The 242,964-nt window shown below is 45.7% G+C and overlaps 2 protein-coding genes and 1 long non-coding RNA gene across 9 annotated transcripts; 1 reads left to right on the top strand and 2 right to left on the bottom strand.

Moving 5' to 3' along the window:
• Positions 1-21,144: 21,144 nt before the first annotated feature.
• Positions 21,145-145,725, bottom strand: LOC137299424 (phospholipid-transporting ATPase ABCA1-like). The gene is made up of 49 exons (XM_067968158.1): positions 145,641-145,725; positions 140,537-140,630; positions 136,606-136,747; positions 134,929-135,056; positions 117,859-117,980; positions 116,670-116,864; positions 115,601-115,690; positions 108,668-108,905; positions 106,220-106,359; positions 105,508-105,624; positions 102,805-102,993; positions 99,327-99,541; positions 97,254-97,430; positions 93,942-94,164; positions 91,763-91,984; positions 87,479-87,683; positions 85,723-85,839; positions 84,184-84,355; positions 79,666-79,797; positions 78,618-78,757; positions 78,386-78,523; positions 77,208-77,422; positions 76,330-76,402; positions 74,334-74,536; positions 71,600-71,648; positions 70,150-70,254; positions 68,150-68,298; positions 65,930-66,054; positions 64,314-64,412; positions 62,931-63,120; positions 60,494-60,588; positions 60,324-60,356; positions 57,481-57,586; positions 53,063-53,137; positions 51,088-51,257; positions 48,843-49,020; positions 47,089-47,204; positions 46,831-46,975; positions 44,899-45,022; positions 42,975-43,104; positions 41,373-41,493; positions 39,657-39,719; positions 37,878-37,984; positions 36,324-36,465; positions 35,018-35,152; positions 34,204-34,307; positions 31,693-31,785; positions 27,685-27,928; positions 21,145-26,673 (listed from the first exon to the last, which is right to left on the bottom strand). The coding sequence occupies exons 1-49, from the start codon at positions 145,704-145,706 to the stop codon at positions 26,533-26,535; spliced, it is 6,792 nt and encodes a 2,263-aa protein (XP_067824259.1). The 5' UTR covers positions 145,707-145,725; the 3' UTR covers positions 21,145-26,532.
• Positions 80,904-103,910, top strand: LOC137299425 (uncharacterized). 7 transcript variants are annotated; one of them, XR_010957892.1, is made up of 7 exons: positions 80,904-81,002; positions 83,938-84,041; positions 86,932-86,962; positions 91,680-91,780; positions 97,579-97,653; positions 101,728-101,819; positions 103,694-103,910. It is a non-coding gene; the product is annotated as an uncharacterized lncRNA (long non-coding RNA). The 7 variants fall into 7 exon arrangements; XR_010957895.1 differs by lacking the exon at positions 80,904-81,002 and adding an exon at positions 81,043-81,148; XR_010957893.1 differs by lacking the exon at positions 80,904-81,002 and adding an exon at positions 81,770-81,836.
• A 51,733-nt stretch (positions 145,726-197,458) lies between the features above and the next one.
• On the bottom strand, positions 197,459-241,812 carry LOC137299423 (calponin-2-like). The gene is made up of 7 exons (XM_067968157.1): positions 241,523-241,812; positions 212,842-212,963; positions 203,882-203,948; positions 203,304-203,441; positions 201,089-201,205; positions 200,425-200,571; positions 197,459-199,423 (listed from the first exon to the last, which is right to left on the bottom strand). Exons 1-7 carry the CDS (start codon positions 241,583-241,585, stop codon positions 199,151-199,153), a joined length of 927 nt encoding a protein of 308 aa, XP_067824258.1. The 5' UTR covers positions 241,586-241,812; the 3' UTR covers positions 197,459-199,150.
• Positions 241,813-242,964: the final 1,152 nt, after the last annotated feature.

The following is a 242,964-nucleotide window of genomic DNA, read 5'->3' as shown; positions in this document are numbered from 1 at the left end:
AAAAATCTCTGAAAATTTAGTAAACAAAGGTTTGGTTTCAGTCAGTTTTATCTTCTTTCTATATAGTTCCTATCATATAATGATGCATAGTTTCCCTCAGGCAAGGAGTGAAGCAAAGTCTTTGCTCCTCAACAAGTATTAGAATTTGGAAAATTCTTGGCCTGTTTCAAACTCCAGTATTTATCCTCCTACGTGTCTAACCCATCACTTCTATTACTCCCTATTGAAGTAGAATTTTCCAGATCTCCTCCACCATACTTCACTTTATTGTAACAATCCTAAAAGACTGGACTGAGCTGTGATAATGTGGAGTTGTGGCTCATGCTTCCCTTGGGAAGGAAGGAGGAAGTTGAGTACATAAGGCAAAACCCAGAAAGTTCAGTGGAGAGGGGGAAAGGGGGAGGTGGAAGGTGAAGTGTTGTTGCAGATGCTGACATATCAATGTTATCAATTATTAAATATACTCTGTTCTGTAACCATAACCATGTTTGGAGTTTTGTCAGGAAGACCATGCTATCTGGTACTTAGTTGGAGCTTCACACTATATATGACTGATAGTGGTGAACCAATATCTCACATCAGTGTCACATATCCTGACACATATATGTCAGTCAGGAGGGAGTGGCCCTGGGAGTCCTCAACATTGACTCTGGACCCCATGAAATCTCATGGCATCAGGTCAAACATGGGCAAGGAAACCTCCTGCTGATTACCACCTACCATCCTCCCTCAGCTGATGAATCAGTCCTCCTCCATGTTGAGCACCACTTGGAGGAAGCACTGAGGGTAGCAAGGGCACAGAATGTACTCTGGGTGGGGGACTTCAATGTCCATCACCAAGAGTGGCTCGGTAGCACCACTACTGACCGAGCTGGCCGAGTGCTGAAGGACATAGCTGCCAGACTGGGCCTGCGGCAGGTGGTGAGCGAACCAACAGGAGGGATAAACCTACTTGACCTCGTCCTCACCAATCCTCCTGTCGCAAATGCATCTGTCCATGACAGTATTGGTAGGAGTGACCACCGCACAGTCCTCGTGAAGATGAAGTCCCGTCTTCGCACTGAGGACACCATCCAACGTGTTGTGTGGCACTACCACCGTGCTAAATGGGATAGATTCAGAACAGATCTAGCAGCTCAAAACTGGACATCTATGAGGCACTGTGGGCCATCAGCAGCAGCAGAATTGTATTCAAGCACAATCTGTAACCACATGGCCTGGCATATTCCTCACTCTACCATTACCAACGAAGCAGGGGATCAACCCTGGTTCAATGAGGAGTATAGAAGAGCATGCCAAGAGCAGCACCAGGCGTACCTAAAAATGAGGTGTCAACCTGGTGAAGCTACAACTCAGGACTACATGCATCCTAAACAGCGGAAGCAACATGCTATAGACAGAGCTAAGCGATTCCACAACCAATGGATCAGATCAAAGCTCTGCAGTCCTGCCACATCCAGTCGTGAATGGTGGTGGACAATTAAACAACTAACGGGAGGAGGAGGCTCTGTAAACATCCCCATCCTCAATAATGGCGGAGTCCAGCACGTGAGTGCAAAAGACAAGGCTCAAGCGTTTGCAACCATCTTCAGCCAGAAGTGCCGAGTGGATGATCCATCTCTGCCTCCTCCCGATATCCCCACCATCACAGAAGCCAGTCTTCAGCCAATTCGATTCACTCCACGTGATATCAAGAAACGGCTGAGTGCACTGGATTCAGCAAAGGCTATGGGCCCGGACAACATCCCGGCTGTAGTGCTGAAGACGTGTGCTCCAGAACTAGCTGCACCTCTAGCCAAGCTCTTCCAGTACAGCTACAACACTGGCATCTACCAAACGATGTGGAAAATTGCCCAGGTATGTCCTGTCCACGAAAAGCAGGACAAATCCAATCCGGCCAATTACTGCCCCATCAGTCTACTCTCAATCATCAGCAAAGTGATGGAAGGCGTCGTCGACAGTGCTATCAAGTGGCACTTACTCACCAACAACCTGCTCACCGATGCTCAGTTTGGGTTCCGCCAGGACCACTCGGCTCCAGACCTCATTGCAGCCTTGGTCCAAACATGGACAAAAGAGCTGAATTCCAGAGGTGAGGTGAGAGTGACTGCCCTTGACATCAAGGCAGCATTTGACCGAGTGTAGCACCAAGGAGCTCTAGCAAAATTGAAGTCAATGGGAATCAGGGGGAAAACTCTCCAGTGGCTGGAGACATACCTAGCACAAAGGAAGATGGTAGTGGTTGTTGGAGGCCAATCATCTCAGCCCTAGGGCATTGCTGCAGGAGTTCCTCAGGGCAGTGTCCTGGGCCCAACCATCTTCAGCTGCTTCATCAATGACCTTCCCTCCATCATAAGGTCAGAAATGGGGATGTTCGCTGATGATTGCACAGTGTTCAGTTCCATTTGCAACCCTTCAAATAATGAAGCAGTCCGAGCCCACATGCAGCAAGACCTGTTCAACATCCAGGCTTAGGCTGATAAGTGCCAGGCAATGACCATCTCCAACAAGAGAGCGTCTAACCAACTCCCCTTGACATTCAACGGCATTACCATCACCAAATCCCCCACCATCAACATCCTGGGCAGGGGTCACCATTGACCAGAAACGTAACTGGACCAGCCATATAAATACAATGGCTACGAGAGCAGGTCAGAGGCTGGGTATTCTGTGGCGAGTGACTCACCTCCTGACTCCCCAAAGCCTTTCCACCATCTACAAGGCACAAGTCAGGAGTGTGATGGAATACTCTCCACTTGCCTGGATGAGTGCAACTCCAACAACACTCAAGAAGCTCGACACCATCCTGGACAAAGCAGCCCGCTTGATTGGCACCCTATCCACCACCCTAAACATTCACTCCCTTCACCACCGGCACACAGTGGCTGCAGTGTGTACCATCCACAGGATGCACTGCAGCAACTCGCCAAGGCTTCTTCGACAGCTCCTCCCAAACCCGCGACCTCTAGAAGGACAAGAGCAGCAGGCACATGGGAACACCACCACCTGCACGTTCCCCTCCAAGTCACACACCATCCTGACTTGGAAATATGTCGCCGTTCCTTCATCGTCGCTGGGTCAAAATCCTGGAACTCCTCACCTAACAGCACTGTGGGAGAACCTTCACCACACGGACTGCAGCGGTTCAAGAAGGCGGCTCACCATCATCTTCTCAAGGGCAATTAGGGATGGGCAATAAATGCCGGCCTCACCAGTGACGCCCACATCCCATGAATGAATAAAGAAAAATCTGACCATTCACGCATCTGCTTCAAACACAAAACTATACAATGGAATAAATAGGTTATTTCCCAAGGGATCCATTAAATCAAGGAAAAAAATCCCATTTGGTCTTTTGATCAAAAGATATTTTCTGAACTTTAAGTGAAGCAAACAAATCAAATTTTGTGACAACTCTTCATAGGATACAGAATATAAGGTACAGTGTAATAAAAGGTGATTCTCAATTAGCAGTTTACAGTGCTTGGATACAGTTCCAGTGGTATCGGCAACCTTCCAGTACCCCACCATTCTTCAACTGTGAACATAGATGATAAATGTAGCAGGGTATTCAGGCACATAGGGCCAAATCTTGAGATTATCTGGCATCCACATATGCATTTTCCAGCAGGGGTTCATGGGCTAGTGATCAGCTGTCTTGACTGGTTTTACCCTTCCCTAAACCCAGGGTGCTGAGGCCAATTATTGCCCAGCACAGGTAAATAGGAAAAAAAATTCTACCAGAATGTAGTCAGAATCGAGGTGAGGTGCTGGAAATCAGTCAGCATCTGTTGAACCTACATCTCGGTGTGAGTCAGCACCTTCAGGAGAGGACAGGAGAAAATTGAGGGGCAGGAAGGGAGAAAAGGGAAATATATTTTTAGTACTTGTATCAAACATAGATAACCCTTCATTAACCAAAACCACTCCCCACAGTGAGATTCCATTAACACCTTACCCTGAAATAAATGTTAGTTTTCCACCAGCTTGTACCTTATGCTGCAAATGGTGCACAGGTTAAATACTTGGAAAAACCCACACACAAATTTGTGCCAGACTGCGTTACCATGTTTCCAGGTGTCTGGAAAGGGAGTGTCTGCGGTAGAAACATTGCACTTACTGTTGCTCTGTTGTGTTTGTTACTGAGGGAGTGTACCAAGTAATTTCTAAATAACCTTACAAACTGCCTGTCTGTAAACTAACAGCACCCGACCCACTTCTTTTCACACCTACTCAGCCAAGTTAATCTAGTTTCTGGAAAGACAGTCTGATGTAATGTTACACTGCACCAGGGAACATTCTGAAGGACGTGCGATAAGATTGTTTCAACAACTTTTAAGGGATACAAGAACCTACGTAAATTACCTGGGAGCTGCCATCAAAAAACAGAGGTGAAGTTCACCACGGATTACATTGCGACCTGGGAAACATGTAACAGATCTGCTGTTTCTTAGGTGTCAGCCGTGGCTCAGTGGGTAGCACCCTTGCCTCCAAGTCAGAAGGTTGTGAGTTCAAGTCCCATTCCAGAGATTGGAGCACATAAACCAGGCTGCACTGTCTGAGGTGATGTCTTTCAGATGAGACGTTAAACCAAGGCCTCGTCTGCCCTCTCAGATGGGTGTAAAAGATCCCATGGCACTACTTTGAAGAGTAGGGGAGTACTGGTCAATATTTATCCCTCAACCAACATCACTAAAACAGACGATCTGGTCATTATCACATTGCTGTTTGTGGGACTTTTCTGTGCAAATATTGACTGCTGCATTTCCTACATTACAACTGTGAGTACACTTCAAAGGAACATCATAGACTGTAAAATGCTTTGGGACATCCAGAGGTTGTGAAAGACGCCATATAAATGCAAGTCTTTCTGTTCCTCTTGATTTGTTTATGATGTGGAGATGCCGGTGATGGACTGGGGTGGACAAATGTAAGGAATCTTACAACACCAGGTTATAGTCCAACAATTTTATTTTAAAATCACAAGCTTTCGGAGATTATCTCCTTCGTCAGGTGAGTGAGGAAGGAGATAATCTCCGAAAGCATGTGATTTTAAAATAAAATTGTTGGACTATAACCTGGTGTTGTAAGATTCCTTACATTTGATTTGTTTAAACAGTGATGAAAAGCTGATACTAAGCCTGATACTAACTGCTTCACTGCATCTTTGTTTATTCTCACTCCTCTCTTTGTTTTACTATATACAGCAACTGCCAGCTCTGGCTCTCCAATGGAAACACTAACTTGTCTTTCCCCTTTTCAGATACTGAAAGAGCTGCTGTGTATTTCCAGCATTTTCTGTTTTCATTTATACTAATGGATCTCTCATGGTTTTGCTCACAGTAAGTTTAAAATTACAGATGCGATGTCAAATGTAACGCGCAGTATACTATTCTGCTACTAAGGTGCAGCTGTGTGTAACTTCACTTGTCCATTTAAAGTCATAAAGTCTGATTACTGTGACGAGACATGTTGCGAGGTCAGAGTTTAACTGTTTAGGAAGAGAAATCTGCAGATTGCCAAACACATACATTTCCATCTTCAGATCAGAAATTAATAGCATAAAATGACAGTCATTTCTTTTTCTATACTTTGACACTTTGAAGTGCGGTGTCAGAAGTGCTTAACTCAAAACATTTGTTGATAGATATATCTAAAGCTGTTTTGTGACGACACATAAGAGGGGGTATATCAAGCACACAGCAATCTAAAATAATGGAGCAAGAGAGAAAAACATAACATTAAGATGCCACGCAGTATGTTGCTTTGCAAAAATCTACTCTTTAAAATCATTTTCTCCCTGCTCTTTTGGTTGTTCTGACTGTCCCCTGGGCACCCTGGGACAGTCAGCTTCCTGACTGAAATTGTCATTCTTCATGTGAGCCTGGACAGTGAGTGTAAGCAGGCTATTCGACTATGGAAGACATCACAACCAAGCCCGACCTGTTCTTACCGCATGTCCACACACACACACTTTTCAGAAAGGGGTCACTGGATAACAATTAGGAGTGGGAACCCAGGGGCCAATTGTAGCTCCCCAGCTGAGATTAGTTAATTCAGTATAGACCAGAGATCGAACTTTCAACTTTCCTGATGATGCATTTACCAATAGAGCCGCTGCTAAAATCCGCCGCTAAAATCCGCCAGGGAAGTGAGCCGGCCTATTGAGGCTGGCTGGCACCATTATGTTCCTAGGTGTGGGTGTCTATAGGAACCAATATTTATAGTTATAATCCTAGAACACTCATCCCATTCCCAGAATTATTTTTTGCCTTATTACTATGAGATTGAGATGTACTAGAGCCGGGACTGAATACTAACTCACCCGGTAACAGGGGAAACTCGTCACCATTAGAATGAGTGTTTGCACTAACATATGGCTCTTGTTATCAGCACATGGCAAAAATAAGCTCCCAGATATTGTGTGTTCAGTGAGTGCAGATTGCTCCTAACTGGCTTTTGAAGGAGTGCCAAAAACTATTCAATCAGATCCTGGCTGCAGCCGCTTAAAGATAGCGTTCCCACCTTCCTGCATTTTATCTTCTTTAAACAAACGTGCACGACAGGACCCCTGTTGGCTCATTTAGGAACTGCACCGCTCGGCGTGGTACTGAGCCACACAGAGCAGGAGGATCCCAGGTTTGATCCCTTGTCCACGCTGCATTAGCTGATGTTACAATTGGTCTCCACACTCCTGAACTAGGGAGAGAAAAATCAACCAGGGATTGTCACCAAGTGACAATCCTCTCTCCCACCACCCCACCCAAGCTCGAAAATGCTCGTGCAGAGACATTGGGTGAAAACAGGGTCCAGTTTACCCGCAATGCCCCCCTTGGTCAAATAGCCTGCCAACACTTGCTGCCTAGACTTAGACACTGAAGAGCAGCCAATGCCTATGGAACTGTACACCAACAAAAGTCAGCATCTTCAAGAGAGGGAGAACATTCAAAGGGGATTTTATTTTCCAAACATACCCTGCAAAGACTGGAAATGATTTGCTTTGTGACATTCAAGAATAATTTATACTTTTCATTTCAGACAACAAAGATTGTGCTGTTCTGTGTTCAGAAACACCTGAGATCTGTGAACCAGTGGCACCAACAAGCAGCCCCTGGTGAATATCGGTCGCTCTATCCTCAACCAAACATTTCCTTGTGTAATCACAATGAGAAGGAACAGTCTGTATCAGAGGAGAGGGAAAGTTCAACAGATGCCGTCGGCTCACCAACTGAACACCAGCCTACTCGTGAGCCGGTGTCTTAAAATGGAAGAAGATTTAAGAGAGAAATACCTAGCGGCCAGACTGTCCGAGACCCAGGTTAACTGGAGAGCCAGCATGCGGCATCCGACTTTACCTGCCATCAAATCTGCTCAGAACGATAGCATGTCAGAAATGGTTTGGGACGTGGGGCTCAGAGACTCCGAAACTTGCTCGATCGAACCAGGACATCTGCCCCCCAAAAGAGTTCAGAAAATCACTGTTGATCTTCGAGCAGCTTTAGCCGGAGTCCATGAGCCGTGTGAGCGTGGAGAGGAGCTCTGGGATAAACACAGTGTGTCAGAAGAGGCAGACGATTTCTCGTCACCGGCCCCCAGGGATACTTTGGTATTTGATAGTTACAAGAATCATCAGCGAGCAAATACCAGAATCTCAGAACCAAAACCAGGCCCAGTGTCCAAAAGGAATCGGAGTAAGAAAGATTCCTTTGAACTTTGGAAAATCAAAATGTCTCTGCCACCCATAGTAAATACTCCCAGTCAGAGGGAGCCGACTTCTAACTGCGCTCTGCCTAACCCTGCCCGCAACACAAAAGCCAGCCTTCTTCAAGTTACTAAAGACGGCATCCTGGCAAATGCAGAGCATCACTTTCACCCGGTGAGATCCCGAGGGAGCCGTTCAGTTTCATTTCCGAAGATATTCCTAACACAGAGTTTGAATAGTGACTCGCCAGATGATGGGTGTACCTCGAGGAGAGCGGTGAGATGTTTTAATTTGCTTCTGGCTCTTATGGTAGTCAGTCCCTTTCTCGGAGTTTACTGCTTCCTCCCCATCTCTCTTGAAAGCGGTCCTTGACTATTGCTGGTTACAGTTCCACCGGTGCTAAATCACCCTCCCACACCAGGGTAAAATGAGTGTAGTCAGGCCATTCAATCACAGGAGCAGCGCAGGTGAGCCTAATCCGGTCCTCACCTGATGTTCACACGTGTCCTTCCCAGCATGGGTCACAGGGTAGAAATCAGAAACTGCCTGACTGATTTTCCCCTCCGCAACGCACTGATGCCAATTGTTGGGCCTCTACTGCTGCCCCGGCTGAGATCAGCTAATGCAACACGGACCAGGGATCGAATGAGGAGAAAGAATTTGCATTATACCTTTCACAACCCCAACACGGCCCAAAGCACTTTTCACCAATGAAGCCAACTCGCCAAGGCTTCTTCGACAGCACCTCCCAAACCTGCAATTTCTACCACCTAGAAGGACAAGGGCAGCAGGCACATGGGAACACCACCACCTGCACGTTCCCCTCCAAATCACACACCATCCCGACTTGGAAATATATCACCTTTCCTTCATTGTTGCTGGGTCAAATTCCTGGAACTCCCTACTTAACAGCATGTGGGAGAACCTTCAGCACACGGACTACAGCGGTTCAAGAAGACGGCTCATCACCACCTTCTCAAGGGCAATTAGGGATGGGCAGTAAATGCTTGCCTTGCCAGCGACACCCACATCCCATGAACACATTTTTAAAAAGCACTTTTTGAAGTGTAGTGGCTATTGGAATGTAGGAAAAGCACAAGGTCCTACAAATTGCAATATGATAATGACCAGATAGTCTGTTTTAGTGATGCTGGTTGAGGGATAAATATTGTCTGGGACACGGGGCGATCTCCCCATCTCTTCTTCAAAATAGGAATATTTTATGTTCACCTGAGGGCAGAAGGGGCCTTGCTTTCATCTGAAAGAAAGCACTCACTCAGTACTGCACTGAACTGCCAGCCCAGATTCCGTGCTCAAGTCTCTGGTGTGGGACTTGAACCCACGACCTTCTGACTTAGAGTGCTACCACTGAGTCATAGCTGACACCTCATGCACCAACTTTCCATCTATCACTATCCAGTGAATCTTACTGAAAAGTGCATGTATGGGAGGCTGGCTGAGGACAGAATCAAACTCGGCTGTGATGCTATCCACCCTCACGATTAAATGCCCTGCCATACTCACTGCCCAGGTTCACACATTAAGATTGGCAAGTGGGTTGGGTTCCGTAAGGCTCCGGGGTACCTGAGAAATATACCCCAGCAAAAGTCCAAATATAAGTTTAAAAATGTTCACAAACATCAAAAAAACTCACAAAAACCTATAAATTAAAACTTTGCGTTGCGACCCGCAGTCTCTTAAAAACGTAAAAAAAGGATTAAAAACGTAAAAAAATGATTAAAAACAAATCATACAAGGTATATTTTTCCGCGTGATTTTGAATTAAGCCAAGTGACATATTGAATAGTTATCTCTACAAGTATAAGTAAACGGTCAAAGTTTGCTTCCCTCTCGCAGTTTCGGTGTCGCTGGTTAATATCTGAAGCCATTAAAAGTCACAAGAAGGCCTTTTTAAAAACAAAACGTGGCATCTAAGAAGGAGTCTCATCCGAGTAGAAACGGTACTTATTCAATTGTTGGGTGGGAAAATGACAAAAATGCAGCTCATTAGTTTTACTCCGATAGACAATCAGCCGAGGACTGAGATTAAAATGAGTATTAAGACTGCAGCTGATCATCTAGTCATTTAAAGTCCCAGAGACTTGAATCAAAGTTCAGCTTAGCCCAAGGTCAAACCTTGTTATAACGCATCACGGTGACACTGCTTGATGTTACCTCATTGACAAGTGAAGAGATTGGAGCCGTCTGTTATCCTGCATGTGCTATCTTCTCGACAACTTAATTCAGAATCAGCCGGCAATGATTTCAGCGCAGTCGGGTTATCCTGAGAGTGGCATGTTCTGCACCTGTATTAAAATAACTTTCCATCTCCCCCCCGGAACCTTATGAATGAAAGTCTCCATTTCTCCGCTAGCTATAACAGTCATACAGGAAATGTTTGGGCAATCTTAATCTAGTTTTATTGGACAACTCAGCTTGCCCCTAATTTAACACTGAATTGGCAGCCTCACTTAAAGAGGCCACACAATAGCTGGTGTGGGGAATGGGAAATGTCACATTGGAGGAGGAGGGGGTCCTTTAAGATTGGGGCTAAGACCCATTGAAGTTTCCAGCAGGAATCACTAGATAGCCATCAGGGGTAGAAACCCTGGCCGATTTTGCCACCTCACCTAACACAAAAGGCTGAGGCCAGTTGTAGCATAGGCTGAGGACAGAAACTTCTGACTTAAAATTACAAACTTATTCTTCCAAATTATCCATTCTCCTCTGTGAGGCCTCCCCTCCCTGGGACGTGCAGCATAATTCTTAGGCCACCAGGTGGCGTATTTGCTCACTGAGCTGTCTGCTGGCCCCTCACACTCATTTATGTTAAATGTAAGGAGTCGCACAACACCAGGTTATAGTCCAACAGCTTTATTTGAAATCACAAGCTTTCGGAGCTTTGCTCCTTCGTCAGGTGAAGTGCTATGTTAGTTTGAAAAGCAAAATACGACGGATGCTGGAAATCTGAAATATAAACAGAAAATGCTGGAAATACTCAGCAAGTCAGGCAACATCTGTGGAGAAAGAAAAAGAGTTAACGTTTCAGGCTGATGACCCTTCGTCATTATGTTAGTTTGAAGTTAACTTTCCGTCAAAATACAAATTACTGAACTGACATGTCTTAACCTTGCAGGGTATCTCGACTGACTCGCAGATTAAGGAAATGAAGCAGAGTTTAATGGAGTCCATTGAGGAATGCTCCATCCCATTTCATCAGCTGCTGCGCCAAATGAGGAAAAGAACATCCAGCGTAAACCATGTGCTGATTACAGAGGTACTGAAGTCTCTCAGGGAAGAACTGTGGTCAACGTCAGAACACAGCCACCGGATAGAGTAAGTGACACAGATCTCTCCGGCCCAATGGCTCAGTGAGTAAATGCCCTCCCTGGTGTGGCACTGAGTCACAAAGATCAGAAGATCTCTGATTCCACTGTCAGTCTTTGATGAGTTTAGTTGATCTCAGCTGAGTGGTGGTAGGTGAAATACGAATTGGCCTCAGTGTCTCGGCCTAAGAAGGAGCAAAAATCAGCTCCTGATCGCGATCCAGTGACCCTTGCTGGAAAGTAAACGAATGGACAGGACTGGGTTGAGTTGTGGTCCCACAATCAATAGTAAACAATTTTACAACACCAAGTTATAGTCCAACGATTTTATTCGTTGGACTATAAATTGGTGTTGTAAAATTGTTTACAATTGTCAACCCCAGTCCATCACCGGCATCTCCACATCACCACAATCAATAGCCTGTGGACCACTCACAATCCAGACTTACACACAAAGGGCCGACATCAGTGGCAACGTACGAGACAGCAGCGAACATTCGCACACATGCACCTTCCGGGGGGTCACTGGATAGCGACGAGGAGCAGGAACACAGATGATGTCTCCCATTTCTGGCCCAGGGTTTAATTGTAACATTAGCATCTTCTCTGATTGAATGGACAACGGGCCAGAATTTACTGTCAAAATAACGAGAGTTAATGCACACGCCGTTATTAGTGTGTAAAAATCCAGCAATTTGTGGCGAGGAAGTGATTTGCGTTGCGTTGCGAATCGCCGCAAATTGCTGGACGTTAGCCTCGCAAAAAATCAGGGCTCGCAATCAACCTCCCCGTGAGTTTCAAGAAATTGTTGCATCTGCCCTGTAAAAACAAATTAAACTCACCGCAGAGAGTTAGGGTCGCTATTTAACGGCGTAAGGACCCTGGTAATGGGATAATTTATGTTTCCAATGGCCTTACACTTTGAAACTAGTAAGCCATTAAATAATAATTGTTCTGCATATGCCACGTAAAGCATGCAACCAGGATGCATGTTAAACTGATTTGTTGTGGAGATGATGCTAAATTCATTTCAGCTCGTCAAGATTTAGAGTCACTCCCCACCCCCACCCCCAAAGTATGTGGGTCCACTAATTTGTAAGTCGCCAACAATCACTATGCTGATTCTGCAAGTAACATATGCTTTGAATTGCTATAAAATATATAGCTTCTTGGGGTTTAAAATCACCCCCTAAGAATCTAAACTCTGGGCAGGAGCCTGTCTTACTCACATGTTTATGTATCATGTTCCATAAGCAAGAAAACTTAGAACTACATGTTTTCCTGCATATAATTCAGTGAAAAACTTTGTTTAAATAATGTCCAAGCTGCTACTCAGAGCTTTGCTAACCACTCACATCCTTAAATTATTTGGTTAAGGAGATGGTCTATTGGTCCCATTGTTCACCATGGTCCCAGGTGCCTCATTGCTCTCACCGCCCCATTATCAGCTCGCACTTCTAGCAATTTGCGGCGCAAAATTAGTTTGAACTGAAGGGTGAGGGAAAAATTCCAACTCACCGCGAGATGCCCCGTTCCAGCAAATTCTGGGACACTTACACTGTCCTCACTGCCTAATGACAGCACATGGGGACTGGGCTGTATTTTATATCCTGAAACCACGGGATAATTATTGATTGACATAATTACCGTTATAATGTGAAGTTTGGCTGATCCCAGCTCCAAATATTTGGAAAGATTTTCCGCAGGTTATCGTTGGTGTTTAATTGTCTGTCACCCTTTGTTTCAGAGGAGACACCACTGATGCTCAATTTGTCAGAAGAAATGTTCCGCTGTATCGAAGGGCTGAGAACAGAGCGGAGGGTCAGACAAGGTGCACGTGTCCATCGGCTGCTCAGAGTGGAAACAAATTACCCGTCAGGATCAGCTTGTTCAAAAACAGGTCTCTGCTGGAGCATCGTGCTCTGTGTGACAGTCTCAGGGTGGAAGTGGCATCACCAATTAAACAAATACTCAGGACACCTATTGAAAAATATACAGGGGCTCCCTCTGGAGAATCGGTGGGTAAGGGACAGAGGATGCTGCTTTTAGTGGAATCTTACCATGACAAGAGCCTGAGCTTTCAGCAGAGTAGGAAGGGAACTTGCCAAATAAAATAGATCAATTTAAATACTTGTCAAGTCTCCCTTAATATTTATTTTTTGCCTCTGACACAGCTACGAGGAGGTGTATGAGGACAGCCCAAACTACATCCCCCCCCCCCCCCCCCACCCACCCCTGGATAGGGCCCCCTCTCTGATCACTGGGCCTGGCTGAGGTGAGGAATTTGTGGGTGGAGGTGGTGGGTACAACTGGTCAGAGTCGGTAGGTTGTTATGAGGAAATCTATGCATTATGGACTTATTTACTCGGGGTGGGGGGCACTCTTCCTCTGGGGCTTCCTCAGAAAAAAGGACTGAATATTTATTCTCTGAACGCTGCCCCCCCAGAGGCTCAAAGTATAATAATTAAACGAACTCACCACTTGCACAGTGCAATAAGTCAGCACTATTGTGGAAAGCAGGATCACCAGATGCAGGATTCAGACAAGTTACCACCCAGGGCTGCCGGGCACAGGCCTCGGGCAGGGCTGCCGGGCACGGGCCTCGGACATTCAGATTGGGCTAGCCTGTGGAAAGGTTCACTTAATTTCAGCTGCAAAGAGGACATTGCTGACCTCTTTGTGAAGAGTGTCCCTTTAAACATGGGTTGTGTGTTTGAGAATGTACAAGTGTCACATTAATGGGAATGACTGCAGTGTAAACCATAGTCAGCACTGTTTGTTTTTGAATTGAGAAACCCAAGTGAACGGCCAAGGTCCACTCTCTGCAGGACAGCAATAGAGTTAGAAAGGGTAGGAGAGAAGACAAGGGGAAAAAATAAAAATAGAGAAGCAGTAGTTAGGTGACACTAGGTTTGGGTTTTGAAAGCCTATAGATTGTAGGAAGACTAAGAGAGGTGAGGAGTTCCATAGTACAGAAGCCCTAGGAAACAATGAGTTGGAGTAGGAGACAGTGCAATGTGTCTTGATTTCAAGGATTTTAAAATAAATTTGTTGGACTATAACCTGGTGTTGTAAGATTCCTTACATTTGTCCACCCCAGTCCATCACCGGCATCTCCACATCTTGATTTCAACACAGTGAGGATGTAGGGAGGAAGGAAGATGTAGGACAAGGTATGTGGAGCTTAGGAGGAATGAAAAAGAATGTTCAGTTGACAACAATTTTAGTTGACAGTGATTGACTTTCAGTAAATCTAATGTTGCTGATCAGTTGTGCTGACTGGATTTTCCTATTCACTTTCAGGTAGAGCCAATGAACACTATCAGTGAGAAGACAAGAAAACATGGGAATTATTACAAGGAAATCTGAAAATACTTTTCTCTCTGCCTTCAACAGACCAAAATAATTTTACAACACAAGTTATTGCTTTATTTGTGTTCCTTTTTCAAGACATTTTCTTCAACTGCTCTTCAGTTTCCCTTGTGCTGGACAATGTTGCTTTGTGTAGTATTACAGCAGGTAGCCACCTCCTTGAGTACAAGTCTCCACTGCTCCTGAGCTAGCCCTGAGGAGGTGCAAGATCAGGTTGTCCTGTTTACGGATTGTGTCCTGCTCCTGGCAACCCCACTGGTAGCAGCAGTGGGATCCGAAGTTCAAGGCACCAATCGCCGTCCTACCACAGGATCAACAATACAGTGCCACCTCTCTTGAAAGAACAAAGCCTGGGACGACCCAGTTGCACTGGGATCCCAGTCACACAGCCTGGATTTGAATTCAGCAACATGGTAAAATACACAATGTATTTTACCACTTGCTTCTCCACTTGGAGAAGCAAGGATTAATCAGGGATCGTCAACATGGCTTTGTCAAGGGAAGATCATGTCTGACTAATTTGATTGAATTTTTTGAGGGGGTGACTAGGCGTGTGGATGAGGGTAACGCAGTGGATGTGGTATACATGGATTTCAGTAAGGCCTTCGATAAAGTCCCCCACAGGAGACTGGTCAAGAAGGTACGAGCCCATGGAATCCAGGGTGCCTTGGCACTTTGGATACAAAACTGGCTTAGTGGCAGAAGGCAGAGGGTGATGGTTGAAGGTTGTTTTTGTGACTGGAAGCCTGTGGCCAGTGGGGTACCACAGGGATCGGTGCTGGGTCCCTTGCTGTTTGTGGTCTACATTAATGACTTGGATATGAATGTAAAAGGTATGATCAGTAAGTTCGCTGATGATACAAAAATTGGTAGGGTGGTAAATAGCGAGGAGGATAGCCTCAGTCTGTAGGACGATATAGATGGGTTGGTCAGATGGGCGGAACAGTGGCAAATGGAATTTAACCCGGAAAAGTGCGAGGTGATGCACTTTGGAGGGACTAACAAGGCAAGGGAATACACAATGAATGGGAGGACCCTAGGCAAGACAGAGGGTCAGAGGGATCTTGGTGTGCAAGTTCACAGATCCCTGAAGGCGGCGGAACAGGTAGATAAGGTGGTAAAGAAGGCATATGGGATACTTGCCTTTATTAGCCGAGGCATAGAATATAAGAGCAAGGAGGTTATGATGGAGCTGTATAAAACACTGGTTAGGCCACAGCTGGAGTACTGTGTGCAGTTCTGGTCGCCACACTACAGGAAGGATGTGATCGCTTTGGAGAGGGTGCAGAGGAGATTCACCAGGATGTTACCAGGGCTGGAGCGCTTCAGCTATGAAGAGAGACTGGGAAGATTGGGTTTGTTTTCCTTGGAGCAGAGGAGGCTGAGGGGGGACATGATTGAGGTGTACAAAATTATGAGGGGCACAGATAGGATGGATACTAAGGAGCTTTTTCCCTTCGTTGAGGGTACTATAACAAGGGGACATAGATTCAAGGTAAAAGGCAAGAGGTTTAGAGGGGATTTGAGAAAGAACTTTTTCACCCAGAGGGTGGTTGGAGTCTGGAACTCACTGCTTCTTGAATGTTGTGGAGGCAGGAACCCTCACAACATTCAAGAAGCATTTGGATGAGCACTTGAAATGCCATAGCATACAAGGCTACGGACCAAATGCTGGAATATGGGATTAGAGTAGACAGGGCTTGATGGCTGGCGCGGACACGATGGGCCGAAGGGCCTCTATCCGTGCTGTATAACTCTATGACAATGTGGTCCTGCTCCCTCTGTAGGGTCAGAGACCCACTGAAAGAGGCGGTGGCCTCTGGAAATAGAGTCCCGCCACCTTGGCAAAATGTGAACAAATTTGGACTTGTCGCTGGAGGCAGCCATGTTTTCCAACCACAGGGGTCAGTGATGCAGTTGGATTCTCATTGACCTGTACAGAGGTCAAAACAAACTTGTAATTTGTTCTTTAAAACCACCCTGCAATTAGTTATCTGATGTTCCAACTGCTGTGGTATCTGCGCCACAACATAAACAGGGCACCAGCACCCCCCACCCCCTCCTCCAGGTGCTGCCTTGAAGCAGTTTTACGATAAGCACAAGCCCCTTGTCTCAACCATCTTTCAGCCTCAGTAACTCTCACTCCTTCATTTTCTTTTGTTATGGGAGAACTTTCTACTTCAGGAGTGGGAATGTTGGCGTGAACTAATCCCCCGCTCCAGCATCACCGCTCGTGTTGGCTGACTGACAACCCAGGGGCTCCAGTGATGGGAGCAGCATCAGAGAGCAGGTGGTCTACAAAATGGCAGGACAATTCAAACAATTTGCCAGAAATCAAGAAACTCCCGGACTTGAACCTGGAGCTGCATCCAAATCAGGGCTTGCACAGCTTAGTGTTTCTGAAAGCAGGCGCTGTTTTGATATTATGCAGTTTAATATTCTTGTTATTTGTGTTTTAACTCTAAACGTTCATTCATTTTAAAGGCTCTTTACCAAGTTTCAGTTTTTTTATATTGTGATTATATTAAACCAGATTGAAAATGTAACTATTTATATCACGTTATCACAAGTACTTTACATAAGAAATAGGAGTAGGCCACACGGCCCCTCGAGCCTGCTCCGCCATTCAATCAGATCATGGCTGATCTTCGACCTCAACTCCACTTTCCTGCCCGATCCCCATATCCCTTGATTCTCCTAGAGTCCAAAAATCTATCTATCACACCCTTGACTATATTCAATGACTCAGCATCCACAGCCCTCTAAGGTAGAGAATACCACCCCAGGAATTAAAAGATTCATAACCCTCTGAGTGAAGAAATTCCTCCTCATTTCAGTCTTAAATGGCCAACTCCTTATCCTGCGCCTATGCCCCCTAGTTCTAGACTCTCCAGCCATGGGAAACAGCCTCTCAACATCTACCCTGAAATCTTCTATGTTTCAATGAGATCACCTCTCATTCTTCTAAACTCGAGAATATAGGCCCATTCTACTCAATCTCTCCTCACAGGACAACACTCTCATCCCAGGAATTAATCCAATGAACCTTCGTTGCACCGCCTCTAAGGCAAGTATACTCTTCCTTAGATAAGGAGACTAAAACTGCATGCAGTACTCCAGGTGAAGTCTCACCAAAGCCCAGTACAATTGTAGTAAGACTTCTTTACTCTTGTACTCCAACCCCCTTGCAATAAAAGCCAACATGCCATTTGCTTTCCTAATTGCCTGCTGTGCCTGCATTCTAACTTTTTGTGTTTCTTGTATGAGGATACCCAAATCTCTCTGAACACCAACATTTAATAGTTTCTCACCGTTTAAAAAATATTCTGTTTTTCTATTCCTCCTACCAAAGTGAATAACCTCACATTATACTCCATCTGCCACCACCTTGCCCAGTTAATCTGTCAATATCCCTTTGCAGACTTTGTGTCCTCCTCACAGCTTACTTTCCCACCTAGCTTTGTATCGTCAGCAAACTTGGATACATTACACTCGGTCCCTTCTTCCAAGTTATTAATATAGATTGTAAGTAGCTTAGGCCCAAGCTCCAATCCTTGTGGCACCCCACTAGTTACAGCCTGCCAACCTGAAAATAACCCATTTACCCTACTCTCTGTTTTCTGTCCATTAACCAATCCTCTATCCATGCTAATATGTTACCCCCAACCCCATGAGCCCTTATCTTGCATAACAACCTTTTATGTGGCATCTTTTCGAATGCTTTTTGAAAATCCAAATATACTACATCCACTGGTTCCCCTTTATCTACCCTGCTAGTTACAGCCTCAAAAAACTCAATTTGTCAAACACGATTTCCCTTTCATAAAACCAAGTTGACTCTGCCTAATCATATTATGATTTTCTAAGTGCCGTTGCCACTTGCTTAATAATGGATTCCAGCATTTTCCTGACGATTGAAGTCAGGCTAACTAGCCTGTAATTCCCTGTTTTCTCTTTCCCTCCTTTCTTGAATAGCAGGGTCACATTTGTTACCTTCCAATCTGCTGGGACCGTTCTAGAATCTAGGGAATTTTGGAAGATCATAACCAATGCATTCACTATCTCTGCAGCCACCTCTTTTAGAACCCTTGGATGTAGGTCCAGGAGATTTATCGGCTTTTAGTCCCCTTAGTTTCTCATGTACTTTTTCTCTACTGATACTAGTTACTTTAAGTTCCTCACTTTCATTAGCCCCTTGGTTCCCCACTATTTCTGATATGTTTTTTGTGTCTTCTACTGTGAATACAGATACAAAATATTTGTTTAACGCATCTGCCATTTCCTGATTCCCCATTATAATTTATAATGTATAATTACAGCGGTGGCACTGGACAACAATCAGGAATCCGGATAGTTTCCGCCTTCTGAGGCCAATTGTAGCACCCCCCCACCCCATATAAGCGGGGGAGTTCTTCCTGGTATCCTGGCCAATATTTATCCCTCAACCAACACCGAACACAGACTACTTGGTCATTATCACATTGCTGTTTGTGGGACCTTGCTGTGTGCAAATTGGCTGCCGCGTTTCCTACATTACAACAGTGGCTACATTTTAAAAGTACTTCATTGGCTGTAATGCGCTTAGGGACGTCCTGAAGTCGTGAAAGGCGCTATATAAATGCAAGTCTTTCTTTCTTTATTTGCCTCAGTGTCTCATGATCTGGAGGTGTTGGGAATTAAAGCTTTCAGTGAACTTTCATCAGCAGTGAAGTAACTCTCAGAAATCAGGCCCAGATGCAAACCCCTCCTGCTCCCCCCTTCTACCTTCTGCCAGTCCTCTTTCCCAACATTCTGTCCCACTTCAACAACATGTACTTATATAGGGCTTTTAACATATCAAAAAATCCCGAGCCCCAACATCCTATCCCACCCATTCCTACCTGTATCCCGTGTTACAATTCTGGCTTTCTTGCAACGTTCCACTGATGTTTAGAGCAATAAGGCAATTTCCATGGCCAGGCCTGGAAACCAAAACTTATAAACCTTGTGCATGGAGAGAATGAGGTTAGATTATCCTTTTACCAAATATCTTTACTCAAAAATGTACGGATGCCCACCATAATTGCGATTGCTACCATAGGCAAATAACCCCAACCTGGCGCACCATATTGCTCAGACTAAAGCTACAAGTCAAATTTATTATAAAATGTAAATTTGTACAGAAACAGGTAAACAGCAACACAGTATTTGACTTACACTTATACCTCAAACCATTTTCTGAAATCAAAATACATGTTTTGAAATTCTTAGGGTTTTTAACAAATCCTTGGATGAACACAAGACGGGTGCTTTAGCTTTACGAAGTTCTGTCTCGCCACTATGATGTTGAGCTGAATGCACCAATGAAACTAGGATTGCTGCCAGATATACCCATTGTTTGACTTGAAGGCCAGGTTCTTTGAAGAACAAGTACTCCTATCAAAACATGCCTTTCATGTCACAGGTGTTAATCTCAAGACAACCACCTGCCCAGCTGGATCCCCATTGATGGGTCATCCATAACAGATTGCAGCTTTGTTTTCTTCAAACTGTGGCAAAATTGCATATACTGTCTGAAGTATTTGGTCAACAATTTTGACCTGATGGGAGGTCCATCTACCAACTGTACCACAAACAAAGGCAGACCATACTCTCTGAATCTCAGTGTCCACACCAGACAACAGGTGAGCTCTCGTCAAGACAAAGGAAATTATTTCAGAAACAGAACTGCTAGCTCCATTTAAAAATTCCTGATGCATTGACCTAGCTACAGTTTACAATAGAACTATTATATGACATTATATAGGACAGAGCCTATGTACGTGACACATGCTCCCTCTCCACTTTTGGCCTTGATAAAATGTAGAGGCCCAGATTACATTGCGTACATGTGTCAGTACATGAGACGGAGTGCATGAGGGCACATATGTGAGCGCGAGTGCATGAGATTGAGGGTGCATGTGTGTGCGTGAGTGAGAGTACGTGCATGACTGTAAGGGATTGAGTGAGCACGTGCGAGAGAGAGAGAGAGAGATTGTTTGTGTGCATGAGTGCTTGCGTGAGCATGAAAGTGAGTCAGTGAGCGCATATGCGTGAGTGCGAGTGAGAGAGAGTCAGTGAGTGTGTGTGGAGTTTGTTCCTCTTTGCCATGTGCTGTAACATGCACTGGAAATTGGTGCACACAATGTATCTCTCTGTGTGAGATACTACAATTAAGTAAGATCCATCTCGGTAGAATAGTGGTGAGAAGGAGAGGTTTGCCAGAGGAATCAAAATAAGACATAGAGTGACGAAAAATTCAAAGAGAAACAAAACCAGTTATAATCCCCACCTCCTGAGACACACGTGTGAAAAATGCAATTATATACATATTTTTTAAAAATGTCTGGTTTACAGTTTAGAAATCTCCAGACAACCAGAGCACCCAGTCTGAAACCAGACTGGCAGAGACCCTCATCAGCTTGGTTAGGGTCCATGTTGAGAGTGGGAATGCAAACATTTGCTCTGCTCCCAGTCAGTGACCTTGTTTCTACCATTTGTTCTGCAGTTAGCAGCTTAAGATTGTCAATAAAATAACACTCCATTTGAGTAAGTCACTGCACCCTTTGTTGTGCCACAAAATCTGGAGCGTGCAGTTACTGGATAATCTGGGCATACTAGAAATACTTTTTTCAAATGTACGGAGCGGAACAGACGAAGGCCAGTAACTCAACTCTTAAACACAATGTACTCAAGCCATTAATGAAGATATCGGAGATAAAGCTCTGTCTTCAGTGTATGTCTTTATTTTCATCTGTCAAAATTTTGTACACTGTCCAATACAATAATAATAAGAGTGGGACCATGAACAGAGGCAACACTAAGAGCTGTTCGAGTGAGTTATAACCCAGCTCAAATACATATATTTTATTCTTGTGCAATGTGTACCCAGAAGTATCCGTATCTCACCCATAAAATGACCTAAAGAACACTGGAATGTGATTTTGAGGAACTGTATCTGGAATAGATCTGCACCAACTCTGTATCAGCATCATCTAACATTTTATGAACATTAGATTTCGAAGGTTCCAAGCTCGATTCCCAGTCACTACTGGAGTTAGTGGATCAACCGGGCTCAGTAATTCAGAGGCCATGATCGGGGAAGCCCAATACCATCCTCACCTGACAACCACTAATGTGCCCTTTCCATCAGGGGTCACTGAGTAGTCAGGAGCAAGAACTCCCACTAATTTCCCCCCCACCCCCTCCCCTAGTGTGGATTCACTGAGGCCAATTGTAGCCCCTACCACCACCCTGGTTAAAATCAGCTAACTCAGCACAGACCAGGGATCGAATTGGCACCTTGCACAAAATTGCTCTCACTTTGATTGATGCAAGGGATGTTGATAATGGAATTGGAAGATTTGCCCCATTTAGCCACCTGTGGCAGCACTGAGCACTCCCAGATCACGTATGGCGCAGGCTCGATGCAGAGCAAGGCACCTTTCGAGTCTGCCGCAATAACATGCCTCAGCCCCAACCTCCAGAATATTCGGAAAATAATTATGTCACATTTCATCGTTAAATGCTACTTGTGTTCCTAAACTTGTGCAAGTGAAGAGGAAGCAGAGTCTCTCAGGTGAGTAGTTTCTGTTCAAAACATTCCCCCCCATTTTATGGAGAAATAGATGGACAAGAATTTTGGTTAGCATATTTTAAGCGGAGACCCTCGAGTTGGGCCTCCCTCCCTTCTAGGCCGCTCCAGTGTTACCAGTGGCGAGGAATGTCCCTGAGCGGCTTCAGAGGAAACACCGGAGGCCAAAACTTCAGAGCAACCCCAAGAGCCCCGGATCGATGAGATGTGGGATACCACGTCTCCACTGTCTTCTAGTGGATGCCCTCTCCACTGGGTCTGCACGCGAGTAAGAAAACCGACCGTTTTACAAAAAAAAATTCTGGCGAGTAGATTTTTCTCTTCTGTGTCACACTTGGCCAATATTTTGAACAAAAAATACCCCTTTTCCGGACTTTCCCTCCCCTTAAGTGAGATTACGGAAAGAGCTGGAAGAGCTGAATCATAGCTCGATTTACCCACGGTTCCAGTGTTGCGACTCCTTTCAGTGCCCTGCTCACGTTCCGCTAATTAATAATGATTTTATTTTCAATATACACATGGCTTTTTGTTCTCTGCTCATTTTCCTGCTTATTACAGTCCATCTCAAATATAAAAGTGCAAAGTAACAGAAGCGCAAAATAGCAAAGAATGTAACATTTCAAACATTATTAGCTCGTTTTCAAGTGTTGGTTTATCTGCAGTTTTTTCACCACCCGTCAGTACCACAGGGCAATGTCCAATTTAAGATTAAAACCCTCAATCAAGGTCCTTCACAGGAATGATACGATTAGCTGCATTTTCGCACAATCCCACTCATTCTCCTTATGCAGTAGCCTCGATGGCTACTTACCTATGGAGTGTAGGGCCCACTCAATGGCCAACACATCACGAGCAAGCACCAAGGTGGGATTCATTTCAAGAACCGAGTCACCAGTGTTACTGACTTTTCTTCAAAGGCCACGACCAATGCCTTCCTCAAGAGCCATTCTTAGGAACCCTGCTCTTGGAGTGATGGAATGTGGGTAGGCACCTGTGATTCCCCCACACTGAGCTCCTGATCTCAGTCATCCTATTGTGGGCATTGCCAAATGGAGGCCCTTTTCCACAGGGAATGAAAAAAATCTACAAGCCCAATAGTTCTATTTTGGTGGGGCCCTTTCACTTGCTCTGTGGAAGCTGGAATAGCCCCACATCCCATCAACACGGCACTGTTAAAGGTACTGTGAATAGAGGCCCAGAGACATGTGAAGTAGCAGCTGTGATGAGGGCCGTAGGTGCAGGGAGGTGGGCTGCACGTGGCCCCTGGCCCGTGTATAAATTTCATTGCCATACAGCGTTCAGTTTTAACTCAGACGAGATTGGTGCCGGGTGGGTGGAGAAGCGTCTGAGGTGGGCAATGAACTCGACACCATCATTGGTGTGAGGCCCGGCCGATTTTAATGGTCAGGCCTCATTTACAGGTAGCTTGTCGGCCTCCCGACGAAACTCAATACCTGGCAGGCAGGCAGGCAAGAGCGGGATTTTGGGTGTTGGGCGACAAGAGGCCGCAGCCAGGGACTCGCAGGACCGGTCCCCAGTATGAAGGCAGCTTGATCGGGGAGTCAACTGGCGATCGTGGTCGGGGAGGGGAGAAGCTTGTGGAAGGCGAGGACCAAGGTTTTCTTTGTGGGGACTAGAGAAGCACACCGATCTAAAGAAAATTAGAACAACCTACTTGCCTCACTGGGCCTCTTTTGGCCCTTGATGCAGCTCCTGGCAGGTTAAGATTGCAGTTGGGCCCCGATGACATCATCAGGGCCTGATCTGCATATTTAAAGCAGTATCCCGCTGTCTTCTAGTGGATGCCCTCTGCGCCTGCTGACAACAGCAGGTTAGATTTCAATCTTGCAGGAAGGCAGGGGGATCCCATGGGGTAAGTTGCTGCCCTATTTCAATTGCCCCCCTACCCGGTGTTTTCGTCATGTGGTATTGGGAGGCTGGGGATGGGCGATAAATACCCCCCCAATAGTGTAAACTGCAACATCCTTGAAACTTCTAGCCAGCTGCAACAAACCTTCACAGTGAAGTATCTATTAAACTGAATACATCAGCCTCTGATACGTTAACATAAAGATTGAGGTGGTGCTACTGGGGCCAAGAATCCTGGATGCTTAGGTACATAAAAGATTCCACCTCTTTAACAGTTAAAAGCACTCATGAAATATACAGGTACCTCTCACAGTACTCTGATATAGCACCCTAATAAAGGACCCTTTTTGTAATATGCATCTTTGGGTGAAGATGCACCAGTGAATGTCGGTCAGTCTCAAGTCCTTTCCTAATAGTACACTAGTGTCAGCCGTAGCTCAGTGGTAGCACTCTCGCCTCTAAGTCAGAAGGATGTGTGTTCAAGGCCCACTCCAGGCACTTGAGCACTTAATCTAGGCTGACACTCTAGTGCAGTACTGAGGGAGTGCTGCACTGTCGGAGGTGCCATCTTTTGGATGTGATGTTAAACCAAGGCCTCTCAGGTGGATGTAAAAGACCCAACGGCACTACTTGAAGAAGAGCAGGGGAGTTGTTCCGGTTTCCTAACCAATATTTATCCCTCAACCAACACCTAAAACAGATTATCTGGTGATTATCTCATTGCTGTTTCTGGGAGCTGACTGCGCGCAAATTGACTGCTTCGTTTCCTACATTACAACAATGACTATGTTGGTTGTAAAGCGCTTTGGGACGTCCTGAGGTCATGAAAGGCGCTATGTAATTTTAAATTCTTTCTTTTTTTCTTTTTACACCTCAGGATGTAAGGCAACGCGATGGACCGTCCATCTCCCAGTCACACAGACATTTTTGCATTGATGTGTAATAGAAGTCCAAATTCCTAGTAACTGATGGATTGTGCAACTCAGTTAAACTTCCATTTATCTTTAAAGTCTGAGTCAAGGCTGGTAGTAAAAATGAACGACTTTACTTTTGGTGATCATTGGCCGGCTATCCATTGCTGCCCTATGTGATCAGTTTAACGCATATATTTAGAAAAGGGGCTTGGGTGGCCCCGTGGTTAACATTAGGTTTTTGAAGCTGGGGGGGGGGGGGGTCTCTGGTTTGAAGTTCCACCTCGAGTATTGCACTAGGGAGAGACTCCCCTTAAGTGGGTTCCAGCCCGCCCAACTGCTAAATGAGATGTCAACAGGAGTTGAGTGTGAAGAACATTCATCCACAGGAATTGGTCACTGAGAGAGGTGTGCACTTCGCCCCTGCAATCAGGACTGGCTGTAACTTTTGACAATGATTACAGAGAGCTCAGTGTTGCAGAAATACAAACTGGAAATATTCTGCAATTCTTCTTAAAAAAAAATAATGAACTCGGATCCTTCAGGTAAAATCCCAGTGCTCAAATCAACATCTGGATCCGGAGTAATATGAGTGCACCAGGTGATATTTCCAGAACAGGTACAAGACATGGAGATTTTAAACACCAGCCCATAAATATAGACACTGTGCCTGACCGTTAGAATTGTGCTGGTCAGGCAGTGCTTCTTATGTGTCAGACCTGAATTGTAAAGAGTGATTGTAAGAAAGGTTCTTCATTAATTTAAGAGACAGAATTAATTTGTTTGTTGCTTTCTAAACAAAAATACTCACTTATCTCATTACAGCAAGAGCTGTGAGCCTGTGTGCAGTGCAAGTCTAGATTATGTGCTCAAGCTCCTGGAGTGGACTTGAAACCACAGCCTTCTGACTCAGAGGTGAGAGTGCTGTGCCTGAGTCTGAGGTTGAATCCTGTTCAGTGTAGGAACTGTCGTGGTTGGCTTCCAGCATGAAAATTAGATGCACACAGAACATAGCAACATATCCTGATTTTGGAGTGGAGGGGGTGGGGGAAAGGGCATCATGTCACCAAGGCTGACACCTATAATTCAATTTTCAGCAGTTCAGTAAGGAATGGACAGAATCTGCCAGCAGCCTCGAACCATCAGACAGATAAGCGTAATGGGCCAAACGACCCTATCTTACCTTCCTTAGCCCACACCTTATCCACTGCCCATAAAAGCCTTTAGGCCCCATGATTCCTCCCTCTCCTTCTGCCCCCTCACCTAGCAGCATACCACCCTTTGTCAACAAACAAGCAAAACACTGCGGATCACTGGCAGTGCAGAACCATTAAGGTGGGATTAATGGAGCTTCACTGCAATGTATCCACCTGCATCATTCATTTTTTTTTCTGTTTCAGAAAACTCCAGGACAAAAGTGCCAGGTAAACTTTAGCTGCAAGAGCTAAAAGAAAAACCGAGAAGTACTAAAAGTGTTAGAATGAAACAGTATAAATAAATCCGTTTGTACATTTGAATCATCGTTCATACAAATCCAGAAAGGTGATGAATAAAAGTTTTGTTTTCGTCTGAAGTTAATTAAAGGTAACTTGAAATGAGGGTGGGGTAAAAGTAGGTTCCTAGTCAAGGAGCAGACGAGTTTGTCGTCGATCGTCCAGTGACTGCACAACCCCCAACTTACTGCATTTTGGAATCTTCCATTTGCATTTCAGATGGGAAGCGGTTTCACTCATATCCGGATCATACTGAACTCTCTCTCATGTTTTCATCTGCTAAAAAGTTTGTGATGCGCTTTACTGTGTCCTTATATTTTGGTCCATGTGTGACAACATCCTTTAAATAGTCGTCTTCACTTTGGTCCTTGGCAAAATTAACAAATACCTGGATGAGAAAAAGGAAGGAGTTAAAATGGCAGGAAATGGAAAATCCAGGCCCACAACTAGAAGTATGTTTATTTAATATATTTTTATATTACATATTGGAACATTTTCTTGGATTTTAATTCTCCTTCTGCTTTCCTAAAGGTGTTGTCTCTTGCTGGGTCATGGATCTACCGGCACAGGAAAACCTCTGTTACCTCACACAAGGGGCCATTCTTCATTTGGGAGCCTGGACAATGAATGTCAACAGGATATTTAACCATGGGCAGTATCACCAGTGAGCTTGACCCTGTCCTCGCTAGATGTTCATACGTGCACTTTCCAGCAGGGCTCATTGGACAGTGATCTGGAACATCAGGTTATATTCCCTCCCTAGTCCAGAGCACTGAGGCCAACTGTAGTATCCCCATCCCCCACCCAAACAGTGAGCAGCTAACTCAACACAAACTGGAGATGAGATCTGGGATCTTCCTGACGTGTATGGCTCAGTTACTCACAGCCTTTACGCTCTAAGCCATGGGGGACCAATTCTAAATGAAGCTGGCAAACAGATATCAAATACAGTACATTGTTCATTAAACCAATAATATTCCCATTGCCCTGGAAGCTGATCGATGAGCTCCAATTGCTGCAATGCAGACAGACAGCTCAGAGGAGTGGGGAACGAAACTAGTCTTTTCCCCCAAGCCCTCCTCCGCCCAGCTCTGCACCACAGTATTTTGGTGATTCCATGTGACGTCAAGACAGTGGAAAAAGGGAGAAAATAACCTGCTGCACATACCCATCCCTTGTGTGTAGTGCACCTGGGAGTGCCGGCCAGCAGTGTATCTGGGAGTGCCGGCCAGCAGTGTATCTGGGAGTGCCGGCCAGCAGTGTGCCAGCAGTGTACCCGGGAGTGCCGGCCAGCAGCGTACCTGGGAGTGCCGGCCAGCAGCGTACCCGGGAGTGCCGACCCTGGTCTAGTAGCTGCAGTGTAACGATGCCCTGGCGTATCTGGCAAATGAGCTCTTACTTGATCTAATGTGGTTTGAGACACCGAATAGTCTTCGATTTTCAGCTTCTCTTTGTTGGTCATGAGGGCGTTGAAGATTTTGGCCAGGGAGCAGCATCCAGTTGGTATCTGGTACTGCAGCATGCTATGGTGCTTTTCTTTCAACACACAGCCTGGGAATGTACACATCATGAACTCCTCTACAGGAGACAAGTCCGGCGTGGAGCTATCCATCCTCAGGACGATGGTGTAACCGTCTCCAAACCTAGGGGCAAAGATTCATCAGTTAGACTGCAAAGTGTAGAGAAATTCCAAAACAGGCAAAAATTTAAAGTTTTCTTAATTTTGACTTCCATTACAGTTTCGATTCCTCCTCCCCTCCCTTTCCCAAGATGATGCTCTGCAAAAATATACATAATATTTTGTATGTGAAAACGTAGTGAACAAATTGGGCCAGGCTACAGCACATGGTGAAAGTGGGGACAGTCCCAGGTTCCAGTCTGGCTCCGAATCTGATCTCATTGGGATGGAATGGGGGTGGAGGCTGGAAAAAACATCATTTGGCCAGTTCCCGGCACCCATTTGCAAGGGACATGGCGAGGGTGGGGGGCCGGGAGGAGAGAGAAAGGGGGGATGGGATGTGCCCTCACCCTCTTGGTTGCAGAGGCACCGGGTCAGCTAGGCAGAGAAAAAAATGTTTTGTAGAAAAATATCCCCAAAGAAAAACAAAGTTTAGAAAAATGGAAAAAAAGGTTCATGGCCAAGCAATAGTTCAATAGAACATTTAAGAAAACAAGAACTTGTATTTATGTACTGCCTTATGTCTTTCAAAAACATCCCAAACATGATTCAAATACAATGAATCATTTTGAAGTGCAGTCACTGTTGTTATATTGGCAAACAAAGCAGCCATTCTGTGCACAGCAAGGTCCAACAAATAGCAATGAGATGAATGACCAGTTCGGGGTTGTTGGCCAGGGCACTGAAGAACTCCTTGGTCTTCAAATTGTGCCATGGAATGCTCAACATCCACTTGAATAAGCAAATTGGGACCTCGGTTTAATGTCCTTTCCACCAATGCAGCATTCCCTCACTGCTCTACAACAACAACTTGCATTTATATAGCAACTTTAACATAGTAAAATGACCCAAGGTGCTTCAAAGAAGTGATTATTAAACAAAGTTTGACACTGAGCCACTTAGAGATATTAGGACAGGTGACCAAAAGCTTGGTCAAAAAGGTAGGCTTTAAGGAGCAGAGAGATGTGGAGAGGTTTAGGGAGAGAATTCCAGAGCTTAGGGCCTAGGCAGCTGAAGGCACGGCTGCCAATGGTGGAGTGAAGATCAGGGATGCGCAAGAGAGCAGAATTGGAAGGACGCAGAGATTTCCGTGGGTGGTAGGACCTCTGAAGTATCAGTTTAGATCACGCGCTCAAGTCCTGGAGTGTGACCTGAACTCACAACCTTCTGACTCAAGGAGGGCAGAGTGCTCCAACTGAGGCAAGCTGACATTAAGTAGGTCAGACATGTAGGGGCCAGCGCCATCAACACTGTCTTAAAGACCTATTTATCCTGATCTAGCTGTTCTAATTGTACAGGAGATGCTGAGTGGCTGGCAGTGAATTACATGGCACTAATCTGATTAAGGAATTCAGATAAGTGAACTTTATCAAATGCACTGTGATGCTGAAACAAGCACTGATGTTACAGTAATAGCGATTCAAACACCAGGAATATCACTATTAGTATCAGAGTGTGTTTCAGCATTACAGTGCATTAGCCAAAAACTTTCAATAAATACTGGCTGGCCCAGGAAGACTGATATTCCCCTGGATTGGGGACAGTCTAAAGGTTAACAGAAAGCTTTAGAAGTGCTGGTTCATTTGATGTCACTGGTGATTTCAATAAGCTGGTGTAACACAAGGGCCTCACAAGGCTGCTTCTAATAGTGATTTACAAAAAAATTCACTATTCAACAAGTTAGAAAGGAATAGCTTTGACTTATCCAAAGACTGACCGAGGTTAATCCTCATAAGAGCATAAGATCAAGGAAATCAAGGGGCAAAGGGGAGGGAGAAACTAAAAACAATCACTATCACTAGAGAAAAAGTACGAGGTAAACTAATGGGTCTAAAGGCTGACAAGTCCCCTGGACCTGATAGCTTGCATCCGAGGGTCTTAAAGGAAGTGGCTACAGAGATAATGGATGCATTGGTTGTAATCTTCCAAAATTCACTAGATTCTGGAAAGGTCCCAGCGGGTTGGAAAACAGCAAACGTAACACCCCTATTCAGGAAGGGAGTGAGACAGAAAGCAGGTAACTATAGACCAGTTAGCCTAACATCTGTCATTGGGAAAATGCTAGAATCCATCATTAAGGAAGTAGTAGCAGGACATTTGGAGACACATAATACAATCAAGGAGAGTCAACATGGTTTTACAAAGGGGAAATCATGTCTGACAAATTTATTAGAGTTCTTTGAGGAAGTAACGGGCAGGGTGGATAAAGGGGAACCAATAGATGCAGTATATTTGGATTTCCAAAAGGCATTCGATAAGGTGCCACATAAAAGATTACTGCACAAGATAAAAGCTCATGGTGTTGGGGGTAATATACTGGCATGGATAGAGGATTGGCTAACCAACAGAAAACAAAGAGTCGGGATAAAATGGTCATTTTCAAAATGGCAATCAGTAACTAGTGGGGTGCCGCAGGGCTCAGTGCTGGGGCCTCAACTATTTACAATATATATCAATGACTTGGTTGAAGGAACAGAGTGTCTTGTGGCCAAATTTGCTGATGATACAAAGAAAGGTGGAAAAGCAAGTTGCAATGAGGATATAAAGTGTCTGCAAAGGGATATTAACAGGTTAAGCGAATGGGCAAAAATTTGGCAGATGGAATATAATGTGGGAAAATGTGAAGTCATCCACTTTGGGAGGAAAAATAAAAAAGCAAAATATTATTTGAATGGAGAAATACTACAAAATGCTGTGGTACAGAGGGATCTGGGTGTCCTCGTACATGAAACACAAAAAGTCAACATACAGGTGCAGCAGTACGGCAAACGGAATATTGGCCTTTATTTCTAGGGGGATGTAGTATAAAAGCAGGGAAGTCATGCTACAACTGCACAGGGTGCTGGTGAGACTACACCTGGAGTACTGTGTACAGTTCTGGTGCCCTTATTTAAGAAAGGACATACTTGCATTGGAGGCAGTTCAGAGAAGGTTCACTAGGTTGATTCTGGGTATGGAAGGGTTGTCTTATGAGGAAAGATTGAACAGGTTGGGTCTACACTCATTGGAGTTTAGAAGAATGAGAGGAGATCTTATTGAAACATACAAGATTCTGAGGGGACTCGATAGGGTAGATGCTGAGAGGATGTTACCCCTCATGGGGGAATCTAAAACTAGGGGACATAGTCTCAGAATAAGGGGTCGCCCGTTTAAGATGAAAATGAGGAGGAATTTCTTCTCCCAGAGGGTTGTGAATCTTTGGAATTCTTTATCCCAAAAATCTGTGGAGGCTGAGTCATTGAATACATTCAAGGCTGAGTTAGACAAATTTTTGATCAGCAAGGGAGTCAAAGGATATAGGAAAAGGCGGGAAAGTAGAGTTGAGGTAAAAATCAGATCAGCCATGATCTCATTAAATGGCGGAGCAGGCTCGAGGGGCTGAATGGCCTACGCTCCTGCTCCTATCTCTTATGGTCTTATGGTCTAATCATGTGCTCAAGTCCTGAAATGTGACCTGAACCCACAACCTTCTGACTCAAGAGGAGGGAGTGCTACCAACTGATGCAAGCTAACATTAAGTAGGTCTGACATGTAGGTGCCAGCACCATCAACACTGTCTTAAAGACCCGTTTATCCTGATCTAGCCATTCTGATTTTACAGGTGACATGGTACAAAATATTAATCTAGCTCCTGGAATTCTGTTCATGTGAAGAATACACAACATTAAATGGTACATGCTTGAATCGTAGTTTGATTTGAAAGGGTTTGAAAGCAGAAGATGACTTTACCTGCTTTTCAGGTGCTGCACACTGCCCAGACAGCGGAATCGCCCGTTCACCATGATAGCCATCCTCGTGCACAGAGCCTCACATTCCTCCATACTATCTCGAAGAATAAAAAGGTCATCAGACACACACAAACTATCATCCATTTACTGATACAAAACACTGCAGGTATTGGTTAAGCTGTCATCAGTCAAACGAGACACAATTTATCTCTCTGTATCATTAAGAATCTTGTGCATATAAACATCGCTGATTGGTCCATGCTAACCACATGACAACACAATCCAATCAGATCCCCACATTAGATCTCTTTAAAAAAAATTCTACTTTAAGCTTTCTATTTTTTCCCCCTTTTAAAAATATTTTTGTCCTGCGTCCCAACTTGTTCAACCTCTCCCCTCTGCCTGACTGGAATCGCCTCGTCCCGCCAAGCTTGGCTGCACGCTGAGGCCCCACCCTGCCCAGCCTTCATAATAACAACAACATGCATTTATACAGCACCTTAAAACACTCCAAGGTACTTCACAGGAGTGTAATCAGACAAAAATTGACATTGAGCCAAAGAAGGAGATATTAGTGATTAAAAGCTTGGTCGAAGAGGTAGGTTATAAAGGAGGGTCTTAAAGGAGGAAAGAGGTGGAGAGACAGAGAAGTTTAGGGAGGGAATTCCAGAGCTTAGGGCCTAGATGGCTGAAGACACGGCCCTCAATGGTGGGGCGATGAATGTGCAAGAAGCCAAAGTCAGAGGAATGCAGAGTTCTCGAGGAATTGTAGAGCTGGAGTAGGTTACAGAGATAAGGAGGGACAAGGCCAGAAAGGGATTTCAACACAAGGATACAAATTTTAAATGGGAGATGTTGGAGAACCGGTAACCAATGTAACTCATCGAGGATGGTGAGTGGGACAGGGCCTGGGTTAGGATACGGGCAGCAGAGTTTCAATGAGCTGAAGAATATCTAGGGTGGAGGATGGGAGGCCGGCCAGGACAGCACTGGATCAGTTAAGTCCGGAAGTGACAAAGGCATGGATAAGTGTTTCGGCAGATGGGCTGAGACAGGGGTGGAGACAGGTGATGTTACGGAGGTGGAAATCGGCAGTCTGTGTGATGGAGAGGCTAAGGGGTCGGAAACTCAGCTCAGGGTTAAATAGGACGCTGAGTTTACGAACAGTCAGCTTCAACCTGAGACAGTGGCCGGGGAGAGGCAGTTTTGAAAGGGTTGGGGACAGTACCTGAGGAGAGAGAGAACTGTTTACAAGGAGAGCTCGCATGTGGGCCAAGAAGGTAAGTTGGGTGGTTGGCAGTTTAGTGGGAATGGGGTCAATGGAGCATGGGGTGGGTCTCATGGATAAGATGAGCTCGGAGAGGTAAGAGTGAAACTAGAGAAAGACGTGGGTTTAGGGCTACGGCAGTGGGGGAACCTGGACTAGGTTTGGCTTGGTGGGCAAGGTGAAGGGAGGTGATGTAGATTTTGAGGCTGGAAAGTACTGCTGTATGTTGCAAAGCAAGCAAAATCTGACCAGCACCAGAGGGCAACAACAGAGCTCTGGACATCTGACGTTCAACACTTGAGCTGAGCTGCCTCCACTCCCTGGGTGAGTAATGTTTAGTATGAGGGGAGGGGGTTTTACACTGTAGGGCTGAGATCAGACCCATGTTATATTGTTACTTTATGCATTGATCCGCACGCAAAGTCACTTCACATGGTGTGAGAGGGGCAGCGTAAACTGCACTTTAATCTCCTGAGGGAAAGTTCTGTTTATAATACTCTCTAATCTTCGAAGATTATCGAGAGAAATCCCAGAATATTCATTCATTCCACTATTTAATTCTGGCCTGCTGCTCACCACAGACAACAGCACCCCCCCCCCCACCCCCGACCAACCCACTGCCCAGCAGCACCAAGATTGGGGCTTACTGTTGGGCCGGACATTGCAGGAGGAGCTTTACTCTGCCCCTAAACGGGATCAGATCCTGACCTGGGACTGCTTAATAAGGCAGTTATAGAGAAAGCTTAACTCTGTATCTGACCTGCAAGTGTTTAAATAAGGCAGTTATAGAGGGAGCTTTACTGAGTATCTGACCTGGGAGTGTTTGATGGGGCAGAATAAAAGGAGCTTTACTGTGTATCTGACCTGGGAGTGTCAGACTCTGGGAACCTGATGCAGAAATTGTTTCATTCTCTGGCACTAACATTCCTCACCTTGATGAGCATAAAACTGACCAGAAGAAAATGTAAGGATAACCAAGATGATGGAGAATTTTCTATATACGGATACACCTAAATGTAGGCACGAGAGAGAGAGAGAGAGAGAGAGAGAGAGTGCGAGAGGGAGTTGTAAAGGGCTAATTTGCAGGTACCTGAATCATTTTCAGTCACTGCATTTACACTCAAACTATATTGCACAGCTAGCAAACTACCTTTCATTTCCAGGTGGGCTGCATGTGGGTCTGGTAACACGAACATTTCGCAAGGCACTTGTCTCCAATGGAAACAGCAGTTACTGCACACTGACCTGTGTGAGGTGAGGATCACCGATCTCCCTTCTTTGATCACACTTAGGATGCAATTCCAGAGGAACCGCCTGGCCTTGGGATCCATTCCCGTCGTAGGTTCATCCTGTCAATGAGGAAAACAACAACAAATAGGTGACAATATCTATTTCTCCCCCAACTTTTCTCCATCCTCTCCTGAAGGAACAAACTCTCACTGGGTACAGCTTTAAAGATGCCTGGCATCCTCCAATACCGTGTGAGACTAGGCAGTGAGTGTTGGTAGGTTACTCAGTGGTGGGGGAAATCACAGCTGAGCCTGGTCCTATCCTCACCCACATCTACACATGCACTTTCCAGTCCTCGACAACAATCAGCAGCAGGCACCCTGACTGATTTCCTTTCTCCTCCCTAATGCAATGTGGAGTGCCCCAGTTGACAACCCAGCTCAAATCAGTAAATTCAGAGCAGAGCAGGGATTGAACCTTGAATCTTCCTGGTCTCTGTGGCTCCCGACCACACTGGGCGGTGCATGTACCACCTGAGCCACATGAGCGATGTTCATCAGCAACATTTGAAATAGGGTTTTGTTAAACTTTTTGAACCCTCAGCAGCTTCCTCATTCCGTTCATAAGTTATTGTCCGGGAATTTCCTCGGAGCTGCTCTCGCTCCGCTGCGGTAACTTCCGCAGAGGTGCATTGGAAACCCTACTGATGTACGTAAACAGGGTTTACGTTGAACTTCCACTGATGTTACGGCGGCGGAGTGAGAGAAGCTCCGAGGAAATTCCCAGCCATTGCCTTTGTTACTCATGGGTCACAGGACAACTCACTAACCAGGAAGATGACTGGCGGGCATCCGATCAGTGCGATGGCAGTGGACAGTTTCCGCTTGTTGCCACCGCTATAAGTCCCAGAAGGTCTATCCGCGTAGCGTGAGAGTCCCAGTTTCTTCACGCCCCAATCAGTGACCTATAAAACAATTCTAGGTCTTAAAGTAGACTGCAAACAAACATCTAACCCCACCAAAAAGCAGCATTTCAAACTGTGATGAAGACACTTTTCAAAAGCCCAGCTCAAGGACCGAGGTCCACAGTGCAGGGCACCAGGTGAATGGACCTGTCCCACAGCGCAGGGCACCAGGTGAATGGACCTGTCCCACAGCGCAGGGCACCAGGTGAATGGACCTGTCCCACAGCGCAGGGCACCAGGTGAATGGACCTGTCCCACAGCGCAGGGCACCAGGTGAATGGACCTGTCCCACAGCGCAGGGCACCAGGTGAATGGACCTGTCCCACAGCGCAGGGCACCAGGTGAATGGACCTGTCCCACAGCGCAGGGCACCAGGTGAATGGACCTGTCCCACAGCGCAGGGCACCAGGTGAATGGACCTGTCCCACAGCGCAGGGCACCAGGTGAATGGACCTGTCCCACAGCGCAGGGCACCAGGTGAATGGACCTGTCCCACAGCGCACGACTCCAGATGGTGGGACCTGTCCCACAGTGCAGGGCATCAGGTGAAGGGTTCAGTCCCACAATGCAGGGCTCCAGATAGTGGGACCTGTCCCACAGTGCAGGGCATCAGGAAAAGGGACCTGTCCCACAGTGCAGAACACAACCAGAGTTGAAAAGAGCAAGAAAGAAGATAAAATAAACTTAAAAACACAGTAATTAAATGATGTTTCAAAAGCTTTCAGATTGTAGGAGGAAGGGAAGACAGAGGGAGGTAAGAAATGTGGTAGTTTTCAGATCCTGGAAAGAATGAGCTAAGAGTAGGAGACAGTGCAATTAATCTGGATTTCAACACAGGGAGGAGGAAAAGTGTGTAGGGAGGAGGTACCTGGATCTCTGAAGGAAGAAAGGAAAGTTCAGACCATAGCAGCATTGATAAAATAAGAAAGAAAAAAAAAAGTACAGTAAACCCAGAGTAAAAGCAAACCTCTACTCCCAGACTCAGTTATACTACACTTAGGACTTTGAAACAGTGATGTCATTTAAGGGCCGATGGGATTTAGTTTTGTGGTTGGCCTCAGTCCCACAGTGCACGACTCCAGATGGTGGGACCTGTCCCACAGTGTACTTTGTCCTGCAGTACAAGACGGTCACATGACTTTGGTTCATACTTTGTAAAGATTTAACAAACCTTAGCAACCTCATGCTCGGGAATGCCACGCAACCGCGAGTAGAATTCTAGTTGTTCCCTTCCTGTCAACAGTTTGTTGATGGCATCAAACTGCGGGCAGTATCCCGTGTTCTGGTGCACGTCCTGGATGTTGGACAGAATGCTAAAGGAGGAAAGAAACTTAGGCACTAAAATAAATATTGTAACATAATTCCCGATTCTATCCGCTTTCTCCCATCTTCACACCATCACCCTGCCACCTGGAGGTGGGATAATCTGGCCTGCAGACATCTTCATGGTTGTTCTCTGTTCTGAGTGACACAAGGTTACTTTGTAGGTGGGAGTACTGTGTGCAGCTCCGGTCACCTGACCATATTACTGCCCTGGAGAGGGGACAGAGGCGGCAATGAAGCTGATTCTGGGTATTGGGAATTTAAGTTAGGATGAAAGGTTCAGGAAGTTGGTCTTGTTTCCTTTGCTAAAGAGGAGACCCTAAGCTGGTCTAACTAAAGTTTAAGACTATGGGCGGAATTGACAAAACCGATCCAGGCAAACTGTTCACTACGAAGAAGGGTTTAAATCGTAGGGGACACATGTTAGAAGCGAGAAATTAGTAGCAGGAGGAACTTTAGTCACCCAAAGGGTAATGCAGAGTTGTGGAATACATTATTGGGGATGGTAACTGTGTGGGAAGATTTCTTCTTTGTGATATATTTATGACTTTCATTGTAGAGTAAATTTCCCCCCAAAATGTGTTTCTGGAGAGAGGAGGATTGTTGATTATGGTGATACAGTGGTAGATGGGGTTGAGAGATATGTTGAGGGTGGGTCAGAGATTGAGGGATATGATGAGGTAGTGGGTAGATGGGATTTAGGGATATAAGATTGGTAGAGATAACTAAGGGATATGGTGAGAAGCGGGTAGGGGGACTGAGGGTTATGATAAAAAGGCAGGTAGGGGGATTGAGGAATATGGAGAGAAGGCAGATAGGGGGATTGAGGAATATGGAGAGAAGGCAGGTAGGGGGATTGAGGAATATGGAAAGATGACGGGTAATGGAGTACTGAGGGATATGGTGAGAAGGCAGGTAGGGGACGATTGAGGGATATGGAAAGATGACGGGTAGGGAAGGATTGAGGGTTATGGTGAGTATGTAGGGTTAAGCTATCAATGGTTTATTGGGTCTGATGGCCTGTTTCTGTTCCTAATGTGTAAATAATTAACTACACACATTATTTAGCACAGACGTGTCCAAGCTTTTTGTCTTTGTGGGCCACTTAGGAACCTGCCCATTAATCCACGATCCCATTAATCTGCATTTATCTCAAGCTGCTTACATTAATAGATCATGGTGTTGTGATTTAAGATTTATCCACCAATGAGGCAACAGCGCTACAAACAGTCCTTTCCAAACCTCCAGACCCATGAAATTCAAACAGGACAAACCATCGAGTATTGCATATAATTCCCAGGGTTTGGGGTTGGATGTCACCCACAGGTTACGGTTTGGAACCCCTGGCGTTGCAGTTTACTTCTCAGGAATCATTAAGTACCATTTACAAAGGAATTTGTACCTATATCCATCAAGGAAGGCCTCACCACTGCTGACCTCAGTGTCTCCTGTCAGCATCTTGAAGGTGGACGTTTTCCCAGCTCCGTTGATCCCCAAAAGTCCAAAACACTGCAATGGAACATTTACAGAAACTTCAGAAGAGATTCGTCTCGCCACCCTCTACAGTACAGTGTGACGTCAACAAGAGCAGGACAGGGAACAGCAGTTTACTTAATCTACGGTGGTCTTTCTATCAAGTTACTGAGCTCAGAGCTTCCACTGAAACAGGAAAAATAATAAAAATAATACAGGGAAGTGAAAATGGATTTTTTTCTCCTGTTTTTTTTCATAAGAATATAAGAAATAGGAGCAGGATTAGGCCATATGGCCCCTCGAGCTTGCTCCACCATTCAATCAGATCATGCTGATCTTCAACCTCAATTCCACTTTCCCGTCCGATTCCCATAATCCCTTGATTCCCCTAGAGTCCAAAAATCTATGGATCTCAGCCTTGAATATACTCAACAACTGAGCATCCACAGTCCTCCGTGGTAGAGAATTCCAAAGATTCACGACCATCTAAGCGAAGAAATTTCTTCTCATCTCAGTCCTAAATGTTCCACCCCTTATCCTAAGACTATGTCCCCTAATTCTAGACTCTCCAGCCAGGGGAAACATCCTCTCAGCATCTGTCAAGCCATCTTAGAATCTTATATGTTTCAATGAGATCACCTCTCATTCTTCTAAACTCCAGAGAGTATAGGCCCATTCTACTCAACCTCTCCTCATAGGACAACACTCTCATCCCAGGAATCAATCTAGTGAACCTCCGTTGCACCGCCTCCAAATGAAGTATATCCTTCCTTAGATAAGGAAACCAAAACTGTATACAGTACTCCAGGTGTGGTCTCACCAGACTCCTATATAATTGCAGCAAGACTTCCTTACTCTTGTACTCCAATCCCTTTGCAATAAAGGCCAACATGCCATTTGCCTTCCTAATTGCTTGCTGTACCCGCATGTTAACTTTTTGGTGATTCATTCGCAAGGACACCCAAATCCCTCTGAATACCAACATTTTATAGTTTTTCACCATTTAAAAAAATTCTGTTTTTCTATTTTTCCTACCAAAGTGAATAATCTCACATTTCCCCACATTATACTCCATCTGCTACCTTCTTGCCCACTCACCTAACCTGTCTATATCCCTTTGCAAACTCTTTGCATCCTCCTCACAGCTTACTTTCCCACCTAGCTTTGTATCATTAGCAAACTTGGATACATTACACTTGGTCCCCTCATCTAAGTCATTAATATAGATTGTAGATAGCTGAGGCCCAAGCACCGATCCTTGCAGCACCCCACTAGTTACAACCTGCCAACCCAAAAATGACCCATTTATTCCTACACTCTGTTTTCTGTCCATTAACCAATCCTCAATCCATGCTAATATATTACCCCAATCCCACGAGCCCTAATCTTTTGCTCCCTTTCTCTGCTGAATGAGTTGACTCTTCGCTGGGTAGGGGTCCCACAGGCATTGGGCCACCTCTGATACCTCATCCATTCTTGATGTGTGTGTCTAGACAATACCAGTAGGCTATTCCCCAATGGAAGGACAGTAGAGCTGATCCCGATCCTGTCCTCACTCAATATCTACACAAGTGCACTTTCCAGCAGGGGTCATTGGATAGGAAAATGTGACATTCAATGCTGACAAATCTACGTGTTAGATGTAACGATCTTATCCACTTGCAAATGCACACATCCCCCATACGCATGTGCACATGCAGGCTCTCACCTCCCCCGGGGGAATTCCCACACACAATCGGTCCACGGCTGGTTTCTTTTTCCTTCTGTAAACCTGGAGAGACCAAATGAAGTGATTTATCACTAGATGATGGCAGTGGTTTTAAGATTTTCTTTTTTGGTATTTGACACACAAAAATCTAGCTTCTGTTTGCCAGAAGTAGAATGTACATTCTCCCCCCCACCCTTATCCAAATCTGGAGAGCCTAGGCACAAGTTGGCAAAGCTGTCAAGCAGCACAGGGCACTGGTAAGCTTCCCTTTGCTTATCTAGCCAAAACCAGCCCTCGTCTTTAGGGCGTTGCTTGCAGGGTTATCGTCAGCCGAATGAGAAGAATCCCAAACCCCAGTGGTCTACCCTTCCAGACTCCATTAGTGAGCTAGTCTGGCTGGCCAATTGGTAACAGTACCACGCAGATCTGCCTGGTTCTACCACAGACTTGGTTCCAAACTTCTATTACCAGGTCACCATGAAGCCAATTCAACCGCAGAAATTCCACTTACTTCTTTCAACTCCCCAAGGGACATAACCACTAATTAGTCATTAGACCACCAATATATAAAGGTATAACCCTGCAGTTGTTGAATATCAGATACAAGGAGCATCTCATGAGCAGCATAACTACTCATTAGATGTGTAGGTGCATTGCCACCATTCTCCTGACTGCCACATGGAAACTTACCATATCCTATGGGATGGTGGTTGCACAGTTGCTGGTGCAGAGCTGCGGCAACTTGCTCCTCTGCAGCCCAATGATGGTAGGCACCAGGCCATGGCTATATGAGAATATGTTCTTATACCCAGTCTCCAGAACTTTCAACAACTGTTCTCCCAAGTCTCTGAGCTTCTTCACTAGCGACAGAGGGCAGTTAGTGTCATGCCAGCCATCCTGAGGTTGCCAACATCCAAGTCCAATGTCATGTACCAGATTTACTCATCACCAACTTTTTAATCCAGTCCCTCATGTGAGGGGCTTCAGTAAAGGGCCGTACCCATTGTGAGGTTGACACCCTCCCCTTCAGAGCACCCAGTAATGGGTTGTTGTAAGCTGGAGTCCTCTCTCCCTGCAACAGTTTCCCACTTTTTTGGGACGTAAATCCACCTCACAGCTTGGTCTTGGATCTCACACAAGGGTTTGAAGAAGCCCTTCCACTGCATGCCTGGGAGTACTGAACCATAAGGGAGAATTGTTTGGACACATCTTGTATGCCACAAGCTAAATCTGTGTTGGAGTTGGCATCTGCCAGATACTCTTACAAACCAACAGGTGGGACAGATGCCCTGTTTCCTCCAAATCATCAACTTAATCATTCCCTCTTGAGCCATACAAAGCCACAATACTGCACATGGGGACACCAACCACCATATCCCACTGGTTAGCCTATTGCTCTAGATAGTGAGTAGAAGGTACTGGATCATCAGGTAAATCTGCCATTAATATATTTTGTGTGAGGAGTGCCACGGTGCTTTCAGATATGCTGAGAGCAGACACTCTGAAACCATCCTAACTGAGATCAGCTAACTCAACACAGACCAAGGATCAAACTTGGGCAATGTACTTGCCAACCAAGTCATTAGGGAAAGTCCTGTGTTGCGTTTCTGAATAGTGAGCCTCCCGCTTTGTGTCACTAAGATGAAATATGTTATAGTAAGAATTACAGAGCCTTAACAGTGAATGAAAAGCAAAATCTGAAATAATATCTCTTACCTTGGTGAGATCCTTGATGACTAGAATGTCACCCTCACTCCCACCGTACGTGACCCGCTGCCTCTCTCTGGCTACATCATCATCTTCCATTTCCAATGGTGGAAGCTTTAAAGACATAGGCCTGTGGGGACACAATAGTGGGTCAGTTGCTTGCTGTAGACTTTTGTACCCCGTACATAGATCCTTCGAAGTATTATACTATAGATGATTTTATGTTTACCCCAGGGGTTGGGAAAGTTGCCTCTGTGCATCACCCCTTCCTCCCCACACCCCCCCCTTTCATATACGCGCTGGTGCCTGCACTCTCCTTTGGGCCCCTTGAAGGCTGATTTGGAAAACGGAGACCTGGTCTCATGTTTTTGCAGAGGCAGTGGAAGGTATAGTCCTCCTCTGGATCAAGAAAAAATCTTTGCTGTAAAAAGAAAACTGGTGCATGGTTCCTGATCCAGTCCAATGCATTTTACACACACACACACAGTTCCCCATCGCAGCCCAGTGCATTATACACACACCATTCTCTGACCCATTCCATTGTGTTACATATACTCACAAAATTCTCTGACCCATCCTATTGCATTTTACATACTCATATCAAACCCTGAACCATCCCATTGAATTATGCTCACACACAACATTCGCTGACCCATCCGAGTGCGTTATACGTACATCATTCCGTGACCCAGCCCTGTGCATTACACACACTCATATAATTCCTTACTCCACACTGTTGTGTTACATGCACTCACATCGTGATGTAAGCAGGCTGATGAGATAACCCAGCTCAGTGTGTTTACAATGCCGCCAAGAGAGCTGTGAGCATCGGAGTGAGACACCCAGGAAAACTGGGTCCCTGATACAGGGAACTGAATGTGGGCCTGTAGGTTTATATTTGGTAGTGTGCCTTTGACAGTGTGAGGCAACCTGTTGATGCACTATGAAGGCTCGCACAGGAAGAACGGCCACTTGCGCAAGGCAGCAGAGGGCGACTGATGCTGGTGGATGTGTACCTAGCAAAAAGTCTACACCTTCAGGAGAGGAGCGGAGAACACTGGAGAAAGAAAAAACTCTTCTAAGAACCCTGAAATAAATAGCGAGTGTCAGTTTGAAACCTGCATTGTAACCAGTGGTTAAGTAGTGTCAGGAGTCAGCAGCACTGTAATGTGTAAAATTAAATTCCTGGCAAATTGGATAGAAATATTTCATCTGGACATACCACACAAAGGATAAACTTGCAATCAGTAATTGAAGCAAATAATCCTTCTGAATTAGAGACAATTTTGTGTTGTATTTCTATGCCCACAAGGAACTGGACTGAGACTGTCCAAACTCATGTCACACAGGAACCTTACAATTAGCAGACAAAAGAGACTTTCATCCCATCAGTCAAGGCTGGATTTAAATCCAGACCCGAGAGCTGAAAGGTCAGAGTTTAACCCGTTGTTACAGTTTGCTAATACACAGAGTTCCACAATACACATTTTAGCAGAGGGTTGGGTCTACAAGTTGTATCATAAAAGGGACCTCACAGTCACTAGTGATCACAAAACCCTTTCCCAAAAAGGAGTCGCAGTAAAACCAGAAGCCACCAGCAGAGCACCTCACCTCATTTTGATGAAGAACTTGTACTGCAGTAGAATTGTGAACAGAAAGAAGACGGCTCCCTGGACAGCCATGGCAAACATGTTCTTCCCCACCAGGTCCCAGGAGAGTGGCGATACGAACTGCTTCTCTCCTGCACCAGACACAAATCACAAAATGCTTGAGTGGAAATTTTTTGGCCATCTTCAAACCAACAGAAAGATTGTCATCTTCACTAAACCTGGACGATTGGTAATATTCCTTCTCCTGATGACTTTGGCATAAAGTCACTGACCTAGGTTTTCTAATTGTCATGTCCACGATAAGCCATTAAAAGAGATGCGTCACTTTTCAGTATTAGGAATGGAAAGCTCAAGCCACCATCTCGGAGCTACACAAACCGGGAAAGCTACACCGTTGATTGCCGCTCTGAATTGCGTCAGCTGATTTCAGCTGGGGGAACAGCAGGGGTGTTATAATTGGCCTCAGTGCCCACCGGTTAGAGAAGATTCCTGCTCCTGATCACTTTTCAGTGACCAACACCCTCCCCTACCCACACCTCCCCAGGGGAAGTGCACATCTGGATGTTGGGCGAAGCCAGGGTCGGTCTTGGCTGTGATGCCCTTCGCTAATAGACAACCTGCAGACGCTCACAAGTAAGGTTTGCACATGAAGAATTGCCACTTGGGTGAAGAAGCAGAGGGTGACTGCTGCCCGTGGATCCTGTAAGGCAGCATAAGTCAGCACCCTCAGGAGAGGAGGACAGTGACAAAGCACTACTGAAGAAAACAGCAAGTTGCAGTCTGGGGGAGAGGGGCGGAAACAGGATAATGCCCGTTCTTCCCCGGAATGAATAGCCCATTAATGAAATCATGGGATCTGTAGCTTTGTAATGTGCAATTTTTGAGAAACTAATTTTGTTGTTACAGAGTCAAACAGGCTAATGAAGTTCATTAAAAGATAAACTTCACTTTCAAGATTCCTATGTGCAGGCTGTTTAAATTGACACACCTGATTATCCATCTTTAATTAATGGATTGTTTTTAATTAATTAATTAAAATTAATGGATGTTAAACCAGCGGGCTCCCTTAGGGGCCTGTGTGCCACTTGCGTGATTTTCCGATGCTCGCTGCCCCCAGACAATCCAGTTGGCCTAGGCGCAGAATCAGGAGAAACCCCTCTATTGTGTGTTACATGGTATTACATTCCACATTATATCAGACATAGAACGATCAATGCCACAGGAGGACTGGTGGCATGAAATTGTATCATGCAGCTAGAAGCAAAATAACAGTTTCATACAATAACTATGCTTCAATCAGGAAAGATTTAGCAGGAGGGGGTCATTTCTCTGGAAAAGGGAAGACTAAGAGGAGGCCTGATAGAGGTATTTAAAATTATGAAACTGTTTGATCGGGTGAAAGTGGAGAAACTGTTTTCACTTGTGGGTGAGTCCAGAACAAGGGGTCAAAAATATAAGATAACCACTAACAGATCAAATAAAGAGTTTAGGAAGAATTTCTTTACACAGAGTGGTGAAAATGTGGAACTCGCTGCCACATGGAGTGGTTGAAGCAGATGGCATTGATGCATTTAAGGGGAGGCTTGGTGCATACATGAGGGAGAAAGAAAGAGACAGATTTGGGGGGCAGGGTGGGAAGAAGTAATTCGATTGGCAGGAGGCACATGTGGAATATAAACACCAGCACAGATCAGTTAGGCCGAATGCCTATTTCTGTGCTGTAGATTTGATGTAATTTACACTGGGGAGATGAGAGGAGTTCCATGCAACTGCTGTTCGTCAGCCCCTGAGAATCTTGAACTGGATTTGAAAATGTCCAGATCTGAAGGTTATCAGCTATAACCGCAACAGATACAATCGCCTTCCGCCCCAGTGCAAAGCAGCACTGGCTGGAATTAAGAAAATCACTGGAAACAGTTACTGACCAAACCTCTCCAAAGCGTCTGCCATGGCCTGATTCTTCACCATGTCGATCAGTCCACGGCCCAGGCAGAAATGCGGGAAAATGAGGAAAACTTTCTTCAAGATTCGATTGACATCATTCAATTTCTACAGAGAAGAAAAATGAAGAGACGGTCAGAAATAAAACCTTTTATTTCCATTTCCTCCCTTTCTTTTCCGAAAGCATTGATTCTTACTCCATGGGCACTGACTGCCCTCAGGTACCTCACTCAAGTACCCCTTCTCCTAGACAGTGAGGGTCAGTAGGCCATTCAACTTTGGGGGGGTATCAATTGCCAAGTATGATCCTGTCCTCACCCGACATCTAATACACACTCTCCAGTGGGGATAAACAGAAAGTGATCAGGAGCAGGAACCCTGGATGATTTTTCCCTCCCCAGCCAGGTAGGCTGAGGCCAACTGCAGGGTCCTCATCACTGCCTCGGCTAAGATCAGTCTTGCCTGGGAGTTTCTGCTCTTTATGCCTCAGTACATTTGCATTTCTCCCGCACAAACAACGGCAGGTTATGGATAATTACAACTCGCGCAACCATTGTCTCATGACTGCTGGGGAGGAATGTTGGCCAGGACACCAGGAGAACTCCCTGCTCTTCTTCCAACCGTGCCACAGGGTTAATATCCAACTGAACCACCTGAACAGGCACACAGGGCCTCAATTTAATGTCTCATCTGAAGGATGGCACATCCAACACTGCAGGACTCCCTCAGTAGTGCACTGAAGTGTCAACCTGAGCTTATGTGCTCAAGTCCTGCACTGGGGCTTAAACCTGTAACTTTCTTACTCAGAGGTAAGAATACTACCAAATGAGACAAGCTGGATTCATTCATTCATTCCATCATTACTGCTTCATTAACAGTTCACTTTTCTAAAGGAATAAACACCGAAAATGCCTGGTGGATCAATCAGCATCCAATAGAGAACAGACCGCACGGTGGCTTTTTAAATCCAGTGTTTTCTGTTTCTATTTCAGATATCAGTCATGTGTCATTTCTTTTTCAACCACACATTCATGAAAAGCTAAATCAAACTTTGTTGCACAGGATCGAGTCCTCCACTGGAATCCTGCGACCCCCACCCCTCCTCTCCCCGCAGGAGCTAAATTATCAGCATCATGTCCATCTCTGTCACTGTGAGTTCAGTATATTTTTTCAGTGACAGGGGAATATCAGAGCATCTACACCCAGTGATACAGGGGAATAACAGAGCATCTACACCCAGTGATACAGGGGAATAACAGAGCATCTACACCCAGTGATACAGGGGTGTATGAGGACATCAATACCAAATGATATGGTGGAATATCAGGACATCGATACCCAGTGATACAGGGGATTATCAGGACATCGATACCCAGTGATACAGGGGATTATCAGGACATCGATACCCAGTGATACAGGGGATTATCAGGACATCGATACCCAGTGATACAGGAGAATAAAAAGGCATCGATACCCAGTGATACAGGGGAAAATCAGATGATCTACAGCCAGTGATGTCACCAATCCTTAACAGTGGGTGTGAAATTTTTGTACAGTGTCCGCTTAATCTGTGAAAACACCCAGCAGCAGAACTATGAGTTATATTATTCTAAACTTAGTTTGTGCCTGGAGGGAGAATTTTGAGCTGTACAAGCTAGGGTGATGTAATGGTGGCTACGAGTCTTTCATTGGTGATGGTGCAATTTGAAGGGGTAAATTAAGTATCAAACAAAAAGTGGATCACAAAAAAGTGGGTTCAAGAATGATTTTTTTTTAAACAGTATATTGGTACCAATACACTGAATAAGGACAGTAACAGCACTGGCATACATCACCTTGTTATCTATTAATTACGCTCGACTTCCCTCACAGTCTTATAGGACACGAGTGTAACAAGCAGAAAAACGGAGTCTTACTTTGTCTGTGAAGAGCTCCAGGACAAAGGTGGCCACACTGCCATTGATACCGATGAACAGGTTAACACAGGTCAGCACCACATAGGCGGTGCTGGGGATGCTGAACAAAAAGGAGGCTGGATACATGAGGGGAGTGATGGACCACCTGAAGGAACAGAATCGACAAGCATGAAACCAACTGGAAAGGGCACCAGCAGAACTTCTACCTATAGTGCAGCTCCCCTGATGGCTCAGTGCTCAAAGGCACTGCCCACTTACCCATAGAGGAACAGCAGCAGGACGAGTGCTGGCAGATTGGAGGCGGATACGTAGGATTTTTGTTGGAAACAGATGAAGATGGTGACTACCAGTGTCGCTGGCACTGCGTAATTACACTGAAAAGAGAAGGTATGGAATGAGATAAGTCACTGGCTATTGGCCTGCTTCTTCCAAAGAATGATCTATCCCATTATGGACTCAACCTGACTCATTTAATCTCCTTTCACAACCCATGTACACTCCACCCTATCATAGAACCATCAAGGTTTACAGCAAAGGAGGAGCCATTCGGCTACTGTGTCTCTGTGGCTCTTTGCAAAGACCATCCAAGACTAATCTTACCGCTCCACTCTCTTTCTGTAGCTCAGTATCTTCCTCTACTTCAAATATTTATACAACTTTCCCTTCAAAGATGCAATGGTCTCTGCCTCAACCACTCCGTATCAAAGAATTTCATGCATTAATAACCCTCCACATAAACACATTTTTCCTAATCTCTCTCCTCACTCTTAGGTGTGATGTGAAGATGCCGGTGATGGACTGGGGTTGACAATTGTTTACAACACTCTTAGGTGATAATTTAAAATTGATGATCCCTTGTTACCGACTTCTCAACCAGAGGAAATAGTTTTTCCCTATTCACTGTACCAAAACTCTTCATAATTTTAAAACTCTCTATTAAATCTCCTCAGCCTTCTCTGCTCTAGTGAAAATAGTCAGAGTAGTTCAAGTCTCTCCTCGTTACTACAGTTTCCTGTCCCTGGCATCATCCTGGTAATGGGGCATGCAATACTGCACATAATACTCTAATTGTGGCCTAATCAATGTTTTGTATAAATTCATCATTACTTTTTTACTCTTGTACTCTATGACCCTACTTATAAAACCCCAAATTCTATTGGCCTTTTTTATGGCTTTATCTATCTGCACTTGCACTTTCAGGAATTATGTATTTTAACCCCAGGTCTTTCTGTTCATCCATACCCTTTATTGTCTTGCCAGTGTGTGTATACACTCATGCATTGTTTTTCTCCCAAAGTGTATTACCTTATACTTATCCAAACTAAATTGCAGCTGCCACCTCCCTGCCCATTCCACTAACCTGACTATGTTTTCCTGAAGTCTTTAAGTCCTCCTCGCTGTTTGCCAAACCTTTTACTTTTGTGTCATCAGCAAATTGCAATATTGTGCTCTTGATACCAAGTCCAAATCATCTACATATACAGAGAACAAAAGTGGACCCAGTACTGACCCTTGAGGTACACCACTTCCAACCCTTCTCTTGTCCGAGCAACACCCATTAACCCTAGCTCTTCGTTTCCTGTCTGCAAACCAACTTGCTGCTACATTCTCTCTAGCAATAAAAAATGGATTTTTTTCTAACAAACCCCTTGAGACATCTATCAAATGTCTTTTACAATTCTATATACACCACTTCTAATGCATTCCCTTTATCTATCAAATTGGTCTTTTCTTTAAAAAATAACTAATCAATTGGTCAAAAACAACTTGCCTTTAACAAATCCATTCTGTTTGTCCTGGATTAATCCATGCATTTCTAAATGATGAGCAATTTTATCTCCTTTCTTGAATAATGGTCTCCAATCCCACAGCACCCTGTCCCATCCATTTAATCTCCTTCCAGAGCCCATGTACAATATATCCTACCATGGACTCTACTCAATTAATTCAGTTTCCTTCCACAGCCCATGTACATGCTACTCTATCATGGATTCATACGTGAAAGTACTTACCATATCCCACGCAAAGTTAGCGAGCCAATAAATGCCAGGTTTCACACCACTAACAAACTGAAGGTGCTTGGCTTTGCTGACACGTTCTTCAATGAGGAAGAGAACAAAGCTGGCTGGCACAAAGGACATTGCAAAGATGACGCAAATGGAGACGAGCACATCGACAGAGGTAGCCATCCTGCAAGAAGGGGGGAAAGGCTCTGTGTCACGAGCGAGATATTAGCACACCGTCACGCAAACAATGATTTCAGACATCACTTTATTCCTCAATGCGTGTTTGAATACTGAAGGCTCCATGCCAGCCCAAAAGGCATAAACGTGACAATTGGATAAAGCATCTACATTAGTGACAAACCAGTAGAGAAATGTCCAGCCCAGTGAGTTCCAATCAAAAACAACTTGCACTTACACAGCGCCTTTGATGTAGAAGAATACCACAAGGCCCTTCACAGAAGCATAATCAAAAAATGGACACCGAGCCCAAGATATTAGGAGGGGCAACCAAAAGCTTGGTCAGAAAGGTGGGTTTTAATGAGGGTCTTAAAGGACAAGGGGAAAGGTGACGAGGTGGAGAAGTTTAGGAATGGAATTCTGGAGCATGAGGTCGAAGCACTGCCATCAATTGTGGGGCAAAGGGAGGGGGGAAGGGGTGCACAGGAAGAAAGTGTTTGGAAGGGGGGGGGGCGTTGAGGAGTTGCAGGGCTGGAGGAGGTTACAAAATAGGGAGGGGTGAGGCCATGAAGAGATTTAAACACAAGGATGAGAACTTTACATTTGAGGTGCTGGGGGACTGGGAGCTAATATAGGTCAGTGAAGACATGGGTAATGGATGAGCAGGACTTTGTGCGGGATAGGATACGGGCAGCAGAGTTTTGGATGAGCTGAAGTTACTGAGGGTGGAAGGTGGGAGGCCGGCCAAGAGAGAAAAGGAATACTCAAAGACTGAAGGCGGCAAAGACATGAAAGAGGGTTTCAGCGGCCGATGTTATGAAGGTTGATGTAGGTGGCCCTTATGGTGAAGAAAATAGGGAGGTCAGATGCTCAGCTCAGGGTTAAATAGGATGGCAAGGCTGCGAAATGTCTGGTTCAGCCTGAGACAGTGACTGTGGAGGGGGATGGAATCAGTGGGAAAGATAGAGTTTGTGGCAGGGGCTGAAGGCGAATGCTCCGGTCTTACCAACGTTTAGCTGGAGAAAATTGTGGCTCATCTAAGACTGAATGTCGGACTCGGGGTCCAACAACACAGAGGCAATGAGGGGAGGGGAGGATCAAGTGAGATGATGGTGAGGTAAAGCTAGGTGTCAATGGTGTTCATGTGGAAGCTGACCTCATGTCTGTAGATGATGTTGTCAAGGCTCAACATGTAGATGAGGAAGAGGAAGGAGCCAAAATAGGGGAGACTAGAGGTAACAGTGCAGGGGCTGAAGGAAAAGCCTTTGCTGGAGATGGTTTGGATATGATCGGATAGCTAAGAGAGGAAGCAAGCGAAGGCAGTCCCACTGAGCTGGACAACGGAGGTGCTTGATTGTCCAAGGCTGCAGAAAGATCAAGGATGTCGTGGAGGGATAATACACCTTGAATGGGATCAAGGGACCAGGTGGGGGGTCTCATGGACGAGATGAGCTTGGAGCAGGCTTGTGGGGCGGTTGAGATGGCAGAGAAGATAGAGAAAGATGAGGGTTATGGGGCAGGGCAGAGGGAAATCTGGGTGAGGTTTGCCTTGGTGGGGGAGCAGCAGAGATGGCTGAATAGAAAGTCTCAATCTTGGTGACAAGGAATTCCAGGAGCTCCTCGCACTTGTTGTTGGAGGAGAGGATGGAAGGGGCAGTGGAGAGGGGTTTAAGGAGACAGTTGGTAATAGAGAAAAGAAGCCTGGAGTAGTGGGCGTCTAATTTAATAATGAACAGTTGAAGGCAAGGTACAGTGTAGGGCAGTGAAGAGGGAGCTTTGTTCCACCCACTAAATGGCAATTATTCATCCATGAGCCTTAACGGGCTATTTGCTTGTCGAGGGCATCACAGTTGAGCCCAACACTGTCCTCGCCTGATGCCCACACTCTCAAGATCCCAGAGCCACAGGAGAGTGATCAGGAGCAGGAACCCTGGCTGACCTTTCCCCTCTCTGGGGCCAACTGCAGTACGCCAGCTGCTGCACTGACCAAGATCAAAGGTGGGATCCCCGGTCTGTCTGGCTCAGTGCCAGTGGGTGCCGTTTAAGCACTCGTGAGGTTCTACCAGCTACTTACAGTGCAACCTCAGAGAGCTGTTCTTTGGTCAGGTTGAGTGGGTGGTTGAAGGCTGTAATCCCAAACATTTTGGGATCTTTCCCTGGTGGAAGATTTGCTCTCAGTGCTGCATTGTTCATGACATTCACAAAGCTCACCATGGCGTGCCAGCCTTTATTGTTGAACCACACCTGCAAAAAAGGAAGGAAAGGTTCTTTCCGTCATATCAGGAGTACACTCGAGTCGCCTATTCAAATAACTCAGTTGCTTCCAAACATTATATAGTTGGGCCACAGACAAACAAGACATAAGAATTACTGCTGACCTTTGTTTCTGCTGCCTTCCAATTTCACTTACTCATTTTCTGCTTTCCACTTCCAGCTTTGTTACTCTCCCTTCTGAATCTCCTCTCAGGTTCCCACCCCCTGCCAAGTTAGTTTAAAACCTCCCCAACAGCACTCGCAAACCTCCCCGCAAGGATATTGGTCCCGGCCCTGTTGAGGCGCAACCCATCCGGCTTGTACAGGTCCCACCTCCCCCAGAACTGGTCCCAATGCCCCAGGAATCTAAAGCCCTCCCTCCTGCACCATCTCTCCAGCCATACATTCATCTGCTCTATCCTCTGATTTCTATATACACTAGCGCGTGGCACTGCGAGTAATCCGGAGGTGACTACTCTTGAGGTCCTGCTTGTTAATCTCTTTCCTAACTCCTTAAACTCTGCCTGCAGGACCTCATCCCTCTTTCCACCTATGTCGTTGGTACGGATATGGACCACGACCTCTGGCTGTTCACCCTCCCCCTCCAGAATGTTCTGCAGCCGCTTAGTGACATCCGTGACCCTGGCACCAGGGAGGCAACATACCATCCTGGAATCACGTCTGCGGCTGCAGGAACGCCCGTCTGCTCCCCTAATTATGGAATCCCCCATCACTACTGCTCTCCTGACCTTTCTCCTCCCCCCCTCTACAGCTGGGCCACCCATACTGCACATTGTAGTGAAGCTAATAACACAGGCAATATTCCACTGGAATGATACCCAAGAATCAACTTGCTTCGACCTGTGCCCACTTTCCTCCCCTCCTCTCCAGCAGGTGCTTTCTGTGTCAGTCCTTCAGCAGCTTTCCCCAGTAACCAATCTTCATGTGTGAGCTAAGGCAGTGTCAGCTGGCTATTCAGCTGTGGAGGCATTACAGCTGAGCCTGGTCCTGTCCTTGGCTGACGTCCAGAGACAAGCATGTTCTGGCAGGGGTCAGTCAGTTTAAACACACAGATGGAGTCAGATACACTGTGCCGGACCTGGACTGCATGATAATCTAATAGACACAGCCTGGAGCCGTAACAGAGCCAACCCATGCTTGCTTGCCCCGCTCTACTGACACAGGAATCCTGTACCACAGTGTAACTATACAAAACACACATAAAAACTCTGAGCAACAACCTCACTGCCCAACAGGAAATCCAGCCTCCAAAATTTTAAGAGAAATGAGCTGTGTTATTGCTCACGGCAAGTCGACCATTGCAAGGTTTACAGCAGTGTAATACCGTGTAACGCACAGCGTACTAGTCCGAAACAAAGGTGCAGTTACATGATTTTACAGCACAGAAAAAGGCCAACTGGTCTATGCCGATGTTTATGCTCCATACGAGCCTCCTCCTCCCAGCCTACTAGCATATCCATCTATTCCTTTCTCCCTCATGCACTTACCTTAAATGCCTCCGCTTAAATGCATCTATGCCATTCGCCTCAACTAATCTGGCCTCTCCTTTTAAGGCCTCATTGTATGATTGCTGTAATCCTGAGGTTGATTACTATTGGGAAGGACACTTGTAGATTTGGGAGATGCTTGTAAATTTTTGGCTCCAGATCAAAAGAAAACGGCAGCAAATAACGGGCTTTTTAAAAAAACACTTTTGATACTTTGAAGTGTGATGGACTCAAAACTAAAGACAGACAGACAGACAGGTAAAGGCCGATACAATCTTTCAGACCTACTTTTACATTGTTTTTTGTGCTCAGCCCTTTGATAAAGTTTGTGATGCTTCCCAGCAGTCGGTCTGTGGAACTGCCCTGAGATCAACAGGAAACTCAATGTTAATAATTTAAACCTAGAGGCACACACATTAACTATGAAAACAATTACAATGACCACATTTACAACATCAACAACTTGCATTAATATAGCACTTTAAAATAGTAAAATGTCCCAAGGCGCTTCACAAGAGCGTTATCAAACAAAATCTGACACCGAGCCGCATAAGGAGATATTAGACAGGTGAAATAAAGCTTGGTCAAAGTGGTAGGTTTTAAGGAGAGTCTTAAAAGGAGGAGAAAGATGGAGAGGCAGAGAGGTTCAGGGAGGGAATACCAGAGCTTAGGGCCTAGGCAGCTGAAGGCACGGCCACCAATGGTGAAGCAATTAAAATCGGGGGTGCACAAAAGGCAAGAATTGGAGGTATGCAGAGATATTGGAGGGTTGTAGGGCTGGAGGAGGTAACAGAGAGAGAGGGGTGAGGCCATGGAGGGATTGGAAAACAAGGAGGAGAATTTTAAAATTGAGGCATTGCCAGACTGGGAGTCAATGTAGGTCAGCGAGCACAGGGGTGATGGAAGAACAGGACTTGGTGCGAGTTAGGATACGGGCAGCAGAGTTTTGGATGAGCTCAAGTTTATGGAGGGTGGAAGATGGGAGGCTGGCCAGGAGAGCATTGGAATACTCAAGTCTAGAGTTAACAAAGGCATGGATGAGGGTTTCAGCAGCAGATGAGCTGAGGCAGGGGCAGAGACGGGTAATGTTATGGAGGTGGAAGTAGGCAGTCTTGGTGATGGAGCGGATATGTGGTTGGAAGCTCATCTCAGGGTCAAATGTTCGCAACCTTGGCGTCCCAGTCTGGTTCAGCCTCAGACAGTGGCCAGGGAGAGGGATGGAGTCAGTGGCTAGGGAATGGAATTTGTGGCGGGGGCTGAAGACAATGGCTTCAGTCTTCCCAATATTTAGTTGGAGGAAATTTCTGCTCATCCAGTACTGGATCTCGGACCAGCAGTGTGACAAATCAGAGACAGTGGAGGGGTCGAAAGAGGTGGTGGTTAGGTAGAGCTGGGTGTCGTCAGTGTACATGTGGAACCTGATGTTGTGTTTTTGGATGAAGTCGCCGAGGGGCAGCATGTAGATGAGAAATAGGAGGGGGTCAAGGATAGATCCTTGGGGGACTGCAGAGGTAACGGTGCGCGAGTGGGAAGAGAAGCCATTGCAGGTGATTCTCTGGCTACGACTGGATAGGTAAGAATGGAACCAGGCGAGCGCAGTCCCACCCAGCTGGACAATAGAGGAGGAGAGGTGTTGGAGGAGGACGGTGTCGTCAACCGTGTCAAAGGCTGCAGTCAGGTCGAGAAGAATGAGGAGGGATAATTTGTCAGTCACACAGGATGTGATTTGTAACTTTGATAAGGGCCGTTTCAGTACTGTGGCAGGGGCGGAAACCTGATTGGAGGAATTCAAACATGGAGTTGCGGGGGAAAGATGGGCACGGATTTGGGAGGCGACAACACGTTCAAGGACTTTGGAGAGGAATGGGAGGTTAGAGATGAGGCGGTTGTTTGCAAGGACAGAGAAGTCAAGCGTGGGTTTTTTGAGGAGGGGGGTGATGACGGCAGATTTGAAAGGCGGGGGGCAGTACCGAAGAAGAGGGAACAGTTAACAATATCAGCTGACAAGGAAGCCAGGAAGAGAAGTTGGGTGATCAGTAGTTTGGTGGGAATAGGGGTCGAGGGAGCAGGAGGTGGGTCTCATGGTCAAGGTGAGCTTGGAGAGGGCATGAAGGGAGATAGGAGAGAAACTAGAGAAACTTGCGAGTTCAGGGCTAGAGCAGGGGAGAACCATAGGGGAAGTTTGGCTTGATGGGCTAGGAGAAGGGAGGGAAACAGCAGAGGCAGCTGAACGGAAGGTCTCAATCTTAGTGACAAAGAAGTCCATGAGCTCCTCGCACTTGTTGTTGGAGGTGAGGGTGAAGGGGGAAGGGGAGATGGGTTTAAGAAGACGGTTTGTGGTGAAGTGAAGCCAGGGGTTATCTTCGCATTCAAGATAATCCTGGAATAGTGAATAGTTTTGGCAGAGGAGAGCAGGACCGATAGCACTTTATGTGGTCCAGCAAGATCTGGCGATGAATGGTGAAACCAGTTGTCCGCCATAAACTTTGAAATCTGCGTCCCTTGGACTTAAGGGAGCGAAGATGAGGGCCGTAACAGGGAGAATGACCAGGGTGAGAGAGTAATGGTTTTAATGGGGACAAAGGCATCAGAGGTGAAGGTGAGGGTGTGATTGAGCAGATCGTTAGCTGCAGAAATGTCATGGTGAATGGAAGGCCAAAGGCTAGACAGTTGGGACATTGAAAGTCACAGTCCCAAGTAAGGGAACAGAAGAAGTGTCTTTGTTTCCAGGAAGGTTATATTTCATGTTTCATCAATTTGGAATAAAAAGTGCTGACCAATTTCACAAACTTGTTTTAATCATGATGTGGAGATGCCGGTGATGGACTGGGGTTAACAATTGTAAACAATTTTACAACACCAAGTTATAGTCCAACGATTTTATTTTTAATCCCACAAGCTTTCGGGGGCTTTCCCCTTCCTCAGGCAGTGTGGAAAAGACAATTTCGAAAAGACAATTTCGAATTCGAAATTGTCTTTTCCACACCGCCTGAGGAAGGGGAAAGCCCCCGAAAGCTTGTGGGATTAAAAATAAAATCGTTGGACTATAACTTGGTGTTGTAAAATTGTTTACAATTGTTTTAATCAGGCTGCAATACCGCTAAGTACCAGCTGATGGCGTCCCAGCCTGTGCTATCAGTTGACAGGAATGGTTGCAGACCTGGGATTTATGGAATGTGGCATATAGAATATACCCGTCACAATATCCTCATATAGAATATACCCGTCACAATATCCTCATATAGAATATACCCGTCACAATATCCTCATATAGAATATACCCGTCACAATATCCTCATATAGAATATACCCGTCACAATATCCTCATATAGAATATACCCGTCACAATATCCTCATATAGAATATACCCGTCACAATATCCTCATATAGAATATACCCGTCACAATATCCTCATATAGAATATACCCGTCACAATATCCTCATATAGAATATACCCGTCACAATATCCTCATATAGAATATACCCGTCACAATATCCTCATATAGAATATACCCGTCACAATATCCTCATATAGAATATACCCGTCACAATATCTTCATTATAGAATATACCCGTCACAATATCCTCATATAGAATATACCCATCACAATATCTTCGTATAGAATATACCTGTCACAATATCCTCGTATAGAATATACCTGTCACAATATCCTCGTATAGAATATACCTGTCACAATATCCTCGTATAGAATATACCTGTCACAATATCCTCATATAGAATATACCTGTCACAATATCCTCGTATAGAATATACCTGTCACAATATCCTCGTATAGAATATACCTGTCACAATATCCTCGTATAGAATATACCTGTCACAATATTTTCACATAGCATATACCTGTCACATATTTATACATTGTCACATTAGATTTATATATAAAAGATTATATTTTACATCAATTATACAACGAGTGGACCCCGCCAATTAAGATCAATTGTACAACACAAGATTGATCGAGCCACCTTCAGGCCAGGATATTGGTTTCAAAATGTATTTATGTCTAAGAACAGATTTAGGTTTAAACCCCAAACCATAGAAGTAGACTAGGGCAACAAAATATATAAAAAGCAACAGTAGAAGTATAACATACAACTGATAAACTCTTCTATCTCAGAAACGCTGAGTTTACAATATTTACAGGCTGGCAAACGCTCATATTCACTCCAGAGCCCGAGATCTGTCTGCTGGATGTTGGAATCCTACGTAAAATGACTTTGGACAGTCTCAATCCAGTTCCTACAGGACGTGGGCTTACAGTGCAGTACTAAAAAGGCCCTAATTCCAAATGTAAATCTCACTTAGAGGCAGCAACATTGCTGGTGGGAGAAATAGAAAAATGTCAGAGCGGTGCAACAGAGGACACTGTTGTGAGGCTGGGGCTGAGTAGAAACTTTACTCTGTATATAACTGTAATGCACCTGACTTGGAAGGAGCATACGCTGTATCTAACCTGTGCTGTACCTGACCTCGGAGAGTGTGATGCTGACACCATATGAAATGGGAAAGCGTTCCATTCCCCAGTGCCAACAGCCCTCATCTTAATGTGGACAAAACAAAGACCAGTCTGTATAGCAGTTCTGACCAATTCCTGACGCTCATGGACTGCATGTTACTCACAATCTAACAGAAGTGCAGTGGAAGACTCAACTTAAAGAAGCAAAGGTTTAAGCCAGTTCCATACCTTTGTGACATTCAGTCGTGACCTGATCTCAATAATGGAGTCATTAACTTCATTCAGTGAAGGTAGAATCTGGGAATTTCGTGCACCCAATGAGAATCCTCCATACCTATAACAGATCAGCACAATGAAGGGTCTCATTTTCTTTATTCTGCTCAACTCTCATTATTTCCCCTCGAAGCCCCCACATGACATGAACACGTTTCAATTTTACAGCTTGCAGGTTTATAACTATATTGATGAAAAGCAGAAAATGCCAGAATTGCACAGCAGGGCTGTCAGCAGCTGAAAGAGAAAAGAAGGTTCATGTTTGCACTGTACACCTCAATTGTGATGAAAGGTAAACACCCGACGCATTAATCTGTTTTTTCTCTTTTAGATGCTGACTGGTTTGCTGTGTATTTCCAGCATTTTCTGTTTTTATTTATAATTACACACATTTTGGGGGAGGGGGGAAATAGTTATAAGTTTTCAAACTATCCTAACCCTATAGAAATCCCCACTGTACAGGTCTCTCTTTTCTTGAAAGCAACAAAAAAAAGATACTTTTATGAAAATTAGCCAAGATTGTGCCAAGTCAGAGAACGCTAGCAATATTATGACATCCTCTGACACCAGTGAATAGAAATACAGGAAACATAGAAAATAGGAGTAGGAGTAGGCCATTTGGCCCTTCAAGCCTGCTCTGCCATTCAATACAATCATGGCTGATCCTCTATCTCAATACCAAATTCCTGCTCTCTCCCCATACCCCTTGATGCCTTCTGTATCTAGAAATCTATCTATCTCCTTCTTAAATATATTCAGTGACTTGGCCTCCACAGCCTTCTGTGGTAGAGAATTCCACAGGTTCGCCACCCTCTGAGTGAAGAAATTTTTCCTAATCTCAGTCCTAAATGTCCTACCCTGTATCCTGAGACTGTGTCCCCTCGTTCTAGATCCCCCCAGCCAGGGGAAACATCCTCCCTGCATCCAGTCTGTCTAGCCCTTTCAGAATTTTATACGTTTCAATGAGATCCCCTCTCATTCTTCTAAACTCAAGTGAATACAGGCCGAGTTGACCCAATCTCTCCTCACAGGACAGTCCTGCCATCCCAGGAATCAGTCTGGTGAACCTTCGCTGCACTCCCTCTATGGCAAGTGTATCCTTTCTTAGGTAAGGAGACCAAAACTGCACACAATACTCCAGGTGTGGTCTCACCAAGGCCCTGTATAACTGCAGTAAGACCTCCTTGCTCCTGTATTCAAATCCTCTTGCAATGAAGGCCAACATACCATTTGCCTTCCTAACTGCTTGCTGCACCTGCATGTTTGCTTTCAGTGACTGGTGTACAAGGACATACTCATACCCTATTTTTCCCCTCTTAATCAATCTCTTGGTCCTTTTTTGCTGAATTCTAAACTGCTCCCAATCCTCAGGCTTGCTATTTTTTCTGGCAACTTTATATGACTCCTCTTTGGATCATTTCCTATCCTTAATTTCTTTTGTAAGCCACAGTTGGGCCGTTTTTCCTTTTGTGTTTTTGCGCCATAAAGGAATGTATAACTGTTGCAATTCATGTATTCGTTCCTTAAATGTTAGCCATTGCCTATCCGCGGTCATGCTTTTTAATGAAGCTCCCTAATCTATCATAGCCAACTCACTCCTCATACCTTTGTAGTTTCCTTTTAGATTTAGCACCCTAGTTTCAGATTGGACTACCTCACTTTCCATCTTAATGAAGAATTCTATCATGTTATGGTCACTCTTCCCTAAAGGACCCCGCACAACAAGATTATTAATTAACCCCTTCTCATTGCACAATACCCAATCTAGGATAGCCTGTTCCCTGGTTGGCTCCTCAACGTACTGGTCTAAAAAACCATCTCGTACACACTCCAGGAATTCATCCTCCACGATATGATTGCAAATTTGGTTTGGCCCGTCTATATGTAGATTAAACTCACCCATAATTATCTTAGTACTCTTGTTACATGCATCTCTAATTTCCTGTTTGATCCCATTCCCAACATTACCACTACTGTTTGGAGGCCTATAGACAACTCCCACCAGTGTTTTCTGCCCCTTGGTGCTTCTTAACTCCACCCAGACTGAATCGACATCTTGATTTTCTGAGCCAATATCCTTTCTCGCTGTTGCTCTGATTTCACCCTTTACTAACAACGCCACCCTACTCCTTTTCCTTTTTGCCTGTCCTTCCTAAATATCGAATACCCTTGGATATTCAGCTCCCAGCCTTGGTCACCCTGCAGCCATGTCTCTGTAGTTGCAATTATATCGTATCCATTTACTTCTATTTGCGCTGTGAATTTGTCTACCTTATTACGAATGCGTCGTGTATTCAGATACAGTGCCTTTAGATTTGACTTTTTTTTGAAAAACATTTTTAGACATCTTAACATTTTTTTGTACTATGGCCCTATTTGTCTTATTACCATTTTTTCTTACCCGGACCCTATTTGCTAGTGCTCTCTTTTGTTTGTACACTCTGTCCTTTCCTGACACAATCTGGTTATCCTTATTCCAATTACTTTCCTGCAATGCTTCCTTGTCTTTTCTCTTTAGCATTCTAGATTTCTCTCCACCGGGACCATTCCCGCCCCCCACCCCCAACTTATTTAGTTTAAAGCCATATCTACCTCCCTAGTTATTCGATTCGTTAGAACTCTGAATGTGAAATTACAGGCCATGGGACTCTCAGGGAGGTACAGATTCTTTTTATTCGAGGCAATTTAGGTGCACAATACTCCTTAATATTTGTATAACCAAGATGTGAATGCAAACCTTCTCATTCCCGGTTATCATACAAAGATCTCTTGGCTATTAACTGAATGCAATAACCTACCTGAACTCGTTCACCCACTTCTTGGTTTTCAGACTGCAAAGATGAACAAGAGGTTCAAGTTACATAAACATTGCACAAAAAAGGAAGGCTTGTAAAGTATAGTCGAGTAATTCAGTGCCAGCTTAATGCCAAATACTTTGGTTTTAATCCAAGCTGGCGCCACTTTGTACCTTTTACCAATGATCTGGGGGTAGGTCTTCACGAGGTAGTCAGAGATATTCCTGCTGGTTAGGTTCTGAAGTACGTCTCCTGTATTCCGCAGCAACTGTTCAAAAATAGCAATGTGATATTGTCAGCACAAAGCAATGTTATACTATCCCCCATTACAGTCACTGCAGTTGTGCACGAAGCAACTATCACAACTGACCCATGGAGTCTGAATCCCAGCCTGTGTTCTAATGCTATCATTTATGTTCAGTTCAGCAACTTACATACTGTTTAACACTAGGTTGCACTCGGGGCCAGCCCAGGGTCATAATGTACAGTAATTCCTATAGCCAGGGTTCCTGATCCTGATTGCTGTCCAGCGACTCCTCATAGAAAGAGCACGTATGGACAATATAAAGAAAGGATCAACAAACTTGTATTTGTATATCACCTTTAGCAGAATAAAACACCCCACGGTATTTCACGGAGGAGAGGACGGATTGGGCTCAACTGTCGTGCCTTCAACATTACACTATCTAGGCTCACAGGAGAAGAAGTTCCATTTGGGTGAGGTACTTGAGGATGGCTGGTGTCTGTGGAACCATCAGTATATTCAGGAGACGAGGGAAGAAGTTTGGAGGCAGGAGGGGAGAGAATAATTTTGCATACTTTTTTATACTAGTCGATTTCCCATGGCATTGCACAAAGGGGGATAGATTTTGGTTTTGTGTGATAACGTAAAACAAATTTGCAGCCCGTTTTACATCTGTCCCAATTTTTGTTTCCATTGACTTCTACACTAATGCACAAAGTCAAAATCTACCCCAGGAAGTTGGGACCATGTGTAGTTTTCAGGTGAAGCAGGGTTAGAGGTTGAGGGATATTTCGATCAGGGTGCACAGATGCAATTCAGACCCCCTTTTAAAGTCGTACATTCTGTTCTTATTTATAAACTCCTATGTTTACATTTATAATAAGAAATGTCCATGTAAACGTGTAACAATGTAATTACACCCTCCTGCCAGTGGTGGTGCTGTAATTACACCCTCCTGCCAGTGGAGGGGAGATTGGAGGAGGGAGGCGGGGGAGAGGGGAGAAGTTGTTAAAAAATTTAAATATATATTTAAAGATTTTAAAGTTTCCCGCCAGAGGTTAGAGGGTTGGAAAATTAAAATTTTATGATAGAATATTTCAGCAATCCCAACCCAATGCTGGTGCATCCGTGGAGAAAGGCAGGAGGGCAACAAGAACACTCGCTCCAGAGGCACAGGAGGATGGCCTGACGCCCGACAGCTTAACATTACAGAAAGAGACAGCTTTTAGAATAGCCGCTGGTGGCCAGAGGGCCAAAAAAATTTAAATTTAAATATTAAATAAAGAGCAACACATAGCCCATCGAGTGGCTGCAGGAAGGCGGGAGGCCTCTAAGCAGGATTACAATGGACGCCACAGAGATGCAGCCGGACGGCCAGATGTCTGAAGCAGTAAAATTTAAAAAAATAAACATTTCTAAATACAAATCCAATCCGGAATGCACTGTCTAAAAGGTTGGTGGAAGCAGATTCGATCGTAACTTTCAAAAGCAAATTGGATGAATACATGAAGGGGAAAAATTTTCAGGACTATGTGGAAAGAGCAGGGGAGTGGGACTAATTGAATAGCTCTTTCAAAGAGCCAGCACAGACATGATGGGCCAAATGGCCTCCTTCTGTGTTCTATGATTCTAGATCAGAAGAAGAAGCAGCAGCATAGCCTGAAGACAACGAAAACCAGGTCATTAAAAATTATTAACTGAATTCTCCTTAAAAAAAGATAAAAAATGTTAATATATATATTTTTTAAAACTTCAAAGTTTTAAATATACAAACGTATTTACGTGGAAGTACAAAGACTCAATTTGAAGGCTAAGTTGGCAGAGTCACATGCAATCATGCACTAATTGTGACAAGTTTACATCGACGTTTCCCATTAAAAATGTGGGAGTAAGAAATTACACTGGATGAAGTTGATAGAAAAATTGAAACAAAAACAGCATCAGGAAGTGAAGTGTTTAGTCAGGAATTGCGTGCAGACATAATGTTTTTAATAAATTATAGGTATATGGACATACTGACGCTTCAGACTTACAGACACACTCCAGTCAGTCACCTCTAAGCTTGTGTAGTGATCTCAGAACAAATGCAGTAAGATTTCCTCAGGCCATGTTCTGTTTACAATTCCACTAGAAATGCTTACAATGTCACTACATATGGCAGTGGGAAACCAGTTCCTCTGGTGTTTGGCTCTGAATTTCCAATAAATTAGCAATAAACCTCACAAACTAGAAATCTGAACATTCAATGAACTCTGGCCTTCCCAATAATTTCCATCATAGAGCAAAAGGATCAGCACCACAAGCGATAGCAAGGAGGGTAAAACATGTCTTAACTACACCCATCACCTATGACCTATCCAACTCACCTCAGAGGGAGGGAGTCCTCCTGCTCCTTCTCCACATTCAGGTAACATCCTTTTGCTCTCCTTCGAGCTGCACTCACACGCAGGGGATGGGTCTTGCATAGTCCAATTACCATTGAGAAAGATGTCCATGGCTGATTTTGGGACTGCAGGAGTTGTCCACTCAGTAGTACCTGCCGAGCAACGCCCTTCTCTATGCGGGAGGAGGGGCGGGGCAAAATAGTGGAGGGAAAAAAACACAAGTAACAAGGTGATTGGCAAAAGAACCAAAGGTGACATGAGGAAAAACTTTTTTATGCAGTGAGTAGTTATGATCTGGAATGTACTGCCTGAAAGGGCGGTGGAAGCAGATTCAATCATGGCTTTCAGAAAGGAATTGGATAAATACTTGAAGGGAAAAAAAATTTGCAGGGCTACAGGGAAAAAGCAGGGGAATGGGACTAACTGGATTGCTCTTACAAAGAGCCGGCACGGGCTCGATGGGCCGAATGGCCTCCTTCTGTGTTGTATCCATTCTATGATTCAGTGTAAAAGAAATAGTTAAAATCCATCCAATATAAACACAATGGTTCAAGTTTGTTTACAAATTTAAGGGGAAGGACCGTCTGCGGACAGAAAATTTTAGCACAGCAGCGTCTTAGTGGGACATTTTGGTGCGTGCCGTGAGTGTTGGCGGTCACACAAAGTTTAAATCCTGTTCCCATCAATTTACAGGTGCCTCCAGTCGCTGATACTACCAGATCTTGGTGTTCTGGTTTACAGTGTATCCACTAATGAAGCAACAGCGCTAAGGACAACCCGTTCCAAACCCCTGGACCCTTGAAGCGCAAACAGGATGAATCAGGGTGTGGCCCAGGCTTCATAGGCTGTAGTTTGGACCCGCTGTTCAAGGGCAGAAATTACTGTTATTGTACGGGTGCTTAACATGTTAACAGGAGGTTTTATTCGGTTTATTGTAACGGGTTGATTTTATGATCTCTGACTACAATTAGGAGCTTTAAATGAGGCATAATCTGGGCACAACCTCCAGAATCAGTACATTAAAAAAATGCGGGACTGCTGAATTTAGCGTCTCATTAATCCAGTGCTCAAATCTATTGTCTGTTTCAGTGAGGCACACAAAGAGAATGCATGGCGTACCTCGCTGAATCTGTAAGTGCACCATAGCGGAATGGGTCCTCAGATTTGTTGACGTGTTTATTTTAAATAGGTTAACGGCTCCGTTAAAGTAGTGCTGAGGGGGATTAGATGGAGAACGCTAAATATTCATATGATTACATCATCAACAGGAATTTCTACTGCTTGGGTTAAAAGTAACCTGCTGGGAGGAGGAAAGAGCAGATGCACAGCGTCTGAGGGACAGAATAACCTCAGCCTGATACTCACTCATTCCAACCATCTGCCATACACATGGTACCAAATCCAGGATCGCTGAGGAGTGCATTGATCAGCTCCTGAGTACTGGGGTCCTCTGGTATATCATCACTGAAGAGCAAGAAGATAAGTTAGATCAATAAAATCAACACTGGACCTCACACAACTGTTCACAATCAGCAACTCAAACTGTGCAAGTAGCTGGAAAGACAGAGTTGACCCAGATACTATAAGCTATCCTGCCTGATCTAAAAACAGTAGGCAGACACCAATAAATTCAAGGGGTCACTGCAACCGTCTTCCATTTACTTGAGAAAAGTGAGCTCGGTGAACGAATGCCCTCCCTGGGGTGATAACTGAGTCACATAACCCAGGGTCCATCCCCAGTCTGTGCCGAGTTAGCTGACCTCGGACAGGGTGGTGGCAGAGGCATACAATTTGGCTTCAACATTCATGGCAATGGGTGGGGAGGGGGAGGGGGAGGGGGAGAAGGAGGAGGTGGAAAATGGTCAGGGTACCTGCATGTGTGTGCATTTTGAGCTAAGACAAGATTGGGCTAGATTGCGATGCCTCTCGTACTCAAATCCCACAACATAATTGCGGATGAGGAAGGCCATCGAGCCGATCTTAGTTCATCCATCCAGAAAGAGACTAACGCCCCCCCCACTGCCCCCACTCAATTGACTCATTTTCGCAGGGCACTATTCTACCCAGACGTCCATTCCACATGTTGATCACACAGAAGAACATCCCGATATCAGATTGAAACGCTGCTGACATTCACTGTCCAGGTTCACACATGGAGAATAGCTACTTGAGTGAGGTGCTAGAGGGCAGCTGGGTGTCATGAAACCCGTACCCAGCAAGAGTCAGTGTCTTCAGAAGAAGAGGGGAGAAAACGGGAAAAAAAATTACATTTACACGGACATTTTATCCACTGTTACTGATTTTTGTTGATGGTTTATGTCACTTCCTTCTATAAATATCTAGTGGCATGTCATCAGAGATTATGGGAGTATTCACAGACTGAAATTATCAAATATTCCATGGCTTTGGATAGGTGAGATGGAAGGATGGATGAATATTCTGGAGTTTTGCTCAATTAATTTTGTGGATCTGGGTGTGTTTATACAGAACTTTCCCTCAGGAGATTAAATGGGTGGGGTAGAGTCCACGATAGGGCAGACTGCACGTGGGCTGTGGAAGGATCATGCTTTGTCGGCCAAATGCTACCGTGAGCCAGCTTGGCTTAGTTGGGAGCATTCTTGCCTCTAAGTCAAAAGGTTTGAGCCCCACTTGAGCGCCTAGTCTAGGCCACTATTTGAAGAAGTTCTCCTGGCGTCCTCGCCTCAACCATCACTACCAAAAAGAGAGTGACTGGTTACTCATTTCAATGCTGTTTGTGGGATCTTGCTGTTTACAAATTGGCTGCTGCGTACACCTACATAACAATAGTGACTGTACTTGAAAAGCAACTCAGGATACATGCGTTTTGGGACATTTCGGAGACATGTGATAAGGCATCGTAGAAAGGCGAGCCCTTTCTTTGGTCTCTGTATGTACAGCAATGTTCGACACTCATCACTAGTAGTTTTGGACTCTTGGGTGATATACATTAAGTTGCGTACCTGATGAAGGTGTACTGTTCTCCATACATCCAGGGATTCAGCTCTAATGGTGGATATTTCCCAAATGGAGGCACAATCAGACTAAAGAGCAGAGCAACAAACACAAACATTGCAGGCAGCACAATCTGGAAAAGATATAACAGGAAACATCCATTGATGCAGTTTACCCAGTATCGATGGACTAGGTTTTATACATAGTTATACTGGATCAGCTCACCCAGTATCAATGGGCCATGTTTTATATAAACTAATGATACACCTGGATCATATTAAACAGAAAATAAGGCGTTGCATCAAACCTCCACTGTACACAACATTTTTATAAATGTTTTAATGCTGGTTTTGAACTCACAAGTTGAGCAATGGTAATGCAGGGAAATAGAACACTTTCCCATTTCAGGCACATAGGGGTCGACTTTAACATCCGGGCGGGAACGCGGCCCGGCCCGTCCGAATTTAACGGCCGGGAAAGTGACTGCCCTGACGTTAAAATTGGGCGGCTGCCGGGGACCAGAAGCAGCTTACTTGACAAATGACGGTAAACTCTACTAGATATTGTCATCTTTACCAAGAAACCAATATCTACTGTCACAGCTATCTTTTAATTTGAGGGTAACTGCAGATCTCAGAAATACTTACGAGGAAGATGCAGTCAGGCCCACTGACATCATCGGAGCCCGGTCCACATATTTAAACAAGGACTCCGCCGGATACGGGCGGCTCTGTTTGGCGCCTGGCAATTTAAAATTGCAGTTGGCAGCATCAGAGGGGGAAAGTCTCCCGCTCCATTTTAACTGCCCTCTTCGCTCAGTTTCTGCCGGGGGGAAGGGGGGGGGGTGGGGGGGGGGGGGGGGGGGGAGTTAAAAATCCCCCTGTAGAATCAGCCTAGAACACTCCCAGTAAGGCACAACATAGGTTAGATGTAAAACTCCCTCTACACCCAGACAGATGCAGGATGAGTAAAGTTCTCCCTACAGTGTCCCTCAGAAATGCACCCTCTTCTGCACCAGTATGACAGTTCCGTTTCCCAAACAAGCCAGCGTGAATGAGATTACTGATTAGTGCTGAATTGAGAGAAATTTGTATTGTGGGTCCACAGGGATTAGGTTAAGACTGGCCAAATTAATTTCACACAGGAGTTCTAAACCCATTCGACAAGGAAAACCTTCATCACTCTGGCCTGTATTTTAACCCAGGTCCCAGCAGTAGGTTGCAAGTGGGAACATTATAATCAGCCTCTGGTCCTGAGCTATGGAACCGAAAGTCCAGTTAGAGTTTCTGCGCTTGGTCGCTTTTCAGTGAGTCATTCTGGAAAGTCTGCAAGAGCTGATGTTGAGTGAAAGAGGATTGGGCTTGGGTGTGCTGCCCCCACAGTCGAATAACCCACTGACAGTCACTGTCCAGGGTTATGCATGAAGAATGGCCCCTTGGACGAGGTACCGGATGGGAGCTGGCAGCTGTGGAACTGTATCACAGCAAAAGGCAGCTGCTATTGGGGGAGGGTTTTTTTAAATCATTAATTCTCAAGATGTACACATCACTGGTAATTCTGCCTTTTATTATCCATCCCTAGTTGCCCTGAAAAGGTGGAGATTGGCCATCATCTTGAACCACTGGTAGCAGTTTGATACAAATGAGTGATTTGCTGGGTCACTTTAGAGGGCAGTTAAAAGTCAACCACTTTTTTGATGGACTGGAGTCACAACCCACTCCAGAGACTTGAGCACATAATCTAGGCTGACACTCCAGTGCAGTACTGGGGGAGTGCTGCACTGTCAGAGGTGCCGTCTTTCGGATGAGAAGTTAAACCGAGACCCCATTTGCCCTCCCATGTGGACGTAAAAGATCCGATGGCACTATTTCAAAGAAGAGCAGGGGTCCCAGCCAATATTTATCCCTCAACCAACATCACCAAAAATAGATTATCTGGTCATTATCACACTGCTGTTTATGGGATCTTGCTGTGCACAAATTGGCTGCTGTGTTTCCTCCATTACAACAGTGACTACACTTCAAAAGTACTTCATTGGTTGCAAAGCGCCTTTGGACATCCTCAGGTCATGAAAGGTGCTGTTTAATACAAGTCTTTCTTTATTTCTTTATGTAGGGTAAGGACGTTTTAAAACTATACCCCAACAAATGTCAGCTGCTTTTGGGGGAGGGGGTGAAGAGAGAAAACCGGAAAAATCACGTTTCAATCCTACAGACAGTTAAACTTACCTGAGCAAAGAGTCCTCTGTGGCTTCGTCGGGCATAGAGAAATCGTTTGATGAACAAGGATTGGAACTGCTGCCTGGTTAGCTGCCAGCCCTGCAATTGGTATGAGCCTCGGCCATCCACACTGTGCATGAAGTCTGTCTCCTTGGATTCTGAGCAAAGGTTCAAAGGAAATTGTTTTATTAAACTTAATATTTTATAAAATTCCAGCCTGTGAATGTAAATTATTAGGTTAGCGAAGATTGCAATTAATTCAACAAACAATAATTAACACTCTTTTATGTTGTTTTATCTTCTAAAATTTCTCTCAGCAAGGTTCACGGATACTCTGGCTGTTTTGTTATCAGCCTGAGCTCAGTGTTCCCTGCTGAGGCTGCACTTAGAAAAGTATCAATTTAAACTTACACATGATATGATATCTCAACTCCCCCTTCCCTAAAATATTCTCCTCTTTTCTCGGTGCTGACTCTTCATCGGGTGCCAGGCACTATCTGGCGTCTCCCCCAAGCAGCCATTCTTCACATGTGAGCATAGATATTATGAGAGTCGGCAGGTTGACAGTGAGGGGCATCACAGCCAAGCCTGATCCAACATCCACACATGTGCACTTTCCAGCAAAATCATGATCGAGCGTCCCTCTCCAGCAACCAGCTCCCCAATCTCACTCCCATTTGAGATCAGCTAACTCAGCACAGACCAGGGATTGCATGCCTTCAACCCGTTCACTGATGGTTATTATTTTGTTTAAATGTCACTGTAAGAGTTAATGGATTTAAATATTGGGCAAATGTGAGAGGTTCTATGATCAAAATAGCTTCCCTTTCAAGTTTTGCTCCTGTCAATTTTACTTCAGTCAAAACTGCATCCAATTTTTATTTAATTCATACCTTTCGTTCGAACTTTCCTTTTTACTGGCATTTGGAAAGCATTAGAAACAGAGAGACAATATGTTCAATATAAAAACATTCAGGAAATAAGTTTCATGTAATAATCCTGAATTTGCTCCAAATTCCCACACAGTTCCCGGGACTGGAATGAGTGACTGATTTACCTAAATTTAGCAGTATTCTTAACGTTAAATTCAGACATTAACACCTGGAGTCGTTGGAATCAATACAATGCTTTTTTTCACATTCCTTTTTATTGGAGTATTTATTGGGCAAACTTTTTTCATTTCTTAGTGATTTTACTTCCTCCTTCCTAGTCTGACACCCTGTGGCTGAGTGGGCCGATAACACAGGCAGCTCCCAGGCTAGCACTGATGCTCCCTGTAGCTGGCCACCTTGAAGAGCCAGGGACGGTCCAGCCGTGAATCTCCCCTCCGATTCTCCCTTCCCAGCCTGTGCTCAGCACTTTCCTGCTTGTTGCCGCTCATACTTGCAAATGACCAGAGCAGCAAGACTTGTCACTGCCTTTCCTTTCGTCCTTTGGATTCTGAAACTGCGTCCCTGAGGGGTGCCTTCAGTTACTCAGTCCCAATTACTTGTTTCCCTTCCTTTTCTCTCCTAAAAGAGTCGGCTTGTGCTGGTGCACGGGCGTTGGTCATTGTCCCGTACCTCATCCAAATGGCCATTTTTCATGTGTGAGCCTAGGCAGTAAGTGCTGGCAGGCTATTCAACCATGAGGGTGGGATACAGCCAAGTCCAATGGCAACACATTGGCACTTACCAGCAGGAGCAACTGGGTAGTGATTAGGAGCGGGAACCCTGGCTGATTCTTTTCCTCAATAGCCCAGGGCCACTGAGGCCAAATGAACCATCATGACCCTCCCCCGAGGTGAGAACAGCTAATTTAGCACAGCCTGGGGACTGAACCTGGGAAACTTCCTGACCTGTATGGCATCACATCAGCTCAGGGTGCGGGGGGGGGGGGGGGGGGGGGGGCGGGGGTGGTGGTGGAAGAGGTGGGTTTGTTCATCCATTGAAGCTTAATCTGGCCACAGTAACTCATAATAAACAATATTGTTCCCAAAATCTATCAGCATCATTAAATGTGCATATTACCAGGTTCTGCATCAGGAATCTCAAAATCCCCTTCCTCACTCACTGGCTGCAGTGTTTGCTCACTGGACCTGGAACATCTGACTCTTTTAATGGGCACATTTCCATCTGTGAAACCCGGAAAAAATAATAAGTACACAGAAAGTGACACAAAGGAATCTTGAGTAAGTAAAAAGGTTATAAAGTTTGTGAGTAGTGTGGTAGGTAAACATAAGCCCCTCTCTGCTGATCATGTGTCAGCGTTTGACCCCAATGTGCTGACCTCCACTTGCTGCAATAATTGGCCAATAGCCAGATCTGGGCCAGCATCAAATCCCGCCTCAGAATCCGATCTCGTGTTGGTATAAACGCAATGGACTCATGACCTGAAATCTCATGATGATTTAACACGTCCCTCCCCCTCCTCCCATCATCCAGCAACTCAGATTAATGTGATTAGGAAAAAACACTCTCAAGCACTGCCAACATCCCAAATTCTTAAATGAGCACAGAATCCGAGCGGAAGTCTCGGAGGTGGAGCAGAAGTCACGGATGGCTCCTTTGGCTCTGCTCCACGCGACTGCAAAACTCACACTCGAATACCGTGCGAGAACTCCCTGAGTTGAGAGTGCAGCAATGCTGATACTTTAAAAAAAGTGCATAGGAACATAGGAATTGCTAGACGAAAAAAGCCCAAGGTTCATCTCGTTCACCTTCTACCATCCTGGTAGTCGCATGATATTACGGTGATGGAGCTGTTGACTAATCATGGCAATCCTTCTCTGTCAGTTAGTCTACAACAGACTCAGAAATAACACGAGGAAAACCCAGTGGTGGAGAGATCTGGGAACCATACGTCCAAAGTCACCTCTTTCCTCCCTAACATGTTACATTTGCCACACGTCATGTCTCAAATTACTCATATACGATATCCTAAAAAATGTGTGTATATTTAAAAAGGCAATTTAAATAATTTAATGGATCTCGGGAAAATGGGACACTGTCACCTCAGGTAAATATGGTACAGCCCCACCACACTCATTTGTGTTTTGTTATTTTATTCACCCCCACAACCCCAATCAAAAAAAAAATTCTTCTCCCACTCTCCCTTGCTGGGGTAACTCTCCAAAAGCAGAGACAGCCATCCAATCCGAGCGAGCGTTAGCAGGCTCTTTCACTACGGGGTGTCTCATTGTGTCGTCCCTCATCATCCCCACACATGCAGTTTTCAGCAGGGGGACTGGTTAGTGAGCAGGAGTAGGAGCCCCAGTTGATTCTTTCTCCCCCCCTCAATAGCCTGAGGCACTGTGTCCGATTGTAGCATCCCTACTGCCGCCCCGGCTAAGACCAGCTGACTCAGCGGAGCCTGGGGATCAAGTCTTGGGGCTTGAAACGGGCTTTTCTAAATAAAAGAAACAATTGTGAAGAGTGAATGAGAATGGCGAGACAGTGTAAGTGATAACTTTTAAATTACCTGCAACATCACTGTCCACTCCTGTGGATTCAGCCACTTTGAGAAAAATCTAGAAGATACACCACATATTAAAAACGTATCAATTATATAAAATTTTATCAATTTCAATGGTCTCAAAAAGGAGGTAAAAAAAGTGATGAAAGATGGGATGTTGGATACGAGGATGGGTGATAGTGAGCTGTAATTTAATCTGCCTGTCACACATCATTAAATGTGACAACAGACTGCAGTAATGCGCCAGTAACTGCATAAACTGTATTAGAATCATAGAAGTTTACAACATGGAAACAGGCCCTTCGGCCCAACATGTCCATGTCGCCCAGTTTATACCACTAAGCTAATCCCAATTGCCTGCACTTGGCCCATATCCCTCTATACCCATCTTACCCATGTAATTGTCCAAATGCTTTTTAAAAGACAAAATTGTACCCGCCTCTACTACTGCCTCTGGCAGCTCGTTCCAGACACTCACCACCCTTTGAGTGAAAACATTGCCCCTCTGGACCCTTTTGTATCTCTCCCCTCTCACCTTAAATCTATGCCCCCTTGTTATAGACTCCCCTACCTTTGGGAAAAGATTTTGACTATCTACCTTATCTATGCCCCTCATTATTTTATAGACTTCTATAAGATCACCCCTAACTATCAGAGGCTCGGGAGCGAGTAGTCAAACTGGGCACTCTCTCGTCCTAACAACTCCCCCTCTACTTTGATCTTCTGCTCTGAGACTTTGTAACTCTCTCCAGTATCAGTGGTCATCACGTAAACAGGCACTTGGGGGCTGGATGATGCAGTGGGTTAGCCACTGTCCTTTCACCATGGGCTCAAATCCCATCCAGGTTGATGGGACAAAAATCTTGTGTCTGCTGGCTCCAGTGTTCTGCATGAGCTGAGCTTGGGCAGCTCCAATTGACTTTTTGGTGGACATGGGCCTACACCACAAAGCTGCCCCTAATTGGAACTTAAATTGACAGTCCCACTCAGAGAGGCCACAGGATGGCTGGTTACCAACAAAAAAAATATACCTGGTAGAGTTGCCTCATTCTTCACCACACTTTAAGGAATGTCAAGGACTTGGAGAGAGCGCATAGGAGATTTATCAGAATGGTACAAGGGATGACTGATTTCAATAATTTGGAGAGACTAGAGATAGCACTTACAAAGAGCCGGCACAGGCACGATGGGCCTAATGACCTCCCTCTATGATTAAGATTCTACGATTATGCACCCGCACACTGTGTAGTAGTGTAGCCATCCATGCCGGATAGATTCTGGGTAAACGAGATGCTGAACATGAACATGCAGATAGGCGGTGCTAAATGTGGTCTCCTAATCCCATATCACATGAAGCCCCACAACCTACACCATTCTACAAGATCATTTTGACCTGAAGCTAAACTGAAACTAACGCACCATTTACCCTTAACCCTCAAAACTACATCCCTGAATGGGCAGGTGAATGGGACTGAAGAATGCAAATGATTCAAACAATGAAGATATTCTATCTTTCTTCTTCATTCCATTGGAGCACACCAAAAGTACTTCTGAAGTGCAGTTACTGTTGTAATGTATGAAACACAGCAGTCAATTTGCGCATGGCAAGGTCCCACAAACAGCAATGAGATGCTTGAGATTTTGATGTTGGTTGAGAGATAAATATTGGCCAGGACACCAGGGAGAACTCCTCTGCTCTTCTTTGAATAGTGCCATGGGATCGTTTGTGTCCACCTGATGGGTTATCATAGAGGGAGCATTACTCTGTATCTAACTCTTTTTGTACTTGGCCTGGGAGTGATAGATGGGGCAGTGTAGATGGAACTTCACTCTGCATGTAACCTGTGCTGCACCTGACCTGTGAGTGCTTGATACTGATAAGGGGTGCCTGAAAAGGGAAAGTGTCCCATTCCCAAGTACCAACATCCCGCACACCAAGATACACAAAATTTACAAAAACAAAAACCCCTCCTCCAGTGGTGCACACAGGGAGCTTTGCTAAGAAAAAAAGGCAGATGGGCAAGTACAAATAAACAATACCACCAAAAACAGACCAACTGGTTGACCATCCATCTCATTTGCTGTTTGTGGGACCTTGCTATGCATAAATTGGCTGCCACATTTGCCTACAAAACAGCGACTACGCTTCAAAAGTAATTCAATAACAGTGAAGTACCTTGGGATATCCTGAGGACATGAAAGGCGTCATATAAATGCATGCTCTTTCTTTCAAGATCAACGAAAACCAAGAGAGAGTTTGGCCCTGCCCTCCTATACAATTCCATTTCCCCCCCAAAAACAACAATTTGCATTTATATAGCTCCTTTAATGTAGTAAAACATCCCAAGGCGCTTCACAGGAGCATTGCCAAACAAAATCTGACATCGAGCCACATAAGGAGATATTGGGACAGGTCACCAAAAGCTTGGTCAAAGAGGTAGGTTTTAAGGAGCGTCTTAAATGAGGAGAGAGAAGTAGAGGGGTGGAGAGGTTTAGGGAGGGAATTCCAGAGCTTAGGGCCCAGGCAGCTGAAGGTATGGCCATCGATGGCAAAGCGAAGAAAATTGGGGACGCACAACAGGCCAGAATTGGAGGAGTGCAGAGACCTCGGAGGGTTGGAGGAGGTTACAGAAATAGGGAGGGGTTAGGCTCTGGAGGGATTTGAAAACAAGGATGAGAATTTTAAAATCAAGGCATCGCTGGACCATTGCCACATCTTAGTCCATTCCTCCGTGCTGACCTCTTCGAGGCTGGTGTCCGAGATCCCGTAACTGGAAATTCCGAGCTCACAGAGACGGTTGTCCAGTTCCTGGAAGAGTTCCACAAACGCTCCATCCTTTGCCCCCACGTAGGGTAAAACGTAAGTCATTTCGTGCCCAAAATCTTCCACCAGGCGTGCTTCGGAGACGTATTTCTGCACCAGTGATAAAACGGTCGACACATCTGGGACATACAAAAACAAGGAGACAAACATGACAGCCATGCCCCTGACCCACTGCTCGCAGCTGGCCAGCCTGTCAGGATCAGTCCTTACCCTGCTTTGACACAGGAGAGGTTCATCCCACTGAAATATGGTAACCCATAATACCATGGCTGCACAATCAAAAGGCACCAGGCGCCAACACGGCAGGAAAAGAACACGGCTGCACCCCAACTCTACCACCACGCTCGGAATGCATCTCTAGAGCAACCCGCTCTGTAAGACCCACTCACTATCACTCAGTGTCATCCACCTTGTACACTTCGTGCCAGTTCACCTCACTAACTTGTTGCCCAGGCCACAGTCTTGAGTAGTGACTTCAAGAGCTCTCACAGATCCACCGTAGAGCAACTTGTGTTAACATTTTTTAAAAAAATTACATTATTACTGATTAAAAACTCGCTTGCTCTCTCTTTTTCCTCCTCTCCCACATTCTGGCCCCAAGAAATATTCCAAAACAAGAAGGTTGCAGATGAGGGCCCAGAGATACACGGAGCAGCACATCTGCTACGTCCCACAGGGGAGTTGGTCCGCAAGTGCCCCAAGAGCCGTAATAGGAATATCAGAACTGAATACTATAAATGTAATATAATATAATGTATTGTAATCGAAGAGGAATTGCAATAATGAAAGTGAAAACCACTCTCCTTAAATCAAACTCTAATTTCTACAGCCCATACACACTCAGTTGGGTTCAAATTGCACTTTGTATAAAATTCTTTTCTCTGGTGTTTTAACCCATTTATTTTAAGCAGGGTGAAACCTTCATTGAAATAGGATACAGAGGAATTTTATATGAACCCACCACTAACATCACCCAGCATGATTACAACCCCAGTTGTCTTTTTTTAATGAGTTAAATGAAGCTTTTTCATCTGAACACTGGATCCTTCTTAACATTCTCTCAAACAAGCTATGTAATACAAGGTTTTATTCTACTACCAAAGTACAGCTAGAAATAACTCCGTGTGTCCCTTTAGGGTCACAAGGTGTCTTTGCTGTGCCTTGATGGGTCAGTCAGAGGCTAATTGTTTTACACCAGATCCTCTGGTCAGTTAGAGTTCATACTGGCTTTCTGTTTTTTCTAAGTAGGTCCCCTGAAGTCAATCGGAAGGTATTGTCTGTCACTGGGGAAGTTTCTCCATCCCTGGAGAATTACTGACCTTACCCTCTTATTACAAGCTTTTTATTTAAGCATGGCACAGAAATTTGCATGCAGCTCAATGTACAGAAAAATAAATACATAATATTCTTGTGGGTGTCTGTTTCTATAGGTCTCCTGGTGCCATACCAAAATATGAAAAATCTTTCCTAAGATTCCTTTCTCTCATTATTTATTTATTTAAACTCCCGCTGATCTTTTGGGTCAACACGTTATGTTGGGACAGAGATTTCACCCTAAGGCTCAGCCCTACCATCTTTAGAGGTATATATGAAATGCAGTCATTCTGTTGAATAACTCTCTCTCTCTCTGTTGAATGCGCTGTCTAGTGTGAACTAGGCATGAAAACTTGGGTGTATGATTCTGCTGCTGGGACAAAGGAGCTGGTACTGTGGGTTTGCTCCAGGGCACCTGTTGCAAATGTAAAAGTCAGAGAATGTAGAGGCTCTACTCTCCTGAAACTGGATCCAGTTGAAGCACAAAAGATAAAAGTACCCAAGTGCTTGGTGGGACTGCGAGTGCTGAAAGCCACTACTGAAATGGAACAATGACAAAGCACACTTTATTGGTACCACTAAAGGGCGTGAAACTTACCCAGTGCGCTGGTTTCACTGTACTGCTCACTGCCAAGCCCAGTATCGTAGCTCCTCTCTGAATCACTGTCATCCTGGCAATATTAAGAACAGAAGGAACAGTCAACCATGAGGATAGGCCACTTGGTCCATCAGAATGGGTCCCACCAGTGTCCCTGCATTTTGATCACCCCCGTGTGTTTTTACCTCCAGTATCTGCCAGACTATTCCAAATCTATCACACTTTGAGCAAAGAAATTGAGATTACAATATGCAACAGAACAGAAGTAAAAACTCATGGCAATTCCAGCCTTGGAAACTAACACAAGGAATGTCAGGACTGAATATTATCGTTCTGATAATATGCAGATAGAATGTGAAAAATGCTCCCTGAAATACCAAAGAATTGTAATACTCCAGAAAAACAAAGCACGTGTGTGTGCGTGTGAAAGGTTGAGAAGAGATGACAGGAGAGGAGATAAATCATGCTGCTGTATTTAAATGTTTATCATAATAACTACAATTAATACAAGTTTAAAAAATATAAACATTAATCCAACCAGGGACCAGGTTTTCCTCCTTCCAGTATCCTTGCTCACTGCACTATCTCCTACTCCGACTGATTCTTTCCCAGGACCTCAAAACTGTGGAACTCCTCACCTCCCCCAGTTTTCACTCCCCCCTTTGATCTATAGGCTTTTAAAAGCAAACTTGGTTTCACAACCATTACTTCCTAATGTACCTGATATTATCACCTACCTTGGTGAGGCCCCGCACTGTGGGTCTTAACCATTTACATATTGACAGACAGACAGACACAGAGAGAGAGAGAGAGAGAGAGAGAGAGAGAGAGAGAGCGAGAGAGAGAGAGATATACGAGTGCCCAATCTCCGCAGGTACCTTTCTCACGCCGATGGTGGTGCTGCTGGAGCTGGCTGGTGTTGTCTTATCATTCTCTTTTTTAACTAAGGTCAGGTAATAGCCAGTTCCCAAATGATTTTTGAGAAACAGCGAGGAGCCACAGCAGCAGAGCTTTCCATGGGAGATGATGGCAATTCTGTCCCCAAGGAGGTCGGCCTCATCCATGTAATGGGTCGATAATATTATGGTGCGGCCTGCAGGATGATAAACCGCAACTAACAAAAGCAATCTCCTTTAAAAGGCTTCAGAAATAATCACAGTCTTGGCAGAGTGGCAAATTTCCCAAATTCAATCCCTGGTCAGTGATGAGTTAGCTGATCTCAGCCCTTATGGCAGTAAGTGACACTAGAAATGCTCTCAGCAGTCCGAGGGATGTTGTGGGGGGGGAGCAAATCAGCTGGTGTTCCTGCTCCTGATCACTGTCTAATGACTCCTGCTGGAAAGGTCAGGATTGGACTGGACAATGAAATCCTCCATAGGCAAATAGCCTAGTAACAGTCACTGCCTGAGTTCAGGCATGAACTTGGGGAAGTACCAAAGGGCACCTGGTGTATTTACCCGAGCAACAGTTAAAATGTTCAGGACAGAAAATGAGTGAGTCATTTTAGATCTGTTTGGGAATATAAAGCCTGGCAGGAGTGGTGTTTGGAGAGACAGCGCTGGAATGATTTGATTCAGTTTGATAATCATTGAACTTTGCTTTGGAAGAAAAATTAAAAGGATCAAAGAAGAAACCAAGAACTTAGATTAACATTTGGTTTTGGGACATTATAATTACTTCTGAAAATGACCTTTGAACGGTGGTCTTGGTAACCAGGAAAGCAACAAATGCCTTGGTCACAGAAGCAACTACGAAGGTAGCAGTAGCACCAGGGAGAGAGGGGGCAAGGCACTGGAGAAAGGAAACATGACTGGGCAGAGGGGAATGAGCTGGAAGCAAGAAAATTTGGCCCATTGAGAAACCACTGTTTGCTCTTTGTATAAAATTGGTCGCACGTCTCTGCAATTTTTCGGAATTTACATCAGCAACTTAGGCATAAAACAATGAGGCAGAGGACACCCACTGATTTGTTGTGGATCCAACTGCAAATCTCAATTAATCAGCATGTTTCTTTAATCCCACCAATGAGTTAACGGTCATTTGTTACATGACTCACCTTTCCTATATTTAAGCAGAAGCTCCCATATTCCTCGGCGGGAGTAAGGATCAACGCCAGCAGTTGGCTCGTCTAAAATAACAACCTTTGACCCACCAACAAACGCTATGGCGACTGAAAGCTTTCGTTGCATGCCACCTTAGAACAAATACACAAGTAAAATATTTATATATTTAGCCAGTAAAACATGGCGACCTCCTACGCTGCGAGATGTGAAGAATTGACTCCTCACCAGAGAGACTTTTTATCTGTTCTTGACGTTTGTTAACCAGACCCACATCGTCAATCATCAGCTTAATTTCTTCGTTCACCTCCTCCTCGGTCAGCCCCTTCAGCCTTCCATAAAACCAGATGTGCTCCTCCACAGTCAGTCTAAAACATTAGTTTAATAATTATAAACAACAGATTATTGAACCCTGTAGCATCCCTTCTCCACTGGCCTCTTATAGATTTGGACTGAAATAGACGTGTACCAGTCACTGAACTCTTTTGTGTTCTGATCAAATTTCAAAACTCTGCAGCTGAAGCTGTGTATTTATTAATGTTTACTGGTTTGCATAGAGGTATTGAATCTATTTCTCAGCTCTCTCACTGGCTCAGTGGGTAAATGTACCATCCAGTGTTCAGTCACAGACCAGCAAGGTCCCACGCTTAATCCTCGGTTTGTACTGAGTGAACTGATCTTGATCAGGGCAGTGGTTGAGGTGCTACAATTGACCGTTGCACCCTCAGGTTCGGGAGGTTTATTGCTCCTGATCACTATCCAGTGACCACCCCCCCGACTGGAACATATGTGTACGGACACTGGGTGAAGACAGGTTAAGGCTCAGTTATAATGATTCCCATGGTTGAATAGCCTGCTAACACTCAATGCCCACACTCACTACTTGGACGAAGTACTTGAGGGTTACCAGCACTAGCGTCCATGGGCTGTACTGCAGCATTAGTCATTGCTTTTGGAAGTGGTGGGGGGGAGGGGGGGAAAGAGGTGAAGGGGAACTATATTTTACAGCAATAAATCCTGGAGAATTGATTAGAATTGGCAAAAGATAATCATGGGATGGATATGAGGATTTTTCACACAGAGCGATCAACAGTTGGATAGGGTAATGAAGGTTAAAAAAAAAACCTGGAATCATTTAAGGAACAGCTAGATGCTATAATTGGGAGGACTGCAGACTTTTCTAGATAGATAAACTGGAATGGGCTGACGGCCTGCCTTATCCGCAGCTACCTTGTGATCTGGTGTTGTAAATGTCTTTTTAAAAAAAAATACTTACATGTCAAAAAGGACATTGTGCTGTGGACATATTCCTAGTGACTTTCTGATTGTATCCATCTCGGTGAAGATATCTCTGCCCAGAATATACGCTGTCCCAGAGGTGGGTGGGAACAATCCGGTTAGGATAGACCTTGCAGGAAATAATAAACATATTGAGACTATAATGCAAGTGTCACTGTTGAAAAAGAAAGACCATCAGAAATCTGAAATAAAAAGTGCTGGAGATACACAGGAGGTACGTCAGCACCTGGAATGAGAAAAGACACCTTAATGTTTCATCAGCAAACCCTTTGTTAGAACTTGTTCAAGGCAAACGTCAGGAACAATACTTCATCTTCAATCTTCAACCCTCTGGTCTTAATGCTGACTTCAAAAATGCCAGAAGATTACCTGTCCCTCCTCTTTCTCCTCCCCCTCCCAATTTTCTCACTGAGTTCTCCCATTCACATCCCATTGCTCTTTGGAGGCATGTTCAGCTCATCCTTTTTGTCTTTCCAATCTCTTTGCAGCCTGGCCGAGATCCCTTTGTACAGATATCCAGCCCTTTGTACAGATATCCAGCCCTTTGTACCTCTTGCCTCCCAATGAAGGATCCCACCTGAAACATTAATCCACCTTTTCTCTTTCAGATTCGGATTGAACTACTGCACATTTTCATCGTGAAGGTGCTGGCTTGGCTCAGTTGGCAGCATTCTCACCCAAGTAAGATTGTGGATTCATGCCTCATTCCAGGTCTTGAGCCTATAAACTAGGCTAACACTCCAATGCAGTAAAGGGAGTATTGCATTGTCAGGCCCTGTGTGTTCCGGTGGCATTATTCAAAAAAGAGCAAGGAGTTCTCCCAGCGTCCTGGCCAACATTCCTCCCTTAACCAACACCACCAGTAACCACCGCTTCCGTGCTGTAATTTCTATGATCTCGTTGGTGTTTGTAGGATTTTGCTGTGTGCAGAGCAGCTGCCAGGTTTGCTTATACAACAGTCAGTGGAATTCAAAGTAGTTCATTGGCTGTGAAGCTCTTTAGAGATTTTTCTGACATGCGACATGGCACTACATAAAGATGTCTTAGTTTTTACTTTAATGCCCTAGTTTTGTTCTCATGGTTTGGGTGCAAAAGAATTGTCTCACAGATGAATAAATCACACTTAGCTAATACAATACAATAAAATACAATACCAATAGGGGGAGATATTTGGTACGACATCCCACAAGTGTCTACACTTACCCATGAACAGCAACCCAACATTCCAGAGGCAGAGAGAATGCCAGTTTCACTGGGTCTGAACGTAACAAATCATTGAATCCAACAAAGGGTTTAAGCAACAGTTCAAAAAATGTAATGTTTGCATAATTCCTCTATTTTGAATGGGGGCCAGAATAAGGAGGTTTTAAAGGGAGCCTAGCAGGCTCTTTCCTTGAATCAATCAAAGAACATTAGCCAGCCAAGCTAATCCCTGCTCACAGAGTGCAGCATTTATAACAGTAATTTGTCAATAAGTCATAATTTTATGTTTAATTTGTACTGTGTTCCAAAATGGCCATAACTGAGATAATGTAATCCGGGAGAGGGTGGACGAGAGCGCGCGCGCCGGGGGGGGCGGACAAGAGAGAGCGCGCGCCGGGGGGGGGTGGACGAGAGAGCGCGCGCCGGGAGGGGTGGACGAGAGAGCGCGCGCCGGGAGGGGTGGACGAGAGAGCGCGCGCCGGGAGGGGGGGGGTGGACGAGAGAGCGCGCGCCGGGAGGGGGGGGGTGGACGAGAGAGCGCGCGCCGGGAGGGGGGGGGGGTGGACGAGAGAGCGCGCGCCGGGGGGGGGGGGTGGACGAGAGAGCGCGCGCCGGGGGGGGGGGGGTGGACGAGAGAGCGCGCGCCGGGGGGGGGTGGACGAGAGAGCGCGCGCCGGGGGGGGTGGACGAGAGAGCGCGCGCCGGGGGGGGAGGGGTGGACGAGAGAGCGCGCGCCGGGGGGGGAGGGGTGGACGAGAGAGCGCGCGCCGGGGGGGGAGGGGTGGACGAGAGAGCGCGCGCCGGGGGGGGAGGGGTGGACGAGAGAGCGCGCGCCGGGGGTGGGAGAGGGAAACTGAGCAGAAACAAAAAGGAGAAAGGGGGGAAAGATTGAAAGGGCGAGAAAGAGGAGGACAGAGGCAGAGATAAATAGAGGGACAGGAAAAGGTAAAGAGGGGGAGGGGGGACTGGAGAGGGGGAGGGGGGACTGGAGAGGGGGAGGGGGGACTGGAGAGGGGGAGGGGGGACTGGAGAGGGGGAGAGAGGGGGAGGGGAGACGGGGAGAGAGGGGGAGGGGGGACTGGAGAGAGGGGGAGGGGGGACTGGAGAGAGGGGGAGGGGGGACTGGAGAGAGGGGGAGGGGGGACTGGAGACGGGGAGAGAGGGGGAGGGGGGACTGGAGACGGGGAGAGAGGGGGAGGGGGAGGGAGAGGGGGAGGGGGAGGGAGAGGGGGAGGAGGGGGGAGGGGGAGGGGGAGGGGGAGGGGGGAGGGAGAGGGGGATAGAGATAGGGAGGGAGGGAGAGGGAGGGAGGGAGAGGGGGATAGAGACCGGGAGGGAGGGGGGAGAGGGAGGGAGGGAGGGAGGGGGGATAGAGACCGGGAGGGAGGGAGGGGGGGGGATAGAGACCGGGAGGGAGGGAGGGAGGGGGATAGAGACCGGGAGGGAGGGAGGGAGGGGGGGGGGGGATAGAGACCGGGAGGGAGGGAGGGAGGGGGGGGGGGGGATAGAGACCGGGAGGGAGGGAGGGAGGGGGGGGGGGGATAGAGACCGGGAGGGAGGGAGGGAGGGGGGGGGGGGGGATAGAGAGCGGGAGGGAGGGAGGGAGGGGGGGGATAGAGACCGGGAGGGAGGGAGGGAGGGGGGGGGGGGATAGAGACCGGGAGGGAGGGGGGGGGGGGATAGAGACCGGGAGGGAGGGGGGGGGGGGGATAGAGACCGGGAGGGAGGGGGGGGATAGAGACCGGGAGGGAGGGAGGGAGGGGGGGGGGGGATAGAGACCGGGAGGGAGGGAGGGGGGGGGGGGGGATAGAGACCGGGAGGGAGGGAGGGAGGGGGGGGGGGGATAGAGACCGGGAGGGAGGGAGGGGGGGGATAGAGACCGGGAGGGAGGGAGGGGGGGGATAGAGACCGGGAGGGAGGGGGGGGGATAGAGACAGGGAGGGAGGGGGGGGGATAGAGACAGGGAGGGAGGGAGGGGGGGGGATAGAGACAGTGAGGGAGGGAGGGGGGGATAGAGACAGTGAGGGAGGGATAGAGACAGTGAGGGAGGGAGGGGGGGATAGAGACAGTGAGGGAGGGAGGGAGGGAGGGGGGGGATAGAGACAGTGAGGGAGGGAGGGAGGGGGGGGGATAGAGACAGTGAGGGAGGGGGGGGGGATAGAGACAGTGAGGGAGGGGGGGGGATAGAGACAGTGAGGGAGGGGGGGGGGATAGAGACAGTGAGGGAGGGGGGGGGATAGAGACAGTGAGGGAGGGGGGGGGATAGAGACAGTGAGGGAGGGGGGGGGATAGAGACAGTGAGGGAGGGGGGGGGGATAGAGACAGTGAGGGAGGGGGGGGGATAGAGACAGTGAGGGAGGGGGGGGGGATAGAGACAGTGAGGGAGGGGGGGGGATAGAGACAGTGAGGGAGGGGGGGGGATAGAGACAGTGAGGGAGGGGGGGGATAGAGACAGTGAGGGAGGGGGGGGGATAGAGACAGTGAGGGAGGGGGGGGATAGAGACATTGAGGGAGGGAGGGGGGGGGATAGAGACATTGAGGGAGGGAGGGGGGGGGATAGAGACATTGAGGGAGGGAGTGGGGGGGGATAGAGACATTGAGGGAGGGGGGGGGATAGAGACAGGGAGGGAGGGGGGGATAGAGACAGGGAGGGAGGGGGGATAGAGACAGGGAGGGGGGGGGGATAGAGACAGGGAGGGGGGGGGGGATAGAGACAGGGAGGGGGGGGGGGATAGAGACAGGGAGGGGGGGGGGATAGAGACAGTGAGGGGGGGGGGATAGAGACAGTGAGGGGGGGGGGATAGAGACAGTGAGGGAGGGGGGGGATAGAGACAGTGAGGGAGGGGGGGGGATAGAAACAGTGAGGGAGGGGGGTGCACAGAGACAGTGAAAGAAAGAAAAAGAGAAAGTGAAAACGATCAAGAGAAGTGACAAACGGAGCAGGAGTCAGGAGCATCTGTGCAACCATTAAGTGAGACGTGACTTTTCTTCTCCTGCTCCAAAGTGTGCCATTCCTTTGATGTTTCCCTAACTCTTTTGAACACAGTTGCCCCATGAAGAGGCCCGCCCACGACATCAGGGTTTGAGCTGGCATGGGTATTCCACAATCCTCCCAGACATATGAGGAGATCTGCAAGATACAACCTGGTGGTAATATGGTGGCTAATTATTACTATCATCAGATCAAAAATTGTAATATTGTAATGTTTAATTAATATTGCAACAGCTTACCAGGCAAGAAATCCCCTACCCATCCCCATCAATACCTACACACCCAGCAAACAAGTCTTACATGGTAGTAGTTTTTCCAGCTCCATTGTGCCCCAGGAATGAGGTGATTTGGCCCTCGTAGAAATTGAGGCTAAGTCCGTTAACAGCCACCTTCTTCCCATTCCCGTAAACCTTCACTAGTTTCTGGATGGACACGCCTAACTTGAGGTGGGTTGGTTCCTTCTCCAGATGGACTGAAAGCGACACAAAACATTTTCTTTTCTAAAAGTTATTCACTCTGTAGATTTATCGTCACAGGTCAGTCCGTAGCAAACAAGAAGATCTGAGCTTAAAAAAACATGGGTGGTAGAGTTTACGCTTGTAATATCAGCGCAATCGGCCACACCAGCACAAATTGGGGAATTTTAAACGTGAGTTATGCTCAAAACCACTTACGTCCGTGTTTTCCGTGAACTTTTACGCTGGTTCACGATTCAATTCCCCAGATCAGGCCCTGTCCATAAAACTGGCCACGCCCCCAGGTTGGCATTGCGAGAATCTGCCTTTTTGCGCTGGTTCAGGAAGGCTCTTCAAATTGAACTAATTTTCTTCGGCGCACAGGCAATATTAGGCACGTTTTAAAAGCTTTTTCATATCAAAAAATAATTAATTTACTGAGAAATTGACCTGTGTACATCTATGAAACTATTAAATGGTTCAGTATAATTTCTTTAAGTCATTCTTGGTGATTTTAAATCAGGTCGCTCTCGGGTTATTAAAAATGCTTATTTTTGCTGGCAAACCCATTTTCGGCTATATTAATAAAATTACACCAGATTACCACTCTTAAATACATCAAAGAATACTTTCTAATGGAATTAAAATCAAAACAATTACATTTTATTACGCTGCCCGATTGCGCTGGCACATGGAAAATTTTACGTTTATGATTATGCAAATTAGTTTTAGCGGAAACTTGAACTGTAACCTAGCCAGCTCAATTTGAAGTGCATTTTGGGCGTAATTTCTCTATTGCGCCCAAAGCGGAAACTCTACCTCATGTTCTCCTATTGCTCATCCATTTTAAACTAACCACATGCAGTTGATCATCAAACAAACACTCCCAGGCAGAGGAACAGTTGGAGGACTCCCTTTACTTAACTGTGAATATAAAATGACACTTTTATCAACGTATTCTTTGTCTCCCTTCTGCTTCCCCTCATCACACACTTTTCCCAGAAGAATAGGTGGCTGGATTGGGCTTGAAATTCACACCAATTTTGTTTTTAAAAACTGTGAGGTGATTTGACTACTCAGCCTGACGATATACAGCAGCAACATCATCTGCACACATCCACAGACAAAACTGTAGTCGTAAACATGACTTTAGTGCAGTTGTTCAAATGTTTTATCCAGCGCTCCAAATTCACCCTGCAGTGTAAACGAGGCGTATTCAGACATCAGCCGTGTTACCCAGATCAATTTTTGGAATATTAACAAATCATATACTGGCAAGACACTCTCAAAGGAATCGTTGATAATCTTAAAATTACTGGAGGTACACAAAAATATAACAAATTCAAAATGGTGGATCTGATCTATTTGGTTCTGAAGCCCTTACCTTTACTAGTGCTGCCATTATCAGAGAGTTGAAGCAGATCCACATTACAATGCAACTCTCCGAACCAGTAACTCCTGAGGACAGGAAAATACCAGGGTTTGGGGACTCCATATTGACCTACAAGCAAAAATCCAGTGATAAAATGGGACTAGAACCCATTACACTTTATCAACAACTAATACTCACATTCTATACGTGCAGAAAGATGCCTTAAAGCACTTTATATTAAGGAATACATTGAAAACAGAGTATGGGAAAATGGGAGGGGAGTGGGGAGGCTTGGATGGCGAACTGAGGCACGAATCAACGAGGTGGGTTTTGAGTAGGTTTTTTGAAAGTAGAAAGAAAGGTGGCAAGGTGGACCGAAATGGATAAGAAAAAACTTCCATTTATATAGTAACTTTCACATCCTCAGCCAATGAATTACTATTGAAGTGCAGTCATTGTTGTTATGTAGATAAAAACCGCACCCAATTTGCAAACTGTAAGGTCCCACAGCAAATGAGTTGGATGACCTAGTTAATCGGTTTTTGATGGTGCTGGTTGAAGGATAAAAGTTGGCCAGGAACAAGGACAACTCCCTGCCCTTCAAATTGTGCAGCAGGATCGTTTATGCCCACCTGAACAGGCAAACAAGGCCTCAGTTTAATGTCTCAACCTATAGACTACACCTCCAACAGAACTCCCTCAGTACTGCACTGAAGGGTCAGCCTAGATTATGGGCTCAAGTCCTGGAATGGGGCTTTAACCCACAACCTTCTGACTCAGAGGCAAGAGTCCTGCAAACTGAGCCAAGGGGACATTTAGAGAATTCCAGAGTGCAGGAGTGTAGTGACCGAACAAGCTACTGCTGATAGTGGAGTGAGGAATGAGGAAAAGTCTAGTGGTAGAGGAGTAAAGGAAGCAAGGAGTGATGAGAAACTTGGTGTTAGAGGAGACGTCTAGTGTTAAGAGTTGCAGAGGGTGTTTTCAGGGACTTGAAGCAGGAGATCACTAAAGTAGGGAGGAGCAAGGCTATGAACAGATTTGAAAATGAGGATGAAAACTGACTAATCAGTGCAAATCAATGAATTCTCCAATACAACCAACTGCTACGACAGCATAGTAAATGTGAGCCTATGGCATTTAGCCAGGTTTATGTTCTATTGAATTTTTAAATGGCACATTAAATTCTGAGCATGCTCTTCTTTCTTCCCTCTTCTCCCGCAGGAGCTGACTCTTCCTGGGACTTGATTCACGGGTATGGCTATTTTCCAGTACATCACACCAGTGACCATTCTTCATGTACAAGCCTATACAGTGTGTGTTGACAGGACATTTAACCATTGGGGCATCACAGACAAGCCTGACCTGCTCTCACTCTATGTTCAGTCTCACACTTTCCATCAGCGGTGATTGGATAGCGAGAACCCTGGCTGACTATTCCCCTCCCTAGCCCAAGACAATGAGGCCAATTGTAGTATCCCTAAAGCCATCCCAACAGAGATCAGCTAACTCAGCACAGACCAGTGATGGAACTTGAGACTTCCTAGTCGTATTGCTCAATGCTGCACTGTACAATGTACTTACCAACTGAGCCATCAGAAACACTTCTCCAGATGAAGTGTTTTGAAATGGATTTTTATTTGACTAAAGGTTAACAAATGTATTTAATTAGTTTAAAAATATAATTGTCTTTTATATAGCCCAGCTAGTTGCAGAGGACATCTGCATTGCACTTTGATCATAAACATAACTTGATAAAATAATTATTTACCTGGAAACACTGCTTCAATGTACCATGTAGCAATGCCATAGAGAACAGTATCAAACAGCATGAGGATGATGGAAGTCGTAAAATTGTAGGCATCGCCCTCTACAGGGCTGGAGACCAGGTTAAACCATTGGATACCAACTCCTTGTTCCTCGTAGAGAGAGAAATACTCGCATCCAAAACCAAACGCAACCGGAGACAAGAGGCTCTGTGAGCAAAGACACAAGGGATTTCAGAAACAATCTGACGCACTTCTTAATCCCATTAGCGATAGGAAACTCCTGGTAAATCATGATAATGTGACTTTCTTTTCCAAGAAAGTAATGTGTGCCTGAAATTCTGGGTGTGGGGAGAGCATAATGGAGACGGTTTGCCTATGCGGCAATTGGAGTTCAAACCTCAATCTGCTGGGTGTCTGCCCTCGTTAAATTTGGCCCCAGATAGGTGAAGTGGACAAGTCTTACTGACAAATCTGGAGACGTTGCTGGAATTTTTCGCGCACGCGCGCACACGTGTGTGTAGGCCCCCTTTTATAACATGGGGGGGGGGGGTTAGGGTGTGCTCTATCATTAAAAAAAAAATTAAACCCAAATAATGTCAAATATTAATTTTATTGCATTGATCCAGGATGCTCTCCAGCCCTTGCGGTGCCCACTACGTTGCTGGAATCCGTCTATTGAGACTCAACAGAAATCTCGCCAGCTGAGAACTAGCACAAGTTCTGTCAAAGGCATAGTAAAGGCCCAAAAACAAAGATCCCAGAGAGGATTGATTATTTTCAAAAACATGCCTGCCTGCTCCCTTAGGAGAAGAAAATTTAATTTATTTTTATTTTTGGCCTTTCCCAGGCCCCGACGTCTCGCTGTCGGTGTATCTAAATGTCAGTATAACAGGGCTGGTGGGTCTGAACCGCCCTTACAGATGAGGACCCTCGACCCAATTATAGGAATGACTCCATCCCTGTGATTTGCAATGGGGGCGGTGTTGCTGGCCAATGCAGGAAGGAGTCCTGCTCCACCAAGCTCCTACTGGCAGAGCAGGGACCCCAGAATCACTGGTCCCATGTATTTTTATTTCCAACTGAAAAGCAATTCAATGACTAGTTTCTGTCAGTAAAACAATCTATCAGTATTTCTACTTCATTGTTTGTTTCTGTGGAGATCACACAATGTTACGCATCAGTTGGAGTTGGCAGGTACTGAATGAAAAAAAGCATAAAAATTTGTTGCAAATGCATAGCAGCTTCCTCATCAGATGATACATATTTCCAACATTTTTAGATTTTATATCCATACAACAGAGCAGTGTTTAGCCCATCCCAATTCTAAAACAAGACTAACCAATTACAACCAGATACTAACCACTTCCAACTCAAGACTTAACTCAAACCTAAGACCTAACCTGTCATCGACTCTAACCTGGGACGACTTGATTCTAACCTGAGACCTAACCCAACTTTAATTGAGTCTAACCAACTCTAGCCTGAGATCCCACTCTAAACCAAGACTTAACTCAACTCTAATCCTAGATTTAACCCAGTCCTAGCCAACTTCAAACGAGACCAACCTACTCTAACCCAAAACTTAAAAGTAACTCTAAATTGAGACTAACCTAAGACGTAATCAAATCCTAATCAACTCTAACCCAAAAAATAGGAGACTAACTAACTCTAACTTAACTTAATCCATTGCTTATCTGAGATGAACTCTGTGTAACATTCACTTTTTCCTCTTTTTAAAAAATTCCTAGCTTATTAGCTGTTCCTTTGTATTAGTATTTAGCACTAAACCCTGCAACCATCCCAACCTTGTTGTCACTAACCATTACTTTTTGATTTACCTCATCTCTCTTTGGCCATGCATCTTGGTTTTTCAGTTAAAATAAACACAGCAAAGCAGCATACTAATAGAGGGAAATCCTGGCCCCATAACCCTATATTACCCAAACCTGAGTAATTCAGTGAACAGAATGGAGTATAATCTTCGATTGGCTTGAGTTAAGATTATTAGATGGCAATTTGGATGACAGAAGTGTTTGGCTTAGTCAATGAACCACAGGTGAATTGGTTTGTCTTTTTCCTGTGTTCAATATAAGGCCATTTCCTCATCACTTTTAATAATATGAATAAATTGGGATGGGGGTAGCAATGATGGTCATTGTTCAGGATAAATTCAGGCAATCCATTTTATTCCTAGATCAAATGAGTCATGTCATTTATTATTCAACAAATTCAGGCAAAGCTCTGAATGGATATTAGCAGGTATTTACAACACATCCAGTCATAGTGATACATGCAGCAGGTGATAATATGCCACTGCCTCCCACCTCTTGGACCTGGCCTTAATCCCAGTTTGATGGGATGAAAGTCTCCCCTATCTGCTAGTTGTGAAGGTCCGACACAAATTAGCTTCAGCAGTCTCAACCCAATTTAGCCTACAGCATAAAAATGGCCCCAAAGTAGTTCCAGGGAGGACACATGACAGTGGGTGGGGAAATAGAAAAATGTCATATTGATACAACTTTAGAGTGTGGGACTGAGGCACATTGTTGGAGTGAAGTACATGGAGCTTTACTCTCTATCTCATCATGCTATAGCAGACATTGGAGTGCTTGATGCGACAGTGCAGAAAGAGCTTTACTCTTCTAACCCATACTGTACCTGATCTGGAAGTGCATGATGCTGGCACTGGGTGCCGGAAACAGAATAATATTCTACCCCCCAACACAAACTCACTTTGATGAGCACAAAAAGCCCCACCATTGCTGAAACTAGCCCTGCCTTTCTCAATACTACAATGCTATTATCAGTACTACTATGCTTTTGTCTTGTTTTACCTATGCATCATCCTACACTCTTCCTTTCCCCTGCGTTCTCATTGTGTTGAAATCAATACTCACTGCATTGTCTCCTTCTTTAACTCATTCTTTCTCAGGTCCTCAAAACCTTTCCTAGCCCTACAACCCTCCAAGAACTGGGTGTTCCTCCAATTCTTGGCTCTTGTGCATCCCCGATTTCCTTCGCCCCTCCATTGGCGGTCATGCCTTCAGCTATCTAGGCCCTAAACTCTGGAATTCCCTCCCTAAACCTCTCCGCCTCTCTCCCCTTTAAGGCACTCCTTAAAACCTACCTCTTTGACCAAGCATTTGGTCACCTGTCCCAGTATCTCCTTATGCGGCTCAGTGTGAAATTTTGTCTGCTAGCGCTCCTGTGAAGCGCCTTGGGACATTTTACTATGTTAGAGGTGCTATAGAAATACAAGTTGTTGTTGACTGGAACTCAGTCCCTCAGTCATTGAATGGTAGGTATGATAATGCCTGAAAATATGGTTGACTGTATCTTGGTAGGTGTGACCGATCAGGTATGTTCACCTCACTCTGCAGATGTGGGTGTGCAGATACCAGCCACGGAGCACCTATCGTGCAGCTGGACCTGCCTAGCATCCCTTCAATGGTCCTCCTCTTCTTCCAACCTTCACACAGGGAATCCCAATTAGAAAGCCCATTGATATCAGTAATAGTTTTTTTTTTGGGGTGGGCGGAATAATTGGCATAAAGACTTATGAGAACCTAAGTGCTAGCAGGGGGAAAGAAAATTAGGTCTCAAACAATTGCTGAATCAATCTTCTAACTAGCCCTTAAAATTTACTCCTGTAAACAGCTTATCGCCTAGCAACCCTGGATACCCAGTTATATCAACGTAACGAGGAATTGGCATAAAGGCCAAAAAAGGCACAAGTAGTGCTATTCTGTCGTTCCTACGTCATTTGAATATTATAATGCAGCTCCTGCTGCCCCCTCCCCCAGCGAGCCAGAATGCACATCATGTGCAAAGGCCGGAGAATGACATTACAGATCTCTGATTCAAATAGGTACGTTTTAAGGAGCATCTTAAAGGAGGAGAGAGAGGTGGAGAAGTTTAGGGAGGGAATTCCAGAGCTTAGAGCCTAGGCAGCTGAAGGCACGGCCGCTAATGATGGAGTGATTAAAATCGCCTCTCCATTAACTGGGACACACTGAGCACTCACAAGCCAAACATCGACTCCTCCCCCCACCCGGCCTTCTCTTCCTCCTATACTATACAGGCTTGTGAAAACCAAGCCAACTAGTGACGAAGGGTGCAGCCCAAAACATTACCCTAACTTCCTTTCTCTCAGACTCTGACAGACCTGCTGAGCATTCCCAACATTTGTTTGGTTTATTCCAGAATGAACAGCATTTGGACTCATCTGGTAAATACCCGTAACAGATGCCATACAGGACCATGACAATGACCGCCATTAAACTCACAGCAAATATTCGGAGTGGGTAAGTGACGTAGTCTCTCCAGGCAACGCACAGGACATATGGGAGGTAGAGGGAGAAATAGATGATTCCTCCACATGCAGCTGCTAGGTTTGCCCCAGAAAAGAACGTGCTGATCAGGAAACATTGCATGATGGTAGCAACAGCAAAGGTTGCGAGGAATACAAACACGACAGAGGGGTCGCTGTATGGGAGAATCCCTCCTTTCTGTAACAAAAGAAAAAAGAAAGCTGAGCAAACATAATTCTTTGTCCCTAACATTCAGAACAAATATAGCAATCCAACCCAATCTTCTAACTTGTACACAAACAACCATGTGAGTGGTCCACTCTGTGCTCGAGGTTATTACTATTTAAGTTATAAACAGAGGGATATCAGGGGCCAATGTGCATCCTGCGCTGGAATGCAACACAGATAAAGAGAGTTCTGATTGCGGGAGTTAGACATTTTTGTTTTCTGACCGGCAGGGTCTGAGCGGCTCAGCCTGTCAGCAGAGCCAAGCCAAGTGGTTTCACTGCCCAAGACATGCCCAGAGATTCCTCAACCATCAAAGGTGGAACGGTGGTCAGCTGGAAAGCCACGAATCGCGACTTCAACAAATCACATGAACATACACAGTTGTTCTTCTGCTGTTCTGTCTGTGTCAGAAACTGTCCCTTCTCTTTCCCCCTCAAATTTCTCTCCTGAAGATACCGACTCCTTCGTGACACACAATTCCACGACACTGGTATCTCGCCCAAGGGGACTCTCCGTGTGTGGATCCTGATAGCAGATATCAGCAATCTATTCGACTGTCAAAACCAAGCATGATCCTGTCCTCAACCAACAACTACACGCACACACTTTCCTGCAGCGGTCACTGGATAGAGATTAGGAATCCTGGCTGGTTTTTCTCATCCGTAACATGGGGCACTGAAGCCAATTGTAACACCCCTACTAAGATCAACTAACTCAGGACAGACCTGGGATTGAACATGGGACCTTCTGGTTTGTATGCTCAATATCACATCCAGCAGTGAACTTACAAATGCAGCCATCAGGGAAGCTGAGGTGCCTGAAGGTGCTCTGCCATAAAAACGTGGCATTAATCTACAAACAGAAATGTAGCAATATGGATTTTCACAGCAACATTGGGATCCAGTTTACCTCTCAGCAATAGAAGTGCTGAGAACCACCACAATCGATCTGTATTTTACTTAAAACCGGTGGACTGAAAAGTGAATTTCTGGGGAGCACAACACCCCAAAGTAGAGATTGATATTAAAAACTACAGATTAATAGAAAGAGCATCCAAATATCTGTTTAGGTTAAGTCTAACCACCCTTTAATTGCTTCAGAAACAATTCTTGAAACCTTGTTGATTTACTCAATGTAGTGAGATTTGAAACTAATTGTGCTTCGTGTAAATTTTGGTGGGTTCAAAGTTTGGCCTCGACAGGCAGACAAAAAAATTGTGTATTAAAAAAAGGGGGAATATTGTTACTTACAAAAAAATTGACAAGTGCAAGACTTTAGGAGATGAGAAAGTTGATAGAGGTTTTTCCACTTGTACCAAAGAGCATAGGTAACAACCATCACCATTTAGAACTGTGCTGCACATTCCCTTACAACAGTCAAAGCCGATCTATACAAGAGTTTCATATCACTGATTATCACAAGTAGGGACAAGCATGAGTTTAGACCTCCCTCCTGCCCTCCCCAATGTCAGTGATTAGATGTGATGCCACAGCACGTCATAGATGTGGGATCAGTGAGAGACACATACAAGACAAGACTAATACAGATAGGATTGCTATGGTAGCAAGAAGGTCATCTCTGACCTCAGGAAAATGGTCTGAAGATGAAAACTCAAGCAGACAGCAAAGGTGTGAGGGTCTAGTCAAATTCACTAGAAATTCAAGGGCTGAACTAGAACCCACAAGGGCTTTGGGTCATCACAAACTCTTCTGCTCAATACAAAATCTACCAGCAAATTAAACAAGGAGGTAAATGCTAGTAATTATTCAGAAATGAGGGGCAGTTGGAAGGTCGGCATTATAAAAAAATCTACAACTCCACCAGGAATAGTCTTCAACATGAAGATTAACTGAAAAAGAAAAGTTGAAAACACCCAAGATCTTGTTCAAATCATTTCATCAGTCTTCAGCCATTACAGGACATTTACCTTCAGGATTAGAATGAGGAAAGCAGAACTGATGAGGAATGGGAAAAAGCTACTGATGAACCAGCTGACCCACAATATTCCATTACTTAGCCCCATCATCTTCATCGTCTCCTTCAGCCGCGCCTCCTTTTCGTGAACCATCCCCTTGATTATCATCGCCACTGAGTAAATCCAAGCCAGAGTCATGAAGAGGGGTAGCGAACGGTTCAAAACTCGCAAGAAACTGATTTAAGAGAAAACCAAAATTAATCAGATTTTTGGAAGAAAAATACAGCAAAATTGATCGGAGTATTTAGTTTTGAGATTGGGAAGAGGAAATTACTTAGTAACTACTTAGAGCTGTCTGATGGGACAGTGGGTTTGCACAGTGAGTACCTGAGACAAACAGGCCACAGACCAGGAAGGTCAGAGGGTAAATTACTGGTCTGTGCTGAATTAGCTGATTTGGGCATCGCAATTGGCCTCGGCACCCATGTTTTGGTGGGAAGAGAGGTGGGGGGGGGAGGGGGAACAGGGGGGAGGGGGAGGATGAGAATCAGCCTTGGGATTCAGCTCCTGATTGATATCCAGCGCATGGGTGACAGGTGAGGACAGAGACAATCTCAGCTGGCATGTGCCATGAATTTAAATAGCCTGCTGATCCTCACTGTCTAAACTCACACATGAAGAATGGCCACTTGGATGAGATATCAGAAAGTGGCCAGGAATCATGAGCCAACAAGAATCTGTGTCTTCAAGAGAAGAAGGGAAAATTGGAGACTTTTGGCAAGAACCCACTGTTATAACAACGTTACAACAGACACTTAGAGCTGATTATCTGGAACTTATTACATCACTTGGCGCAAGATAACAAGTACATTTTAAAACATTTGGTTCAAATTTATTATTTCCAATAATGATTGCATCTCATTTAATTTATACAGCACGGTATCTGCTACAAAACTACTTCTTATAATTCAAATTACGCTGACACCGGATTCCAAAGCTGAAGTCTAAAAAGGAAATACCTCCAAGTTCTACCCCAATTTTTACAAGATCAATGAGGGAGTTCGGCCCATTTAAATTCACCTACCACCTAGAAGGGCAAGGGCAGCAGGCACATGGGAACAACACCACCTGCACGTTCCCCTCCAAGTCACACACCATCCCGACTTGGAAATATATCGCTGTTCCTTCATCGTCGCTGGGTCAAAATCCTGGAACTCCCTTCCTAACAGCACTGTGGGAGAACCTTCACCACACGGACTGCAGCGGTTCAAGAAGGCGGCTCACCACCACCTTCTCCAGGACAATTAGCGATGGGCAATAAATGCTGGCCTTGCCAGCAACGCCCACATCCCATGAACGAATAAAAAAAATCTATATAGAAAGATCCTAAAGTCCAAACTCCCACTGCTGCATCCAATTCTTATTAAATACTTCCAGGGTTTTTGTTTTCACCAATCAGGAAATCTATTCCATGTGTTGATGACTCTTTGTGTGAAGAAGAATTCCTGATATTTACCCTTTTACTGGTTTGAACCTGCTCCTCCTTGTCCTACTCTAGCAATCTTTTCCATCCCTGTAACTATCTTTATATACCCCTATAAGGTCACCTTTCAGATGCCTCCTTTCCAGGCTGAAAAGTCCAAGTTTCTCCAGTGTTTCTTCATAACTTAGACCTTTGACATGAGGCATCAGCCTCATGACTTTTCTCTGCATTGCCTCCAGTGCTTGAATGTCCAGTTCTAGTCACCAAGAAACAAGGAAGACGCGGTACTCACTCTGTGGTCTGACCAGAGCACTGCACAGTTTGATCATAACATCCTCTGATTTATATTCTTTGGCTGTATAGCTGAACATTCAATTGGCTCTGTTCATTGCTGTTCTGCTTAGTTGAACATATTTAATGTCAAGCCTTCTGAAATTCCTAGGGCTATTTCAGCTTCGTGTGTTGCTTATTTTTCCTTCAAGGAAGAAATAAGGTGAATGCTCCTAAATAAATGAAAACTGACAACCACAAAGCCAACTATTTGACTCTAAGTTTCTCTCCTGAAATGCACTGATGTCCGCTGCGACACAGTTTCCACAGGTGCTTGGTACCATCCTATGCCTCCCTCAAATAACCATTTCTCATGTGGGAACCTGGAGTGCTGGCATCACATCACATCACACACAGGAGTTAACTGGATCACAATCGGGAATGGGGTCATGAATGGTTTTCCCCCTCCCTAACCCAGAGATGCTGAGGTCAACTGGAGTGCACCAAACATCTCCCTGGCTGAGATCAGGACACACCTGCAATTGAACTTGGGACCTTCCTGATCAGTGTCGCTCAGTACTCCATTTAAACAATTACAGGAGTAAAGATAGCACACGTATAAATGGGTGGGTGGGCAGGCAGATAAATGACGAGTGGGTGTGTGAATGGGTAGACAGGTGGACGGGTGTGTGTAGAAATGGGTGGGTGGCCAGGCGGAACCACCGATGGATGTACGGATGGGGAGATGGACTTGGACTCAACTGAATTTCCTTATTCTGGATCAGTTGGAGTGAACTAAAAATTAGATTTCCTTAACCCTCCTCGAGTTGGGGGAAAATATCAAAACGATCACAGGACAAAGATCAGTGCAGGTGAGGGAAGCTATGTGGCGCATCTACTTAATTATTCCATAGAAACCCGTGGTCTCTCTACCACAACACCTCTAATTGCCTCTTAAATGATTCCAGGGGTTTTGCCTCCACTACCCTACCCGGAGAGCATTCCAGATTTTAATCACTCTGTGTGAAGAGATATATCCTGGCATCAGTCCTGAGCTTGCCATTTACCACTTTGTACCTATGTTCCCTTGCCTTGCCCTGCAGTTAGCTTGTATCACATTGTGCCTTACATTAAGAGATAAAACAAGTGAGGTCTTCGATCAGACCCAGCAGCATCTGATAACCCTCGCTTACCCTCCAACACCTCACCCAAGTGGCCATTCTTCAAATGGGAGTCTTGACAGTGAATGTGAGCAGCACACTCATTCACAGGGGGTATGACATCCAGCTTTACATACTGTCCACGTGGGTCATTGGACAGCCATCAGGAGTGGGGGCCTTTGGCTAATGCTCGCTCCCTAGTCCAGGGACATGCAGGCTGGACACCTAGCTGAGTTCAGTAACTTCACACAGATCAGCAGTCTGGAGTCACTCCTGGCTTTTATGACGTAGTACCATACCGCTGGCATATTAATCAACCGAGCCACCCTGTAGGTATGCCATTAAAAATCTGAAATTAGAAACTCTTATATTTATAAATCCTCTAGATTTTAGCTCTGTTTTGGCACTCACACATCATCTACATAGCATGGGTATGGCATCTGCTGCAAATAAATCCCAGTCTTCTTGTCTTCACTGGTCTGTACTCGAATAATTGCCTGTTCCACCAAGTCCTGGATGTAGACAAATCCCCCCCAGACGTACCGCAGGTCATCAAACGGGTCTGCTGCGGGTCCCGGGTCCCAAAACCTAAGAGGTAACAAAGCAAAAGAGCGTTCATCCCAGTAACATGACCCAGCACAAGTACTCCACACTCCTGATACTGAAAAGGTGTCATGCTGTAATTATGCCTTCCTGCCAGTGGTGATGCTGCAGTGTCTCATTTTGTATCTCCCAGCTCCTCAGCCTGTGCAGCAGAGAAACTTCAAAGCTCCAACCAGCTCAAGTACTCCCCGCTTATGATACTGAAAAGGTGAATTTTATAGTGTTTTGTAAATTAATTTTTTCACACACACAAGACCGGCTGACCTCAGGAGGTTTTGTGATAATTTTTGGTCATGCTGTATGATCTAACTTTAAAATGCTGTAACTGTGTTAGATATAGATATAATCTATCTATATCTATAACATATTAAAATCCTTACGTCTGCACAGACTTCCTGTTTACAAAAGTTTACTTCCTGTGATCATGCTTTTGTCACACGTTACGAAGTCCAATGTCCACATTTGTGATGGAAGTTGACCCAACACGGGAAACCTCACCCAGCCCGGTCACAGAAAGGATTGACAGATTGATAGCTCTTTCTCCATTCTGTGGGTGGTGATGCATAGCCGTTCTTAGTTGGTGGAACGATTTGTCTAGTTAATTCTGATAACGAACGAGATTCCTCCATGCTAAATAGTTACACGACCCCCGAGCGGGCTATGGGGAAAAAGCGGGGGAATGGGACTAACTGGATTGCTCTTACAAAGGGCCAGTACAGGCTCGATGGGCCAAATGGCCTCTTTCTGTGCTGTAACTATTCTATGATTCAATGTAAATGTGTCACGCTAATGTAATTACGCCTTCCTACTAGTGGTGATGCTGTAGTGCCTCAGTTTTGAGTCTCCCAGCTCCTCACCCTGTACGGCAGAGAAACTCCAAAGCTCCAATCCTTTATCTCTACATCCCAAACTGCCGTCCATCCTGGTCCAATTATCTCCCACCCTCTGACCCGTTTAACTGAAGACCACACTTTGTCCTGAACCCCCACGTGCGAAGCCACGGGAGACTGATATTATCTTGCTCACACGCACACTATTTCTTGTGTGTTGTTTATCTCCAGCTTAGGTCGTGACCTACATATACCCCTCAGTTGTCTCCCCTGCACAATCCTCAAGCTGGCATGTTCAGCGGTGCGCACATGGCTGACACACCTTTCGCACCTGGCTCCTCTACCCGTGCAGCTTCAATAAAGCTCATGTCCAAAAAAAAACTGTCAGCAGAAACAGGATAGCGTACACTACCCAGGATCAATATTTCCCAGAATCAGGCAACTCCTGGGCAGTCTCAAAACACCAGCTCCCCTTAAAGTGAATGGAGCCACAATGGGATACATGCTGCCCCACCCAGTCACTTCCAGTCATGGCAGTGGCTGAAACAGAAAGGAGACTCAAAATGGTCAAATCCCATGAAGCTGCCGTGACAATATTTTGGAGGAAGTAACAAGTATACAAGGGGCATATATTACTCACACAGAAAGGAGGGGGGTGGTTATTTGTAACACTCTAATGCCACAACTTCCTTCCCTTTAAGAAACAAGCAACAGTTGGGAGATAACTTCATAGTGGAGTTAATAGTGAGTGGTTTGATACTTTTGGACAGGACATTCAATTACTTGAATCTGACTGCAGGCCTGAATTTTTGATCACTCAAGGGAAATTTCTGGAAAGGCCTAGAAAATATTGAAAGAACATGGCCGGGAATCTCCTTGGCGCTGGTCCCGCTCCACCACCAAAACTTCGCAGTAAATACGGTAAAAGTCCCTTTAAGCACGCAAACGGGGGTTGCAGTGAAGTTACGGAGGCAGAGCTGGAGCAGCTCCGAGGAAATTCCCAGTCCACGTTCCCAAAGAAATTGAACTTGAATAACAGACACAACCAGACCTGTCTTTGATTTTATTGGTCCGAGCGACATCATCAATGTCCATCCTGATTTTGTACTTGATGTGGGATTGGAGGTTGTGCAATTCAGGGCCCATCTCCTCCTCAACCACAAATACAACGCCAGCCCAGAACTGCCTCTCCTCCAGGAGCTGCAAAGCCCGGACCACCAACTTCTCTTCAGTTGGAACAGCTTCTAGTTTATTCAGAGATACGCACTGTCAAGAAAAAAGAAACAAGGATTTTAAAATGATGTATTCAATTTTTTACTGGGCTCAACGATTGCCATCTTGTCCATAAATAACAGAAATAAACCTCCGAAAAGAGGAGTAAAGTAGGATAATGGTTTATATTCTTTTAGAAATCCCAGGTAAAGGGCCAAAGATCGTTAAGGTTAAAGTGAGTTAGGTGAGGGAATGCGGGAAATCAAGTAGTGGTTAGATGATGCCATGCTTGTATTTTAAACGATTGTAGATTGTAGCAGAAGGCATGACTGCAGGAGGCAAACAAAAAACTGTAGATGCCGGAAATCTGAAAGAAAAACAGAAAATGCTGGAAAAACTCAGGTCAATCAACATCTGTGGAGAGAACGGACAAGTTAATATCTCAAGTGTCTACCCTTCATCAGGGGCAAGGAGGTCCTGGCAAAGAATGAGTTACAGTGGGAGACATGGAGTGAGGATGCAAGGAGAAGGATCGAGGACGTGGATCATGTAGGACAAGGTATTTGGAGCTTTGGAGAAATGAGAGGAAAGTTCAGAGGAACACTGACTATGGTAGCATCAAAAAAAGTGACAGCGAGGGAACAGTTTGCAAAATCATTGGGTCTGGTGTCTCACTTTTTGCATAGGCCCAAACAAATCGATGGCGGCAATGAACCGGACATCCACACAAACCTACCTTTAAAATTACCATGTGTAACATGAGTTCCATAGGGGTCAAAGAACAAAGTTTCTGGCATAGGTTTCATGTTGCAACAAACCCACAGGCAATGCAGTATAAACCGAAGGCTCCAAGCTAACACTCTCTAATGGCAGAACTTTTCCTTCAATGAACATTCAGACCATCCACACTGTGGGGATGTACTCACACAGGCAGCACTTGTTCATGTGCAAAGGTCTCTTCTGCTTACCTGTGGGCAAAGGCAGCATGGAGGGGAGCAGAGGTATTCCACTGAGAACTGAGAATATAAACAGGGCACAGCTGGCTCAAGAAGACAAGTCCTAATATGGGCTGATCACCAGGTGTCCACATAAAAAAATAATTTGCAAGGTTGTTTACTAGCCTCCAACCTCTGCCTCTTTCCATTGGGACTTTTCTCATCTCTCTCTATTTTGTCGGTGATCAGTGCTCCTCCAAACTGTCCTCCTTCTCTCCTCCTAAGCTTGTTCTTTGGATACAATCTTCCCCCTTCCTTGGTGTTGAAATCAAGACTCATCACTTGTCTATTATTCTAACTCATTCTTTTCCAGGACCTCAAAATGGTGGTACTCCTCACCTCCTTCAGTCTTCCCTATTTTCTATAATCTACAAACTTTTAAGCTTGGCGTCACCTAACCACTGCTTCCTGATTTGTCTTTTATTCTCTCCTAATCTTTTCAACCTTGGTGCTGTCCGGCACTGTGGGTCTTGGCCCTACACTGGGTTTCTCAACAGAATGACAAAGCTGTACTTTTTCTAACATCACAGTTAATTACAAATAATAAAAAGGAGCAGTATTGGTTGTGATGCCCGCCACAATTACATAACCTGGCAACACTCAATATCTCTGATCATGCATGGATAATGGCAAGTTGGGAGAGGCATTAGAGGTTGCCTGGGCAACTGTACTCCACTCTTCAGAAGAGAACAGGAGAAAATTGGAAGAAAAAGGCTGTAGTGAAATCCAATGGAAAAGGAATTATTTGCAGATAGTATTATTTGGGACCACAGCTCAGACATATTTTTTGGTGTAGTCCTTCCTCTCCATTAACGAACATTGTGCAGATCATGAAAGAAAAGATCACAGGAACTAACTGCTTCATATTTGAATCAGAAATTCCCCACCAGTGGAATAAGTTTCAAATGATTCTCATGTACCAAAACTATGTTAAGCTTTCCTCAAACTACATGCAATATAACCACAAAACCCAAAGTACCAGGCACTTTGGCAGCTAGTTGGTTTCCAACGGCCATGACTCGCATTAGTGGACACATGCCTGCTGAGTGTGCAGTTAATGACCAGGCATCTGTAAATTGCACATCCACTCATTTCAGTTCAAAACTTTGAATCAAAAAAGGGGGTTGTTGTGTCAAATGAGTTTCCACATGTTTCACCCAGTAAATAAAACACATGTATTATTACAGCTGTACAATTGCTGCATCTATAATATGCTCTGACACAATACACTGTATTTCTAATCAGTTTAGGTAACTTGCCTGCATGGGGACATGGAGTCATGGAGCATTAACCCATGACTGAGGGGATACCAGTAACCGACAAAGATCACTGGCCATGTAAGTGCAAGACACAGTGGGATAAATTCCCCATCCAGCTGTTTCACATCAAGGCATCTCCATCACAGGCACAGTATGAAAGGACATTAAAATAATATTCAATTTAATTTACTATGGCAAAATTTGAAAATACTGAGGGTTATTATAAAACATAAACGATAAAATTGCTCAATTAGTACATGAAAAGCTTAGCTTCACCTCAGGACTATCACCTCAACCTTCATCCAAGGGCCTGAATTCATAATAAAATGTTGAGTTTCTTTAGAACGTCCAACATCTTTAAACAAATAACTTTCAGATCCATATTTTGAGAATATTTTTCCCAACATGATGAAAATCATTCGCATGAGTCAAAGTTCAAAGTTACTCTCAGGTCCAGCTCCAAATATACATACCAACTCCTTGTGAACTGCTTCGTATTTCCATCCACATGGCACTCAGAACATATTTATAGAATTGTAATGTTGAAACAGTCAGCTGACATTCTTACTGCTAAACACCAGTGCCAGGCTCCCTCCCCCTCCATAGCTAAATTTGAATTGGATTTGTATTGTCAATGCCAGATATGAAACGACCTCAGGGATGAGTTATTAAAATATACTCCAGTGTACTCCTTTCAATACACAACCAACTAGCTTGCCACTAGGCAGTAATTGTGAGTTTTTTTCTTAATCCATCTAAATGGGAAATGTAAAAAAAACAAATTAAGTACATTTGAAATGGAAATTCCCTCAAACTATTGATCATGAAAATACAATAAGGTGTTTACCCATATGACCGAAGTTTGGTAGGGGGGTGCAGGGGCGAGAAATTAAGCACACTCCAAACTTTATTCCACAAATCTTTTTAAGTTATGGAGTTATCCTGGCTTCCAAAATGTGTGGATTAAAAAATGTGCACTGCATTTTTGGAGCTTTGACCAAGTTGGACATCTCTTCCTGAAATGAAAGGTTGAGAACGGCTGTAAGTTTTAACAGGAACATACCTCAATGACCTGGGATAATGAGTTGACCATCTGATCTACTTCTTTATAAGCCTCTTTCCAGGTGTAAATGGACTTCCCGCTCTCCTGAGTTTGGTTCGACAGAAAGTTAGCAATACTTGCTGTACTCCAGGAGGTAGAGTTGAGCTGTAGGTCAATAAGACTGGCGACAGCAGGGTTCTTCAGCATTTCCTGGGAAAAGCAAAATAGCAGGTTTTCACAAATATAGCAGATACATTTAACGATACACAGTGTTGAATTAGACAAAGTCTGCCTTTTTTGGTCCATGTGCCAGGAATGAGAGTTCGAGGCACTGATGTTTACGCTCATAAATTTATTAGAGGAATTGATACTCACAGATAACACAAAAGGATGATGCGAAGGCTGCAGGAGACCTCATGTTACAGGTGCTGAACTCAGTAGTAGGGTGATCAGTCCTGGTCTTCCTAACTTCGCTTTTATCCTTTAGCTATAGGCAATTACATCATACTTCTCCCATGACCTTTACCCTCAGTTTATATCAACTACCATTAGCTCATTATTCCACAGACATGCTGTCTCTGTGGTACTAGGGGGTGAAAGCTCCATAGTGGGCTTCAAGACTCAGCCTAAGTTGCCAATCTTATATGCACAGAAAACAAATAGTTGTCAAACAGATAGATCTATATTCCAGAAGGTCAGAACTACACCAAGAATCAGAAAACTATCTTATATGATGCCAACCAGAACCAGCCTCACAGGGGGCCTTGGAGATCTGAACTGCTTGTTGACATTCTCCAGATACTGTTTGTTTCAGCAGATTTCTGCAGACACCATCTTTTTGTTACAAAATGAAGTCTTTAACATAAAATGGACTCTTTAATACAACCTTGTTCTTAACACTCTTTGGCAGGAGAAGGCACAGTCGGGATCGCGGGAACCTGAACCTCAGGGAATGGAGTCTCAAGGGATTGGTTTTGCAATCAACGGAGATGCTGGGATGCGGCTGACTCTGCCACTTTTTTTTTTAAACAGAACACAGTTCGAATAGCGTTCACCTATTGTAGTCCTTAGCTTTATTAGCACACTGATACGTTATCTCAGTCTGTGTCACAGCACTTGCAGGCAATTCATCCATTATATAATTATAATTATATATTACCTAATCACAACATTTGTCTCAACAATTAATTATTTTTCTGAAGTGCAGTGACTGTTATACAGGCAAATACAGCAGCCAATCTTCACCAGCAACCGTCTACAAACAGCAATGAGATGAAAGACTAGTTAAACTGTTTTAGGTCAATGGGTGATGGAGAGCACTTGGGAGAACTCCCTGCTCTTCTTCAAATAATGCCATAGGATTTTTAATGTCCACCTGAACCAGCAGATGGGACCGAGGTTTAAAATCTTGTCCAATGCAGTACTCCCTCAGTCCCACATTGAAGTATTATGTGTTCAAGTCCTGCAGTGATGGTGCAACCAACAACCGCCTGACACATAGAGTTATAGGTACAGGAGTAGGCCATTCAGCCCCTCGGAACCTATTCCGCCATTCAATGAGACCATGGCTGATCAGTATCCTAACTCCATCCACCCACCTTGGCTCCATATCCCTTAATACCCTTGGCTAGCAAAAATCTATCAAACTCAGATTTAAAATTATTAATTGAGCTAGCATGCACTGCTTTTTGTGGGAGAGAGTTCCACACTTCTACCACCCTTTTTTTGAAGAAGTGTTTCCTAACTTCTCTCCTGAATGGCCTGGCTCTAATTTTAAGGTTATGCCCCCTTGTCCTAGACTCCCCCACTAGGGGAAAAAGTTTCTATCTACCCTATTATTCCTTTCAAAATCCTCAAAAAACCTCAATCAAATCACCCCTTAACCTTCCATATTCCAGGGAATACAAGTCTAGTTTATGTAATCTCTCCTCATAATCTAACCTTTGGAGCCCTGGTAACATTCTGGTGAATCTTCGCTGCACTCCTTCCAAGGCAAATATATCCATTCTAAGGTCCGGTGCCCAGAACTGTACACAGTACTCCAGATGTGGTCTAACCAGGGCTTTGTATATCTGTAGCAAAACTTCCTCCCCTTTATATTCTAGTCCTCTAGTTATAAAGGCTAACATTCCATTAGCGTTTTTGATTATTTTTTGTATCTGACTACTACATTTTAGTGATCTGTGTACATGGACCCCATAATCTCTTTGGAGCTCCATTGATACTAGGTTTTCATCATTTAAAAAATACTCAGATCTATCCTTTTTTGGTCCAAAATGGTTGACCCCACACATACTTGCGTTGAAATCCATCTGCCACAGTTTTGCCCACTCATTTAATCTATCAATGTCTCTTTGTAATTTTACGCTCCCGTCTACACTACTTACTACGCCACCAATCTTTATGTCATCGGCAAACTTGGATATATGGCTCTCTATTTTGTTATCTGAGTCATTCATAAATATAGTGAATAGTTGAGGCCCCGGCACAGATCCTTGTGGGACACCTCTAGTCACTTCCTTCCAATTTGAGTACATACCCATTATCCCGACTCTCATCTACCGTCTAACCAATTGCCTAACCAAGTCAATAATTTGCCTTCAATCCCATGAGTTTCAATTTTAGCTATCAGTCTCTTATGTGGAACCTTATCGAATGCAGAGGCAGGATTGCTACCGAGGCAGACTGACACATGTATGAAAATGAGGTAAGCAGAGCGCTAACCTGCAGGAGTCGGATTTCATGGCTAGTTTCCATAAACTTCCAGATCTGGGGCCCAGTCTCGTTCCATGCTCCTCGTACCTCCCGCAACAAACCGAGATCCTCGAACGTTCTGTTAACCTGATAAAACGAGAAGCAAGAAAGAAAAGAAGGAAAACTATTAACAGCTCCAGAAATGAAACCTTTCAACATATTCAAAGCCCAACTTTTCAATTCCTATTGATGTGGTGGGGTCATCCTGCACTGGCCTGATGTGGGCAAATTTTATTGATGTCCAAATGCAATGTGACTTATTTGATAACCGATTGCTCGGATTATTTGTTTACTCAGCACAAATCCATGGAGCAGTAAAAATAGCCAACTGGATCAGTCAAAACATTTCTGTTTGGTCATAATAGGTGCTCATGAACTGCACAGACCTAAGCCTTGATGTGGTGAGAAAGTCACTTAGACTTGTTTTGTTGCTCCTATCCGAGCACGACAATGAATGTTAGAAAATTTACTGCCGACCAAAATTCTTAATAAGCTAGTCGGTGCATAAAAATGGGCTAGTCAAGCAGAGGAGCTCCAAGTTGATTGCAGTCACTGTGCTCAACACAAACTGGATCTCATGAACATTTGTACCTTGTTCTGATTTTGTACCTTACGGTCAATGGCCACATCAATTACACACAGACCTCAGTAAAGCTGGCATTTTTATCCCTAAATCAAGTACCTCTTTCATTATCTTCAGTGTAGCTGGAGTACTCGGAGTGTACAGAATCTTCCCAACAAAGAGCGGCTTGATTCCTCGCCACATAATCCGAGAGAGAGGGTTAGATTCAAGAGTCTTAATCAGATCTTTACAATGAGGTGCTATGGAAAGCAAGGACAGAGATTCAGTTCAGCAGGACACATGTACACCCCTCCAACATTTAACACTGCATTCACTGCCCTGCCACTCCTAGCCCCCATCCCTCACCCCACAATTGCACTGAAATCATCAGCACTCAACAAAAAAAAAATATTTTGAAAATTCAGGAATTAAATATGAAAATTTGGCACCATTAAAATGGAATAAAAGATAGAAAGAACTTGCATTTATACAGCACCTTTCACAATCTCAGGATGTCCCAAATCGCTTTACAGCCAATGAAGCACTTTTGAAGTGTAGTCACTGTTGTAATGCAGGAAACACGGCAGCCAATTTGCACACAGCAAGGTCTCATAAACAGCAATATAACGACCGGATTATCTGTTTTTTTTTAAAAAAGTGTTGTTGCTTTAGGGATAAATATTGGCCAGGACACGTGAGAACTCCCCTGCTCTTCTTCGAAATATTACCGTGGGATCTTTTACATCCACTTGAGAGGGCAGGCGTAGCCTTGGTTTAACGTCTCATCCGAAAGACGGCACCTCAAACAGTGCAGCATTCCCTCAGTACTGTACTGGAGTGTCAGCCAAGTTTTGTGCTCAAGTCTCTGGAGCGGGACGTGAACCAACAACTTTCTGACTCAGGAGCGAGAGTGCTACCATTCAGCCACAGCTCAATGATAGAATTTGAAGGAAAAAAAATCACTCTCCTCTCCTGACGGTACTGACTCTGGCCTGGGTACAGTTCCACAAGCACCAAAACATTTCTGTCCACTCATAATAGGTGTTACTGGACACTACTACACAGGTAATCTGAGCCTTCAAATGGTGAGAACGTCACTGTTCCTAATCCAGTGTTTCACTCAATCTTAGAACATTCACTAGCAGCCAAAATTCTAGTTAATAAGTTAGTCAGAGCCTCTGGTATCTCACTAAAGGGACGAGTTGTCACGTGGCAGCCTCAGCAGTGAGTGGCAGCAGAATCAATTTTTCTTCTTTTTTGGTGAGCTTTATGCTTTCCATGCAAGACACCCAATGTCTCATGGAGCACTCCCAGGTCAGGGGCAGCATAAGCTGCCAATGCAGACTAACGCCACATCTACACTGCCCCATCACGCATCCTCAGGTCAGGTACAAAATGAGTTATATGCAGAGTAAGGCTCCATCCGCACTTTCCCAGGTCAGGTCACCTCCTCTGTATCCCAACTTTTCACCCTTCACCACTTCAATTCTTCCTTGACATGCTGCATCAGCGCAGCACCATTCCCATTTTACCTCTCCATTGTCACTCTTGATTTCATAACTGTTCTGTCGAATTATCTGTCCAACATTTGGTTATGGATGAACCAGAACTTCTTGCAGCTCAACAAGGGATAGATCAAAGTCATCCCGTTCCATCATCATGAGAAGTTCCATGTCTGAGTGTGATCTCATCTCCGTCCTTGGGTGCCGCTCAAGCTCAACCCAATGGTACAAAACCTCAAGTCGTACTTGAATCTGAACTGTACTTCAAACACCACATCCAGTCCACCACCAAGCCTGTCTACTTCCACCTCTAAAATGTTGCCCATCTCTATCCCTATCTCACCATGCTGCTACTGAAACTTTCAATCACCACTTTGTCACATCCAGACTTGATTTTTCTAGCGTCTCATTGCTGGTCTCCCGAGCTCCACCCTCCATAAATTCCAACTCATCCCAAAATCCACCCTAGGTCTCCTAATCCAGTCCCCTATCATCCCTGTCCTCTCCGACCTCCCTCCAGAATGACATCTCCACTCGCACCCTCATTCTTCCAAACTCTGGATCCTGCATCCTACCATTGGCCCCAGGGCTTGCCCCACACCCTCGAATTCTCTCTCTAAAACCCTCCATCTTGGTATATCCCTTCAGATCTTCAACAAAAACCTCCCTTTCACCATGCCTTCAGCCACCGCCCCGATTCTCTTTCTGATTCTACTCAAGTCTAACTTCAAACGGTGAAGCACCTTGGGTTGTTTAGCCACATTAAAGATACTTTGTAAATGTAAATTGTTGCACCGCAGGATTTAGACACAGTGCAAAGTTCCCTCTACTCTACCCTAACATGGCATCTTAGCTCCAACCTCAGAAGAGTGCCCCAGTGATATTTTTCCAGTTCCCATATCAGCCATCCTGTGGATTCTTTGAATGCCATTGCCAATTCCTACTGAATTAGGGACAGCTTCGTGCAGCAGTTCCATTGGAAACTGGGCTGAGACAGCCCAAACACACGTCACATATTAGATTTTTTTCCCTTAAAGATTTATTGAGAGAGCATTACAGTACTCACGTGTTGAATTGTCAAAAGTGATCATTTTCTGATCTGTGCTGTTTCTGCCAAATAAGGCCTTGTAGTCATCATCTTCATACCAGTTCAGGGAAGGTACCCGCAGGCCACCCCCATCTGGGTGCCCACAAACTATCTTCGATATTGCCTGAAACATCATCTTTGGTGACCCAGTGGTGTTTGGGCTAGTTAACCATCGAACTTCATCCCGGAATTCAGAAAAACTCGTCATGTTGGAAAACTTGTGACACGATCATAAGAAAACAGAACAAAAATGCACAAAATAGAAGCATTAGCAGATGTCGTATTATTGAAAAACCCACCTGAAATCAGTCCTAGAGTTGTCTTTTACCAGTTTGAACCTATGTGCCTCTGTCATATTGTCATGGTTTATTCTGAAGTAGTTACCTTTTCCATACCATTCACTATCTCACATACCTCTATGAAGTCCCCGCTTAGTCACCCCCTTTCAAGGGTGAAAAGCCAATGTTACTCCAATTCTTCCTAATAACTCAGGCCTCCCACTCTAGGGATGATGCTCTTGACTCTTTTCTGCACCACCTCCAGGGTTTGAATGTTTCCCATGCGTCTTTGTGACCAAAACTGGACGGGGTATTCAAGGTGTGAACTGACCAGCTCACAATACAGTTTTAATATATCTTACAATTTGCAATCCACTGTTTTTCCATCGGTATTCAGAATAATACTTTCTGTTAGTAAAATGCCAAGAAACAAGATTCTGATCTGTAACCTTCGCTCCATTGAGCACTAAAGCTTTTTTTGGAATTGGAAAACATTTTCTATTTTCTCTCGATCACATATTACCCAAGATAATTTTCCCTAAGTATTACCTTTTGCTACTTTGCTTAAAGAGTTAATGAAGGTTCAGGTTCTAAGGACTGGCTGTTCAGTGAGCACTCCTCCTCCTCCTCATCCTCCTTCCATTTCTGCTTCCCCACCATGGATTACCCCCTTGCTATTTCATCTCTGGAGTCAAAACAAGTTTCAAATGATCTCTCCAAAACATGCAAGGTCGCAACGTAGCATGGAGCGAGAAAAGACCAAATCGGTCCATCAAGCACACTCAGTTCCATCATGAACTCTAACCACCCATTTAATCTCCATGTATATCCCATGTACAATCTATCCTATTGTGGATTCTACACACCCACTTAATCTCCGGAGGGAAAGTTCTGTATAAGTACTTCCTGATCCCCAAAGGTAGTCAAGCAAAATTTTCATCCTCCCATTTCCACTATTCACCCTGGCCTGCTGCCCTCCAGATATCACCACCCCTAGACTCAGGAACCATCATAACTCATTGAGTATTCAACTCTCAGTCTGTACCTATAACTCACAGGGTATTTTTCCACCTAATTGTAAACTCTTTTGCTACTGAGTTGATAACAGAATAGAAAGTAGTAAGTCAGGAATGGTTGCTGGAGGAGTGTTCCTTGTATTAATGATAAGATCTTTGAAGTCAAGAGTTTTCTTTTAATACAAAAGACACAATATTTACACTGCAAGGTTTGGTGAATACTGAGCAGGCAGTTGCTGGTTGAAGATTGCTACAATTAGGGTTAAGTAAATGAGAAGTTTGATGAAGAAAAACTTGTGGCACAGTCTGAATTATTTGTCTTCTTGACTGTAATATTTAAGTAGTGTCTGATCTAAACAGCAGAGAGCCTTCTTGATTTAAATGGCAGGGGCTTCCGTGACAAAGAGCTGGCTTGTTCAGTGGTGGAGACACTAAACTGATTGATGAACCAATTAACTAATGCATTAAGACTTGGACATCTGGATTACTTTTCTTTCACTACACAGACTTGCATATTCCCTGCTGTATGTGGTAAGGGCTCTCCACTATGTTGATGCAAAATTCTACATCTGCTTAATGACTTCATTTTTGACAACCAACAAGTTAAACACAAAAACATGGAAGAGCCCTGGGGTTACTTCAAAAGCTGCTGGTGTGAAGAGATCATGGATTTCTTAAAATGATGACAATTTTTGCCAGTTGAAGCAAAGCACAGTTGATAAAATCTTTGTTCATCCAATTTGATAGACATTTGAATTAAATAAGAAACCATGCTTACAAAGGGGAATTAATACATTACAGATGTTCTCATTACACTGTGTTATATTGTAGTTTCCGTATTTGTTGTTCTGTTTCATATTGCTATTTGTTGTTTATAAAGTACTAATTACTTTAGTCTGTAAACCTCTCATCAGTGCAGTAATATCCACTATTCAGAAGAGAATTTGTTGGTGTAGTGTGAGACTACATGAATTCCAATAAGCAGATTACCACAAGTGGAGTAATCATTAACCACGGAACACAGCTCCAAAAAGTAGGTTTGCCAACCCTCCAGGATTGTCCTGGAGTCTCCAGGAATTAAAGATAAATCTCCTGGATACTGCTGTGAGCCACCCGGATGAAAAATCATAGGGGCGTTAAAAAAAAAATCTTCTTTGAACACTTATTATTAGTTATAAAAATATTAGAGATGGGAAAAAGGGCTGTTTCCTGGCAGGGCAGTTTGTCATGTGATGAAACCTCCAGGAATACATGCAACCAGAGTTGGAAACCCTAAAGACAGAGGGCTCGATTTTAGGATCGTGTTTCCGGCGGGTTCCCAGCGGGGTGGCCCCGAAAATCCCGATCTCCGGTCACGTGACCGGATCGCGACGAAATCCCGGCCACTTCCGGGTACCGCGCTGACGTGCGGGGCTGCGCGCGCAAGCCCCGCTGGTGGGAATCCCGCAGGCAATTAAAGCCAGCGGGGTTCCACTTGAGAGTACTTACCTTGCTCGTTGTGGTCAGTTAATGAGCTGAAGCAGCTGTCAAAAGAGGAAGTGTGGGATTTTCGGTTCAAGGCAGTGAGTTTCCCACACTGGGGGAAACAGTCTCCCTCCAACCAGGCGTGTTGCAGCCAGCAGCCTGTGGCAGGTGCCAAGGTGCGCTCCACGGGGGAGAGCCCTCACCCACGCAGGAGGCCACCGCGTCACATAGGGCAACCCCTGCCCTCCACCACCCCCCGCCAAGCCAGAGGACAGACCGACACAAAACCGCAGCCCCAGTCCGAGGAACCACACACCTACCCTGCACAACCCCTCAGACCAACACCTGCCAGTTGGGTGGTGTGTGGAGACCCTCGGAGGACGAAGAGCATGACCAGCACCAGCAGCCTCGCAGTCCACGCCGTCCGCCGCAGAGACGTGGATCCCCCCAACACGGTGTTGTTGCACGCCCACCTGCACAGCAGGAGGGAGGGCTACCGCAGAGAGAGACGCGTCGCAGAGGGCACTACCCTCGCCACAGGGTCCACAGACTGAGGCGCAGCTCCCCGGACCTCTCCGAGCAGCAGTGCACAGGGAGGCGCAGATTCGCTCGACATGTAGTCGTGGAGATCTGCAGCCTCTTTCATGCCGAGCTGCTCCTGGCTGGCCCCAGCACCAACTGCTTACCTGTCGCTGGCAAAGTCACCACTGCCCTCCACACCTTCTCCTCCGCATCCTTCCAGGGTGCAGCCGGCTACACCGCCGATGTCTCTCAGTCGTCTGCGCGGACGAGCCCTGCAAATACACCTGCACCTACTCTGCAGTAACACGATGGGTGGCATCAGTGGTGGGTCCTCATAGTGATACCCAGGAGCGGCCATTATTGGACACAATGGACAGGATTCGCGGAGACATGGTAGTGGTGGCGTCAATATAATGTGTGCTGTTTGTTGCTCTGAAATTCAATATGGGTAACACCCATGACAAACCCTCAGACACCCTTGTGCACCCCCTTCATGCTGACGAGACGTTTGCCTTACGCTGCCTACTGCACATATGTGATGCATGCCCTGTGGCTGCAGCACAGGTGGTGGCAGGTTGAGTGAGGCTGGCCATGAGGGAGATGCACGAGAGGGTGAGTATGGGATGGAGCAATGAGATTGTATGAGGAGTGGGTTGCGTGTTAGTGGCAGGGTGAGTACTGGCGAGGTGAGTAGGTGGAGGTAAGATGAGGATGGGGTGTGAGTGGGTATGAAGGGTGATGTGACAGAATAGTGTTGGCGGTGCCGAAGGAGATGTGGGGTGGGGGCAGTGTTGTGGCAGACGGAGTGTAGGGGAAAGACTTCGTGTTCTCACTGCGGCTGACCTACTGCGGTCATTGCAGCGCCTCCTGCACTGTATGCAGGTGGGCGATATGTTGGTGGCGCAGGTGACCCCCTCTGCCACCTCGAGCCAGGCCTTCTTGGTGGCAGAGGCAGGCCGCTTCCTCCCGCCCGCCGGGGGGAAGATCTGTGTCCTCCCCCTCCTCCTCACCGCATCTGATGATACCTGGGGTGAGGCATCATTAAACTGGGAGCAGCCTTCCCCCTGGGCTGCTCCATGCTGCAATTTGTCCCATTGGTTGCAGCATCTGTCAGTGGAGGACTGCCCCTTTAACTAGAGAGCCTCCAGCTGACAGATCGTACTGCGCATGCGCAGCCCGACCGACGCGCAGGCCAGCGCCGTGGACCCCGGAGGAGCAGGTAATTGATTCCTATTAGTGTGTTGCCTGCTACGATCGCGTGGGCAACCCACTAATTTCGCCGAGCGTGTTGACCACGCTCCCGGAGGACCACCCGCTGGGAACCCGCAGGCCTGCTAAATTCGGGCCCAGAGTGTAGAAAAGGTACAGCCTAATTTTAATACCTTCAGATCTTGATTTGAACCTTTTGGCATGTTTATGATTCTACCCTTTGAAGATGCGCATGCTCTGAATATGTTCAAGATTTTATTTAATGGTTAAAATGTTTTTGAATCAGCGCAGTAAAGCACATACAGTCACTCACAAAATTTAAACTGCAAATCTTGTTATCTAGTTCAATTGATTTCACATTTGCAGTTGCTTTCAGGGCCAGTGATGAGTGATAGCATGCAGACCACAAGTGATAGGAGTGTTGGCAGTCTTGGATTAGGCTGCAGTCAGTCCAAACCAACTAGGCCTAAGGTAGCTAAATATAAACATCAGTCAGAATCAGGCTCAATCCTCTGCAAATTAACAATATGAAGAAAACAGATCTTGTTTCAGTACAAAGATTTTCTAGTGTAGTGTTATTGTGTTCAAAGGAATTTCGAGTAGCAGCTAAATTCTTTCCAATCTTCTGGCCAAGTGGTGAAAGCGGATTGAACACAACACAATGCCTGCATGCAAGCCACTCCAATAAAAGGGCCTTTTCTTAAGAGTGTCACTGAAAGCTTTTCACTGCTCTTGGCATCTGTTTTATCTGGAGTCGATGCTCCAACACCTCACAAGAATTATGGAGAAGAAAGCAAATAAATTCACACAGCAGAAAAGCAGCAGCCACAAAAAACCCTACAGAGTAAGGTTACCATTGGTCACTGCAGCCATTACATAATGGCTCAGTGTCGTACATTTACTACAATAATGTCAACACCGAGTCTTAAAAATACAAAATAAAAAAACATGAATAATATGACTAAACAAAAAAAAGCGCTCTGCCTTCGATGGCTGCACTCCAAACTCAATCAGGCTTTTTCAAAAAACCTTATTCTGCCAATATTCTCCCTTCCCCCATCTTTTTTGAAGGCCTCAATGGTGTACAGTTCAACAAATGTCAGCTGCCCTCTGGTACTTCACCTAATTGATCATTCTTCACGTGTGAGAGCGTTGGAAAACTATGCAGTTGTGGAAAACTATGCAATTGAGCCAAGTACAATCATGTCCTCAGCCAACGTTCACAAATGCACACTTTCTGCAGGAATCACTGGGCAGCAATTAGGATCGGGAATCCTGGCTGCTTTCTGTTGTAGGAATTGCTGCAGATTATGGCCCTGAACTAAAGCTTAATGTTGAACAGTACATAATGTGCTGAAGCAACATAAACAATAACACCAAATCACAGGCTGGGATTCAGCAACAACAACTGACACTTAGGGATACATTTTAACCTGGAGCCGGGAAGAGGGCTGGGGTGGGGGGTGGAATTCCTGGCAGGAAACCAGGAAGTAAGGGTTTCTTTTTAAAAAAATTTTGTTGGTTTCCCACCCAACAGGCCAGCCAGATTGACAGGCCGGCTGTCAGTCGGATGGGAGAAGAGCGAGGAAGCGGATGCCAGCAGGTAAGTCTCAGATTGGGGGGGGGGGGGGGGGGGAGAAATTGGGTTGGTCATTGGGAGGCCAGTCATTGTGGGGGTGGTCGGTTGGAGATCGCGGGGGGTCGGAGATCGCGGGGGAGGCCATACCGGATAAGGACATTAGTGAATCAGTTGGAGTTTTACAACAATCCAAATGCTTCATGGTCTCATTTATTGACACCTGCATTTTATTTCCAGATTTTTAAAACTGAATTCAAATTCTCAAACTGCCGTGCTGGGATGTGAACTCACATTCCCTGGATTAGTAGTCCGGTAACATAGTCACTGCACTACCATACCCTAATATCTCCCCATATCACCATACACTGATGGGATTCCCCATCTTCTGTTATTATTGCCCAATGCTGGTAGCTGAAGGCTAAAGAGTAGCTTTGATTTATGTAACAAATGCTGAAACCACATCAGGTGGGCTGTCAAGCTAAGTGAACAGAAAGTAGATATTAAAAGGAGGACTGCATGATGGACATGCAAAAGAGCACATCATTAATGCATTAGGGTTTGGGACATCTCCAACTTGCTCTGCTGGTGCATCAACTTCATTTATCCAAGTCTTTCTCCCAACTCGCCCCCCTTTCTGAGAGCACAGAAAGAACTAACGAAAGAAAGGAAAAGAAAACCACACACACACAAAAAAAGAGAGAGAGAGAGAGAGAGAGATCTATAAAAGGAAACCCTTTTTTTAAGAAGTGTTTTTTGTGGCATCAGGATATCCTGAAGCACTTCGCAGCCAATGAATCATTGTTGAACTGTTGTGTAGTCATTGTTGCCGTCATATTCAGCTTACCTGTTGTACAAGAGATCCCATTCCGTGTATAAAACTGTTCATGGCACTAGTTGCATCAAGTATGTTCCCAGCACTAAATGTAACCCTCTCCTGCAGAGGAAACAATAGATCAGAGGCAAGTAGGTGTAGTGTTACAACACAAAATGAGAACAGGATTTGTTTATCACTGTTTTGATCACCTTTGACAGCAGTACCAAATGAAATGCAAAACATTCTGGCTCAACCGTTGACAATTTTTTTCATAGAAGGCCATTAATAAGAATACATTTACCAGCCCCCTGGCAAATGTCACTAAAATAAGGGCTTCTTGTAATAAATGGGAAGGATACAGTTGTTCATCTAGGTCAGTCAGAAACATCAGTCAATGGGTAAGAAAGCTTATGCCTTTTACTCTTTTTGCTTAAATTTAATACAGGTGCTACCATGAATTGAGCACAAAAAAAAAGTTGTTGGAAGAGTCAGAAGGATCAAGCTACATTCTAGGGTGGTACTCCAGTCCAGTACTGAGGGACTGCTGTAACATTGGAGATGTTAAATCAAGGCCCTTTCTGCTCAGGTGGACCTTAAAAAGGTATAATAGGAAGGTGATAGGATTGGTATTCTGCAAGGATGAGATTAATGAGCCCAGGGTACTTGTGTATCTGGACTGATCTTACATATTCTCAGATCCTGTGTTGTTGCTCATAGTCCGCTTGAGGATAAGTGCAGAAGCTATGTAACATACAATGTATTAAACTGCTGCTAAGATGGATGTGAAAGATCGAGATGGCCCTTGTCCCTTAAAGACCATAATATCCAATTCCCAAAAAGTGTCACTCAGAAATTTGCCAGTGTGACACATGAAGCCAGATGGACTCTTCAAAACTTTTATATAAGGTGCATAGATTGAAGCCAGGTAAGTTTGTAAATTCTTCTGGTGTAGCAAAATAAAAATGCTTCTAACAAAAAAAGGACATATAATAAAAAGTAAAGTCATCTCAACAGTGGTACAAGTGAAATGACCATATACAGTTAACATGCCAAGCAAAAACAATCATACGGACTTCAGATTATTGAATAACAAACTAACCGCCAAGAGTTTGGAGAAGTTGATCTCAGAAAGGAAGATAGTTGTTGCTTTTTGTAGTGTCTCCTCTGGTAAGGCACACAGGTTCTTGTGCAAACGGTTGGATGCCTTCTTATTCTTTGCAACCAAGAAAGCGGAGAGATGGGATACGTTGCAAACAATCTCTTTAAAACTTGCCCTTGGACCACCAAGAGATATCTGCAAAAATTCAAATTCAGTTAGACTCAAGTCAAGTCCACTTACATGGAAATGGGGTGGAAGCAAACCTTTCACAAGTTCCAGTTCTATTGGCCAAGTGCACAAATACCCTTCTATGTAATCTTGGCCACAACTCTATGCTCATAGTTGCTCTTTGGGTTAATTCTCAATTAAAGTGCTCCTCACGCAAGAGGCTGGTTAAAATAGTGGCCCTGAACAAAATGTTAGGGAGTAACATGGATGGAGAAAACACATACTAACAATACAACACAGAAAGCAGACATGATGCAGAGGAATCCAAAAGAGACACTGGAAAAGCTCATACACCTCTTCCACCCCAACAAATCTCACATAACTAACCCACATCTCACATGTTGCCAGTTTCTTCATCCCACCTCCCCCCATCTCCAAGTTTTTTTCTAAAGACACGAGCCCTGAAATTCCACAGTGGTTCTTCCAGTCTCCCATTGTAACTTTGGCTATTTCTTCGGGAGTTTCACCAATCTCCTGCCAAAGTCACAGCTGGAAATGAGGGAGAACCCCTGCGGAATTTCAGGGCTATTGACACACCCTGGAGTACAATTGTATAGCTACAGGGTACCCTGTACAAGGTGCCATTTGTTGTGTGTGACTCTAGACAAGGGATGTTGGTGGGTTATTCGATCCTGGAGGGCAGGACATACTTGAGATCCACATCTGCCCTTGTACACTTTTCATCAGGACTTAACGGGTAGCAGGAACCTTGGTTGATCTGTACTCTTCGTAGAACTGCCATTTCTGCCGTGGCCAAGATCAGCTTACTCATCTGAGACAGGGGATTGGGTTCTTCCCAGTCTGTCTGTCTCAGTTCCACAACGCACTGGTCAATGGAGTCATCACCGTGAACTCTGCCCTACTCACTGCATCATACCGTACCCTGCATATATCAGTCACTCAACTCAATACAGCCCCTCTGTAAGAACTTTATATACATCCACTCCTTACAGCCGATTACCTGCTCGAGATTTATCTTTGCTGTCATTAAGTCGTTGACAACCTCTGTAGGAAGTGATGCATTGTTCTTAAGGAACTGGGACAGTGTCTGATTCTTCTCTAGGTATTCTCTTACTGGCAGACCTAGTGGAGGAGTCAAAAGTAAATTAATGTGTTGATTGTATATGCACATAATTCCAAATAATTTCTTCTGAACTACTACTCTGGAGAACAACAATCTATCCCACTGATGACAGGCCTGCAGTAAACAAACTTGAACCAGTTACTGCACCAGGAATCCCAGGGAAAACAGACCATAATTAACAGTAAAGTTAGTCATTACTTAGAATCATAGAAAGGTTACAGCACGGAAGGAGGTCATTCGGCCCATTGAGTCCGTGCCGGCTCGATGTAAAAGCAATCCAGCTAGTCTCACTCCCTCGCCCTATCCCCGTAGCCCTGCAAATTTCTTCCTTTCAAGTACTTATCCAGTTCCCTTTTGAAGGCCATGATTGAATCTGCCTCCACCGCTCCCTCGGGCAGTGCATTCCAGATCCCAACCAATCGCTGTGTAAAAAAGTTTTTCCTCATATCACCTTTGGTTCTTTTGCTGATCACCTTAAATCTATGTCCTCTGGTTCTTGACCCTTCTGCCAATGGGAACAGTTTCTCTCTATCTTCTCTGTCTAGATCCTTATTACTTAATAATTAAAAAAAATTGCGTGTATTGAATACTGTTCCTATATCAGGGTGGATTCTATGAACACCTCTGGTGCACTGCTGGACAGGATACAAGGAAGTTTGTTGTCTGAGATGATCCCCCTCTTGCCTCCAGCCTCTCCCATCGTATTTTATCAAAACATCTATGGTCATTACTCCACTGAACTTTCTTCTCTTTCTCTTAAGCTTCAAATATTCCAAACCTACACACTCTTCCTCCTTCCTGAATCCTCAGTACTGAAATCTTCCACTCTATCTCATTCTATCCCAGGACTTAACCTCCTTCAGTTTTTTCCTTCCTCCTACAAATTACCTACTTTTAAAACCCAAATTTGGTGTCACCTAACCAATACATGCTTTCTTATCTGGTCTTCTCTCCTACTCTCTTCGACCTTGGTGGTGTCCTGCCCTATGAGCCTTGGCCCTTCACTTGTGTTTCTCGATGATAAAAAAACCAAATTTAACTATTTGAATTCATGAATGTTCTTTCAACATTTGAAACATCAGAGCCGGTTCGAAATGCTGGACCCAGATTTCTAGCTGCACACTGTCATAGCAGTGATAGTGCAAATGTGCAATTCTTGGGATGCGGGCATAGCTGGCAAGACCAGCATTTATTGCCGATTCCTAGTGAATGGTTTGATACAACTGAATGGCTTGCTAGACCACTTCAGAGGACAGTTAAGAGGCAACCAAATTGGTGTGGGACTGGGTCACATATGGGCCAGATCAGGTAAGGACTAGCATATCATTCATAGAATAGAATCATAGAAGTTTACAACATGGAAACAGGCCCTTCGGCCCAACATGTCCATGTCGCCCAGTTTATACCACTCAGCTAGTCCCAATTGCCTGCACTTGGCCCATATCCCTCTTACCCATGTAACTGTCCAAATGCTTTTTAAAAGACAAAATTGTACCCGCCTCTACTACTGCCTCTGGCAGCTCGTTCCAGACACTCACCACCCTTTGAGTGAAAAAATTGCCCCTCTGGACCCTTTTGTATCTCTCCCCTCTCACCTTAAATCTATGCCCCCTCGTTATAGACTCCCCTACCTTTGGGAAAAGATTTTGACTATCTACCTTATCTATGCCCCTCATTATTTTATAGACTTCTATAAGATCACCCCTAAACCTCCTACTCTCCAGGGAAAAAAGTCTCAGTCTATCCAACCTCTCCCTATAAGTCGAACCATCAAGTCCCGGTAGCATCCTAGTAAATCTTTTCTGCACTCTTTCTAGTTTAATAATATCCTTTCTATAATAGGGTGATGAGCGGTGCTCATATGATGAGATCCGCTATATTATAACAACAGGAGCATTATTCTGTCACTAAGTGTGCTGAGCTCATATTCATCTATTTTAAGAGCACAAAGTCTAGCTGCTTGACATAAAAAGATGCTGGGATCAATCAGATTTTCATTGATTACGGTGAGGGAGGTTGGTAGATTGCAATCTACTTGTTAGTTTCCATCTCCAGGTCAGGAAGAACCATAATAAAGTAACTACCTTCATTCCTCTCTTGTTTATACTTTAGACTTGCTGGAATGTGACAGCTGGAGTATGACGTCTGCAGTTCTTAATAAGATAGGAATGAATCTCCCACGGTGCTGCTCATAATAAATCAGAGGATTCACAAGGGCAGGAACATTATACCAATTAAAACACAAAGTATATTCTGCTGCTAAGCATAGAGGTGTGTCCCTTTAAGGATACAATATCTGATCCATGTTAATTACAAATTGGGAGAGTTCATTCAAAGGCCAGTTGATATTCAGGTTGTAGATCAGAACACTGGATTTGTTTGTAGGAAGTTCAGTTAAGAGCTTGCAGACAATGTGGATCTGGTATTTTCTGTTTACGGAGAGTTGTTTATACATTGCCTTTGTACTTCAAAAAAAATGTGAGACAGGAATTTACATTAGTGATGTTAGTCAGTTGGCAAACTCATCTTTTATTACACATCTTTCTAAAGTTTTTTGTGAATTTATTTGCTGAATTTTGAGGCATGCCAAGAAACAGAACTCCCCCACCCAGCACCCCCCCACCACCATCGTTTCACTGCGAGTGTCAGCATCAAGTTCTCTCAGTTCAAGCATGGGTTAAACAAAGGAAACACAAAGTACTTGTGTTCATATACCACAATATCAAAACCTCACAATGCTTTAAAGTGCTTTACATCCAGTGGATTATTTTCGATGTGCAGTCCCTGTTACGTCAACAAATGTGTCAACCAATTTGTGCACAGCAAACTCTCACGGACAGCAATAAGACAACTGCCAATTATCTGATGATCGTGTTCACTGAGGGAGGAATGTTGGCCAAGACACCAGGAAAACTCCCTGCTTTTCTTTGAATAGTGCCATGGGATCTTTTACGTCCACCTGAACAGGCAAACGGGGACACGGTTTAATGTCTCATCCAAATGACAGCACCTCAGACAATACAGCACTCACTCAGCACTGCACTGAAGTTTCAGCCACGATTATGTGCTCAACACCTGGAGTGCGGCTTCTCACTCAAGTTGAGACTTTATCTGCTCCAACATGTGCTTAACCTTAACCTCAAAAGAGCACGCCCCTGCTGCATCAGAATATTTCTATTCTGCACAAAAGCCACTGTGAGAGTGATAACCTCTTTCAGTGAGCCTGCGAGGATAACACATATATATATAGTTTTGAGCCACATAATCCCGCTCTGGGAGCCTAACAGACTATCTGAAATCATTTCATGCCAGACCCCTACATCTGCCGAGGAGAGGGGATACTTATCTCATTAGTCTAGGGTGGAGTCTCTGCCTCTCCACCTCACTCTCTCCTCCTTTAAGTAGCTCCTCAAAACCTCTTTATCAAAGCCATCAATCACCTGTACTAATACTTCCTTCTTTAGCTCAGTGTCAATTTTTGTCTAATTACGCTCCTGTGAAGCACCTTGGGGCATTTTACTACGTTAAAGGCCCTTATTAAATGCAAGTTGTTGCTCCCTCAGCCCAATAAATAACATAGCTTCTGCCACAGCTGTATCAGTTACCATTAAAACAAAACTCAAAACAGAAAAATCCATGGAACCAGCAGTTTTTTTGTGTACAAAGTATGAGTTTAATTCCCCTTCTCTTCCCTATCCCTTCTCATTGGCTGCAACTTGATTTGTTCCTAATGGTGCAGGTTTTTGGTTGTTAACATCAGCAGCGTTCTTAGACAGATGTGCGCAGAGTTGTATCGTCTCTGCTCCTCACTGCTCTCTGTTCAGGGAAAGCTGATGCTGATCAGCCCCCAGCTGCCAAGGAAATTTTTAGACTTCGAAAAGAACAGTTGGGTCTGTCAACACTTTCCCAACATCAGACAAATTAAAAGTCCAGCAGGGTCATTTTAAATATTAAGATTATTCATGTTAAATATTAAGATTATTCATGTTTAAAAACTTGCATTGACTGGGGTTGTACTGCAACTGGTGTGAATCTGAAGCAGCGTCAGACTGCAGGTACTTTTATATTACATAGGTACGGGCGTCTCTATCGGTTGCACACCATAGTGTAAACGCCCCCACTCGGGGGGGGAGGGGCGGTGGGGTGGGAACAAATGTGTCAGGTCTACCAATGTCCAGTCAGACTAAGGGGCCACATTCAATGACGCAAACTGGGGGGGGGGGGGTTGGACCTCTTGAGTTTCCACTGATGGAACAACTGGGTCTCCACATTACACAGCAGAGTCCAGCATAACCGACAACCTCCCTGTAAAAATGAGGGGGAAGAGCAGCACCCGAGGTCACTCTGCCCGGACAGGAACCACAAAAATAGACTGTGTAAAAGCTTCAGACCAGACCTAGCTGTAGTTGAACTGCAACACAGCAAATCATAATGGGTGGTATAACTGCATTATTAGATGTTATTGTGGGTACAACATCCAGGATGTCATTAGATAGCTGTCAGTGCTTCACATTTCAGAGAATTTTCCTTTGAGCTCCTTCAACAAGAAGTGATTCAGCATTTCCTCAAACAGCACATCAAATGTGCATTAAAGCAACATAAAATCTCCTTCTAAAAAAGTGTAAAGTGCACAAGCCCATTCAAAACAAAAACCACTAAATTATAAACTTTGAAAGCAAAAAAAATGACAAAACCCCAGCATTATTTCAAGCCTCACAACAGGCAGTTTACAATTCAGAGGTGGTTCATTGTACACCAGTTTATCATGTTAAAAGCAGTGAGAAGCCAGTGTTCTCATTCATTATTGGCTTCAATATTCATTACATTAAAGGGGGAAACAAATCTGGTGACTCGATGGGTGAATGCACTGTCCAGTGTGGTACTGAGCCACAAAGAACAGACCCATTGGAGTGAGCTTGTCTCAGCCGGGGGAGCCGTAGGAATGCTACAATTGGCCTCAGCACCCCAGAGCAGGGACTAAAAGTCCTGATCACTAACCGCGACCTTTATTGGAAAGTCAGGGTGTGTGTTGGGAAGAGTGCTATGTGAGGATGTCCAGGGATGAAAGGATTAGGCTCAGCTGTGATGCCCTCCATAACCGAATTGCCTGCCGACGCACATGTACACTCACAGTCTAAGTTCACACCTGAATAGCAGCCAATATAGGTGAGGTGCCGGATTTGGTGGGGGGGGGGGGCGGAGGCTATTGATGCCAATAGAACTGTACCCTACAGGGCTTTGAGGAGGGGAGGGGACAAAATTGCCAAGAAAAGATAACTTAAACAAGAAGTTTAAACCTCAAATGATTACTGAATAGTGCCATTATTATTGGACTAACATTACGTCCTTATACTTCCTTACTGGGTGATATTTAACTTCACAGAAATCTAGGGGTAGAGTTTCCTCTCGTTAACGCCAGTAATATCAGTGTAATCCAGGCGGAATCGGCCGAACCAGCGCAAAATATCGAGGAATTTTAAAAGTGAGCGAGTTACTCCCAAAACCACTTATGTTCGTGTTTTCCGCTATCTTTTACACCGGTTTAGGATTCAAGTCGCCCGAATCAGGCCCCGCCCACAAAACTGGCCACGCCCCCAGCGCAAGATTCCACCGATTGCGTGGTTCAGGAAGGCTCTTCAAATTGTGCTCATTTTCTTAGATGCTCAGGCACTGGTAGGCACGTTTTAAAAGTTTTTTCATATCAAAAAATATTTAATTTACTAAGGATCTGACTAAGATACACCGATGAAACTTTTAAATGGTTCAGTATAGTTTTTTTAGACGTCATTTTCAGTGATTTTATATCAGGTTACTCACAAGTGGAGGACTGAACACTCTTATTAAAAATGCTTATTTTTGCGGATAAACCCATTTTCAGCTGAATTAATAAAACTGCACCAGGTTATCACTTGTAAATACATCAAGGAGTACTTTCCAATGGAAAGGGAAAAAAAAGAGAAACGATTACGTTCTATTTCACTGCCTGACTGTGCTGGTTCATGGAAGATTTTACATTGGTGATTATGCAAGTGAATTTTGTCGGAAACTTGAACTGCGACCTAACCAGCGAAATTTTGGGTGCAATTTGCCGGTTGCATTTAAAGCGGAAACTCTACCCCCAAATGTAACTTTAGCTGATCCGATTACCAAATTCTAATATAACTTTGTTTGATATTAACTTGGAGAAGTTTAAACACTAAAAGATGTTCAACTCTTGGGTTGGAAGGGAGAAAGAACGGGTAAATGATTGAAGGCTGATTTACAAATGGAGGTCCCCAAGCCTACCGAGAGGATCCTGGGAGGTCCACATTCGACTTCTGTGTCTGTCAACAGATTTCTGTAAATTTGCTGATTTACTAACTCATTACTTCTGTTGCTGTACAGTAATAAATGATGTTTTCAGCAATGACATGACTTGGGGTAGCTGTCATTGTCTGAATGAAGTTAGGAAGGGGGCGACTGTTAAGTTGTGCATGGGGCTCTCCCCCTCCCCTCTCCCACATAGGTTGGTTTAGAATAACTTACAACAAACAGTTAAGGCCTGTTATTATGGTATGCATCTTCTATCAAATCTGCTTAAGGTACAGTACCGTGTTCAGGGACAGGAGCTGCAGGCTCCTATGGAACAAATTCCAAGAGGGGTGGGGGAGCAAAAATGAGTTTTATTCGTAATTTCTAGGACTTCTTGCATCTACTGCCACTTTTACCTTGCAAGTCTTTCAAACACTCTGCGTGGCTCCACTAGTTAAAGCAGGGAGTAGCTGAGTTAAAAGCTGCTTCTATATTGCCACGTAAGAGCCACTTGATGAATGTGGGAAGTTTATTTTGGGGGTGGCACTCGCTTTGCGTTGGGGGCCAGTGGCCCCACAACAGCACTGATCGCATTTTTAATTTCTAATAAAAACAATTTGTTCTCTGGGATGGGGATGACACTGGCAAGGTCATATTTATTGCCCATCCAGAGAAGATGGTGGGGAGTCTTCTCCTTGAACTGCTATAGCCTTGATCTGGTGATGCTCCCACAAAGTGGAGAATTCCAGAATATTGACCCAGCAATGAACAAACAGCGATATGTGTCCAAGTCAGGATGGTGCGTGACTTGGAAGGCGAATTTGGAGGTGATGGCATTCCCATGACAGTGCACACCATCACAACAGTGTACCAGTGGATATTGAGGCTAATTAAGCAAACTGCTGTCTCCTGAATGACGTCGAGCATCTTGAGTGCTGTTGTGGTTGCACCCATCCAGTCGAGTGCAGAATATTCCATCAAACTCTTGACTTGAGCCTTGTAGATGTTGGGGAGGCTTTGAGTGGGTCAGGTGGCGAGCCACTTGTCACATAGTGCCCAGCCTCTGTCCTGTTCCTATAACGAAATTGTTGATATGGTTGGTCCAGTTAAGCTCCTGGTCACTGGTGACCACCACCCCCCCGCCACCATCACAAGATATTGATGGTAGAGAAGTTAGCGATGGTGCTGTAGAACGTCAGGGGGAGGTGGTTGGGCTTTCTCTTATTGGGAATGGCCACTGCCTGGCACTTACTTGGCACACATGTTAACTGCCACTTATCAGCCCCATGGCTGTATGTTGTCCAATTCCTGCTGTAGCCTGGCATGGGCTGCTTCGTTATTGGAGGTGTAAATGGAGCTGAAACTGTAGAATCATCAATGAACAGCCCCACCTTATGACAGAGGGAAAGTCATTGATGAAACAGCTAAAGATGGTTGAGCTAAAGATGCTGCCCTGAGGAACTCCTGCAGCAATGCCCTGAGACTACAACAACCATGGTCATCTTCCTTTGTGACTGTTATGACTCCAACAATTGGAGGGTTTTTACTTTGACTCCCGCTGACCGTAGTTTTGCTAAGACTCTTTGATGATATACTCGGTCCGATGCTGCCAAGAAGAGAGGAGACACGGAGAGAAAAGGAGGGGAGATATGAAGGGAAGTGATGGGGGGAGGTAAGGAGGGGAGAAGAGGGGGAGGAGGAGAAATGAGAAGGGAGGCGGAGATGAGAGATAATGAGGGAAGAGGAGAAGCAGGAGGGTGGAGGAGGGGAGAGAAGAACACAGGAGGGATAATGGAGGAGAGAGAAAGGAGAGAAGGAGGAAGGGAATAGGAAGGAGTAGGAAAGGAGGAAGAGAGAAAGAGCAAGGAGGAGGAGGTGAAGGAGCAAGGAGGGGAAGGAGGAAAATGAGGGAGGAAGTAAGGAGGAAAACATGCAAAAAGATAAAATGAAGGAAACAGTACCCAACACCTGAAGGACATACTGTGCTCGGAGTTGCCCCCATTTCCCAAGTTCGAAACAGGACAGGGGCGGAGTAGGGGCAGAGACTGGTGTTTGCTTTGCTGAAAATCTCAACAACACTATTAATAATTAATGCCTCTACATCATAGGACATGAGTGAAAGAAATGAATTGTTATTTTAAAAACGAGACTTTGGTTTCTAATTTACATTCTAGAAGTTTCCGGACAGCCAATTGAAAAAAAACAGACTGTCCAGTCCAACACCAGATAGGGCCAATCCTAATCTATATTTAAAGGAATTTGTCTTTAAACTGCACTGCCACACAATAAAGTCCCAGTCTGCTCTGGTTAATTCTGTTGTTTTTATTTTGCTTGAAAAAGGTTTGAATTATCTAGTAGTTAAAATTAAGCAAAGTAAAGCAGCATAGGAGACATTTTTTGCATGATTTAAATTCAAATTAAGAGATAATTCAAATTATACAACTTTGAGTTAACAGGAGTAGATGAATTTCTGCAGATACAGCAGAGGTAGAGCAGTGAGAAGGATGGGGAAAAATAACCAACAGGATTAGCTTTCACATTTCACATTTTTTTTAGACACAGAGTTCTAGGTGTGAGTTTGAGAACTCATCACCATCCGTTACTCACTGCCCATCCCCCCCTCCCCACACTATTGATAATTTTGCATCAAAAAACACATTTCCTGTTCTCGACCTCTGCCACTGAAGACTGTACTTTTGAAAAAATTCAATCACCTCAACTGGGATCAGCCAGCTCAGCACAGAGAGAAAGCCCAGTCAGGCTCCCCGCTCGAGTGACCTCCACTGGAAAGCTCAAGTGGACAGGATCAGGATCGGCTGTGATGCCCTTCACTGTTCAACTGCCAGCCAGCCGCTAGCCACTATCGAGACTTGCACATAAAGAATTACTGCTTTTTTGAGGTACAAGAGTGCTGCTGGTGCCTATGGAACCCATATCCTAGCAAGGGTCAATGCATTCAGGAAAGGAGGGAAGAAAGCAGAAAAGGAATTTTAAAAATTAAAAAAGCTAACATGACCTCTGTCTCTCCCCTCCCCAGCAGACAGGCTGTTTTAGCTCTCTGCTATTAACTGTTCTGGGTTCTGCACCTTTAAGCTTTAAAAATAAATTGAAAGGAGTTTAGGATAGTTTTGGAACTTCAAGAAAACTGCACAATAACATTTCTGCAGCGGTCCGAAGGTCATCGACTATAATTAATGGCTGAGCGAATACCAGAAATATTAAACCACGTAACGACACAACACAACATGGCGACACCACGACACAGCATAAACCAGCCACAATAGCAGAACCAGCACAACCCACTACACTACCAACAGCTACTCCAACACCAGTAACAGTTAAACCAGTTACACCATCACAACAACATCATCTCCTGCTGTACCCCAGCCTGAATCCTGAATAATCAAATGGTCAATAGAGGCTGTTCACAGCACCCCAGACACTGCTGGAGTCAATTCCAACAGCACAGAAATCTTAAAGAGGGGACCGCATGGGGAACGTTTGCGCTTTGCCCCCTGAAGACACTGATTCTTGCTGGGATACGGATCCACGCGACCTACTCACTCTCCCATACCACGAGGAAGTGATTATTTTTCATATTTGGGCCGAGACTGCGACACAATCTGACCATTATGAGCATGCAGTTCCCACCCAACATCTACTTTCCAGCAGGGGTCACTGGAAGTAGGAACCCGGGTTAATTTTTTTCCAGCCCCCCACACCCCCCCCGCACAATGATTGAATAGCAAGAACATAAGAACATAAGAAATAGGAGTAGGCCAATCGGCCCCTCGAGTCGGCTCCACCATTCAATAAGATCATGGCTGATCTGATCCTAACCTCAAATTTAAATTCATGTCCAATTTCCTGCCCGCTCCCCATAACCCCTAATTCCCTTTACTTCTAGGAAACTGTCTATTTCTGTTTTAAATTTATTTAATGATGTAGCTTCCACAGCTTCCTGGGGCAGCAAATCTGTCCAAACTCACATATGAAGCACAGCCAATGGGGAAAGAGACTTATATGGAGTCTTACATAATGTTGGTCTTGGCTCAGAGGTAGCATCTGGAGTTCTCCTGTGACATGGTCAACATTTATCCCTGAACCAACACCACCAAAACCATTCTTTCATCTCATTGCTGTGTGCGGGACCTTGCTGTGTAGAAATTAGCTGCCACATTTCCTTTCATTACAACAGTGACTACACTTCAAAAGTACTTAATTGGCTTTGAAGCGCTTTGGGACATCACGAGGTCATAAAAGACTCTATATAACTGCGAGTTCTCTCTTCTTCTTGATTCATGAGAAGGTGGATTAGAGAAGTGGGTATGGAGTTCAGTGTGCCCAATTCATGACGCTCCAGCTTTTCAGGTCATTAGATTTAATGTCCTAGGTGTGCAGACTTCAGAGTCTGGAACAAGTCAGTCAAGACTCATCGCCAGCAACTGAGTCTCTTGACAATCTACCCCATAGCCCCCCAAAAAAAATCATTCTGTAATGATGCACAGAAGCACTGGGATAGGGAACAGTGAGAGCACTTCATGCAAACAGTAAGTGACAAGATTGAGACGAATGTTCCATTTCCCAGCCTCAGCATCTTTCACCTTTGTGAACACAAAATACAAATTTTTTTAAAAAAAATTAATTAATTAGAAGAAAATTCTAAATGATCTGTGGCTCAATAACTTTCTCAAAGTTTCTATTATTCACCATTATCTGCAGTGCTGTAATTTTACATCGAGGTTCTCATTGAGAAAAAATTATGCACAATATCCTAACAATTGAGGAGGGCACCATTACAGATAGGACTGATGAGTTATAATTACAGAAGCTAAGTAAAGCAGTATTTCCCTCCCCATAATATCCTGTTGCATCACTTCACTTATTCAGTGGCTGCGTTGGACCAAAGAAATGTTTAATTGGTCACTAATCTCATTGTATTTGTTGAAAGTTGCTGGCACAGAATGGCTGCCACGTTTGCCCACATACCAAGTCATTGCAGTTCAAACTAATTCAGTTGTAATAATTTATTAGCCCTTTCATGAAGTGCTTTGAGTGTTTTGACATGATAAGACGCTACACAAATGCAAGTATACTATAACATGTACTACATAAAGTTCAACACAGAGGAGAGCAGCGCGTGATATAGTCTGAGCCCAGACATACTGACAGGACCTGATTAGATGTCTTGGGAAATGACATCACCATTCTACTAGAACTTCAAACTCAGGCCAATGAGTGGAGAGTGGAGCCTAGTTTTCAGTTGTGTTATTGATCTCCAATTTTAATGGCTTGGATCCAGCTCTGAATTTCAAGGACTGACATTACTTCACATTGACCTAGCTGAACAAGACCAGCTCACAGATATTCCCAATCACCAGTACTTTTTTTTAAAATCAAGAAACCAAGGTGAGGGGCCAATCCTTAGAGTGTAGAACAGCAGCAAGAAAAGTTTAAGAGAAGACCAGGTAAATCAGGAATAAAAACAGAAAGTGCTGGAAATGCTCAGCAATTCAGGCAGGTTCTGTGGAGAAAGAAACAGAGTTAACGTTTCAGGTTGATGACCCTTCGTCAGATCCGACGTAGTGAATGTGCAGGGAGCAGCCGGTGTGTGTAGGATGGGGTATTTGGAACTCACCAACGAGAGGAAAGTTCAGAGGAGCACTTATCATTGTACTAACAATAAAATGGAGAATGAAAAGTTGCTACTGATCTTTATATAGGTAAAAGACCAAGAACATAACTCCCAAGGTGGTACAATGCATTGGTGCTTCAATATGCAGTCTTATGATGCAGATTTGGCCACAATTTCTCACATACTCTGCCATTTCAAGGCGGAGTGGGAATCAAAAGCCCAGCATAGATCAACATATAGATTGGAAGAATCTGATTGGCAAAGGTAGCCTGGAAGATGAGTTCATAGAGTGCTTTCGGGACAGTTTCTTAGAGCAGCACGTTCTAGAGCCAACCAGAGAGCAGGCTAATCTAGATCTGGTAATGTGTAATGAGACAGGATTAATTAATGACCTCATTGTAAAGGAGCCTCTAGCTAGCAATGATCACAATATGATTGAATTTCACATTCAGTTTGAGGGAGAGAAGAGTAGGTCTAAGACTAGTGTTTTAAACTTAAATAAGGGCAATTATGAGGGCATGAAGACAGAGCTGGCTAAAGCGAATGGGAAATTAGGTTAAAGGATAGGTCACTAGAGATGCAATGGCAGACATTTAATGAGATATTTCATGTCACTCAGCAAAGATACATTCCAGTGGGAAAGAAAGACTTGAGGGGAAGGACGTACCATCCGTGGCTAACTAAGGAAGTTAAAGATGGTATCAAATTGAAAGAAAAAGCATACAATTCCACGAAGATTAGTGGCAGGTCAGAAGATTGGGCAGAATATAAAACACAGCAAAGAATGACTAAAGGAATAATAAGGAGGGAGAAATTAGAGTACAAGAGAAAGCTAGCTAGAAATATAAAAACAGATAGAACCATAGAAAAGGTACAGCACAGAAGGGGGCCATTCGGCCCATCATGTCCACGCCGGCTCGAAGAACAACCAAGTGCCCATTCTAATCCCACCTTTCAGCACCCGGTCCATAGCCCTACAGCTTACAGCACTTTAGGAGCAGCTCCAGGTACTTTTTAAAAAGAGTTGAGGGTCCCTGCCTCTACCAACAGTTCGGGCGAATTCCATAAACCCACCACCCAGTAAGAGTTAAAAAGGAAAAGAGTAAATAAAGTGAGCGTTGGTCCTCTAGAGGGTGAGTCTGGGGAATTAATAATGGAGAATAAGGAAATGGTGGATGAATTAAACAGATATTTTGCGTCCATCTTCACTGTAGAGGATACAAATAACATGCCAGAAATAATTGTGAATCAAGAGGTGAAAGGGAGGGAGGAACTTAAAACATTTACAATCACCAGGGAAAAGGTTCTGAAAAAATTATTAGAACTAAAGCTGGCAAGTCCCCAGGCCCTGACAGACTTCATCCTAGGGTCTTAAAAGAAGTGACTGCAGAGATAGTAGATGCACTGGTATTAATTTTCCAAAATTCCCTAGATTCTGGAAGAGTCCCATCAGATTGGAAAATAGCGAATGTAACTCCTCTATTCAAGAAAGGAGGGAGGCAGAAAGCAGGAAACTACAGGCCAGTTAGCTTAACATCTGTCATAGGGAAAATGCTAGAATCTATTATTAAGGAGGTTATAGCAGGGCACTTAGAAAATCTCAATGCAATCAGGCAAAGTCAACACGGCTTTGTAAAAGGGAAATAGTGTTTGACTAATTTATTAGAGTTCTTTGAGGAAGTAACAAGCAACGTGGATAAAGGGGATCCTGTGGATGTGGTGTACTTGGATTTCCAGAAGGCATTTGACAAGGTGCCACATCAAAGGCTACTGAACAAAATAAGAGCTCATGGTGTAGAGGGTAACGTATTAGCATGGATAAAGGATTGGTTAGCTAACAGGAAACAGAGAGTAGGCATAAATGGGTCATTTTCAGGTTGGCAAGATGTAACAAGTGGAGTGCCACAGGGATCAGTACTGGGGCCTCAACTATTTACAATCTATTATCAATGACTTGGATGAAGGGACCGAATGTATGGTTGGTAAATTTGCTGATGACACAAGGGTAAGTAGGAAAATAAGTTGCGAAGAGGACATAATGAGTCTGCAAAGGGATATAGATAGGTTAGGTGAGCGGTTAAGAATTTGGCAGGTGGAGTATAATGTGGGAAAATGTGAACGTGTCCCCTTTGGCAAGAGAAATAGAAAAGCAGTATATTATTTAAATGGAGATGGATTGCAGAACTCTGAGGTACAGAGGGATCTGGGTGTCCTAGTACATGAATCACAAAAAGTTGGTATGCAGGTACAGCAAGTGATTAGGAAGGCAAATGGAATGTTGTCATTTATTGCAAGGGGAATGGAATATAAAAGTAGAGATGTTTTGCTACAGTTGTACAGTTGTAAACAATTTTACAACACCAAGTTATAGTCCATGGACTATAACTTGGTGTTGTAAAATTGTTTACAATTGTCAACCCCAGTCCATCACCGGCATCTCCACAGTTGTACAGGGCATTGGTGAGACCACATCTCACATCTAGAATACTGTGTGCAGTTTTGGTCTCCTGATTTAAGAAAGGACATAATTGCTTTCGAGGCAGTTCAGAGAAGGTTCACTCGACTGAGTCCTGGGATGAGGGGGTTATCTTATGAGAAAAGGTTGGACAAGTTGGGCCTGTATACACTGGAGTTTAGAAGAATGAGAGGTGATCCTATTGAAACATATAAGATCCTGGGGGATTTGAAGGGGTAGATGCGGAGAGGATTTTTCCCCTTGTGGGAGAGACTAGAACTAGGGGACAGTTTACAAATAAGGGGTCTCCCGTTTAAGACGGAGATGAGGAGAATTTTTTTCTCTGGGGGTCGTGAGTCTATGCCCTTGACATCAAGGCAGCATTTGACCGAGTGTGGCACCAAGGAGCCCTAGTAAAATTGAAGTCAATGGGAATCAGGGGGAAAACTCTCCAGTGGCTGGAGTCATACCTGGCACAAAGGAAGATGGTAGTGGTTGTTAGAGGCCAATCATCTCAGCCCCAGGACATTGCTGCAGGAGTTCCTCAAGGCAGTGTCCTAGGCCCAACCATCGACAGCTGCTTCATCAATGACCTTCCCTCCATCATAAGGCCAGAAATGGGGATGTTCGCTGAGGATTGCACAGTGTTCAGTTCCATTCGCAACCCCTCAAATAATGAAGCAGTCCGAGCCCGCATGCAGCAAGACCTGGACAACATCCAGGCTTGGGCTGATAAGTGGCAAGTAACATTCGCGCCAGATAAGTGCCAGGCAATGACCATCTCCAACAAGAGAGAGTCTTACCACCTCCCCTTGACATTCAATGGCATTACCATCACCGAATCCCCCACTGTCAACATCCTGGGGGTCACCATTGACCAGAAACTTAACTGGACCAGCCATATAAATACTGTGGCTACGAGAGCAGGTCAGAGGCTGGGTATTCTGTGGCGAGTGACTCACCTCCTGACTCCCCAAAGCCTTTCCACCATCTGCAAGGCACAAGTCAGGAGTGTGATGGAATACTCTCCACTTGCTTGGATGAGTGCGGCTCCAACAACACTCAAGAAGCTCGACACCATCCAAGATAAAGCAGCCCGCTTGATTGGCACCCCATCCGCCACCCTAAACATTCACTCCCTTCACCACTGGCGCACTGTGGCTGCAGTGTGTACCATCCACAGGATGCACTGCAGCAACTCGCCAAGGCTTCTTCGACAGCACCTCCCAAACCCGCGACCTCTACCACCTAGAAGGACAAGAGCAGCAGGCACATGGGAACAACACCACCTGCACGTTCCCCTCCAAGTCACACACCATCCTGACTTGGAAATATATCGCTGTTCCTTTATCGTCGCTAGGTCAAAATCCTGGAACTCCCTTCCTAACAGCATTGTGGGAGAACCTTCACCACATGGACTGCAGCGGTTCAAGAAGGCGGCTCACCACCACCTTCTCAAGGGCAATTAGGGATGGGCAATAAATGCCGGCCTCGCCAGCAACGCACACATCCCATGAACGAATAAAAAAAAAGTCTGTGGAACTCCCTTCCCCAGAGAGCGGTGGAGGCAGGGTCACTGAATATTTTTAAGGCTGACTTAAATAGATTCTTGATTAACAAGGGAGTCAAAGGTTATAGTAGATTGATGGGAAAGTAGGGTTGAGGACACAATCAGATCAGCCATGACCTTAGCAAATGGCAGAGCAGGCTCAATGGGCCGAATGGCCTACTCCTGCTTTTAATTAGTATGTAGTAGCATGTAGCATAGGGTTTCCTTCTCTTTCTGTTAAACCAGGTTAAATAACACAACAGAAATAACATGTAGCCTGACTGTCAGGATCACATATAAAGAAATGTATTCTTCCTTAACATATCCACTGAAAAGAACACATATTTCAACCCATTTTTACCACATGACTCTGCTGCTAAGGATTTCCATTCATTAACAGGCAGTCAACTAAGCTTTTAACACTGGATATCTATATTGGTACTGCAGCATTTGCGTCTGATTGAATCGACCACATCCCAGGACTCCAACTCCACTCCCATCCTGCTCAGCCCCCTCTTTTCCATGACTCTTCAAGAGAACGTTCTGAGACCTAGAATAGTGAAGCAGTTAAGGGGTGGACACCTAGTGTACCTAATTCAGGACAAGGGGCTATGTGGGCATCCAAGGACAGAGGGGAAGCCTGAGTGGAAGAACTGCCCCCCCCCCACCCATCAAAGAGATCAACTAATTTTTCTATAAGGACAAAATTACTGAAAATACACAACAGATTGGCCAACAAATAAAACAGAAAGAAAGATCACGCCCAAAGCATTAATCTTCCATCTGACGAAGGAGTTGACCTGAAACAATAACTCCCTTTGTTTTCTCTTTTTTGATCCCTGAACTTGTACAACTTTATAATTAAGCCACAAATACATTACCAAAGAAGGGATGAAGCAATATTGGAACAGCTGATAACATTCTTGGATGAGGAACACATTGGGACCTCTGGGGAATAATTAACAAGTTGCTGTGTCAACTCAAATAATTGATTTCAATCAAACAAGGAGCTCATACCTGACAATGGAGGGCTGTTTTCATTGAACTTTCTCAGTGCATTGATGAGTTGATAGAAGCTGTGTAGGGTGCGGTCCCGGTTGGCGTGATGCAGCACCTTCTGAGCATCAGAAAACAAACGAGAAACGCTGTACAAAGACAGGAGAAAAGTTGTACTCCATAAATACTCGTGTTTCATATTTAAAACGTGCTAAAGGTCACAGTGGTCATAAAATAGTCTCCTTCCTCCGATATTTAGCTGTCAGTGAGGAAAAGCTACCTTTTTTTAAATTCTTCTCCTCTCTCCTTTACTGTCAGCGCTGACTCTTAAGATACAACTTCAATGTTGTGGGGCACCCTCTGTTATCTCACCCCAGTGGCCATTCATGTACGAAGATTGACAGTGAATGCCAACCTACTATTTGAACATAGAAGGCCATCGCACTCAAGAATGATCATTTTCTCACTTGTCCATATACATATTTTACAGGATAATGATCAGGAGCGAGAACCCGGAATGATTTTGCCTTCCAAACCCAGGGGCGTTAAGGCCATTCATGAAGCCCCCAATGTTGTCCCCATTTGAGATCAGCTAACTTAATACAGACCAGCAATCAAACCCGGAACATTCCTGCTCTGTATGCTCAGCAACACACTGGATAAGCCTTGCAGCACTGGCTAATTTCAGCTATAGTTTGTGTATTTACCTTGTTGCTCTCTGCTATTCACCCCTGGATTCAGCATTTGTGGATTGAGTAGGTTGGGGGGTGGGGGAAGAAAGGGAAGAAAAAGGAGAGGGGAGAGGGAAAAAGGCAAAGGGGAGTATTGACAATGATGCAAGCACCCAATCCACAAGTTCCTGAAATTAATGCCTATTGCAAAAAGCCGTGGGGCTCTGGGTCTCTCTATCACATAGGTGTCTACACTGCTGGATTTACATTCAAATATGAACCAAAACCTTAACTAAAAGCTGTCTGATCAATCTCCAGTTCAAACAGATGATATAATCGACTCAAGTAGGTACTGGGGAGAAAAACTAAATAACAAAGCCAGACAGAGCAGAAGCTGATCACAAGATAATTAGAAATGAGGAAAGTCATGCAGCCTACCTAAATTCATCCATCCAGAAAAATCCTGAAGTCCCCTCATTGCAGCATCTAATTGTTTCTTAAACGATTTCAGGATTTTCACCTCCACTTTTCTGTCTAGAAGCCTGTTCCACACATTGATCACACTGTACGAAGAATTTTCTGCTTTTAATCCCTAAATTTACCTTCTACGAGTTTGAGCCCGTGTCCCCTTGTCCTGTTCTCTCTATTTCATTTAAGGTGATATCCTGGAGTAGATTTTTCCATTTCATATACCTCTCTAAAAACACCTCTCAGATGCCTCCTTCCCAGTCTCTCCAGTGTTTCCTAATAACTCAGACCCCTGACAATGGGTATCAGCCTTGTGGCTCTTCTCTGCACTGCTTCCAGCTCTTGAGTGTCTCTCTTGTGTCTTGGTGACCAGAACTGGACACTACTCACATTGCAGTCTGGCCACAGCAGTGTGGTTTGATCATGACTTCCTCTGACTTGTATTCTACTGTTTTGGCTGTGCAATTCAGCATTCTATTGGCTTTATTGATTGCAGCTCTGCATTGGTTGGACATGGATACTCTTTGGGTGAAACAGAATACATTCTGACACTACTTACATGGATTCGTTGAAATTCCCCACAATTCCTGGAGTTTCTCCTGGTGTAGCATGCCGGAAGCAAGGATTATTAACATTACAGATGATTCCCTGGATCCATGGCAGTGCCCCTGCTGACGGTAACGCTTTGTTTGGAAAATGACCTGTTAAGAGAAACAAGCAAACTGTGAAGCCAAACTTCAATCCTTTCCCACTCAGCCTCAGGAATCTCCAGGTTTTTTTTAAAATCAAAATCGCTAATGGAAACTCGGACATCATTAGTTACTTTGAGTAGAAAACATTAAACACAAAATATATCGTGCTTTAAACATGGTGCGATTGGAACATTTCATCTGCTGTACAAGTTGAGAGTTGGCAGACATAACTGTCAATATGAAAAACCAGTCAACAGCAAACCGCCTATAGGAGTTAGCACAGAAATAGAGCGACTACATTTGTTTGTGCTCACCGAGGTAAAGTACGTTACAATCTAGAATTGGAACACTATCCCTCTCCATGCACTGAAGACAGATTTTCCATTTTTGCGCTCCCAACTCAGAACCACACCTGCCAGGAACACGTATCAGGACATTGTGCACCCCAGGCCATGGTTCTCTACCCATTAAAAATGAATAAACAGAAAACCCCAGGCTGAGAGTGCACAATTTCCCGAGGTGCACTCCTGGTGGGCACAGTTCCATGTCGGGCACACCAAAACAGGAAATCACCCCTCAACTGTCAGCATCAACTACTCCCACCGCAGCAAGTCCAAGCTGTTACAGAGAAAAGTTCTCAACTGAACCAATAATCCACCTAAGCAAGAGTTGAGAGGGAGTTAATGCTGGGGAATGGAACCCATTTTATTTCTGGCATCAAGTACTCCCAAGTCCAGTACATGGGTTAGATGCAAAGTAAAGTTTCCTTCACACTGCCCCATTAATCACTCCCAAGTCAGGTACAGCATAGGTACCATACAGAGTAACGCTCCCTCTTCACTGTCCCATCAAGCACTCCCAGGTCAGGTACAGCATGGGTTACATACAGAGTAAAGTTCCCTTTATTCAATCCAAACATTGTGCCCAAGCACCAATTCAAGAATTTTAGAAAAATGCCATTTCCCTCACCAGCTATCCGATGGTATCTCTGATTAAAAGTAACAATTTAATGCCACATTATTATTATGTACACCTCATCATGAAATCTTCAGCTGAACTACAGAATGCTTGCTCAAACAGTACCCAGACAGCTGGCTCAGGCAGCTCAACGGCTGTATGGAGCCAATACACAGTAGAAACAGATTCCTTTCAAATTTGGAATGGTGTCAAATGAATTGCAAGAAAAGTGTAGACATTCTACTGGAATAAAATCAGCAAAAACAGAGTCATGAACAGTGAAAGGGCTCAGAGCCCCAGGATCTGGTTCAGAAGGCATCTTTCATTTCCAAGTAAACCCATTATGTGCAATCAGCTACAGTGTGATACTCGCCCTAGAACGCTGGCTTTCTGCCAGTGACTTCAGTGTTAGCAAAGCCCTTGTGCTCTGGATCAACTTATCTCATGGCACAGGTCCCAATTCTTTGGGCAACATTCTTCAGTGTGGCTACAGTCTAACACTCAGGTTTTATTTGCTGCTCCCACTGGCTTCACTGCCTCTAAAACTCAGAGTACTGCTGTTGTATGCAATATATACATTGAACAGCAGTATATTACACACGTTCCCACACAACTATATATCGCACTAGTCCCCACATGCCTATACACTAAACTCATGATACATACACGCAACCATATATATTACACACATGCACCCATATGAATCCATATATTACACAAGCACACACATGCACCCCGGTATCTCGTGGCGCAGCCCGCTTATGTACTCTGAAGGTGATGTTTGCTAAATATTTTTAATATGTACATATCCTGATAGCTCAGTGGGTAAATCCGCCACTCAATAAGGTACTGAATCATAAGGCCAGCTGGGCAGCAGGTTCAATGCTTGGTTTTGGTTTGAGTTAGATGTTTTTAAAAAAAGTCAGCCAGAGTTCCAGTTTCTGATTACTATCCCATGATTCCTGCTGGAGTCTGGTGAGGACAGCATTGAGTTCGGCTTTCGAACGTTACAAGAGCCAAGGCAGAAGGAAGATAAGTTTTGGGTAATGAACAAGTTTGTGGCCTCCTGGGTCTGGTGGTGTGGCTCAGCCCTGGTAAACATACATAAATTCTCGTACCCCAGTGAGAGTCAGCGCCCGGGGAACTGCACCCCAGTGAGAGTCAGCGCCCGGGGAACTGCACCCCAGTGAGAGTCAGCGCCCGGGGAACTGCACCCCAGTGAGAGTCAGCGCCCGGGGAACTGCACCCCAGTGAGAGTCAGCGCCCGGGGAACTGCACCCCAGTGAGAGTCAGCGCCCGGGGAACTGCACCCCAGTGAGAGTCAGCGCCCGGGGAACTGCACCCCAGTGAGAGTCAGCGCCCGGGGAACTGCACCCCAGTGAGAGTCAGCGCCCGGGGAACTGCACCCCAGTGAGAGTCAGCGCCCGGGGAACTGCACCCCAGTGAGAGTCAGCGCCCGGGGAACTGCACCCCAGTGAGAGTCAGCGCCCGGGGAACTGCACCCCAGTGAGAGTCAGCGCCCGGGGAACTGCACCCCAGTGAGAGTCAGCGCCCGGGGAACTGCACCCCAGTGAGAGTCAGCGCCCGGGGAACTGCACCCCAGTGAGAGTCAGCGCCCGGGGAACTGCACCCCAGTGAGAGTCAGCGCCCGGGGAACTGCACCCCAGTGAGAGTCAGCGCCCGGGGAACTGCACCCCAGTGAGAGTCAGCGCCCGGGGAACTGCACCCCAGTGAGAGTCAGCGCCCGGGGAACTGCACCCCAGTGAGAGTCAGCGCCCGGGGAACTGCACCCCAGTGAGAGTCAGCGCCCGGGGAACTGCACCCCAGTGAGAGTCAGCGCCCGGGGAACTGCACCCCAGTGAGAGTCAGCGCCCGGGGAACTGCACCCCAGTGAGAGTCAGCGCCCGGGGAACTGCACCCCAGTGAGAGTCAGCGCCCGGGGAACTGCACCCCAGTGAGAGTCAGCGCCCGGGGAACTGCACCCCAGTGAGAGTCAGCGCCCGGGGAACTGCACCCCAGTGAGAGTCAGCGCCCGGGGAACTGCACCCCAGTGAGAGTCAGCGCCCGGGGAACTGCACCCCAGTGAGAGTCAGCGCCCGGGGAACTGTACCCCAGTGAGAGTCAGCGCCCGGGGAACTGTACCCCAGCGAGAGTCAGCGCTCGGGGAACTGTACCCCAGCGAGAGTCAGCGCTCGGGGAAATGTACCCCAGCGAGAGTCAGCGCCTGGGGAACTGCACCCCAGCGAGAGTCAGCGCCTGGGGAAATGTACCCCAGCGAGAGTCAGCACCCGGGGAACTGTACCCCAGCGAGAGTCAGCACCCGGGGAACTGTACCCCAGCGAGAGTCAGCACCCGGGGAACTGTACCCCAGCGAGAGTCAGCACCCGGGGAACTGTACCCCAGCGAGAGTCAGCACCCGGGGAACTGTACCCCAGTGAGAGTCAGCACCCGGGGAACTGTACCCCAGTGAGAGTCAGCGCCCGGGGAACTGCACCCCAGTGAGAGTCAGCGCCCGGAGAACTGTACCCCAGTGAGAGTCAGTGCCCGGAGAATGTACCCCAGTGAGAGTCAGTGCCCGGAGAACTGTACCCCAGTGAGAGTCAGTGCCTGGAGAATGTACCCCAGTGAGAGTCAGTGCCCGGAGAACTGTACCCCAGTGAGAGTCAGTGCCCGGAGAACTGTACAGCAGTGAGAGTCAGTGCCCGGAGAACTGTACAGCAGTGAGAGTCAGCACCTTCAGGAGGGGAGAGAAAATTGTAAAGGGGGGGGGGTGGGTGGGGAAACAAATTTCAAACAAATTTGGAAACAGTGCATCCTCGTATCAAGCTCTACATTACTTACATTCATGCTGCTCAAACGGTGGATGGGACTGACGTACTGAGATTAATATAAAGAACAGAAAGAGAGGCCATAGAAGCTCGATAACCAATTGAATCTGTAAAACAAACACAACAGGAATTAAGACATGTGAATGCAGGTTTTAACACTTGTTGCACACAGTATATTCTATATCACATTAGAGTCCTCTTCAATGTGCCTGAGAACGTAGCAGCAATCTGTTCAATCAAATAATGACTGGCAAGGTGGACAAAAATTGATTTGCCACACCCGTTTTGTTTAGCTTCGTGCTGAAATAATCAGACATGGTGAAATTCAATGCACAAGCATCTCCGAGACCAGCAATATCCTGTGACCTGTAAATTAACATTACTGCTGATGCACATTCTATACCGTCAAAGGAGAAGGAAAGTCAGGAGGAGAACGGATGAATTAGCCTTTTGTTAAGATAAAGAACTTGCATTTATATAGCGCCTTTCACGACCTCAGGGTGTCCCAAAGCGCTTTACAACCATTAAGTACTTTTGAAGTGTGGTTACCATTGTAATGTAGGCAACACGGCAGCCAATTTGTGCACAGCAAGGTCCCACAAACAGCAATGAGATAATGGCCAGATAATCTGTTTTAGTGATGTTGGTTAAGGACACCGGGGAGAACTCCCTTGCTCTTCTTCAAAATAGTGCCTTGGGAACAGGGCCTCAGTTTAACGTCTCATCCGAAGACGGCACCTCTGACAGTACAGCACTCCCTCAGTACCACACTGGAGTGTCAGCCTAGATTATGTGCTCAAGTTTCTGGAGTGGGACTTGAACCCATAACCTTCCAACTAAGAGATGAGAATGCTACCATTGAGCCATGGCTGACACCTCAAAGTATTTCCCAGTGTCTCTGCCCGTCGGTGACTGCTGCTTCAACCACGACACCCCTGTGCTCTGGGATTCCCTCCCCCCACTTCGCCACCTCGCTCCTCTCTTCACCCTGGTCTCAGGTCACCTCCTCCACCTTTTTCTGTTTTCCTTTTCTTCTTCCTGCCCCACCCTGTAATAAACTGTGAGATGCGTCTTTTGTAGCTGAGAAGCAATACAGAAAAATATTTTTAATTAATTCCAATAAGGAATTCAGGAGGGAGTGGTTAGAATGTGGAATTTGCTACCACAAGGAGCAGCTGAGGCTAATAGCATAGATGCATTTAAGGGGAAGCTAGATAAATGCATGAGGGAGAAAGGAATAGAAGGTTATGCTGATAGGGTTAGATGAAGTAGGGAGGGAGAAGACTCGTGTGGAGCACGAATACCGGCACAGACCAGTTGGGCCGAATGGTCTGTTTCTGTGCTGTAATTTCTGTGTAGTTCTACTCAATATATTGTTACCTTTTCAAAAATAAAAACACCACGTTTCCTATCCCAACGCAGACCCACCATATTGGATTCCCTTGCGTCCAGTGCCGCAAAGTGATGTCACTGACGGGGAGTAATCGCCTGCATCTGGGAAACGATTCATTGGTTTTAAATCAACGCCGCAATTTCCATCCAGTTAGAGAACCGACTTTGGAGTCACCCAATGACCGGAAAACATGGTACCAGTAAAGGAGGCAGAGAGTTCAGCTGGGAGCGGCCAAGGGTGACGGAGACCCACAACACTCCAGGCAGTAAATGTGACTTTGTTTTGGAAAAGTAATGCATCTTTTCACAGAGAGATTGGAGAAAAACTATGAATAAAATATTAAACGGATACAAGGCCGACATTAAACTAAAATGACAATGCAGAAGTAGTGGGATAGGGTGCTTCTAACAGTATATTTAAAATCAGAGCCTGCTTCTAATAGGCTAATCCTGATCTTAATCCAAACACTAACCCTAACCCACAATCATCTATCATGTCAGATTGGCTCAGTTGTTAGCACTCTTATCTTTGAGTCAGAAGATCGTGGTTCCAAGCCCAACGCCAGGAATTTAGCACATCACCATTAAAGAAAAAAATCATCTAACATGTTAACAGAAGTTCTTTCTTCATAGTTCCCCTCACACCACTGAAACAATGATCTCAGCCCGCCCAGCATTTGGAGAGCTAATTTAGGCTCAGCGCCTCTGGTCTAAAGAGGGGGAACATAAAATTCAGCCAGGGTTCCTGCTCCTGATCATTATTCATTGACACCTGCAAAGAACTGTGGATGTTGCACGAGGTCATGGTCAGGCTTAGCTGTGATGCCCACGTGGTTGAATATCCCGCCAACAATTGTCGTCTCGACTCACGAGTGGAAATAGCCACTGGCGCCTGTACTTCAGCAAGATTAGGAGGGGCAGGGAGAGGAAACCGCCCCGTTACTGGAGTTGCTATTAGCTGCTCTCTGTTGGTTCTTTACAGGCAGGTCCCTGGGGGCGATGATGCCAGATTACACAATGCTGCAGACGATAAAATTCCACTGCCACAGCCTCGTGTGATCACCCTCTATTTTTTATTAACGATTGGGAGATAGGCTCTCTATTCTGCTACAACAGAGATCCTGAACTCGAGGCAAAATAAAACACTAAAACCTGAAGTGCAGAGTGCGCATCGAGAACACTGCCACGCTGAGACCTCAATGCTATCATTCCCACAAACAAAATCAATGGGAACCAAGAGAAAGAAAAGTTGTAGCATTGAGGGAGTGGCTTCCGCAGTTCATGCATAGATGGGCACACGAGCCAATTCTAAATGGGAATTTATATATGTTTATCAGGGCTGAGCCAAACCACCAGACCTAATATTCAATTTCCACTCTGTATAGGGATCGCTGATCTGAGCTGGGGTATCAATAAGAGATACTAACAATGTCCTCAGCTTCCCTAGATCAGGGAGGGGGATAGACTTCAGCCAGGGGCCCAACTCCTGGTCACAATCCATTGACCCCTGCCAGAAAGTGGGTGCGTGTGGACATGGGCTGTGGACTGAACTGGGCTTGGCTGTGATGCCCTCCTTGGACAAATAGCCTCCTAACACTCAAGCGTCAATTTTCTGATCAGCAGTATTTTAATGTCGCTAGTCATCTAATTAAAATAAATAACAACATTCAAAGTCCCAGCATCATTGTCTAGACTCATACATGAAGACTAGCCACAGAGGTGAGTGGCCGGTGCCTGTGAAATCAACGACTTGAGAAGGAGGATGTGGGCGCGGGGGTGGGGGGAAGTGGCGGGGGGGGGGGTGGGGAAGTAAATTAGAAATAAAGGTAAAAATTTCACAAGAGTTGCTAATCGCAATCATTCTCAAAAATACTGATATTTTATTCAAAATTTTAAACAGGACTATTCTGTGCAGTGACTCTGAGCTCTCAATTAAAGATGTTTGTTTACAACGATATGCAGTATATGCAACTCAAACAAGAATACATCAGATCTGTGAACTAAACAAGACCCAACTAGGCCCCATCTGCTCTCTCAGATAGATATAAAAGATCCCTTGGCACTATTTGAAAAAGAGCAGGAGAGTTCTCCCAGTGTCCTGGCCAATATTTATCCCTTAGCCAACATCAGTAAAAAAAAAAGACAGATTACCTGGTCATTTATCTTATTGCTGTTTGTGAGACCTTGCTGTACGCAAATTGATGGCCGTGTTTCCCTACATTACAACAGTAGCCACTGTTAAAAGTACTTAATTGGCCATAAAGTGCTTTGGGACGTCCTGAGGTCGTGAAAGGCGCTACAAAAATCCAAGTTCTTTCTTTCTTTATAACGTGGAGTCTGGTAGCAGAAAACCTCATTACTTTTTAATGTCTTCATGACAATGGGGTATATTTTACTCTGCAAAGCTTAAAGGATGGCGCAATGGGTCAGGCACTAGCCTTTCATCTCTGGGATTAGAGTTGACATCTAGCCTAGAATGATGGAATGAAAGGAGTTTGGACGTGGGCCTACAATACAAAACTGCCCTGCATTTCAGCACTAATTGGCAATCTCACTCAGAGAGGTCACAGGATGGCTGGTGTGGGAAATTAAATAAAAATGACACGCTGGTGCTCATTTAAGGTTGGGGCTAAGGCACATTGTTGGGCAGAGGGAGTTTTGCTCCACATCTGGCTATGCTACAAAAGGCTGTGGAGGCCACGTCACTAAATATATGTAAGAAGGAGCTAGATAGATTTCTAGACACAAAAGGCATCAAGGGGTATGGGGAGAGAGCGGAAATATGGTATTGAGGTAGAGGATCAGCCATGATCATACTGAATGGCGGAGCAGGCTCGAAGGGCTGAATGGCCTACTCCTGCTCCTATTTTCTGTTTCTATGTTAAGAGAGGTTGACATAGATACAGAGTGCCTGAAATGGGAATAGTTCCACTCCCCAGCAATAACTTCTCTCATCTTGATGAGCATAAAATAAAACTTTAAAAGCAGGAATTTTTTTTCTCTCATTCTAAACCAACGAGAGATCTATTTAAAAAAAATCTTTAGCTTTACACAATTCCCTGCTTGACAGCCGTCTCTCATTTGTTTACCGAATACAGGGTGCGATGATTTACATCACAAACACATCACTTGTCTGAGATGTCATTGCAACAAACATCACACTGCTCCTCTCCTTCCACAAATTATTTGTCAAGCCTTTCTGCACCTTAATGCCTCAATGGGCAATGCACTGCCAATGTGACACTGAGCTGGGAAGGTCCCAAGTTAATTTCCCCTCTATGCAGTGTTAGCAGATTTCAGTCACGAGTTGCGATTGGTCTCACTGCCCCTGGGCTAGGGAAGGGAAAATCAAGTCAGCCAGTGTTCGAACAAATGATCCTTCTTCAGGTGACGTCACAGAAGTATACTTGAGTGTGGAAAACAGGCGAAAACGGGACTGCAATTTGGTTCTGATCCCGCTATGACTGAGTAGCCTGTCAACACTGTCTAGGCTCCACATGAAGAATGGCTAATTCATTGAGGTACCAGAGAGCTGACAGGACCTATGGAACTGTCCATCAGCAAGAAGTTAGCGACTTCAGGAAGCAATGGGTTAAGGAAGGAAAAAAAAATTTGCAGAACACTTTCATTGAGACAGTCTCTCTTTACAACAAACTGAGAGCAATGAAGGTATTAAAACAGACAAAAGGCAAGGACCATGTGGGCTTAATAAATCTATAACTCACAGTTTGTCTTTTCCGATAGGTGAAATTTTTCCAGAGGAGAAGCCTGAGCTGTGTCCAGAAGCTCATGTTGGTTCTTATTTATTGTGCGTTAGGTAGCAGAGGTAACCTGTGCTGGAACAGAGACAAAGAATGTAAAACTATCAAGTTAATTTAGCTCAAGACCTGATCTGTATCAACACCATACATCAGGGCACTCACTACAAAACATGGTCTTCCTGAAAATCAAAAACATTTATTCCCCCTCCCCACAATTTTCTCCCCTCCTCCCCGAGGGTACTGATCATTTCAGGGGTACAGTTTCCTGGGTGCTGATCCTTGCTGAGGTACAGTTCTGCAGATGCTGATTATTTCTGGGGTATGGTTCCATGAGCATTGACTCTTAATGGGATATGGTTCCAGCCCTGCCCTCTGGTACCTCATCCAAATGGTCATTCGTCATGCATCAGTCTAAATCTTGAGTGTTGGCAGGCTATTCAACTGTGGACAGCATCACAACCAAGCCCAATCCTGTCCTCACCTGATGTCAACATAGCAGCATTTTCCAGAAGGGGTCTCGGGATAGTGATCAGGAGCAGGAACCTTTGCTGGGTTCTTTCCTCCTGAACCTGGGGGTGCTGAGCCCACAATGTAGTGGCCTCCCAACACCTCAAAAACACAATACCCACTATTCCAGGATTAGCCTGCCATGTTCGCCATCTTGGCTCACATGAAGGATAATCACTTGGACAAGATACCGAAGGGCAGGTGGCAGCAGGGAACGAAACGCCATGGGTCCGGACCTGGGCAGCTACAGCCCGCCAAGGGTCCGGACCTGGGCAGCTACAGCCCGCCAAGGGTCCGGACCTGGGCAGCTACAGCCCGCCAAGGGTCCGGACCTGGGCAGCTACAGCCCGCCAAGGGTCCGGACCTGGGCAGCTACAGCCCGCCAAGGGTCCGGACCTGGGCAGCTACAGCCCGCCAAGGGTCCGGACCTGGGCAGCTACAGCCCGCCAAGGGTCCGGACCTGGGCAGCTACAGCCCGCCAAGGGTCCGGACCTGGGCAGCTACAGCCCGCCAAGGGTCCGGACCTGGGCAGCTACAGCCCGCCAAGGGTCCGGACCTGGGCAGCTACAGCCCGCCAAGGGTCCGGACCTGGGCAGCTACAGCCCGCCAAGGGTCCGGACCTGGGCAGCTACAGCCCGCCAAGGGTCCGGACCTGGGCAGCTACAGCCCGCCAAGGGTCCGGACCTGGGCAGCTACAGCCCGCCAAGGGTCCGGACCTGGGCAGCTACAGCCCGCCAAGGGTCCGGACCTGGGCAGCTACAGCCCGCCAAGGGTCCGGACCTGGGCAGCTACAGCCCGCCAAGGGTCCGGACCTGGGCAGCTACAGCCCGCCAAGGGTCCGGACCTGGGCAGCTACAGCCCGCCAAGGGTCCGGACCTGGGCAGCTACAGCCCGCCAAGGGTCCGGACCTGGGCAGCTACAGCCCGCCAAGGGTCCGGACCTGGGCAGCTACAGCCCGCCAAGGGTCCGGACCTGGGCAGCTACAGCCCGCCAAGGGTCCGGACCTGGGCAGCTACAGCCCGCCAAGGGTCCGGACCTGGGCAGCTACAGCCCGCCAAGGGTCCGGACCTGGGCAGCTACAGCCCGCCAAGGGTCCGGACCTGGGCAGCTACAGCCCGCCAAGGGTCCGGACCTGGGCAGCTACAGCCCGCCAAGGGTCCGGACCTGGGCAACTGGACCTGTGCCTCTAGCCAAGCTGTTCCAGTACTACTACAACTCTGGCATCTACCAGACAGTGTGGAAAATTGCCCAGGTATGTCCTGTCCACAAAAAGCAGGACAAATCCAATCCGGCCAATTACCGCCCCATCAGTCTACTCTCAATCATCAGCAAAGTGATGGAAGGTGTCGTCGACAATGCTATCAAGCGGCACTTACTCACAATAATCTGCTCACCGAAGCTCAGTTTGGGTTCCGCCAGGACCACTCGGCTCCAGACCTCATTACAGCCTTGGTCCAAACATGGGCAAAAGAGCTGAATTCCAGAGGTGAGGTGAGAGTGACTGCCCTTGACAACAAGGCAGCATTTGACCAAGTGTGGCACCAAGGAGCCGTGGTAAAATTGAAGTCAATGGGAATCAGGGGGAAAACTCTCCAGTGGCTGGAGTCATACCTAGCACAAAAGGAAGATGGTAGTGGTTTTTGGAGGCCAATCATCTCAGCCCCAGGACATTGCTGCACGAGTTCCACAGGGCAGTGTCCTTGGCCCAACCATCTTCAGCTGCTTCATCAATGACCTTCCCTCCATCATAAGGTCAGAAATGGGGATGTTCGCTGATGATTGCACAGTGTTCAGTTCCATTCGCAACCCCTCAGATAATGAAGCAGTCCGTGTCCGCATGCAGCAAGACCTGGACAACATCCAGGCTTGGGCTCATAAGTGGCAAGTAATATTCACGCCAGACAAGTGCCAAGCAATGACCATCTTCAACAAGAGAGCGTCTAACCACCTCCCCTTGACATTCAACGGCATTACCATCGCCGAATCCCCCACCATCAACATCCCGGGGGTCACCATTGACCAGAAACTTAACTGGACCAGCCATATAAATACTGTGGCTATGAGAGCAGGTCAGAAGCTGGGCATTCTGCGGCGAGTGACTCACCTCCTGATTCCCCGAAGCATTTCCACCATCTACAAGGCACAAGTCAGGAGTGTGATGGAATACTCTCCACTTGCCTGGATGAGTGCAGCTCCAACAACACTCAAGAAGCTCGACACCATCCAGGACAAAGCAGCCCGCTTGATTGGTACCCCATCCACCACCCTAAACATTCACTCCCTTCACCACCGGCGCACAGTGGCTGCAGTGTGTACCATCCACAGATGCACTGCAGCAACTCGCCAAGGCTTCTTCGACAGCACCTCCCAAACCCGCGACCTCTACCACCTAGAAGGACAAGAGCAGCAGGCACATGGGAACAACACCACCGGCACGTTCCCCTCCAAGTCACACACCATTCCGACTTAGAAATATATCGCCGTTCCTTCATCGTTGCTGGGTCAAAATCCTGGAACTCCCTTCCTAACAGCACTGTGGGAGAACCTTCACCACACGGACTGCAGCGGTTCAAGAATGCGGCTCATCTCCACCTTCTCAAGGGCAATTGGGGATGGGCAATAAATGCTGGCCTTGCCAGCGATGCCCACATCCCATGAACGAAAAAAAAAACGACAGCTCAACAAGAGTCCGGATTTGGGCAACTACAGCCCAGCAAGAGTCAGCATTCTCAAGGAGAGAATATTGGTTTTAAAGCAGTGTAAGAAGTAAAAGGGAGGATGTTGACTTCATTTAAATACTCATACTAAATGTGTATTGAAAAGTTGCCACAGGCAGCCGTATGCCAGGAGGTCGAGGCCTATGTGGGTCGGGAAAAGAACGGAGGATGAGTTGGGGAATTGTAAGCTGGTTCCAAGGTCACTCTTTGACAGTACTATAAATAAAGCAGGTTTTGGAAACAAAAAGGAGCAGTGCTGGTGTTGCTTCAGTTTCAAGTTTAAAGTACATTTCTTCCTCCTTCCTCAGGTAAATACATTTACCTGAGGAAGGAGGAAGCCTCCGAAAGCTTGTGAATTTAAAATAAAATTGCTGGACTATAACTTGGTGTTGTAAAATTGTTTACAAAAGTTTAAAGTAAGTACTGGAGAAAAGTTTGAGTTTTAAAAATGAGAAACCGTTCATAGTAAGATAACTACAGACACTGGAGTGTCGGGAGGGCCAGATACAAAACCTCAGAATTCACCAGGTTCCCCTCCAGGAAACGAGTTAACAAATTCATCCAGGTCATTTGATGAAAGGCGAAAATAACCCAGGAGAATACTTTCAGATACACCAGGGTAGCACAGGGTCTCGGCTACAAAGGGCAGTTTTGTTACAGGAGTATTTCTTCACGCAGAGGATGATCAAGGGTTCAGTGGTATCAGTCAGTTCCGTAAGCGGTCTGAACATCTTACTCTTAGTTTTTTGATGATTGTCTCACGCTACTCCAGATTTGCTTGTATGATAGCATAACCCAGGAGTGTAAAAATAGTACATCCTTGTGACCTGAAGCTGTTATTCACGTCTTTTACACATGTACGTGTTCAACCTCTCTGATGGCAGACTGAGCAAATACAAGACTTGACACAAACTGTTAAGTTACTTTATTTCACAGCCAGAGTGAATTAGTTCAACTGGTCCAACTTGTTTTTGTGTAATAATACAAATATAATGAACATTCTATGCAAAACCACATCACTAAGTTGTCTTGTGTGACTTAAACAAATTTTCTACCACCTCTATCCTGACTGCATTCTTCTCACAGCCTTTTGCTGCCTGACTGTCTCACCAGATCCTGTTTCAAACAAAATGATGCATCTGTCTCTCAGTTTTAATTCTTGCTGCTCACAGCCAGAAAAGGAATCGAAGGAATCAAACACTTTCCAATACAATGGGTGTGAGGTATTTTTTTCAATTGCCGAGACAGGCTAATGAATTGCTTATTTACAGTTTATGGGGAAACAACATCAAAGCTAATTTATTCACATCTTAGCTATCTATCGTACGAACCTTTTAAAAAAAACTTGTCTGAATACATTATACTTTTTACAACTCAACATTAAAAGTAAATCTTTTCTTTCCAAATCCTCTCTGTGGAAAAATGGTTAAAAATCCCAAAATGTGAGTGACGAACAGCTAGAATAAGTTACCAGGAAAGGTGGTCGGGCCCATGGCACTGGACTCATTTAAGGAACAGCTAAGTAGTGTAATGGGAATAAGGTTAGGTTATATTCTGTAAGGATAGGATCAAATAGAAAAAGGCTGATGTCAAGCATCTTCAACGCAACACCTGGAATGAACTTCTGGGTAAAGCAGTGGAAGCAGAAACTTGCAATCATTTAAGAAACAGTTCGCTGACATGATTGGAGGGGACTGCAGAATGAGCCGAGACAGCGTCTCTCATCTGAACTATCTGGCTGGACGAGGTGCAAAAAAGATTCACAAGAATGATACCAGAACTGAGAGGTTATAACCATCAGGAAAGACTGAACAGGCTGGGGCTCTTTTCTCGAGAAAAGAGAAGGCTGAGGTGTGACCTGATAGACATCTTTAGAATTATGAAGGCATTTGATAGGGTAAACATAGAGAAGATTTGTGGGGAGTCCAAAACTAGAGGTCATAAATATAAGATAGTCACCAATAAATCCAATAAGGAATTCAAGAGAAAGTTCTTTACCCAGAGAGTGGTTAGAATGTGGAACTCACTACCACAAGCAGTGAGGCGAATAGCATAGATGCATTTAAGGGTAAGCTAGATAAGTACATGTGGGAGAAAGAAATAGGAGGATAGGGTTAGATGAAGTAGGGTGGGAGGAGGCTCATGTGGAGCATAAACACTGGCACAGGCCAGTTGGGCCGAATGGCCTGTTTCTGTGCTGTAAATTCTATGTAATGTAAAATCAAATTACCTTCTTGTTGGCCATTCATGGAGGTACCCTTGAGCTGGACCAACCTGCCCCCTTGACCAAGGGAGTGAACGCTAACGCTGCAATCGAACTGTTTCACTCCCACTAGAAGAGCAGGAAATTAAAACAACCAAAACCTACAGGAGGGAGGAGGAGACAATGGGCAGAAGTAGGGACCTTCTCTAATCTTGGAATCCAGTTCTACAGTTTCTCTAACTCTTTGTTCTTTTCTCCCTTGCACACCCACCTTCTTCGTTCTTGCTGGTACGTGGATTGCTTTGACAGCTTGCCATTTCTTGTTCTGTACATACTAGCTGGTTGCCTGTGGCATTGCTCGCAGGTAGTCTGGGGTCTGAAGGAGGGTTGTAATGTTTTGCTGTTAATGTGGAGCTGTGTTTAGATTGGTCCTTCCCTCTGAGAGCACTGCACAGGTACTCCCTTGTGGGGAGGTGATTTTAAAAAGGCACATCCTCAGGCCAAGTCGAAGGTCATTATTGATTATAAATCCTTGGCTTATATCTTTGCGCTGAGGCCTACAGGATATCAAGGTTAGAAAACTAGCAGGAAATGACTGGCTTGCTTCCTCTTATTTTTACACACTTTTGATAGTTTGAACTGTGACGGATGGACGAGACACAAGACTATATAATGTAATGATCTTTAGGATCTGGGTTGTGGGAAGGTGGCATTCCTGATCCTCCTGGGGATAGGCGGAGAGAAGTTGGGTATATATCAAAACCCAGAGGAGGAGAGAGGTGGAAGGTTAAGTGTAAAAATCTAAACATATATCAACAAAATAGCATGTGGATGCCTGGCCCTAACACAAATATAACACGGAGAGATGACACCTTTACGTTACTGTTGTGTTTGGCCCCGCTGCTCAGAGCCCAAGACAGAGCATAAGACAAAGGGGGAGATTTTAAGTGGGAGCGTCAAACCCGGCCGACATCATCAGTTTGAGGCCCAGGCTATTTTAACTCCCGGCCCTCATTTGCATCCGACCGGTAAGCTGTCCTCCAGTAACGGGTGGAAAGAGGCATCTGGCTGGCTTAGGGCAGGTCAAAATCACGGTGCCTGGAGACTGGCCGCCAACACCCAGATAAGACACGGGGCGGGGGGGGGGGCGGGAGGGAAGGAAATCGGGGCAGTTCTGCAGGTAGTTGGGGGTAGCCCAGGGTAACGGAGGCCCAGGCTTTCCTTGTGGGGCCTGGGAGCAGCACTCCTGCTCCTCCCTGGCCCCACTAAAGTTTTTGGCTTCTTACCTGCCAGGTTTTACTGAGAGGGGCGCCTGAGGCAGACACTGACTCACTAGGCTGTTAAAATGCCATCGGAGGTCCTAATGGCATTGTAGGACCCGAATCTGCATCTATTAACGAGGCTCCCGCCTGAGTCAGGCGGCCAAAGAAAGGGCAGAGTTGTGATGTCAGCAGGCATGAATCAAACGGGAGCATGATGGTCAATCTTTGCACAGCCATTTTAACTGCGCACCTGGCCCATTCCCACCAGGTGGGGTGGGTTAAAACTCCCCCCAGAGAGTCAGCTCCCCTGCTCCCCAATAGTATAGTGGGCAAATGCACCACTCAGTGTGCGACTGAATAATACGGTCCCAGATTCCATCCCCGAACTGTGCTGAGTTTGCTAATCTCAGCCAGGGTGACAATAAGGGGGTGCTACAACTGGCTTCAATGCCCATGGGTGACCCTGCTGGACATGGGCATCAGGCAAGGAGGAGCTCAGAATCCGCTGAGATGCCTCACGCTCACATAGCCTGCAGGCACCCACCACGTGTTGGCGCTTGTGCGAGGTACTGGAGGGAGGTTAAGAACCATAGATTTTACTCAAGAACTCTAAAAACATGGAGATTAAAGGCAATTTTTGTTCAGATCTTTAAATAAACATCAGAACTTAACATATTGACACGTCAGATACCACAGACAGACTTTTTAAAATTCGTATGCAGTAGACATGAGTCATGTAATAACACAGATTTTAAATCTTCATCAAGGCACTAACAAACACTTCTCAAATAAATCTGAAGGTTTAAAGGAACTTGTAATAGTTACTAGAAAAACCATGAATTAGCCCCACCCCTTAAGAGATTTTTATTTTAAGAAATCTAGGTGAAAGTCCATGGCCCATATAGGGCAGCACACCACCAAGGCTGAAAAGATTAAGACAGAAGACAAAATAAATGAAGTAGCAGTAGTTAGGTCAGGGGTAGCCAAGTTTATGATCTTTATGAGCCACTTAGTTGCGTACCATGGAGCTCAAGGGCCTCAAAGACCAAGTCTCTACTTCTATTAATTTACATATATGAAGTAGCTGATAGACGGATCTTGGTGTAGTGATTTAGGATTTACCCGCCAATGAGGCAACCACACCAAGAACAGCCCTTTCCAAACCTCCAGGCCCACAAAGTTCAAACAGGGCAAACCAGCAAGAAAGACATAAGTGGAAAAAAAACCCGAGTTCCCTGGACTTTGAGGGCCAGATTGCCAAGGCTCAGGGGCCACAGGTTGGCACAAAGTTTGGATTTTAGAAGCCTGTAGATCGTAGGAGGAAGGGAAGACTGGAGGAGATAAGGATTTCCAAGCTTCGAGGTCCTGAAATTAAACGGGAGTAGCAGATTTCAACATAGCAAGGATGCAGGGTGGAGGAAGAGTGCGTAAGACGGGATATCTGGGGCTTAGGAGGAACAAGAAAGTTCAAGAGTACTCGCCATGGTAGTATAGACAAAATAGCGAGATACGTAAAGCTATGAGAGAGGTGATAAGTAATTAGCCCATAACTTTTCCTCCAAAGCTCCCACTCCAGTCCCATTTTTGTGAACCCTTGAGATTTTTAGTGAGCCCTGTACCAAATGTCAACTGCTCCTACCCAATATACAGACGGGCAATGAGATTACTCAGCACTTACACACAGTGACTAGCTAACTGCAGCAATGAGCCGACTGTAGCCACGGCGATACACTTTTCCGAAACAAACATTTTTTTTTAAGGAGGGAATGGGGAAAAATAAGCACCAAAAGTGAGTTTAATTGTACAGACTGCGTTACACAGTGTAATGTGACACCATTCACAACTTGTCTGAACTTTTTCTCCCCATTAAGTAGTTTTAATCACTGGTCACAATCTGCTTTACTTAGCACTGCTGCACTGCATTGCAGAAAATAAAAAGAATGGGAGTCTATTCAGTTTAAAGCGACCCTTTGTTTTCCTAAAAGGGGAAACTCGCATTTTGTACAGCAGCCTCCAATGGTTTCTTTCTCCCTGGCACGGACATGTGGCAACTGCCAGAATATCGTTCGACATCTGCAGCTCATTTTCACAAGAAATGAGAAAATTTATTCCACCTACCTTCTTCTCTCCTGAACAACTTTTTTTTGTGTTGTGGGAAGCATCATAGCCACGGCCTGATCCTTTCCTCACTCCATATCCACATGAGCACATTTTCCTGCAGAAGTTACTGAATCTGGAGCAAGAACCTAGCCCGATATTTTTTTTACCCTTCCCTAACTCAAGAGATGTTGAAGCCAACTGTAGCCCCCACCTCCCCCCCCTTAACCCAAGTAAGCTAAGTAACTTAGTTCAGCACAGACTAGCGATTGAAGTAGCTTTTCTTATGTGGCTCAGTACTGCACGGGACAGCGCATTGATGAATCAGGCCATCCGGGAGCTCCAAGTTTACACTTAGGGTTTATTTATTGTCGGAAGGAAAAAAAAGGTTAGATTGTAAAACGGGACACAGCGAATGATGGCAGTAACACACTGAAAGAATTTAGATCAAGTGCTCACTATAAACAGGACTCGGTTCATGATGGATGGGGTACCAATCAAGCGGGCTGCTTTGCCCTGGATGGTGTCGAGCTTTTTGAGTGTTGTTGAAGCTGCACTCATCCAGGCAACTGTGGAAATACTTGTGTGAAGAAATACTTCTAAACTCAGGGGGATACAAACCAAGTTTATGCAACCTGTCCTCATAATTTTAACCTTTAAGCTCCAGCATCATTATGGTGAATCTGCATTGTACCCCATCCAAAAAAAAACTCAGAATGGAGAAGGCCCACCACCACCTTCTCAGGGCAACTAGGGGTGAGCAATGAATGCAACTTTTCCAGTATTGACATCCCTAGAAAAATAAAAATAATTGAAAGATTGGGTCACCGTGCTACCAAAAGGACATACATGTGCTGCAGTGGGTGCAGAGAAGAAGAACGACTGACCCCAGTGTAAAGTGTATAAGGAAAGCCTGGGGAAACTCAAGCTCTACTGTGTAGAAAGGTGGTGGTTTTTCAGGGACCTCACAGAGGGATATAAAATATTAAATAGGATGGGTGAAGAATAGCCAGAATACTTTCCTTGTTTATGTTGCAGTAGTAAGAGCAGAGGATAAATTTAAATTAGTGAAAAATAAATGTAAATTAATTATGAACAAAAATAAATTGTCTTTCGCTTTCTGTACCTGAGTCCTTTGAAGCGCACTGGGATGTTTTACTACATTAAAGGCACTTTATAAATGCATGTTGTTGCTGTTGTCTCTGTTCATATTCCACTTTCTAATTTTTAAAAACTCTGTACGGCTCTCAAACATTTTTGTCATTGTCTCTGCATCTGTGACTCTTTTTCATACCTTTTCCCTCCCCTTATTTGTGCAAGCCTCTCCTTGCGCCTCTCCTTGCCCCTCTCCCCCAAATGTCTCTCACTCTTTATGCCTTTACTCTCCCCTTCTTTCTACATATCTTTCCCTCTGCACTTTTCTTTTCAGCTCCTATGGAGACCTGGAGCCAGACTCAGGGCTCAGTCCTTGTGACTTCTGTAGAAACAATCTTGTTTCTCTCTGGGTACAAAGGGAATGGGGCGTGCAGAGACTGGGCCACTGGGAGAGAGCGAGGGTCTAAGGCAATGACACACTCACACATTCATAATCACGCATGGGTTTGGCTAAAAAAACTCAGATTGGACAGGGCAGAGATGCCAAATTAAGGTTGGGGTCGTCCAGAAGAGACCGAGACTGTGGCATGCAGTCGCATGAGAGGGGAGGGAAGGGAAGATTCAAGTAGGAGGAAATAAATACTTATAAAAAGGGAACAACATTGAAAATAATTACACAAAAGTTAAAAATAGAAACATATAATAAAAGGTGGTGTATGTGTTTGGACAAGATTCGATTGGTCAATGATGTCACATGGGAGCTGGCTCTTGCTTCAGTTGGCATGGACCTATGTTGGGATTTGATTAGTCTGTGGCATCACATCCATAGAGTAATTAGCAATGCTTAAGGATCACTACAGTGTTACAAACACAAAACTTTTAACATTTTATCAAAGAGTGATAAATGTTTGGAATTTATCCATCAAGCATGGTAGCAGAGGCAAAAACACAGGAGACATTCAAAAAATGGTTGGATGCCAAGATGGGAACGATAGAGGGTTGAGCTTCAATGAACTAAATGGCCTTTTCCCATCTGTAACAGTTCCTATAGGTGAGTCTAGATAGCGAGTTTTGGCAGGTTCCTCGATCATGGAGTGAGATCACAGCCAGGTCAAGGATCCTATCAATGTGCAACATCTGTGTACGAACACATTTGCCAGCAGGGGTTACTAAACAGCAACCAGGGGTGGAAAGCCTGAATAACTTTATCCCCCCTCCCTTAACCTGGGCACTGAGGCCAACTGTGGGGGCCCAACTCCCACCTTGGCTGAGATCAGCTAACGCAGCACAGAAATGGGTCTGTCCTGGCCTGTACGGCTGGGTACTTTACTCAGCAATGCTGTCACCACCTCAGTCACTAAGGGAGTAGAAGAATTCTAACATCCACTGAACTAACAGGCAAAGCACAAAACTCCTCACATTTACTGTAATTTCCACAAGATATAAAATAACATTGCATCACCATGCTGCCTACCAAACACTAATGATCCTTCCCGCGCCCCCCACCCCAGCCAATTTGCACCCCCCTTTTCCTGATGGAGCTGACCCTCTCCTTTGTATCGCACTCTGGTCCCTCACCCAAGTGGCCTTTATTAATGGTTGAGGCTTCACACTGAGTGCGGGCAGGCTATTAGGCCGTGGCGGGAAGCGCAGCTGAGCCCAAAGACATGTGACCACAATTATGGACAGAAATCTCTAATTCCCTAGACTGCTTAAAAGTAGCATTAAATCTTTTAAACACCTAAACAACACAATCAGCAATAATGTGAAAAACCTGTTACAAGTCGTCACATTCAAAGCCAATGGTTGGAAAATGAAATTTTAAAATATTTGCGAGGAGCGTGGTTGTATGACCCCCCCCACCCCTCACCCCCAGGAGAAAGGGCAGATGGAAAGAGAAAAAAAAAAATCAGAATATCGTCCGGCGGTGAGCGGTCTCTGATGCCTGGTAGGAAACGGTCAATGTCCTGGGAGCAGGTCGGCAACATCCCAGCGACAGGAGTCAGGCAAACGGGGATAAATATGCAGAAAAAAGAAAAAGGGGAAAGCGCCCGCAAAAATGCCCTTATAAAAATAGTTTAAGAATTTTAAATGAGGCTCAAAAAAACTAGAAACATTTGAACAGAATGAGTAAAGTAGCCAGGACATTTAGCAAAAACGGTGTGCCAATGGGGCTGACCCAATGAACACATTCCACTATTAGCACAGAGCACTTCCGGTTCAGCTTCTTACCAACTCTAAGACACACCTGGATAGGTACAGACTCATAGAAATTACAGCACAGAACGATGCCATTCGGCCCTTAAGTCTGTGCCAGTTCTAGCTCTTCAACTGGAACTATCTATTCTGATCCCATTTCCCTGCCCTTTCCCCACATCCTATTATATTCGACCTTTTCAAAGATTTATCCAATTCCCTTTGAAATGATGTTAAGGGCATAAATGACCCACACCAAATACATCTTCATTTCCAGGGATAAAGGGGATCCTATGTAATGCAATATCTTTTGCCAGGTAAGGGTTCTGCAGCCCTGGCATTATGTGTACGTACTTTCTTTATTAAAGCTTGCACAGATCAGTTGTAAATGGTAACAAGCCTGCCCGAAACCCTGGACATCCCACAATATCAGATACCGTCCCTGCTCTGTGCTGAATTCGCTAATTCCAGCTGGGATATCTGCAGGGACATAACAATTGGCCTCAGTGTCCCTGGGTATTGGGGAGACGGGGAGGGTGCAGAGCCAGCCAGGGTTCCTGCTCCTGATCATGAACCACTGACTCCTGCTGGGGGAAGGGCGAGCGCGCGGGGGCGGGGGAAGGGCGAGCGCGCGGGGGCGGGGGAAGGGCGAGCGCGCGGGGGCGGGGGAAGGGCGAGCGCGCGGGGGCGGGGGAAGGGCGAGCGCGCGGGGGCGGGGGAAGGGCGAGCGCGCGGGGGCGGGGGAAGGGCGAGCGCGCGGGGGCGGGGGAAGGGCGAGCGCGCGGGGGCGGGGGAAGGGCGAGCGCGCGGGGGCGGGGGAAGGGCGAGCGCGCGGGGGCGGGGGAAGGGCGAGCGCGCGGGGGCGGGGGAAGGGCGAGCGCGCGGGGGCGGGGGAAGGGCGAGCGCGCGGGGGCGGGGGAAGGGCGAGCGCGCGGGGGCGGGGGAAGGGCGAGCGCGCGGGGGCGGGGGAAGGGCGAGCGCGCGGGGGCGGGGGAAGGGCGAGCGCGCGGGGGCGGGGGAAGGGCGAGCGCGCGGGGGCGGGGGAAGGGCGAGCGCGCGGGGGCGGGGGAAGGGCGAGCGCGCGGGGGCGGGGGAAGGGCGAGCGCGCGGGGGCGGGGGAAGGGCGAGCGCGCGGGGGCGGGGGAAGGGCGAGCGCGCGGGGGCGGGGGAAGGGCGAGCGCGCGGGGGCGGGGGAAGGGCGAGCGCGCGGGGGCGGGGGAAGGGCGAGCGCGCGGGGGCGGGGGAAGGGCGAGCGCGCGGGGGCGGGGGAAGGGCGAGCGCGCGGGGGCGGGGGAAGGGCGAGCGCGCGGGGGCGGGGGAAGGGCGAGCGCGCGGGGGCGGGGGAAGGGCGAGCGCGCGGGGGCGGGGGAAGGGCGAGCGCGCGGGGGCGGGGGAAGGGCGAGCGCGCGGGGGCGGGGGAAGGGCGAGCGCGCGGGGGCGGGGGAAGGGCGAGCGCGCGGGGGCGGGGGAAGGGCGAGCGCGCGGGGGCGGGGGAAGGGCGAGCGCGCGGGGGCGGGGGAAGGGCGAGCGCGCGGGGGCGGGGGAAGGGCGAGCGCGCGGGGGCGGGGGAAGGGCGAGCGCGCGGGGGCGGGGGAAGGGCGAGCGCGCGGGGGCGGGGGAAGGGCGAGCGCGCGGGGGCGGGGGAAGGGCGAGCGCGCGGGGGCGGGGGAAGGGCGAGCGCGCGGGGGCGGGGGAAGGGCGAGCGCGCGGGGGCGGGGGAAGGGCGAGCGCGCGGGGGCGGGGGAAGGGCGAGCGCGCGGGGGCGGGGGAAGGGCGAGCGCGCGGGGGCGGGGGAAGGGCGAGCGCGCGGGGGCGGGGGAAGGGCGAGCGCGCGGGGGCGGGGGAAGGGCGAGCGCGCGGGGGCGGGGGAAGGGCGAGCGCGCGGGGGCGGGGGAAGGGCGAGCGCGCGGGGGCGGGGGAAGGGCGAGCGCGCGGGGGCGGGGGAAGGGCGAGCGCGCGGGGGCGGGGGAAGGGCGAGCGCGCGGGGGCGGGGGAAGGGCGAGCGCGCGGGGGCGGGGGAAGGGCGAGCGCGCGGGGGCGGGGGAAGGGCGAGCGCGCGGGGGCGGGGGAAGGGCGAGCGCGCGGGGGCGGGGGAAGGGCGAGCGCGCGGGGGCGGGGGAAGGGCGAGCGCGCGGGGGCGGGGGAAGGGCGAGCGCGCGGGGGCGGGGGAAGGGCGAGCGCGCGGGGGCGGGGGAAGGGCGAGCGCGCGGGGGCGGGGGAAGGGCGAGCGCGCGGGGGCGGGGGAAGGGCGAGCGCGCGGGGGCGGGGGAAGGGCGAGCGCGCGGGGGCGGGGGAAGGGCGAGCGCGCGGGGGCGGGGGAAGGGCGAGCGCGCGGGGGCGGGGGAAGGGCGAGCGCGCGGGGGCGGGGGAAGGGCGAGCGCGCGGGGGGGGGGGGAAGGGCGAGCGCGCGGGGGGGGGGGAAGGGCGAGCGCGCGGGGGCGGGGGAAGGGCGAGCGCGCGGGGGCGGGGGAAGGGCGAGCGCGCGGGGGCGGGGGAAGGGCGAGCGCGCGGGGGCGGGGGAAGGGCGAGCGCGCGGGGGCGGGGGAAGGGCGAGCGCGCGGGGGCGGGGGAAGGGCGAGCGCGCGGGGGCGGGGGAAGGGCGAGCGCGCGGGGGCGGGGGAAGGGCGAGCGCTCGGGGGGGGGGGGAAGGGCGAGCGCGCGGGGGGGGGGGGAAGGGCGAGCGCGCGGGGGGGGGGGAAGGGCGAGCGCGCGGGGGGGGGGGGAAGGGCGAGCGCGCGGGGGGGGGGGAAGGGCGAGCGCGCGGGGGGGGGGAAGGGCGAGCGCGCGGGGGGGGGGAAGGGCGAGCGCGCGGGGGGGGGAAGGGCGAGCGCGCGGGGGGGGGGGGGAAGGGCGAGCGCGCGGGGGGGGGAAGGGCGAGCGCGCGGGGGGGGGGGGGGAAGGGCGAGCGCGCGGGGGGGGGAAGGGCGAGCGCGCGGGGGGGGGGGGGGAAGGGCGAGCGCGCGGGGGGGGGGGGGGGAAGGGCGAGCGCGCGGGGGGGGGGGGAAGGGCGAGCGCGCGGGGGGGGGGGGGGGAAGGGCGAGCGCGCGGGGGGGGGGGGGGGGGGAGGGCGAGCGCGCGGGGGGGGGGGGGAAGGGCGAGCGCGCGGGGGGGGGGGGAAGGGCGAGCGCGCGGGGGGGGGGGAGCGCGAGGGGGGGGGGAGCGCGAGCGCGAGCGCGCGGGGGGGGGGGGGGGGGGAGCGCGAGCGCGGGGGGGGGAGCGCGAGCGCGCGGGGGGGGGGGGAGCGCGAGCGCGCGGGGGGGGGGAGCGCGAGCGCGCGGGGGGGGGGGAGCGCGAGCGCGCGGGGGGGGGGGGGAGCGCGAGCGCGCGGGGGGGGGGGGAGCGCGAGCGCGCGGGGGGGGGGGGGAGCGCGATGCGCGCGGGGGGGGGGGAGCGCGAGCGCGCGGGGGGGGGGGAGCGCGAGCGCGCGGGGGGGGGGGGGGGGGGGGGAGGGCAAGCGCGCGGGGGGGGGGGGGGGGGGAGGGCAAGCGCGCGGGGGGGGGGGGGGGGGGAGGGCAAGCGCGCGGGGGGTGAGGGGGGGGGGGGGGAGGGCGAGCGCGCGGGGGGCGGGGGGGGAGGGCGAGCGCGCGGGGGGGTGGGGGGGGGGAGGGAGGGCGAGCGCGCAGGGGGGGGGCGAGAATGCAAGTGAGTGAGAATGCGTGAGCAAGTGAGCGTGCAGCGTGCGCGTGAGAAACAGTGAGCGTATATGAAGATCATGTTCAGCTGTGATGCCCCCACAGTAGAGCAATCTGCTTACAGTCACAATCTAGGCTGATGCATGAAGAATGGGCACTTGGGCGGGAAACCAAAGAGCAGGCTGTACCATTGGAACTACACCCCAGCAAGAGTCAGCGTCTTTAAGAGAGGTGGGAACAGAAAATGAGATAAAATCAAAAATTAACAAAATATTGTAATAGTTTCCACCCCCAGTCTATTGACTATTTAAGGTAGCACATAAATACCAACACATATATTTAAGGGGCGATACTTGCTTGCTCGACTAAAAATACACAAAATTAAAGGACTGCAGTGTAGGTGTAACTGCAGATCTGAGGTATGTTTCAGCAAATAACTCCCCTCCCTCCCCCAGCCTGTTATTCTGTTAATTACACTAGTTACAGGCTCCTCCACTTCAGAAGACTGGACGTGCTGCATAACACTGCAAAAATTCCCCAAACGTTGCAAATCTCTTCTTAAGACAGCAATTTCTTTTTTAAAAAATACAGATCTATGAATCATGTTCTAGTCAGACTTTGGATATGTGATGGTCATAACAAGGCCTCAGGACCATTTGCAGCCTGGTCTTCCCCCTTACTGTCACGCTCAGCAGTCCTGCTGCACCAAATGTCTCTGGGTCCCAACTCACAGCCTGGCCATCTGGACCGTGTGGCTAAAACTGGGATTCAGCATTGCCCTTTTCCTTGTCACTCTCCAGTGAGAGAAACTTTGTCTAAAACAGCAAACTTGGTGGGATTTATCTAGGGATAGATTGCAACTCTCTGCACTTACCCCACAGTACAGTTTTCTTTTAAATAAATGCTGTATGACATTTGCCAATTCCAACACGAAGAAAAGTTAAAACATACGCTGCAAAATAAAACCTGACCCAGCAACTCAATGGCTCCATGATTTTTTGCTCCTACAAAGTCTTCTACAAATTCTCTCCTACCTTCTACATTGTATCTCAACCTCAAACCACCTCCCCTCCTCCACTAACTTCAGCTTCAGCCACTCTCCATCTTTCAATTCCTCCACTGCTGATGCCGCTCAGTCGGAGAGTTACAGCAGTGAGTTTGTCCCAGTACTCTCAACACCAGTGAAAATAGCCCATTCCTTTTCACTTGCACTCAGGAAACACTCAACCCCATCAGCCTGTTACTGCAACACCAGGAATGACCGGCATAACAAATCGTGAAAGGAAAGGCAGGAGTGGTTACTTAGCCAGCAGGGGATCTGAGGCCAATAGCATGCAGGTTAGAGGGAGACATCAGGGAGGAGATAGGCACTTTGTTTGTCAATCCCTAACGGAAATAATGATCCCATGTTCAACTCTCAGGGTCTCCTACCTGTAGCACACAGATGAAACTGAAAGCTTTTCATTGACATCGCACCTTCTCATAGCTCTCAATGTCTCAAGGTGCTTCACACGCAATGAATTACTTTGAAGTGCAGTAAATGTTGTAATGTGGGCAAATGAGGCAGCTATTTTGCATACAGCAAGATCCCATAAACAGTAAGAAGATAAATGACCAGTTAATCTGTTTGTTTTTGGTTGTGTTAATGGTGGCCTGGACACAAGGACAACTCTCCAATCTTCTTCATATAGTGCCATGGGATCTTTAACATCCATGTGAACCACTGAAACAGACAGACAGAGCCTTAGTTCAACCTCTCAGCTGAACGATAGCATCTGCAACAATGCAGTACAAATTCGCAAATGTTTATTCCGGCACACCCTTAATTCAAGATACACATTCAAATCTGGCTTTTCCCCATCCCTAGCCCAGGTGCATAGTGGCCAATCAGCACAGACTGAGATCTGAATCCACAGCTATCCTGATTGGTCAGGCTCAGTATCATGCCAGGCAGTGCATTTACCCACCGAACCATTGGGCAATGCCTCTGATACAAGTTTAAGTGTTACTAAAAGAGAGCTGCTGCTGATTCACATTCGTGATTTGCTGTCTTTAGAGCTGCTGTAACAGTGCTGCTAATGCCCCGGACGCAAATTAAATTATATCCTGGATACACACAACAGGCTGCAGCACTGCTTCCTCAAGTGGCAATCAACCTGACATCAACCACAACTCCCAATCATGGTGTGCCTGTGCTGCGTTGTTAACTGGAATGAAGCTGACGTCTCAAATCTATCGCTGCAACTCTTTCCAGGCCTATGTCCCACATCTATCTTTCGTTCTTCTTACTCTGGTCCGACTGTGCATCCCCCTCTTTCCTCTACAACTGATGGCAGAGACTTCAGTCACCATACCCCTATACTCGAAATCTCTCTTCACAAATCCCTCCTTCTTGCAATCTCCCTCCCCTCTTTCAAAAACCTCCCCAAAATCTAATCTTTGAACAAACCTTCGAGCCCCACTCCTAATTTCTCCTCTACGTCCTGCACAGTACAGTCCTGCTCTTCCTGTAACACAACTTCTGGCATTTTATTATGTGGAAAGCCCCATATATAAATACAAGCTGTTGCCGATGATGTGTAGACCGTGTAGATATGGGATATGGCCCATATCCCATATCTATGGGATATGGGCCAAGTGCAGGCAATTGGGACTAGCTTAGTGGTATAAACTGGGCGACATGGACATGTTGGGCCGAAGGGCCTGTTTCCATGTTGTAACTTCTATGATTCTATGATTCTATGAAAAATGGGACCTGTGCATTTTGGCAAATGGTTCAAATACCAGGTACACAAGTTAGGAGGATAGGAGCAAAAAGAGAAGTCAGGCAGAAGTTTTTACCCAATGGACGACAGAACTGTGGATACATCACCTGGAAATACCCCCGTGACTCATACAAAGTCCAGCAAGCCCCTAGTTCGAACCCCCAATTGTACTGCGTTAACTGGTCTTAGGAGGAGAATAGGGGTGCTATAATTCACCTCAGTGCCCCTCACATCGGGAGGGGGAAATTACCAGGTAAAGTTATTGGACTAAACAATACAAATGGTTGGGTTGAGTGGTATGGCAAGAAGATTGGTGGGTCGAGGTGTATGGTGTGATGAGAAGGCTGGCAGGTGGGGTTGATGGGTATGGTGTGATGGGAAGGATGGTAGGTGAGGTTGAGATATATGGTGTGATGGGAAGGATGGTAGGTGAGGTTGAGATATATGGTGTGATGGGAAGGTTGGTCGGTGAGGTTGAGATATATGGTGTGATGAGAAGGTTGGTAGGTGAGGTTGAGATATATGGTGTGATGGGAAGGTTGGTAGGTAGGGTTGAGTATTATGGTAAGAAGGTGGGTAAGTGGGATCAAGAGTTCCGGAGAAAAGGTTGATCGGTGCCACTGAGTTATGACTCGTTTGTTAAGCCTTAACAACCTTTCCTTGTCCCTAAATATTCTCATGTTCTTGTATCGCTACATTGCCTATGGAAGGTAGATATTTGGCTCAATATAATGATCAATGCCTCTTGTTTTATGCTTCTGTAGCTTTCTCTGCCAAGTATTGTCCTGTTCACCCAACTGTCTAACTATACAGGATAAGTAGATAAGGTAAAAAGGTATACGGGATACTTTCCTTTATTAGCCGAGGCATAGAATATAAGAGCAGGGAGATTATGCTAGAACTGTATAAAACACTAGTTAGGCTACAGCTTGAGTACTGCGTTCAGTTCTGGTCACCACATTAAAGGAAAGATGTGATTGCACTAGAGAGGGTACAGAGGAGATTTACGAGGATGTTGCCAGGACTAGAGAATTTTAGCTATGAGGAAAGATTGGATAAGCTGGGGTTGTTCTCTTTGGAACAGAGGAGGCTGAGGTGTGATTTAACTGAGGTGTATAAAATTATGAGGGGCCTAGATAGAGTGGATAGGAAGGACCTATTTCCCTTAGCAGTGATGAGGGGGCATAGATTTAAAGTAATTGGTAGAAGGATGAGAGGGGAGCTGAGGAGAAATGTTTTCATCCAGAGGGTGGTGGGGGTCTGGAACTCACTGCCTGAAAGGGTGGTAGAGGCAGAAACCCTCAACTCATTTAAAAAGTACTTGGATGTACACTTGAAGTGCCGTGACCTACAGGACTACGGACCAAGTGCAGGAAAGTGGGATTAAACGGGATAGCTCTTTTTCGGCCGGCACGGACACAATGGGCCGAATGACCTCCTTCTGTGTCGTAACTTTCTATGATTCTATATACCAAGGCAGAGCCCCAGTAAATGCAACATTCTCCTTCGTCTACAGACACAACAGATACATTATCAGGAAAAACTTTTTTTGTAACAGAGATTTTCAGGAAGGTGTTGAGATTTGGTTCCTTGTCTAGCAGGGGCCCAAAGCAAAAAGTGGAGGTCACCAGCCCAAAAAAACATAAGGCACATGAAAATGGAACCAGTCTGTGTTCAGAACAGATGGTGTGAATGACCTGTAACCCTCACAGCTAAGCTTTTTAAATCTATTATTTATTTTTTATCCTTTCTTGCCTGAAGTGCTGGCTTTGTACTGGAGTATACGTCCATGCGGGGGGAGGGGTTAGCAGGAACCATCTGGTACCTCCCCAAAATGGCTATTTTTCACATGAACTGAGACAGAACATCAGCCTCAAATTTACAATCCTGCAGGAACACGCTGCCTTCCGACCCACCCAGAAACGCTGAGGCCAAATTTATCAACCTGCCTACTGTCCCCGATGAGATCAGCTAGCTTGCCACAAATTGGGCATCAAATCTGGGATCTTCCTGGTCATACAGCAGAGTCCTACACTGAGCAACGAATTAACCATCAGGGAGCAATAACCAGCCTTCTTCAGATCTTTCTTATCTGTGGGAGAAACATACTAGTGACACCTTCCTTTCAAGCTCCACTGATTAATAGCAGCAGCATGAGAAGGCAGGAAGAACACATCATGCAGCAGACAGGTAGGACAATGGTTGTACATGTGTTCACACTGGGAGGAGGTAGCAAGGAGCAAGGGCTCTCATTTCAAGTGATGGGAAGTGGTGCCTGTGCTGTAGGCACACAGAATATGAAATGCTGCCCATGGACCACACACCCCTCCTCCCCCCACCATGAGGAAGTATGGGTACACTCCTGCTTTATTCCATTATTCACACTGGGTCTCATCTGGGTAGAGCTGTGGAAGTACTGCTGTGTGAACAGGTCTGGTGTTGTGTGCTAGCAGGGTAGAGTGTACCAGGAGTGAGGCTGTCAATGAAGTCCAACAGGGGGAATTAGATGGATTCGGCAGATCCGCTGGGAGTGACTGAAAGATGGGATGTGTACATCTATAGTTACGTTTGTGACTTCTTTCTCAATTGCTGAATTTTTAATGTATTTATTGTATTATAAATTTTGGTTTTGGGGTGTATACACTAGGCGAGTTAAAAAAAATCCCCCCAACTTAAACAAAAAAGGTGTAGAACCTTGGTTAGACTACACTTGGAGTACTATGCACATTTCTGGTCTCAATATTACAAAAAGGACATAGAGGCTTTGGAGAAGGTGCAAAAGAAATTCACAAGGATGATACCAGAACTGAGAGGATATACTTATCAGGGAAGTCTTAACAGGCTGGGGCTCTTTTCTCTGGAAACGAGGATAAATCCAATAGGGAATTCAGGAGAAACTTCTTTAAGAGTGGTAAGAATGTGGAACTCGCTACCACAAGGAGTAGTTGAGGCGAATAGCGTAGATGCATTTAAGGGGAAGCTAGATAAACACGAGGGAGAAAGGAATAGAATGATACGCTAATCGGGTTAGGTGAAGTAGAGCGGGAGGGGGCTCGTGTGGAGCACAAACACCAGCATAGACCAGTTGGGCCGAACGGCCTGTTTCTGTTCTGTAGACTCGATGTAATGTACATTTTAATCAGCTAAAACAGTTCACTGATATAATAGAACACACCAAAAATAAAATTGTTGATGGAGTTTCAGGAGCTCAGACAACTTTGGCTCCTTTTTCTCTTCATGTCCAATTTTCTCTTGCTTCCATCATCACATTTTATGGCACTATCTCATACAGAGGTAATTGAACAGGGCAGGTTAAAACACAACAAGGTCCCCTTTTATTATATGCTACTTCCTTGCCAGGCATCTAGTTTTTAAGACTATAACAACAGCTCAGACCAAATTAAACTAACATTTTCACAGCCAGTGTACAAAAATTGAGAACAGCTGACTCTGTTCATCACGACTAACTGCCGTGTTTTGCTCAGTCTCTGTGTCACAAACTCGCACCTTCCTCTTCTTTCAAAATCAATACCATTATGGTAGGTGCTCCTCTGAACTTTCTCCCGAATACGCCATTCAACACACTCTTCCTCTTCCCTGCACTAGGTTGAAATTGAGACTCATTGCAGCATCGCCAACTCATTTGTTCCTTTAAATTGACAAACCTATTGGATTTCTTTGAGGATGTAACTACTAGAATAGATAAGGGGGAACCAGTGGATGTGGTGTATTTGGATTTTCATAAGGCGTTCTATAAGGTCCCACACAGGAGGTTGGTGAACAAAGTTAGAGTACATGGAATCGGGGGTAATATATTGGCACGGATTGAGAATTGGTTAACAGACAGAAAACAGAGAGTAGGAATAAACAGGTCTTTTTCAGGTTGGCAGACTGTGACTAGTGGGGTACTGCAGGGATCGGTGCTTGGGCCCCAGCTATTCACAATCTATATCAATGATTTGGATGAGGGGACCAAATGTAATATTTCCAAGTTTGCTGATGACACAAAACTAGGTGGGAATGTAAGTTGTGAGGAGGATGCAAAGAGGCTTCATGGGGATATAGACAGGCTAAGTGAGTGGGCAAGAACAAGGCAGATGGAATATAACGTGGAAAAATGTGAAGTTATTCACTTCGGTAGGAAAGAGAGAAATGCAGAGTATTTTTTAAATGGTGAGAGACTGGGAAATGTTGATCTTCAAAAGGACCTGGGTATCCTTGTACATGAGTCACTGAAAGCTAACATGCAGGTGCATCAAGCAATTAGGAAGGCAATGGTATGTTGGCCTTTATTATAAGAGGATTTGAGTATATGAGTAAAGATGTCTTACTGCAATTATATAGGGCCTTGGTGAGACCACACCCGGAGTATTGTGTACAATTTTGGTCTCCTTACCTAAGAAAGGATATACTTTCCATAGAGGGAGTGCAACGAAGGTTCACCAGACTGATTCCTGGGATAGTGAGATTGCCGTATGAGAAGAGATTGAGTAGATTAGGCCTGTATTCTCTAGAGTTTAGAAGAATGAGAGGTGATCTCATAAACAGTAAACAGGTAGTAAGAGGAGGGGATGGAGCCGATTAGGGGCCATAAAGGAAATCTACTCATGGAGGTAGAGGGGATGGCTGAGGTAGTAAATTGCATCTGTCTATACCGAGGAAGAAGATGCTGCCACAGTCTCAGTAAAGGAAGATATAGCTGAGATACTGGATGGGCTAAAAATTGATAAAGAAGAGGTACTTGAAAGGCTAGCTGTACTTAAAGTAGACAAGTCACCTGGTCCAGATGGGGTGCATCCTAGGTTGCTGAGGGAAGTAAGGATGGAAATTGCAGAGGTGCTGGCCATAATCTTCCAAACATCCTTAGATACGGAGGTGGTGCCAGAGGACTGGAGAATTGCAAATGTTACACTCTTGTTCAAAAAAGGGTGTAAGGATAAACCCAGTAACTATAGGCCAGTCAATTTAACCCCAGTGGTGGGGAAACTTTTAGAAACGATAATCTGGGACAAGATTAACAGTTACTTGGACGAGGGTGGATTGATTAGGGAAAGCCAGCACGGATTTGATAAAGGCAAATTGTGTTCAAATAACCTGATAGAGTTTTTTGATGAGGTAACAGAGAGGGTAGACGAGGGCAATGCAGTTGATGTGGTGTAAATGGATATGTATATGGTACCCCACCCACCACCTTAAACATTCACTCCCTTCACCACCGGCACACCGTGGCTACAGTGTGTACCATCTACAGGATGCACTGCAGCAGCTCGCCAAGGCTTCTTCGACAGCACCTTCCAAACCTTTACCACCTAGCAGGACAAGGACAGCAGGCACATGGGAACAACATCACCTGCACATTCCCCTCCAAGTCACACACCATCTCAACTTGGAAATATATTGCTATTCCTTCACCATCGCTGGGTCAAAATCCTGGAACTCCCTTCCTAACAGCACTGTGGAAGAACCTTCACCACACGGACTGCAGCGGTTCAAGAAGGCGGCTCACCACCACCTTCTCAAGGGCAATTAGGGATGGGCAATAAATGCTGGTCTTGCCAGCGACACCCACATCCCACGGACGAATAAAAAAAGTCAAAAGGCTTTTGATAAAGTGCCGCACGGTAGGCTTATCATCAAGATTGCAGCCCATGGAATAAAGGGGGCAGTAGCAACATGGATACAGAATTGGCTAAGGGACAGGAAACAGAGATTTGTGGTGAACGGTTGTTTTTCGGACTGGAGGGAGGTGTACAGTGGTGTTCCCCAGGGGTCGGTGCTGGGACCACTGCTTTTCTTGATATATATTAATGACTTGGACTTGTTGCACAGGGCACAATTTCAAAATTTGCAGATGACACAAAACTTGGAAGGGTAGTGAACAGAGAGGAGGATAGTGATAGACTTCAAGAGGATATTGACAGGCTGGTGGCATGGGCGGACACGTGGCAGATGAAATTTAACGCAGAAAAATGCGAAGTGATACATTTTGGTAGGAAGAATGAGGAAAGACAATATAAACTAGAGGGCACAACTCTAAAAGGGGTACAGGAACAGAGAGGTCTGGGGATATATGTGCACAAATCGTTGAAGGCGGCAGGGCAGTTTGAGAAAGTGGTTCAAAAAGCATATGGGATCCTGAGCTTTATAAATAGAGGCACAGAGTGCATAAGTATGCAAGTCATGATGAACCTTTATAAAACACTGGTTCAGCCACAGCTGGAGTATTGTGTCCAGTTCTGGGCACCAGACTTCAGGAAAGATGTGAAGGCCTTAGAGAGGGTGTAAAAGAGATTTACTAGAATGATTCCAGAGATGAGGGATTTTAGTAATGTGGATAGTCTGGAGAAGCTGGGGTTGTTCTCCTTGGAACAGAGACAATTGCGAGGAGATTTGATAGTGGTATTCAAAATCATGAAGGGTCTCGACAAAGTAGATAGAGAGAAACTGTTCCCATTGGTGGAAGGGTCAAGGACCAGAGGTCATAGATTTAAGGTGATTGGCAAAAGAACCAAAAAAGTGACATGAGGAAAAAACTTTTTTTACACAGCGAGTGGTGAGGATCTGGAATGCACTGCCCGAGAGGGCGGTGGAGGCAGATTCAATCATGGCCTTCAAAAGGGAACTGGATAGGTACTTGAAAGGAAAAAATTTGCAGGGCTACGGGGAAAGGGCGGGGGAGTGGGACTAGCTGGATTGCTCTTGCATAGAGCCAGCGCGGACTCAATAAGCCGAATGGTGTCCTTCCGTGCTGTAACCTTTCTATGATTCTACCTCATTGAAAAATACAAAATTCTTACAGGGCTTGACAGGGTAGATGCAGGGAGGATGTTTCCCCTGGCTGGGGAGTCTAAAACCAGGAGTCACAGTCTCAGAATAAGGGGTAGGCTATTTAGAACTGAGATGAGGAGAAATTTCTTCACTCAAAGGGTGGCGAATCTTTTGAATTCTCTACCCCCAGAGGGCTGTGGAGGCTCAGTCATTGAGTACATTCAAAACAGAGATCGTTGGATTTCTGGATATTCAACACATCAAGGGTTATAGGGATAGTGCAGGAAAATGGTGTTGAGGTAGAAGATCAGTCATGATCTTGTTGAATGGCGGAGCAGGCTCGAGAGGCCGGATGGTCTACTCCTGCTCCTATTTCTCATGTTCTTGTGTTTTAAAACATTGGAATGCTTTACATCCTTCAGTTTTTCCCTTCCTCATACAATCTATAGGCTTTTAAAAGCCAAGCTTGGTGTCAGTTAACCATTCTTTCTGATTTACCCAGTCTTCTGTCCTCCACTTTGGGCCTTGCCTTCATTTTGGTTTCGTCGACCTGAAACGTTAACTCTGTTCCTCTCTCCACAGACGCTGCCTGACCTGCTGAGTGTTTCCAGCATTCTCTGTTTTTATTTCCGATTTCCAGCATCTGCAGTATTTTGCTTGTCAGTTTTACCCCAACCTATTGGCCAATGTACTGTACTCTCACAATAGATGTTTCATCCAGCTACTCAAAATAATACGCCAAGAGAATTTTTTTAAACTTTCAGCGAGCACAAAATATCAACTACACGGGAGATATAAAAGATGCATCAAGGGCGAGAATTGAACTTGGCATCTTCTGATCTATACAGCTCAGTTATTCATTGGGTTTACCAAATGGGCCATCAGGGAAACTGCTAGTAATGTACAACATTATTACGTGCTTATGTATTGAATCGAAGGAGGAACTTCATTGGATGAACAACCATTTCACTTCTCCCTATGGCTAATAGTGAAATAGAACCACACCAAAATTATCAGTCATTTACATAGGAAGAGGAGTAGGGCATTCAGCCCTGTATTTTAATTCCATTTATGCGCCTTAGTTCCATATCTCAATACGTTTACCTAACAAAAATCTATCAATCTCAGTTAATATTCCTCCTCCAAAAGAGACTTGAGCACAAAATCTAGGCTGACACTTCAGTGGAGTACTGAGGGAGTGCTGCACTGTTGGACGTGCCGTCTTTCGGATGAGACATTAAACCGAGGCTCCGTCAGCCCTCTCTGATGGACATAAAAGGTCCCGTGGCACTATTTCAAAAGAAGAACGGGGGAGTTCTCCCCGGTGTCCTGGAAAATATTTATCCCTCAACCAACATCACTGGATGCAGATGATCTGATCATTATCACATTGCTGTTTATGGGACCTTGCTGTGCGCAAATTGGCTCCCACATTTCCTACATTACAACAGTGACTACACTTCAAAAGTAATTAATTGGCTGGAAAGCGCTTTTTGATATCCTGAGGTCATGAAAGACACTATATAAATGCAAGTCTTTCTTTTTTCATAAACATTACATCCACCTGTCAAGCACATTATTGGAATTCCAGTTAACTATTATAGAAAGGACCCAAGCTGGAAATTTGGCTTTTCTTTTTTTCCCCAAACTTTCTGGGTGAATTTAGTGCTTATTAAGGTGAAGGATATCTATAAAGGAGAATGGGACACTTTTGCCACATTTTGTCACCATCAAGAACTTCCAGGTCAGATAAAGCATGGTTTAGATACAGAGAAAAGCTCCCTCGACACTGTCCCAATTATGCATTGCCAGGTCAGGTACAGTATGGGCTAGATGGAGAGTGAAGCTCCCTCTACACTGTCTGATTAAGCATGCCCAGGATAGGTACAGTATAGGTTAGATGCAGAGTGAAGCTCCCTCACCACGTAATGCGCCAGAGACATCTTTCATTTCACCCACCTACCACCCTATGACTTTTCTTGCGAGTGGCAGTTTGGTGCCAAATTAGGGGCACTGTTGTGCTACAGATTCGCATCCACTAGGAACTGGGTTGAGACTGGTTAATTGCATTTCAAATTTGACCTTTGAAACAGAGGCAGAGAGAGAAGATTTTCAACGAAGCAGTCTAGATTGGATTTGAACTCAAGTCGCAGAAGTTAAAGGTCAATGTCTAGCCCATTGAATCACTCAGTCACCTACCAGTTGATTTATTTTAATTTGCAAATTAAAGCCAGTGCAGTACTGATGTCCTGTTATTATATTTCACCACCACATTTAGTAAATTGAATATAATGTATGTTTACAAAGTACGTTAAATATACCTTGAGCTAGACCATCATTACCGCACCCGGACTCCCTCAATCTAGCACAACGAGTCACACCCTCAGAAACACATCCAGTGATTTTGACCCACCTGGAGTGGGTTGCTCGTCATACAGCTAAGTCAATGAGTTACATCATTCTGCCATCCAGCTGAAAGAAGAAGTCAGGAGTATGTACTTATGGCGAATTTTACTTTGTTTTTTGTTTGCGATTGCATATTGTAGACACAAAATCACTACTGCAGCCACTTCTCAGTGACTTATTTTCTGCCCTCCTCTCCAGAAGGCTTTGACTCTTGTTGAGGAAAAGTGCCTCACCCAAATAGCCATTCTCATGTGTGAACCCAGACAGAGAACATGGAGGACATCACAGCCAACCCTAATCACATCTTTATGTGACATCTGTAAACGGGCACTTTCCAGCAAAGGTCACTGAATAACTATCAGGAGCAGTGCTTGCTGCTGATCTGATTTTATCCCAGGGGTACTGAAGCCAATTGCCGTGCCCCAATTGTTCTCCCAGCTGATATCAGCTAACTCCACAACAACCACGATGGGACCTTCTGGTCTGTATATGCCTGTTTGCTTGCTAAAAAGCAACATTGATGCTATGCTCCTGACCCTTACCACTGATTTAAAGACCAGACACCGACTGCAACATCACAATTAAAACAGTAACTAAAATAACAACCAGTAAATACTACATTTTTAAAAAATCTAAAAAAAAACACAAAAATTATAAAAAGGTATTTAGTAATATGTACAATAAGAAACTTTTGATAGATATACAAGTCAAAATTAATTTACACTTGGGATACTTTGTGATATATATTTATATACAAGTATATAAATAGATTTTTAAATATTTATTTTAACAAGTAAATGCAACACTTCAAAAAATTATACATTTATAATAGGTAAAAATGTAACTTTTAAAAAAATATAGATTTTGATAAGTAAATGCAACATTTAAAAATACATATAGGTTAACAACATAAAATGCATCTTGTAAAAATTACAGACTTTAATAACAAGCAATATTTACCCATATTACGTATGTACTGCATCCAAAATTGACACTTTGGCAAGAAGCAACAAATTAAGTATAGGTGGCTAATAATTCTAATGTATAAAGAATCTGAGACACAAGGACAAATCCCCTCCAAGTACATGCGGCTGTAATAAAATCTAATGCAACAATATCTGAGGCAAGCTGGAGCCTGACAGCATCACTCCCTAGTCGTCCCTGCATCTCCTGTAAATTATTTATAAGTAGCTTCACTTTAAACCTTTTTAAACTGTTGGCAATCACCCGATTTGTACCTTTTTCAGCATGCAGCTGTCCCCGGCTCCATGCTGCCCTGTTCTGGAGGTATTTGACTCTGATCTTTGCCTCCTCTCCTCAGCCGCTGCCTCTCACACTAAGCCCAGGTTTCCCCTGAGTCCCGCCCACTCACCGCACTCTCATTGGCTCAGGCCCAGCACCTCGCCCGCCCAGCCGCGCGCCTCCATTGGCCATTCAGCCCGTCAATAACCAGGATTTGCAACACTGGAGCCGACCTTTGATTGGAGAGGATGAGAAGCGACGTAGGGACAGTCTTTGTATGAGGATGGTGGAGGGTGCAGTTTCAGAGGGAATGGGGCTGGTGAAACAGCAAATTGTATCAAATATGTAAAATGAGTTACTATATTTTTAAATATTTTCATCGTAGTATTCCTGCTCTTTGGAATTCTCTCCTAAACCCTCTTCACTTGTCAGCTTGGCTCAGTCGGTAGTACTCTCCCCTCTGAGTCAAGAAAGTCGTGAGTTCAAGCCCCACTCCAGGGACTTGACCACAAAATCTTGGCTGGCACTTCAGTGCAGAACGAAGGGACTGTTGGAGGTGCAGTCTTTTGAATCAGACCTTAAACTGAGGTCCCGTTTGCCTGCTCAGGTGGACGTAAAAGATCCCGTGACGTTATTTCAAAGAAGAGCAGGGGAGTTCTCCCCGTTGTTCTGGCCAATATTTATCCCTCAACCAACATCACTAAAAAACAGATTATCTGGTTATTATCACATTGCTGTTTGTGGGAGCTTGCTGTGCACAGATTGGCTGCCGTGTTGCCTACATTACAATCGTGACTACATTTCAAAAAGTACTTCATTGGCTGTAAAGTGCTTTGGGACGTCCTGAAGTTGTGAATGCTGCTATATTAATGAAAATCTTCTTTTTTGCCTTTGAGAAGGTTGTAGTTTCAAATCTCACTACAGGAGCTGAGCACATAACCTAACTGATGCTTCAGTGCAATACTGAGGGAGTGCTCTATTTTCAATGGTGCTATCCTACCGGTGAGATGTTAAACCAAAGCCCCATCTGCCTGTTCAAACGGGTGTTAAAGATCTCATGGCATTATTTGAAGAATGGGGTTCTTCCAACGTCCTGGCCGATACAAGCAAAAACTGGTCATCGCATCTCAATTGCTGTTTGTGGGATCTTGCTGTGCTCGATTGGATGCCACATTTGCTTGCCCAACAACAGTCACTGCATTTTAAAAGTAATTAGTTGGATGGGAAGTGCTTTGGGATTTAATATGGCGCTATATAAATGCAAGTTCTTCCTTTAGTTACCTTCCTTCCCTCCTTTCAAAAGCCTCTTCAAACCTTAAAAATCTATCTCTACTTTTGATTCCTACTTCCCAACCTAAGATGCAGTCAGGTCCTACCATTTAGCAACATCAAAAAGCAGCCTAGTAGACAGGAGGTGATTTGATCTGAGAAGTCTCCATTGGAGGTAAATAATTATTTTAAAAAGTCGCTTAATATTTTTATGAATTTTTTTTCAATATTTATTTCTCACTACTTTGAATAAAAAGTTGTCTTCCTTTAATGGCCATCACTGAGTGGTAAAGAAAGAAAGAACTTACATTTATTTTGCATCTTTCACATCCTCAGCATACCTCAAAGTGCTTTGCAGACAGCATTAACATGAACTTGGTCAACTCTTGGACTGCTGACATGACCATCTCACTGAGCAGGCTGGTTTGGTTTGTTTACAGTTCACGTTTTCTGATACTGAAACAAATATCAATATTACGGGAATGGATTAATTACTGGAATATTTACACTATGCTATTAAAAATTAAAACATTCAAACATTCAAAGCTGCTAATATCCTGCCTCTGGTTGTGAGGTCTGTGACTGTTCCAAAACTTCATGGGAGAATGAGAGAAAGTGAAAGAAAACACAGTAACAGTGCTTACAGCCAAGAGTATCATGAGAGAAAAACAAAGGAAAAGGCTATCAATGACAGGTTCAAAGTGCATTGAAGAACATAGTGTGAACTCTATTCTGACAGTGATGGCAGCAAATGCTATATTTTCATTGCCTCATCACATTGTTATGAAATCAATGAATGGCTGGGCTCCACTCATGAACTTAAATATATCTATCGAGAGCTGCTCCCTGGCCACCCACACAGAATGAAATTTTGGATGATTGAAAACAACTTAGGAGAGTCAATTGTTTCCAATTATTAAATTGCTTATCTGGTGGCAACAAGTCTCAGAGTTTGCTTTAATTTACCTGTTATTGCCCCCACCCCCTGATAGTCCAGTGACTAATGTTACTGGTCAGTGTCACAGGAGGGAGCAATCAGGAGTGGGATTAAGGTTGCCAACTTTGGTTGGATGGATTCCTGGAGGTTTCATCACATGACCTCCCATCTTTAAACATCATGCCCAGTCAAACAGTCTTTTTTCCCAATCTCCAAGATTTTTTTATAACTAATAAACAAAGATGTTCAAAGAAAATGAAAAAAGCACAATTTCTTTAAATGTTCCTGTGATTTTTCTCCTGGGTTGCTCGCAGCAGTGTCCAGAAGTTTAATCTTCAATTCCTGGAGACATCAGGACAATCCTGGAGGGTTGACAAACCTAAGAGGGATGCCTGGCTGATTTTTTTCCTCTCAATAGCCAGTGGTACTGAGGCTAATTGCAGCACCTTGGCTGAGATCATCTAACGCAGCGCAGATTGGAGACTGAACATGGGCCTTCCAGGTCTGTACGGCTTGTCTCAACTCTAGCCTGTGCATTTATCAACAGAGTCATCAAGTAACATGGGGGAAAGAAAACATTTATTTTAATATAAATCTGCTTATTAAGATGTGGAGAGACAGTTGGTGCAATGGGTTAGCATACTGTTCTTTCAGGTTAATACCACACTGGTTCCTGGCTCAAGTGAGCTACCATGCAATATTGTTTCTCTCCCTTTTAAAACAAATTATCATTTTTGATGGAGGTAATTCATTGGATACAGCAGTGCTCTTTGGGAGCATTTTTTAGTTTGTGGTGTTTCTGCATATTTAAGTGATCGCAAGTTCAATTTGCTGCCCTCCCAGCTACGAGCACAAAATCTAGATTGACACTTCAGTGCAGTACTGAGGGAGGCCAATATTTATCCTTCAACCAACATCATTGAAACATATTAACTGATCATTATCACATTGCTGTTTGTGGGGCCTTGCTGTGCGTAAATTGGCTGCCGCATTTCCTACATTACAACAGTGACTACACTTCAAAAGTATTTCATTGGGTGTAAACTGCTTTGGGATGTCCTGAGATCGTGAAAGGCCCTATATAAATGCAAACCTTTCTTTCTTTATAATGACAAAACTTGCAAACCAGGCTTTCTTTACATTTTATGTTTTCAATGATAAGATGGTCAGGAAACCAAAGTATGTTGACCTCCTCAATCTTGATCTTCCATATCTTGATTTGAAAGTGATTGCTAAGCGCTACCTCAGCGTGGATACAGGGCTCGTGGCTCTTTGAAAGGTTATAGGCTGAGTGTGAGACTGTTTGCTATAAATGGTTAATATGTAGGTTACGCATCATGCTCACCCAGCCTATTCAATGAGCACTAAAATATACAGGAAGCTAAAAATCTTCCAGAATAGATGTGATAAATTAGATAGCCAGGTGGTGAAGGATGGAATACTAGAGCCTGGTCTTCAGTTGCTTCCAAGCCTTTATTCACAGAGATCAACATTACCCACTGTGCACCCTCTAGATAAGCTGTCATATAAATGGATACAAGAAAGTCCCCAATTGATACGCACCGCCTGAATACAATTAACTCTAATTGATATAAATCATATAGATACAATTAACAGTAGATGCAAATTTATTTGAAAAGACTGTTTTTGTAGTCAGCCTAAGTAGTATTTTCTGTGTTCTCTGTTATTTGGTTCATTAATGCTGGATTGATAGTTTTCACCTGATGTTGTTTGATTGGTTTTTGGTTTAAACCAAAAACTAGAAGCCTTCATTTCAGACGAGATGTTAAACCGATGCCCCGTCTGCCCTCTCAGGTGGATGGAAAAGATCCCATAGTACTATTTCGAAGAAGAGCAGGGGAGTTCTCCCGGTGTACTGGACAATATTTATCCCTCAACCAACATCACTAAAAACAGATGATCTGGTCATTATCACGTTGCTGTTTGTGGAACCTTGCTGTGTGCAAATTGGCTGCGGTGTTTCCTACATTACAACAGTGACTACACTTCAAAAGTACTTCATTTGCTCCAAAGCGCTTTGGGACATTCTGAGGTTGTGAAAGGCACAATATAGGTGCAAGTTCTTTCTTTCTTTAATTGCAATATGAAAATGTGCACTTGGTAACTGTTCATATTTTTCACAGGCATACATGTTTCTGGCCTCATTTGTGCTGCTTACTCCTGACCTCATAAAACCACTGATTCTTTGATGTTCTAAATCAGCCTCGCATTGCCTCGTAATTCATTGCACGTTATCTCTTCCACACAAGTGCAATGCTTTCGCACGTACACAGAAGAGATAATGCACCAAGGACTATGGGGCGATCTCTCTGGTCTCCAGATTCTCCTGGGCAAAAGGGGGTCAGAGACATTGGCAATTATGCACACTTGAATTTGTTAATATCATTTCCAACCCAGCAGCCGTAACCTAGGAGGACCACTGACGAGCTAGGGTTTATCATGTACATGTTTCAGATCCTGAAGAAAGACAATTGCATCATTTACCCTTATTGCATGCTGTCAATTCAGCCAACGGCCTTCAAATCTTGAGACTGCTTGTAGCAGTTTATGGCCCTGAAGTTCTGCAGGGGTTGCACTGGTCTCCCACAGTAGCTCTGGTGGGAGAATGGCAGAACAGTGTAAATGGGCATTTTCACCGTTTCCCTGGGATTTCTGCCAGTCACCGTCAGAGTGGTGACAGGAAACTGGGCAAACTCCCATGGAATTTCAGGGTTAATAGGCAATGAGTGTAGTAGCAATGTACAAGCATAACCTGATAACCTGTGAGGAACAATCTACAGTTTATTCCGATTTATAATAAGAGATATTACAATAGATTAATTTAATAGCTCATTAAAATAAGTATAGTGCAGCTACCTTTGTTTTGTTCAACATCTAAAAGAGTAATACCACTGTCCAGTCCTGTAATGCTTTGCAGAAAGGCCACAAATTGATTGATGGCATAATACAGTAGGGTTTCCAGTTCCTGACTGGTATTATATGGAAAGATCCCTGTGTAGCATTAAACATCTTCCTGTGTATGTTTCCTTGTGTACTGTCAAAAAGTAAATACACTGTTGCCAACCACCTACACGGACAATCAATTTGTTTCTGACCCCTATTTGGTCTGTTTACGGAGCAGCTTCTAAGACAACTTTTCTGGCTCTGACTGAGAATCCTGGATAAAATATAGTAACTTGACCCTTCTGTGCATGTGCAGGGGAGGCAAGTCACTGTATTACATACAGCCAGAGCCAGGAAAGCTGCCTTAAAAGCTGCCAACAAGCAGGGGTTGGCAGCTATGCACATTGTTTAGCAGATGTCAAGCAATCTGCAGGTATCGCACCCAAGTCCCGTTCACCTATCACCCCTGTGCTCGCTGACCTACATTGGCTCCCGGTCTGGCACCGCCTCAATTTTAAAATTCTCATCCATGCTTTCAAATCCATCCATGGCCGCTATCGCTGTAACCTCCTCCAGCCCTAGAACCCTCCGAGATCTCTGCGCTCCTCCAATTCTGGCCTCTTGCACATCCCGATTTTAATCGCTCCACCATTGCCGGCCATGCCTCCAGATGCCTAGGCCTTAAACTCTGAGATTCCCTCCCTAAACCTCTCTGTCTCTCTACCTCTCTCTCCTCCTTTAAGATGCTCCTTAAAACCTATCTTTTTGACCAAGCTTTTGGTCACCAGTCCTATATTTCCTTATGTGGTTTGGTGTCAAATTTTGTTTGATAACACTGCTGTAAAGCGCCTTGGGATGTTTTACTACGTTAAAGGTGCTATATAATTGCAAGTTGTTGCTGTTGATATCGTAGTCTAAGGGATTTGTCATGGGTTTACTATAGATTCTTTTTAGAGATAAGAATCTGCACACAAATAGATGCACCCCCGTTATGTTCACCTTCCCTACCCCCCAGCCCACCATCTGATTGCACAGTGGTGCCAGTGCTTAAAGTGATTAGTATGGAGGTCATGATGCGATGCTGTTGCATAGAGTGTGTGCTGTCATCATCTCCATGTATGTCCATTCAGTGTAATTACTCAGAGTCTGCTGCAGAGACTCAAGCCTGGACCCACTGATAGTCATATGGATAGAAAATACAGCAGTTCAGTTAATGGCTTCATAAAAGTGGCTTTCAGTTTCAGCAGTAGTTAAATAACTCCAAAAAGTTTATCATTAAACCCAATATCCTCAACTACTGATTAAACAATTTATTCACACCTTGTTGTTCATTGTTAAACAATCTGCACACTCCAATAACTGCTTCAGCCCTGATCTACAAGATCACTTCAGTATTTAGTTCAGGTATGTCATAACAGATATCATGAGAGACATGTATGATTGCATGTGTATCGAATTACCTGGTTTAATAAGACTTTTCAGGATGAGTAATACAGCATTCTTTTTTATTAATATTCATGTCTACTGCTGGGCTGGAGCAGAGACACGATGCTGCAATTCCCATATGTTCCTATTGACTGACCTTCAAGCTGCTTGTCAGCTTTTCCAAGTGTTGTATATGGACTGTGCACTGTATCAGGGGGTATATTCATAAACAATCTGTATATGGATTGTGCCCTGTACCAGGAGGTTTATTCATAAACAATCTGTATATGGATTGTGCCCTGTACCAGGTGGCATATTCATAAATAATCTTTATCTGGACTGTGCCCTGTACCAGGTGGTATATTCATAAACAATCTGTCCATGGATAGTGCCATGTACCAGGTGGCATAATCATAAACAATTTGAATATGGACTTTACGACGCACCAGATGGGATTAAAGGGACAGTGGCAGCGTGGACACAAAATTGGCTAGGGAACAGAAAGCAGAGGGTAGTGTTGAACTGTTGTTTTTCAGACTGGAGGGAAGTATACAGTGGTGTTCTCCAAGGGTCAGTATTAGGACCACTGGTCTTTATGATATATATTAATGACCTGGACTTGTGTATAGAGGGTATAATTTCAAAGTTTGCAGATGACACGAAACTCGGAAATGTAGTAAACAATGTGGAAGATAGTTAACAGACTTCAGGAGGATATAGACAGACTGGTGAAATGGGCAGACACATAACAGATGAAATCTAATGCAGAGAAGTGTAAAGTGATACCTTAGGTAGGAAGAATGAGGAGGGGCAACACAAGAACAGGAGTTTTTTAAATTCGTTCATGGGATGTGGGCATTGCTGGCAAGGCCAGCATTTATTACCCATCCCTAATTGCCCTTTAGAAGGTGGTGGTGAGCTGCCTTCATGAACTGCAACTGAGTGGCTTGCTAAGCCACTTCAGAGGGCGATTAAGAATCAACCACATTGCTGTGGGTCTGGAGTCACATGTGGCCCAGGCCAGGTAAGGACAGCAGGTTTCCTTCCCTAAAGGATATTAGTGAACCAGATGAGTTTTTAACGACAATCCAGTAGTTTCATAGCTACCATTACTGATACCAGTTTTTTTATTATTCTAGATTTTATTTAATTAATTGAATTTAAATTCCCCAGCTACCATGGTGGGATTTGAACACATGACTCTGGATTATTAATCCAGTAACATAACCACTATGCTACCATAGCCTGCTGTGCCATTCATAAGATCATGGCTGATCTTCTACCTCAACTCCACTTGACCACCCTATCCCCATATCCCTTGATTCCCTTAGTGTCCAAAAATCTATCGATCTCAGTCTTTAAAATACTCAACGACTGAGCATCCACATCTGGGATTGAGAATTCCAAAGATTCACAACACTCTGAGTGAAGAAATTTTTCCTCATCTCGGTCCTAAATTGCCGACCCCTTATCCTGAGACAATGACCCTTAGTTCTAGACTCTCCAGCCAGAGGAAACAGGTTCTTCGCATCTACCCTGTCAAGCCCTCTAAGAATTTTATATGTTTCAATGAGATCACCTCTCATTCTTCTAAACTAATGGTGCAATTTTAAAGGGGGAGTAGGAACAGAGAGACCTGGGGTGCACATATGAAAATCTTTGAAGGTTGCAGGACAAGTCAAGAAGGCTGTTAAAAAAGTATATAGGATCCTTGGCTTTATTAAGAGAGGCATAGAGTACAAAAGCAAGGAAGTTCAATTCTGGGCACCACACTTTAGGAAGGATGTCAAAGCATTAGAGAGGGTGCAGAATAGATTTACGGGAATGGTGCTAGGGATGAGGGACTTCAGTTATGTGGAGAGACTGGAGAAGCTGGGGTTGTTCTCCTTCGAACAGAGAAGGTTAAGGGGAGATTTGATAGAGGTGTTCAAAATCATGAACGATTTTGATAGAATAAATAAGGAGTACCTGTTTCCAGTGGCAGAAGGGCAGAGGACACAGATTTAAGGTGATCGGCAAAAGAACCAGAGGTGACATGAGGAAACATTTTTTACACAGTGAGTTGTTATGATCTGGATTGCACTGCCTGAAAGGGTGGTGGAAGCAGATTCAATAGTAACTTTCAAAAGGGAATTGGATAAATACGTGAAGGGAAAAAAATTACAGAGCTATGGGAAAAGAGCAGGGGAATGGGACTAATTAGATAGCTCTTTCAAAGAGCTGGCAGAGGCATGATGGGCCAAATGGCCTCCTCCTGTGCTGTACTTACTATGATACTATGATATTCATAAACAGTCTGTATGTGGATTGTGCCCTGTACCAGGTGGTATATTCATAAACAATTATTATATGGGTTGTGCCCTCTACCATGTGGCATACTCATAAACAGTTAGTCACCTTACTTTCTACAAGAGCTCCCTCTGGTGTCCAGCTGAGGTTTTCTTTCCCTCTAATGTCTTTTTTTCTATTCAACAGAAATTGTTACTTCATTTTGTAATCTGCAAACTTAAAATGTAGTTTGAGTAGAGCCATTACTGCTGCCTCACAGTTAATGGCTCACAATATCTTTTTTTCAGTCAGCTAAGTGTCTGACCTGCAAGGAAAACCAATGCTATATATAAGAGTCTCGACAAAACCACTGAGAAATTCACAGGTAAAATTTCTGTGTGAATTTTGCCTTGCAAAGGATTGAAATAGCATGCAGACACACTGTCACACACACAGACACATTGTCACACACTGTTACACTGTCACACATTGTCACACACACAGACACATTGTCACACACAGCCACATGCAGACACATTATTACACACACAGACACACTGTCACACACGGACACATAGTGGGTGATTTTAGCCCCCCCACGATGGATAGGAGAGGGTTGAGGGGGTTAAAAAAAAATCAGGCAACCCGACCCTAACACGCCTGCTCCCTTTTTAACTGCGGAGGGTTGGGGGCGTCCGAGTAATCTGTTCTGGAGAGGCAGGTCTGTAATTATAATATGTAAAGGAAGCTCCATTCCTGATATTTTGGCAGCGATTTAAATTTAGTGCAGGTCGGCCGGATTTCCCAGGGCTCGGGAAACCCAGCAGCTAAAGGGAGGCAGAGGCTGCCGACTCCAGTGGGTAAGTGCTGTTTAGAGCACTGCTTGTGGGCCAGGAAGAGCAGGAGTGCTTTCCCCTGGCCCCTCGAGTAAACCTTCTGCTATGATCTGCTGACTCCCCCCCACCAAACCCGCGATCATTCCTGGTCCTCCCTCCTTTCTAATTGCTAGTCCGACTCCGCCCACCCACCAACCTGCGATGTTTCCCAGTCCCCCTCCCTCACGATTGCCGGTATGAGCCCCTCCCCCACCAACACACGGATACTTACAGGCACACAGTCATACACGTTGACACTCCATCACACAGGCACATGCTGTCAGACCCATTGTCATACAGACATACACTGTCACATAGAGACACACACTGTCATAGAGACAGATGCAAACACATTGTCACACAGACACACCGTCACACGCACTGATACACAATTACATAAATATAGAAATCAGCACACAGTCATAGTCTGACATGAATTCAGTCTGAGCTCAGCAAAAAGGTTCATGCTACTTCCCTCAAAGTAGATGACTGGAACTGGTGAGGGATTCTTGGAATTATGGCCAATTCATTAGGGGTTCCAGCTTTTGAAAAGTCCAAAACCTGACAGGAGGCAGGATAGGGGCACGGGGTGGGATAAGGGCAGGGAAGGGTGTGGGAAGCAGGGGGATAGGGGAGGGGGCGGGATAGGACTGGGGCAATGGGATGGGATAGAGCCAGGGAAGGAAGAATGGGGGTAGGGCATGGGGAATGGGGAGCGGGGGGAATATACGCACAACAGGTGGATGGGCTGACTCTGGGCACGGGTAGGATCAGGGTTTTACTTCTGAGGTTTCTTTAGCTGCTGATATAAATGAATTGAAAACTTCAACGACTAATGTCTCTGCAGCAGGAGACACTGAGGTAAGTGGTTCTGTTTTTAAAATCGAGAACTTTGATTTCTGGTTCCCATTTTAAAGATATCCAGACAGCGACTTGAACCCTTCACTGTCCGGTACTAAAACCGATTGATGGAAAGCTGCAGGTCCTCTCACTCCCTCTGCTATGAGTCATTCCTCATGAAGCATTTGTGTTTATTATTTCAGGAACTGGGTTTCTAACCACCCCCTGACTAACATTTCTCATTTATCAATTACTTGTATTAAATTGTCCAACCTCCTACAGGATCATTTACGAGTGAATGAACAGCCCTGGACTGACCTCGAGCGATTACATGTTGAGCCTAGTTATTGCCCAGAAAGAGCAGTATTTACTAAGTTCCCTCGCTCTCAGCACCGATGAACAGATGAAGACCCCCACGGTTAACATTGGCAGGTTTTATCCTGGTCGCCAGCTTTCTTTTCCCTCCTCTTCCCAATGGCGCTGACTCTTCCTGGGGCAGAGTTTCCTGGTGTCAGCCATGGATCAGTACTCAAATCTCTTGAGTCAGTAGTTGTGGCTTCAAGACCCACTCCAGAGACTTGAGCCCATAATCCAGGCTGACATTTCAGTGCAGGACTGAGGGAGCGCCGCTATTGAATAATATTTGAGTCTTCCCAGTGTAAATGTGTAAATATTTTATCCTTTTCAGTCCTTTGCAATTTGTTCACAAGGATTAGCAGAGACATAGCTGCTGTTTACGAATATAAACTTGAGCTCATCCAAAACGCTGCTGCCCATACCCTAACTCACACCAAGTCCCGTTCACCCATCACCCACTGTGCTTGCTGACCTACATTGGCTCCCGGTCCAGCAATGCCTCGATTTTAAAATTCTCATCCTTGTTTTCAAATCCCCCCATGGCCTCACCCCTCCCTATCTCTGTAACCTCCTTCAGCCCTACAACCCTCTGAGATCTCTGCATTCCAATTCTAGCCTCTTGCGCATCCCTAATTTTAATTGCCCCACCATTGGTGGCCGTGCTTTCAGCTGCCTGGGCCCTAAAGCTCTAGAATTCTCTCCCTAAACCTCCCCGCCTCTCTATCTCTCTCCTCCTTTAAGAAGCTCCTTAAAACCTACCTCTTTAACCAAGCTTTTGGTCACCTGGCCTAATATCTCCTTATGTGGCTCGAGTCAAATTTTGTTTGATTACGCTCCTGTGAAGCGCCGTGGGACATTTTACTACATTAAAGGCGCTACATAAATGTAAGTTGTTGTTGTTGCTGTTTGATGCAATTTCCCTTTTGGCTGACTCAGTGGATTTAAACACAGCAGCCAAATGTGGAGTAAAGGTGCAGCCAGTGCTGCAGGTGATTTAAGGGCATCACATCCACTCCCTCCACCACTGGCGTACAGTGGCTGCAGTGTGTACCATCTACAGGATGCACTGCAGCAACTCGCCAAGGCTTCTTCGACAGCACCTCCCAAACCCGCGACCTCCACCACCTAGAAGGAAGGGCAGCAGGTGCATGGGAACATTATCACCTCCAAGTTCCCTTTCAAGTCACACACCATCCTGACTTGGACATATATCGCCATTCCTTCATCGTCACTCAGTCAAAATTGTGGAACTCCCTACCTAACAACATTGTCGCAGCACCTTCACCACACGGACTGCAGCGGTTCAAGAAGAAGGCCCACAAAATCTTCTCCAGGGCAACAAGGGATAAGCAATAAATACCGGCCTTGCCAGCGACGCCAACATCCTGAGAATGAATAAAAAATACAAAGCCCACTGAGCATGTGGCTCGAGATACTCCTGTACCCGACTCTGCCGTAAAGCCCACGTGAAGTGTCAATTCCCACAACAACTAATACCTTTTGCCACATAATCTATTTCCATATGCAGATAAAATGCACAAAATGTAAAACAGACAACTAATAAAGGGTGTCTCCATGGTGACCAGTTTGTGTTTTCAACCATGCAGTACAATGGGAAATACCTTCTTGTATCAAATGTGCTCGGCATCGTCGATACAATATTAACTTGTGCTGAATGAGGAGAAGTTCCCATTCCCGGCCTACCACAGATGACTAGCTGGTACACAGATGGTGCACTTCCCTCATATCCCAGGCACCACACAGAGGGACATAGAGCAACGCACCTATCTATGGAAGATCACAAAACTACAGCAACAGCTAAAAAGATTCAACATCTGCGGAGCTGTAACAGGACGTCAAATCAATAAAACCAATTATCACTTGCTAGAGCCAGTCCCAAAGCCACATTAAACCTCTACTTACTCCCTATCACGCTCTATTTTGCAAACTCAGGAGCTCCACGGAACAAAATGTGCTTGTAAAAAATGTTGCACTTGAAGTGCCATAACCTACAAGGCTACGACCAAGTGCTGGAAAGTGGGATTAGGCATGATAGCTCTTTTTCGGCCGGCATAGACACGATGGGCCGAAAGGCCCCCTTCTGTGCCATAAATTTCTATGATTCTGTTTACAGCACAGGGATACACTTTGGGCATTGTCTATATTGTGTACATGTTTAGAGTGTGCAAGTCTCCTAAAATCTGTGGGAAACATGTTATCCTTTTTTTTACCTCCACTACCACAGCCAGCCTTACAGTCTCTTCCTTGCCCCCAGTTCTCTGACTCTGGCCTCCTGTGCAACACCCCCCTCCCTTCAATCCACCATCAGTGGCAGAGCTTTTAGCCCCCTCACCCATACCCTCTGGAACTCCCTTCCCAAACTCCTCAGCCTTGCTACTTCCACCCCCGCACCCCCCCAATCTCTTCGACCAAGCTTTCAGTCCCCTCTCCTAACTATCCCCAAAGATGCTCAGCATCCACTCCTGGTCGTCCTATGTGAGGGGCAAGGGATGTTTTACTATATTACAGGCACAGTATGTTGCAGCCTGCCAGAGATTCAGGAAAATCCAGATGAAATCCTGCACCGTCTGAAAAGCGGGCAGCTCTGATTGTGACCAAGGGACAATTGCGATTATAAAGAAATTTTGAACAGGAAGCAAAACTGGCTCACGGCTTTTCTGGGCTCCGCTCTCCAAACAAATAGAGATTTTCCAAGCACCATTATCACCAAGTGTGACAGGAACAAGCGGAGACATTCATCTGAGGTTACCAAGTCATTTTTGTAAAAGACGTGGCAGAAATATAACAGCAGATGGTGAAAGCTGGACCCGAAATCTTAGAGCATCGACCCAGTCTGTCCACTCAGAGATTCACTGGTTTAATTAAACATTGCCACAAGGTGGTGCTATTACTAAAGGTTGTCCCCGCCACCTTCAATCTGGAGTAAATTTTAAAAAGTATTTTCCCCTCCTCCACATTGTAAGTTTTATTTTTGTCCATCTAGGTGTCATGTTAGGTGTCAGCCGTGGCTCAGTTGGTAGCACTCTCGCCTCTGGATCAGAAGATTGTGGGTTCATAGTCCCACTCCAGGGACTTGAGCGCATAATTCAGGCTGACGCTCCAGTGCAGTACCGAGGGAGTGCTGCACTGTCGGAGGTGCTGTCTTTCAGAGGAGATGTTAAACTGAGGAACTGTCTGTCCTCTCAGGTGGACATAAAAGATCCCATTGGCATTATTTTGAAGAAGAGCAGTGGAGTCCAGAGTCCTGGCCAATATTTATCCCTCAACCAACATCACTAAAAAAAACAGATTATCTGGTCATTACGTCATTGCTATTGCTATTTGTGGGAGCTTGCTGTGTGCAACTTGGCTGCCGCATTTCCGACATTACAACAGCGACTACCCTTCAAAAGTACTTCATTGGCTGGAAAGCTTTTTAGGACGTCCTGAGGTCGTAAAAGGCGCTTTATAAATGCAAGTCTTTCTTTCTTTATGAACGTTGGCTACCCTCTGCTATCCCAATCAAATAGCTACTTTCATGTATGGACCCAGACAGTGGCCGTTGGTGGGCTTTAACATTGGAGGGTATGACAGTTGAGGCAGACTCTTTCCTCGCCTGGTGCCACACGAACATTTTCCAGTAAGGATCGATCAGGAGGGGAGCCCTGACTAGTTCTTTTTTTCCCTTTTTTTATTTGATATCAATTACTTGGAGTGACCGCCTGCATCTAGAGGGGAACGGGAGCCTCCAGCTCAACCGGAGCTGCCCCAATCCTGGAATGGCTGGTAAAGTGTTCCTCCTGGGGTCAGGCGGCACTGCGCCATTCGCAAGGCGCTCTGAATTTCTGCCCACCATGGAATTGGGTGGAGCCATTGCAGGTTGCACGTAACCTCTCTCTGTCACTCACATCAGCTCTGGAACAATAACAACAACAACTTACATTTATATAACGCCTTCAATGTAGTAAAACGTCCAAAGGCGCTTCACAGGAGCGGCAATCAAACAAAAACTGACACTGAGCTAAAGGAGAGATTCGGGCAGGTGACTAAAAGCTTTGTCAAGGAGGTAGGTTTTGTGCCTTAAAGGAGGAGAGAGGAGGTAGCGAGGCGGAGAGATTTAGGGAGGGAATTCCAGAGCTTAGGGCCTAGATAGTTGAAGGCACGGCCGACAATGGCGGGGGGGGGGGGGGGGGCGAAGGGTCGCACAAGAGGCCAGAATTGGAGGAACACAGAGTTCTTGGAGGGTTGTAGTGCTGGAGCAAGTTACAGAGATAGGGAGGGGCAAGGCCATGAAGGGATTTGAGGATGAGAATTTTAGAATTGCGCTCAGTCACTGGGAGAGATTTCTCACTGAAATGCAAACCTGAACTTCAAAAATGAGCAAATGTTTACTAGCTATGGGGTGCTGGGAAGCGATCAGAAGCAGGAACTTTAGCTGATTTACCTGTCCCTAGCCCAGGGGCACCGAGACCGATTGTAGCACCCTTGAATGCTGCCCCAGCTGTGATCAGCTAACTCAGCCCAGACCAGGGATTGAACCTGGGACATTCCTGGCCTGTGTGGCTCAATAAAGGAATTTTATATTCCTGGGTTTCTTGCTTTTGTCTGGGGAGTGTGATCCATGCCTGCAGCACTCCTCATTTATAGTCAGGTCAGGTGTCAGCCTCCACTCTGCTTTGGTCCCTGCCACATAGTACACAGATCCAGAGTGCAAACTCACAGGACTGGATTCCTGCATTCACTGAAATCAGCAGCCTCTACCTGAAGGCAGGCTTGCAGACCCATGTTCCCATGCAGATCTTGCTGTTTATACACACAAGTGCTGCTGCCTGGGGGAAAAGGGAGGTGAAGCCTTGCAAGAATCAACAGAGCTTGAAACTTGATATTAAGGCAAGTCGCAGCCTCTCCCTCCATGGACTGTTTGATGGGGGTTCTGCTTGTCAATGACACACTTTATTGGTTTATAACGCTAGTTTACAGTGTTAATCTCTGACTACAGCCTCTCCAGTGGTTCAGTGGTTAAATGCACTACCCGGTGTGCTGAGTCCATGCCTGGAATGTTATGTCTAACTGGAATGTTATATTAACGTTGTTTACTCGTGAGTCTGTTCAAATTACAGTGTCTGTGGTGCCAGGGTTATTGCTGTTTCTGTTTCCAGGAGAGAGGTGAAACACGACACCTTTCTAATTTCTTTAGAAGGGCTGTTGGTTACAAGCTCTGTGTGAACCGCCCGACCAGCCCATTACAGCAGCCTGCTCACTGCGTCAGAGGAAAGCGGCAGGCATACATTCCACTCACACCAGGCGTAGCTCATTCACAGGACTGCAACAACCTCCTATTTGTTCAGCTTCCTCCCCCTCCCCCCTGCATTTTCAATGTTTTACCTTCCTATCCTGAAGATGCTGACTCTTGCTGGGGCTTGCGTTCCACGGGTACCCCATAACTCACCCAAGGGGCCATTCATAATACGTGTGTCACAGTGAGTGCTGGCAGGGTACGTTAAAGATAGCAGGGAATGAGGTTAATCTTTTTATAATGTAATCACTTCAATCCCTTAGTGATACACTCTAGCTCCAGAAAGAGTCCCAAATATTTAGCTCACTGACAAACTTACCTCACTGACAAACATGTCACCCCAGTGCTCCTAGAACTGGTCCACACAAGGCAAAATATATGGCCCAAGATGATGAAATGTCTCTGGAATGTGATTGTGCTCCAGTCGCGGAAAGGGAATGTTGTCTGACACCCAGCAGTTCAGGCGTTAACAGTGGCGACGTGAGCAGAGGATGGTAGAATATTCTGGAGTTTTGCTGAATTACTTTGGGGATCAGCAAAGAAGAAAGACAGAAATTGCATTTTTATAGCATCTTATTGCATCTATCAGAAATATCTTAAAACGTTTCCTACATTACAATAGTAACTGCGTTACAAAAGTACTTACTTCATTGTTTGTAAAGTGCTTTGGGATGCCCTGAGCTAGTGAAAGGCACTATATAAATGCAAGTCTTTCTTCTTCCTTTCTTCACAAACAATGCAGTGACTGTTGTTATGTAGGTAAACAAGGCAGCCACTTTGCTCACAGCAAGGTCCCACAAACAACCACAAAATGAATGACCAGTTAATCTGTGTTTTTGTCGATTTTGGTTTGGGGGGGGTTTGGCTCCAACGTCGGGAGACCTCTCTTTAAATGTGCCATGGGACCTATAATGTTCACCTGAATGGTTAGGTGGGACTTTTGCTTAATGTCTCGTTCAAAGAACAGCCCCTTCAACAATGTAGTGCTCCCTCAGTGCTACACTGAGTATCAACCTAGATTACATGCTCAAGTCCTGGAGTGGGGCTCGAATCTACAACCTCCTGATTCAAAGGTAGGAGTGCCACCAACTGCACCAAGCTGATAGAAAGTATTTATATAGAAAGGAGGGAGGAGGGAAGGAGACGGGTTGAGTCCACAATAGGGTAGATTGTACACGGGCGGCGGAAGGAGTGAGCTTCACACTCAATATTACAGTGCTCATGCACTAGCCCAGAAGGACATAAACTCAAAGTCAACTGGGCTGTTAAAAAGGAAGATAGATGCTTTGGAAGTAAGGACATTACTATGTGGGAAAAAGACAGGGAACTCAGTGATTAAGAGGTTAGAGCTGGCATAACTATAAAATGGTAGAGCAGCTGAATGGGCCAGATGGCTGACTCCTGTTCCTATATTCATGTTGCTTGAAACTAAAACAGCAGCCTGGCTGATTGTCCGTTATGTTGAAATGGAAAAGGAGAAACAGGAGGGTCATTGTAACTTCATTACTGCGAGTCTAACATCGCAGAATGATTTCCTTTTATTGAGAAGTGAGGAGCAAAGGCCCCGACTGCTGGACATCAGAGGAGGAGCCAAAGCCCACAGTTCAGGACAACAGGTGAGGAACAAAAGCCTACAGTGCAGGACACCAGGTGAGGAGCAAAAGCCCAGAGTTCAGGACACCAGGTGAGGAGCAAAAGCCCACAGTGCAGGACACCAGGTGAGGAGCAAAAGTCCACAGTGTGGGACACCAGGTGAGGAGCAAAAGCCCACAGTTCTGGACACCAGGTAAGGAGCAAAAGCCAAGAGTGCAGGACACCAGGTGAGGAGCAAAAGTCCACAGTGTGGGACACCAGGTGAGGAGCAAAAGCCCACAGTGTGGGACACCAGGTAAGGAGGTAAAGCCCACAGTGCAGGACACCAGGTGAGGAGTTAAAGCCCACAGTGCAGGACGCCTTATGAAGGGCTGAGACTCACATTGTCTGACACCAGGTGAAGGGCCCAGTCCTGCAGTGTAGGGCACCACCAAGGTTGAAAAGAGTAATGGAGAAGAGGAGGTAAATCAAGAAATAAAAGTTAGGGTGATGTCAAGTTTGGGTTTGAAAAACCTACAGATTGTAGGAGGAAGGGAAGATTGAGGGAGGTGAGGAGTTGGGCAGCTCAGAGGCCTTGGGGAAGAATGAATTAGAGTTGGAGACAGTGTGATTAGTCTTGATTTCCACACTGTGAGAGGACAAGGAAGAGGACCAGGCTGTTGGAATTTAGGAGACAACAAAGGAAGATGCACTGTTTCTTGTGGGATTGCAGCTATTGCAGCTCAGTTTTCACCATCTCCAAAATGCCTGAAGAATGGAATTCTTGTTAGGAAGATGGGAAAGCTGGCTTAAAATGTAGGGGAACTCCTAATGGCTATCTGACATGGTTAAAGGGAAGAGGACTCATTAAGTGGCAAATTTAAAGTTCTGATAATACCGTGTACTTTCACGATATTTAATCCACATTCCTGAACCTTTTCTACCTTAAGTGCAAGACAATTGCAAACATACAGATCTAGCACCATCGACACCGATCATACCAGCAGTGATTGTACAAATCCACTTTCTCATTAGTCTTACAATCTACCATCAAAACAGCGGCCTCTTCGTTCTCGCTAAACGTTTCAAAGAAGAGTTTCTATGTTCTCAGGCAGCCTCCGATAAACCCAAAGAGGGCAGTGGCAGATTGAAATATAAAAACAGGAGAGCGATGTAGGGAGGTTGCAGTGTGTCACTCTCTGAGAACCCACACTGTGCTGAGCTGTAAAGCAAAAGAACCTTTAGCCCAGTGAGAAGTCGCCGCAATAGGTGCTCACAACACATGGTGAATTGCAGCTCGGCCTTTCCTTCACCTGTGGCCCAGACAACTTGTGTCTCTTTGTCTCTAGGCCTCTCCTTCTGTCCAGTGCCGTTAGGATGTGGGGCTTTCTCAGCATCCATAGCGTAAGTGAAATGGCCTTACTAAAACTATAGCACCTGCAGGTTCAATGGAAAGACTGACCCTTAAGGTTTGTACCCATACCCCCCTCCCCCTTCCTGTGGGAGGAGCCTATCCTCCACTCCAGCAACTGCCCGGCGTGACAGACTTTGAAACCAGGAGCTCGATGTGTCGGGGAATCTCAGGTCGATAGCCATGTCCCATCACTGCATGCTGCTGCACTCCTGAGATAAATTTCCAGCACAAAGTTAATGAAAGAAATTAGATCACAGTTTTAGCTTCCTGCACTCTGGAATGTTAGGACACTGCTTTCAACAACAACTTGCATTTATATAGCGCCTTTAACATAGTAAAATGTCCCAAGGCGCTTCACAGGAGCGATTATCAAACATAATTTGATGCCAACCCACACAAGGAGAGATTAAGACAGGTGACCAAAAGCTTATTCAAACAGTTAGATTTTAAGGAGCATCTTAAAGGAGGAGAGAGAGGCAGAGAAGTTAAGGGAGGGAAGTCCAGAGCTTAGGGCCTAGATGGCTGAAGACATGGTCACCAATGGTGAGGTGATGGGAATCTAGGGATGCACGAGAGGCCAGATTTGGAGGAGCGGAGAGATCGCAGAGGATTGTAGGGCTGGGACTTTTCACATGGAAGCCTCCAGATCTCAGCCGTGCTGTGGAGAAGCTCGTCGTACCAAAACGCCACATTTTGGTGCCCAGCTTTGGAAGTGACATGGGGATGGCAGCAGCCTTCCCGAGAGATTACAGGTCATTTTCAGGCTTCAGGATCCCAGTGAGAGGCCTCACCTGCTGCCAGTGCATGTTGAAAATTCAGGCGTACACTGTGCATGACTGTGCGGAAATCACACACCGCACATGCCCACATTTCCATCGTAGGCTGCCAGTGAGTGAGGCTTCCTACCGGAAACACGAACTCCTCTTGTGTCTCAACCGTACATCCCAGGTGTTGGACAGTGTCAGTTGGTCATTCCGCCACAGAGGGATCACCTGACATACCCACACGCACTTTCCAGGAGTCACTGGGTAGTGATCAGGAACTGGAACCCTGGGTACTTCTCCCCCTCCCTAGTCCAGGTGCCCGAATCATTTCTGTCTCCCCAACTGTTGAGATCAGCGCATTTAGCAAGGCTTTAGCACTTTTAATGACAGTTCCTTTAAACATCTAAAATTCCTGCACCTTCACAAAGGCTACACACCTGAGCCCATTGCAGAAACCCTTAAAGGAACGTTCATCTTATCAGATGGTAACTTAATGAAAATGTTTTAAATTCAGGCTTCATCTATAGAAATCCTCCAGATTGCAGAAGCAGTGGCTGTTTACTTGACAATAAGAGGCTGGACACTTGTTATTTCTCTGTTTCCTTTTATACTTGTTTAAATATTCTGACTGTGGTTTATCTTCTTTGGAAATGAGGAAACTTTGAGGTGACCAAATTGAAGTTTTCAAGACTCTGAAGGGAATTAATAAAACTAATGTCTTCAAATTATTCACTGTGGTGAAGGGTTCATATCCCAGGGGACACAAGTTAAAATAAGGACGTTGGAATTAGGGAAGTCAGGAGGAACGTTTTCACTCAAAGGGTTAATAGAGTTGTGGAATAAGTGACCAGGGAAAGTTACCCTGCTGACTCAGTTATAAAACACAACACATACCTGAGCCAAAATGACCAGAGTCCAAGGTTCAATTTCTGATCTGTGCTGAGTTATCTGATCCTAGTGCTTATGTCATCTGCCGCTTGTCAACCCAAGCCTGATGCTGTCCAGGTTCTGCTGTGTCAGCTGGCTTGGCCAGCTCCATTATTGGAGGAGTTGTCAATGGAGCTGAACACTGTAGAATCATCAGCAAACAACCCCATTGGGCTTATGGGAGAGGAACTCTTACAGCAATGTCCTCAAGCTATGATGATTGGCCACAGCCATCTTCCTTTGTGCCAGGTATAACCCCAGCCACTGGAGGGGTTTCCCCATGACTCCTATTGACCTCAGTTTTGATAGGGCTCCCAGCAGATGAATGCTGCCTTGATGTTGAGAGTGGTGACTTTCACCTCTTCCTTGCTAATCAGCTCTTGTGTTCGTGTCTGGATCAAGGCTACCATGAGGTCTAGAGCCTGGTAGGTCTGGTAGAAACAAAACTGAGCATCAGCGAGCATGTGTTGCTTGATGATGTTATTGATGACTCCTTCCATCACTTCTGATGAGTGGGAGGTTTTTTTTGGATGGGAAGGAGGGAGGCTTTTTTTTTCTGTTTTAGGCCCCCCCTTTATAAGAAGGGGAGGCGGGAGGTTAGTGGGAGAAGGTTGATGGGTGGTAATTGGCCAGATTAGATTTGTCCTGCTTTTTGAGGATAGGGTATATCAGGATAATTTTCCAGCACAGCTAGAGGCAATTTTACCATCGCACCTACGCGCTCTGAAAGAGCTGGCGGCTGAGATCCAGTCCCTCTGCCTTTTCCATGTATCATTTTAATTTTTTCTTTTTCAAATATTTATCATGATGGATTTTGCTTCCACCTCTACTTCTAGTAGGGAATCCTCCATCCGAACAGCCCTCGGCATAAAAAGAAAATTTCCTAACCTCTCCTAGATGTGCACCAAAAAGAATGGGCAGTTGGGCCCCGTCTCAAGACAGCAGCAAAGTGTCAGCACCATCAGAGAAAGGAGGGGAGAAAATTGGCAAAAAGTTTAAGAAAAAGAGTGCAGCAAATCAGTTGCTGCAGATGAAGCTAATCTCTGCAAGGTGCTGAAGCTCTGTCCTGACACTTGCAAACTGAAGGCTGTTGACAGCACAGGTGAGATGAAGTTTCACTTCCTACCGAGCCAGTGACAGTCAGGTTTCGGCCAACACCCTTAATGAGGCTGAGTGACGGTGTTTCTTGCAGGGCGCAGCCAAGTTCCCAGGCAGCTGTGCTCTGGAAATAACCAGCAGCTGGAGGTTACCGTGCTACAGTCACAGAGTTAGCTTTTTCCATCTGGTTTCTGTTAACGTGACTGGGATTTATATCCGCTCCCCCGGAGAATAGTTCTACAACTGCCCGTTGGGATCTCCTCCAAATGACTATTCTTCACGTGTAAGCCCAGAGTGTGAATCGTCAGACCTTCCAGCAGGTCTCATTGAATAGCAAGCAGGAGCGAGAACCATGCTGAATTTCCCTTCTCCAACCCAGTGGTGCTCAGGCTAATTGTAGCCTTTGCATATGTTTTTTTTTTGGGGGGGGGGGGGGGGGGGGGAGGGAGGGAAAGAGAGTAGAAGGTGCAACAGATGAGACAACAGGGAACCTAATACATTAAAATATTCAGAATTTACAGCTACAGCATTCCAGGAAGATCTCAGCATTGATCCTAGATATATGTAGAGATTCCTCATTTCACACAAGACAGCAGTGGGGGTGCTACAGAAAGGCTGCATTGGTTTAAAAGGGTCCAGTAACACCTTCTCACGATCACTAGGGATAGAAGATAAACCTTGCCTTGCCAGCATCCCAAGAACAATTTTTAAAGAAAAATACAGGCCTGGAGAGGGTCAAGTTTAATCCTGCACCTGTGCTGACGTCATTGAGCTCAGCTGGGGTTCTACAATTGAGCTCCATGCCCCTGTGTTGGCCTTAAAGGGACAGGCCAGGTTAGCAGCTAATTACCACAACCATGCTACGGACTCTAGACTATCCCACAAGAGATCCACTAGTATATTAAAATTTACAAAGTGGAATACTCAATAATAAAAACTACACAAGCAAAATTACAAAAAATTTAATAACTAAAAGTCAGAGATACAAAGAAACTGCATACATAGTACAGGGAACACTTTTAGTGACTCGTGCTCCACGGGAGAGACTGTAAAGTCTGAAAGCATTATAGTGGCATTGTAGTAGCAGTTTAATCTTCCATATGCACATGGAGTAAAGTAAAACTAACAGATTTTCCTAGAGTTTAAGCCTTTACTTTGCAATAAGCATTCAAACTGTGACTGTTAGAAACAGATATCTCATACAGCAGTCAATAGGATTATTCTGAGAGCGTAATGAAAATATCCCTGCCCCCTAGCTATAGATATTATTTCCAGGTTACCTCAGTGGGAATGGGGCAACTTCCATAGAGGGTAATGTGCCAATTATTCTCTCCATTTGAGAGTCTCTGCAACACCCTAAAGCAAACAGTCTTCCTGGTGACAGGTTTTATGACACTGCAGTATAAACCCTCCTTTTCATCTACAAACTTTCCAACAGTCTGATTACTGAAATCCTGATAGTGATGGGCATGAGATAATTTCATACTGTGCTTTGAACTGTAAAAAAACACCCAAGACAGTTCTGACTTCTGACCTTCCAATTTGGGTGTTTTGAGCTGTATAACACTTGGTTGTACTACTAGTGGCCACGAGTCGGTCACTGAGGGCTTGGAGCAAGTTGAGGGGGACGCATTAAGAGCATCGCACAAGAAGCTTATCGCACATGAAAAAATACCGACACTTATATACTCGATAGGCTCAGCAATAACCAGTTGATCTTTGTAAAAGGTATTGGTCAAGTCACGATCAGACATTTGGAAAAAAACAAAGTTTTCTTTCTGGTTAAAGAATCCGTCTTGCCCTGTATTCAAAAACCAAAACTCTAAGCTCATGGGTCTGAGTGTTGTGCAAGACTTCGTCCCCTGGGTTTACTCTGTACACAATCTCCACACCCTAACCCTTCGGAATGTTAGTCAGATTTGAAAAGAATCCAGTTTATTTTTAAAAGCAACAAAAAAAGATGTAAACGCAATGGCCTTGGAATGTTATTGGAGTTGGCGGGGTGGAAAAATTGGAAACAGGTGGCTGCATTTTCTCACCCAGCCAGCTCTAAAGAACGATTAATCTTTGAAGATGTTGAAATTCCAGAACATTCCTACCCTCTTGTGGAAAGAGAGGATTATATGTATATGTATAGTTTAAAAAAAAATCCTTAAAACATGCTGTACCAAATTGTTAATGGAAACAATAGTGGAGATGAGTCACAATTACTGAGGTGCGTCTAAGGAACAATCTCTAAATACTTTCAGCAGCATCAATCTTTAACGCTGCTTTTTCTAAGTCACCTCATTACAGAAACGACAATTCTCTCCCCCAAGTGTCAGTTATTTCAAATTGACTTCAATAAAAACCTCGTTTTAATTTTTTTTTTAAAAACACACTTAAAAAAATAACATATTTTGCTTTGACCAATCACTGCAGGATTAAAATCCAAGTTTAAAAAAAAACATTGGTTTAGAAACAAGTAAATTACTATCAATTTCTGGTCACATCCATTAAAGTAAAAAAAACAGAAATGGAGAGACATTTAATAATAAGACACGTTACATAGGGGAATGTAGCCACGTGAGAGTTGTCCACGTGCACAAGCTGGAGAACGAGTTGCTTTTTTCTTTGTGTCCAAGTTGCAGTGATGGATTCAGTCATATCGTTCAGTGCACTCGGGATAATCAGCAGGGTGTTCCGGGATGTACTCTGCACCGTAATCCAAATGACTTCCATTCTCTCCGGCCTCAGCCTTTGGGCAATACTTGGGATTGTAGATCTGCCGGCCTAGGCCGAAGTTGGTGCCGCTCTGGTTGGCTCCTTGGTTGCTGCCCATCTGCAGAGATGCTACACTGTTGTCGCACTGTTCTGTCCCCAGCTTCTTGTCGTAAATGGGTCTTCGGGTGCCAGGTGCAGTCATACCAGCCTGGACAAGAGTGGGGAAAAAAGGTTATTATTCAAGTTGCAAGCAGGAGCGGCAACAGTTTGCCAAGAGTTAGCCCACCTGGATTAAAGTTACCTTTTTACAGGGAGAAAAAAAATAAAATTACTCCACTTGGGAGTAAGAAAGGAATTCATGGAAATAATTTTCACCAAAGGGGTAATCAAATTCTGGGATAAGGCTGAAGCAGATAGTAATTTGGGTGTCAAGAGAAGGGATTGAGGGATATGGTGAGAAGGTGGGCAGGTGAGGTAGGAAAGAAAATGCTCAATGGGAGCTTTTCAACAACATTCCAATACAACACACATTGACACAGGAAAACAGTTACAGTAGCTAAAGGTCAAACTATTCAACAGACTGAATTCAAGTCTGTGATAATCAGGGCTGCAGCTTACATCATTTCAAATCCAGACAGGATGAGAATGTCTAGGTTTTTTTGGAAAAAAAAAAGTGCACGTAGAAGAAAAAGACAGACTTGCATTTATATAGCACCTTTCAAAACCTCGACGTTCCAAAGCACTTCACTCCCAATTAAGTACTTTTGAAGTGTAGTCACTGTTTTACTGTAGGAAACACGGCAGCCAATTTGCACACAGCAAGCTCCCACAAACAGCAATGTGTTAATGACCAGATAATCTGTTTTAGTGATGTTGGTTGAAGGATAAATATTGGGCAGGAAACCGGGGGAATTCCCCTGCTCTTCTTCGAATAGTGGCTGTTGTATCTTTTACGTCCACCAGAGAGGGAAGACGAGGCCTCAGTTTAGCATATCATCTGAAAGACAGCACCTCTGACAGTGCAGCACTGCTTAAGAACTGCACTAGAATGTCAGCCTAGATTTTGTGCTCAAGTTTCTGAAGTGGGGCTTGAACCCACGACCTTCTGAGTTAGAGACGAGAGTGCTACCTCTGAGCCACGGCGGACACAGATCTGCACACAAAATTAACAAGTGGCCCTAACAGCAAAAACAGGCAAGTGGTACATACCTGACTTGCTCCTTTGTTGGTCCCCATCTGTAAACTAATGGTAGACTGGTCCATTGAAGGGGGGATCTGGGCCCTTGGATCATACAGATGTCGCCTGGTACCGTAGGCAGCCATTCCAGTCTGGCTGGCACATTTATTGGTTCCCATCTATATGGCAGACAGAGACACAAAACTATTAACACAATGAATAGATGCAGGAGAGACAGCCAACCAGAGACAGAAACTATTTGCAAAAAACTTACAGCACTTTTTTTTCTTCCTCTCCTTTGCTGAAAACACTGACTCTGGCTGTGTTACAGGTTCGACAGACACCATCTCCCTCCAATTCCTCAACCAGTGGCTGTTATCCAGATGCAAGCCTCGACAGCAGGTATTGTCAAGCTATTCAACTGCAGATGCATCACAGCCCAGCCCGTTCCTATCCTCACCCAATATGCACATACACATGCATTTTCCAGCAGGCGTTACTGCACAGTGATCAGGAGCAGGAGCCCAAACTGAAATTTTCCCTGAAATTGGTCCTGGTGTACAAGGCAAATATCATCCCTATCGCTGCTGTGGCTGGGGTCAGTTAATAGAAACGGGGACCTTCCTGCTCTGTATGGTTCAGCAACTCACTGGACTAAACCCTCAGCCATCAGGGGACCGAGCCAAATATTAATACCTGAAGTCCGATGACGCATTGTCCAGCATTCAAGGTCTCCTGATCGAAAGAGCGCTGCTGTTTGTCTGCATATTTGACACCAATGTCGACTGGGGCATGCATGCCCTTCGTTTTAGCCTAGGGTAAAAGGATGGAATGTTGTTTAAAGACTCTAAGTACAGAGAATGGCATTTTGGCCCATTCTATACCAGTTAACTGTGTTCCACTCTCATACAAAGCACAACCATGCTGTTATCTAATTTATAGCCCAGTTACTTCCATTATGTACACCTCTTTGCTGACTGAAGGAAAAATACTCCATAAGTGGCCTTCACATCACAGCCTCTGGACCTTTACGAGGTACCGCTCTCGCCTCTGAGTCAGAGGGTTGTGGGTTCAAGTCTCACTCCAGAGACTGGAGCACAAAATCTAGGCTGACACTCCAGTGAAGTACTGAAGGAGTGCTGCACATGCCTTTCGGATGAAATGTTAAACTGGGGCCCTGTCTGCTCTCTCAGGTAGATGTAAAAGATCCCATGGCACTATTCGAAGACGAGCAGGGCTGTTCTCCCCAGTGTCCTGGCCAATATTCATCCCTCAACCAACATCACTTTTAAAAAAAAATGATCTGGTCATTATCTCATTTCTGTTTGGGAAACCTTGCTGTATGTAAATTGGCTTCTGCATTTCCTACATTACAACAGTGACTACACTTCAAAAGTATTTTATTGGGTAAAGCACTTTGGGACATCCTGAAGTCGTGAAAGGTGCTATATAAATGCAAATCTATCTTTTTATTTTAACATTTCCAGGGCTGAATATTGAATAAATATTTGTTGAATTTACCTCCCCGATGACTCAGTTGGTAAAAGCACAGCCCTGTTTGGAATAGAGCCATATGGACCCTTAAGGCTCCAAGTTCCAGCCCTGTTCTGTGCTGAGCGAATGATCCCCAGTGAAGGAGACAGTATGGGCATTAAAATTGGACACATTGCCTCTGGGTGGTTGAGGGGGGGGGTGGGGGGCAGGAATAAAGGAGAAGGGGGAGGAGGAGGAGGAGGGAAGAAAAAGCTGAGGCCCATTCCTGATCATTATCAAGGCACTCCTATTGGAAAGTGCACGTGTTGATATGAGGGGACAGGATTGGTGCTTTGACGGTGGTGACCTTCTCAATCAGATAGTCTCGGGCACGAAGAACGGACACGTAATGAAATACAAGTGAGCCGGGCACTTGTGGAACAGTTATCCCAACAACCGAGTCAGCAGACGAGTGGAGGAAACGGAAGAAAACGAAAAGGGGGGGAAAAAAAAGACAGCTAGAAGTGTAAAATAACCTTCCAGAACATCCTTTGCCACTTCTCTACTCCAAGACTCCTGTAATTACCCTTAACTGCAGTCAGTGTTTACACAAGCCCATGTTTTTTTTTGGAATATATAGGCCTAACCTTTGGAACCAATTCCAATTCAGTTGCTCAGTCGGTTGGATGTGAACTTTGGTCTCAAACTGCAGCTTCACATCAGCATCTTGGTTTGTTTTGTTCTCGTGCTTTGCCAAGTTTTGCAGCTTTTTGGAGAGGGGAGGAGTTAGGGGCCAGCATCAGCCACCCTCCAAGTGGCCATTCTTCATGAGCAGACCTAAAGGCATCACAGCCAACCACTACGCTGACCTCGCCTGATGTCCAAACATCCACTGTCCAAAACTGGAAACTACATCAGGAGGAGGAACCCTGGATAAATTAACCTTCCCTAGCTCAGGGCAGGAATGAATGAGAAAGCAAAAGGCACATCGCACCCCAAACCTATCCTCATCCATCCTTCACGCACTTACATTCTGGCTTTGGTCGCTAGAAAGCTTTTTGGAGCAGCTAAATTTTGCTCTTCCCAAGTCCAGTCCCTATCATTTTGGCTGGGATCAGCCAACTCAGCAAAGACCACACATCAAACCTGGGACCATCCTGGTCTGTAGGGCTCAGTATCACCGCAGACTCACTGAGCTCTGGGATTCAAGGGTAGGGAGGGTGGGGCTGCTCGAAGATAAACTTTGAATAATCAACGTCCATCCCCAAAGTAGGTGGACTAGCAAATGGAGTTATAAAGTGATTCAGCTAGATCATTTGGAACACAGTCTGTGAAGTATTGGAGTACATTAAGTGATGAAGGCTGTAATATAGCCGTGGAAACAGTAATCTGGGTCGTCAAATTAATCATTTTTAGCTGGTGCTGCTCTGGTACTCACCATCCCTGCCAGGGCCAGCAGTGCTGTCTGTACCTGGGTCAGATTCCCATTCTCAAAAAGGTCATTTGCCTCAAACGTGTCGTGTGGTTTGATACCATAATTCTGCATTGCTTTGATAAAGTTGGACAAATTCTCCAGCTGTTCAGAACAAAAATAAACAAACAAACAAACAAACAAACAATCATTCTCAAACTCAAAAGAATTTTAATGCATTTTTCATTGATTCAAATTTGGCCTCAGCCCTTACTTTCCTCATTCATTTTGCAGTACAAGCTAGATTTCCCTTATTTATTCCATTTAATATTTTATGTCCCACAATGAGCTCCCCCCACTCCAGAGCATAGAGTTTTAGCTTCTCCAATCTTTCCTCAGAGCTCATCCCCTTTACACTGGGGTCGGTCCGGCTGCTCTTTGCTCCGATGCCTATACATTCTTTTTTGTAGTACAGTAACTAAAACCTGAGTTTCCTTCATTAATGTTTAAAGAAGGTGGAAAATTCCAGAAAATAGATTGTCAAAATCTTTAATCACCTTCTTCTCCCACCATTACAACCAAAGATATCAGCGTAATTGTTTTACCTGATGCCAATTTAAAGTTGACCTGTTGATTTTCTTCACAGAGTTGGGCTTGATTTTGTTGATGAGTCTATCAGTTGGAGAGATGGAAATGAAAAGGACCAAGTTAGACAGGGAAGGTGGGACTGCAATTTAAGGTCACAGGACTTTAATATTCAGGTAGCAAACTAGAATAAAGCACCATCAGGGCTATTGATTTACAATGACTGAATAAGTCAAATTCCATTTTGTTGCATGGGATGCCTTGGCTCAGTCATAGCGCTCTCACCTCTGAGTCAGAAGGTCACGGTTTCAAAACCCACCCTAGAGACTTGAGCACATAATCTAGGCTGACAGTTCAGTGCAGTGCTGAGGGAATGGTGCATTGTCGGGGGTGTCGTCTTTCAGATGAGATGTTAAAGCAAGGCCCCATGTACTTTCTCAAGTGGATGTAAAAGTTCCCATGGCACTATTCGAAGAATACGATGTCCTGATCAGCATTTATCCCCTCAAGCAGCAGGGATGAAGTTAGTTGGAATAAGGCTGAAATTTGATTACAACTATTACAGAGAGAGAGAAAAAATAAAAAGCTAGCCAAGTCAACAGCATGAGTCCTGGCCCTGTGTTCCATGGTGCTGTGTCTGTATTAACATGTATTGAGGTTTATACATGAAGCACAATTCAAAAATGCAATGATGCCATTACATTCAAGGCCGTAGGTCTTAGCGAGTCTGACAAGTTTACATTGGGGTGACCACTGGAGACCTCCGGGAATTGTCGGTAAAAGCGCCCACTCTTAAGGTAAATGGCAAAGCAGTTTGTGTGAAGAGGATGTTCACCCACAAGGTGGCCTGTATCCACTCAGATCAAAACCACATCTAAAAATAAAACTTGTTGAATGTAAAACTTTGCTCGACATTTGGCACTTTAAGCAGCAGATGCCATGACATCATCGCATTGCTGAGTTCGGATGTGTGTGCAAATCTCGGGACACATTTCTCGAGCTCTTTTACAGCTCCGCTCCTATTCACCCACTGACAGGAAGACTTCAGGGTTAGTGACTCACTGCTGATCTCACCTGCAGCTCTAAATACGTGTGTGGAGTTAACTGATCCCAGCTGAGGCAGAGGCTGAGGATGCTACAATTGGCCACAGTCCACTGATTAGAAAAGGGGGGGAAAAAAAAAGTCAACCTGGTTTCCACTCCTCTTTCTCGTAACCTGCCCTGGAAAGTGAATATATTACAAAAGTCCTCGCCCTCTACCCAGTTGAGAACAGGATGAGGCTCAATTCAAATGCCCCCCATAGTTGAAACCAACTAACTCAGCTCACATATAAAGAATGACCACTTAGGTAAGTACATCTCAGAAGAGTCAACACTATATATGGGGAAGATTTACACAGTTTGCGTACGTAATGCCTCCTTTAAAGAAGCCTTGTTGCTGTAGAGAGAGATGGTGTCGGCTAACTGGGTTTATATTTGCTGCTGGGGACACTGCCAAAACCTACATCTAAGCAGCAATATCTCTAAAGTGGGGGCTGCCATCAGTGAAAAATAACAGGGCTGCCTACTCTGCAGCAACAGAGGGCGAGGAGATGTTATTAGTAGACAGGAGTTATCAAAGCTTCCATATAGAATGAAAGGATTGCATTTATATAACACCTTTCACAACCGCAGGACATCCCAAAGCGGTTTATAGCCAATGAATTACTTTTTGAAGTCACTGGCTGCTGCGTTTCCCTACATTACAACTATTTGTGCTCAGCAAGGTCCCACAAACAGCAATGAAAGAAACAACTAGATCATTTGTTTTTAGTGTTGGTTGAGAGATAAATGTTGGCCAGAACACTAAAGAGAATGCCCCTGCTCTTCTTCAAATAGTGCCATGGGATCTTTTATGTCCACCTGAGATGGCACCAGAGAGGTTTAATCTCTCATCTGAAAGACGGCACCTCTGACTGCAGCACTCCCTCAGTACTGCAGTACTCCCTCAGGAGCTCTAGTCCCTGGAGTGGAGCTTGAACCCACGATCTTTTGACCCAGAGGCAAGAGTGCTAGCACCGAGCAAGTGCAGGGGCCCAGTTAAACAGAATAGTTGGACTTGCAACTTTGTTTTTTCTGATGGGGAGGTGTTTGGTTTCCACTTAGCTCAACCCACCGCAGTATAACTGAATCAGGAGCTCACTGATTTCGGTGGGGGGGGGGGGTGGAAACTGTAAAGAGAAAGAGAAACATCGTAGACACTGACCCATGATTTCCTGGTACAGGGTCTTGTCACAACCTTGCGTGACCCTCAAGTGTGACATTGCCTGGAACTGTGGCCCACCCAGCTTTTGATAAGTGATATATATCTATCAAAACTGAATGCACGCACAGTGTAGCAGGGTGATACAGGGTCAGTATGTTAGCCATAGGCTGATAAGGGCCCCGATCCCCGAGTAAGGGTATAGCCCCTTAAGAAACCTCACCTGCAAACAATAATTGCTGCTGAAGTTTGGGGTGGAGGAGGGGGGTGGTAAACACACCTTCCCCAGTCAGATAGAGTAAAAGAGCAAAGTCAAGAAAAGGAAGGGGCTGAGGGAAAATGTACAAGGGGTTGCCGAAGGTACTGTAGTGTGACTTTGCGTTGTATGAAGAAAAATGCTTGAAGTCTGAATTGGTCAATGACTATTGTTTGTCATACGAAGGGAGCTACGAGATAGTAGGACTCTGACTTGTGTCGTCAGAAGTGGGATCTGTGTCTCTAGTTGGAGAAAGAAACAAACTCCAATGGAGGAAATCGTTAGAGAACTGATGGAGGGACCAATAAGAGCCAGTCTAATGCTGCGGAAAATGACCGCAGAGGATGATGATGTGGGGGCATACCTCTTGGCCTTTGAGAGGTGTGCTGAGTGGGAGAAACGGCCACCAGACCAATGGGCTGGCATTGTGGCCCCGTTCTTGGTGGGCGATGCACAGAAGGCTGATTTTGGCCTGCAGCCACAGGCAGCGGCCAACTACCATCAGTTGAAAGCACAGATCACTGCCAGGGCTGGTGTCACCTTAATTGTGTGGGCTCAGAGATTTAATGCCTGGACCTTCCAGGAGGGCAAGGCACCCCGCTCTCAAATGTTTGACTTGTTCCACATGGCCAGGCAGCGGCTTCAACCGGACAGCAACTTCCCTGCAAGGATTGTGGAGTTGCTGGTAACAGACCACTATTTACGAGCCTTTCCACCCCAGGTCAGGAAGTGGGTAGGCCAAGGAAACCCGGTCAATGTCCAAGAGATGACCGCCCTGGTGGATTGACAATTTGGTCAGTTCGCCAACGTTCTTCAGGCCATGTAACCCTGGACAACCCCCGAGTCCAAAGAAAGAGGACTGAATTTCGGGTGGATAAAAAGCTAATGGGGCGAAGGGACGGTCCCTGGAACTATAAATCCTGGGGTAAACAGGAAACCAGGGAAATGGTACCTGTGTTACGAGTGGGGCCATGTAGCGGCATACTGCCCAAGCCAGGAGGAACTCATGCAATGCAGCCTCGGGGAATCCAGGGATGCCGGCAGGGATTATCCCAGTCGGGTAGTGTAGCTTTTGATCCACGTGGAAACCGCTCACCCTTTCCTAGAAACCATAAAGTTTAATGGAAAGGAGGTGATGGCCCTTACTGATTCCAGGAGTTCAGTTACCCTGGTATCCTCAACTCTAGTATGGCCTTCAGAGTTAGACTACATGAACAAAACGGGAATAAAATGGGTAAATGGGGACGTATTCTATTACCTCACCGTCTGGGTCAAGGTAGAAGTGAAGGGAGGTGCCTGGGAAATAATAGCTGGGGTGGCACCAAAGCTTCCTCAGCCTGTAATACCAGGGAGGGATTTCCCTCCAGGAAGGGAGGGGTTCCAGGCAGCCTACAAGAAAGGGGGCAGGTTGAGAGCTTCTCCCAAGTTTTTCCCTTATCAGATCCGGAGTTGTATCAGGGATCTGAAATAAATCAAAATCAAAAAGGGAGCACGGGCAGGAGAAAGCAAGAGGAAGTAGGGAGGAAGTGCCCAGAGTTTAGTAGGGGACTAAGACCCTATTCCCTCTGCTTTTCCACCCCCAGTGATGGAACCAGGCCCCGATACAAGTGGAAAGAGGGCAGCTCCTCTGGGCTACTTCCCAGGAGAGAACGGGCTAAATTTTGAGGGACTGGATATGGGTACTTCAGACTTTCAACGGGAGAAGATAAATGACCATTTTCCAAAATATAAAACAAGAGGTAGTAATGATAATAGGCACCTCATTGAGGGCAAAACAATAGGTCCTAAGCCATATTATATAGTAAAGAATGACCTATACAGAGTGACTCAGGGGCATCGGGGAAAGTGGAACAATTGCTGCTGCCATGGACACATAGGCAAACACTCCTTGACTTGGCTCACAAGCATCTGTTCGGAGGTAATCTGGGGATGGAGAAGACTCTGGAGCGGCTGGTGAGGCGGTTCTTCTGGCCAGGCGTGTATGAGGAAGTAAGCCGGTTCTGTTCCTCCTGTCCAGAATGCCAGCTGTGTGGACCCAGGCCTCACTATCACGCTCCATTAGTCCCTCTCCCAATAATTGAGGTACCTTTTGAAAGGACAGTGATGGACATAGTGGGACCACTGGAGCATTCTGCCCAAGGACACCAATATATTTTGGTAGTCATTGATTATGCCACTCGCAGTCCCGAGGCAATTCCACTAAGAACTACAACCTCTAAAAACATAGCAAGTGAATTACTGAAGATGTTCTCCAGGGTAGGGATCCCAAAGGAGATCTTAATGAATCAGGGACGCCCTTTGTGTCCAAACTGACAAAAGTACCCTGGTCCACATCGAAAGTCTAAGGTCCTCAGTGTATCATCCTCAAGCCGATGGCCTTGTGGAGGGGTTCAATAGAACCCTCAAGAATATGCTTAAAAAAAGGTTGTGGATAAAGATGGGTAAAATTGGGATACCTTACTGCCATTTCTCATGTTTGCAGTGAGGGAGGTGCCTCAGTCCTCTAGAGGGTTTTCCTCATTTGAGCTGCTGTCGAGCAGCAGCCTCGGGCAATCCTGGACATAGCTAAAGAGGAATGGGAGGCACCAAACAGTTCCCCCAAAAATATTATTGAACACAGTGAAGATGAGAGCGCGGATCGAGGCGGTTACTCCCATAGTGAGGGCTCATTTAGAGAAGGTGCAGGGCAACCAGAGAGCCCAGTACAATAGAAGCTGCGGTCAGGAGGTTCCAACCAGGCAACGTTGAGGCCTCATATCCAGAATGCAGCTGCATGCCTGGATAATGTCATTATTTATAGGACAGACTGGTGTTCACGTTTACATGGAGTAGAGGCTGTATTAGACAGCCTAAAGAATATATGGGCTCATGGCAAACCCAGCAAAGTGCTACATGGGGTTGTTAGAAGCCAAATACTTAGTGTATACTGTAGGGGGCAGGGTTGTGAAGCCTCAGATCAATAAAGTGGAACCTATCAAAGCCTGGACCCAACTGAGGAGTAAGAAACAAATGAGGGTCTCTTGGGTATTGTAGGTTACTACCAGCACTTTATTCCTGACTTTGCTCCTCGAGTCACCCCCCACTTACCGACCTGACCTAGTTAGGTGGGACCCCGAGACAGAAGCTGCTTTCAGGGACCTGATCCAAACGCTGTGTAATAATCCTGTGCTCACGGTCCCAGACTTTAGTCAAAAATTTGTCTTGTAAACCGATGCCTCCGTGTTAGGTTTGGGAGCTGTACACTCTCAAAAAAGTGCAGGGAGAGGAACATCCCATGCTCTACCAGAGCAGAAAACTGCTGCCTAGTGAATAGCGATACACTATGGTAGAGGAGGAGTGCCTACCAATTAAATGGGCGGTAGAAACCTTAACATACTACCTGTTGGGGCACCGGTTTCTTCAATGACTGATCACACACCCCTCAAATGGATGCGATCTAACAGAGAGAAAAATGCTCGGGTTACCCAGTGGCTTTTGTCACTCCAGCCTTATTGTTTCAAGGTGGAACAGCGGGCAGGAATCCCCCACGGGATCGCCAATGCCCTCTCCCGAGCGTATTGCCTCACGGCGCAGGCTGCTAGAGCCGACGGCTCTATGCTGGGTGTGGGGTGGGGCGGGGATGGGATGTGTAGCAGGGCAATTGAGGCTGGTATGTCAGCCATAGGCTATGAGGGCCCTGATCCCCAAGTAAGGGTATGGCCCTTTAAGAAACCTCACTGCAAACAATAAAAGGTGATTGAAGTCTGAATTGGCCAAGGACGATAGTTTGTCGTACGAAGAAGGCTACGAGATGGTAGGACTCTGACAACGCACATGTGTACATGTTCAGCCTTGGAGGCATTGGGAGGCCTCATGGCTTGACATCTCATGATTTAATAACACACAGCAAGTCTACTACATGCTCCCATTACAGGACAAAAAGTAAAACAAACTCAACATGGCTACACTCCAGTCTTGCTACATTCCAGCTCAATAGTAGATCAGTAACACTGCCGCTCTCTCCTCAAGGTCCGATGAATCAGAGATGCACAGACACATCGCTGGAAGTCAGCCATAGACTCAGCTTTTTAAATACAAAACAACTCCACATTGAGCACTCTCTCCAATCTTGATCAAAATGTGCAACTTATAATCTTTGTGAACAGTGAAACCTGAATCCTTTAGGAAACAGAAAGGCCCATTTATTAGGTTTCTTTGACCAGCGAAGTCTGGCCCACAGATATCACGATGTCAACACGCAATATTAGAGCAAATAGACCAAACCAGAGAAGCAGTTTCATGCCAGGTATTTGATCAATGTAAGGGCTTGCACAACACCAGGTTATAGTCCAACAGTTTTATTTTAAATCACAAGCTTTCGGAGCTTACCTCCTTCGTCAGGTGAGTGAAGGGTTCTAAAAACGCATAGCATATATAGTCAGAGAACAATGCCTGGTGATTACAGATAATCTTTCCAACTGCCCCCTATCACACCTCGGCTGGAAGACGATCACAGCAATCAAAGGTGTCGTTGGTGTTCAGACAGGTTAGCCATGGAAAACATTACATCCCAGTATACTGAATACACCATGGGTCAGATCACAAAGACAGAGAGAGAGAGAGAGAGAGAGAGAGAGAGAGAGACCCAAAAGGCAGAGAGAGAGACCGACAGACAGACACTGTCCAGTTGTATTAAAAACAGATAACTTTTTTTTTCGCTGGTGGGGTTACATGTAGCATGACATGAACCCAAGATCCCGGTTGAGGCCATTCTCATGGGTGCTGAATGTCCTTGACTGCTGAAGTGTTCAGCAGTCAAGGACATTCAGCCTCCGATCTTCAGGTAAGCGTTCTCCAAGGTGGCCTTCGAGACACACGACAACGCAAAATCGTCGAGCAGAAATTGATAGCCAAGTTCCGCACCCATGAGGACGGCCTCAACCGGGATCTTGGGTTCATGTCACGCTACATGTAACCCCACCAGCGAAAAAAAAGTTATCTGTTTTTAATACAACTGGACATTCTCTCTCTCTGCCTTTTGGGTCTCTTTCTCGCTCTCTGTCTTTGTGATCTGACCCATTGTGTATTCAGTATACTGGGATGTAATGTTTTCCATGGCTAACCTGTCTGAACACCAACGACACCTTTGATTGCTGTGATCGTTTCCCAGCCGAGGTGTGATAGGGGGCAGTTGGAAAGATTATCTGTAATCACCAGGCATTGTTCTCTGACTATATATGCTATGCGTTTTTAGAACCCTTCACTCACCTGACGAAGGAGGTAAGCTCCGAAAGCTTGTGATTTAAAATAAAACTGTTGGATTATAACCTGGTGTTGTGCAAGTCCTTACATTTGTCCGCCCCAGTCCATCACCGGCATCTCCACATCACAGGTATTTGATCCTCATCAAAACCATCCAACTGACACGAGAAGGGCGTGAAGTCAGGAGGTGAGAGACCAGAGTGCTACCAGCCTGCACATTGTGCCAACAGGTACATTAGGAGACCAGAAACAAAATGAAAAATGTCACCTCTTGGGGAGGACTGGGGCATGTGAGCCCAGAGCGATGGAGTGAAAGGCTCACCTATCTGTTAGGACCCCAAAAGTAATGTGTTTGGGCAGACTTGATCCAGTTTCTAGTGCGCACAGCCCAAAGCTGCCCCTAACTTGACAACCTCATTCAGAGGCCACAGCAGGGCTGGTGTGGAAAGTGGAAAAAATTCACACTGGTGCAGTCAGGGGCACTCATCAGATGTTGAGATTGAGGTTGGGGCTGGGGCACATTACTGGTAGAGTATTAAATGAGTTTTACTCTGCATCTTACACTAGTTATGTGTGACCTGGGAGTGAGAGCTGTTGACATTGGGTGCTTGAAATGGGAAAGTGTTCAGTGCCCAGTACTCACAACCCTTGATCAGCACAAAGATATGTGGAAAGATGTTCTCCCCCCTCCACCCCTCCCCCTCCCCCTATCTCCTACCTGACCTGCTTTTGTGTCATGACCCAACACAAACTGTGATGTGTTGCACAGCTCAACAATAGAGCCAGGTATGGGCAGGGCAATTAGTGGTCTGTATTAGATCAAGGCAGGGACAGAAATCAACAGACTTGGAGACGGACAGCGGTAAGATGGCGAGGAAGAATTGATCTGCTGCAGGAAATGGTGGAGCTTTACAAGGAGCACCTCGCGGTGGGAGGTCTGCTGACCTCAGCCAGGGCACCAATGGGGATTTAACAACAAACCTCGTGCCCCTGGACAAATATCAGGTTCGGCCTTGATACACCGCCCACGACTGAACAGCCCGGCGATTCTGGTTGTTTAGACTCACGCAAAGAATGGGCTACTTGGCTGAAGTACCAGAAGGTGAGCCTAACCTGTTGAACATAACTCAGCATCTTTAGAAGAGGAGGGGACAGAGAAAATAGGACCAAATTTAAATGTTTTGCAACTTAATGTTTTGCCAAGTTACTGGCAAGTCAGAGGCTGGGAACACAGTACTCACTCGCAAAGGATTGTGCCGTCCTTCAGGCCTTTTTGAAAGTTGTCCCCAATCTTCTTCCCAGTGATCTCCTCGATCCAGACTCGCAGCTCGTCCTCCTTCTGACTATCATATTTCTGAGCAATCTGCAGGAAAACAGAAAGCAGATCAGATTGTTGTCTGGTGGGGGGAGGAAGGATGGGGAGGGGAATTTGTTAGTCATGAAATTATGCATTTATTCTTATACACGTACTTACTGAACTTCACGGTGAACAGCGCAGAGGAAATTTTCCCCTCAGAGTCCACCTTTGCATAAAACACTTACCAAAGTGAACACAAAAAACTCATGGCACCCAGGAGGGGCCCTGAATCACCAGTTAAAAAAAATAGCTCAGTGAGTATATTTATGGCACTAAGGTGCCTGGATTGAGACATTCCTAAATCCACCACAGTTTAATATACACCTCCAGCAACAGGACCATGCAAGGCAAGTGCAGGGACTGAGGGACCCTAGCTGGGCATTTTAGGCCTAATGGCCTTTTATTCTCTTCATGCATATTAAATAAAAAGGGCCAATAAGGGACCATTCTGTCCCCTCCCCCATCCAGACCTGTAGTGGTGTACAAAACACTACACTGTAAACCTGGAGCAGTGTACACTGTACATAAACTTGAGCTCATCCAAAACTCTGCTGCCCGTATCCTAACTCGCATCAAGTCCCGCATCAGCCCTGTGCTCTCTGACCTACATTGACTCCCGGTCCGGGAACACCTCAATTTTAAAATTCTCATCGTTGTTTTCTAATCCTTCCATGGCCTCGCCCCTCCCTATCTCTGTAACCTCCTCCAGCACAACAACTCTCCAGGATCTCTGCGCTCCTCCAATTCTGGCCTCTTGCACATCCCCAATTTTAATCGCTCCAGCATTGGCGGCTGTGCCTTCAACTGCCTGAGCCCTAAGCTCTGGAATTCCTTCCCTAAACCTCTCAGCCTCTCTCTCCTACTTTAAGACGTTCCATAAAACCTACCTCTTTGACCAAGCTTTTGGTCACCTGTCCTAATATCTCCTCATGTGGGTCAGTGTCAAATTTTGTTTGATAATGCTCCTGTGAAGCACCTTGGGATGTATTATTACGTTAAAAGTGCCATATAAATGCAAGTTGTTGTTGTACAAAACACTCACTGGAGACATGGCTGCCATTGCACCAGACTTTCTTCAACCTCCCTGACATTATACAAGTTCTGTACATTTTTGAAATGAATATTCAGCTTGTACATCATTACAACTTCAGGTCTGCTGTGGATTCTTCTCTTCATCCATATGGAGTAAACGAGCCCATATATCTCAAAACAAAAATTAATGAATTGTCTCATTGGTTAATATGCTGAATGGAAGTTGCTTTCCCAGAAACTAAACACTCAATGTCTGGTGCCCAGTTTAAAAAAAAACTTGAGAATACACATTGCTTTTAAAAAGCCAGCATTAAGAGTAACTATTTTTATGAATTTTTTTTGGTGGAACTTGTCAAGAAAAATAAATCCTGAAGTATGACAGCATCTATGAACTCAGAATACATGTGACTTCATTCGTTAACCACACAGCTTGGATTCTGCAAGTTTGCAATCTTAGTCAGTCAGTTAGAAAGAAGATGATTATTATTTAGGTGTTGAGGAGATTCAGGCAGTACCCAATAACTCCTTCCCCTCAACACTGAATTTAACGAACCTTGAGGTAGTTAATGGTTCCCACCCATCATTACCTGGCAAATAATTCGCACACACGGTTTGGATGAAGGTGGTCCTCTCAGAATTGTAATCCTCCAGTCTCCTGATTACAGCTTTTAGCATCCACCTGAACAGGCAAACATGACCTCAGCTTAATGCCTCATCTGCAATAGGCACCTTGGACAGTGCAGCACTCCCTCAGTGCTGCACTGAAGTGTCTGTCTGGATTATGTGCTCAAATCCTGGAGTGGGGCTTGAATTTGCAACCTTCCAGCTCAGAGCCAGATGTGCCACCAACGAAGACAAGCTGAAACATTCTTAACATTATAAAAATCGCCAATGCAGTTACAAAGCATTACATTAAACATCTAAAATTTATCAATAAGGAAAGCATCAGAATGATTTCTTCATCCCCTTCCCCCAAGGTACAGTGAAGTAGTGCACTGCCTACTGTGGAACTGAGCCGTGTGGACCAGGAGGGCCCCAGGTTTAGTCCCCAATCTGTGCTGAGTTGGCAGATATCGGCTGGGGCAGCATTGGGCTACTACAATTGGCTTCAGGGTACGTGGAGAGGCTGCTTGTGTGACATAAGGGGGGTTAGCAGGTGCCCAGGGAGCCTGCGTTGCAGCATGAGCAAGCATCTTCGGAGGGAGGGAGGGTGGGTGGGGCTGCATTAAATAAATTAAAAAGGCAGTCCAATCTTCAACCCTCACGTATCAGAGTGTCAGTGGGTAAATACAGTGCAAAATCGACCAATTTAATCACTTTCTTTCCCCTTTCTACAATCGTAGAATGGAGAGAGCTGCATTTTTGAGCTTAGCTTCAGGAGGCTTGTTGGCCATTGGTAGGTTGGACCTGAAACCAACTTTTCAGGAACAGAAAGATAATCTCAATATAATTCAAAATACAAAGTTCCTTTTTTCAGAACAACTTCCGTTTAAATTATGCAAAGACAATGACTGGAGTTGCTGAGTGGTTGGGAAGGTTACCAGCATCTATTGCACAGAAAATCCATTCTCCCAAAAAAAAAAATCACAAATTCCCTGATGGCTTAATGTGGGATTGTCCAAACTGTCACCCATTGACTAAAGGGAACCCTCCGTCCCGAGCCCCAGCATCTCAATCCTATTTGTACAACTTGAGATACATGCAAAGTAATGGAACATGGATTTAAACTGGATACGAGGTCCACCCCATCCCAAGGCTCCACGCTATTCATGTAGGTGAACAGTCCTGGCCTGGTGGATGAATTTGCAGCCCAGTGTGGTACTAAACTCGACCAGGAATGTACCAGGTTTGATCTTGGTTTGTGCAGGTACAGTGTTACAATTGTTAAAATTCAGAATGGCTGACAAAAGAGCATTCATTAATCTTCAATAAGAGACTTGTTACTGAAAATGATATGGATCGTTTTCCACTTTAACATGAATTGTTCTGGAAGCATTAAATATGGTGTGGCATTAACTGACGTGCCCTTGCTGCATTAAATTAATTCTCGGTCTGTCGCTGTCTCTCTCTCTCTCTCTCTCTCTCTCACAATTGGTCAGCCAAGAGAGATCAACAGATATTGAGGTTGGTACACCAGCCTGCTCCACTGAAAGGCACAAACTGGGAAACCATCCGAGTGCTCTCCTTGGACAATTAGATAGAGATCAGCGCTCCCGCTTTTGCAGTGCTCCCAATTTTATCCATAAAAATTAATAACCTCCACGCCCGATTCTGCAGTCAGCACTCCCATCGAGTGAGGCTCAATGCCTGGAGCAGGATCATGGAGGATTTACTTAAGTTTTGATGTTGCAAACAGTGACAGTTCATTTGCAGCAGTGATTCTTCCCCCAATAGCTGGGGATGATTTGTAGAGGCCAGCTTCTAGCAAACAGCTTTTCTGGCCTGTATTGTGTGGGTGTGAACACTGCAGCCCCTCAGTCAAAAAGATACCCCTCCCACCGTCAAATCACTTTGTATTGCCACGACCTCCACCACTTAAAATGAGGTGCAGGTGCACAGGAACACCATCACCGCCAAGGTCCCCTCCAAGTCTCAACATTTCTTCTTTGACATATAGCGCCGTTCCTTCATGTTGTTGGGACAAAATCCTAGAACTCCCTAACTAACAGAACTAACACAGATTGCAGCGATTCAAGAAGGTGGCTCACCACCACTTTCTCACGGGCAACTAAGGATGAGCAGTATGCGTTGGCATTGCTAGCGACGTCTGTATCCAGAGAATGAATAAAAAAAACACTCTGGTGGGGGGGGGTGGGGTTGGTGGCGGAGTGGTGATATTGCTGTGAGATAGAGGCGAAAAGGAAGTGGTACAAATCATATCCCCTATACACATCGAGGACATGAAATCCCAATGTTTTTTTTCCTGGCTCCATTTATCCTGGCTATTTGAGTTATTGTATTAGGAGGTCAAGATCAGAGCCTAAGTCACATGACGTGACGCCCAGTCTCTGGGTCTCTGCCAGTCATAAAACCACTGTCTGCGAACAGTGGTCCAAGTAAACAAACGCAAACTGCCTCGGGTCACACGTGAAGAATAGCCACTTGTGCGAGGGGCCGGGGCCGGAGCGACCCGTGCCCCAAGCATGAGCCAGTGTCTGCAGGAGAAAGCCGGGGGAAGTAAAAAGCACGGAATGGGAGTGCGGCAAATCCATCTGCTGCACTCAGGAGAGATTTAAGCAAAAGTAAACATGGCAGCAGTTTAAAGCCAATGCAGCAAAAGAAGGAATTAACAGAATTAAGAGAACAGGTGCACACATGACTAAACCAGCAATTCTCCCACTCCCAACTAGACTCTTCACAATACAGCCAGTATGGAGTTTCCACTCACTAAGAATATGTGTGTATATTTTGCAGGAGAGATAAAGCATTGCAGTTTTTTTTAAATTGAGAAAGGCCAAGAGCCATGCTGCAGGATATGAGGAAATTGGTTGCAATTGCTTGGCCCACATTCCTAGTCACTAAAAAGATCCTTAGTGCTGTCCTTGTGTTCTACTAAAAATAAATTCAACCAAAATTCTGATTGAAAACCCAGCTTCAGTTCCACCCACAAGGATCACACAAATCAGCTTATTTGTTAGTCCTGCTCCAGCATGTAGTGCAATCATTGTCAGTTGAGAGAAGAGACAGACAGAGAATTCATTTAATATGGCAAGTTTTCGGGCAGTGATTTTTTTTTGTTGTTGCAGGAGTTACTAATTTTTCAAAATCGTAAAAAAAAAACTTTAAGATGACTTATTTTTAAAACCAAGAAGTACAGGTGAAGGGTGGGACAGCATCAACGTTAAAGAGTGGGAGAGACAATGAGGGTAAATTGGGAAGACCAAGGGAGGTGAGGAGTCTCACAGTTTTGAGATCCTAAGAAAGAATGAATTAAGAATAGGAGTGTGACGAGTTTTAACTTCAACTTCAGTGAGGGGAGGAAGTGGGTGTAGAGCAGGGTATTTGGAACTTAGGGACAACAGAATAAAGTTCAGAGGAGGAATGACCATAAAAGAGACAAGAAAGGTTGTTAGAGGGAGCAGAGTTTGGATGTTACAGAGGTGTGTGTGTGTGTGTGTGTGTGTGTGAGATTACCATCCCCCTCCTGAACAGACACCTCCCCCAGATGTCCCTTCCTTTAGAAATCATTGCCCAATTCCCACACATTCAGCAACAAGTCATTTTCCCTAAACATCATTGGTTGGATAATGAGAGCAGAGATTAAAAGCTGCAAAAGCCATTCCGTCTTTGTGGCTGATTAGCACTGACCTAGAAGGAAAATTGAACCTCCCTCAAAACTGCTCGGTTGGGGAATAGTTGGAAACAAAATATTTCCCTCCTTTACAGGGAATAAACAAATTATTGTAGCTTTTGCAAAACGAAGAATTTACTTGACTTTGTCCAGGTTGTGGGTGAGTGCGCGAGTTGAACTAGTCAAGAGAGCCTGAAGTTATTCTCTATTGGACATGGAAGGTCTATTAAGTGAGGTGCTCCTCCATGTTTTACTCCTAAATAGCCAGGAGATACCACATCAGTGTGGACAGCACCACTCAGTCCCTGCAGCCTCCTGTTTTCTCATCATATCCTAAGATATGGTTCACATTCTAATCAACAACAACTTACAATTATATAACACCTTTAACGTAGTAAAATGTCCCTAGGCGCGTCACAGGACCTTTAGCAAACAAAATTTGACACTGAGGCATGTAATCACAGAATGATACAGCACAGAAGCAGGCTATTCGGCCCATCGTGCCTATGCCAGCTCTTTGAAAGATCAATCAAATTAGTCCCACTCCTCCGCTCTTCCTCCATAGCCCTGCAAATCTTTCCTTTTCAAGTATTTATCAGATTCCTTTTTGAAAGTTATTATTAAATCTGCTTCCACCACCCTTTCAGGCAGTGCATTCCAGGTCATAACAACTCGCTGCGTAAAAAACTTTTTCTCATGTCACCTCTGGTTCTTTTGCCAATTACCTTAAATCGGTGTCCTCTGGTTACCAACCCGTCTGCCACTGGAAACAGTTTCTCCTTACTTACTCTATCAAAACCCTTCATGATTTTGAACACCTCTATCAAATCTCCCCAAAACCATCTCTACTCTAAGGAGAACAACTCCAGTTTCTCTAGTCTCTCCCTGTTACCATTCTAGTAAATCTCCTCTGTACTCTCTCCAAGGCCTTGACATCTGTCCTAAAGTGTGGTGCCCAGAATTGGCCACAATACTCCAGCTGGGGCCTAACCAGTGTTTTATAAAGGTTTAGCATAACTTCCTTGTTTTTGTACTCTACACCTCTATTTATAAAAAGGCATATAGGACCTGTGGCTTTATCAGCCTTCTCAACTTGTCCTGCCACCTTCAAAGACTCGCACACCCTTGAAAATTGTACCATTTAGTTTATATTGCCTCTCCTCAGTCTTCATAGCAAAATGTATCACTTCACCCTTCTCCGCGTTAAATTTCATCTGCCATGTGTCTGCCCATTTCACCAGTCTGTCTATGTCCTCATGAAGTCTGTTACTAACTTCCTCTGTTGACAACATTCGAGTTTTGTGTCATCTGCAAACTTTGAAATTATGCCCTGTATACCCAAGTCCAGGTCATTAATATATATCAAAGAGAGCAGTGGTCCCAACTCCTACCTCGGGGGGACACCACTGCAAACGTCCCTCCAGTCTGAAAAACAACCGTTCACCACTGATCTGTCCCTTAGCCAATTTCATAGCCACGTAGCCATTGCCCCTTTAATCCCATGAGCTTCAATTCTGCTAACAAGTCTATTATGTGATACTTCGTCAAACGCCTTTTGAAAGTCAATATACACATCAAGCGCACTACGCTCATCAACCCTCTCAGTTACTTCATCCAGGAGCACAATCAAGTTAGTCAAATACAATTTGCTTTTAACAAATCCATATTTTCATTTACTAACCCATATTTTTCCATACTTTCCCTACCGCTGACGTTAGACTGAATGGCCTGTAGTTGCCGAGTTTATCCCTCTCCACTTTTTTGAACAAGTGTAACATTTGTAATCCTCCAGTCCTCTGGCACCACTCCCATATCTAAGGAGGATTGGAAGATTGTGGCCAGAGCCTCCGCAATTTCCACCCTTACTTTCCTCAGCAACCTAGGATACATCCCACCCAGAGCGGGTGACTTTTCTACTTTGAGCGCTGCCAACCTTTTAAGTACCTCCTCTTTATCTATTTTTATCCTATCCACTTTCTCTACTGCCACCTCCTTTACTGTGACATTAGCAACACCCTCTTCTTTAGGCGAAGACCGACGCAAAGTACTTATTTAGTACCTCGGCCAAACCCTCTGGCTCCACAAGAATAAGGAGATATTAGGACAGGTGACCAAAAGCTTGGTCAAAAGAGGTAGGTTTTAAGGAGCGCCTTAAGAGGAGGAGCGAGAGGTAGAGAGGTTTAGGGAGGGAATTCTAGAGCTTAGGGCCGAAGCAGCTAAAGGCACCACCGCAAATGGTGGAGCGACGAAAATCGGGGATGCGCAAGAGGCCAGGTCAGAAGGATGAACCCTATGGGATTCCAGACCTTTGAACCCAAGTCTGGCACTGATCCCTGGCTTTTGGGGTGGAAGGGAACCCACAGCATTTTATATTTTTGGACGTTGATCTCTGTCTAGGGTTCGCTCATTCCACCAGTTAAATAAACTCAAGTGATGTCACTCCACTACCAAACAATGCTTTCATTTCCTCAGTGGAGGGAAGACAGCTTTTCAGAGACTCAAGAAAAAGCCAAGACAATAATTTAGAACTACAGGGTGCCCATCAAACTGGTAACCAACCACATCCTTCAACCTCTTGTATTAGTGAAATAAATAATATAAAACCTTACAAACACTCATTCTAACTGGGGTTACTGAGTAGTGATCAGGAGTGCGAACTCTGACTGATTTTGCTCCTCCCCATCCCTGGGGTCCTGAGGTTAATTGTAATACCCCTACTGACAATCTAACTGGGGTCAGCTAACTCAGCAAGGACCAGGCACCTTCCTGATCTGTATGGCTCAGCTCTGTGGCCTACAGTTGGGTAGAAGATCCTTTTCTTGGCATTTAATATGGCACTTGCCAAGCAGCAGCCCCCTCCCACTTTGGAGCTGTTGCCTGGCACAGTCCCGTGAGTTAAGTTTTCTCTCTTCACCTCCACAATATCTCCCTTTAAGATGTAGATGGTGCGGCAGTAAGTTCTGAGCCACATGCTGTGACAAACAGCCCAAATGTTGAGTTTACAAAGGATTAAGCAAAGGACGTTGCACAGGGATGACAGCAGGAGACAGGTGGTGCATCTTCGTTGCCCAGTTCCTCCCCAACGCACAAATCACTTCCACATTTACTTAATCCGATGTTTGGAAAGAACACGAGTTCCTGACTGAATTATGCAATTGGGAGTTAGCTTACAATGTGTGGTGGCACACTAACCCCCTGGATCCAGTATTAGTGAGGGAAACCATGCTCACAGGACACTCCCGTCTCACCTATTTTAATAACGTTAGCCTCTGATACATAACGGACAGAGGAATTTCAGACAGACCATTCCTATACTAATAATACACCCACAATTTCACCCATACCACAGTCACTGACTTCCTGCTGTCTCACCAGATAAATGCATCATGTGCTGTAGAACTGATCTGTACAGACCTGGAAAGGCCCATCTCAGTCACTGCTCCGGGGCACTGGGGTCAAAGGGGAATTAAAAAAGCCAAAAAAGGTTCCTGCTCCTGATCTACATTCAGTGGTTCCAAAAATACTCATGTGGACAATGGGCGTGGACAGGGTCAGGCTTGGCTGAGGTTAACCCCCCCCCCCCCCCCGACTAGTCAAATATCCTGCTGACTCTTATTGTCTGGGCTTACGTGCCCAGTGGCCACTTGGATGGCAACTAATGCCCATGTAACTGCACCCATGGAGGGGTGGCGGGAAATGGGGTGAATAGATGAAAGGAAATTTAAAAATAAGTTAACCCCCTTCACAAAACTCTAAATCCAATAACACAAAGCCACATGCTGTGACATGGTGGTACTGGGCAGGAAGTGAACGGAGAGCCATGGGGCCCTAATTATAAACTCATCGAACCTGGGATCTTCCTGGTCTGAGTGCTTTTAGCAATTGAGCCATCAGGGCAATTAAAATAATTTTAACAAAGTATGTTTTGTAGGTCAGAGGGGAGACTCACCGTAGCCCAATCGCTAAGTCAACAAACTGTCTTGTGTTTAACGGAGGATGTGAGGGAGTCTGTTACAATAATTCTTTGCCTGTAATGCAACTTAATGATGTTTTGTATTTTACTAAAAGTAACAGATTTTAAAAAAATCTTACATGATCTTTTATATTATCTATTTTACTTACACACACTCATTCTAGCTGGGGTTACTGAGTAGTGATCAGGAGTGGGAACTCTGGCTGATTTTGCTCCTCTCCATCCAAACTTACGGCAAATCACACAAACCTACCCAATTTGTTTTCTCTGCTCTTGAATGAGGAATTTATTGAGTTATTACCACCTGTTTGTCGAGTCATTGCTCGTGTCCTCTGGAGCTCTCTGCCCAGTTTTCTTTGCTGAGCCACCTCCTTTCAACCGTGTCTTCAGTTACCTATCCCCAGCCTCTGTTTCTCTACCGCCACCACCCCCACCTCCCCACCGCCGCCCATCCCAGCCTCTCAATTCCCCTCCCCCTATGTTCTGATTTAGGATTTATCCAACAATGAGGAAACAATGCCAAGAACAGCGCTCTCCGAACTTCCAGGAAAAACCAGAGAACATAAGAAATAGGAACAGGGGGAGTTCATATGGCCCTTCGAGCCTGCTCCACCATTCAATAAGATCATGGCTAATCTTCGACCTCAACTCCACTTTCCTGCTCGATCCCTATATCCCTTGATTGCCCTAGAGTCCAAAAATTTATCCAGCTCAGCCTTGAATATACTCAACGACTGAGCATCCACAGCCCTCTGGGGTAGAGAATTCCTAAGATTTACAACCCTCTGAGTGAAGAAATTCTTCATCTCAGTCTTAAATGGCCGACCCTTCTCCTGAGACTATACCCCCTAGTTCTAGACCTGCCAGCCAGGGGAAACAACCCCTCAGTATCTATCCTGTCAAGCCCCCCCAGAATCTTATACGTTTCAATGAAATCACCCCTCATTCTTCTAAACTCGAGAGTATAGGCCCATTGTACTTAATCTCTCCTCGTAGGAGAACTCTCAGACCAGAGAAGAAGGTGTAATCACCACCTCCAGAGGTGTAATCACAAAGATGGATGCCGAGCCAAAGAGAGAGGTATTAGGAGAGGTGGTCAAAAGCTTGGTCAGTGGGGTGGGTTTTAAGGAGGGAGAGGCAGGAAGATTTAGGGAGGGAATTCCAAAGGTGGGACCTAGGCAGCTGATGGCACAGCCACCGATGGCGGGGCAAAAGGAGGGGGAGATGCACAAGAGGCCAGAGTCAAAGGAAGGGAGAGTTTGGAGGGAGTTGTAGGGTTGAGGAGGTTACAGAGATTGGGAGGGGCGAGGCTATAAAAACAATGATGAGAATTTTAAATTTAAGGTGTTGGGAGCCCGGGAGCCGATGTATATCAGCAAGGACAGGGATGATGGGCGAGTGGGTTTTGGTACAGGATAAGATATAGGCAACAGAGCTGTAGAGTTTACAGGGGGTGGAAGATGGGAGGCCAGTCGTAAGATCATTGGAATAGTCGAGACTGGAGCTGACAAAAGCATGGATGAGAGTTTAGGGGACAGATGGGCTGAGGTAAGGGCAGAGGCAGGTGATATTACAAAAGGTGGAAGTAGGCAGTGTGCGTGATAAGACGAGGTGGGGTCAAAAGCACCAATAGAAATAGTTGCCGGGGAATCAACAGGCCAGATGAGGAGTGTTTAGGGCCTGTAGTTCAGGCACTCCATGATTGTTTAGCCCTAAACTGCATTGTGATTGGTTGATTCACTCTCCAGCCAACTTAGGCATCAAATCAAGAGAAATGAATCCTACAGCGAGAATGATGGGATCATCTACTTATAAATACTCCGTGTCGGGAATGATCCAGGGACTTTATGTTGACCTCTGGCACTCCTGCTTCAATCAGCTCTTCTTCAGTTTCTTCCCCCCATCAAGGTCCAGACTTGTTCTGGATTACTCTCCCACTGCTACCTTGTCCAATGACCATTATAGTGAATATCAACATATCTGACCATTGCAGGCAGAGGGATGCAGCATCACAGCTGAGCCCGGTACACTGGTTTGCATTTAGAGAACTGAACTTTATTCATGGTAGTAAGTTTACTGTCCTCACAAAGTATGGGAAAAGGGAACAGTACTTCCCGCCAGCTGCATTTACTGTTCCCACGACTACAAACAAGGGTTATTTACAAGTCATTTCCAAATCCCTCCATTGGGAATAACAAATCTTGAGGGAGCCAATGGATCCCAGACAAACCTTTGGCTCATCATTAACCTCTTAATTACTGAAGGAATACAGTCCCTCAAGGTCTAGCCAGCAGGATCAGAGGCCTGGGGCAATGGATTTGTGTGTGTCTGCATGTATTAAGGGTAGGATTGCTCCAGAGTTAATTAACCTCCCAACATTCACAGTCTGGGATATCACAAGTTACTTGGACAAGATACCAGGGGCTGTCAGCTGCCGGGATCCCTGGCTCATCACAAGTCAGACCCCGGGGAACCCAGGCCCAGCACATGTCAACATCTTCAAGGGAGAAGAGAAAGAAAGAAATTATTTGCATTTATAAAGCACCTTTCACGTCCTCAGGATGTCCCAAAGTGCTTTACAGCCAATGAAGTATTTTTGAGGCGTAGTCACTGTTGTAATGTAGAAAATTAGAAGAAAAAATAGGGCCAACCATCTGGAGTTTGTCTACTGAGCCAGACAAATGAACTATTACTGCAAGATCTATTGTATCCACTTACATTTCACATTTATCAAATCATAAACTTGTACAGCACTGAAGGGTTAGCCTGGAGTTAACGCTCAGATCCTGGGACCCACAACTTTGACTACGAGGAAAAAATGCTACCAAGTGAGCCAAGCTGGCACTTATGGTTAACAGATATGCCATTCAGTGAACACTAACCGAGCACACTACTGAACAAATCACATATCAACTAACAGGTTGCACACCTGCCAAATCAAACAACTTAGTGAATAAACAGAAATAAAGTCCAGCTTGACAGTGACTCGGTCAGGAAACGCACCAAGTCCGGCTCCGGTACCTCAGACAATCAGCCACTCTTAACACATGAGCATAGAGTAGTGTGTCAGGGGGTATTCGCCTGGGGTGGGGTAACTGGATAGAAAATCAGGAGGAGGAGTTCTGGCTGATTTTGACTCTCCTCACCCAAAACACTGAATAAAAAAATATAGGTTTACATTTATATGGCACCTTTCACAACCTCAGGACGTTCCAAGCGCTTCACAGCCAATTAAGCACTTTTGAAGTGTAATCACTGTTGTAATGTAGGAAACATGGTAGATAATATGTTTTAGCGATTTTGGTTGAGAGCTAAATATTGGCCAGGACGTCGGGGAGAACTCCCCTACTCTTCTTCAAATAGTGCCATGGGATCTTTTATGTGCACCTGAGAGGGCAGACAGGGCCTTGGTTTAACGTCTCATCTGAAAGACAGCGCTTCCAACAATGCAGCACTCCCTCAGTACCACACTTAAGTGTCAGCCTGGATTATGTGCTCAAGACTCTGGAATGGGATTCGAACCTACAACCTTCTGACTCAGACGAGGGGTACCACTGAGGCAAGGCTGACAGTGATGCCAATTATAGTGCTCCTGGCTGAGATTACCTAACCAAGCCAGGCAAAGTAGGAAGATCTCTGGTTTCAGGTTTCATCCTTGCCCTGTATGGAGTTAGCTGAATGTACAGTAGTAGGGGGGGGGATGGGGGGCTACAATTGGCCTCAGTATTGTAGGAATAGGCAGGGAAGGGTGAAGAGGAGGGGAAAAAAGGGGATTTTTTAAAAAAGTGGCTCCTGCTAGAAATTATGGGTGTGTAGCCATCAGGTGAGAATGAGGTTGGACTTGGTGTGATGCCCCATTTGGTAGAATAGTGGGCCACAAGTCATTGTTTAGGCTGACCTAAAGAATGGCTACTTGGGCCCGGTACCATCAGGCAGCTGGTGACCATGGAACCATAGCCCAGTGAGAAGTCAGCACCCTGGAAAGCTGCACTCCCACGAGAGTCAGCTCCTTCAGGACAGGAGGGGAATACTCAAAATAATTCTAAAAAGAAAACTGTGCTCAGTAACAGATCCGGAGTGCGATTGGGAGCTCCAGTGCAGCATTAACTGGACCAGAGGTGGACCTGGGTCACACTCAGCAACAAACACCTGTGTTCACCACACACTGCTTAGGAAACAAGATTTTGTTGGGGTGGGCAGGGGCAGGGAGGTGATAGAAAGAGGAAAGAATTTTATGAATTGAAGGTTTTGCTTTGTTCATTAAATATACAACCTGGTGCTTCAGTTGAAAACATGAGAGCTGCATTATTGGACTAGAAGCTTTGGCCAATTTTTATTTATTTTTTTTTAAAAAGTGCAAGTCTTACAGTAAGACACAATCAGGAGACTGGAATGTTAGAAACAAAAAGACAAAGTAGGCCAAGAAAAAAATTCCTCTCTTGCAGCCACCACAAACCAACGTTTCACATCCCCTTCCAACTGGAGGATGCAGGCTCAAAACAGAAACACATGAATGTGCACGAGGAGGAGGGGGATCTCCTTCGAAAACCCCCCAAGGCCTGGTAGTGAGGCTTAATGATAAAGGTTAATTCTCTGAATTGCTGAAATCACGGTAAAGCAAGCACACGCACAAAGATTACACACAGTGACCCTTACAGAAGAACCACATGGTGATGAAGAGCCTCGTTATTGGGAATATTTTAAATGGGAAAGTCCAGCAGGGCCTATGAGGTCACACTTTTGAAGAGAGCCTTGATGTAGTATAAAACCACATGGCATCACATCTTCCAATAAAGCAATTTAAACAAAAAAGGTTATAATTCACTGTGTGACTATATGTGTTAAAATCTATGGATAGATCTGAGGTGGCAAGTACAACAGAGATCAACTGATTTGCTGAAAATGTCCTCAGTTGAACAGCAGCTGCACTTGCCATTATGACACAGAGTAAACAGATAAAAGTTCCATCTGGGAACTAATTTCTTTTGAAAATTAATGTCACATCTAGCTAGGCTTTAGCTCATGTACAAAGAGAGATCTTTTATTTACAGCCCAGAGACTCTGCACATAAAGCAGCACTCAAGATTAAAAATTAATTTAGCAATTACAAAAAAAAGTTATTGAACCAAAGCAGCTAAGGCACTTAAAAAAAAATCCCAGTTCTTTCAGGCCTAGTATTGTGCTAAAGCCTAAGCCTCTGGAAACCAGGCCCAGGCTGCTCAAGTTGGCAATTGGTCAAGGAGTGAGATTTAGGATCAAAAAGACCGAGCTAGATGGCAAAGCCATTTAAAAAATAAACACTTCATTTACAGCATAATATTTTTCTAAAATAAAATGAGGAAGAGTGAATAGATCTTCAGCCCACTTCCTTAGTTGACTATTTCCAGTTATTAGAGATATTAAACTGTAATCCTAACCAATCCTAGGTACAAGATTAAAAGAGATTTCCAGAATTTTGCGGGAAATTCACACAAATATATGGGGGAAAAAACCAGGAACTAAGCACCGACTTAAAAAAAAAGAGTAATAATGAATCTCTCTCTTCCCCTCCCCCAGACTTCCAATATTTTCTCTTTCTTTCCTGGAGGCGCCACCTCTCACTTGGATGCAGATTTGACTAGCAATGGCCCCCCCTCTGGTACACCACCCAAGTGGCAATTGTGAACATCAACAGGGTATTCAACTGTGAGGAGCATCATAGTGGAGGCTGCTCCTGTGCTTATTTTCCACCAGGGTCACTGGATAACGATCCGAAGCAGGAACTCTTCTGATTTTCCTTAATGCAGAGTTACCGAGGCCAAAGTAACTTCCTTACTGCCAACCTACTTGAGATCAGCTAACTCAGCACAAGTCAGGAACCTGAACTACTTCAGTCACTTCCCTGAGAACATTTGTAGGGTAATTAATCTGACGGAAACCAGGAGATGGTCCTTGGTTTGAAAGTGCCATTTAAACAGGACTACACTAAATGAACAACAATGTTAAATACTGCACAAGGACACGACTGGAAGAGCAGGAACTTGATTAACACTTACAACCACAAACAGGAACTAATGTCCAAGCATTTACAGACCCACCGAGTCCCTACATTGTTGGAATCACTGGCCTTTGTTCAAAGTGCACTGTCAGGTGACCCTGCAAAGCAAACACCTGGACCCCTACCACAGGCACCACATTGATCCTGGGAAGGGAGTTTCACTGGATACAAGTGCAGCAATGGTAAAGAGCTGCTGCAGGCTGCACTCCCATCATGTCTGGCATCTCGGTGTTTCACCATTGCTGGCTCATACGGGCTCTCCATGGACACCGAGAAAGGTTTTGTAGCCAGAGTTTGAGACTGCATGTTGCTGCTTATCTCTGAATTCCCCACCACAATAGGGTGGATTTGGAAGACAGGCTTGTTGGTATCCTAATGCAGAGGCACTTCCGCAATATAAATGGGGCATTAAAGTCACACTGCCTGCACTCGTTCTCTAGATTGATCACAAACCCCCATTTCCTCGTAACCAGCTACAACTTATTTCCTTTCTCAGACAGAACGAGACCAGGGTTTAAAAGGTTAAATTATGAGGACAGGTTGCATAAACTTGGTTTGTATTCCTTTGAGTTTAGAAGGTTGAGTGGTGATCTAATGGAGGTATTTAAAATGATAAAAGGATTCAATAGAGTAGATACGGAGAATTTATTTCCTCTGGTGGGGGAATTCAGAACAAGTGGGCACAATCTTAAAATTAAAAATAGGACATTTAGAAGGGAAATCAGGAACACTTTTTCACAAAGGGTAGTGAAAATGTGGAATTCTTTCCTCCAAAAGGCTGTGGATTTTGGATCAATGGAAATTTTCAAACCTGTGATTGATAGATTTTTATTAGCTAAGGGCATCGAGGGATATGGACCAAAGGCAAGTAAATGGAGTTGAGGTACAGATCAGCCATGATTTAATTGAATGGCGGAACTGCTTCGAGAGGCTGAATGGCCTACTCTTGATCCTATCATTCTCTCCACTAAATGACAGTCTCTACTACCAACCGACCGATTAATCTTGATTTAACACTGCGCTTGCCTTGGAGCAGGTTTCTGGTGGTATTCCCAACAGCCACAGTGCCAATAGGTGACCGAGGTTGTGCTTTGGCCTCAAGGCTCAGGGGGTTATCCTGAAGCGTGGTTTTCACCAGGGCCCCAGACCAGGGGAAGGGGAGGGGAGGAAAGAGGAGTTGTATCCCCAACAGCCAAACAGACACCGCTTCAGGAGGGAGCGCCCGTCTCCAACCATCATCTGTGGCCATTGCTGGTGTGAGTCACTTATTCCGTCTGTGCAGGGTGGTGATGTAGCTTTGCACTCACTGGCCAGTGTGGACTTGCTTTGTCCATCAGGGAAAAGTAGCAGCCTAGAAACACAAAAGGAGTGAATTGCAGCTTTAAAAAGGGACAGTTTTTGGCGATTGCTGTGGAATTCGTCTCACCATATAAATTGGGAGCGGATTTCCCGGGCGCAGCACTGAACATTCATTCTCTGGGAATCACTCAGAGGCCTGCCGTGCACCCTGACCCGTTGGCCAACCACCCCGATCCACCACCGGGCACCCTCAAAGGCGCCTGTTTCTGCTCAGTTTGAACACGCAGCCCAGATATTATTGGCTGTGTTTCCCGCTCAATTTTCAAGCCACATGAGTCTGTGACCCTTGTCCACCTTAAATGCACAGCTGCCCATAGTGTTTGCAAGTGTGATAACCAGGGATCTTTGCAAACTCCCTGCTCATTAAAAAGGTGGTCTTTGCTGGTTCTATCTCTGACCTTCTCTCTGAGCTAGTGACCCAACACCAACTCATCACCCAGCCTTAGGCCCAAATCTGCAGACTAACTTAATCCAATTTTTTTTTTTTAAAAAGAGATTTCTTTCCAGGCTTTCCATTTTCAGATTGCTGCATTTCAGATTAGGTTATAATTCCTTCACCTTAAGGAGACACCGAATTAATATTAAGCCACATGAAAATCATGGATAAATAATCTCTAGCAACCACCAAAATAGGGACAGAGAATAAAAAACCCCAGTGACTCAGCTACCAAAGTTCAGAAAAGCTAACACGTCAAAAAGCAAAGTGCAATTAAAATCAATAAAGTTTGGTGGCAGTAAAAATATATCTTGGTACGAATTCAGATCTGCTGCAGGCAGCGACTCGAGTTGAATCTCTCCCTTAAGCATTATCTGGTCGCTTGCTTTTACACTGCTGTCTCCCACTGCCCTGTATCTAAGTGGGGGTCGGGAGTCTAACAGTGACATGCCTTAGCGATGTGGAGAATCTCCGCTTTAATCTCTCCGAGGGCGGACAGAGTCAACACTGGGCAAAGCATCGTTAGGTTCAGTCCGTAAACTGCTTTGTCCCACGGTAGACAAAACATACAGAACACCAGATACGATGAAAGTCAGTCGGGACAATCAGTTCGACTTCTGTTCGCCCACTGTTAGAAAAAAAAACACACGTACATTAAGCCCACTTGGGTGGGTCCTTACTCAATGTAGAGAGGTTAGCTTCTGCCCAAAATAAATATTAAATCGTCCAAGTCTTTTTTGTGGAAGAATGGCCAAAGAATTCCAAACTATGACACTGGGCCTTCATTCTCTTCGATGTTCAGTACATAAGACCCCTGCTGAGTTGCTTCAACGCACATGTCTGGGTGACATTCTTTAATAGCTGATGTGTTGTGAACATCCTCTGCACCTTCTTTCACTGACTCCTCCAACCGTTGCAGCTTCTGAACCAGCAGTGCTACCACTTGACTTACCAACAAATCAACTACAAGAGCCTCTGCTCCTTCTTCACTCTCACGCAGAGTGTCCATCAGCTGCAAGTCCAGCACCGCAAAATCAAGTGCTTTCAGGGCTGAAAAGGCCAGTCAGAGACTACACAGCAAGTGGTACAGATCTGGCGTGCTGCAATCGCACGCACCTCCTGTATAATGTTGGAAAACCCAACACTGACTCCAAGAATTTCTCCCGATTTTTTGAATTTGATGCACAGCTCCTGTTTTTTTTTTAAAAAAAGACCATTACTCAAATATCAGGAACTTTGGTTCAAAGCTGGGGTCTAATCATCTCCCATTAAATCTAGGATTTCCTTTGCGCCTCTTCCCTCATTAACCATAATACCAATTTCGTCATAAAGACTTACATTTTTATATCGCCTTTCACGACCTCAGGACTTCCCAAAGCGCTTTACAGCCCATGAAGTACTTTTTAAAAAAGTATATAGTTACTGTTGTAATGTAGGGAACGCAGTAGCCAATTTGTACATAGCAAGATCCCACAAACAGCAATGAGATAATGATCAGATCCTGTTTTGGTGATGTTGGTTGAGAGATGAATTCTCCTGGCTGAGGGAAGATTAAAATCACTCAATCACCACGAGGATGTTCAGCACCTCAGCCGGGCTGGCAATCGAGCAAATCCTCAACATCCCATATCCGAGCTGTTACCGGGAAACAACTACTCTCGCCAGTCACTCAAACCGACCACTAACACACACAGTCATATAACAAGAGCCCACAGCATTCCTTTTAATGCAATTCCCTTAGGAGAGCAGTGACTGCTGCTCCTTTCTAACTCTGCCCACTGATTGCAGCCCCCATTTGTGGTGGAGGGGGCTGGGAGAACAGCTGATTTGGGGACCGCGGAACTCACTCCATCAAGATCAACAATCCCTAAAACCAGGTGTTCTGCCAGACCCCGCACAAATAGGGATCTGGAAACACCGCCCGCCCTCACAGAAACCACGCGGTTGGTAACGATAATTACCAACATTCCCCAGTATGGAGACCAGAGAAAATAAACTGACTGAAAACATAGCACCTGGCGATGGGCTTCCCATCAAATAAATAACAAAGCGTGGTGACTGACCTATTGAGGAAACAGTACAAGCTTTTTTTTTTAAAGCTGGGAGAAAATTCGAGCAAAAGCCACCTCACTTCTGGGGTCTTTGGGCAACCTGAAAATAGGGATGAGGGGGGCAGTTGGTGTTTTTTCCTTCTGCAGTATGACGCCGTGCAGAAGGATATCATAGAATCTTACAGCACAGGAGGAGGCCATTTGGCCCATTGTGCCTGTGACAGCTCTTTGAAAGAGTTATCTAATTAGTCCCACTTCCTTGCTCTTTCTCCATAACCCTGCAACTTTATTCCCCCTTCAAGTATATATCGAACTCCCTTTTGAAAGTTACTATTGAATCTGCTTCCACCACCCTTTTAGGTAGTGCATTCTAGATCATAAAAACTTGCTGTGTAAAAAAAATTCTCATCTCCCTTCTGGTTCTTTTGCCAATTATCTTAAATAATAAACCACTCGGCTCCAGACCTCATTACAGCCTTGGTCCAAACATGGACAAAAGAGATGAACTTCAGAGGTGAGGGGAGAGTGACTGCCCTTGACATCAAGGCAGCATTTGACCGAGTGTGGCACCAAGGAGCCCTCGTAAAATTGAAGTCAATGGGAATCAGGGGGAAAACGCTCCAGTGGCTGGAGTCATACCCACCACAAGGGAAGATTGTAGTGGTTGTTGGAGGCCAATCATCTCAGCCCCAGGACATTGCTGCAGGAGTTCCTCAGGGCCATGTCCTAGGCCCAACCATCTTCAGCTGCTTCATCAATGACCTTCCCTCCATCAGAAGTTCAGAAATGGGGATGTTCGCTGATGATTGCACAGTGTTCAGTTCCATTTGCAACCCCTCAAATAATGAAGCAGTCCGAGCCTGCATGCAGCAAGACCTGGACAACATCCAGGCTTGGGCTCACAAGTGGCAAGTAACATTCGCGCCAGACAACTGCCAGGCAATGACAATCTCCAACAAGAGAGAGTCTAACCACCTCCCTTTGACATTCAACAGCATTACCATCGCCGAATCCCCCACCATCAACATCCTGGCGGTCACTATTGACCAGAAACTTAACTGGACCAGCCATATAAATACTGTGGCTACGAGAGCAGGTCAGAGGCTGGGTATTCTGCGGCGAGTGACTCACCTCCTGACTCCCCAAAGCCCACTTGATTGGCACCCCATCCACCACCCTAAACATTCACTCCCTTCACCACCGACGCACAGTGGCTGCAGGGTGTACCATCCACAGGATGCACTGCAGCAACTCGCCAAGGCTTCTTCGACAGCACCTCCCAAACCCGCCACCTCTACCACCTAGAAAGACAAGAACAGCAGGTACATGGGAACACCACCACCTGCACGTTCCCCTCCAAGTCACACACCATCCTGACTTGGAAATATATCGCCGTTCCTTCATCGTCGCTGGGTCAAAATCCTGGAACTCCCTTCCTAACAGCACTGTGGGAGAACCTTCACCACACGGACTGCAGCGGTTCGAGTCGGCGACTCACCACCACCTTCTCAAGGGCAATTAGGGATGGGCAATAAATGCCAGCCTCGCCAGCGACGCCCACATCCCATGAATGAATAAAAAAAAGTGTGCTCTTTTACCGACCCTCCTGCCAGTGGGAACAGTTTTTCCGATCAAAATGATTCATAATTTTGAACCCCTCTATTAAATAGATAATTAATATATACATCTCAATATATGTGGGTAAAGACCTACAGTACAAAGCTGCCCCTAATTAAACACTTATTAGCAATCTCACTCAAGAAAGGAAACAGGGTGGCCAGTGTGGGAAATGGAAAAATGTCACATTGGTGCAGAAGCAGAGTTTGGGATTGAGACATATTGTTGGGCTAGAAAGTGCTTTAGTCCTATGCTACACCTACAACCAGATGAAAATGATGGGCAGAAAAAGACCAACTGGTCTATCGAGCCTGCCCCACACAGGCATCGTGATTAGACACCCTCTACCCTCCCAGCAGCCATGTAATCTCCTGGGAGAGGCAAAAAAGGTAAGAACCCACGGTCAATTAGGGAAATAAATTCTGGCAAAACCTGTGTTTGATGCGGTCACTGGGGACATGATTCTTACCTCAAGCCGGGAACTCAGTGGGTGGGTAGATAATCACGTGGGAAACCCGAAAGTGAGCATGTCAGAATCTGCGATTGCAACTACATTGAAGGTACTTAATTTTATTTCCGGGTTTCGTACCTCCAAGCTGAGCGGGGGGCATGCTGCGCATCTGAAGTCCACTATTTATAGGGCCACTGCAAAAATGGATTTGGGAGGAGAAATGAGGCAGTGAAGTGACGGATACACAGGAGAAAGGCAGCACCCGGGTTCTCGGATGCGTCACTTGAAGTACTGCTGGGTGCTGTGAGACGCAGAAGGGAGGTCATCGACCCAAGGGACTAGAGGAAAAAACCTGGTTCTGCCACCAAGGCAGCGTGGCTGGAGGTGGCAGATGAGGTGAGCAGCAGGAGCACAGTGCCCAGGTCTCGGCTGCAGTGCAGGAAGCCTCTTAATGACCTAACCAGGTTGGGAAAGGTGAATACATTTGCTGATTCACCCACATCCTGTGTTGTGCAACAACCACACACCTCCCCACCCCCCCCCCCCCCACCCCCTGCCAAAACAAACTCTGTGTTGGCAAGCCTACTCTATCACAATGCTCCTTACACCCACTTAAGTTTCGGCAACAACCATCCTTCACTTTCTATGCTCTTCCTCACCTCCGCATTTATGCATCCACCACTGCCGCTCATCTCAGTCCTGATGCAAAGTGATGCATCTGTCTGATAGTCACCCTCTTTTGCATCTGTTTCATAGAGGGCCTCACCCAAAGCAATGCATCTATCGGGTGAATACAGCACTTTCAGTCACTCACAGGTCTGTTCTTTCGCCTTTCTTGGGGGAAGAGAGAGTGCAAATCACAAGATAGAGCTCAAGGACTGGAGGTGGACCATCACAGATAGTCCAGCTCACAGATACAGAGGAGGAAGCCAGGGAGATAAGTGGGACAGTTCCACTCCTATCCATTGGAGATGGAGAGACTGGGAACCTGCAGATGCCTAGTGACAGAACTTAAAACATCTTTCACACAGATCATGACTTTATTTCATCAATGACTGAACTCTGACAGACCTGAGTTCGGTAATTGGCAAGATTGTAACTTTGTCGCTTGTCACCGATGAATAATTAATATTGCTTTCTGTTGTCTTCCAGGGCCTTCACGCGCTTAAGAAGAATGTGGTGAGATGGAAGAACATCAATTTCTCAGAAGATCTCATTCCTTCTGAGGATGCACCATCACAGGATAGACAGCCATGCACCAGTGTAGATACTGGCACTTTGGTGGGTCCTGTTCACCAGATAGTTGGGTTGTCACCTGGTGATTCACCACTCAAGTGAGCACAAGCAGACACTGGTGGCAGGGGCAGCTGCGGAGAGTCTGCATCGGAGGGCCAACTCCTCGCCAAGCTCTGCTCAGCTGGACACAGATGCTGAATCCCAGGGGCCATCATTGAGAAGGAGAATGATTGAGGTAAAGCTGCACCTTTGGAGTTACTGGAAACTGTGTCACACACACTCTCCACAATAGCGGAGAGGATGGAGGAGTCCAACACTAACACTAATGGATTGTTGTTGCAGGTAAGTGCGAGAATGTCTGCAATGGAGAGATTGGCAGTCTCCACTGAGCTTCAAGCACGGCTCTCAAATGAGTCTATGCAGGCCATGACCATGGCCGTGCAGACTCTGGATGCCAACATGTCTACTGCCTTAAACAGGATGACATACCTTATTCATGGCCTTACAAGGCATCACTGTTCTGCACCAAGCTACTCTCCAGCAGAGTGGTAGGAGTGATGTGACCCTGGCCCAGTAGAGGGATGTTGGCGAGAGGGGACATGGAAGTGGGATCTCCACTCAAAGCACTCCTACTTCTCCAATCACCTTAAATCTATGTCCTCTGGTTCTTGACCCTTCTGCCAATGGGAACAGTTTCTCTCTATCTACTGTCTAGAACCTTCATGATTTTGAATACCTCCGTCAAGTCACCTCACAACCTTCTCCGTTGCAAGGAGAACGACCCAGCTTCTCCAGTCTATCCATGTAACTAAAGCCCCTCATCCCTGGAACCATTCTAGTAAATCTCTTCTGCACCCTCTCTAAGGCCTTCACATCTTTCCTAAAGTGCAGTGCCCAGAGCTGGAGACAATACTCCAGTTGTGGCTGTCTATAACTATATTTACAAATTATTTTAATATTGTACCTTTCACTTCCTGGTTTTCAAGTTTCAAGCCTGCAGAGATTTACACAGCTTGTCAAAAATGCTCAGATTGCAGGAGAGAGATCACTCCTCTCACTTCTCCCATCGGTCCTAGCTTCGCTTGAATGCTGGGCTCGTCTCATTCGAGGAATTGCACCCAGTAAAGACCGTGGCAAGTTAGTGGGTTAGTATAAATCTCTGGAGCGAAGAGCACTGTTGGTTCGCCGCTCCAAGCAATTTCTGCCCCATTGTTCATTATTTTTTTATATTTTGGCACATTGCATCTGTTGATTATCACCACTACCACATCTTGCCCATTATTGCATCCTGAGGGTCCAGTTGCCCTTTCATTTGCTTCATCATGAATGCCAATACATGACGATACAACTATTGCACATTCACCCAATGGGTATGTGTGGTTGAAGGACTGTTTTGTGCAAGGGAAGGGGTTGGTGGTTGTGACAGGAGGCCTGAATATGTCAATTACTTTAATTTGCAACTTTCATTACGCGAACCTGTGAGGAATGAGGGCATCCCTGACATCAATGTGCGTGGATAGTCTGGTTATGGGTGCCCTATCTTCATTTTCCTCCTCCTCCTTGTCCTCTTCCTCAATGTTGCCGCCAGCAGATGAGTGCCCTGCACATGTGGGAAGCCAGACAGACAGGCAAAACCCACTGCCCCCTCATTCTGGCTGATATCGTCGTGGGCGAAGTTCACGTAATCAGCAATCAGCCCATCCATCACCCGCCTTATACACTTATGTGCAGACAATTGACACACCCATGAGATGTCACCTGGAAGGACCCAGAAGCAAAGAAATTGAGGGCAGTGGTTACTTTCACTGCAACAGGCAATGCGTGGACACCAGGTCCAGCTATTCCTCAAGGAGGCTGCAGGTGTCTGCGACCACCCGCCGATTCAATCTGAGCCTGCATAGGCACTGCTCCCAGGAATCTCAGCTTCTGCCTGTATACCCTTTCACGTGGGTAGTGCCTCCTGTGATATTGGCCCTTCTGTTGGTCCCCTCTCTGCTGTTCTCCAGGTCCTTGCTCCGCACCTGTCTCTAGCACCTGCAGATCCCGACACAGCACAACGTGGATGGCCATTTTCCTCTTCCTCAAATAGTCTCTGGAATACATCCATTGCGTGCCCCATTCTGATCTTGTCAGTTTGAGACTCCAAAGCCTTCTCAACAAAGAACTCAGTCTCAACACAAGAAGAACCCTCAGCCAAACATTCGCTTGAGAGAACTGAGAGACCAGCTGCATTGCCTGAGCTTTTATTGAGATGTGTCAATCGCAGGTTTAATCGCCTCTGTTTCACTGGTGAGATTGAGAAGCCATGGGAAACCCTTGAAGGTGAGGTTAAAGTAATTTCAGACTTAGAAGCCACAAAAAAAGTACCTCAACTATTTCAATGATGTTAATTCCCCCTTTAACAATACGCCCGCCAGCATTAAATGGGGACGCGACTTCCGGGTTTCAGATGTGCGTGGGCATCCAAATGCACCTGGGTTAAACCTGAAAGTTGGTGCATTGAAACCGGGTTGCAGTCCTGCTTCAAAAAGCGGTTATTTTAACCTCCCACCTGCCCCAAACTCACCGGTTCTTTGGGGTTAAAATTACCACCTGGGTGTCTGAAATAGGAAGAGCTCCATTTCCAGAACAAACATTCCTCACCTTGATGACAACAATCTTTTTTAAAAGAAAAAGATAAGTTGCCCTACCTGCTGTTTTATCTCTCGTTGTGCTCAGACTACTTGGGTGGCCCACAGATCCTGTTTCCCCAGTGCAAATCCTCAGGTGAGATCATGCAACCAAAATAAAAAACTTTCAGGGTCTGACTTTCAAACAGCTGGTTGTTTGTCGGCAGCCTCCAGTGCCATGGAATCTGCCGCAAGATTTGAAGGGGTAGGTTCTAGGCCAAGGAGAGTCTTGTGGTATTACAGCCACTCGCACCCAAGGGCACCTGTACCTAAAGCAGGTCCAAACAACATGCTGTTGCATTGTTTACACAGACTGCCACCTAATGTTGTGTCAGTAAACATGACACTGAGCTCACTACCTCAGGACCTTGCCCTGTGCTGGTTGGGATCTTTTGGAAAAGGGTCCTCCAGCAATGAGAATAGGAGGGTAAATTCCAGAGCTGAGCTGAGTACAGTTTAAGTCACAGTGGATATCAGGCAATAGGAGAACTTCAGGTCAAATTCTGTCAGAATTTTTAGCATCCCTGGTTGAACACTCTCTGATGAGGATTGTGCTTTTTACAAAGGCTGTAACAGTCAACGCATTTCGGCTACATTTACCTGCAGCCAGTGGCAGCCCCAGCCATGGTCCCAGCCTTTGCCACCAGTGCTGCAAGGTGAACTGCAGCTTTGTAAACACTGCCACTGTTATCAGAAGCCGCTGGGGTTGAAAAAGGACATGGGCGGGGCAGCCCATTATACCACGCGCGGGATTTTCAGCCTATTAAAAGGCAATGGAATGGAATATCAGGCGGAGCCTTCAACAGGCAACCAATGCAGTACTGCCTGTTTTGACCCCGCCCCGTCCAATTTTCCCCCCACTGACTCAGGCCACTGGCGCAGGCCCAGCTACTCATACAGACCAAGTGATTTGCACATCACCCCAATCATCGCCACCAGCACCATGCAAGTCCTGTGATATTATTTCCCCAATCACTTGTCGGCACAGATCCACCAGAGAATGATCACTAAAATCAGAAACCTTGAGTGTGCAGATTGGTCTACGCCCAATTGGTTTTCCACTCCAATATAAAAAGGGCAGAGCAGAGCTCACACCACCAGCACCAGCTCTGTAAATATAAAGGGAGGGCGAGAATTCTCACATCTCAGAACCACCATCTTTCAACTGCAGGGTGTCAAGTGATACAAAGGCACAGATTTTGGATTTTTTTTTTAAGGGGGTAGAAAGAGAAAGATGAGTAGGTTGTTGGCCACGAAGTTTACACAAATACAGGAGTGAAATGTGTAAAATTGTTGTTGCGGAGGAGCTTGTGGAGGAGGGGAAAGGACACAATACACATCCACTTCAGACAGCACCAAGTCGTTAGGTTTGATGCATAAAACACCAATGTGGTTTCAATGTTAAGATGACTTTTTGGCCTTGATTAAAAATAGTAGGGCTACAGGGAAAGTTTGTAGTCTGGTTGGTCAGTGTTTCTCTGAACTTCCCTCTGTCATTCCTCCTATGCTCCAACTTCCCCATCTTACACAATCCTCCCTCTCCCTACATCCTGAAACCAAGACTCATTGCACCATCTTCTGATCTTTCCCAAGATCTCAAACCGGTGCAGTAACTTCTTTCCCTCACTCTCCTCTTCCTCCTACAATCTACAGACTTTTAAAACCCAAAATCTATCACCTGTCCATCATTTCCTCACTTTCAGTCCTACCATCCACTCTTGATGGGTTCCTGTGCTGTGGGCCTGGTCCCTTCACTTATGTTTCTCCGTTTTAAAAAGCAAAGATTAAGTCGCTTGTTTAGCTCAGTGTTAAGACATCTGATTGCACAGTGGAAATATAAAAAGGGAAGGGGGGGGTGGAATTTACAACTTGAGCAGCTCACCATCCTGGACTACATACATTTCCCTCCCCCAGTTTTTGCCCTTCCTCTCCCAGAGATGTTGTTTCTTGCTGGGAGACAGGTTCCCCAGACAACCATTACCTGCCCCTCTCCCCCATACCTCACCCAAGCAGCCATTCTTCATGTGTGAGCCTAGACAGACAGTGAGCTTCAGCTTTTGAGGGCACCACAGCCAAGCCCGATCCTGTCCTTAAGGGTCAGCCTTGGCCCAGCACTCTCATCCCCGAGTTGGAAGATTGTGGGTACAAATCCCACTCCAAAGACTTAGCACATAATCTAGGTTGACACTCCAGTGCAGTACTGTGGGAGTGCTGCACTGTTGGAGGTGCCATCTTTCGGATGAGACTTTAAACGGAGGCCCAGTCTGCCTTCTCAGGTAGCGTAAAAGATCCCATGGCACAAGTCGAAGAGGAGCAGGTGAGTTCTCCCCGGTGTCCTGGTTGATATTTATCCCTCAACCAACATCACTAAAACAGATTTATGTAATTTATCTCATTGCTGTTGGGGGGACCTTGCTGTGCGTGTTTCCCTACATTACAACAGTAACTACACTTCAAAAAGTATTTTGTTGGCTGTTAAGTCATTTGGGACATGGGATGTGAAAGGCGCTATATAAATGCAAGTCCTTGCCCAAGATCTACACAAACTTTTCACTGTGGTCAAGTATCTTAATGGTGAGGGATTGTAGCCCCTCATTGTCCCCATACTGAGATCAGCTAATTCAGCACAAGGCTCTAAAAACTTGTAAATCATTTTGACTTTTTCCCTCATTACTTGATAAGCGACAGTTAAAAAGGTCTTCAACAATGGAAAATCTAGCTCTGGTTTGATATCAATTGCAAGGACACTGACATAAGGAAGTTTAATACTTCATTCATGACAGCACAGAGAACGAGTGTAGGGGGATAGAAGTCCCTCCCATCAGTTGACCAGCCACCTCGTGGATCCCAGAAACAAGATGAATAAAAGAGAACGAAAAAAACCCCAGACATTCACCCCGGGTCACCATCTACCCCTGAAAAAACAGTAAAATCACACAGCAAACAAAGATTTTCAGGAGAGGTCAAAGCGTCCTCTTTCTATTAAGGTGCACTGACACCGCTTAAAGCAAAGCATGTAGGAAATTAACTTTCACTTTTTACAAAAAAAGTCACCGCCCACCAGATCTCGGGTAAAGATTCCCAACTCTTCGGGTTGGAGCGAGAGTTAAATTGTCGCAGGCACAGAGAGAGAATTAACCGAGGATCGAGAGCGAGAGACAGATGGGGGTGGAAGATACAGAAAAATACTTAATCTAATATAATCTTGCAGCAGCAGCAAGCGGGACAACGCCCAGAGAGGCTACTGCGAAAAAAAACAAGTCAGAAAAAACAGCCATCAAAAAGTCACCTTACCAGTAACATGAAGCAACGCTGAGCCCACAGACAATTACAAAGTTACCTGAGGCCGGATTACAAAACAAAAAGCGGTTCCTTCAGACTCTTCAAAATTCCAAATTAAAAGTTAAACTTACTCTATTTTTCACCTCTGCTGTTAAACCGTACGAGGGTCCGACGTTAAACTGTTTGCTAGACATGCTGTTCAAGACTTTATAATGTTACTTTAAACCCAGGCTGTACGCAGTTTCTTTTTTTAAAAATGCAGAAAGCAGTGAAGTTTCTGTGTCCTTTTGATCAGTTTCAACAGCGAGTGAATTTCACCTCGAGTTTCTCTTCCCCGCCCGCTCAGCGCGCACACGCCCATATATGGGCAGAAACTTGACAAATTCCAGGCTGGGCTGCTCTGGTCTCCCCTCCTCCAATTCTGTAAATCTTTGGGAATTCACTGAGAAAGCTGCAGGAAACTGACGTCAAGCAATCACATCACGTTTTCATACCACCCAAAACATACCGCAGAAAAGTAACGATATAGCGAGGCAAGGAGTTAGTGCAGCCCAGGTGGATTTAAAAAAAAAGTATTATCTGGAGTTAAAAACAGAAAATACGCAGCGGCTCTGTCAACAAAAAACAGGTTGATGTCTCAAGCAGGGAACTAACGAGGAAGTTAGAATTTTTCACACGGAGGGTGATTAGACCAAAGATTGCTTTACCACAAGTAGTTACTGAGCCATAGACCCGAACATGATCTTAAAGGGAATTGGACCTGTATTTAAGAAGAGTTTAAGGAAAGAGCAGGGAATGGGATTAGGGTAGATGAGTGGCTGAAGAGCCAGCCCCAGCACGGATGCAAGTGGCTGAAGAGCCTCCTTCTGTGCTGCAGATTCTGAAATTCTATATTATCATAATTCAAGGACATCAATTTACATTTCTCACAGACAATACTTGTCTAATTATAGAGGCATTTAGAACATTGTTTTTTTTTCTCCGCTACCTCATCCAAGTGACTATTCTTCATCTGTAAATCTAGTCAATGAATATTGGGAGGCTATTCGTCCACAGGGGCCTCACATCTGATCCAAAGCATGTCTTAATCCAATACACACAGACACACACTTTCCAGCAGGGATAGCAATCAGGAGCAAGAACGCTGGTTGATCGTTTCCTTCACTAACCCAGCGGTGCTGAGTTCAACTGCAACACCCCAATGTTCAGGTGCCCAGTGTGACACAGGCCAGGAAGGCCCCAGGTTCAATCCCTGGTCTGTGCAGCGTTAACTATTCTTGGCAGGCTGGTGGTAGGGATGGTACAATTGGCCTCAGGTTAGGGAGATTAAATCAGCCAGGGTTCCCACTTGTGACTGGTCCTGCTAGAAACGAGCATGTGGCGATCAGGTGATGCTTTTTACAGTGGAATAGCCTGCCAATACTCACCATCTGGGATTAAACATGAAGAATGGCCATTTGGGCAGGGCAGTGTTGGGAACTGTACTCCAGAAAGGAGTCAGCACCTTCAGGGGAGATGGGGAAAAAAACTGGGAAAGAATTAAAACTGAAAAGCACTCTGACAGGCAAAGATT

This window comes from Heptranchias perlo, chromosome 29 (genome assembly GCF_035084215.1).
Source record: "Heptranchias perlo isolate sHepPer1 chromosome 29, sHepPer1.hap1, whole genome shotgun sequence".
In the NCBI taxonomy this organism is placed as follows: Eukaryota; Metazoa; Chordata; class Chondrichthyes; order Hexanchiformes; family Hexanchidae; genus Heptranchias; species Heptranchias perlo.
This window is presented reverse-complemented; position numbering and strand designations above follow the sequence as displayed.

Bases quoted from the DNA above. Each gene is read 5' to 3' on its own strand.
- LOC137299424 (XM_067968158.1), bottom strand. From the start codon at position 145,706: ATGAGCTTCTGGACACAGCTCAGGCTTCTCCTCTGGAAAAATTTCACC. The intron at 97,431-99,326 runs GTCTGGTTGTGT...GTTACCTCTTAG, and splicing joins ACCAATAAAATCAAAGACAG to GTTTTGGGACCCGGGACCCG. The intron at 43,105-44,898 runs GTCAGTAACTGT...TGTCTGGTGCAG, and splicing joins AGACGCTTTGGAGAGGTTTG to GAGAGAAGCAGTTCGTATCG.
- LOC137299423 (XM_067968157.1), bottom strand. From the start codon at position 241,585: ATGTCTAGCAAACAGTTTAACGTCGGACCCTCGTACGGTTTAACAGCA. The intron at 203,442-203,881 runs GTAAAACAATTA...TGTTCTGAACAG, and splicing joins CAACTTTAAATTGGCATCAG to CTGGAGAATTTGTCCAACTT. The intron at 201,206-203,303 runs GTGAGTACCAGA...CTTTTACCCTAG, and splicing joins TGCTGGCCCTGGCAGGGATG to GCTAAAACGAAGGGCATGCA.